This window comes from Entelurus aequoreus, linkage group LG04 (genome assembly GCF_033978785.1).
Source record: "Entelurus aequoreus isolate RoL-2023_Sb linkage group LG04, RoL_Eaeq_v1.1, whole genome shotgun sequence".
In the NCBI taxonomy this organism is placed as follows: domain Eukaryota; kingdom Metazoa; phylum Chordata; class Actinopteri; order Syngnathiformes; family Syngnathidae; genus Entelurus; species Entelurus aequoreus.
Genome location: NC_084734.1, coordinates 73,703,358 through 73,991,715, shown reverse-complemented (window position 1 = coordinate 73,991,715; position 288,358 = coordinate 73,703,358). Strand labels below are relative to the sequence as shown.

At 40.4% G+C, this 288,358-nt stretch overlaps 1 protein-coding gene and 1 long non-coding RNA gene across 2 annotated transcripts in view; both read right to left on the bottom strand.

Moving 5' to 3' along the window:
• Window positions 1–238,270: 238,270 nt before the first annotated feature.
• On the bottom strand, window positions 238,271–240,618 carry LOC133649010 (uncharacterized). Its single transcript, XM_062045668.1, has 2 exons — window positions 240,185–240,618; window positions 238,271–240,106 (listed from the first exon to the last, which is right to left on the bottom strand). The coding sequence occupies exons 1-2, from the start codon at window positions 240,489–240,491 to the stop codon at window positions 238,803–238,805; spliced, it is 1,611 nt and encodes a 536-aa protein (XP_061901652.1). The 5' UTR covers window positions 240,492–240,618; the 3' UTR covers window positions 238,271–238,802.
• Window positions 240,619–286,771: 46,153 nt separating this feature from the next.
• Window positions 286,772–288,358, bottom strand: part of LOC133647989 (uncharacterized) — a 2,841-nt gene continuing 1,254 nt past the window's right edge. The window contains exons 2-3 of the long non-coding RNA XR_009825816.1: window positions 286,910–286,970; window positions 286,772–286,822 (exon numbers count right to left, since the gene is read on the bottom strand). This is a non-coding gene — a long non-coding RNA (uncharacterized LOC133647989). The remainder of the gene's footprint in view (window positions 286,823–286,909; window positions 286,971–288,358) is intronic.

Sequence of the window (288,358 nt, the reverse complement as noted above, 5' to 3'; positions counted from 1 at the left end):
GGTCTGGGGACCGTCTCCGGTCGGTGACACTATACCGGGGGTCGGCAACCCGCGGCTCTAGAGCCGCATGCGGTTCTTTAGCGCCGCCCTAGTGGCTCTCTGGGGCTTTTTCAAAAATGTATGAAAAATGGAAAAAGATGAGGGAAAAAAATAAATAAATTTTGTTTTAATATGGTTTCTGCAGGAGGACAAACATGACACAAACATCCCTAATTGTTACAAAGCACACTTTATATTAAACATGCTTCACTGATTCGAGTATTTGGCAAGCGCCGTTTTGTCCTACTAATTTTGGCGGTCCTTGAACTCACAGTAGTTTGTTTACATGTATAACTTTCTCCGACTTTCTAGGACGTGTTTTATGCCACTTCTTTTTCTGTCTCATTTTGTCCACCAAACTTTTAACGTTGTGTATGAATGCACAAAGGTGAGTTTTGTTGATGTTATTGACTTGTGTGGAGTGCTAATCAGACATATTTGGTCACTGCATGACTACAAGCTAATCGATGCTAACATGCTATTTAGGCTAGCTATATGTACATATTGCATCATTTTGCCTCATTTTTAGGTATATTTGAGGTCATTTAGTTTCCTTTAAGTCCTCTTAATTCAATGTATATCTCATGACACACTATCTGTATGTAATATGGCTTTTAATTTTTGTTTTTGTATTTTTGGTCCAAAATGACTCTTTCAACATTTTGGGTTGCCAACCCCTGCACTATACCTACCGGGCTGCGCAGAAACAAAAATGTATTTATAAACTACCGCCTTTTGTCCGACTTATCTTTTGCATGTCCTACTAAACACACCAATACACTTGTTAATAGATGTATATTACAACACATTTGTTATAGGGGGGATGGCTGAATCAAATAGCATCCTCACATAGGTGCTACTCCTGTCCAGGTGAGTGTGTTATGATCCGTTGCTCGGATCATAGTTTATTTAGGTTTTGATTCACTTGTGGTTTAAGTTCTGTTTCAGCACCCCAGTTTTGTGTTTCTTGGTTGTCAAGGGTGCTGATTGTTTTCACCTGCCTCTGATTAGTGTTCGGGACTTGTTCCTGGGCACTAATCAGAGAGCTATTTAGTCCTGCCTTTTGCCTCACTCAGTCTGGTGCTTTTGTTTGCTTCTATGCAACGAGTTACGACGTCTACATATTCTATTCCTGAGCTAAGCTTCGCCCTGTTCATGTGCTTAGCTTTTCCTGTTGGCTACTCCGTTAGCTTCCAGTGCTATAGGCACGCTTGTTTTGTAAATTTTGTATTTTGTATGTTTCACGAAGAATAAATCATTCTTCTTACCTGCAAGCTGCTTCCTGTCGTTCCGCCGCTTCCTGGAAAGACGACCTGCGGCATCAAATGCCGCGGCATCGTTACAGAGTGAGGGCTATGTGGCGCGCCATCATGACAGCATCCTCTGTTGACCTCTTGATCCATAGGCAAACTGATGTTGGTCAAGGTCAGCAGGGATGACGGACTTGATGAAAGGGAGGATGAGTCTCTCAAAACATTTGGTGATAATAAGAGCTACTGGGCGATAGTCATTCAGGTAGTTCACTGTGTTCTTCTTGGGTTTTTTGATTGATTGATTGAAACTTTTATTAGTAGATTGCACAGTGAAGTACATATTCCGTACAATTGACCACTAAATGGTAACATCCGAATAAGTTTTTCAACATGTTTAAGTCGGGGTCCACGACATTGATGATGCCTGACTTAAGGTAGGTGGGGACCACATCAGAATCAGAATCAGAATCAGCTTTATTGTCATTACGCAGGGTAACGAGATTGAGGCCATTCCATACAGTTGAAGTGAGAGGTTGAAGAATACCTGTGCTCGCATGTCTGCACAGGCCTTGCGTACCTGCCCGAGAATACCATCTGGGCCAGGAGCCTTCCTCGCATTGACCTGACATGTCTGCAGATGTAACGGGTCATTATTGACTGGTGGGGAAGGAATAATATCTTTCCTGCTGTGACAGTCCAAGGGAGCAAAGAACTAGTTCAGTGTGTCTGGAAGGGTGCTGTCTGATGGTATTGTGATTGTGGTGTTATTGTAGCCAGACAGAATCTTAACCCTCTTCCACGTCTCTCGAGTTGTTGTTGTTGAAGTAGGCCTCAATGGGCTGCTGGTAACTGAGCATGGCTTTCTTAATTCCTTTCCTCATATTTTTTTTCTTGTCACTTTGTAGCTTTGTGGGTTCCCCACTTTGAAGGCAGTATTCTGTGCTTTGAGCAGGGTCTTCACTTCACTACTGAACCACAGTTTGAGTCTCTGTCACAATCTCAATTCAAAAGTTGATGTCTGTGGGGCGCCCCGCGGCTGGCGGACCGACAGTGAGGCATGTCCCACCGGAGCCCTCTCCAAGATTGCGGCGAGGAGGCGTGGACGACGAGTGAGCATCGAGGTTGGGCTCGCCAGGAGTGATGCCGCAATCAGGACAAGGTGCGTGGATCGCGCAGCTGCGGACAATATAATTATCCTCTCGCACTGTATAAAAGGGCGGGAGATGTAAACGTCGGGGAGAGAGACAGAGAAAGAAAGAAGACACAACGAGAGGCTGATGCGGAGCGAGAGCGAAAGAGGAAGGGAGCGCAAGGGAGACGACGACGTGCTGCTGGAAAGCAGGCGGAGGAGCGAGCAGGAAACGGCAAGTGCTGAAGAGCAGTCCGCAACAGACTTTGTTATATTTGAAAAAATAAAGAAGTCTAAAACTGCCTGCAACATGTCTTTCCTTGCTGGTCCTGAGAACCCACCCGACAGCTGGAGACTGTCACAATGTCATTGCGAACGGGTCGCATGTCTGCGAAGGTCGTGTCCCCAAGATGCAAAAGGAACAGCAGGAAATATATTTAAGATTGTAATGAGGCAAACTGATGTTGGTCAAGGTCAGCAGGGATGGCGGACTTGATGAAAGGGAGGATGAGTCTCTCAAAACATTTGGTGAAAATGGGTGTAAGAACTACTGGGCGATAGTCATTCAGGTAGTTCACTGTGTTCTTCTTGGGTACGACAATGATGATGCCTGACTTAAGGTAGGTGGGGACCATTTACAGTTGAAGTGAGAGGTTGAAGATGGTTGAAAATACCTGTGGTTGCACGTCTGCACAGGCCTTGCGTACCTGCCCGAGAATACCACCTGGGCCAGGAGCCTTCCTCGCATTGACCTGACATGTCTGCAGATGTAGGGTCATTATTTACTGGTGGGGAAGGAATATCTTTCCTGCTGTGACAGTCCAAGGGAGAAAGAACTAGTTCAGTGTGTCTGGAAGGGTGCTGTCTGATGGTATTGTGACTGTGGTGTTATTGTAGCCAGACAGAATCTTAACAATCTTCCACATGTCTCTCGAGTTGTTGTTGAAGTGGGCCTCATTAGGCTGCTGGTAACTGAGCATGGCTTTCTTAATTCCTTTCTTCATATTTTTTTCGTGTCACTTTGTAGCTTTGTGGGTTCCCCACTCCGAGGGCAGTATTATGTCCCTTGAGCAGGGTCTTCACTTCACTGCTGAACCACAGTTTAAGTCTCTGTCACAATCTCAATTCAAAAGTTGATGTCATTGCGAACGGGTCGCTTGTCTGCGAAAGTCGTGTCCCCAAGATGCAAAAGGAACAGCAGGAAACAGATTTAAGATGGTAATGATGTTTTAATTCTAAAACACGACAAAACACCAGAGCGCATTTCGCTAGGAGCACAGGCGAAGCGTAGCAACACAAGCTAAATTAGCATTGCATAGAACTGAACGCAAGTACAAACAGTCGCCAATGGCGAACCAGAATCCCAGCATGAGTGGATCGCGAGGCAGATATAAATAAGCAGCTTGTTTACTACCACACAGACAAAAACAGTGCGTACTCTTAGCAACCCTGGCAACGGAACGTAAACAAAAAAGTTGCAGAGTAGCGCTGGGAACAGAACTAGACTTAAACCTAATATCTGTCAGACTTAATTTTAAATAGTATCAGCAAGCCACGTGTTCTTTTTAATACTATTAGTTATGTTCTTAATCCGAATCCAGCCACTTTACTGGAGATGACAAGTGAAACTTGTGAAAAATTGCTCTCCTTTTTTAACGATAAGGTTGCTTTTATTCGGGCAAATCTTTCTCGCTCTCCATTGAGTTTTAATGTGGCCACTCAGTGCTCGGCTGTGTTTAGTCACTTTGAGCCTGTGTCCATGCCTGAGCTTACAGGAATAGTCCACAAACTGAAACCCTCGTCCTGTCCCACAGACCCAGTCCCCCCTCGCTTTTTTAAAGAAATCTGGGACACTATTGACTTGTCTGTTAGGGACATCATCAACAGCAGCTTGATTTCTGGCTGTGTCCCCTCTTTTTGTAAAAGAGCTGTTGTCTAGCCTTTGATTAAAAAAACAGGTCTAGATCCGACATGTTTGTCAAATTATCGGCCCATTTCCAAATTACCTTTTGTGTCAAAAATTCTGGAGAAATGTGTTTTAGCACAACTGCAGCCTTTTTTAGATGAAAATAACACTTTAGATCCATTTCAGTCTGGATACAAGGCTTTGCACAGTACTGAATCTGCACTTTTAAAGGTTTTTAATGACTTGCTTTTAATGTCTGATTCTGGTAGCTCAGCCATTTTAGTGCTTTTAGATCTTACAGCTGCCTTTGATACAGTCGACCACACAATTCTTTTAGACCGCCTGAGAGACTGTGTGGGTGTCAGGGGGACTGCATTAGAGTGGTTCAGATCCTACCTGTCAGAGAGGTCCTTCTCTGTCAGGCTGGGGGACGCCACCTCTTCTTCTGCTCCGCTTTACTGTGGTGTCCCCCAGGGATCCATTCTAGGCCCCATCCTGTTTTCCTTGTACATTCTCCCTCTTGGAGAGATTTTTAAGAAACATGGAGTGTCTTATCACTTTTATGCAGATGACTGCCAAATGTATATGCCAATTTCAAAAGGCCACGGCCCCCTGACACCCCTTCTCAACTGTCTATGTGATGTCAAGGCTTGGTTAGCCCAGAATTTTTTAATAATGAATGAGGGAAAAACAGAAATTTCAGTTTTTGGTCCGGCCCTCACTGACTTGGGACCATTGCAAAATTATGTGCGTCCCAAAGTCACCAGCCTTGGCGTCACTATAGACAGCGATTTTAAATTTGACAAACAAGTCAATGGCGTTTTAAAATCGTGTTTTTATCATCTTCGTCTTTTAGCAAAGGTAAAACCATTTTTATCTTTTAACCTTTTTGAACAAGTCGTGCATGCTTTTATTTCAAGTCGCCTGGACTACTGCAATGCACTTTATGCTGGCATTAGCCAAAAAGCTCTCTCCCGGTTGCAGTTAGTCCAGAACGCGGCAGCACGACTTTTAACAGGGGCCAGGAAACGTGAGCATATAACCCCAATTCTTCGGAGTTTGCACTGGCTCCCTGTTCATTTTAGAATTGATTTTAATTCCTTGCTGTTTGTTTTTAAAGCTTTACATGGACTGGCACCTCAGTATATCTCGGACCTCATCCAAATTTACACTCCTGCGCGCGCTCTGAGGTCCGAGAGCCAGCTCCAGCTCGTGGTGCCCAGGACGAGACTTAAAACCAGGGGAGACAGGGCCTTCTTTGTGGTCGGCCCTAAACTCTGGAACACTCTGCCCCTCCATGTTCAAACTGCTTCCACAGTGGAGTGTTTTAAGTCTCGTCTTAAGACCCACTTTTATTCTTTGGCTTTTAACACTACGTGAGTTGTGTGGTCTTCTGTCCTCTGTTGTCCTGTGTGGTTAGGGTTAGGGTTATAAATTGTGATGTCTATTTTACTGTTTTAATTGGTTTTACCCTTTAAAATCGTTTTTAATCATATTTATTTTTTATATTGTCTCTGTATTGGTTTTCTATTCATTTATTCTTTGTTTTTATTCAGTCATTGGTGTAGCATAATATTGTTTTTAATATTGTTTTTAATATCGTTTTTAATATTGTTTTTAATATTGTTTTTAACATGGCTGTGCAGCACTTTGGAAACATTCTTGTTGTGTAAATGTGCTATATAAATAAAGTGGATTGGATTGGATAAACATAGGAAGTATAAAAAGTATAGTATGTATATATGTGTGCTGGGCATGACGTTAAAGTGCCTCCGGCAGTGGAGGCTCCTCTATGGGGTCTTGGGGCACTAGGAGGTTAACCCCTTTACTACTGTTACCCCAGGTGGCCCTTGGAAAAGGCCTAGTACCTGACTGCCCCCTAGCCAGGGATACGGTGAAGACCTCAACGGCGGAGCAGGCGGAAGACGGTAGATGTAAGAACTACCACAACGGTTGCGATGGCGGAAGAAGGCACCCCCACAGCCATGTGGGCCCAGTTATGGGGGAATAACAACCCAAGACTTCAACGGTGGAACAGGCGGAGGATGATTGCTAACCCTATGGAGCATCACAACGGCTGGGATGGTGGATGAAGGCTGCAGCAGAAAAGGGTCCCCAGTCATCTTGGACTCCATGCCACTGGACCCTGACCCGGATCTGTCAAGGATCGTGTGGTGACTGTCTGTGCACCAGTTTCCCCACGTTAAACAAAGTCACGCACAGGCATCCTACCATGAGGATCGTCACACTAGCTTCGAGTGACCGCCGATGATGATAGTATAGACATAAACAAATAGATGACCTTTACTACAAATCTGTGTCCGTCTAGGTCTGCCCTCCCTCCAAAAATAACCCAGTCTGTGACATTAAAGCAGTCCTGCACAGCTGAGGTGGCTTCCTCAGTCCAAACTCTGACTGTCTTTGTAGCTGTTTTTTGTCGACAGATCTGTAGTTTGTATACAAGGATGAGGGGAAAGGGACAGGTGGTCTGAGAGACCCAGATGAGGTAGATGGCTGGCTTTGTAAGCATGTTGCAGTAAACCTGGTTTAAAGTGTTCTTCTCTCTGGTGGGGAAGTTCACATATTTTTGGAATTTTGGCAGGACAGATTTCATGTTGTCATTGTTAAAATCTCCAGCTACTACAATTAAACTGTCTGCCTGCGCAGCTAAACGCTGGTTGATAGACAGGAGCAGCGTCTCCCTTGTTACTTTAGTACTAGCTTCTGGAGGCACGTAGACATCAATTATTAGCACTGATGTATATTCCCTGCACAGAAAAGGGTCTGCTCTGCAACATCATATATTCAATCGACGAGGAGCAGTGAGTGTTCCTAACAGTTATACATATTAAAAGGTTCATTAGATCTTTAAAAAATTTGCAATTGTTATCCTTATGTACGGAAATAAACACACAGTATTTGCTATAAGAATAACAAATTGCATTAACACGGATACTTCCTGCTTTTGTCTTGTCGGAGTCTATTGTTCAGTCGGCTCTGAAGGCAGCACAGCCCGCTAGCTCAATAGCTGCATAGGGGATGTTTTGACCCAATCAGGACTCAGTGACAATCAATACACAGTAATCCAGACAATGAGAAGTGATCTATAGCTGTAGTGCCTACATTTTGTTGTTTAGCGACCGAGAGTTGGTAAGAAAGAGACTGGGAGGGACTAGTTTGTAGGGGTTAGCCTTTAGTTTATCCGCTAGCCCCATTCTTTTGCTTCCTGTTTCTCACTTCAGCAGGGGGATGGTGAAGCCTGATGTGTTAGGTAGTTGCCGTATCTCTCGGGGTATAGTATTTCACACATTCAAGGTATGTTGTGAGCAGAAAGCGTTTCCTGTAATGGACAGCAGTTTTGCTCTACCGTACTGCACACATGTCGCAAGCAAAGATCAATAGTCAATAGTAGAAAAAGTACAAAGCTACTAAAAGTTGAGGGCACTGGGCTGCTGTGATGCAGACTGACAGTGCTGCGGTTGGCCTGACTCGTCAGATCGGCTAACTGGTAGGACATGTTTATTAATGGTTTATTTCTCTGGTTCAAACGTCCAATTCTTCTCCTTTGCACTAATTTTGTTTGTCTCAGGATTATGTTGATATCTAGGTGTAGGCTGTGGACTACTCCAACCGTGTAACTCTAATTTTGCTTGCAACTTAAAGCATAACAAAAGGTAGAGAGACAGATCTCAAATTACTTGTAAATTGAGGTACGACAATGTAACTCCTGGCAATAATTATGGAATCACCAATCTTGGAGGATGTTCATTCAGTTATTTAATTTTGTAGAAAAACATATAAAAGACATGGTACAAAACGATAGTGATTTTAAATGGCAACTTTCTGTCTTTAGGAATCACTATAAAAAAGTCAAGAAACTGCATTGTCAGTCAGTAACAGTTTCATTTTTAGATCATATGAAACCACTCTTTCAGAGGAAAAAACTATGGAATCATGACAATCAAACAAACACAAAACACTACAACACACCTCTAGTACTTTGTTGCACCACCTCTGGCTTTAATAGCAGCTTGCAGTCTCTGAGGCATGGAATTAACGAGTTACAATCAGTGCTATTCAGCATCTTGCTTCAGCTTTCTCTGATTGTTGTTGTCAAATCAGCTTTTCAGGTTGGAGTTTTGTCATGGACTAATTTCTTTAATTTCCTTGCACACATGTTTGTATTTGGATTTTGTCCAGTTTTTGCTCTTTGGAAAGATCTATTTTCATCTTGAAAAATGATTTCATTATGCTCAAACGTCTTTTCGATTGATGGAATAAGAAACGTGTCCAAAATGTCAATGTAAACTAGTGCATTTATTTAAGATGTAATGACAGCCATCTCCGAGTACCATTACTTGACATGCAGTCCCATATTATCAACTGTGGAAATTTGCACGTTTTCTTCGGGCAGTCGTCTTCATAAATCTCATTGGAACAGCACCAAACAAAAGTTCCAGCATCATCACTTTGCCTAACGCAGATTTGCAATTTATTAGTGAAGATGACTTTCATTCAGTCGTTCATGGTCCACGATTGCTTTTCCGTAGCCCATTGGAACCTTGTTTTTTTTATGTTTAGGTGTTAATGACGGCTTTCATTTAGCTTTTCTATATTTAAATTCCACTTCCTTGAGGCGCTTTCTTACAGTTCGGCCACAGACGGTGACTCCAGTTTCTGCCCTTGTGTTCTTCATCTGTTATGCTGTACATTTTTCAGTTTTTAAGACTTAGTGCTTTAAGTTTTCGGTCTTGATTGATTTGATTTCCTTGGTCTACCTGTTTGCTTGCCTTTTACAACCTTCCCATGTTGTTAGTACTTCATCCAGATTTTATAAACGAATGATTTATGAACAATCAAAATCTTTTCCGCAATGTTGCAACGATTTACTTTCTTGACGAAGTTTGATAATCCATCTCTCGTGTCAATCCACTTGGTGCAACAGCTCTCCAAGGTATTAACACTCATTTTTAACTGCAGACTAATGAACAGATTTAATCTAATGCAGGTGTTAGCTTTGGAAATGAAAAGTTACAGGGTGAATCAATAATTAAATCTCAGAATTGAGTGATTCAATTTTATTTTTTTACTCTGCTTAATATGAACTGTTACTGACTACCGCAATTTGTATTTGTGATTCATTTTAGTGTTTCTTAAAGCCAGAAAGTTGCCATTTCAAACGATTATAGTTTTGTGTCATTTCTGTTATTTGTTATTTTCTACAAATGTAAACAACTGGATGAGCATCCTCACAGTCTGGCGATTCCATAATTGTTTTCCTAATGTATATATTAGGGATGTGGTCATTCACTGATAAGTATTGGCCAATTTTCTTGAAAAAGTAATGAAAGTAGTGATCACTATTGTTGATAAATGTCTTTCAAAGTCGATCACAACCACTGTTTCCTTTTGGTTACTATTGTATTTATTTTTTGTGCCTTGGCTGACAAGCTAGCAGTTGGTGCCGCTCCTAAGGTAATATGAATCACCTCTAATATGATAAATAAACTGCATTTCTTAATATACTGTATTATTGTTAATTAACAAGTACAATTATCAAGTATTAGGAAAATGCTAAACATGTTACACACAGAGAAAGCAGGAGTGGGCATTCTAATAGCTAAACTAACCGCTAAGCTAGCTTCAAAAACCAAAAAATAAGTGCTTAGCAAACTTTAACAAATGTAGATGGAGCCCAGAAACAGCAGAAAGGGAAAGCAAAACAATAATAGGAAGTCTGTGGACACAGGAGGATTTTGAGCTCAAAAGGATTTAAATGAATACAAAATAGTAGTGTGGGATTGTGTGTACTATTGACTTATTGATAGTATAGCACCGCTAAAGCAAAAAAGGGCCCCTAAAAGGCGCACCCCATGGTTTACAGAAGAAATTAGAGCTCATAAATTATCATGTAGAAAACTGGAACGCAAATGGCGCGCGACTAAACTTGAGGTTTTCCATCAAGCATGGAGTAATAGTTTAATAACTTATAAACGCATGCTTACCTTAGCTAAAGCTAAATACTACTCAAATCTCATCCGCCTCAACAAAAACGATCCTAAATTTCTGTTTAGTACAGTAGCATCGCTAACCCAACAAGGGACTCCTCCCAGTAGCTCCACCCACTCGGCAGATGATTTTATGAATTTCTTTAATAAGAAAATTGAACTCATTAGAAAGGAGATTAAAGACAACGCATCCCAGCTACAACTGGGCTCTATTAACACAAATACGACTGTATATACGACGGACACTGCCCTCCAAAATAGTCTCTCTATTTTTGATGAAATAACATTAGAGGAATTATTACAGCGTGTAAGTGGGATAAAACAAACAACATGTTTACTTGACCCACTTCCTGGGAAACTTATCAAGGAACTGTTTGTATTATTAGGTCCATCAGTGTTAAATATTATAAACTTATCACTTTCCTCCGGCACTGTTCCCCTAGCATTCAAAAAAGCGGTTATTCATCCTCTGCTCAAAAGACCTAACCTCGATCCTGACCTCATGGTAAACTACCGACCGGTCTCCCACCTTCCGTTTATTTCCAAAATTCTCGAAAAAACTGTTGCACAGCAGCTAAATGAACACTTAGTGACTAACAATCTCTGTGAACCTTTTCAATCCGGTTTCAGGGCAAATCACTCTACGGAGACAGCCCTCGCAAAAATGACTAATGATCTATTGCTAACGATGGATTCTGATGCGTCATCTATGTTGCTGCTTCTTGATCTTAGCGCCGCTTTCGATACCGTCGATCATAATATTTTATTAGAGCGTATCAAAACACGTATTGGTATGTCAGACTTAGCCTTGTCTTGGTTTAACTCTTATCTTACTGACAGGATGCAGTGCGTCTCCCATAACAATGTGACCTCGGACTATGTCAAGGTAACGTGCGGAGTTCCCCAGGGTTCGGTTCTTGGCCCTGCACTCTTTAGTATTTACATGCTGCCGCTGGGTGACATCATACGCAAGTACGGTGTTAGCTTTCACTGTTATGCTGATGACACTCAACTCTACATGCCCCTAAAGCTGACCAACACGCCGGACTGTAGTCAGCTGGAGGCGTGTCTTAATGAAATTAAACAATGGATGTCCGCTAACTTTTTGCAACTCAACGCTAAGAAAACGGAAATGCTGATTATCGGTCCTGCTAGACACCAACATCTATTTAATAATACCACCTTAACATTTGACAACCAAACAATTAAACAAGGAGACTCGGTAAAGAATCTGGGTATTATCTTCGACCCAACTCTCTCGTTTGAGTCACACATTAAGAGTGTTACTAAAACGGCCTTCTTTCATCTCCGTAATATCGCTAAAATTCGTTCCATCTTGTCCACTAGCGACGCTGAGATCATTATTCATGCGTTCGTTACGTCTCGTCTCGATTACTGTAACGTATTATTTTCGGGCCTCCCTATGTCTAGCATTAAAAGATTACAGTTGGTACAAAATGCGGCTGCAAGGCTTTTGACAAAAACAAGAAAGTTTGATCATATTACGCCTATACTGGCTCACTTGCACTGGCTTCCTGTGCACTTAAGATGCGACTTTAAGGTTTTACTACTTACGTATAAAATATTACACGGTTTAGCTCCAGCCTATCTCGCCGATTGTATTGTACCATATGTCCCGACAAGAAATCTGCGTTCAAAGAACTCCGGCTTATTAGTGATTCCCAGAGCCAAAAAAAAGTCTGCGGGCTATAGAGCGTTTTCTATTCGGGCTCCAGTACTCTGGAATGCCCTCCCGGTAACAGTTAGAGATGCTACCTCAGTAGAAGCATTTAAGTCCCATCTTAAAACTCATTTGTATAATCTAGCCTTTAAATAGACCCCCCCTTTTTTAGACCAGTTGATCTGCCGTTTCTTTTCTTCTCTCCTCTTCTCCCCTGTCCCTTGCGAGGGGGAGTTGCATAGGTCCGGTGGCCATGGATGAAGTGCTGGCTGTCCAGAGCCGGGACCCCGGGTGGACCACTAGCCTGTGCATCGGTTGGGGACATCTCTGCGCTGCTGACCCGTCTCCGCTCGGGATGGTTTCCTGTTGGCCCCGCTGTGGACTGGACTCCCGCTGATGTGTTGGATCCACTGTGGACTGGACTTTCACAATGTTATGTCAGACCCACTCGACATCCGTTGCTTTCGGTCTCCCCTAGAGGGGGGGGGGGGGGGGGGGTTACCCACATATGCGGTCCTCTCCAAGGTTTCTCATAGTCATTCGCCGACGTCCCACTGGGGTGAGTTTTTCCTTGCCCGTATGTGGGCTCTGTACCGAGGATGTCGTTGTGGCTTGTACAGCCCTTTGAGACACTTGTGATTTAGGGCTATATAAATAAACATTGATTGATTGATTGATTGACTTTGTCTTCCTCAAACAGTTGAATGTAATAAAAGAGAATAAGAAAATAGTTGAAATATTGTGTTGCTATTGTAAAACTGACAATAGCACTCACATCAGGTACATTTGAAAATGCAAAGTTAATACTTGTGGTATTTGTCCCACCTGGGTGAAGTCTTGTCTGGGTTTCGTCCGGCTTTATGTTGTCTTGTCATTTCCTGTTTTATTTTGAAATGCTGACTCTCCTTCTCGTTTCAGATCACTTGCCTTTCCTCCTGTATCACCGGCAGCGTTGGGTTAGTTACTGATAACCAGTAACTAGTTACAGTTACTAGTTACTTTATTTCAAAAGTAACTCATTTACTACCTCAGTTATTTACACCAAAAAGTAATGTGTTACTGCGAAAAGTAACTAGTTACTTTTTTTTTTCTTCTTTTTTTTTAAAGCTCCCATTAATGCCCTTTTAGCCTTCATTTCAGTACTGTTATTGCACTGGAGAATAATACAATGTGTTGATCAATTTGACATGCATTTGCATCACTGAACTCTGCTAAGCAATGTGGTCTACATACAACACACAAAGACAAATATATGTTTCTAAGGGCCATTTTATTTCAAGCCAGAACAAATTGACAAAACTATTTTAAATAGCTGCAACATAACATACATAAGTAACAAACAGCATAATAACAACATAGCTGTAAACCTGGCTTCAGCTAAGGAAGGCACACGTGACATACACGAAGCCTAACCAGGCAGATTTGAATTGTTGTTTTGTGCAGTAGACGGGATCTTTGATCCAAGACACAACTTACATTTAACTAAAATGTTATTTTCTTTGTGCTCGACAAAAGAAAAGAAGTGAGAATATCTCATACTTGCCAACCCTCCCGAATTTCAGTGCCTCTCCCGGGACAACCATTCTCCCGATTTCCAGCCGGACTTAAGGCACGCCCCCTCCAGGTCAATGCGGACCTGAGTGAGGACAGCCTGTCGTCACGTCCGCTTGGCCAACCAAAAAGTAACCACAGAACACTAGTGTTCTGTGGTTACTTTTTGGTTGGCCAACGGTTTACGTTGTTTTGCGCACCCTCCCTCCCTTTCCCTCCCCACACCCACACCCACACCCAGACACACACAGATCGCGCCTCCGGCTTGTGACACAAGAGATTCAGAAGGACGACACTGCAGCGCTCCAATAAAACACACTCAGATCTTCTGTTTCTAGCAATACTACATAAAAAATAACGTAAAATAACGCAGTAACGCATCATGTAGTAACGGTAACTGAGTTACTGAATATAAAAAATAACGCGTTAGATTACTAGTTACCGCTGAAACTAACGGCGTTACAGTAACGCTTTACTTTGTAACGCGTTAGTCGCAACACTGATGTCTTTCCTGATTGTACCCCCCTGTGTCACCCTCCCTCATGTGTATAAATGTCTCGTCCTCCTTCTGTCCTGTGCCAGAGTGTTTCGTATCTTCTTGTGCGTACCTCCAGCGTTCCTTTGCCACAGTATTATCCACAGCTATAGCCATGTTTTGTATACCTTTTTGGATCCATGGGAATATTTTGGTTTGTAAGTTTTGTCAGGTAAGATTAGCTTCCTAGCATCGCCTCCGTTAGAGCGCCTTTTTTCGACCTAGTAGTTTTTGTTCTTAGCACCTTTTTCCCTCTGGGGCCGGAGCGTTTTGAGTTATTGATGTTTTTAGTAAGTTTAGTGGTCAGGTTAGGTCTGGTTTGATAGCCTGTTTTTGTTTCTACAGTCCTGTTCTGGTCGTGACAGTATTGGCCGATCTCACACATGGATGGTCGACAGCATAAATCCCTAAAGTATATATCGTCAGATATAGCAGTCAACAAGAAGAGCTTTCAGTTTGGCTTTTTAGTGTGTCACCATCATTCCTTAGATCAGTCAGTGCAATTGAAAGTTAGTATGCTTAATTCATCAGTTTTTACCAGCCTGGTTTTTTAATGTTGGCACTTGCTGACCTTAATTCTAATGTCTCTAATCTATGTTTTACGATATTTCCATTTGCATACTTACTGCACTGCAAACACTTGTCTGGCAAAACAATTATTGAGATCCGGGCCTCCGATTAGCCATACTTTCCAGCGACTGGTCCTTTTCAGTGTTTGTGGGACCAAGTTACGAGTTGGTGGCATTTAGAAAATGGCAAAAGTGGTTCAGCGAAAAGCAAAATGTTCCCTGAGGTCACTGCCGCTACAGAATAAAGTCGTTCTCACACCGTTGCAGAAATTTTAAGTTTTCAGCTCCATTAAACTGCCCATATAGGTCTGCATTTATTCAACCTTGGACCTTTCATCTGAGAGCATATGGAAGCAGAGGTTCACTTACAAAACTGTTCTAAAATAGAAAAGCACAGGTCTGCTGTCACCAACAAGGGAAGCATTGGGCTTGCATTGTTTTGAAATGTTTTGAATGGAACATATTCAAAACAGTGGCTGTGTTACGCTTTTACATATATGGAGAGTGTACGGAAATGGTGCTATTCGCGTCCCCAGGAAATAGTGTATAAATGCAGAATAAAATACACTTTTAAATAAATAAAAAAAATCTAGTAAAGTGTCCCTAACTTTGATCCGACTGCATATCAATCAATCAATCAGCTTTATTGTCCATTCTTACATGTACAAGACACATAAGAACTGAAATTACATTTTCGGCACAATCCCGCTAAGAGCAGACATACGTTACAGGGAGACAAGACGGGACCGCCAACGGATCAGCCTCACTTAGGCGCTCCTCAAAAAGGTGGGAAAAAGGTGACATTGGGGGGAGGGGGGAAGTAAAAAAAAATATCAGTCTGAGGCTGGACCCTCAGGAATGGTCCAGACTGAGTCCGAGGAAAAAAACCTCACATAGCATGGCACACATAAACAAGTTACATTTAATCACAACAAACTCGCAACAAAGTCATCCAACAGGACCTTGGAGGCCAGCAGCTGCTGTTGAGCGCTGCTCAGCCCCCACAACCCCGGAGGAATAAAGCAGTGGTGAAGGCGTTGATTGGGGAGGGGTATGTGCGTGCATGTATGCCCAATTAACTTGGGTGAAATGTTGGATTGTCTTTATGGGCCGAGGCCGGCCCCAAGAGTTCAAGAGTTCAAGAGTCCGACCCAGGTGCTTTTGAAGAAAAGGGAAAGGTCAAAAGCGTCCATCTTTGAGGAGTCCTCGGGGGAGTGTTTTCAAACAGCCTGTTCCTCAAGGCCATTCGAGGGAGTCAAATCGTAGATTAAGATGTTGTTTTTTTCTTCGAGCAGTCAAAACAATGACATTCCTGCTCTATATGCTGGCTCTGACAATTCCAATTTATTCTTTCTGTAACATCATCAAGATCGAATCTACCTTGCGATTCAAATCAGCAATCGCTCCAGTCTGTGATCCCACAGCACGACCCAATCCTTCCATTGCGTTGAACAGCCTGTTGGCCCCTTGAGTGGCTGCCATCGTCTTCCGAATTTGACGATACACCAGAGCAATGCCCAGCCCAATCAGCAAATGCCCTGCGATCACAGCTCCAAATAGGTAGATGTCTTCCACGTCCTCGATGGAAAGGACTGAGAGGCACATGATTCTCCAAGTATTCCAGGAATCTCTCACGTACCCCGCAGCAATGGTTCCATCAGGGCAGCCAGGCTCCCCCGAGCCTCTTTTCCTTGTCGAAAAGACTGTGTCAATTGCGTCGAGAGTCCAGTTGATCAAATTCATTTTGATGTTTAGATTTGAGGACAGCTCAAGAAAAGAGGCTTCAAAATAGTTCAAACAAGACAAAAACAAAGAGAGCAAGCAGGGAAGGAGGGAGCGGAGAGAGATGCGACCGCCCTCACCAGTGGCAAGACAGAAAAAACATATATTATATAAACAGATATAAACAGATATTTAATAAACACAAAAGATTAAACTAGGGGTGTTCCAATTCGATATTGATATCGATCCTATATCAGAAAAAAACAAATATCAAATAATATCTGCTTGCACGTAAAATCTCCAAAATAAGCCCTGATACAAGCAGTCTTGCAGCACGTTTACATGTGCAAAGTTTGATCTAACTGTCCTATAATAAGCACACAAGGTTAATCTTTTCTTGTATTTTAATGAAGTCATTTATAAAAGCTAGCAGCTACACAACAGCTAATCCCACAATAGCCCACAGACTAGACACACGTGATAACCGTCTTTAACTGAACAAAATGGCACTATTCACTAGCAAACGAGTCTCGATCATTCAATTGCATCACGAGTCATGCGTTAAACTTAATGAAATATTGAAGCTACTAGGTGTTGCCAAAAAACACAAAGAAAGCATGATACTTTTCATACTTACCATTGCTCTCTTTTTGAGTAATTCCACTTGATCAAACATGTTTAACATTCCAGACTACAAGGTCATGGGTGTGACGACTGGGTCGCATGATGATGCGTGGTTGTTCTCCCAGGAATGCAGACGGCTTCGGACACAGCGTGCAGGTAGGAAAATGATTTATTTGAGAAACAAATCATACGGGAACAAACAAAAACGTGCTCATAGCACTTAAGACAAAAACAAAGGTGCTCGCGTGGGAGCTAGCAAGAAAAATAGCCCAGCGTGTAAACTAGAAATAGTCGTCAACTGTTGCATCAAGCAAATTAGGAAGCCAGACCGAGTGAGGCCAGGGCAAAGACTAAATAGCCCTCTGATTATAAACCCGGGCAACAAGTGTGTGTCCCGAACACTAACCAGAGGCAGGTGTGTGCAATCTGCCGTCATGGCAACTGAAACAAACAAACTCAAAGTGCTGAAAACACACGTGACTTGAAAACGTAAACAAACTATGATCCGGGCAGCGGATCATAACAATGGGAAGGCCCAAAGAAAGTTAACCAATTATTTTTTCTTTTTACAGTATGTGCTGCTTAAGTCCTGTTACCTGACATATTTTTTTAAATGATTTGTCAATTTGTATTTTTTGAATCAACTGTAATGCGCCTACTGTCGACATGATATTAGCATTAGTGGCTATAATAATGTATTTGCTACTTCTATGCTAACAACTCATTCCCGTTACTCAAATGAGTCACATTTGGCTAAAGAATGCCTGCAATACCTGACAAGCCCCGTGTTTAATTGCTGGCGAGTAACACTAAAGCCAAGTCCCAAGGAAGAATGTAGGGGCTTTAGTTATAGACAGCAAGGTTGATAGTTGACCCCTTTTTCGAATGGAAACGTTGACAATTCTGAGACACCCCCAGTTAGGGTTGTACGGTTTATCGGTATTGGTATTGTACCGCGATACTAATGAATCACATTTGGTACTACCCCGCCTCTAAAAAGTACCCGTCTTTACGGCTTCTTACAAGTATCATCCCTTCAGGACGAGGAATAGCTAAACATGTTTCACTACACACCGTAGCTCACCAGCGTCACAATGTAAACAAACACCATGGGTGGATCTACACCTGACATCCACTGTAATGATACCAAGTACAGGAGCGTATCTAGTCGATAGTACTATGATTACATCTATATTTTTTAGCGTCACAAAATCTTTTTTAATTTTTTAAAATGTATATTATGTCTATAAACTCAGTAAATACGTCCCTGGACACATGAGGACTTTGAATATGACCAATGTATGATCTTGTAACGACTTGGTACCGGATGGATACCTAAATTTGTGGTATCATCCAAAACTAATAGAGCATCCAAACAACAGAAGAATACGTGATTATTACATTTTAACAGAAGTGTAGATGGAACATGTTAAAAGAGAAAGTAAATGAACAAGTAGTTTAATAATTCATTTTCTACCACTTGTCCTTAATAATGTTGACAAAATAATAGAATGGAAAATGACACAATACGTTACTGCATATGTCAGCAGCTAAATTATGAGCCTTTCTTTGCTTACTTACTAATAAAAGACAAGTAGTCTTATATGTTCACTATTTTATTTAAGGACTAAATTGCAATAATAAACATGTTTAATGTACCGTAAGATTTTTTGTTAAAATAAAGGCAATAATGCAATTTTTTGCTGTCCCTTTTATTTAGAAAAGTATCGAAATACATTTTGGTACTGGTACTGGTACCAAAATATTGGTATCGGGACAACACTACCCCCAGTATTATCAAATTTAGAGCTGAAAAAAGACAGAAATGTATGTTTATTTTACAACTAAATTGCATCGATTTTGGTGGAATGGCCCACACATATATCTTGTGTATCTCCCATGGCCCTTCAATGTCATTGGCACAGGTAAAGTAGCCTAACAATACAGTTATACCCCTGCTTTCCCAAAACAGAGTCAGAGAAAAAGAAATACAAATACATTATCCATGGCTTATGCTATTCAATTGAAACGCATCAGTGGCGTTTGTAATTTCCCCATCATCATGTTCATTTACCATAAAATTAAACCTTTTGTTGATCACAAAACAGAGGAGCAAATAGAGGTAAACGCTCCGGGAAACATTTAGACATATTCTTAAACGGGGTAAGACTGTTTAAATTCTGCACTACCATGTTTTCATAAGAGACCATGCAGGGACATCAAAGACAGCTTGATTTAACTCACAATAATGTGGTGGAACACCAAATTCTCCTGTACTGTCCTGAACATTCCTAAAACCAAGTGGTCGGTTCTGGTAGGTTTGTACAAACAGGTGGTTTTGCAAAAGCAAATTAGTTTAATCAATTAATAGGAAACAGTTTAACTGTACAAACTTAACCAAACAGAGTTTACATTTTTGTAGAAAATTACTTGAATTCCTCCTTTTATGACCAAGACCATTTGAATATCAACTCATGGTCAAAATTTCCTTTGCTTTTAAAACCTCACACATTTTAATTATTCTGCCACTCTTTTCTAACAATTTTACAGATCTAAGCATGTTGGTTCATCTTTTTTTTCGGAAGTGACACGTGTTCTGTGCAAATGCACTACTCACCAAACAGAGATGGGATTCATGGCTTCTTGAAGGGTGCCAGGTTTTTGAGGAGCTGTTCCTTTCAAAGAGCATTTCAAAAGACTGGCTCATTATTATAATTCGGTTTTTTTAACTGTTTTTTTTTTTTTTAAATCAAGGAAACAATAACTAGTATCAGTTATACAATAAGATCTGAATCAAATTTATTTGCCAAGTATGTTTAACACACAAGGAATTTGACTTGGGAGACTGTCCTCTCTTTGTTCCAAGCAACAAAGATGTAGATCGGAATTATTGAATGTACACAAATATTACTCTATAGGTTGGAATTATACTAAAATATGGGCTATAATTGTATTTTTTGTAGTATTTTCATTGTAAACATTCCATAAGGCGATGCCATATTTCCATGCTTTGGCCGTGATATCACTGGTTTGAATTGTCCCTCAATTAAAAAAATGCGTCCCATTTTAACAATTTACAAAAAATATACAAATAATAAGTGAGAATAACATTCTTTAATAGATATAAAAAGTATGGATACAACTACATTGAAATTAGCACAATGTGAGTAAAAAATCATTATATATTATGTCTCTTAAAACTACTAAGCGTTAAAATAATTAAAAGCGAATCCAAATAAAAATGAATAAATTAGTAAAATAACAAATAAATACAATTAAAAATAATAATAATTAATATATACTGTACATATATACTTTTACTTATATAATTTTTTTTTTTATCAAATCAAAAGAAGGTTTTATGCCAAATGCTGAAATATCCTTCAAAATTTACTATGTTCTCATTACAAAATTGTTCAAATTTCTTAATTTGTTAGTTTTTTTCTATTTTCACACCTACATGTGAAGTCCCAGTGTCCATGCATATTTTCTAATGTGACTATTGGTCATACGTCGTGTGCCTCCCGTACACTGGGTGGGGGGTTGGGGGGGGGGGGTTAAGGTATTGTTTTCCCGTTGACCTATGACTTTGCACCGAAACAAGGCGCCTTTGCGGCTCCTAACAAATCCACAGCACATTTCTTGTTGCACATGATGACCGCTGTATATTCGGCACAGATTATGAATATTACGTCTCTAATTGCTATCCTGATGTTAGATAGCAGACAGTATCAAAAAATGATCTTAGATTGCGCTACGAAAATGACACTAGAATACTACCAAGAAGGTCTCGGAATTGCTGGATTGGATGCGGGTCCGAAGCAAAGACTTTGTGGCAGAGAGTTGTTATGAAGGAATTTTCAACGAAGAAGCATGACATTTTCGAATGTCTCCAAGTACGTTCATTAAATTCTGCGGATTGATGAAAGGAATTTTAGGTCCAAAAGAAAACACATGTACTGTATGTATGTACACGTATGTCTTCAGATGGGTGTTGCTATTGTTCTGTACAAACTTGCCAATTGTGCAGAATACAGAGTTATTGATAATCATGTCATTCATTTATTCATTTATTTCAGGCAATGACACAGAAAAAGCACAAAGGAGAAAACATATAATACTATTAATTAATATAATGCAAAAGGGAATGTACAATATGTAAACACGATGATCCAGTTTTGCCTGAAAGGGAGTGGGAATTTATTTAATCCCACCCAGAGTTCTCCTTTCAGTGATTAAAGTTAAAGTATCAATGAATGTCACACACACTAGGTGTGGCGAAATTATTCTCTGCATTTGACCCATCACCCTTGATCACCCCCTGGGAGGTGAGGGGAGCAGTGAGCAGCAGTGGTGGCCACGCCCGGGAATCATTTTTGGTGATTTAATCCCCAATTCCAACCCTTGATGCTGAGTGCCAAGCAGGGAGGTAACGGGTCCCATTTTTATAGTCTTTAGTATGACTCGGCCGGGGTTTGAACTCACAACCTACCGATCTCAGGGCGGGCACTCTAACCACCAGGCCACTGAGTAGGTAATAATTATTAATTATCATTTATAATTATTAATAATTATTAATACTAGTAATTAATAGTAATTTATACTTTGATCTTTACTGTTACTTTGTTCAAGGATTATTATACAATGTTATATCATGGTGGCATTACCGCAAGTAACAATAATTATTACACTGTAACAATAATTTGTAGCAACAATGTAAGAAGAATGAACAATACCAACAACGATAATGGACAATATACCAATGGTGGTGAGGAAACATTGAGCACATGTTAACACTATGAGGCAGAGTGCAACAGCAATTCAAATTAAAAACCCTCATCTCTATATTTTAACTAGACCCAATGTTTATACAAGGGTTTAAATTGATGAATAGTTTGGCATTGCCTGTGTTGTAAATCCAGTTTGTTCCAGAGCTTTACTCCGCATACAGACACACACAAACATTTACGAGTGGTTTGAGCTCTCGGCAATGAGAAGTATCCAAAACCTCTAAAGTTATGAGCCTTCACTAGTGTTATAAAAAAAACATTGTAGGTTAGGCGGTAATAATTTATTAAATGCTTTATATAAGATTATTAATGTATTATATTTAACAAGATCATCACGTTTTAGCAACTTTGATTGCATAAACAGATTGAGTATGTTCTAAAAAAACAACGTTGAGAATGATCCGCACTGCTCTTTTCTGTAAAATGATCAGAGGATTAATTGTGTTCTGGTAAGTATTCCACCACACTTCAACACAATATGTAAGGTATGGGAGTACCAATGGTGCAGTATAAAGTACAGAGTGCATTTTCATTAAGGTGTAGTTTTGCTTTACTTATAATTGAGAGGCTGACATGGGGTTAATTAATGTGTCTTACATGGGGTTTCATGATAGTTTACTATCAATTATTACTCCCAAAAATGTATTCTCATTTACGAGCATTATCTTACGATTACCAATCATCATTTTGGGTTGCACAAATGTACCGTGGAGAGGTTTGTGTACACTTTCTTCTTTGCTTTTAATACCGTATTTTTCGGCTATAAGGCGCTCTTAAAATCCTTTAATTTTCTCAAAAATTGACAGTGCGCCTTATAACCCGGTGCGCCTAACATATGGAATATTTTTGGTTGTGCTTACCGACCTCGGAGCAATTCTATTTGGTACAAGGTGTAATGATAAGTGTGACCAGTAGATGGCAGTCACACATAAGAGATACGTCTAGACTGCAATTTGACGCCAGTAAACAACACTAAAACTTTAAATGGTCCATTGAAAATAAAGAACATTACACACGGCACTCAAAAATCTGTCAAAATGTTTTAGTAAGACTTTGAAGCCCCAACGCTTGATGGATTGTCGGCCCATTACGGCTACCGTAGTCAGAGATACAAGTATTACTATGGTGTGTGTATAAGGACCGCAAAATGGCACCCATCAGCAGACATATTATCTGGAGTTTTGTTTCACAATATTATGCAAAACCAACTTTTCTTACCTTCTGGTACCTGCTGATGTGTAGTTGAGATCTGCATAAGGCCTGAAAATTTGCTCAGGTCCGCCACTGTAGTCCGTGCCAATGCCGTAGTCAATAAGCTTCTTCTTTTTTACTATCTTCTTGTTATGGGACATTTACCCTCTGCTGTTGCCATTTCTGATATACAGTAGTGTAAAGTTCTAACTTATATATCGCTATGGAAGTGCTAAAAACTACCAGTGTAGTGAGTTTACATAATTCACCAACGGAATTTTAGTTGTTATAGAGTTCCGGTCGGACGGTTTTTCAAGGGACACATTTCCGGCGTTGTTATACTAGTGAGCCACGGATGAGGAGATGCTGCTCCGTTGTTGATTTAAGTAGTCTGAATGTCATTAAAACAGTTAGCTCCATCTTTTGAGACTTCTTCCACACCCGTTCTTGCACGCTACACCGCTACAACAAAGATGACGGGGAGAAGACGCTGCCGAAGGTGAGCCACGTAAATAAGACCGTCCACATGTCAGAAAGCGGCTTGAAGATGATCTGTAAAACATAATCCATGCAACATTTTGACCAAAGAACCACCATTACATGTTATGTAGATCACAAGGGATTGTTTTAAATTTTGAAAAAATCATAATATGACCCTTTTAATGCGCCTTATAATCCGGTGCGCCTTATAGTCCATAAAATATGGTATATCTGCTTCTCTTCCATCTCACTCATATTTGTTTGAGAGTCTGAATTAAACCGTAATTCTCCATTTTCTTAGCTACTTTTTAAATACATTTTGTTCCCTTTTTTTCTCCCATCAATGCACTTCAAAATGTTACGTTCTTTTATTTGTAAAGCAAATAAACAGTCTCCTCTTCATTCCAGTTGTTGCATATGTTTTGAATGAATATGATCCGTTTCCAGGTAATATCCCGCACATTGAAGTGGCGGCGCACATCCACTCGAGAGATCTTGTTTTCAATCGCATAATCTAGATGTGATAGTCCTTCTTTTCAAAAGCCAAACAATCATATTAAAGTGTTTCCATGGGTTGTAGAATGCTTCATTTGAACCCAATTATTTGAGCAATCAAACACATCTAGTGCATGAAAACGTAGTCTCTGACTCAGGCTGCTTCTACAAGGTTATCCAGGGTAAATCCCACCTAACCATATCCCTATGCACACACACACAATGGTCGTTTTAGACCCCCTGCCCCCTCCGTCCGTCAGCGCAACGCGACCCAGTCACCTCTGATCTAATTTGTAAACAATTTGATGTTCGCATTACTAAATTGTAAATAGTTTACTGTGCTTTGTGTGCATTTTACATTTGTTTGCAGTGTTGCTTTGTGTGCAAGTTTTTAAATTACATTTAACTTCTCTGAACAATATCCAGTGTTGTGGTATTTCAATTAACTGGAATCCAGTGTGTTGTGGGCAGTGTTGGGTTAGTTACTGAAAACCAGTAACTAGTTACAGTTACTAGTTACTTTATTTCAAAAGTAACTCAGTTACTTACACCAAAAAGTAATGTGTTACTGTGAAAAGTAACTAGTTAGTTACTTATTTTTTTCTTCTTTTTTTAAAGCTCCCATTAATGCCCTTTTAGCCTTCATTTCAGTACTGTTATTTCACTGGAGAATAATACAATCTGTTGATCAACTTGACATGCATTTGCATCACTGAACTCTGCTAAGCAATGTGGTCTACATACAACACACAAAGACAAAGATATGTTTCAAAGGGCCAACTTATTTCAGGCCAGAACAAATTGACAAAACTATTTTAAATAGCTGCAACATAACATACATAAGTAACAAACAGCATAATAACAACATAGCTGTAAACCAAATAAGTACTTTAACTTTATTTGTACATACCAAAGCCTAACCAGGCGTTTTTTCTCTCAAGGAATTCTGAAATTAAATCATGTCTGAAGCCCAGAACACTCTACACATTTCCCCAGTTTTAGTTTAGAGATAAGGAAAGATTGGCCTGGCCCACTAGGATCCCTCTTTATGTTTGTGAACTTTATATTCTATACATTTAGAGTGATGTGATAATCAAACACTCTAGAAGTCTAGAATGAAAGAGTATATAAGAGAATTGACAGAGTGTGTGTACTATAATTCATAATAACATTGATTTTGATTCAATATTATGTTTTGAGCAATGACAGTTTGAAAGAAAAAAAACAGCTTTGTTTTATTAGTCAACATTGCAACTTTTTCTAAATTACATTTCACCTTTAAGCTTTTTTATTTCACTTTTGTTATGCTTTTGTTTATTTTAATAGTATTTTTAGAATGTGCTGTGGGCCTTTAGAACATTAGCTGTGGGCCGCAAATGGCCTCTAGGGCACACTTTTGACACCCCTGCTATAGATAATAAAAAAATGAATCTGATAAATTTATCGATAAAAAGCTAAGCCTGGCGACGCATGCGTGTTAACAACTCTCTCGCTCTCTCTGTTTCCGCCCCTCCCTCACGAATGCTGCTGCGCTCACCCCTTCCCTCCCTCCCCTTCCCACACTCAGACACACACACAGCGCGCCTCCGTGTGACACAAGAGATTCAGAAGAACGACACCGTAGCGCTGCCACAAAACACACTCAGATCTTCTGTTTCTAGCCGATACTACATAAAAAGTAACGTAAAATAGCGCAATAACGCATCATGTAGTAACAGTAACTGAGTTACTGAATATAAAAAATAACGCGTTAGATTACTAGTTACCGCCGAAACTAACGGCGTTACAGTAATGCGTTACTTTGTAACACGTTAGTCCCAACACTGGTTGTGGGGCCCTATTGTAGTGAATCACACCTGAGACATCATAAATGTATCAAAACTTTAATGGACAAGGGAAAGTAAACAATGTGATAAATAACATTTTACAACAATCAATCTAGGGATCTAAATATCTGGTCAGGACAGTCCTCACTCTTTTGCCTTCACTTTCATTGTCCATTAGTTTTTGGTGACTTTATATACTCTGGACCTAGACGTTGAGTTTGCGACATACATGGCGGACAATACCTGATACAGTCTGCTTTGCCAGTCCAATTGCATTCGCTGTTTACCGTAGTCTTCCCTCGTCGGCCAGGTAATACAAAGCACACGCTACCTTTTTTTTTTTATCACACCAACGGTAGCCCGCATTCTCGTTGTCTCTCCTTCGACAAATGGACAAAGTTTTTCGGTAATTACAATCACAACTGACCTGGACATTTGAAAGTTCTCTTGCCATTCCTCTGGGACAACACACTCAGGCTGCCATTCTTCCAGGCCTTGCCCTAAACCGTCGCTCAACGTTGCTATGTTGCTGTCTGAAATGAATTACCTCCGAGTTACTAAGCCGGTTGTTATGAAGCTGGCTGTGACGCGTTCTTTCTGACGTCACTTCCTGTGTGGGGCGCGGCCTTTCTGACATTACTTCCTCTCCGAACTCAGTTTGTAAACGATCGATGAGTCCACACAGAGCTAAGAGCCGGTGATTCAAGAAACACACTTACCCGTGTAAAAAATTATCCAAAGAGGGGAACCTTAAACGATGGGTTAGTGTGGCTGACACGGGGCTTAGGCTAAATAATTATTTGTTTAAAGGCCTACTGAAAGCCACTACTACCGACCACGCAGTCTGATAGTTTATATATCAATGATGAAATCTTAGCATTGCAACACATGCCAATACGGCCGGGTTAACTTATAAAGTGCAATTTTAAAATTCCCGCCACACTTCCGGTTGAAAAACTCCTTTGGATATGATTTATGCGCGTGACGTCACAAAATCCACGGAAGTGGTTGGACCCCATCGGACCCGATACAGAAACCTCTTGTTTTCTTCGACAAAATTCTACAGTATTCTGGACATCTGTGTTGGTGAATCTTTTGCAATTTGTTTAATGAACAATGGAGGCTGCAAAGAAGAACGTTGTAGGTGGGATCGATCAGTGTATTAGCGGCTAAGTACAATACTTACAGCAACACAACAAGGACTAGCAGACGCCTAGCCGATGCTTGCCGCCAAACCCACGGATGAAGTCCTTCGTCGCGCCGTCGATCGCTGGAACGCAGGTGAGCACGGCTGTTGATGGGAAGATGAGGGCTGGCTGGCGTAGGTGGAGCGCTAATGTTTTTATCATAGTTCTGTGAGGTTTCAGGCACAACACCGGTTGCTAAGTTGCTAAATTAGCCTTAGCGTCGTTAGCAACAGCATTGTCAAGCCTTACCAGGCTGAGAATTTTTAACCGTGTAGTTACATGTACATGGTTTAATAGTATTGTTGATCTTCTGTCTATCCTTCCAGTCAGGGGTTTATTTATTTTGTTTCTATCTTCATTTGAGAACGATGCTATCACGTTAGCTCAGTAGCTAAGTTTGTCACCGATGTATTGTCGTGGAGATAAAAGTCACTTTAAATGTCCATTTTGCGTGCTCGACTCTCATTTTCAAGAGGATATAGTATCCGAGGTGGTTTAAAATACAAATCCGTGATCCACAATAGAAAAAGGAGAGAGTGTGGAATCCAATGAGCCAGCTTGTACCTAAGTTACGGTCAGAGCGAAAAAAGATACGTCCTGCACTGCCTCTCTAGTCCTTCACTGTAACGTTCCTCATCTACGAATCTTTCATCCTCGCTCAAATTAATGGGGTAATCGTCGCTTTGTCGCTCCGAATCTCTCTCGCTCCATTGTAAACAAAGGAAAATTGTGAGGAATATTACCTCCTGTGACGTCACACTACTTCCGGTACAGGCAAAGCTTTTTTTATCAGCGAGCAAAAGTTGCGAACTTTATCGTCGATTTTCTCTACTAAATCCTTTCAGCAAAAATATGGCAATATCGCAAAATGATCAAGTATGACACATAGAATGGAATTGCTATTCCCGTTTAAATAAAAAAAAATCATTTCAGTAGGCCTTTAAGGAGTTATGTAGACATGGCCCCAGTTATATAGACAGGGACCCAGTTATGTAGGCAGGGCCTCAGTTTCTAGTCCAGTTGCCAGTCAGGTGGCACGCATGTCCAAAGTGGGTAATTGCAGATGCTAAATGTGCACGTGCATAAAAACAGCTCCCAAATGAACGGCTCACAACCTGCTTCTCATTGTTCACTTAAAAGAGTCGTTCAAGACTCGATTCGTTCGCGATCGTGATACCTCAATCACAAAAGGTTAAAGTGAAATTGGAAGAGGAAGCTTAAATGTGTACTTGTGATTTTCTCTAAACTTTTTAATTCACACATCCAACTGTTTCACCTTCTACAACTGGCTGTTCTAAGGTGTGTGATCTGTAATCCATATAATAAAAGCGCTGATCCAATGATGAATTTGTATTGAAATACTCCTCTTTTTGACATCATGATACCATGAAAAACCTGACAAATGATCAACGGTACTGTTGTAAGTCTTTAAACAGGATGTTTTCTAAGGGAAGTGGCCACTGATCTTTGGGTGTCACAGAGTGTCATCAGTAGCTTCCAACAGAGTTAGAGCAAGACGGAAGAGTTACAGAAAGACGTACTGTATGTCGTTATGTGAAAATGTAATCTTCAAGTCATGTAGTGAAGGTTGCTGTTGTGCTCCTTCTTATAAACAACAACTTGTAATTGGACATGTGCATTCAAAGGTTATACCCTTAACTTTTTGTGAGTCCAAACCATCTGGCCCTATGAACCATGTATTTACACTATATTGCCAAAAGTATTTGGCCACCTGCCTTGACTCACATATGAACTTGAAGTGCCATCCCATTCCTAACCCATAGGGTTCAATATGATATCGGTCCACCTTTTGCAGCTATTACAGCTTCAACTCTTCTGGGAAGGCTGTCCACAAGGTTGCGGAGTGTGTTTATAGGAATTTTCCACCATTCTTCCAAAAGCGCATTGGTGAGGTCACACACTGATGTTGGTCGAGAAGGCCTGGCTCTCAGTCTCTGTTCTAATTCATCCCAAATGTGTTCTATCGGGCCAGTCAAGTTAATCCACACCAGACTCTGTCATCCATGTCTTTATGGACCTGGCTTTGTGCACTGGTGCACAGTCATGTTGGAAGAGGAAGGGGCCCGCTCCAAACTGTTCCCACAAGGTTGGGAGCATGGAATTTACCAAAATGTTTTGGTATCCTGGTGCATTAACATTTATTTTCACTGTAACTAAAGGGCCGAGCCCAACTCCTGAAAAACAACCCCACGCCTTAATTCCTCCTCCACCAAATTTCACACTCGACACAATGCAGTCTGAAATGTACCAATCTCCTGGAAACCTCCAAACCCAGACTCGTCCATCAGATTGCCAGATGGAAAAGCGTGATTCATCACTCCAGAGAATGCGTCTCCACTGCTCTAGAGTCCAGTGGCGACGTGCATCCGACGCTTTGCAATGGACTTGGTGATGTATGGCTTAGATTCAGCTGCTCGGCCATGGAAACCCATTCCATGAAGCTCTCTGCGTACTGTACGTGGGCTAATTGGAAGGTCACATGAAGTTTGGAGCTCTGTAGCAACTGACTCTGCAGAATGTCTTTGCACTATGCGCTTCAGCATCCGCTGACCCCTCTCTGTCAGTTTACGTGGCCTACCACTTGGTGGCTGAGTTGCTGTTGTTCCCAAACTCTTCCATTTTCTTATAATAAAGCCAACAGTTGACTTTGGAATATTTAGGAGCGAGGAGATTTCACGACTGGATTTGTTGCACAGGTGGCATCTTATGACAGTTCCACGCTGGAAATCACTGAGAGTGGCCCATTCTTTCACAAATGTTTGTAGAAACAGTCTCCCTGCGTAAGTGCTTGATTTCATACACCTGTGGCCGGGCAAAGTGATTAGGACACCTGATTCTCATCATTTGGATGGGTGGCCAAATACTTTCGGCAATATTGTCATGATCTGTGGTCTAGATCATGTGTTGTTTAGTTATGTTCTGTTAGTTTTGGACTCCATAGTTCCTGTTTTTGTGCACCCTTGTTTGTTTTAGTTTCCATGACGACTCATTAGTTTCACCTGCCTCATGTGTTTGACTCACGCACCTGCTCTAATCAGAGACTGTTATTTAAGCCTGTTTTGCCAGTTAGTCGTCCTGGCGACACTGTTCTGTCCATGCCATAGTTCTTGATGATCTTTACATGCTCTGTTTTGACTTTTCTTGCCATAGTCATGCTGTTCGATTCATGCCGTGTCCGGTAAGTCTTTTTGTTTCATGTCCATAGTTCTTGCTATTTGTTTCAAGCCACAGTTTAGTGAGTTTTTTCTTGTTTTTCGTTTCATGGTTCATGTCCATAGTTTATACTAAGTCTTAGCTTTTGTTTCCTGCATTAAGCTTGCCTTCGCCTTGTGCGCCTTTTTGTTTTGTACTTCGTTGAGTTTTTGAGTAGAGATTAAAATATGTTCCTACCTTCAAGCCTTGTCCGGTCTAGTCCGTTTGCGTCCCGGGATAACAAATCTCGCAGCAAGCTGCGAAAAACTCCTCGTCCTGACAAATATAGTGTATTTTCCTGTATCCATGTATGATGGTCATATGACTGTTGTTTATGAGTGTAAACAATGACACATCACTTGTTTAAATACTCAAACAAATAGCATAAGCCGGGGAGTAATTTCAGTGTCGATGGAGCCTTGCATGACATCTAACAAAATGATGACAAAGGATGTAATCATTGTTGCAATTAGCAAACGGAAGCCCTGCACTTGACCTTGGCTGGTCTCTTGCAGGGAGCAACAACACACACAGCGAGTGTGTGTTCAGGCCACAGTCGGACAATGAAAAAATTATATTCTTTTCACATCATCAAATCTTGATTAAAGGGACCGTTAGCAACTTGCCTAAAGTAACCTTTTCTCTAAATAAAAATATAACAAGAACACCTCTGTCCATCGTTACTAATAGTGGTTTAATAGGACCGACTTAATAAATAAATATATTTGAATTATAATATAATTATATATTTCTCATAGTTACAAGCTAAGCTTTGTCCATATGGACATTGACATGTTAGCTCTGATTGTCTTTCATTTTTCGAATTGGATTAAAAAAAGAATGCAATGGCCGTCGTGCAGTTTAAACCGGTGAGCGAGACCATCAATCACTCCAAACACCCCCCTTGCGCCATTTTTTTCTCCGTGCGTGTGCATATCCTTAAAGTCTCAACTAGGACAAGCCACAATGTTGCAATGTGAGCGTCCTCTTAGCATCTACCATAACTGACATTTTTACAGCCCGTGATTAGGGGCTATATAAATACATTTTGATTGATTGATTGATACAGCTGCTTTAATGTCACCATTTTTTTAAAGTCTGTACTAAAAACTAAATACACTAAATGTGGCCTACCAAAGTGTGGCATGCCACATTTAATACACATGGGACAAGCGGTAGAAAATGGATGGATGGATGGATTCATACTGACCTCTTTCAAGCTCACACAATCATTAATGGCATGTCCGTAAGGCTAAGTTGTCATATTCATGTTATTTGCACTGATTAAAGAAACTTTATATTTTACATTTAGGCTATTTGGGTTTGGCCCAAAGCAGCACGGTTCTCACATTTTCTGTTTGGCACTCGGAGGCAAAAAGTTTGGGCACCCCTGAAACTAGAGATGAGTTCAAAATTGTATTGATATACTGAGTAAATTAAGTCGGAGGAACATAAAAAAACATGAACATTTGCATGAACCTTATGTTTTAATGTTTTGCCATTGTTTAAAACAAATATCAAACATTGTGACAACATTTATAATCCAGAAAAAACAAATATCGTAGGTACTAGTGTTGTTCCGATACCAATATTTTGGTACCGGTACCACATTATTTCGATACTTTTCGGTAATTTTCGATACTTTTCCAAATAAAGGGGACCACAGAAAAATTGCATTATTGGCTTTATTTTAACAAAAAATCTTAGGGTACATTAAACATGTTTCTTATTGCAAGTTTGTCCTTAAATAAAATTGCGAACATACTAGACAACTTGTCTTTTAGTAGTAAGTAAGCAAACAAAGGCTCCTAATTTAGTCTGCTGACATATGCAGTAACATATTGTGTCATTTTCCATTCTATTATTGTATCAACATTATTAAGGACAAGTGGTAGAAAGATTAATTATTAATCTACTTGTTCATTTTCTGTTAATATCTGCTTACTTTCTCTTTTAACATGTTATGTCTACACTTCTGTTAAAATGTAATAATCACTTATTGTTCTGTTGTTTGATACTTTACATTAGTTTTGGATGATACCACAAATTTGGCTATCAATTCGATACCAAGTCGTTACAGGATCATACATTGGTCATATTCAAAGTCCTCATGTGTCCAGGGACATATTTCCTGAGTTTATAAATGTAATATAAATGAAAAAAAACGAAAGATGTTGTGATGCCAAAAAATATCGACGTAATCATAGCAGTGTCAACTAGATACGCTCCTGTACTTGGTATCATTACAGTGGATGTCAGGTGTAGAACCACCAATGGCGTTTGTTTACATTTTGACGCCGGTGAGCTACGGTGTGTAGTGAAGCATGTTTAGCTATTCCTCGTCCTGCAGGGATGATACTTGTAAAAAACGTACTTTATTTGTCGCCATGGAGGCGAAGATTAGTGATTTAGAAGTAGCTAAAACACTGCCGACTTGGGCTGGACTTTAGCCGCTAGCTAGCTAGCCATGTCTTAAAGCACCTCTTCCTGAGGGAGTTTCAGTGTTACAACTTCACCTTTATCGTTAGTTTTTAAGCCAAAATGCGTCCGTTCTCCCTTTTATGTTTACACACTGTGTCTGTCTGTAAGTACTCCGTGATTGTGCGCTGCCGAACCGATATTTTTTCATTTTTGGTATAGTACCGAATATGATTCATTGGTATCGCGGTACTATACTAATACCGGTATACTGTACAACCCTAGTAGGTTCCATTTAAGTTTTCCATCACATCCCTGTGTTTGGAATACCGTCTGATCTACAGCGCTGATGGATTTACATACACAGAGCAAGTCGTAAATCCAAAGCTTATATATTATTCAATGAATGTTTTAAAGTTGTAACAAGAGAAATGGAACTCAGATTCAATTTAGGACTTATGAAGCTTGGATTATGAGCGATGATTAGTGTCTGACTTTATACGGGAGAAATGCAATCAGGAAAGGTTTTATCAGCGCGCTGAACAGAAAATGTTAATGGTTTTTAAAACTATATTTTGGTTAATATCCCCCTTGGGAGAGATGAACATTTTGGGGAGATAATGGTTTGCTTGAAAGACTTAAAAGTCCAATTGAGGTCATTTCCTTGGGATGTGTATTTTCATCAGTTCCCCACATGTAGAATGGTTGCAGCTGCTCTGTGGTGATTAGCATGACACATCATGTGGCGTGCATAAAGTGCTACTAGGCTAACAGCTGAGTCAAAAAGGACCGGGCCAGACCCTCCAAATGGATTTTTTTTATTTTTTTTTACAGGAATTTATTTTCCTGCATTCGTGATTCTCAAGTCTTTCTTATCCTCGGAAAGGAAAAGTATCACCCCTTTAAATTCTTAACATACATTGGTTTGCATTGTGTTATGCAAATTGTTGTTAAGGGCATAATTCCGTCTAATTACAAGAGTCAGCACTTGAGTGTTATGAATTCATGCATTGCATTTTCCTGGCCGACTAACGAAATAAATCGCACACAATGAGTAATGGTGGGAGGCTTTGCAGAGGCAAAGTTGCCGTGTGCACTGATGCTCTTTACGAGTCGAATTGAGTTGTGGTCAGTTATAGTTTATATGTGGGTGCATGAGTAACATAGTCAATTATAAATTATATTGCACTATGTCATGTTTTATTATTGTTATAATTACACAATGTGCATTATACATGAACATGCCTGCTGTCTGTTTTATGTGATGTCAATATGTGGAACCTTTCTCTCAGCGTGTCCCACCCTACTGCAATAATTGCTCTCGTAAATGAGTCGGACAGGCCTTTCCACTTCCCTTTTTGTCCACAAGAGCTACATGAAAGTTAGGCACCCATGTAACCGGGGCTGATTTCCTCTCTGCGTTGTGTGATGAATTTTAAAACAACAACAACAACCGACACCAGGGTTGCTGCACTTTACTTGCATTTGACCGAGTTAACAGGAAATACAACATGTTGTAGTTGATACTATGTCCAAATGCAGTGGCGGGCCGCATATTTGCCAACCCTCCCGAATTTTCCGGGAGACTCCCGAATTTCAGTGCCTCGCCCGAAAATCTCCCGGGACAACCATTCTCCCTAATTTCTCCCGATTTCCAGCCGGACTTAAGGCACGCCCCCTTCCAGGTCCGTGCGGACCTGAGTGAGGACAGCCTTTCGTCACGCCCGCTTTTCCTTCATATAAACCGGCCCAGTCACGTTATAACATCTACGGCTTTTGGCGAGTGCACAACTGCACACACAACAAGAAGGAGACGAAGCAGAAGAACGAAGAAGACACAGTCATGGCGACGACGAGTGACAGAGAATAGAACGAGGATGGACAATTCAACCCTAAACTCACTCCTTTCCTGCAAATTAAATTTCACAGATGCTGCCTGTAATAGAGTGATCTAAGTGGTTTGTTGCCATCTCCTGGTGAATGTTGGGTATAGTGTTCTGTGGTTACTTTTTGGTTGGCCAACGGTTTACGTTGTATTGCGTACCATGACGGCAAGTGTGGGAGTCGGTTCTGAAGTATGAAGTAAAGAGACGTAACTTCATCACCTCGCCTGGTTATTGACTCCAACCCAGAATATTACACTGCCCATACCTATGCTCCTTCAAAGGCTGTGCTACTGGCTGCAAAGCATTGCACTTTCAAATACAACAATGAGTAGAGGAGTGTTATGTGTGTATATGTGTAAATAAATGAACACTGAAATTCAAGTATTTATTTTATTTATATGTATATATATATAATAAAATGCATGTATATATATAGCTAGAATTCACTGAAAGTCAAGTATTTCTTTTATTTATATATATATATATATATATATATATATATATATATATATATATATATATATATGCCATCATTACCTTATAAAATTTGAAGTTTTGACTCTTTGTCAACAAGCTAATAATAATAATAACTGCTATAGCGGCCGCAACATTAATGCTGCCACAACGATGACTCTTGCTGACCTACTGCCTTCGGTAATAGCACCATTCCCAAATTATGTCGGCTCTATTGATAAACTCACTAACAACTTTGACGATGCCTTGCGCGAAATTATTGATAGTATAGCACCGCTAAAGCAAAAAAGGGCCCCTAAAAGGCGCACCCCATGGTTTACAGAAGAAATTAGAGCTCATAAATTATCATGTAGAAAACTGGAACGCAAATGGCGCGCGACTAAACTTGAGGTTTTCCATCAAGCATGGAGTGATAGTTTAATAACTTATAAACGCATGCTTACCTTAGCTAAAGCTAAATACTACTCAAATCTCATCCGCCTCAACAAAAACGATCCTAAATTTCTGTTTAGTACAGTAGCATCGCTAACCCAACAAGGGACTCCTCCCAGTAGCTCCACCCACTCGGCAGATGATTTTATGAATTTCTTTAATAAGAAAATTGAACTCATTAGAAAGGAGATTAAAGACAACGCATCCCAGCTACAACTGGGTTCTATTAACACAAATACGACTGTATATACGACGGATAACGCCCTCCAAAATAGTCTCTCTATTTTTGATGAAATAACATTAGAGGAATTATTACAGCGTGTAAGTGGGATAAAACAAACAACATGTTTACTTGACCCACTTCCTGGGAAACTTATCAAGGAACTGTTTGTATTATTAGGTCCATCAGTGTTAAATATTATAAACTTATCACTTTCCTCCGGCACTGTTCCCCTAGCATTCAAAAAAGCGGTTATTCATCCTCTACTCAAAAGACCTAACCTCGATCCTGACCTCATGGTAAACTACCGACCGGTCTCCCACCTTCCGTTTATTTCCAAAATTCTCGAAAAAACTGTTGCACAGCAGCTAAATGAACACTTAGTGACTAACAATCTCTGTGAACCTTTTCAATCCGGTTTCAGGGCAAATCACTCTACGGAGACAGCCCTCGCAAAAATGACTAATGATCTATTGCTAACGATGGATTCTGATGCGTCATCTATGTTGCTGCTTCTTGATCTTAGCGCCGCTTTCGATACCGTCGATCATAATATTTTATTAGAGCGTATCAAAACACGTATTGGTATGTCAGACTTAGCCTTGTCTTGGTTTAACTCTTATCTTACTGACAGGATGCAGTGCGTCTCCCATAACAATGTGACCTCGGACTATGTCAAGGTAACGTGCGGAGTTCCCCAGGGTTCGGTTCTTGGCCCTGCACTCTTTAGTATTTACATGCTGCCGCTAGGTGACATCATACGCAAGTACGGTGTTAGCTTTCACTGTTATGCTGATGACACTCAACTCTACATGCCCCTAAAGCTGACCAACACGCCGGACTGTAGTCAGCTGGAGGCGTGTCTTAATGAAATTAAACAATGGATGTCCGCTAACTTTTTGCAACTCAACGCTAAGAAAACGGAAATGCTGATTATCGGTCCTGCTAGACACCAACATCTATTTAATAATACCACCTTAACATTTGACAACCAAACAATTAAACAAGGAGACTCGGTAAAGAATCTGGGTATTATCTTCGACCCAACTCTCTCGTTTGAGTCACACATTAAGAGTGTTACTAAAACGGCCTTCTTTCATCTCCGTAATATCGCTAAAATTCGTTCCATCTTGTCCACTAGCGACGCTGAGATCATTATTCATGCGTTCGTTACGTCTCGTCTCGATTACTGTAACGTATTATTTTCGGGCCTCCCTATGTCTAGCATTAAAAGATTACAGTTGGTACAAAATGCGGCTGCAAGGCTTTTGACAAAAACAAGAAAGTTTGATCATATTACGCCTATACTGGCTCACTTGCACTGGCTTCCTGTGCACTTAAGATGCGACTTTAAGGTTTTACTACTTACGTATAAAATATTACACGGTTTAGCTCCAGCCTATCTCGCCGATTGTATTGTACCATATGTCCCGACAAGAAATCTGCGTTCAAAGAACTCCGGCTTATTAGTGATTCCCAGAGCCAAAAAAAAGTCTGCGGGCTATAGAGCGTTTTCTATTCGGGCTCCAGTACTCTGGAATGCCCTCCCGGTAACAGTTAGAGATGCTACCTCAGTAGAAGCATTTAAGTCCCATCTTAAAACTCATTTGTATAATCTAGCCTTTAAATAGACCCCCCCTTTTTTAGACCAGTTGATCTGCCGTTTCTTTTCTTCTCTCCTCTTCTCCCCTGTCCCTTGCGAGGGGGAGTTGCATAGGTCCGGTGGCCATGGATGAAGTGCTGGCTGTCCAGAGCCGGGACCCCGGGTGGACCACTAGCCTGTGCATCGGTTGGGGACATCTCTGCGCTGCTGACCCGTCTCCGCTCGGGATGGTTTCCTGTTGGCCCCGCTGTGGACTGGACTCCCGCTGATGTGTTGGATCCACTGTGGACTGGACTTTCACAATGTTATGTCAGACCCACTCGACATCCGTTGCTTTCGGTCTCCCCTAGAGGGGGGGGGTTACCCACATATGCGGTCCTCTCCAAGGTTTCTCATAGTCATTCACCGACGTCCCACTGGGGTGAGTTTTTCCTTGCCCGTATGTGGGCTCTGTACCGAGGATGTCATTGTGGCTTGTACAGCCCTTTGAGACACTTGTGATTTAGGGCTATATAAATAAACATTGATTGATTGATATATATATATATATATATATATAAATTTCTAGGAACAAGAATAGACTGTCGAGTTTCAGATGAAAGTTCTCTTTTTCTGGCAATTTTGAGCGTTTAATTGACCCCACAAATGTGATGCTCCAGAAACTCAATCTGCTCAAAGGAAGGTCAGTTTTGTAGCTTCTGTAACGAGCTAAACTGTTTTCAGATGTGTGAACATGATGGCACAAGGGTTTTCTAATCATCAATTAGCCTTCTGAGCCAATGAGCAAACACATTGTACCATTAGAACACTGGAGTGATAGTTTCTGGAAATGGGCCTCTATACACCTATGTAGATATTGCACCAAAAACCAGACATTTGCAGCTACAATAGTCATTTACCACATTAGCAATGTATAGAGTGTATTTCTTTAAAGTTAAGACTAGTTTAAAGTTATCTTCATTGAAAAGTACAGTGCTTTTCCTTCAAAAATAAGGACATTTCAATGTGACCCCAAACTTTTGAACGGTAGTGTATATATATATATATATATATATATATATATATATATATATATATATATATATATATATATATATATATATACATATATATATATATAAGAAATACTTGAATTTCAGTGAATTCTAGCTATAAATGTACACCTCCCCCTTAACCACTTTGCGTGATTGTAATAATAATAAAACATGACATAACAAAATATATGTATAAGACACAATTGACACTCTTGTTTGACAGTCAGAGAGGGGTTTGATCAACATGAATAATACAATTACAACCTTCTGGGATAAGTCTATACGCTATTGAAGAAAGCAGTTTATTTTCAGTGTTACCTTTAAGTGAACTATAAATTTAATTGCTGTGATAATCCCCATTTATGAGATGTGTTAAGGAGATTAGAATAAACCGCTTCTACCGCTATTTAGGTGCCCTTTGTGTGCTCTGTGTGTGGTGGGGGTCAGTATTAGTGTGAGGCAAATGCAGCTCAAGAGTGGTGAGTAAGAGTTTGGCACACAAAGACAGTATGTGGACATGACGTAACTTTAATAGCGATCTTGCTCACAACCATTTAGCCGGCAATTAAATTCAGCCATTTAGACCGAAAACAGCTCTTGGTTAGATTGGATAATGGTTGGCATTTTACTTGCATGTTGCAACAACCATTTTCATGTAATGAATGTTGTAGTTTCAGTAAAGTGGTGCAAGTAAAAGCTGTATTGTAACCCCCCATGACACATACAATAGAACTGCACAGAAAATTATTGCATTAATGATGCATAATGTTTTAAATCAAGGGTGTCAAACTCTGGCCCGCGGGCCAAATTTGTAATTTCTAATTCTCATACTTGCCAACCCTCCCAGGAGACTCCAAAATTTCCGTGCCCCTCCCGAAAATCGTCACGTCTGCTTTCTATCCAGTCCAACGAGTGCTGGCCAAGTCACAGAATACGTGCGGCTTCTGCACGCACACACAAGTGAATGCAACGCATACTTGATCAACAGCGATAGAGGTTACACTGAGGATGGATGTATAAACAACTTTAACACTGTTAGAAATATACGCCACACTGTGAACCCACACCAAACAAGAATGACAAAACACATTTCGGGAGAACATCCGCACCGTAACACAACATAAACACAACAGAACAAATACCCAGAACCCTTTGCAGTACTAACTCTTCCGGGACACTACAAGGTGTGTGTGTGGGGTGGTAGCGGGGGTGTATTTTGTAGCGTATCAAAATATCTAAAAGTATTCATATTCTCTTAATGTCATATTATGCTAGTTCCAGTGCTGTTGTTTTTAGTTTTAGTTTGTATTCAATCAGAATTCAGCTAGCTTGTGTTTCCATGCTGTACCAAATTTGCTAGAGGCCTTCAGAATCAATAATGCGGGCGTTCGTGCACTGTTAGCGATCGGGGACATACAGTTGATAGATAGTTGCGATAGCCAATCAGATCACAAGTTGTTGACAGTAGCCTATCTAAGTAGCCTGTTGTAAACGAGACTGTGATTGGATACTCACTTGTCACTTCAAAATGAGTATCCATTCACAAGTTTCAATTTAGCAGGAAGTGGGAAGTGTTGCGCCGTAGCCAGACCGGGATTGCAGAGAAGGAGAACAAAACGTTGATTAGGTGCCAGATATTTTGTAGCGTCCCGGAAGAGTTGGTACTGCAGGGATTCTGGGAATTTTTTCTGTTGTATTAATGTTGTGTTGCGGTGCAAATATTCTCCCGAAATGTGTTTGTCATTGTTGTTTAGTGTGGTTTCACTATATGGCACATGTTTATGACAGTGTTGGCGTTGTTCATACGGCCACACTTAGTGTGACATGTTGACTAAGTGTGGACTTCCTTCACGTATGTATTCAAAATGAACAGGATCGTTAAAAATGGCATTGAGTGGACATAGTGATAACTTACCTTGACATCTTCAACTAAAGACCATTATTAACCCCTCAAACGCTGCAATAATTTTGCAAGGCCATTTTCAAGAAGGATATTTAAAGAGAACCTACATCGTGTGAGACGACGTCGGCCAACCCCGGAGGCTAGCTCAGCTGTTCTGGCAACGAAATGGGGAAATGTTCACCATTTTCACTCAAATCAGCTGACGATGAGGAGTACCACTGGCTTCTACGGCGTCGAATAGTGAGTTCAACTATTGTATTTTTTCACTTCTAATATTTTTTTTTGCAATTTTCATTTTGACAGTACCACATAAGATATGTTGTGATTGCTGATGCGTTTTATTTGATTTTTAAATGCGCCAGAAAATAACCCGTTTTCTACACTGTTGAGGGGATTCAATGCGCAGTAGGGCGTAAATGTGTTTCTGTATAGTATTCCTCCAGCAATGGTCATGTGGTGACATCAATTATGATATTTTGAGAGGTAATCATTGAAGTCGGATATCACTGAAGGCCTAGGTGGGAAACGCACGGCCCGCCACTGCATTCTAAGTATGTCCTGCGAACTTAAGCTGTAGCGACTGTAGTCAGGTTCTTCATCACGTACACCGCTACTCCTCCTCAGTTTTTGTTGGTTCTGTTGATATAATTTAATTCATATCCTTCCAGATAAAAATATATTCCTTCTTTTCATCATCAATCCATGTTTCTGTGACAGCGATCACTGTGAAGGGTTCGTTCGTTGTTCTGTTGTTAAAATTAATAATTGACAATTTGTTATCACATTTAATGTTGCTATTAACGTATTTTTCGGACTATAAGGTGCACTTAAAATCCTTTCATTTTCTCAAAAATCGACAGTGAGCCTTATAACCAAGTGCCCCTAATGTACGGAATAATTCTGGTAGAGCTTACCGACCTCGAAGCAATTTTATTTGGTACATGGTGATACGTGTGACCAGTAGATGGTAGTCACACATGAGAGAATGCAATATGACGCCAGTATACAACACCAAAACTTTAAATGTTCCATTAAAAATAAAGAACATTACACACAACTAGGGATGTCCGATAATGGTACCGATATATACAGTCGTGGAATTAACACATTATTATGCCTAATTTGGACAACCAGGTATGGTGAAGATAAGGTCCTTTTTTAAAAAAATTATAAAATAAGATAAATAAATTAAAAACATTTTCTTGAATAAAAAAGGAAGTAAAACAATATAAAAACAGTTACATAGAAACTAGTAATTAATGAAAATGAGTAAAATTAACTGTTAAAGGTTAGTACTATTAGTGGACCAGCAGCACGCACAATCATGTGTGCTTCGGACTGTATCCCTTGCAGACTGTATTCATATATATTGATATATAATGTAGGAACCAGAATATTAATAACTGAAAGAAACAACCCTTTTGTGTGAATGAGTGTGAATGAGTGTAAATGGGGGAGGGAGGTTTTTTGGGTTGGTGCACTAATTGTAAGTGTATCTGGTGTTTTTTATGTTGATTTAATCAAAATAAAAAAATAAACGATACCGATATTAAAAAAAACAATACCGATAATTTCCGATATTACATTTTAAAGTATTTATCGGCCGATAATATCGGCAGGCCGATATTGTCAGACATCCCTACACACGATACTCAAAAATCTGTCAAATGTTTTAGTCTGACTTTGAAGCCGCACCGCTTGATAGATTGTCGGCCCATTACTACTACCGTAGTCAGAGATACAAGTATTACTATGGTGTGTGTATAAGGACCGCAAAATGGCACCCATTAGCAGACATATTATATGGCATTTTGTTTCACAATATTATGAAAAACCAACTTTTCTTACCTTCTAGTACCTTCTGATGTGTATTTGAGATCTGAAAGTTTGCACAAATAAGCTTCTTATTTTTCACTATCTTCTTGTTATGGGGCATTCACCCTCTGTTGTTGCCATTTCTAATATAAAGTAGCTTAAAGTTCTAACTTTATCTCGCTATGGAAGCGCTAAAAACTACCAGTGAAGTGAGTTTACATAATTCACCAACGGAACTTTAGTTATTAGAGAGTTCCGGTCGGACGTTTTTTTATGAGAAGATGCTGCTCCATTGTTGATTTAAGTAAAGTCTAAATGTCATTAAAACAGTTAGCTCCATCTTTTGAGACTTCTTCCACACCCGTCTTTGCACGCTACACAGCTATTACAAAGATGACGGGGAGAAGACGCTGTCGAAGGTGAGCCACGTAAATAAGACCGCCCACAAAACGGCGCTTCCTGAAGAGACTGTCAGAAAGTGACTTGAAGATGATCTGTAAAACATAATCTATGCAACATTTTGACAAAAGATCCACCATTACACGTTATGTAGACCACAAGGAAGTGTTTTACATTTAGAAAAAAAAATCATAATATGACCCCTTAAATGCGCCTTATTATTGAAAAAAGACCAGAATAGACCCGCTAATTGGCAGTGCGCCTTATAATCCGGTGCGCTCTGTGGTCCAGAAAATACAGTATATTGTTCATCAGTATAATAAAAACAATTATTACTGATGTGGGAGAAAAACATATGTATCTGGATCTATATCATTCTCCAAATCCTGGTTTTTATGGTCTTTGCTGCAGAACCTTCTTATTTCCATATTTTCTTGTTTGACAGTCTTTAATGTTGTTTCAATAATCTCTGTAAATGTAGGTGGATGCGCTCCTGAATCTAGGTCTTCTTGTTTTGTGGTCCCTTGGAACATAGTAGTGTTCGCGTTGAATTTATGTTATCATTATCATCGTTGTTGTCAAAGCAGTGTCAACTTTAATATTTGTCCAGGTCCTTGATGTCTTTTACAACAGGTATTCTGGCTTCTGGACCTCCATTCAGCTTGATGTAGATTTTACAGTTGGCGCTTCAAGGTCCCTGAATTTTTCCCCGTTCAGAGCAACGTGAATTTTATAAGGGGGTCTGTCCTTGTCTCATCCAAAAAAGCCACTGTTCACCCCCGCCCACCTCTACCGTGGGGTGTGAGTATGGCTTTGCAATCATATGATAATGTACTATGGCTGCCAGAAAGAGTACAGCAGTACAACCACATTAAACCCAGATTCCGATCTAACAAAGGTCTTAACTCATTCTCTTTCTATGCCACATCAATATGGAATGCACTCCCAACAGGTGTAAAAGAAAGGGCATCTCTATCCTCCTTGAAAACCGCACTAAAAGAACACCTCCAGGCAACTTCAACCCTAAGCTAACACCCTCCCTTCCACATCCTACCTCCCCGGATTGTAAATAACCAAATGTAAATAATCAAATGTAGATACTTATTTTTATGCTTTCTGATCTCTCTCTCTTTCTCTATGTCCACTACTTGCTGTACATATCCTACCAAGTCAGTCCTATACTGTTCCAATGTCCATTTCTCTGATGATGCAATTGTTGATGACTGAAGTGTTGATATCAACCAAACCTACCCCCCCCCCCGCCCCCCTCCACATCCCACACCCCGGATTGTAAATAATGTAAACAATTCAATGTATATACTCTGATGATTATCTTGTGTGATGACTGTATTATGATGATAGTATATATCTGTATCATGAATCAATATAAGTGAACCCCGACTTATACAAGTTGAAAAACTTATTCAGGTGTTGCCATTTAGTGGTCAATTGTACGGAATATGTACTGGACTGTGCAATCTACTAAAGAAAGTTTCAATCAATTCAATCAATCAATTAATCAATCAATCACAGCCATACCTGTTATGTCCTCCAATTATTGCAAGCAAGGCCGCCTTAACCTAAGGGGGGGCCATGAGAGGGTTACCTCAAACCGGCACAACCCCCCCTCCCCCCATAAAATACTTTAGTCAGGACGCTGGCCTCTCACACCGGCGTCCCAGGTTCGCACCCAGCTCGGAGCAGTAGGAAAAAAATAACACAGCCGAGAAAGAGAGAGTACACAATCGCTACACACTGTGAACGACAGCTATGAACACCAACCATTGCACTCCGCCGTCAAAATCGGGGGCCCCTGATTGGGTGGGGGACCCTGGGTTCAGGTAAGCCCGTGCATTAAGACGGCCATAATTGCTAGTACCTGCAATTGGAACAAGAATAAACTTATCTTTTTGAGGTCTACATATACAAACGTTTGTATGTTCTTATTTGGATGGGTTGCTCTGATGTTTGACATTTTCCATATGATTTGTGTTACTGTTAAGTTGACACTGTGGATTTCAATTTGTCCTAATTAGACTTAGACTTAGACTTAGACTTCCTTTGTATTGTCATTAAAATTTGAACTTTACAGTACAGATAAGAACAACATTTTGTTGCATTAGCTCCTGGTAGTGCAGGATAAAAAAGCAATACGGTGCTTATATAAATAAATAAATAGGCTACTGTACAGATAAATATATTGCACTTTTTCATATGCATCCACGTTTATGGATGTATGATATATTGTCTTTTTTTATTCCAGCGAGTTAATCCATTTTGGGGGGAGTTGAGGGGATAATTATGATGCGTTCAAGAGTCTTACGGCCTGAGGGAAGAAGCTGTTACAGAACCTGGAGGTTCTGCTTCGGCGGCTGCGGAACCTCTTTCTAGAGTCCAGCAGTGAAAACAGTCCTTGGTGGGGGTGGGAAGAGTCTCTGCAGATTTTCTGAGCCCTGGTCAGGCAGCGGCTTGTTGCGATCTCCTGGATACAGTATGAATTATGAATGAATTAATTTTAGCGTAATGAATTAAGGCTAAAAATAACCGTTACAAATACGATGTTGCAAACTTAAAACTCAAGAAATTATGAGAATATGTATCACCTGCACATAGCGTGTTAAATGAATTAAACCAGAGCTACTGCACTGTACCCATAACACTTTTAGTTGACAGCTGGACAGGCTCTTTAGACACTCTGGCAAAAACAGAATCTATTGGTGTAAACCCATTTTTTTATTTACCAAGGTTATCAAAATAACATATTTGGAAAGAAATCTATCTCACAAAGTACTCCCACATGGTGAATACTATGTGTGAGTACTTTTTGATGCACTTTAACACATTTTGAAACAAAATATGTATGATCAGCAGCAGTATTTCTCTCCTCCCTCCCTATAAATGTGTGTACCGTATTTTCCGGACCATAGGGCACACCAGATTATGAGGCGCACTGCCGACGAATGGTCTATTTTTGATCTTTTTTCATATATTAGGCGCACCGGATTATAGGGCGCATTAAAGGAGTCATATTATTATAATTTTTTTCTAAATTGAAAACACTTCCTTGTGGTCTACATAACATGTAATGGTGGTTCTTTGGTCAAAATGTAGCATAGATTATGTTTTACAGACCATCTTCAAGCCGCTTTCTGACAGTCGCTAGCGGTGTAGCGTGCAAGGACGGGAGTGGAAGAAGTGTCAAAAGATGGAGCTAAATGTTTTAATGACATTCAGACTTTACGTCAATAAAGGAGCAGCATCTCCTCATCCGGAAACAACCACACTGGAAATGCGTCCCGTGAAAAAACGTCCGACCGGAACTCTAATAACTAAAGTTTCTTGGGTGAATAAAGTAAACTCACTACACCGGTATGTTTTAGCGCTTTCATGGCGAGTTTACTGACAGATATAAGTAAGAACTTTACAATACTTTATATTAGAAATCGCAACAATGAAGGATGAATGTCCCATAACAAGAAGATAGAGAAAAAGAAGATTATCGACTACGGCGTCGGCGCGGATGCGTGCAATTTTTCAGTATTTACGCAGATCTCAAATACCGATCAGCGGGTACCAGAAGGTAAGAAAAGTTGCTTCTGCATAATATTGCGAAACAAAAAGGTCTTACCTTATACACCCACCATAGTAATACTCGTATGTTTAATGCGCCGACAATCCTTCAAGCGGTGCGGCTTCATAGCTTACCAAAGTCGTACTAAAACATTTTGATAGATGTTTTTAGCGCCGTGTGTAATGTTCTATATTTTCAATTGAGCATATAAAATGTTGGTGTTGTTTACTTGAGTCTTTGATTGATTGAAACTTGTATTAGTAGATTGCACAGTACAGCACATATTCCGTACAATTGACCACTAAATGGTAACACCCGAATACGTTTTTCAACTTGTTTAAGTCAGGGTCCACGTAAATCAATTCATGGTAAAGACCCATCATAGTGCAGTCTACACGTATCTCAAAGTTTCAATCAAAGTTTATATATATTGCCCTAAATCACGAGTGTCTCAAAGGGCTGCACAAGCCACAACGATATCCTCGGCTCAGATCCCACATCAAACATCTCTTATGTTTGACTGCCATCTACTGGTCACACTTATCATTACACCATGTACCAAATAAAATAAGTTTGAGGTGGGTATGCTCAACCAAAATTATTCCTTACATTAGGTGCATCGGGTTATAAGGCGAACTGTCGAGTTTTGAGAAAAAAAAAAGATTTTAAGTGCGTCTTAAAGTCTGGAAAATACGGTATGTCTGAGCTAAATAAATGGCATGAAAATTTGACAGCTGACAATAATAACAATATTTAAGATTCAAGATAAAACACATTTTCAATTGGTTAATAACTTGATCAGACATTCACACCTCACAATATGATGTCATCATGTTGTCACATTGTTTCTGGTCAAATTAATTTCGGTGTAACCTGAAAGGGTCTAACATAAAAAACAAGGCTTCATTCATAAATAATGGAAAGAAAACAGCAAAGTTAAGACAAGATTACTTGTTTTGGCTTCACATCCAGTGTGATTCATCAGTAAAGAAATAATAGTTGCACTGTTCAAAAGGGCTCTTCAATATATGCGAACCTTGTCTTCGATATATTATGATTTTATTGACTTAATGGAATCTGCTGGTCTCGGAGTGTTCACTTTTTTTGATTAGCTTACATAAGTGCATGTGGTTTGAAGTTTCCCGAAATTGTTTTTTGCCTAGCTTTTAGCTGACTCATTACAAAAAATAATAGCATGGGTATCACGAGGATGAATGTCAATTATTATTAACATCACAATATAACCACAGCCTCGTTGCATCCAGTATGGAGGTATTTTGGGCACACAAGGCTGTTTTGAGCTTTGATGATGACACCTAATTAATCCGCACGATAAATACATGAATAGATTTGACTGTGTTGCAATGTTTTTGTTAATGACACGCACAACGGCGTCTCTCAGCACCATATTTTCTGCAAAATGACTTATGGTCTAAGTAATGACTTCCTAAAATGCCATCTCATAGCAGCATGCGTGCAAGTGATGAGTGGCAAACCACCAGCATTGTAAAGCTCTGTTTTCACAGCTCAACAGGCATCGACACCTTTTTAAGAGAACAAAACGTTGATTAGGTGGCTGATATGTTGTAGCGTCCCGGAAGAGTTGGTGCTGCAGGGGATTCTAGGAATTTGTTTTGTTGTGTTTATGCTGTGTTGCGGTGCAAATATTCTCCCGAAATGTGCATGTCATTGTTGTTTAGTGTGTTTTCACTATATGGCACATATTTATGACAGTGTTGGCGTTGTTCATACGGCCGTCCTTAGTGTGACATGTATGGCTGTTGACTAAGCGTGGGCTTCATTCACGTATGTATTCAAAATTAACAGGATTGTCAAAAATGGCAATGAGTGGACATAGTGATAACCAGTGTTGGGACTAACGCGTTACAAAGTAAGTTAGTTTCGTCGGTAACTAGTAATCTAACGCGTTATTTTTTATATTCAGTAACTCAGTTACCGTTACTACATGATGCGTTACTGCGTTATTTTACGTTATTTTTTATGTAGTATCGGCTAGAAAAAGAAGATCTGAGTATGTTTTATTGCAGCGCTGCGGTGTCGTCCTTCTGTGTCACAAGGAAAAGAAAAGGCGTGCTTTGTGTGGGTGGGGGCGGGGGCGGGGGGGGGGGGGGGGGGGGTTCCTCCAGGGCCTTTGTATTTCGTGGCTAACAACCTTCACTTCACCCGGAAGTGGGTCTTTACAGCTGAGGGTGAATGACGAGGCCGGCGGTTTGTTGCAACTTTGTGACTTTATTGGACGCAGCCATCCACCAAGCTAGAGCACCTGCACACACTCACTGCCGTTCCCTCACCTCTCTCGCCCACTCACTCACTGATGTCACTCACCTCACATGCTGTCATATCTTAAAGGGCCACACACACACACACATACGCTACTCTCATAACAACTAACAAGACATCATAGTGAAGCCAGAAGTCAAATTTCTTAACATGGAGACATTCTCAACACTTTTCTTTTGTCGAGCACAAATAAAATAACATTTTAGTTAAATGTAAGTTGTGTCTTGGATCAAAGATCCTATCTACTTAAAGTTCAAGTTAAAGTGCCATTATGTTGCAGCTATTTAAAATAGTTTTGTCACTTTGTCCTGGCCTGAAATAAATTGGCCCTTTGAAACATATCTTTGTCTTTGTGTGTTGTATGTAGACCACATTGTTTGTGTGTTGTATGTAGACCACATTACTTTCTGAGTTCAGTGATGCAAATGCATGTCAAGTTGATCAACAGATTGTATTATTCTCTAGTGCAATAACAGTACTGAAATGAAGGCTAAAAGGGCATTAATGGGAGCCTTAAAAAAAAAAAAAGTAACTAAATAGTTACTTTTCACAGTAACGCATTACTTTTTGGTGTAAGTAACTAAATTACTTTTGAAATAAAGTAACCAGTAACTGTAACTAGTTACTGGTTTTCAGTAACTAACCCAACACTGGTGATAGCTTACCTTGACATCTTCAACTAAAGACCATTATTAACCCCTCAAACGCTAAAATATATTTGCAAGGCCTTTTTCAAGAAGGATATTTAAAGAGAACCTACATTGTGTGAGACGGCGTCGGCCAACCCCGGAGGCTAGCTCACCTGTTCTGGCAATCAAATGGGGAAATGCTCGCCATTTCCGCTCGAGTCAGCCGACGATGAGGGATGCCAGTGGCTTAAACAGCGTCGAATCGTGACTTCAAATATTACATTTTTTCACTTTTGATATGTTTTTTGCTATTTTAATTTTGACAGTACCACATAAGATATTTTTTAATTGCTGATGCGTTTTAATTGATTTTTAAATGCGCCAGAAAATAACCCGTTTTGTACACTATTGATGTGTTCAATGCACAGTAGGGCATGAATGTGTTTCTGTATAGTATTTGTCCACCTTTTTAATGGTGGTGCAACCATACACCAACATGTTGAATTCTCCAATAATGATGTCATCACACACAAATCTGCAAGGCCTGTAAGTGCACATGCACACCTATTCAACGCGCTCACTTAACTCTTAATTATTATGCATGCGCCAGTCATCAATTTTTAACTACATTCAAGGCAGGGCTTTAACTACTATACAAAACCAGTCTAATTTGGGAATCTGAGAAATAATTGATTGCGGCTCCACAGGCAGTTTGAATTTGGCATATATTTAATTCAACGATACGTTTGTTTCTGTCTATCCCTGTTTTTTTGCTTCTGCAGATTGCAATTGTTTCTAATTAATGAGTCAACCATATTTAAATATTTGGTAACTTTTTAATATGGGGAACATATTGTAAGTAACAAAGACTTAATTTAGAGCTATTTGGTTAGGTTTGGGGTTAGGGTTAGGGTTATATGGTTATATGGTTATATGGTTAGATGGTTAGGGTTAGGGTTAGGTTGTACAATAAGGCCATGCAGAATAAGGCATTAATAAGTACTTAATAATAACTAATTAAGAGCCAATATGTTACTAATTTGCATGTTAATAAGCAACTAATTAATGGTGAATATGTTCCCCATACTATAGTGTTACCAAATATTTCAGGCAGCTGTGGAACCTACAGTTATTGCTGCTGAGTGCCAACGTGTGAGATAGTGTTTTCACCCTTGTTAATCTGTTTGTCGTTCAGTTTACAAAATTAGGCAAACACAAAATCACTGATCTGCATGAAACATTCCATTTTGGTCAACACAATTTAATCACGGTTGGTATTGGAATTCAATGTTAATGCATTTCAAAACCGTCAACTTTTGCACTTGAAAAATGGGAAAATGAGCTAAACACACATCTGACGATTTTCAGCTAGTTTGGACATGTTGAAGAAAGATCGAACCTTGTTTTATGTCTTCGACAGCGTTCATTTTCATATGAAAAGCTTGTGTGTTTCTCAAGCAAAGTAACGCACTAAGTGTCCTTTAAGAATAAAATATGACAGTTTGCACAGGAAGTAATTTTCGGATTTGTATGCACTGCAAATTATTTGCCACTTGCGAAGATTTAAAATTTTATTCTGAGAATTTTCTCTACTTTTAAGAGCTATTTACTTACTTTTAGTAATTGAATAATCTTAATTTTAGCAATAATATTTTTTTTCATTTATCGTATTTTCTGGACCACAGGGCGCACAGGATTATAAGGCGCACTGCCGATGAGCGGGTCTAATCAGGTTTTTTTTTCGTACAAAAGGCGCACTGGATTATAAAGCGTGTTAAAGTAAAATGTAAAAAAACTTCTTTGGGGTCTACATAACATGTGATGGTGGTTCTTTGGTCAAATTGTTGCATAGATTATGTTTTACAGATCATCTTCAAGTCACTTTCTGACCGTCGCTTAAGGATGTGCCGTTTTGTGGGCGGTCTTATTTACGTGGCTCACCTTCGACAGCGTCTTCTCCCCGTCATCTTTGTTGTAGCGGTGTAGCGTGCAAGGACGGGAGTGGAAGAAGTGTCAAAAGATGGAGCTAACTGTTTTAATGACATCCAGACTTCACTTAAATCAGGATGTCCAAAGTGCGGCCCGGGGGCCATTTGCGGCCCGCAGCTAATTGTTTACCGACCCGCCACACATTCCGGAAATACTATTTGAAAAAATAAAAAACAACATTAAAAAAAGTGGAATGAGGTGAAATCTAACGAGAAAAAGTTGCAATGTTGACACAAAAACTGCCATGCAGGCTGTTTTTTTTTCTTTTGTCTTTCTTTATTTTTCTTTTTTTGCCATTGCTCAAAAAAAAAAAAAAAGACAAAAAAATCCATGTTATAATGAATTCTTTTCAGGGTTCCAATTACTTCAAATATTTCACTTTAAAATGTTTTATGTGGTAAATATTGCATATATTATGTAGTAGCCATATAAAAACGTCAACATTTTCTTTGACAAAAGCACATAAAATAAACAAAATAATTGTTCCAGCATAAAATCGACAGATATATCTGAAGTTGATCTCGTAACTTAAGTGTTGAAAGTAAAAGAAAAACCTAATAAAAATGTATCACTTTATGAGTGGGGCACCTTTTGGATCTCAAACATATTTAGTGATTTTTTATATATCTTTTCACTGTGATTACTCAAAAATATGAAATAAGTAAAATTAATGGTGTCCTGCATTATTGATCTTTTAGGGCTCTAATTACTAAATACTGCATATTTCAGTTTTTCTATAAAAAAAAACAAGTTGTTTTTGACAGAAAAGCCATACAACATTTTTTTTTAATTTGTATTGCTTTATATCAACTTGAAGTTGATATAGAGATTTACTGTAAGCGTTAAATAATTTAAAAAAAATAATTATCTGACTTATTTTTAACATTTGAATGACTGAGACCCTTTATGGTCCCCGGGACCCCTAAAGGTAAAATAAATAAAAAATCCATATATTTTGTTATGGTTTGAAAATGAAAAATATCAAAATGGCCCCCACATGCTTTAATTTTTCCGTGTGCAGCCCTCAGTGGAAAAAGTTTGGACACCCCTGACTTAAATCAATAACGGAGCAGCATCTCCTCATCCGTGGCTCACTAGTATATGTGAGATCAATGTGCCCAAGAAAGAAGTTACAGTAATGCTTAAAATGAGCAAAATACTGTAAATAGTACATGTTATTATAAATCTGCCTGTTGCTACATGACATACACACTTACAGTATGTATATAAAACAGTGTTGGAGGTATTCAGAGGGCTTTATTGGCAGAATTGACCGTATCCCCATTCAGTAATGCATGTTACAACAGTTTTTTACTAGTTAGAATACACACAGAAAAAGAAAAGACGTCAGCTCAGTTCTCACATATGGATTGCAGATGATGAGCAAAATAAAAAAAAGTAAAAAATAAAACAAATATTTTTTCATTGCTCAATTAAAATATTCATTTGAAAGTGTTCTTTGCAAGAAATAATTTATGTTGATAATATTAAAACTGGAATTGTCACACTCTGGTGGGGGTCTGCACACTGCCCGGTGCCTTTCCAGTTAAAGAAAAAGGAGTTTTAGTATTGAAGTTGAAACTGAATCATCATCCCAACACCTGGCAGAATGATGGACTGGATGACATTTCAAGGGAAGAGAATATCTCTCCGGATGCACGAAAAGACGGATAAATAAAGCACCTCAATATCATGACAATATGACAGGGTGCTGGTCTTTAAAACAAAGGTTTTCCATTTGGGACAATCCAAGCATTACTTGAAGAACTGTCTGCAATGTGCTTAATGTGCAAGGTGAGGCAGGGATGCAGTATTTCAAAAAAGAGAAAGAAGCAAAGTGGTAGAGAAAAATGTGAAAGGCTTTTGCGGTAAAATCAGCAGCGTTGCTAGTCAGCTCCTCCGTAATGGAAAATGTATTTAGAATGGGGTCTATTGGATCTCATTTTACGAATCATTAATAATAAATTGGTGTCATCAATCCTAATGATGACGGGTCCCCTATTATCAGACAAGCAATTGGGAAACTTCTGTTTGCTTGGATTAATTAATTTTCCCGAAACATAAAAAAAAACAAGGACATCTGTTTAATGACTAGAAAACATGTTGGACAAAAAAGGGGCCTGGGGGTTTGCAGCCTTACAGGTTGGATCGCTGAACTGCTTGCCCTTTTGTCTGTTGTTAGTTTACTGCTCTGTCACCAGTGACAGGGTGTTGGCTTTGATTGATATCGCAAGGAAACTAAAGCTGGCAAAGTTAAAGATCCCTGACCGTTCATGCTTCAGTCATATTTGCTTCCTGGCAAGTTTATGTGTCCTATGAGGATTTATTTACACTCCCTGAAGGTAGGTCAATGAATTGGTACTCTCTTTGAGTTGGAGTCATGTTTTACTTCAATAGACTGCTAGGATGGCTAAAAAAAATATTGAATGCTTTACATTTGAAGGATACTGCAAACGTTGTTATGTAACTGCAGTGAGAGACAATCTGTGGCCTCTAGGTCTCACCGTTCACCCCTTTCGGATGACCGTCTTGGTTGGGCCCTGCTGGGTCTGGTCCCCGCGTCTATCGCAGCAATACTCTGCAGCGCAGCAAGGCGGCCAGCTGCTGGGGTAGTGACCTTGTGTGTCAGCGTGTCTGTGATCTCCTTTTTTTTCCCTTCCTCAGGGGGAGGATTTGCCAGGGCAATTGCTGGATGTTCCATCTCCATTGTTGGGGTCCCTGCTGGTGGGGTGGGTGGTTCCCGTGGCCCCGTGCTGGGCGGTCCTGCGGCGGCCGACTTGGGTAGGGCGGCCTGAGGTGGGCCCCGCCGTGCTCTCCTGGGCGAAGGTTAGGCTTGTGGGGGCCCGGGTGCTAGTGGGGCAGTGTTCCTGTCCGACTGCAGGGAGTCTCTGGGCCCATCGGGACGGGGCGTTCTGTCTTGCTGCCCGCATGGGGTGTGGTCTTTCGCTGGCTTGGGGGCTGTCCCCTGCTTCTCCCGTGCCTTGTACTCTTTTGGGCTCATTTGTCTATGGCCTGCTGCGGCACAAATAATCCTGTCGCTTGCCAGACTGACTGGTGGGGCTGGTGGTCCCTTTTTCCCTAGGCACCACACCTGCTGTTTTGGTTTGGGCTCTCTGGGTGTCTGGGGTCATACTTTGGCTCCTGCACACTGGGCGACAAATATATTGTATATACTAATTCACATATACACTCAAATACCCACGATTATTCATACATATATACTGTACATACATACGTATATTCATTCATTAATACATACATACAGTACGTGCACACATTGGTACTTACCCATATACATAGGTACATACACTCCCACATACATCCACAAATACAGTACATACACACACACTCAAGGTACATACATCCACACGCACTGTCACTGTACAAACATTCACATACACATACTGTACATATACAAGTACATATGCATACATACACTCTTGCATATAATTACGTTTCATCAAACATATATTAACGTTGTTCCCCCAGGGGAAACTGGATAACACACGGAACACTGACAAAGCTTAACCTATTATTACTATAACAATCTACAAGGTTAATACATTCACTTCTCTTTCTTGCCCTCCATTTATCTGCATTCTTTTTTAGTTGAAATTATCATTACATACATGTATTGTTGCATCTGAAACAATTGTATTGTTGATAATAGGGGTGATTATTATTATTATTATTCATTATCAATAGTACAATTTCTATTGGTATTTTTATTGCTCAATTTATAGTGCAATAATGTTCATTGTCATGTCTGTGTTATTAACATTTACTTCACTAACTGATTCTTTGGTATCACTTCTCGTATCATATTTGTACTTATCGTATTTGTGGTTGTTATTGTTGTTGTTGTCTCTCTGTCTTATCCCCCTCTTGTCCCTGCAATTTTCCCCCTCTGTCTTCTTTTTTTTTCTTTTTCTATCCCCTCCTGCTCCGGTCCGGCTGCGCCAAACATTAACATAAATCCATCTAATAAAGTCAAATACAAATGAGGCAACAAAAGAAGTATCCCAGACTTCTCTTTTGTAAAGTAAATATGTACAGCCGATATGGGCATCTACATCAACAATATGATTTGCCTGAGTAGGTGGACAGGACAAAAATGAAAAAAATAAAAATAAAACTGCAGTGAGAGAGAGATAACCTGATTGATATTCTCAGCATTAACCTCAGATTATCTTTTTGGTTGCACATAATGATTCACAGGGAAGATAACATCCGCCCTCAGAGGGAAGACAAGTGCTGAATGGATCAGTCACCGTAAGATTAGCAGAGATACGGTATGTCAGACATAAACAAAAATATAGCCTCAAATAAGCCTCAGCCTCTTTAGACAGTGTTTTGAAATGGTCATAATTACAGGTCTACAAAAACCTCTCTTGACTCTTTTGGGTAAGAGATGTTGAAGAGCCAAATTAGAGTCGGTTTGATTGGCGTGTGTGCGTTGGAAACTTTGTCTGAATTGCTTTGAAGACATAAACTGCAATCATTTTAGAATTTCTCTTCAACATACACTACCGTTCAAAAGTTTGGGGTCACATTGAAATGTCCTTATTTTTGAAGGAAAAGCACTGTACTTTTCAAAGAAGATAACTTTAAACTAGTCTTAACTTTAAAGAAATACACTCTATACATTGCTAATGTGGTAAATGACTATTCTAGCTGCAAATGTCTGGTTTTTGGTGCAATATCTACATAGGTGTAAAGAGGCCCATTTCCAGCAACTATCACTCCAGTGTTCTAATGGTACAATGTGTTTGCTCATTGGCTCAGAAGGCTAATTGATGATTAGAAAACCTTTTGCAATCATGTTCACACATCTGAAAACAGTTTAGCTCGTTACAGAAGCTACAAAACTGACCTTCCTTTGAGCAGATTGAGTTTCTGGAGCATCACATTTGTGGGGTCAATTAAACGCTCAAAATGGCCAGAAAAAGAGAACTTTCATCTGAAACTCGACAGTCTATTCTTGTTCTTACAAATAAAGGCTATTCCACAAAATTGTTTGGGTGACCCCAAACTTTTGAACGGTAGTGTACATCTTGTCATGACTTGGTCCTTGGGATTTGTTTTTCCGGAAGGCCACGGAAAGTTGGCGCGGGCAAGACGTGTAGGTAAGGACATGTTTAATATTATAACTCAAAAGGCTCAAGAGGGTAAAAACAAAAGGCGCTCGCAGCGGAGGTAAAAAACTTGACTATGAAAACAAAAGGCGCGCACAAAGGCAGAGAACTATAAACATGAAACAAAAACTTACTTGGCATGGGACTGTGAACATGGCATGAAGCAAAGAGATGATAACATGTGCAGAGCATAAATGTGATGTCGCCAGGCCGACCAACAGAAAATAACAGGCTTAAATAGTCAAGTGGTGATTGAAAACAGGTGCGTGAGTTCAAATGAATCAGGTGCGTGAGTCGTGAGGACAGGTGAACTGATTGGTAGTCATGGAAACAAAACAGGGAGTGACAAAACGGGAACTGAGTGCAAAAACCAAACAGAACATAGCCAAACTAAACATGATCACCAAGACATGACACATCTATTAATACTGACAAAGGCCACACCATATGCGTTATGATCGGTGTTGCAAGAAGGGTTTCGATTGCCTTAGGTTTCTGTAAGATTTTGATGCTGCTACTCATTTCTGAGACTTGCACCTCTTTGTTGGTTGACATCAGGCAGTCAGAAAAAAGCTGAATTCAAACTTTGACCTTTGACCATTACATGAACAGGTACAGCAGTACTTGATATTGATTGTATATGTGGTATTATGATAAATGTGCCCGAGTATCTGACAAATGCCATGGCGTTGTGAAAAGCAGGGTTTAATCAATTCTTTGTCCTGACATTCATCAGAGCTCGGTCCACGGTCAATATGATCTAGGGCAGACCGGTCTTTGTCATGTTGTCTTTTATTCCAACATGCATTACATATGAGCTGAATGTCCTAATGTAGGCTTGCATTAAGGCATCACCAGTCATGATGGATGCCCTGTTGAAAAAGCAGTGATTTAACCTTCAGGGCTAAATCTTCTCATATGATTTGTTAGGGTTTATCGAAGATCCTAAAGGAAACATGTTCAAACGATAACCTCTGTCTTTGGCTGTGTTCATCTTACCCCTCGACAAATAAACAAAGCAGAGACCACCGCATGAATGCACTTAGCGGGAGACAACACGGGCCTTATGAAGGGCACTTCAGGTAAGATGCGTCTTAGGCATTTTCTCAACAAGACTGGCTTGGCTTGTATTAAAACAAACAAGGCTGCTTCGCTCCCGACTACAAGCTCAGTTATGACTTGTGGATCCATTTAGATGATTGTAAGTGACAGCTACCATGTTTTGGTCTTAGCAATATGTTCCGACTCTCTTCAGTATTAATTATTAAGATCTTTGTTGGGCAGAGTATTGCACCTCTCTCCCAAGCTTTTCGGCAGTGTCTGATTTGTTGCAGTCTTCTCTCTTAATTAACACTGCACTCGCTACATGTGGATTTTGAAGTTTAATGTGCACTAATGCACTGCAGTATCTGTTTCTGCTCTGTACTTCAAACTGTTTGAAAGACAATTTCATATCATAGACATCAAACTTTTTGTTTGCTATGTCCATCCATCCATCCATCCATTTTCTACAGCTTAATCCCTTCAGGGTCACGCAGGGGCGCTGGAGCCTATCTCATCTACAATCGAGCGGAAGGCGGGGTACACCCTGGACAAGTCGCCACCTCATCACAGGGCCAACACAGATAGACAGACAACATTCACACTCATGTTCACACACCAGGGCCAATTTACTGTTGCCAAACAACCTATCCCCAGGTGCATGTTTTTGTTTGCTATGTGAAATATACAAAACCCAAAACCAGTGAAGTTGGCAAGTTGTGTAATTCGTAAATAAAAACTTATATTCAATTGAGTACGCCCTGCGATGAGGTGGCGACTTGTCCAGGGTGTACCCCGCCTTCCAGGCCTGGCGCTAACAATCTGGCGCCCTAGGCAAGATTTTAGGTGGCGCCCCCCCACATCGGCAGTGAAGTGTATATACTCACAAGAAACCGAATAGCTTTGTCTTTGACCTTTTTGTTTACTTAAAGAAAGCAAATTAACATATTATATGAGAATGTTATGTTATGATTATCTTTAACCGAATCACAGCAGTGCTCAAATTAAAAAACAGCATTCCCTCTCATGTGATATTGCTTAATTAGCATTAATGATGTGAACTTTAACAACTAGGCTTACAAATATACCTAATATATAAATGGGTGGAAAAAGTGACTATTACCTGCAGGGCAAACATTAGCTAACCAGAAGGCAATAACAATGTAAACAAAAAACACCTGCTTAAAAGATCTAATACAAATGTCCCTGAGGAATGTAAGGTGGGAGTACTGTAATTACCTAACATTACATTATTATTTTCCACAACAATTTAGCCCCCTCCACCATATTAACCCGACGTTAAAACAGAACTAGCTATTTATTGATTAGCAATTGCCGAATCATGTAACATTAGCTTAATGCTAAAAAGCCAGGTTACTATCACATTCTGTAACAGACAAATAATTTAATGTAGGCTAACGTTACCTACCTGCTACCTCTGTCTTTTTCTCGTTTCTCCTCCTCTTCTTTTCTCTTTTTTCTTCCCTGGGCACCTGACAGTTTTGGCCGTTTTGACATTTTGTGTTGATTTTTTGATGTGGTGACGTCCAAAATGAGTCATGATACGGGAAGGGAGGGGGAGGGGGGGGGGCGTAATGTTGTAACATAATGTTTCTATTAAATAGGCTTTACTTTGCATTTTAATTAACGTGGGATTATTTTTTGTATTTAGAAATAATAGTACCAACTTTTTTTTTTTTTTTTTTCTCCAACATTTGTGGCACTGGCGTGGCGCCCCCTGATGGACGGCGCCCTTAGCATTTGCCTATACGGCCTATGCCACGGGCCGGCCCTGCCGCCTTCCACCCGATTGTAGCTGAGATAGGCTCCAGCTCCCCCCCCTACCCCGAAGGGAATAAGCGGTAGAAAATGGATGGATGGATGGATTCAATTGAGTACACTGCAAAGACAATATATTTAATGTTGGAACTGAGAAACTAATTTTTTTTTGTTGCAAATAATCATTAACTTACAATTTAATGGCAGCAACACATTGCAAAAAAGTTGGCACATGGACATTTTTACCACTGTGTTACATGGCGTTTCCTTTTAACAACACTCAGTAAATGTTTGGGAACTGAGGAGACCAATTTTTGAAGATTTTTAGGTGGAATTCTTTCCCATTCTTGCTTGATGTACAGCTTAAATTGTTCAACAATCCGGGGTCTTCAGGGTGGAATTTTAGGCTTCATATTGCGCCACACATTTTCAATGGGAGACAGGTCTGGACTACACACAGGCCAGTCTAGTAACCACACTTTTTTTACTATGAAGCCACGCTGTTGTAACACGTGGCTATGCATTGTCTTGCTGAAATAAGCAGGGGCGTCCATGATAACGTTGCTTGGATCTGTATGTACCTTTCAGCATTAATGGTGCCTTCACAGATGTGTAAGTTACCCATGCCTTGGGCACTAATACACCCCCATACCATCACAGATGCTGGCTTTTCAACTTTGCGCCTATAACAATCCGGATGGTTCTTTTCCTCTTTGCTCCGAAGGAAACGGCGTCCACAGTTTCCAAAAACAATTTCAAATGTGGACTCGTCAGACCACAGAACACTTTTCCACTTTGTATTAGTCCATCTTAGATGAGCTCGGGCCCAGCGAACCCGGCAGCGTTTCGGGGTGTTGTTGATAAATGGCTTTCGCTTTGCATAGTAGAGTTTTAACTTGCACTTACAGATGTAGCGACAAACTGTAGTTAATGACAGTGTTTTTTTTAAGTGTTCCTGTGCCCATGTGGTGATATCCTTTGCACACTGATGTCTCTTTTTGAGGCAGTACCGCCTGAGGGTTCGAAGGTCCGTAATGTCATCGCATACGTGCAGTAATTTCTCCAGATTCTCTAAACCTTTTGATGATATAACGGACCGTAGATGGTGAAATCCCTAAATTTCTTGCAGAAGTTGAGAAATGTTGTTCTTAAACTGTTGGACAATTTGCTCACGCATTTGTTCACAAAATGGTGACCCTCGCCCCATCCTTGTTTGTGAAAGACTGAGCATTTCATGGAAGCTGCTTTTATACCCAATGATGGCACCCACCTGTTCTCAATTAGCCTGTTCACCTTTGGGATGTTCCAAATAAGTGTTAGATGAGCATTCCTCAACTTTCTCAGTCTTTTTTGTCACTTGTGCCAATTTTTTTGAAACATGTTGCCGGCATCAAATTCCAAACGAGCTAATATTTGCCAAAAATATCAAAGTTTTCCAGTTTGAATGTTAAGTATCGTGTCTTTGCAGTCTATTCACTAGAATATAGGGTGAAAATGACTTGCAAATCATTGTATACTGTTTTTATTTACGATTTACACAACGTGCCAACTTCACCGGTTTTGGGTTTTGTAATATGTTTATGTAGGTGCATCTCAATTGTTTTGAATATTGTGCAAAATATATTTGATTTTAGGAGTTCTATTCAGACTTGCGCTATGTTTACACTCCAGGTCAATTCTGACTTTCAGCACTTACAATCTTTTTTCATGTTACAATGTATTCCTTTTTCTTGGCAGAGACACGCAACAGACTCATAACTCATAATTCTTGCAACTTAAAGCATTACAAAAAGGCTCAAAATACTCTTTGGTGGAGTTACTCGTAAATTGAGGTACGGCTGTATATAACAAAAAAGTATAATGTTTGATATACAAAAATTTGCATGAAGCAAACAAATTGTCCAGTCCTATGTTGATAGTATTAACAACTTTAAAATGATCTGTCTCAGGTACACTTAAAATTAAACGCCTACCTGCGATTAATCACGATTATTAACAAGTTAACCATGAACAAACTGCCACTAATTAAAATAAAGTATGTATTGTGTTTACTTAAAGATTAATCACACTTTGAATCTGGAATAATCATGATTAATTACATGATTACTGCAATATTTTATACGATTAAGCATATAAATTCATACGTATGTATTGTCATTTTACGTTGAGGTGAGGGGTGACTTGTCCAGGGTGTAACCCGCCTTCCGCCCCAGTGCAGCTGGGATAGGTTCCCGCGAACCCAAGAGGGACAAGCATTAGAAAATGGATGGATGGGTTACCCATACCAGTGTTTTTCAACCTTTTTTGAGCCAAGGCACATTTTTTGCGTTGGAAAATTCCGGAGGCACGCCACCAGCAGAAATCATTAAAAAACGAAACTCAGTTGACAGTAAAAAGTCGTTGTCGCAATTGTTGGCTATGACTTTAAACCATAACCACCTATGCATCAATATAGCTCTTGTCTCAAAGTAGGTGTACTGTCACCACGTGTCACATCACGCCGTGACTTATTTTGACTTTTTTGCTGTTTTCCTGTGTGTAGTGGTTTGGTTTTTGTCTTGCACTCCTATTTTAATGGCTTTTTCTCTTTTTTTGGTATTTTCCTGTAGCAGTTTCATGTCTTCCTTTGAGCGATATTTCCCGCATCTACTTTGTTTTAGCAGTCAAGAATATTTCAGTTGTTTTTATCCTTCTTTGTGGGGACATTGTTGATTGTCAAACCTAACCGCCCCCCCCCATATCCCACACCCCCGGATTGTAAATAATGTAAATAATTCCATGTATATACTCTGATGATTATCTTGTGTGATGACTGTATTATGATGATAGTATATATTTGATATAATATATCTGTATCATGAATCAATTTAAGTGGACTTAAACAAGTTGAAAAACGTATTCGGATGTTACCATTTAGTGGTCAATTGTACGGAATATGTACTTCACTGTGCAATCTACTAATAAAAGTTTCAATCAATCAATCAATCAATCAATTCAATCAATCAATCAATCAATGTTTGGATGTACATTGTGGACGCCATCTTTGCTCCACAGCAAGTCTTTGCTGTCGTCCAGCATTCTGTTTTTGTTTACTTTTTAGCCAGTTCAGTTTTAGTCTCGTTCTGCGTAGCCTTCCCTAAGCTTCAATGCCGTTTCTTAGGGGCACTCACCCTTTGTTTATGTTTGGTTTAAGCATTTGACACCTTTTTACCTGCACACTGCCTCCCGCTGTTTCCGACATCTACAAAGCAATTAGCTACCGGCTGCCACATACTGATATGGAAGAGTATTACACGGTTATTACTCTGCCGAGCTCTAGACAGCACCGACACTCAACAACAACACATCATCTGCAGACTATAATTACTGGTCTGCAAAAAATATTTTTAACCCAAATAGGTGAAATTAGATAATCTCCCACGGCACACCAGACTGTATCTCACGGCACACTAGTGTGCCGCGGCACAGTGGTTGAAAAACACTGACCCATACCATGTCACTGCAAAGGCGGGAGCCATGAATATAAATTTCGACTGGTTTTACACTTGAATGGTGATATTGAAATGTAACCAAATGACATTGCAAGGGATTAAGGGAAAAAGACACCGTGCACCTGAAGCATGAAGGTCAGTTCATCAGCATTACCAACATTACGCTCATTCTATTTTTTTCTGGAGCACTAATGGCCTTCACAATGGACAAAAGCTGAAGGGGACAAAGTTGGAACAAAAGGACTAATTTGCAAGTTAATAGGACTCAATCAGTTTTGTGGAGCCCGTGCCCGTTATAACAAAGGAATATAGGCACAGGGATTTAGACAATGAGGGTTTAGAGCTGACAGAAAATGGCTGTGACGTTTCAACATCACTTTTAGTTGTTTCAGGGTAAATGAGGACCTCTGATTCAGTAGTTGTTGAACAGCTGTTTAATAATCAACTAAATATTACAAGCCTTTGTATAGTATTACTTTGAAAATATACCAGATTCCCTCTATTAGGATGCTATTTTCTTTAACTATTGTAAACATACAGTATTACAATAGACATGCTACCTAATAGTCATTTTGCATTTCAGTGTATCCCTTTGTACATCAGACATGATTGTGAGACATTTGTCCGTACAGCCTAACTTCTAGTACACCTGTCAAACTGAAATTTGACCTATGATGTTCATGATTTTTTTTTTTTATCTTTGAGGCATACATTGCAGCTGCAGCGATCTACTGAGGTCATTAGAAATCTGAAGCAATGCATGCCATCTTTTATCAAAAGCCACAGAGGTGATTTTTACGTGTTACATATTCTATCAGGGCTTCTCGAGGCGCTCTGCATGAGACCAGCCTCTCACAGCCGCCAGTTGCTGGGTATTCTGTATGAATGCATATATTAATGGAGCATTGCCATGAGAAATCACTACTTTGAAATATTACAAATAATTACTGTCTTGTGGAGTCGGTGTGTCAATTAACTATGTACGAGAGTTGTTTGCACACAAGTATAACTGTGCCTGTGCCTCGACCTATTGTCATTTTAAACATTTGGTAGGTAGGTAGGTCTTTATTGTCATTGCATAAGTACAAGAAAACTTTGTTTTCAGCACAAACCCATTAAAGATTAGACAAACAAACAGTGTGCAGGATTACAGAACAGGAACGCTGATGGGTAGCCACAAGGGCCCCGTAAAAGATGGGAAAAAGGTCAAACCTGGGGAGTAAAAAAAATACAATCTAGACTAGGCTCCTAAGGGGGCCCAGTCTGGAGTAGGAAAAAACCTCCATAGCAAAGTACATATACATATTACAACATACAACTCGAGACTTGCAACAGAGGGGAGGGAGTGAAGGATAAGGTGGCAGGCTGCAGCTCTTCAGGCACTGCCCAGCCGTTCATCAGTCCTAAGGTGATGTCCTGTTTCATAATTCTGAATAGGTTCATGTCTTCACGTCCTCCACTGAAGGGTCGCTAGGCACGCGGCACTCCTTCTTCTCCCAAGAGTCCGTCGTGTGTCCAGCAACAACCGCTCCGTCACGACAAGCAGGTTCCCCCAAACCAGTGGTTCTTAACCTTGTCGGAGGTACCGAACCCCACTAGTTTCATATGTGCATTCACCGAACCCTTCTTTAGTGAAAAATAAAATGTTTTTTTTTAGTTATAAGTTACATTTTTTTTTACTGGTGCACAAAATGAACCGTGCATGAACATCACCTTGTTCAAAGAACAAAACCAACACAGTGCATGAACTGACAACAAATTACACACTTTACACACATTACCATGAATTGATTAATGTGGACCCCGACTTATACAAGTTGAAAAACTTTTTCGGGTGTTACCATTTAGTGGTCAATTGTACGGAATATGTACTGTACTGTGTAAACTGTACTGTTTCATATAATGTATTCTCTTCCTTTGCAATCTGCTAGTAAAAGTTGCAATCAATCAATCAAAAAACCTGCAAATCAGATGGAAAATTAGAGGGAACATTGTTTGGGGGTATCCATAATACGCTGATAGGGAGAAGTTTTTATTTACACGATAATTCGGATGTGTCTATACCTCCGTGGCTCCGCCGAACCCCTGAGGCCGACTCACCGAACCCCTAGGGTTCGATCGAACCCAGGTTAAGAACCAATGCCCCAAACCCAAGATCTTGTCAGTTTCAAACATTTGCTGTGAAAACTACATAATACCTTTACTGTAATTGAGTTGAAAAAGAACAAGGTTGTCACTCTTTTATCTGAAAAACATTTTAAAATAAGACTTTCTGCATAACCCCAAAAAATATTTCCAAAAGAAGGCTATTTTGTAGGGATAGACTTTTTTTTTCAATCAGATACCTATATTTTTTGCTTCAAAACTGAAACCGCTGAATTATTGATGTCTTTTTTAATTTTTTGAATTTAACTATAGTATATTTATCCTATGGCAGCACGGTGGAAGAGGGGTTAGTGCGTGTGCCTCACAATACGAAGGTCCTGAGTAGTCCTGGGTTCAATCCCGGGCTCGGGATCTTTCTGTGTGGAGTTTGCATGTTCTCCCCGTGACTGCGTGGGTTCCCTCCGGGTACTCCGGCTTCCTCCCACCTCCAAAGACATGCACCTGGTGATAGGTTGATTGGCAACACTAAATTGGCCCTAGTGTGTGAATGTGAGTGTGAATGTTGTCTGTCTATCTGTGTTGGCCCTGTGACGAGGTGGCGACTTGTCCAGGGTGTACCCCGCCTTCTGCCCGAATGCAGCTGAGATAGGCTCCAGCACCCCCCGCGACCCCAAAAGGGACAAGCGGTAGTAAATGGATGGATGGATGGATATTTATCCTATGTTTTACTGGTGATATTTGTCATATTATGTAGTAAAGTAGGTGGGTGGGTGGACTGGTCAGTTTTACTATGAATCTTAGGCCCCTTCTACACTAAGTCGGATAAGGTTATCCAGGGTAAATCCCGCCTAACCTTATCCGTGTCTACTCCGTCCGCCGGCACAAAGCGACCTAGTAAGCATGCGCGAAAAAAATGCGCGAGTCATAGTCACCTCTGACCTGAAAGTGTAATCTTACTGTGTTTCAATGTAGACTATTGCCACATTTCTTTTAACAGTAAACCTTGCTTGCCTCACCCTTGGCAGCCTTTAGACTATTATAGTAAATCACACCTGAGCCATCATACATGAATCATATCTTTAATGGACATGTGAAAATAAAACATTTGATGAAGAACATTTTACTACAACCAACAACAGGACACTGTGCTTGTAGGCTGAAATTGGCGGTCGTACTTGACGGCCGCAACCACTTCATGGCTTCACAATAGTTATGGAGTACAACTAGACGTTGAGTAATCGCTCGACATACATCGCGGACAATAACTAGTAATAGTCTGCTTTGCCAGTCCTAATGCATTCGCTATTTTTCGTTGTCTTCCCTTGTCCACGGGAACCCGCATTTTCGTTGTCCCTCCTTCGACAAATGGACAAAGTTTTTCACTAAGTAGAATCACAGCTGACCTTGACATTTAAAAGTTCTCTTGCCGTTCCTCTGGCACAACACACTCGTTGACAAACATATCCCACCAGGATGCCGTTCTTCCAAGACTTATCCAAAACCGTCGCTCAACATTGAGATGTGTAGTATCCGAAATAGCTGCAATCGCCCGTTTCCTTCTCTTAAGGTATTGATGTGTGATTTCCAAAAGCGCCTGTACATGTACAAGAAGGAGAAACACGGGCACGTCTGGATGACTCGCCTCCATCTTTCTAGTGGTTGCCGCCGAGTTACCGAACGGGTTGTTATGAAGCTGGCTGTGGCACAGTCTTTCTGATGTCACTTCCTGTGTGGGGCGCGGTCTTTCTGGCGTCACTTCCTCTGCGAACTCAGCTTGTAAACGATCAATGAGTCCATACAAAGCTAAGCAAGAAATAGACGGTGCACTTAGCCGTGTACAAATTTTTCCAAGGAGGGCAACCTTAAACGATGGTTTAGTGTGGCTGACACGACTAAATAATTATTTGTTTAAGGAGTTATCCGGCTTAGTGTAGACATTGCCTTAGGGCAGGGGTGTCCAAAGTGCGGCCCGGAGGCCATTTGCGGCCCGCAGCTAATTGTTTACCGGCCCGCCACACATTCTGGAAATGCTATTGCAAAAATTAAAAAAACATTTAAAAAAGTGGAATGAGGTGAAATCTAACTAGAAAAAGTTGCAATGTTGACACAAAGCTACCATGCAGGCTTTTTTTCTTATTTTGTCTATCTTTCTTTTTTCTTTTTTTGCCATTGCTCCAAAATAAAATAAAAAATCATTGTTATAATGAATTATTGACCTATTCAAGGCTCCAATTATTTCAAATATTTCACTTTAAAATGTTTTATGTGGGAAATATTGCATATATTGTGTGGTTGCCGTACAAAAACATCAACATTTTATTTGACAAAAGAGCATAAAACAAACAAAATAATAGTTCAAACGTAACATCGACAGATATATCTGAAGTTGAGATCGTAACTTAAGTGTTGAAAGTTAAAAACAAACTAATAAAAATGTATCACTTTCTGAGTGGGGCACTTTTTGGATCCCAAATATATTTAATGGGATTTTATTTATCTTTTCACTGTGATTACTCAAAAATAATAATGAATTAAAATCAATGGTGTCCTGCATTATTGATCTTTTTAAGGCTCAAATTACTTCACATCAAACATTGCTTTCTGAATGTTTTGGACAGTGGGGGAAATACTGCATATTTCAGTTGTATTATAAAAAACTAAGTTGTCTTTGACAGAAAAGGCATTAAACCTTTTTGTTTTTTTTAAACTTTATATCAACCTGAAGTTGATATACTGTACATATTTACTGTAAGCATTATATAAATACCATTTTAATGACTTAGACCCTTTATGGTCCCCGGGAGCCCTAAAGGTAAAAAACAAACAAAATCCATATATTTTGTTATGGTTTGAAAATTAAAAATATCAAAATGGCCCCCGCATGCTTTAATTTTTCCGTGTGCGGCCCTCAGTGGAAAAAGTTTGGACACCCCTGCCTTAGGGGGACAGCTCAGGGGAAGTTTACAGATAAAAGTAGTGCCTGATTTTCTCACCCTAACCCACCTACAGAGAGGGCAGAGTACAGTTATCTAGCCTCATTGGAGCATTTAAAAAAAACATTTTTTATCGTTTTCCTGAGCTATTTTTTCATGTCATTCATAAGTACGGCATTATATTTCCTCAATTATCGGTCCAATATTTATTGTGCCCCCAGGACTAGCCATAGGATTTATGTGGCTTTAAACAACATTATGTACAGTCCCCTCTTGGTCTTTAATATCACTTATGTATTGATATTGTTAGACTCCTGTAGGGCCCACCACCGACCCTAAACATAAGGTCACCGCCCAACATACACACAGTACCTTTACATGCACGAAAAAGCTAATAATTGACTTAAATTGGTAGAAACAAGCTTTTTACAAACACACATACAGTAGAAACCTTTATAAGGGTTTTGCATGCAGCCTGTGATGTCTCCAATATGTCGTATGGAAATACTATCATAAGGTTTTTGACCTTATAAAGATGGGATCATTCCCATCCATCGATCATTGTGTTCTAAGCTTGTGCCAGCCTAGCCAACTTGATAGGAAGCACAGCAGATGGTGCATTCCATGATTGGAAAGCCCACAATATTTACATGTTTATGTATTTATTTAATCAATAATGATTTTCATCAAGCGCTAAAACAAGTGGAATCATTAGGCTTTTTTAGGAATGCTAAAGGATCCCTAAAATGTCATAAAACCCCCTAAATTATTTGGTGTTGTTTTTAAAAAGTTAAATATTTTTTCAAATAAATATTTGCAGACAAATTTAAATTTAAGTATCCAGAATGTGTTTTTTAATAATCAAACTACCTGTCACTATTTACTTAAATATAACTATAAGTCTGTCAAGTTTCCCTTTACTTCATAGTGTAAGGTGTACTATACAGTATCTGGTTCAAGTTGAATTATCATTAGTGGATAATAATCAAAACAATACATCATTTTTATAATAATTAATGATATTATTAGTATTAGTGCATCTACTGGGGATTAAGCCTCTCCTGTCTTTAAAAACTAGTGACACATATGTTTGGAACTTTAATCAAGACTCCTTGAATGCACCACAGTTATGTGCTACAGTATGAGATGCAAAAGTGAAACTTCAACATAACTTTGTCAGATGCTGCTACGAATAAATGTATTGTATTCCAAAATGTTGGTGTTGTGTGTGTGAATACATCAATGTGAGCGTTGATGATGCTACATCTGTGTTGGTTGAACAATGAAGTATTCCATGCTGGGTTTAACGCCCCCAGGAAGAAATAACCCATCTATCCATCTATTTTCTACCGCTTGTCCCTTTCTAGGTCGCTGGAGCCTATCTCAGCTGCATTCGGAGGAAGGCGGGGTACACCCTGGACAAGTCGCCACCTCATCGCAGAATGAACCATTTTATATTTTTGCAAGGCGGTGGCGTTAGTGTTACATGTTCTTAATTTGATTCATACAAACTTAATATTATAATTTATTCTTAACTTTTATAAAGATTCAAATCTTTACAAAAGCCTCATGTATTAAGAGTTGCGAGGATTTTTCTACTAAAAAAGGGTGTACGCTCAAATCCTGAAAATGTTGTACGCACAATGTTTCAGATATATCCAAGTGTGCAAATGCAGTGATCTTAGCACATTTCTTTTTACAATTTCAATCAATATGAAATTGAGTGCACATGTTGCAGTACAACTGTCTACTCCCTGTCCACGCCCCCTTTTAAATATGCAAATTGTATTTAAATTAGCCAAGGTAGTCACTGCAATGATACTGAAACTTTAGAAGAGGTGGGTGCACATGTGGGTGACCTTTCCCCGCAAGATAAATATAATTTGTCCAATTTACAAGAAAATGTGTCCATAGTCATACATTAGTAGCCTGCTTGCAGCCAGATTAGTTTTTTGTGAAAATTATGTAACATTTAGTTTGAAATCTTTTGAATTTCAACATGACAGCATATCCAAAAGGATACAACAGATGTTGACTCGCAGGGGCGCCGAAAAGGGGGGGTAAAGGAGACGGATTCTAGGGGCCCATGATGGAGGGGGGCCCAGAGAGGCCCCTAATGATGATGAAATTATAATACAGGGGGCCCTGTAAAGATTATTTTCATGGGGCCCAAAATCCCTAGCGGCGCCCCTGTTTACTCGTGTTTAGATATGACAGGATTTCTTTCTTCTTTCTTTCTTTCTTTCATGTTTATTTCGAATATGTAGACAAAACAAAAACAAACACATTTTGCAAAAAACAACAAAAAAGCCATTCAACAATGAATAACAAAAACACAAATAATAATAATAATAATAATAATAGTAATAATAAAAAGCAAAACGAAACAAGAAATGAAAATAAACATTCATGTAAACATATCCGAAAAGGAGTGGGAAGAAGTAAAACTTATGTACTCCCACCCCTCTTATTACTTACTGTATGTTTAATAATAATAATATCCTATCCTACAGGATAGGATAATTGTCTTTGTATTTGCAACACAACAACACTTTGTTGAGCAACCGTACTTTACGGCAGCATCTTGGTTTAGGCAAGTTAATAGTTATACTAGTTATATGACAATGAATAAATGACAGTACTATGGCAGTGAAGGATGAATAAGCAGTTAAATAGCAGTGCATGAATAAACGGTTAATTGGCAGAGAAGCGATAAACAGTTAGGTTGCAGTGAACAAATAAACAGTTAAATAACAATGGATATATAAACAGTTGAATTGCAATGAGTACTTAAATTAATCTGTCTTAACTTATTCACTTTAACATTTAATTTGCAGTTAATAAATGAACAGTGCTGGCGGTTTGGGTAAGTTAACAGAGCATTGAATAAAATAGTTATTGCACATAGTACTGGACAGCAGTGGGTCATTATTGCACAGTGTGTTATTGCACATATGTCTTCTCACAAAGGGGGAAGTGAGTGGGTGGGGAGGGGGGTGTTATGGGTTGAGGAGTTTGACCACAGCTCTGAGAAAAAAGCTGTTTTCTAGTCTATTTTTCCATGTGCAGATGGTTCTGAGTCTCCCTGAAGAGAGGGTGGTGAAGATGGGGTGTCCCTTTTTAATGTTTAAAGGGGAACTGCACTTTTTTTGGAATTTTGCCTATCGTTCACAATCATTATGAAAGACATGACAATAGATGTTTTTTGGGGCTTTTTTTTGCATTCTAGATATTAAATAAAAGCGATCAAAAGTCTGCTTACAGGAGCTGCACAATTTTGCCTCCCAAGCCCTTAAAAAGACATCCAATTACCTCCATTAAGGTTTTATACTGTATATTTGATGTAACTATATATGTAATTTAATAACGGGTAACCTTGGAATAACATTTAATATTTACGTTTTTTGTTTCATTTTAAGCATACGTGGCGCATTAATTTAAAAAAACGCATCTTGGCGTTTGCTTTTTTTTTTCTTTCTTCACCACTGATTATTACTCACTGCAGAGCCAACAAACATAATAAAACATCACTTACTGTACAATGTCTGCTGTCATAAGAATGCCGACTGCTGGGATGTTCATATATTCCCATTTAAGTGAAGAATGTCTCATAAACCTCACAAAGAAGCGGGGTGGGGCACGGGGGCACCAAGCGTCGTTCTGGCCATTTTCGGGTAAATGGCTGTAAAAGTGTACTCATTTGTCAGAGTACTTACTCAGACTTCTTCTGTCCAGGTGAGATGCATGATTTATGATCTAGAATAAACTTACAGGGAGCAAGGAAGCGAGGAAGCAGCAGACCACTCGATGATGTAAACACAGGGAGACACAGAAGTGATCACAGCACCGCTATAAATAGTTTGTCTTCGTTAGCACTTATAATAAAAATATCACTAATACTTGGTTAATATTTAAGTCACTAAGTAAATGGAGTATTGTTGGCATTTTTTAATAGTTATTTATTGGATTGTATAGGCAAAATAGTAGAGCTCCCATTGGCTGCACTTTAAGCAAACTTTTATTTACATGTATTTAATATTTAGAATGCATTAAAACAATCCATCAGTCGTCATGTATTTCATAATGGTTGTAAACGATAGGCAAAAAAAAAAAAAAAGTGCATTTCCCCTTTAAGGCCCGCTTGTGAAAGCGACTCGAGTGTGTGTCTCTGGATGGTAGGGGTGAGCCAACGATTCACTGAGCCATTTAGATGATCCGCTGAAGATCCTTCTTTTCTGCTGTGGTGCAGTTGGAGTACCAGACAGTACAGCCGTACGTCAGGATGCTCTCAATTGTGCAGCAGTCGATCTTCAACAGATCTCAAGGAAGTTTTTAGCGCCTCAGGAAAAAGAGGTATTTCTGTGCTTTTTTGATTAAGTGTGAGGTGTTCAGGCTCCAACTCAGGTCCGCTGGGATGTACACTCCCAGAAACTTAAAGCTGGAGACGCGTTCCACTTCTTACTGGTTTATGCGCAGACTGTTGTGGGGTGGTTTTTGTTTTTTCCTGTAGTTTATTATTATTTCCTTGGTTTTCTTAGTGTTTAGATGCAGGTCAATGTTTTTATACCACCCAAAGAATGTTTGGACTTCTTCTCTGTAGGCCGCCTCTTTGTTGTCGGAGATCAGTCCTAACATGTTGGCGTCGTCTGCAAATTTGAAGAAGGTGTTGGAGCTGTGCAGTTGCTGTGTGTACAGGGAGTAGAGCATTGGGCTGAGGACGCAGCCCTGGGGTACCCTGGTGTTGAGGATGCTGGTGGAGGAGGTGCTGTCTCCCAGCCTGACCTGCTGGTGCTCTTTTGGAGAGGAAGTCCTGGATCAATAGGCAGAGTGGGGTTCCTTGCGGCAGTGTGTGCAGTTTACTGACCAGTTTGCTAGGCTGGAGATGAAGTCAATAAACAACATTCTGATGTAGGTGTTGGGTTGTTCCAGGTGGGTGAGGACAGTGTGCAGTGCGAGTGAGATGACGTTGTCCGTAGATCTGTAGACTTTGTAAGCGAATTGGTGTTGATCAAAACCAGCAGGAATGCAGGATTTAATGTGTGACAGTACCAGTCTCACCATGCATTTCATGATTTCCGCAGTCAGGGTAACTGGCCGGTAATCATTCAATCAATCAATCAATCAATGTTTATTTATATAGCCCCAAATCACAAGTGTCTCAAAGGGCTGCACAAGCCACAACGACATCCTCGGTACAGAGCCCACATACGGGCAAGGAAAAACTCACCCTAGTGGGACGTCGGTGAATGACTATGAGAAACCTTGGAGAGGACCGCATATGTGGGTAACCCCCCCCTCTAGGGGAGACCGAAAGCAATGGATGTCGAGTGGGTCTGACATAATATTGTGAAACTCCAGTCCACAGTGGATCCAACACATCAGCGAGAGTCCAGTCCATAGTGGGGCCAGCAGGAAACCGTCCCGAGCGGAGACGGGTCAGCAGGGCAGAGATGTCCCCAACCGATGCACAGGCTAGTGGTCCACCCGGGGTCCCGACTCTGGACAGACAGCACTTCATCCATGGCCACCGGACCTATGCAACTCCCCCTCCCAAGGGACAGGGGAGAAGAGGAGAGAAGAAAAGAAACGGCAGATCAACTGGTCTAAAAAGGGGGTCTATTTAAAGGCTAGATTATACAAATGAGTTTTAAGATGGGACTTAAATGCTTCTACTGAGGTAGCATCTCTAACTGTTACCTGGAGGGCATTCCATAGTACTGGAGCCCGAATAGAAAACGCTCTATAGCCCGCAGACTTTTTTTTGGCTCTGGGAATCACTAATAAGCCGGAGTTCTTTGAACGCAGATATAGGCTGGAGCTAAACCGTGTAGTAGTTTATACGTAAGTAGTAAAACCTTAACGTCACATCTTAAGTGCACAGGAAGCCAGTGCAAGTGAGCCAGTATAGGCGTAATATGATCAAACTTTCTTGTTTTTGTCAAAAGTCTAGCAGCCGCATTTTGTACCAACTGTAATCTTTTAATGCTAGACATAGGGAGACCCAAAAATAATACGTTACAGTAATCGAGACGAGACGTAACGAACGCATGAATAATGATCTCAGCGTCGCTAGTGGACAAGATGGAACGAATTTTAGCGATATTACGGAGATGAAAGAACAAGGCCGTTTTAGTAACACCCTTAATGTGTGACTCAAACGAGAGAGTTGGGTCGAAGATAATGCCCAGATTCTTTACCGAGTCGCCTTGTGTAATTGTTTGGTTGTCAAATGTTAAGGTGGTATTATTAAATAGATGTCGGTGTCTAGCAGGACCGATAATCAGCATTTCCGTTTTCTTAGCGTTGAGTTGCAAAAAGTTAGCGGACATCCATTGTTTAATTTCATTAAGACACGCCTCCAGCTGACTACAATCCGGCGTGTTGGTCAGCTTTAGGGGCATGTAGAGTTGAGTGTCATCAGCATAACAGTGAAAGCTAACACCGTATTTGCGTATGATGTCACCCAACGGCAGCATGTAAATACTAAAGAGTGCAGGGCCAAGAACCGAACCCTGGGGAACTCCGCACGTTACCTTGACATAGTCCGAGGTCACATTGTTATGGGAGACGCACTGTCAGTAAGATAAGAGTTAAACCAAGACAAGGCTAAGTCTGACATACCAATACGTGTTTTGATACGCTCTAATACAATATTATGATCGACGGTATCGAAAGCGGCGCTAAGATCAAGAAGCAGCAACATAGATGACGCATCAGAATCCATCGTTAGCAATAGATCATTAGTCATTTTTGCGAGGGTTGTCTCCGTAGAGTGATTTGCCCTGAAACCGGATTGAAAAGGTTCACAGAGATTGTTAGTCACTAAGTGTTCATTTAGCTGCTGTGCAACAATTTTTTCGAGAATTTTGGAAATAAACGGAAGGTGGGAGACCGGTCGGTAGTTTACCATGAGGTCAGGATTGAGGTTAGGTCTTTTGAGCAGAGGATGAATAACCGCTTTTTTGAATGCTAGGGGAACAGCGCCGGAGGAAAGTGATAAGTTTATAATATTTAACACTGATGGACCTAATAATACAAACAGTTCCTTGATAAGTTTCCCAGGAAGTGGGTCAAGTAAACATGTTGTTTGTTTTATCCCACTTACACGCTGTAATAATTCCTCTAATGTTATTTCATCAAAAATAGAGAGACTATTTTGGAGGGCGTTATCCGTCGTATATACAGTCATATTTGTGTTAATAGAACCCAGTTGTAGCTGGGATGCGTTGTCTTTAATCTCCTTTCTAATGAGTTCAATTTTCTTATTAAAGAAATTCATAAAGTCATCTGCCGAATGGGTGGAGCTACTGGGAGGAGTCCCTTGTTGGGTTAGCGATGCTACTGTACTAAACAGAAATTTAGGATCGTTTTTGTTGAGTCGGATGAGATTTGAGTAGTATTTAGCTTTAGCTAAGGTAAGCATGCGTTTATTAGTTATTAAACTATCATTCCATGCTTGATGGAAAACCTCAAGTTTAGTCAATTCAGGTTTGAGACTGCCGATGTTTTAGGTACTGGGATAATTGTTGCAGTTTTCAGGCAGGTGGGGACTTTAGCATGTTGTAGTGATTTGCTGCAGATGGTAGTGAAAACTGCAGCAAGCTGGTCGGCACAGGCCTTCAGTGCGTGTCCAGGGTCTCCATCTGGCCCTGCTGCTTTACTGCAATCAATGCTGAAGAGTGCTTGCTTCACCTGGTGGGTCTGCAGGATAAGTGGCTGGTTATTCTCTGTGGGCGGGGTTGATTGAGCTACTTGCGGTAGCAGCCACGTGACGCAAAGTCGGGCCATTCCTCCAACGACTCCGGTGCCATTAGTGTGCCGCAACCACTGGCTGCTGCAGACCCCCTGACTGTCCAAGCTGTTCTGGGGTCCCAGGAACACATTGTGACAGCAAGAGGTGTTCAAATAATGGCCTGGATGAACAAATAGACGTCCTCACAAATACAAATATGATTATGAAGCATCAAATGCATTGGCAACAGAGTACATTGTAGAAGTCCCTGCCTCGATCTTTTATATTGTTGAAATAAAACGTTGGCAAAACCCGAATGACGCAGAAGTATCCACAGCATGTAGAGATGAGGCACCGCACATTTCCACGTTCAGTTCACTCTTAATACATCTCAACTTTGCCGTGAAAATGTTTGAATGCCTGGTTTTTGTGCCATGATCATGTGGCTCTCCTAAACAACCGCATAGAACAGGTTTAATCCAGCCTGCAGTCCGCGAGATGAGTTTGCTAAGTATAAAAATTAGCTGCCATTTTTCATAAAGAAACTGCTGTTGTAAATAATTCCACTGAATGTCGCAATAGGAATTTTGTCAGGTAAGCAAACGGTTTATAGCCGTGCCAAGCAAGTACAGTATGCCCATAGACCAGTGGTTCTTAACCGGGGTTCGATCGAACCCTAGGGGTTCGGTGAGTTGGCCTCAGGGGTTCGGCGGAGCTTTCGCCGCGGAGGGCAAGACACACCCGACTCATCGTGTAAATAAAAACGTCTCCCTATCGGCGTATTATGGATAAGCTCAAACAATGATTCCTCTAATTTTCCATATGCGTGAGCAAACGCAAAAACTCCTGCACATGCAGTGAAGTGAAGTGAAAATCGTAACTCAACCCTCTTGAATAGAATCCATGTAGGTTGTGGCCATCCGTTTTTCATTTGTAATAGAAAAATAGTTTAACATAAACATCAACTTTTCCCATTTTTTGGTTTGATAATAAAAAACGGAAAATGGATCGTTATCTATCATCCATTATTCATTATTCAAATGTATTAATGTTTTTGAAAATAGAAAATGGGAATTTGTGTTGTGGCTCGGTTGGTAGAGCGGCCGTGCCAGCAACTTTGAGGGTTCCAGGTAGGGCAGGGCGATATATCACGTTTGTAAGATATATTGATATATTTTTAAATAAGATATGAAATAAGAAAATATCGTAACATCAATATAATTTATTTCACGTTAAATTTACCAAACGCCGCTTATTTGTTGTGTTCCTTGTTCTCCCCTGCTCCCCCTCCATGGGCTACTAAACCCCTCCCCTTCCACCTTCCAAGACATGCTTGCACGTATAAGTACATCCATGACTGGTTGGTTGTTTACTATGATGAGTCACGATTGGTTAGGGACAGGCCAATCAGAGGCAAGATAGGGCAGATCATCGAACCAGGAAGGGAAATCACAAAGTGCCTCCCTGCAAATGTATTTTTTTATCTGAGTTTGATACATTTTGTATTATTTGCACAGCTATGTCATTTATTTTACTTAGAAATAATATTTTTCTATTTTATTTATGTTATGTAATTCTGTGCTACTTAAACAGTTTATTTTCTGTGCTGTTAATACGCATCTTGACTACCTGGGTTAATAAAAATGCCACTGACTGTTTTACAGTAAAGTTGTCATTCACTTCAATTTCACTGAATATTGCTGAAAAATGTATATCTTTATATGTATACTTTCACCGAAAAATATATCGAGATACTGTATATATCGAATATCGAGTTTAAGTAAAAATATATTGAGATATACTATTTTGTCCATATCGCCCAGCCCTAGTTCCAGGTTCGATTCCTGCATCCTAGTCACTGCTGTTGTGTCTTTGGGCAAGATACTTTATCCACCTGCTCCCAGTGCCAACCACACTGTAACTTAAAGATGTAGATAATGGGTTTCACTATGTAAAGCGCTTTGAGACTCTAGAGAAAACCGCTATATAAATAAAATGCAGCTCACTTCACAACTTTTTTCTCTAGTCCCTGTTTAATTTGTTTAAACATATGGGTGGATTGCACTTGCGCAGTGTCTCCTTTTTAGGACGCTCGTCTGTAAGTGAGGCGGAACAATGTCCAGAGACATGGAAAGTGACACATTTTATTGGTTCTCTATAGAGCAGGCAAACATTGCTCTTCTTCTTCTTTTGATGTTGTTCCAGGTTACTCACAGACGAGGATACGGAAAAGAAACACTGCGCATGTGCAATCCACCATTGAATGGGGAATAGAGAAAATTGTTTTCCACTCGCTGTTTTATTTCCTATTTTCGATTTTCAAACACATTACTACATTTGAATAATAGATAATGATCCATTTTCCGATTGTTGTTTTTTATCAAACTAAAAAACAAGGCTAATTGATTTTGATGTTAGGTCCGTGTACCTTCCGTTCATTCTATTTCCAATTCTGAAAAGCAAATCAAAAAATAAAATTAGAGCCGTTTTTTCGATTTTTATTATATACGGCAGATTTTAAAACAAACAAAAAGGGGTTGAATTTCATAAAAATATTGCCATAAAATTGGATTTTGTGCTGTTTTCCTTTTATGGATTTTTCTTTTTCCAGATAAACACAAAAATCGAAAACATTTTTATCCAAAATGCAGAAATGTGTGTTTATCTGTGTGATGACAAATTGAACCGGAAGCAGTATTTTAGTTTTTACTTTGCGTTCAGCTTGTTTTTAGCATAACGCTAACATCTTTGTTCAGCAGTAGTCCTATTGTCGTTTAAAAAAAAGTGTCATTAAATAGTTGTCCAACTTTTGTTTCAGAAAAGAAAATAGAAAAAACGGCCCGAAATTAATTTTTTGATTTGCATTTAAGAATTGGAAATAGAATGAATGAAGGTACACGGACCTATATACTGCTTCCGGTTCAATTTGTCATCACACTGATAACCACGCATTTTTGCATTTTGGATGAACATATATTCGATTTTTGTGTTTATCTGGAAAAATAAAAATCCATAAAAGAAAAACAGCCCAAAATCCAATTTGATGGCAATATTTGAAAAATCAACTGTTTTAAATCAATTGTTTTAAAATATGCCATATATAATAAAAATCGAAAACGGCCTTAATTTTGTTTTTTCATTTGCAGACCATTACACGGACCATGTTAAATAATTGTCCTATTCCAAACAGAAAACGGATGGCCGCGACGTACGCAGACCATATTTGATACCTAGGAGACTTTTGATTATTTACTATTGATTTATTCTTTTGTTCAATCCCAGATTGGCTATGACCCAAAGTTTATAGGCTTTGTAGATACTGTTGTGTTTTTTAAACTGCACCAATTTATTCCTCAGAATAATCAAGGGGATTATTTGTGATATGTACAATTTTAGAATGTGCTTGTTCTATTTTTGGCCAAAGTAAAACCAAGAAAACAATCTGAAGTTGTTTTTATGCCATGATTTTACCAGTTTTCCTCCATGCGACCCCTGAGCTAAAATGGGTTTGACACCCCTGGCATAGATTGTTGATGCGACGGGCTGGTCAGCTACTGTTTTATCATGTGTTTTGTCACTGATGGTTTTAACAACTCAATGATTCAGTTTGCATTTTGGTAATTAAACATGAACATAAAAATGAAGCAAATAAATGCAGTTATCTTATTGTGCGGTGAAACGCTTTACTCAGCTATGGCAGTTGCAAAAAAGCCTTACACACGGTTTGGCCTAATTATGTGAGAGCAACGCACAATGTCTGAATTTATTCATGAAAAGTCTAGTCTGTCTGTCGTTGTCTCATTTGCCAGGCTATGAAATAAAGACAAAGGCACTTAAGCGCCAGTACATACATCATTGCATAGTAAACAAAAGCCTTTAGTATACCAAGGTCATAAAAATAATTAATCCATAAAAACAATTCTGTCAACGTTGTTCCCATACATTGTAAATTAGGTGGATGCTTTGTGTATCAACACACATTCCATTAATATTCATCTTTCTTCATCGCCTCTGAACCAAATGACAAAAAGAACATCTACAGAATCTGTTTACTCATTCAATAGATAATACCACCAGAAGGAGAGCCAGCCAATGGTAAAAAAAGTATTATAACGGCGTGACGATGGAAAATTAAGCCCCGCGGTCAAATAACAGAATGAGATGCCCAGTAATGGCTGAGCTTCAGCTTGGCATGGCTCAATATTTTCACAGCTGTGTCTGGTCTAAGGACCATCTTTGCAGGTCAGACACCTTTCCGACCAAAGTGTGTCCCTACTAGGGTTGTCCCAATACCAGTAATTTAGTAAATCGATACTTGGCTCTATTTTAACATAAAATCTTACACTAAAACTGGAAACGACAACAATAATAATAATAATAATATATTTTATTTGTAAAAAGCACTTTACATTGAGTAAACAACCTCAAAGTGATAAAGTGTATTAAACAAAATAAAATACAAAATAAAAATAAAATAAAAAATAAATACAAATTAAAACTAAAACAGCCAAATAGCTAAAACTAGTATGCATATATCTAAAGAAAGGCTTTTTTTAAAAAGGAGGGTTTTTAAGCCTTTTTTAAAAGCATCCACAGTCTGTGGTGCCCTCAGGTGGTCAGGGAGAGCGTTCCACAGACTGGGAGCGGCGGAGCAGAAAGCCTGGTCTCCCATTGTTCGACGCTTTGTCCTCGGAGGTTGGAGGAGGTTAGCCTGTCCGGAGCGTAGGTGTCGTGTGGAGGATTTGGGGGTGAGTAGTTTTTTGAGGTAGAGGGGGGCATTTCCATTGAGGCACTGGTGGGTTAATAGGGAGACTTTGAATTCAATCCTGAGTGAAACAGGAAGCCAGTGAAGGGATTTGGGAGTTGGTGTGATATGATCATATTTCCGCACTCAACAAGTCATACCTCTTATATTACCAACATTACTGGGCACAGCAAGTGTTTACCAGAATATAGCATGGAATATTGTTTACCTTCACTTCATGTTGGTTTGGACCACAATGGAAATAAGCCTTTTGGCTTGGCATTTGCCTTTTTAAAGCGTTACATGGATTCAATTCTTTAAAGGCGTACTGAAATTAGATTTTCTTATTTAAACGGGGATAGCAGATCCATTCTATGTGTCATACTTGATCATTACGCGATATTGCCATATATTTGCTGAAAGGATTTAGTAAAGAACATCGACGATAAAGTTTGCAACTTTTGGTCGCTGATAAAAAAGCCTTGCCTGTACCGGAAGTAGCGTGACGTCACAGGTTGTGGAGCTCCTCACATCTGCACATTGTTTACAATCATGGCCACCAGCAGCGAGAGCGATTCGGACCGAGAAAGCGACGACTTCCCCATTAATTTGAGCGAGGATGAAATATTTGTGGATGAGGAAAGTGAGAGTGAAGGACTAGAGGGCAGTGGAAGCGATTCAGATAGGGAAGATGCTGTGAGAGACGGTTGGGACCTGATATTCAGCTGGGAATGACTAAAACAGTAAATAAACACAAGACATTTATATACTCTATAAGCCACAACACAACCAGGCTTATATTTAATATGCCACAAATTAATCCCGCATAACAAACACCTCCCCCCTCCCGTCCATATGACCCGCCAATACAAATCAAACACCCGCACAACACACTCAATCCCACAGCCCAAAGTACCGTTCACCTCCCCAAAGTTCATACAGCACATATATTTCCCCAAAGTTACGTACGTGACATGCACATAGCGGCACGCTCATACGGGCAAGCGATCAAATGTTTGAAAGCCGCAGCTGCGTACTCACGGTACCGCGTATCCAACTCAAAGTCCTCCTGGTAAGAGTCTCTGTTGTCCCAGTTCTCCACAGGCCAATGGTAAAGCTTGACTGTCATCGTTCGGGAATGTAAACAATGAAACACTGGCTACGACGTAGCCGCTACGTGTTTGTGTTGCTGCAGCCGGCCAATAATACACCGCTTCCCACCTACAGCTTTCTTCTTTGCTATCTCCATTGTTCATTAAACAAATTGTAAAAGATTCACCAACACAGATGTCCAGAATACTGTGGAATTTTGCGATGAAAACAGACGACTTAATAGCTGGCCACAATGCTGTCCCAAAATGACCGCTACAATCCGTGACGTCACGCGCAAACGTCATCATACCGAGACGTTTTCAGCAGGATATTTCGCGGGAAATTTAAAATTGCACACAATTGGAAACATGGATCAAACTTTGCAAACAAAGAATGGAATATGATAATATAATAAAGCAAAAGGTTGAATATAAAATTAATAGGGCAAAATTAAAGTTTCATGAATACGGCGAGCAAGCTGGAAAGCTCCTTGCTTTAAGATTAAAGAAGCAGATGACTAGAAATCATATATCTAATATTAAACTTTCAGATGGTAGTATTACTGTTGATCCCAAGCAAATCAATTAAACGTTTAGAACATTTTATACAAATTTATATAAGCCTGATAAATATTGTAGCATAGAAGCTATGCGATCATATTTAGACGCAATACAACTGCCATCCTTATCAGAGCATGACATAACATTTCTGGAGGAACCTATACAATTAATGGAAATTCAAAAAGCTATAAATTCATTTGCAAAAAATAAATCTCCTGGCCCTGATGGCTACAATACAGAATGTTATCAAATATTCAGTGTAGATTTGTCTCCTCTATTATTACAAATGTACCAATCTTCATTTAATAAACAATTGTTTTCTCCAACCTTCAATTTTTCTCATATCTCATTGATGCATAAAAAGGATAAAGACCCATTGAATTGCAGTAATTATTGTCCTTTATCCCTAGCCAATATGGACAATAAAATATTGGCAAAAATCTTAGCCACACGATTATCAAATGTAATAGGAAAATTAATTCATACTGACCAAACTGGCTTCATGGTAGGTTGACAATCTTCAGACAATACAATGAAATTGTTTAATGTTATTTACTATGCTAGGAGTCTCCCTTATCCCACAGCAGTATGTACTGTTGATGCGGGGAAGGCTTTCGACCGCATAAACTGGTCATTTATGTTTTGCACATTACGTAAATTTGGATTTGGAGATAATTTTATACAATGGATTAAGATGCTTTATACAAGACCCATGGCATCAGTCAAAACCAATAATCATATTTCAGAACCTTTTTCGTTAAAAAGAGGAGTAAAACAGGGATGTCCTGCATCTGGATTATTATTTAATTTGGTTATTGAACCCTTAGCTGCAAAAATAAGAAGTGAAAATAATATTCATGGTATAAAAATTGGCTCTCAGTATAATAAGCTGTCGATGTATTGTGACGACATAATTCTCTACCTGTCACATGTTAACTCCTCTCTTCACTATATCAATAATGTCATTACTGAATATGGCTGTTTATCAGGGTATAAAGTCAATTGGGACAAACGTGAAATATTACCACTTAATAAACACTGCAAGAAATCACAAGTTCAGAACTCCAAAATTAAATGGAAAGAGGCAGAAATCATATATCTAGGACTACATATTACACCAAACCTTTATGCAAGTAGAGATCTAAATCTTAAACATTTAAAAAATAAGATAGAATCCAAAATGGAACGCTGGTCACGTCTCCAAATATCACTTTGGGGTCGTGTGAACATAGTAAAAATGAGTATACTGCCAGCAGTTAATTATATACTGAAAATGATGCCTGTCCTAATTAATAAAAGTTGGTTTAAGAAAATACATACAATGATATCACATTTTATGTGGTGTGGAAAGAAGGCCAGATGCTCATACTTAAGGTTGTCTTGTACACAAAATAAAGGAGGACTACAATTACCAAACTTATTACATTATTATATCTCTTTCGGTTGTGAACAAGCAAGCCACTTATTTCATTCTTCTGCGGATAAAGATTGGATCAACATAGAAAAAAAATATGTTAATGAATTTGGACATTGATGTGGGGAGCTTATATTATATGAAAAAAAATACCTAATGAATTGAGGCAGAGCCCAATAGAAGCCACCTTTAACATTCTAAAACTGTGCCAGAAAATACTAGGAATCAACCCAATGACATCTGTAAATCAACCGCTTTGGTACAATCCTAATATCATAATTAATAAAAAGGTGGTTAAATGGACAACATGGAAAGACAGAGGTATTACTAAACCTCATCATATTATTAATAAAAACTATTTTAAACCGTTCAATGATTTAGTTGAACAATATAATGTACCCAGAAATCATTTTTTAAATTGTATCTCATTAAAACACGCTGTAAATAAATACATATCCTCTGAAAGTATGTCTTTAAATAGCCATGAACTGGAAGATGCACTTTTTAATCAAGATACAATTAAGAAATTAATTAAATTATTTTATGGAATAATAAATAAACACCACACTAGAAATGCAAATGATGCATGTGTTCGGAAATGGATGATGGACTTAAACATGTTCGATGAAAGAGACATATCATGGAATGATATTTGGAAAAATGCCAATAAGCCCTTTAGAAGCATTAAAGATAAACTGACTCAATTTAAGATATTGAATAGATTGTATTTTACATCTTCTCAGCTGTTTAAAATTGGTGTAGTAGATAGCAAGTTATGTATGAAGTGTCGGGCAGCTGAGGGAACTCTTGTTCATTTATTGTGGGAATGTCAGAGAATAAAGGAGTTATGGTTGAAAACAACAAACGAAGCAATCACATTCCTTAATATAAACATCCCAATGACACTGCAAACTTGTATTCTTGGGGATCTCCATCAATTTAGTAACGTGTCATCAAAGAGTAAAAATGCTTTTCTTTCAATATGCATAATAACAAAAAGGGTAATATTTAAAAAATGGATAGCTGTTGATAGTCCAACTCATACTGACTGGTATACACAAGCTATGGAGATGATATCAGTAGAACAAACTGCATTTAGTTGAGATAATAATGAGACATATATTGGAATATGGGATCCATTATTTAAATTTGTTTCAACTATTAAATGAACCAAAATATGACTTATTATATCTTTGTGGAAAGTGTTGGACACGGTGTGTTGTCGGGCTTGTGGGATGTGATGCGGGTGTGGGCCACTGTGACACTATTGTTCATTTCTAATTTTTTTAATTATTTTTTATTAATGTTTTTAATGATAATATCAATGAGGGTTGTTTTTTTTAATCACTTCTATTTTGAAATTATTACCAATATTGATGCTGTTGTCGATAATGTTCATTTTTGTTTCACTACATTTGTATTGTTCCGTGTCATGTTTGTGTTTCCTCAATTGCTCTCAATTGCTCTGTTTGTTGTTATTCCTAACATTGGTGGGACGGGTTTGGTTTTGGAACTGGGATGCATAGTTGTGGTGTTGTTGTGTATTGTTTTGTTGATTGATTAATTAAAAAAAATAAATAAATAAAAAATAAAAAATAAATTGCACTTTACTAATCTAACCCGGCCGTATTGGCATGTGTTGCAATGTTAAGATTTCATCATTGATATATAAACTATGAGACTGCGTGGTCGGTAGTAGTGGGTTTCAGTAGGCCTTTAAGATGTCAATAAACTTCTCAATCAACCAATGTTGGTGGCGTTTTAACAGAACGGTGACACATAGGGAAAACAAAAACAGATGGTTTTAACAGGCAATGTAAAAGGGGCTATTGACACATCAGTGATGAGAACACACTTCTTAAGAAGCTAATTGTGAGTGAAATGATCACGCTCTACTTGTTCGAAGTGTAAACATAATTACTTCTACAAAACACAAATTAACTAAACAATCAACTTGGTTACTTCCTGGGAATCAAACCAACCACAACAATAATGGTGCCCAGTTTTTTTTATAATGCCACTGAATGAGGTGGCAATAAAAAGAGACACTTTTCTTAGCCCCTATGTTAAAGCTTTGTGGGAAATGTTTAATTTATTGTCCAACGCAATACCCTACTTTGCATGAAGTTGTGCATTTAGAGAAGAGCGAGAGAGTACTTAATATTTAAAGAGCATAAAGTAATTATCTTTCCTTGATGCATCCAGGGCTTCATTTGAGTAAACACAGCAAAGTACCCCAGGGCTGAAAACCAAGTTGCTGCTATGATCTTTAACTAACCCTTTTCCTATGACTTCTGCAATATCAGCCCTTTCAACTTCTCACAGCTGCACTAAAATGATTATGATTAACCTTCTCTGTTTTTTTCTGAAACTCACTGTGCTGTTTAGAAAGAATGTAGGTCATAACCTTTTATTCAAACAACATTGCTGGCTGGCTATTTAAAAAATTGATTTCTGATTCAAAAATGTGTGGGGGTTTCAAGATTAGTATCTTGACTGAATAGCTGGGATAATACAATATATTATACAGTAGTAAAGTTGTCACAATGACGGAATTTCAGTAATTGATAATGATACTTTTATATTTCTACGAGTCTTGACACATATTTGATACCACACTTTGAACCCTGCGGCTTATAAAACTATGTGGCTAATTTATGGATTTTTCCTTGTTAATGACCATGTTTTGTATTCAACAAATAGTTTTCATAAAACACCGACAGACACTAAAAAGGTGTGTTATTGTTGGTGCTCTAGCGCCATCTTTTGGAGAAGTTTACTCACTGCACGTACTTTGAACCTAATATATTCAGCGGTTTTGCTTGAAAGGATTCTTCATTCATTATTCCAAATAAAGTTCCTAAGTTTTACAATATAACTAAAACAATTCATAGTTATTAAACAGTTAGCATTAGCGAATATGCTAAACAATTTTCAAGTGTCTAAGTTAGTATTATTTACTTACATCGGCATTTTTTTGTATTGTTTCAGTTTTGTATATTCACCGAAACGTCACCGTGGAGTTATTGAGTCTGTTTAGCTGATTAGAGAGCTAGCCTCTGCAGCTAGTGGGCCCATGACAATAACTTTTGTTTTGTTTGATCATCCGTTTTACTGCAGTGTGACAGGCACAGTTTTGAAACAATTAAGGTATCTAAATAGACTTTTACAAATATCTTTCATTCTGGTATATGTTTGCAGTTTATAGTCTGGTGCAGCTAATATATGTAAACATATTTATGTCTTCCAAAAATTTGTTGGGTGCGGCTTAAATACCGGTGTGCTTCATAGCCTGAAAAAGTTAAGTTATGTAATTTATGTACCAGCTTCTAAAAGGTACAAATACATTCAAAAAAGAACAGCATTGACCTGTAGCCTCCCAATTGATCAAAACATAATACTGTGCTTATAAATATATGATCATAAATTACAATAGTTAACAATTCTACTTTAAAAAACAACAATGGTGTGAAGTCTTTAAGTAAAAAACAATATTTTTTCTTAATCTTAATTTGTAATGAAATAGGCTAACAAGAGGGCTACCTAAATAAAGCAGGTATCAATGTATTTATTTGTAGCTCAAAAAGGTTAGTGATTTTTTAATTTATATTTCTTCTAATCAGACAATATCTTCGGTAATTGATGGAATTTTTTACTTGACTTCTTCAAAGAAGTCACCTGACCACTGTGAGTGTTGCCTGTCAGCTGTTTTTATAGGCGTGGCAAACCAGGCAGACCTGGCAAGTCTGCCTTGTTGGCAGAACAATTCATAAAAACTAAAACATTAAAACCAGACGAAATGTTTATTTTATATGACGTCATTTTATTGTTCACCAAAACCCAGTAGATGTCACACTTCACATCGTCAATTAAGGCATCACAGAAGACAGGACTCAAAAAAGAAGATCAAACATCACACCTGAAGACCGATTACTCAATTTTGTTGCAAAATTCCCATATTTTTTAATACAAACCAAATGAGGGATTCACAATGGGGAATCCCTCATTAGCAATAATGAGCAGTTTCTTCATAGAAGACCTGGAAAACACAGCCGTCAACACCCATACACTGCAGACCCACCTTCCGGAGAAGATATGACATTCTGGGGAAAAAAAGGTACACACAGGACTTTACAGACAACCCCAACGGTATTGACTCAACTATCCATCCATTCATTTTCTACTGCTTGTCCCTCTCTGGGTTGCGGGGGTGGCTGGAGCCTAGCTCAGCTGCATTCGAGCGGAAGACGGGGTACACCCTTGACAAGTCGCCACCTCATCGCAGGGCCAACAGAGATTGACAAACAACATTCACACTCACATTCACACACTAAGGCCAATTCAGTGTTGCTTGATAAGACTGAAAACATCAAATTCACAGAAAAAAACTGGCACCATAACTTCTTTGGACATGAAAATCCACTGAAAAGATGGCAGTCAAAACATTATTGTTCACCGAAAACTGGCACGCACCAACCGAAATCTACTCTAGACCACCGCACACAAACCATACTTGCCAACCCTCCCGATTTTTCCGGGAGACTCCCGAATTTCAGTGCCCCTCCCGAAAATCTCCCGGGGCAACCATTCTCCCGAATGTCTCCCGATTTTCACCCGGACAACAATATTAAGGGTGTGCCGTGATGGCACTGCCTTTACCGTCCTCTACAACCTGTCGACGCGTCCGCTTTTTCACCATACAAACAGCGTGCCGGCCAAGTCACATGTTGCATGCGGCTTCTGCATACACTCGAAAGTGAATGCAAGCATACTTGGTCAACAGCCATACAGTTCACACTGAGGGTGGCCGTATAAACAACTTTAACACTGTTACAAATATGCGCCACACTGTGAACCCACACCAAACAAGAATGACAAACACATTTCGGGAGAACACCCGCACCGTAACACAACATAAACACAACAGAACAAATACCCAGAATCCCTTGTATCACCAACTATTCCGGGCTACAATATACACCCCCGCTACCACCAAACCGCGCCCCCCAACCCTGCCCACCTCAACCCTGCCCACCTCAACCCCGCCCCCCCACACCTCAACCCCCCCTCCCCCCAATCTCCCGAATTCGAAGGTCTCAAGGTTGGCAAGTATGACACAAACTATCAATTGTAAGGACACTCTATGAACAGACCAACATCATAACACAAGAAGAAAACAGGCAAAAGGAAGAAAAACACATTAAAAACGCACTCAAAAACTGCCAATATCCAACCTGTTTCATCAGAAAAGGGGAACAGCAAATAAGAAACAAGGAAAATAATAATAATAAAAAGTTATACTTGTATAGCACTTTTCTACCTTCAAAGTAGTCAAAGCGCTTCGACACTATTTCCACATTTACCCATTCACACACACATTCACACACTGATGGCGGGAGCTGCCAAGCAAGGCCCTAACCACCACCCATCAGGAGCAAGGGTGAAGTGTCTTGCTCAAGGACACAACGGGCGTGACCAGGATGGCGGAAGCCGGGGATCGAACTGGAGAACAAAGAAGAAACAAACATAAAAATAAAATACAAAAATATCATAACCTTACCATTCATTATGGGAATAACAGAACCCATACATTGGGTCATGAAAAAAACACAAAATAAACATAACAGTCAAACTTCACACAAAAACAAGAGATATACTTACTTGTACATCCAAAGGACAAAATAGAACAAGACAAAAAACATGTAATGTAATTTATGAGATCCCGTGTAAAATCATGCAAAGACGTACATTGGAAAAAGAGGCAGGACATTTAACACAAGAAAGAAAGAACATAGAAAAGAATGTGGAAAAAGAGACAATTGGAAGGTTCACAAGAAGCCTAAAACAAAAACCTGAACAGGAAATCCCGAAGTCAGCGATATCAGAGCATTGCAAAATACATAACCACATCATGGACTGGGACAAGGCCAAAACCATTGGGACACAAAGTAACAACTTCTAACTTAGACTTAGACAAACTTTGTTGATCCACAAGGGAAAGTGTTCCACACAGTAGCTCAGTTACAAAGGATGGAAAGGGTAAGGATGGAAAGGATAATACAGGTATAAAGCAGACTAAAAATGTACCATAGTAAAAATATAAAATATAACATATATGTAATATTTACATATTATATATACAGTATATAACATATACTAATATATTATATTTTTACATTATATTACATTTTATATAATATATCCAACATATAACAAAACCCAATTACCATGTACAATATTACAGTATACGTAACAGCTGCAGCAAAACAAAAAAGGCAGCATAAAATAGAGAGTAGATCCAGCAGAAAATAAACATTATAAACAAAGAGAGGTAGCTAACATAGAAGCGGTCAGGTAATAGACAAATATCATCTACAATGGATTAAAGACGTAATCGAATTAACGGTTAATTACCATGAACCATTAAGCTGTGCATGGTGCATGTAAATTGTATTGCGACATCATCACCATAGAGGCTTTGAAGTTGCATTCTCATATCTTTAAGACCTTGACTGTTATTGTCCATCCACCCATCCATCCATTTCCTACCGCTTGTCCCTCTCTGGGTCGCGGGGGTTGCTGTCTGTTCTTATTATATTTGTTTTCTTATAAAGCTTTCTTGGACACATGCATTTTCTTAGAAAATAAGTAGGTTATTGTGACATTTTTCCGAAAAGTGAAATGTTTGTTACTACTTAGGGTAAACAGTTGTCCTCAATAAAGACATTAAGGCGGCAGTCAACATCCTTTTGGGAATTTGTAAGAGGATTTACAAACTGACATGACATGTTGCACAAATAATAATGGAAATAATACTTATTTGCCTGACCATGTTTCATTTTCAATAGCAATGCTTCCAAACACACTTGTGTTTGATAATCTTTTTCCTACTTGAATGAGAGATGATATAATAGCCATCGTTAAACAAAAAGACCTCCCCTATTAAAGTGAAACATTGTTGCAAGCAATTGTATTTAGATGCACAGCATGGTTTGCCTATTCAGGAGCCCAAAAGGACTATTAAAAACAAACATAAAATACAAATTACGTTTTTATTTGAGTCTATTGCTGAAAACAATGTTTTTTTCAAGGTCACTTTTGTCATTATAGAGGAATTTAAATAGAGGCAGTATTTTATTTAAATGACTTTTAAGACGTTTATGAATTAAAAATATGCTGGTCTATAATGATTATGAGAGTCGCCACTTAAAATGGAACCACAGGTGCCTTCTGAACTATTTGGCCTATTGTATTTGTTTTTCCCATGCAGGCCACCTGATGCAGACAGCATTTTTAACTCGTACACCTTAGATCTCCTGCCAAGGGAAAGTTGTTAGCCTCAGGTTATTGGTGCTGCCCACTTACAACAGAGTATCACATCAAACAACAAGCCTCCAGCTGTGCAGTTGCATGTTGCACTGACACTGAAAATGGACATCTTGTATTTACTTTTCAAAAAGTATTATGCAGCCATTATTGTTTCTGGACAGGGCAACATGTGGTTAGCAAGTGTCAATGTGACTGTAAATGGTTGTCTATACAGTACACTATGTTATTCATTATTACGTCTTGCCCAAAGGCTACGGTCACACGGTAGGGTATGATTCCCTGTTCTGAATTATTAATCCCATCGTTTTATGTAGTTGTTCACAATACCTATACCCTAAACCAGACCCGGGCATTCAGCGGCCCGCGGGCCACATCCGGCCCTTTGTGCGTCCCTGTCCGGCCCGCGTGAGGCCAATCATAAATTACAAAATCAATTTAAAAAAGTTTCTATGTCGAGTGTGCAATACATCGGTGCTGCTTTTGTTTTGAAAAGCGTTATTTGTATTACTTCCGTGTGGACGTATGCACGTGCGTGATTGTGAGTGAATGTGAACAGCTGCAATCACAAATTACAACATAAAGTTGAAAAAACATCTATGTTGTGCGTGCAATACAACTGTGCTGCTTTTATTTTGAAAAGTGTTATTTATGGGCGTATGTCCGTGTGTAACCTGTGAGTGAAGGTGCACAGCGACAAGTGATGCAAGGGTTATACCCGAGACGCTAAAAATAGAAAAGTTGATGATGAATGGCGTGTTTTCAACAAGACATGGACTGCCAAGCAACGTTCCCTCTAAGGTGCGCGCCTGCGCAATTGCGCACTGCTCAAGCATCCTCTGAGCACAGCAATTATATGCCATGCACCAAATCAAATCCCATCTGAATTCTAAACAAAATAAACACATTTATTATGTGTAATTTTGCAATGCAACTTTGAGTGACAGTGACAACAAGCGGCCCTAACGGTGTTCATCAACACCGTTCAATTGAACACCGTTCAATTATTGTAACGTCTATCGAGATGCTTCGAGGCCAGGAATTATATCGATCACTTTATTGAGCAAAACTGTTTATATTCGGCCATAACCATACCAAAAACATGAGTAAAACACTCCTATCTCGAAAAACTAGTCATTTTCTGCCGTACAAACCAGGCCAAAACCAACTTGTCATCTGTCACCAACACGCATACTAAACCTCTGGTGCGTTTATGGCCACACAAAAAGTCGGACAACTCAAACACCACACAAAGTTACACTATGACTCCTCAGTCATACGTGTGCTTATTTTACCGTCATCTATTATTAATGTTAATTTATTCATATTAATCATGGAATGCTGTTACTAGAGAAAGTTACAGGAATTGCACACTTCATCCTATGCTTACATTTCATTGTGCAACATGAGGATGTTTAAGGGGAACTAAATGTGATCTCTGAAAGGGGTACAAATGATTTCCAAAGCAGTGCTTTTATTATAAAGTTAAGTTATCTTAAATGAAAGTATTATTATTATTATCAATTATTATTATTATTGTTATTATTATTATTATTATTTATCTTACGGTATACATCAAAAATAATATTGAGCAAAATTTAATTGAAATATTGTCGATGTGGCCCTCCAGCAGTGCTCAGGTTGCTCATGCGGCCCCCGGTAAAAATTAATTGCCCACCCCTGCCCTAAACATAACCCCCCTAAATTATTCGGTGTTTTTAAAAAAATGTTTTATTAAAGATTACAAATATGTCAAATTTTCCTTTATTTCATAATCTAAGGCAGAAATTAGCTCATTCATGTAGATAGGCTCCAGCACCCCCGCGACCCCGAAAGGGACAAGCGGTAGAAAAATGGATGGATAGATGTAGGATCATCATGATCATAATAATATATCAATATTATGATTATATTATTATTAGTACATGTACTGAGGGTTAAGCCTCCTGTTTCAAACTTGTATCAAGGGCCTTTGAATGCACCACAGTTATGTGCTATGGCAGTGTTTTTCAACCTTTTCTGAGCCAAGGCAAAATTTTTTCATTGAAAAAATTCCAAGGCACACCACCAGCAGAAAACATAAAAAAATGAAACTCAGCAGCTGATATGGACAGTAAAAAGTAGTTCTCGCAATTGTTTGATATGAATTTAAACCACAACCAATCAATATAGCTCTTGTCTCAAAGTAGGTGTACTGTCACGACCTGTCACATCCCGCTGTGACTTATTTTGAGGTTTATGGTGTTTTCCTGTGCGTAGTGTTTTAGTTCTTGTCTTGCGCTACTATTTTTGCTGGCTTTTCCTGTTTTGTTGGTATTTTCCTGTAGCAGTTTCATGTCTTCCTTGAACGCTATTCCCGGCACCTGCTTTGTTTTCGCAATCAAGAATATTTCAGTTGTTTTTATCCTTCTTTGTGGGGACTTTGTTGATTGTCATGTCATGTATGGATGTACTTTGTGGACGCCGCCTGCTCCACACGCTGTAAGTCTTTGCTGTCGTCCAGCATTCTGTTTTTGTTTACTTTACAGCCACTTCAGTTTTAGTTTCATTTTGCATAGCCATCCCTAAGCTTAAATGGCTTTTCTTAGCGGAACTTGCCTTTTGTTTATTTTTGGTTTAAGCGTTAGATACCTTTTGACCTGCACCCTGCCTCCCGCTGTCGTCTGCATATTGGGATCATGACAAACATCTACAAAGCAATTGCAAAAGCAGTGCCACCTACTGATATGGAAGAGTATTACATGGTTACGCTGCCGAGCTCTAGACAGTGCAGATACTCAACAACGGCACATTTGCGGATTATAATTACTGGTTTGCAAAAAATATTTTTTACCCAATTAGGTGAAGTTACATAATCTCCCACGACACACCAGACCAGGGGTGGGCAATTAATTTTTACCGGGGGCCGCATGAGCAACCCGAGCACTGCTGGAGGGCCACATCGACAATATTTCAATTAAATTGTGTTCAATATTATTTTTGATATATACCGTGAGATAAATAATAATAATAATAATAATTAATAATAATAGTAATACTTCAACATAGTGTGTGTAACAGCATTCCATGACTAATATAAATAAATTAACATTAATAATAAATGAGAGTAAAATAAGCACACGTATGACTGAGGAGTCATAGTGTAACGTTGTGTGGTGTTTGAGTTGTCCGACTTTTTGTGTGGCCAAAAACGCACCAGTGGTTTAGTGGTATGCGTGTTGGTGACAGATATTAGTTTTTCGAGATAGAATTGTTTTACTCATGTTTTTGGTGTGGTTATGTCCGAATATAAACAGTTTTGCTCAATAAAGTGATCGATATAATTCCTGTCCTTGAAGCATCTCGATAGACGTTACAATAATTGAACGGTGTTCAATTGAACGGTGTTGACGAACACCGTTAGGGCCGCTTGTTGTCATTGCCACTCAGAGTTGCATTGCAAAATTACATAGAATAAATATGTTTATTTTGTTTAGAATTCATATGGGATTTGATTTGGTGCGCGGCATATATTTGCTGTGCGCAGCGGACGCTTGAGCAGTGCGCAATTGCGCAGGCACGCACCTTAGAGGGAACGTTGCTTGGCAGTCCACGTCTTGTTTAAAACACGCCATTCGTCATCAACTTTTCTCTTTTTAGCGTCTCGGGTGTAAACCGTGCATCATTTGTCGCTGCATGTGCACCTTCACTCGCAGGTTACACACGGACACACGCCCATAAATAATACTTTTCGAAATAAAAGCAGCACAGTTGTATTGCGCGCACGACATAGATGTTTTTTCAACTTTATTTTGTAATTTGTGATTGCAGCTGTTCACATTCACTCACAATCACGCACACGCATACGTCCACACGGAAGTAATACAAATAACGATTTTCAAAAGAAAAGCAGCACCGTTGTATTGCACACTCGACATAGATACTTTTTAAAATGTATTTTTTAATTTATAATTGGCCTCACGCGGGCCGGACAGGGACGCACAAAGGGCCGGATGCGGCCCGCGGGCCGCACTTTTTTCTGATGCGGCCACATAGTCAGGGACGCACAAAGGGCCGGATGTGGCCACATACAGTATATATATATATATATATATATATGTATATTTATAGATTTTTTTTAACTTTTATTTCATGACCTCATTGCTGTGTAAATGCATAAACGGGAGCTTTGATGGCGTATTGATGTCTATGTTGAGTGAATAGTGAAATGTTCCAGGCTGGGTTTGCCGCTACCAGAAGCAAATAACTATTTTTGCATTTTTGCAAGGCGTGCTAGTTTAATTAATGTTTATTATTGAATTTTGACAGTAAAACTGGTTTTAAATGAACTTTTGTGACGTCTAATTTTATAATTAGCGGATTCCAATGAAATGAAAAAAAACTTTCCAGAAGCAGAGTCCATAAACATGTGGCACTCCTAGTGGTTTTGACCCTAAACATGTCATGATTCTGTATTCAGCATGCCATGCCAGAGAGGCTCCTAAGTTTCTTCTGCTGCAGAGCCCGTATTTGGTGCCACCATCCCACACCTGATTGCACTCTGCAATCAGGCCTTCATAAGCCGTTGTTTCAACTCTGGTCTTCGGTTTGTTCCTCTGCCATACCTGTTCCAGTGCCTGAGTTCGAGGACTGCTCTGCTTTCCTCGTCTGTATTGACATATTGACCCTTGTGACTGTCTTGTCAAGGGCCTTTTCCCTTATGACCAGTTTTTGTCCAGTGGCTTTACCTCTTTTTTTCACACCGTGTTTTTCTCAAACGTATTTGTTCACAGCAACTTTTTGTTGTCTTCGCTCTTTGTTAATCTTTTGGACTTAAGAGTTTGGGGGTATTTTCACACCTGCGTGCTCCCTTTTGGTATTGACTTTTACTTGAGTCTCTGCTTTGGGGGTCCAATTATGCGGCTAAGCCGGCTCCTTACAAAATAAGCCCATAGAGCAGTGGTTCTCAAACTTTTTTTTTCACCAAATACCACCTCAGAAAACACTTGGCTTTCCAAGTACCACAATAATGACCAACATTTAAATACAGTAGCATAGTAGGCCTAAATATTCATGAAAAACAATGCAAATGTTTTATTTAAGAAGTATATTTAATATTGTTGGCCATTGTAACATTACACACGGTTTGAACAGTAACACTTGAATTTGGAAAATAAAACACCACAGTGGCACAGTGCACTCATCTGTGCATCAGTTGGGGACGTCTCTGCGCTGATGACTTGTCTCTACTCAAGATCATCCCCTGCTGGCCCCACTATAGACTGGACTCTCACACTATTAACTAGATCCACTCGACATCCATTGCACCGGTCGCCCAGAGGGGAGGGGGGCCCACATCTGCGGTCCCCTCCAAGGTTTCTCATTGTATCCCATTGGGTTGAGTTTTTTCTTGCCCTGATGTGGGATGTGAGTCGAGGATGTCGTTGTGGCTTGTGCAGCCCTTTGAGACACTTGTGATTAAGGGCTATATAAATAAACTTTGATTGATTGAAAACACAGTACCTCTAGTGATTATTTGGCATACCTCCGCGTACCACCGTTTGAGAGTCACTGGCATATAGTGTTGCACATTGGATTCATGTCTGATACATATTCACATACAAAAGAAGTCTGGGTCAGATTTGAAAAAAATCGTAATTGTACTGTTTATATTGACCCAGAAAAATTAGATACAGGTCAGAAATGGGCAAAATGTTAAAGTACCAATGATTGTCACACACACACACTAAGTGTGGTGAAATTAACCTCTGCATTTGACCCTTCCACTTGTTCCACCCACTGGGAGGTGAAGGGAGCAGTGAGCAGCAGTGGTGGCCACGCTCGGGAATCATTTTGGTGATTTAACCCCCAATTCCAACCCTTGATGCTGAGTGCCAAGCAGAGAAGTAATGGGTCCCATTTTATAGTCTTTGGTATGACTCGGCCGGGGTTTGAACTCACGACCTACCGATCTCAGGGCGGACACTCTAACCCAGGGGTAGGGAACCTATGGCTCTAGAGCCAGATGCGGCTCTTTTGATGACTGCATCTGGCTCTCAGATAAATCTTAGCTGACATTGCTTAACACGTTAAGTAATGAATAATTACGCTGGTAATCACAGTGTTAAAAATAACGTTCAAAATATAAAACATTTGCATGCATTTTAATCCATCCATCCGTTTTGTACCGCACCTGTTCAAGAAGTCGCATCAATGGTAAGAAGTATTTTATTTATTATTGGTTAGCTTCAGAATAACTATGTTATTAAAAAAACAAGACTTATTATACTATATAAAATGTTGGTCTTACTTAAAAATGCACACATTTACTTGTATTCAGTGTTAAAAATTATTATACGGCTCTCACGGAAATACATTTTAAATATTTGGTTTTCATGGCTCTCTCGGCCAAAAAGGTTCCCGACCCCTGCTCTAACCACACGGCCACTGAGCAGGGTGGCAAATTCAGAATTGACCTGCAGTGTGAACATAGCCAAAGCTGGCTAAGAAATACAGTATGTACAGAAAATAAATGATGGCTACATGTTTCAGGTCAGTGCAACAACAACGGTCAAACTCTTTCGAAAGTATTCATGTTGAAAGTGACTTTGCCTTTTGTAAACAGTGGAGTAAATAAGTACCGACTGCAATCATTGAAAATCTATAATGATTTTGGATCATGTCTATCAAAAGGCCAATGGTGATTCAAAACGCATGCGGCGGGTGTGTTATGGTACACATTACTAATAGGTGCGCATCATACCAGCTTGTTGCAGGGTTGCAATTTTCTGTTCAAATAAATGTGCCAAATCTGTACGTGTTTTTTCACGTCACCTTCTACTTTAGCCGAGTGTCTCGGTACGTGTTGTATCTTCACAGATACAATCTGACTTTGTGATGTTAAAGGATGTTTTCTCTGCGTGTACAACATTGTAGTATTGCACAGGAAGTACATGATGTGCAGTGACAGGAGGATGCAACAATGTGCCAGGGGTGGAGTGGAAACATCTTTGAAACAGAGTGGGGATGAAAATAAATGAGGCAGTTATGGGGTGGCTGGATCAGTCATAAATTTGGTGCTACGCAGTACACATTTAACAGAGTAAGGATAGAGCAATGGCACTGCCTCAGGATGAGCTGTTTATCTCTCGATCAGTAATCAGGGCCCTGTTTTTTCAATTATTTACAATGTGTTCCTGTTTGACTGTTATAAATCCACAAGATCCAATCCAATAGTGAACCTTAAAAAAAGAGGAAGGTCCATAGGGATTACAGACAACCACATAAGCAACATTCACCAAGTGTGAATATTTTTCATCAATTGGTTTTATTCTGTAGATCCCAAAACTGTTCATTGGCCTTCAACGGAGTGCAATGGTTTTCTTTTATTATGCTTCATGTTTTATTATACTCACACCTAGAGAGCAAATATTGATTGGCAATCAATACGGAGGGCACGGAGTTGAATATGATTCAGAATGCATCAGATGACTTTAGGCCAGTAATCTACTGCAAAACCACAAAGCAAATCAATAGTTTTACAATTACTAGATCAAACATTCACAGAGCGCAATATTCTCCAACCTCTTGATGTGAAATTAGGTCATACTGGATAACCATTAGTCTATGCCGTAAACTTTTTGAAGTAGTGATTACATAATACATATCATATACAGTAGTACCTCAATTTAGGAGCTTAATCGGTTCTGTGGCAGAGCTCTTAACTCAAAACACTTGTATCTCAAATCAATGTCGCCCATTGAAATGAATTAGAATTCATTTAGCCAGTGGGTGGCCCTCCCAAACAGCAACATTTTAGCATGTTAAATGCATTTAAAACATATAGTTATATAAGAAATATTGTATGAACACAATACCAAATAATAAAATACTACTGACAACTTCAGTAGTTTTTAAAAAAAAAAAGCAAAATAATGTACAGCATTTACCGTATTTTTCAGACTATAAGTCACAGTTTTTTTCATAGTTTGGCCGGGGGTGCGACTTATGTGTGAAATTATTAACACATTACCGTAAAATATCAAATAATATTATTTAGCTCATTCCAGTAAGAGTGACAGATTGTTTGGTAAATGTATAGCATGTTCTATATGTTATATATAGTTATTTGAATGACTCTTACCATAATATGTTACGTTAACATACCAGGCACGTTCTCAGTTGGTTATGTATGCGTCATATAACGTACACTTTTTCAGCCTGTTGTTCACTATTCTTTATTTATTTTATATTGCCTTTCAAATGTCTATTCTTGGTGTTGGGTTTTATCAAATAAATGTCCCAAAAAAATGCGACTTATACTCCAGTGCGACTTATATATGTTTTTTTCCTTCTTTATTATGTATTTTCGGCCGGTGCAACTTATACTCCGGAGCGACTTACACTCCGAAAAATACGGTACCTTGGAGAGTGGACTTCTACGGTACCTTCTTGCAGAAAAAAAACCAACAGTCTTCCTACCCCTCTGTAAATCAGAACCAGAAATACTTTATTAATCTCAGAGGGGAAATTCAGATTTTCGGCACAATCCTGTTCAAAAGCAGACATTCATTACAGGGAGACCGAATAGGAACACTGACGGGTCCGCCAACTTCCGGGGCCCCTTAAAAAGGTGGAACAAACGTAAACGGGGGGTGGAATGAGTGAAAAAAAAAGAAGTTTGTTTTCAGACTGGGCTCTTGGAGAGGGGGTCCAGTCTGATGCCAAGAAAAAAAAAAACTTGATAGCCATAAGCACACAAACATGTTACTTATAATCCACAAAACTTGCAACAGAGTGGAAGGAGGGGGACTTACGTGGCAGGCGGCTGCTAACTAAAGCACTGCTCAGCCTTTTATCGCCCCTAAGGGGTTCAACCAGTGGCAAAGGCGTAGGGTGGGGGTATGTGTGCATATGCCCATTGTCAAGGGTGTAGATGATGTGTCTATAGGCCTGGAGTTACGAGCAACGTTCAACTCCCAGGTGTTGTTGGAGTAGGGAGGGATGTCGAGAGTCCAGCTTATCAATTCCATGTTTAAAATGTTTAGAATTCCGAGGACAGCGCAGAAAAAGAGGCTCTTAAAAGTATAGACTAGACACAGAGAGCAAGCTGGAAGACATAGAGAGTGCAATGACAAAGTTTCATTCCATTGCAGCAGCTTTTCTACATTTTCATGAATAAATGCGACAGGTTTAGATATATTTATACCATTCATGGCTGGTGTAAGACTCGTTCTGCTTCAGTATGGTGCAGACTAGCAGTGCTGCGCTCCGACCGCTTTGCTAAGTCAGTTAGACGGTCGGTCATGTTTTTGATGATTTCTTATTTTATGTGATTAACTATCATCCACTTCTTGTTGTCAGTACTGTCCTTCACACCCACTTTCTCCCTTCCCATGGTTAGAAAAACAAAATGATGTTGATCTCTAGCTATAAGGTAATGCTCGCAAGTAAGACCACGGGCTGTATTACTAAAGTTTCTTAGTGCAAATAGTTGCTCCTAGTGGCCAAATTCGAAGACAATTCTCAGACTCATGATGTTTTCTTATGATTTCCCCTAAAAGTAAAGAGTAGATCCTAGTAAAGACAAACGCTATTCCTAAAGAATCCTAGCTCTTAAGAGAGCTCAGAAGGTGAGATCTGTCTAGAGCTGGGAAGAGGACTTTTAAGCAGTCTCAGAGGACAAAATGGCAAATCCTGTCATCCTCTCCAAACACCGGATGACAGTGAATTATTGAAACGCTACGGATTGAATCGTGCAGGAATTATGTTTGTGGTTGATCTCATTAGAGATGCACTTACTTCTCCAACCCAACGCCACATGGCAATACTACCCAAAATTAAAACCAACCAACTTCTTGTAGGCTGGTCAGCAATCACAGACATTGATGAAAACTTTACCATGAATTGATTAACTTAAACAAGTTGAAAAACGTATTCGGGTGTTACCATTTAGTGGTCAATTGTTCAAAATATTGAACAGATGTTTACCTTATCCCAATAAACATCTGTTCAGTATTTTAACATAAAAGTGTTTGATTGTGAAGCATTAAAAGCCACAAAATGCAACGGGTCCATCAGACCCACAAACGCTGGCTGAGTAACAACAATATGAACGTTGCACGGAACATTTCTCTGCCAGTTTCTGCATCCCACAGGGATTCTTCTTTTGTGTTTCTGCACCTGCGGTTCCCACACAAGGTTGCAACATTGTTTGTCAACAATGTCTGCTCTCATTTTCTCGCACATTTGACCCTATGATGTTATGTGTACCTACACTCTGTCCTCCTCCTGTCTAGGCCTGCTGTGTGTGTGTGTGTGTGTGTGTGTGTGTGTGTGTGTGTGTGTGTGTGTGTGTGTGTGTGTGTGCGCGGTACACAGAACATCAATTTCCACACTTCTATTAGCCCCGGGTCCAGTGGACCCGGACATCCTATATATAAAAGAAATGTGTAGGCGGGGTGTATGGTGTGTGGTCATTAAATATGTATTCTGATATATGTTCTTCACAGAAAATGAGCCAAAGTCAATGAGTCTCAGTTTGAAAAATTAATTCATTGTATCATTTTTCTTTTAATAAAAAATGAAAACGGGTCCCACAGACCCGAACACCACACAAGGGTTAAAGTCCGATCAGGGTGTAAAAATTTCCCAGCGTAAACGACAGTCGGAGTCTCCTCACTCAGCTTTGCACTGACTTGTGCATTGACCTGATCACTGACCGTAAAGCAACACGCACCACCATTCAGTTAACCATCCGCAGTTAAGGTAAAGGAGCGTGTGCGGTCCAAATGAATTGCATAATTAATCCGCGTTCATACATGATGCACATACCTGTCTGTTGTGAACATCCCATCAGTAATTGGTGAGGCAAATTGTAGACGGGCAGGATTCAATACCTGATGCTTCTTTCTGCTTATTTTTAGACACATTGAATTGTACATGTGTAGCCTTATTATGTTTTGTTTTGTAATTGTTAGAAATAGGGCCGCAGGATGAATCAATTTTAAATAATAATCCAATCAATTAATCGATGATCAACGATCATTAAACCGATTTATCTTAGACTTAGACAAACTTTAATGATCCGCAAGGGAAATTGTTCCACACAGTAGCTCAGTTACAAAGGATGGAAAGTGTAAGGATGGAAAGGACAATGCAGGTATAAAATAAACAAAAAATGTACCGTAGTACCTATATAAAATATAACTTATATGTAATATTTACCTAATATATTTACAGTATATGATATGTGCTGCTATTATATATGTTTATATCATATATACATCTTTACATCTCATATATACATATCTCTTTATTATGTCTTGCACCTCCAAGCTCCAGTTAGTTTTGCCCATTTATTTGTGTATTTTAGTTTTTTTACTTGTGCCCCACAAATAAAATTGTCAAAGTGCTTTGAGTACCTTGAAGGTACAAAAGCGCTATAGAAGTATAACCCATTTACCATTTTGCTCATAAACAAATTATAATGGAACTGTGTTGGGCAGTAGCTTGTTACATGTAGCAAAGCTACATAGCTTAACTACATTTACCAGTAGCCTCGTAGACCATCCATTTTCTACCGCTTGTCCCTTTTGGGGTCGTGGGGGGTGCTGGAGCCTATCTCAGCTGCATTCGGGCGGAAGGCGGGGTACACCCTGGACAAGTCGCCACCGCATCACAGGGCCAATCAAGTAATTATGACAATCATTAAACCGATGTATCTCTTTATTATGTCTTGCACCTCCAAGTAGCTTAGCTACAAAGCTACAAGCTACAAAAGGAGAGAGGGAGAAAAGAAAGAGAATGGACTAATGCAACTCCAGGAAGGGGACACAAATATACGGGAATAATCCATGATGATTGGTTGGTTTACGAATAAGAAAGTCAATGATTGGTTGGTTGTTTTACTATGATGAGTCACGATTAGAGATGTCCGATAATATCGGACTGGCGATATTATCGGCCGATAAATGCTTTAAAATATAATATCGGAAATTATCTGTATCGGTTTCAAAAAGTAAAATGTATGACTTTTTAAAATGCCGCTGTGTACACAGACGTAGGGAGAAGTACAGAGCGCCATCAAACCTTAAAGGCACTGCCTTTGCGTGTCGGCCCAATCACATAATATCTACGGCTTTTCACACACACAAGTGAATGCAAAGCATACTTGGTCAACAGCCATACAGGTCACACTGAGGGTGACCGTATAAACAACTTTAACACTGTCATTCTTGTTATGTGTGGGTTCACAGTGTGGCACATATTTGTAACAAACACATTTCGGGAGAACATCCGCACCGTAACACAACATAAACACAACAGAACCCCTTGCAGCACTAACTCTTCCGGGACGCTACAATATACACCCCCGCTAACCCCTAACCCCCCACCTCAACCCCGTCCCCCCCAACCCCGTCCACCTCAACCTCCTCATGCTCTCTCAGGGAGAGCATGTCCCAAATTACAAGCTGCTGTTTTGAGGCATGTTAAAAAAAATAATGCACTTTGTGACTTCAATAATAAATATGGCAGTGCCATGTTGGCATTTTTTTCTATAACTTGAGTTGATTTATTTTGGAAAACCTTGTTACATTGTTTAATGCATCCAGCGGGGCATCACAACAAAATTAGGCATAATAATGTGTTAATTCCACGACTGTATATATCGGTATCGGTTGATATCGGAATCGGTAATTAAGAGTTGGACAATATCGGAATATCGGATATCGGCAAAAAAGCCATTATCGGACATCTCTAGTCACGATTGGTTAAGATTAGGGCAAAACATTACGGACAGGCCAATCAGAGGCAAGATAGGGCAGGTCGTCGAACCAGGAAGGGAAATCACAACAGACACGCACATCCAAAATGACTAGGAGGGAGTCTGAGAAGAGAAAAGGGAATATTTAAGTGGGCGATTTAAAATAAAACCCCAAAAACTTAGCCTTTTAATCAAGTTATTTCATTACTTTAAAATGATAACATCAGCAACCCCCATCCCTATGTTTTTACCACCCAAAATTTGATCTTAATACAAAGTTTGTAGAACATTTTGTTTAAAGGCCTACTGAAATGAAATGTTTTTATTTAAACGGGGATAGCAGATCCATTCTATGTGTCATACTTGATCATTTCGCAATATTGCCATATTTTTGCTGAAAGGATTTAGTAGAGAACAACGACGATAAAGTTCGCAACTTTTGGTCGCTGATAAAAAAAGCCTTGCCTATACCGGAAGTAGCGTGACGTCACAGTGGACAGGGCTGCTCACATTTCCCTATTGTTTACAATGCAGCGAGAGAGATTCGGACCGAGAAAGCGACGATCGTGGATGAGGAACGTGAGAGTGAAGGACTAGAGTGCAGTGCAGGACATATCTTTTTTCGCTCTGACCGTAACTTAGGTACAAGGGTTCTTTGGATTTCACACTTTCTCCTTTTTCTATTGTGAATCACGGATTTGTATTTTAAACCACCTCGGATACTATATCCTCTTGAAAATGAGAGTCGAGAACGCGAAATGGACATTCACAGTGACTTTTATCTCCGCGACCATACATCGGTGAAGCCCTTTAGCTACGGAGCTAACGTGATAGCATCGGGCTCAAATGCAGATAGAAACAAAATAAATAAACCCCTGACTGGAAGGATAGACAGAAGATCAACAATACTATTAAACCATGGACATGTAAATACACGGTTAAAAATTTAGGGTTAACAATGCTGTTGCTAACGACGCCATTGAAGCTAACTTAGCTACGGAGCGGCGGCGGGCATTGTAGCTTTCGACGACACCCCGGCCGCCATCAGAGTCGGCAAGAAACATATATTTCCCCAAAGTTACGTACGTGACATGCACGTAGCGACACGCACGTACGGGCAAGCGATCAAATGTTTGGAAGCCAAAGCTGTACTCACGGTAGTGCGTCTGCTATCCATCTCAAAGTCCTCCTGGTTGTGTTGCTGAAGTCCGCCGCTAATACACCGATCCCACCTACAGCTTTCTTCTTTGCAGTCTCCATTGTTCATTAAACAAATTGCAAAAGATTCACCAACACAGATGTCCAGAATACTGTGGAATTTTTCAAAGAAAACAGAGCTTTTTGTATGGTGACACATTGGGTACCAATACTTCCGTTGCCGCCGTGACGTCACGCGCATACGTCATCATACATAGACGTTTTCAAGCGGAAGTGTGGCGGGAAATTTAAAATTGCACTTTATAATGTAACCCCGCCGTATTGGCATGTGTTGCAATGTTAAGATTTCATCATTGATATATAAACTATCAGACTGCGTGGTCGGTAGTAGTGGCTTTCAGTAGGCCTTTAAAGGCCTACTGAAACCCACTACTACCGACCACGCAGTCTGATAGTTTATATATCAATGATGAAATCTTAACATTATAACACATGCCAATACGGCTGGGTTAACTTATAAAGTGACATTTTAAATTTGCCGCTAAACTTCCGGTTCGAAACGCCTCTGAGGATGACGTATGCGTGTGACGTAGCCCGGCGAACACGGGTATGCCTTCCACATTGAAGCCGATACGAAAAAGCTCTGTTTTCATTTCATAATTCCACAGTATTCTGGACATCTGTGTTCGTGAATCTGTTTCAATCATGTTCATTGCATTATGGAGAAGGAAGCCAAGCAAGCAAAGAAGAAAGTTGTCGGTGCGAAATGGACGTATTTTTCGAACGTAGTCAGCCACAACAGTACACAGCCGGCGCTTCTTTGTTTACATTCCCGAAAGATGCAGTCAAGATGGAAGAACTCGGATAACAGAGACTCTAACCAGGAGGACTTTTGATTTGGATACACAGACGCCTGTAGGGAACTGGGACAACACAGACTCTTACCAGGATTACTTTGATTTGGATGACAAAGACGCAGACGTGCTACTGTGAGTATGCAGCTTTGGCTTTTTTTTGCGTATGTACGTAACTTTTTTAAAATATATAAGCTTTATGAACCTTGGGTTAGGTGAACGGTCTTTTGGGCTGAGTGATTGTGTGTGTTGATCATGTGTTTGAATTGTATTGGCGTGTTCTATGGAGCTAGGAGCTAGCAGAGGAGCTAGGAGCTAGCATAACACGTACCGTACCGTACGTGCGCGTCACGTACGTAACTTTTTAAAAATATATAAGCTTTATGAACCTTGGGTTAGGTGAACGGTCTTTTGGGCTGAGTGATTGTGTGTGTTGATCAGGTGTTTGAATTGTATTGGCGTGTTCTATGGAGCTAGGAGCTAGCAGAGGAGCTAGGAGCTAGCATAACAAACACGCAGGTGTTATTATGCAGGATTAATTTGTGGCATATTAAATATAAGCCTGGTTGTGTTGTGGCTAATAGAGTATATATATGTCTTGTGTTTATTTACTGTTGTAGTCATTCCCAGCTGAATATCAGGTCACCCCCGGCTCTCACAGCATCTTCCCTATCTGAATAGCTTCAACTCCCCACTAGTCCTTCACTTGCACTTTACTCATCCACAAATCTTTCATCCTCGCTCAAATTAATGGGGAAATTGTCGCTTTCTCGGTCCGAATCTCTCTCACTTCATGCGGCCATCATTGTAAACAATAGGGAACTTTGCGTATATGTTCAACTGACTACGTCACGCTACTTCCGGTAGGTGCAAGCCTTTTTTTTATCAGATACCAAAAGTTGCAATCTTTATCGTCGTTGTTCTATACTAAATCCTTTCAGCAAAAATATGGCAATATCGCGAAATGATCAAGTATGACACATAGAATAGATCTGCTATCCCCGTTTAAATAAAAACAATTCATTTCAGTAGGCCTTTAATCATCATTGTCATCCCATTGGGTTGAGTTTTTTCTTGCCCTGATGTGGGATCTGAGCCGAGGATGTTGTTGTGGCTTGTGCAGCCCTTTGAGACACTCGTGATTTAGGGCTATATAAGTAAACATTGATTGATTGATTGATTGAAACAGGATTGTGCAACCCCAGTTTGAAAGAAACAAGCCATTAAACAATGCTTTCTGAATACATTCCGTGTGTTTATTTACAAGTATTATTATAATTTTTTTAATCCGATTGTATTTCCCATTAAAGGGCTTGTGTAGCATCATCTAAGCAATTGCTGGTATTTCTAGCGAGTGGTGGTAATAAGCGGAGCAAAGCAGATCAGAACTTGTCCTCCTCCACATCTGATAGTTCATGCATGATTTTCTGCACACAAGAAAACTCCGTAGGGACGACACGCTTTGGACTTTTGGTTTTGTGCCACTCAATGACGTGTGGGCTGTACAAACGCATGGTATTTGAAAGAGTAAGAATATTTTGTGAGATTGATAACATCTAATTAAATGAGTCCGTGGGAAGGCTTCCTTTTATATGGCAGAGCCTATTATATGAATTCTCTTTTCTTTGATATGATCCTCCTACTTGATGTCGACTATCTACGCTACATCTTCTGTTCTGCTTGTCATAATGATGTGTTTACTGTTTTTCATCTTCATTGTAGCATGTTTGTCGTGAAAAGACATTGTGCCAGAGGTCATAACAAGAACTCTTTCAAATGTCAGAATATATTGCAACATCCTCTGCGTGACGCTTCTACCTTTAGCTTTTCCTTCAAGTCAATACCATTCTTGTAATAATGGTACAAAAGACGTGGTGCAAATATTTGTCACAGCGATCTCTTCTGCAGGTGATTTGTTGTCTGCAGAAACGGCACATCTTCCCGACAAGGTGCTATATGAAGGAATTCCGATGGTCAAATCAAGCTTTCTCAGTGTTGCCCTGACTGTAGGTAAAGGATCCAAACACCCCACCACCATCATCAGAGTCGCCATCCCCTTACCACAAGTATGCGCAGACCCAGCATGAAAAATATGCGAGATGAAAAAGATTTGCAAATCAAACATTCCCCGCTTTCTCGGTTTCTCTCATAAATACGGGGCTTAGACCGTGTTCGGTATTCTGCAGCAACCCACCGCACCACCCAAAATCTTAAGATGATGCAAGAGACGCAAGTGCTGCAGGGTATTACAGACGGTTGATACAGGAAGGTGGAAAAAGTGTAGGAAATGCCAAGTGATGGACTAGGGTTGTACGGTATACTGGTATTAGTATAGTACCGCGGTACTAATGAATCATATTCGGTAGGATACCGTCTCTGAAACGTACCGGTCCCACAACAAAACCCCCCTCACCCCCCCGCGCATGCGTCGAAGTCATGTCGTGAAATTGCTGATTTACGAGCAGAGGAGCATGTTCGGCAGCGCACAATCATGGAGTACTTACAAACAGACACAGTGTGTAGACAGAAAAGGGAAAACGGACGCATTTTGGCTTAAAAACTAAAGATAAAGGCGAAGTTATTACACTGAAACACCCTCAGGAAGAGGTGCTTTAAGATATGAGTAGCTAGCTAGCGGCTAATGTCCATCCGCCATCGGCAGTGTTTTAGCTACTTCTAAATCACTCATCCTCGCCTCGAAGAAGACATATAAAGTAAGTTTCTTACAAGTATCATCCCTGCAGGACGAGGAATAGCTAACATGCTTCACTACACACCGTAGCTCACCGGCGTCAAAATGTAAACAAACGCCATTGGTGGATCGACACCTAACATCCACTGTAATGATATCAAGTACAGGCACGTATCTATTCGATACTACTATGATTACGTCGATATTTTTTGGCATCACAACATCTTATTTCGTTTTAAAAAAATGTTTATATTATGTTTATAAACTCAGGAAATATGTCCCTGGACACATGAGGACTTTGAATATGACCAATGTATTTACGACTTGGTATCGGATTGATAGCCACATTTGTGGTATCATCCAAAACTAATGTAAAGTATCAAACAACAGAAGAATAAGTGATTATTACATTTTAACAGAAGTGTAGACAGAACATGTTAAAAGAGAAAGTAAGCAGATATTAACAGTAAATGAAGTAGATTAATAATGAATTTTCTACCTCTTGTCCTTAATAATGTTGACAAAATAATAGAATGATAAATGACACAATATGTTACTGCATACATCAGCAGACTAATTAAGAGCCTTTGTTTGTTTACTAAAAGACAAGTTGTCTAGTATGTTCACTATTTTATTTAAGGAGTTAACTGCAATAAAAAAAAACATATGTTTAATGTACCCTAAGATTTTTTTGTTAAAATAAAGCCAATAACGCAATTTTTTTGTGGTCCCCTTTATTTAGAAAAGTACCGAAAAGTGCAGAAAATTATCGAAATAATTTTAGTACCGGTACCAAAATAGTGGTATCGTTACAACACTATGATGGACATATTTACCCAGAAAGTGTTTAGTGAACGCTTGTCTGAAGACTATTTACATGACTGCTGCACTTAACTGCCATCTTTTTGTGATACACAATATTTGTCTTTGTATTATTGGAAAAGACAAACACTAATTGCCTCTCAGTTAATTGCATCTCGTCAATTGGCTTCATGACATAGTCATGCTGATCAGATGTGCTCTGCCCGCACTGGTTGTATTGAGTGTCACATCCCAATCGTGAGTCAATGGCTTCTTGCTATATTCCGCAGCCATGCATTCTCCGGGGAACACTCCTACACACGGATGATTGTTTTCCCTTTCGTGGCAGTTTGAAGATTGGTGTCACCATAGATAGATAGGCAGGCCGCGGTGGCCATTTTATAAATTGCTATTACTGTTGTGTGGGAGGACATATGGAGCGTCTGGTAGATAAACTTTGTAGACTGTGAGAACGGAGGTGTGAGCTTAAAAGAAAGACTGAAATAAAGGATCCTGCAAACCAGTGTGTCAATTATAGGGCCCGGTTTCAGGGCGGGTCAGGTAACACTCCTGTTTCAAGGACCGCCTTTTCTTTTAAATTAAATGAAGGAAAAAACATAATGCTGTTATGATCCGTTGCCCGGATCATTGTTTTAGGTTTTGATTCACTTGTGGTTTAAGTTTTGTTTCAGCACCCCTGTTTTGTGTTTCTTGCTTGTCATGGGTGCTGATTGTTTTCACCTGCCTCTGATTAGTGTTCAGGACGCTCATCTGCTGCCAGACAATAATCAGAGAGCTATTTAGTACTGGTTTTCCCCTCATTTAGTCTGGTGCTTTGTTTGCTTTACGCAACTGTTAGGTTAGTCCCTTGTGTTGCTTGAGCTCAGCTTTGCTTTATGTGTTTCTGTGTTTACACTGCAAAAACGGAAATTTAAGTAAGATTAAATATCTCAAATAAGGGTGATATGTGCTTATTTTCTGTCCGACAAGATAATTCTTCTCACTAAGCAGATTTTATGTTAGAGTGTTTTACTTGTTTTAAGTGTTTTGGTCCTAAATGATCTCAGTAAGATATTACAGCTTGTTGCTGAGATTTTATGACCTATATCGAGTAAAACATGCTTGAAACTAGAATATCAACTGTTGCAAACCTGTGTCACCAACATTCACACGTGTAAATCTGCTTTTTCAAAGTAATAATTTCTTATTTCAAGCATGAAATAAAAAAACATGACTTTGACACAATTGTGTGTCATAATTAAACTGACAGTTAATATTTAAACATTTAACATGTGACATTTCAAAAAAATTTTGAACAGAAATAGTTCATGCACGTTCAGATAAATTCTTCAAAATTACAATTAAAAAAAAAATTATATATATATATATATATATATATATATATATATATATATATATATATATATATATATATATATATATATATATATATATATATATATATATACTATATTCCTTGCTCACTAATTGACTGAAAGAGCACGCACTTGGCGCGATGATGTCATGTTATCGATGGGAAAATGCATTTTTAGACAATATGATTTGCCTGAGCGTTGCCTTTTTGCCTTTCCATTAAGAAAGTTTGCTGGTTTCAAGTAATAGTAATAATTTACTTAATTTAAGAATATTTTTCAACATATTGAGAAAAAAGGTCTCATATTTGTTTTTGCTATCAAGAAAAGTGCACTTGTTATTAGTGAGGATGTACTTATTTTAAGGTATTTTGGGGTTCATTGAGGTTAGTCAATTTTACTTGTTTTGGAAAGTCAATTTTCTTGTTCTATTGGCAGATAATTTTGCTTAGTTCAAGTAAAATACCCCTCATTTTTGTATTTTTTTCCTTGTTTTTGAACACTGCCTTTTTACAGTGTAGCTATTCCGTTAGCTTTCTTTGTGCTTGCTTGTTTTGTTCGTTTTGTTTTTCGTGAATGATTTATTGGAATAAATCCTACCTGCACGCTGTCTCCGGAGTTCCTGCTGCGTCATCTCGAAAGAACAATCCGTGCATCATCATGCCTCCCCAACGTTACAAATGCTAGGGTAACACTACCCTTAAGGTTACATTTTGTGTTTGCTATTGTTTGCTCCTTTGTATCTGGATCTTTGACATTTAGGTGTGAAACTAGGACTGAAGTCCTTTTGAAAAAGAAGTCCAAATAAAGAGATCAGTATGGATCAGTATTCTTTACATTCTTTATATTTTATATACTGGTGCCACATTGGTACCGGTGCTTAAACAGTACTAAAAAAAAACTTTTAAAAAAGTACATGTTTTAAAAGAAAGCATTTTTTGAAAATCAAGTTGAATAAGATAGTAATTTGGCCCCCAAACTTCAGCCTGCGGGAAGTCCCAAGTTAAAATAAAAAAAAAATAAAAAAATAATTATTATTTATTTATTTTTTTTGTATTATTTTTGTAAATCTGTCTTTTCTAATCCATTTTCTACCGCTTGTTACTCTCGGTGCTCGGTGTCTCCCAGCCGCTCAGGCAAATCAAATTGTCTAAAAAAGCATTTTCCCATCGATAACGTGACGACATCGCACTCGTGCCGCAGTAAGTGCTCGCTCTTTCAGTCAATGAGTGCGCAGGGAATATATATACAGTATATGTACATATATATATATATATATATATATATATATATATATATATATATATATATATATATATATATATATATATATATATATATATACACAGCCCGGCCCCCGGCCAACATTTTTTAACCCAATGCAAAGTTTGGGGGCGCCTGATTTAGACCCTTCAATAACCTCAGTAGAATGATATCATATTTTTGGACTATAAGCCGCTACTTTTTTTCTACGCTTATAAAACGTTGCGGCTAATTTATGGATATTTCTTTGCTAAAGGCCATTATGTTTTGTATTCAACATACACTGAAAAGGTTTATTTTTTTGTGCTATGGCGCCATTCGCTTACTGCAAGTGTTGCAGGCTCGGTGCTAAACGCGACCGACCTGGCCAATCAAAAAAGGAAACAGCTATCACACGGAATGGAAATAAACCACCGCTAACGAGCCCCGAAATGCCCCGCGGGTCAAAGAAGGTGCGACTTTAGCTGGAAGAAAAGGACAGAGACGCCGCTCAGCGACCACATCGGTAAGCTACTGTTGAATTACTGAATTTGTTAATGAACAGAGTTGTGCGGCCAATATAACACTAAGTTTAAAATACAATTTTTACAAAAATGATGTGGGTCCAGTTTATGTTGTAATGTGCTCTGCAACCCAGAAATTACTGTAAATATTATTTTTTTTACAATATGTAAAAAGATCCAAACTAAAGTGTAAAAATTATCGCAGCAAAACCAGCAACAATACAGAACAAGGAAAGTGTTTTTATTTTGTTGACACAGTCAGACAGGATGTTTTATTATGAAGGACAAACGTGTGCAAATGGTCCTTGCTGTATTTTAACAAAAGGGCGAGGCTGTGTTCAAATAGCCGCATGCAGTTCTTTAGTGCCGCCTTAGTGGCTCCCTGGAGCATTTATAAAAAAGGATTGAAAATGGAAAAAGATAGGGGAAAAATATATATTTTTTTGTTTTAGTATATATTTTTATTGAGGACAAACATGACACAATCCTTCCCAATTGTTAGAAAGCCCACTGTTTAATATGTCTGTGTGAATGCTTCACTGATGAGAGTACTTGGTGAACATCGTTTTGTCCTACTAATATCGGCGGTTCTTGAACTCACCATTGTGTGGACTGTGAGAGTGACAGTTTGTTTACATGTAAAATCTTACACTCCTTCTTTGTCTCATTTTGTCCACCAAAAGTTTTATGCTGTGCATGAATGCAACAAAGGTGAGCTTTGTTGATGTTATTGACTTGTTGGAGTGCTAATCAGGCATATTTGGTCAGTGCATGACTGCAAGCTAATCAATGCTACCATGCAATTTAGTCTAGCTATTTGTACATATTGCATCATTATGCCGCATTTGTAGGTATATTAAGATAATTTAATTCCCTTTACTTATGTCCTCTGTGTATTTAATGTATATTTGCATATCTCATGACACATTTTCTGTATGTAACATTGGCTGCATTTCTGATAGTTGTTTGTGTGCCATGTTGTTCCAGACCACAGCAAACATTACCTAGCTTACCAAAGATTGTAATAAATCTGTTAAAAGATGACAGCCTGCCGTTTCCTTTAACTTGGACACACACATCTATACCTTTGGCCATTAAAAGCCAGTAATTTCCAGGAGTTATCTCAAGTTCTGCAAAGCCTCTGATTTACTAATGGTTTCTAATGTTGTAAAAATGTGTAGAATAAGTATTACATTTAAACTTTTCTGTCAATGAAGATTTGCTGCAGCCTGCGACACATAGTCATTTTGATAGTAGGCTATTATAGCTAATATAGACACTTAAGTCATGTGTTGCCTTCATTATAACATTTATATACAGCTTTTAATTTTTTGCGCCACCAGACAGATTTGTATTTTGTATTTTTGGCCCAATATGGCTCTTTCAGCCAAACCCTGAAATAAAAAGTGCCTGTCAAGTCCTTTCTTTCTACTGAACTTGCACAACACCAACAGTCATCTAACAAAACCCATGGTAATTTAATGTTGATGTTCAGAATGCCGTGGTTTAACGATCATGAATGCAACTCACTCGCCTTGACAGTAATGTGTGTCTAATGAGAAAGTATTGGCGAGCACTACGGTTGTGTGTGTGTGTGTGGTGTGTGTGTGTGTGTGTGTGTGTGTGTGTGTGCGCAGGTGTTTAACGTGACAACTGCTCATTGTTACTCTTTACGTCAGCACCAGGTGCCATTATGGAACCGACCTCTGGTACCCATGCCTGAGATGACCGTAGAGGAGAAAGGAAACCTAAAAGATAATGCATCAAATGTAAGGTTAAATGCATCACCTTTTTCCTAGCAAAGTCCAAAGTTGAATGCTAGAAAAGGTCATGGAGATAAATCCTCAGGGACCCAAAGAGATGTGTCAAGTCTGTGTGTCCTGATGCCAGGTGGGTGTTTAAATGGATCCAGATTGTTTTCTGACCTGGGTCTACTTGTCAGCCAATCTCGGTGATTTGTGAAGGACTCCGCTTAAAGTGGGTGCACAGAGTTCAAAGACCTTAGTCCTAGTTGCTCATTTCAAGTGTACCCTTTAGATGTTCTGTTTAATGTGATTTTTTTTTGGTTTTTTTATTTGGGATATGACGATAAACACGATCATTCTGTAACGGTTAACATTTATTAGTTAACCGTTAACTAGAGAAAAGCGCTATATAAATAAAATTCCCTTCACTTCACTTATTTTCAAAGTTATGACAGTGTAATACAGAATGTAATAATGGCCATCTATAAAATGGACACCTCATTTTTAAACTGCATACATGGCAAACATATACTAAAAATACGATTAAATGTGTAATGAAATATGCATTTTAATTAGAGATGTCCGATAATATCGGACTGCCAATATTATCGGCCGATAAATGCTTTAAAATGTAATATCGGAAATTATCGGTATCAAATTCAAAATGATCGGTATCGGTTTCAAAAAGTAAAATTTATGACTTTTTAAAACGTCGCTGTGTACACGGACGTAGGGAGAAGTACAGAGCGGCAATAAACCTTAAAGGCACTGCGTCAACAGCCATACAGGTCACACTGAGGGTGACCGAATAAACAACTTTAACACTGTTACTAATATGCCCCACACTGTGAATCCACACCAAACCAGAATGACAAACACATTTCGGGAGAACATCCGCACCGTAACACAACATAAACACAACAGAACAAATACCCAGAACCCCTTGCAGCACTAACTCTTCCTGGATGCTCCAATATACACCCCCCGCTACCCCCTAACCCCCCCCCCCCCCCCACCTCAACCCCATTTTTTTCCATAACTTGAGTTGATTTATTTTGGAAAACCTTGTTACATTGTTTAATGCATCCAGCGGGGCATCACAACAAAATTAGGCATAATATTGTGTTAATTCCACGACTGTATATATCGGTATCGGTTGTTATCGGAATCTGTAATTAAGAGTTGGACAATATCGGAATATCAGATATCGGCAAAAAAGCCATTATCGGATATCTCTAATTTTAATGTAACTAATTTGTGCAATGTGGCGGCACATTTGGCCAATAAAGCAAATATTGAAAGATTTTTCTGAAAACAAGAATAAATAAATGAACAATTATCAGCTGCACTGACAAGATGCTTGCTCTGTGCCTGTTGGCGCCTGTGGCGAAACAGCCAAATCAAAATTGGCGTGTAACGTCACGATTTACCTTTTTCTTTTACAGGGCGCACCAACATGAAACATGAAAACAAAATATGTTGGCCACTTACTTAATAAAAATACTGGACAAAGTTGCGTCCATTGACAGCTCAATACAGAGTGAAGTGAATTAAATTATATTTATATAGCGCTTTTCTCTAGTGACTCAAAGCGCTTTACATAGTGAAACCCAATATCTAAGTTACATTTAAACCAGTGTGGGTGGCACTGGGAGCAGGGACACAATGGCAGTGACTATGATGGCGGAAGTGGGGATCGAACCTGGAACCCTCAAGTTGCTGGCACGGGACAATGTGTCTTTAAAGGGACGTTTGGCAACCCTATTTAAGAAGCATCCACGCTAGCGGTGCCATCCTTACGTTCATTTTTGCTTTAAAATGCTACTTTAAACTTGATTTGCGCCGATGATAAGAAGGTTTGTCGCAGCAATACTAACTAATTACTTCAGTTTTATCTAAAGTTCCATCGAGGTGTCATGTGTTAATCATGTTTTTGTTTGGCCATGTTTTGCTTGGTTTTTGGACTCTCTTTAGTTCCTGGTTGCACTTCCTTGTTTTGTTTGGTTTCCATGGTCACCCATTAGTTTTCACCTGTCATGTCACGCACCTGTTTCACGTTTTGAGTCACGCACCTGTTGTTAATCATGTCTGGGTTATTTAAGTCTTTCTTTCTGTTCACTCGTTCTGCGTTCATTGTCTTTGTCACACCGGTTCATGTCTCTTGCTGACCAAGTAAGTCATAGTCCATGTCGTAGCTTCTGCTAACTAGCAGCTTCTTTTGTGTTTTAGGCACGCTTGCCTTTTTTGTTGTATTTTTGTGTTTTTGGTAGTGAGTGATTTTGTTAAATAAATCCAAGCCTACCTTCACGCTGTCGTCCGAAGCCGTTTTTTGCGTTGGAAGAACAACCCAGCAGCAAGCTGCGACTTTCCCTTCGTGACAGTATGAACGCAGCAGACGTTCTTCCGCAGACGAGCGTAGGTGATGGAGACGCGCTGGCGAAGACGGAGGCCAGCCAGAAAGGCTTCTTTTCGCCAGCATGGCGCGTCGTTCCCCCAGGATCCTCCTCCGGACAACAAGATCCCCCAACCAGCCCAGTCTTTCTCGCCGCCGCAGGAGACCTGTGCTGATGACGTCATCCCGCCCACTGGTGATGACGTCAGAGACCAAGACTTTTTTTTAGATTCTATTTACGCCCTCTGTCAGCCGCCCACTAAGGACTTTGTTTCAAAGAAAAATCCTTTTGAGAAGATTTTTTCTAAATTTAGATTTTTTCAGACCAAGTCTAAAGTGGGGGTGGTGAATAGACATTTTGGACAATTTAATAGGGAGGATTCTGCCCCCCTCCTGACCTCCCTCCACCCACCCCAAGAAACGGTTCCAGACGGGGAGCGCGTCTGGTATCCGCTCCTTGAGGGGGGGGGGCTAGGGCCAGGAGCTGTAATACAGTAGTGGGTTGACTCAGCTGCGTCCAGCCAGGCAGCAACCTCCGGCCCGTCCACCACCACCGGTCTTTCGGCCTGCCAAGCAGCAACCCCCAGCTAGGCCACCTGCACCCTGTCAAGTTCCTCCACGCCAAGCTCCAGTGCTGCCAGTACCAGCTGCACGCGGCCAAGCTCCGGTACCAGCTCCACGCGGCCAAGCTCCGGCACCACGCGGCCAAGCTCCGGCACCAGCTCCACGACGCCAAGCTCCGGTTCCTGCACCACGACGCCAAGCTCCGGTTCCTGCACCACGACGCCAAACTCCGGTTCCTGCACCACGACGCCAAGCTCCGGTACCAACTCCACGACGCCAAGCTCCGGTACAAGCTCCACGACGCCAAGCTCCGGCACCAGCTCCACGACGCCAAGCTCCGGTACCAGCTCCACGCCAAGACCAAGACCCTCGCCTGGACCAAGACCAAGTCCAAGACCAACCATGCCAAGACCAAGTCCAAGACCAACCATGCCAAGACCAAGTCCAAGACCAACCATGCCAAGACCAAGACCAAGTCCAAGACCAACCATGTCAACACCAAGACCAAGTCCAAGACCAACCATGCCAAGACCAAGACCAAGTCCAAGACCATGTCCAAGACCAACCATGCCAAGACCAAGTCCAAGACCAACCATGCCAACACCAAGACCAAGTCCAAGACCAACCATGCCAAGACCAAGTCCAAGACCAACCATGCCAACACCAAGACCAAGTCCAAGACCAACCATGCCAACACCAAGACCAACCATGCCAAGACCAACCATGGCCACGCCAAGCTTTGCCACGCCAAGCTTCGCCACGCCAAGCTTCGCCACGCCAAGCTTCGCCGCCCGACGCGCCACGCCAAGCTTCGCTACCTGCTTCGCTGCCTGCTTCATCTGCTGCACCCGCACCTGCGTCATCTGCGGCTTCCACGCCTGCAATGACGACGACGCGCCTGCCTCCTCGTCTGCCACGGCTGTGGCCACTACCTGGTCGTCCGCCTCGCCAAGTGCGCCCACCTGATCGTCGGCCACGCATGTGGCCCTTCCCGGGTCGCCCACTTCGCCTGTGGCGGCGGCGTTCCACTCGCCGCCGCCACATGACTATGCCTCGGTGGATTCGGGGCCACTTGGCCTGGCGACCCACCGCCATGTCCCCCTCCCGCCCTCCCATGACTCTTGATCCTGTTTTTTGTTTTTGGACATCTGGGATCTGTCCTTAAGGGGGGGGGTTCTTTCATGTGTTAATCATCGTTTTGTTTGGCCATGTTTTGTTTGGTTTTTGGACTCTCTTTAGTTCCTGGTTGCACTTCCTTGTTTTGTTTGGTTTCCATGGTCACCCATTAGTTTTCACATGTCATGTCACGCACCTGTTTCACGTCTTGAGTCACGCACCTGTTGTTAATCATGTCTGGGTTATTCAAGTCTTTCTTTCTGTTCACTCGTTCTGTGTTCATTGTCTTTGTCACACCGGTTCATGTCTCTTGCTGACCAAGTAAGTCATAGTCCATGTCATAGCTTCTGCTAACTAGCAGCTTCTTTTGTGTTTTAGGCACGCTTGCCTTTTTTGTTGTATTTTTGTGTTTTTGGTAGTGAGTGATTTTGTTAAATAAATCCAAGCCTACCTTCACGCTGTCGTCCGAAGCCGTTTTTTGCGTTGGAAGAACAACCCCGCAGCAAGCTGCGACCTTCCCTTCGTGACACGAGGTTTATTTTGAAAAAAAAGTGTGCGCAGAGCACATCGCTCTAACTATCACTGGTGTGTGACGTGATCACTGACTGTACAATGCACGCTTACACTGTTTAATCATCGTTCCTTTATGGTAGCGAGACAAAAAAAAAAAATTAATCACATGCGTTATTAATTAAATAATACATTTCTGCTGTTAAATAAACCTTTGATTAAGTCATTTTTTGTCGCATTAACTTTGACATCCGTACAATAGTGTGTTTTGCATAGTAATGTTTATATTATATTTAATCGTTTTCAAACCTATTATTAGTGTCTTAAATGTGGAAATCTTGAGCCACACAGAAAATGGTCAGAGGCTCTCTAGCTTGGCTTCAGAATTAAGCTTTTTCTTTGAGCAAGCAGTTGTCAACACTGAACGTGAAACCAGTTTCACAACACAATGGACACCTGCAGGAGAATCACGACTATCTTCAGAATCAGAATCGGAAGTACTTTATGAATCCCTGAGGAGGAAATTATCGATTTTCAGCACAATCCCATTCAAGATCAGACAAACATTACATGGGAACAGAACAGGATCTGCCCCTTGCAAAAAAGGTGAGAAACAGGTAAACACTATTCGGTCTAAGCCTGGGCCCCTGGAGAGGTGGTCCAGACTGAGGCCAAGGAAAGAAAAAAACAACCTCATAGCCATAGCACACATAAACATGTGTGTAGGAGAGAAACATCAAAGAACACAAAGGACATTAAAGACATTAAAAGAGCAGAGCTGATGCAACCAGACATTTCTTCATACAGCTACAAAAGTAAAAACACCAAAAAAAAACATATACACTGTGGTGGCCTCTGCGGTGATCCACGCTATCTGTTGGGGTTGGGGGAGCATGGCCAGAGACAGGAGCAGACCCAACAAAGCAACCAAGAGAGCCGTCTCCACCCTCGACCGCCCACTAACTCTCAGCCAGTGTCCGGTCCGCATGGATGAGCGAGGATGCGTCCAAGGAGACCGAGGCGTCCGCTCATTCAGCCAAGACACTGTGAAGCTTGTCCGTCCCGGCGCTAGCATCTCCTCCAGTCTCTAAAAGAGCAGAGCTGATGCAACCAGCTGCCTCTCCAGTAGTGCCATTTCTACATACAGCTACAAAAGTAAAACAAAAAAATAATTAACCAGTAATATATTTTGCGCACACACGATTGCACCATGCATAGACAAGCAACCAAACAAAAACATCATTTCAAAATCCATATACACTGTGGTAGCCTCTGCGGTGTTCCACGCCATCGTCTGCTGGGGTGGGGGGGAGCATGGCCAGAGACAAGAGCAGACCCAACAAAGCAACCAAGAAAGCCGACTCCACCCTCGGCCGCCCACTAACTCTCGGCCAGTGTCCAGTCTGCGAGGATGCGTCTAAGGAGACCGAGGTGTCTGATACCTGCTCATTCGGCCAAGACACTGTGAAGCTTGTCCGTCCCGGCGCTCAGCGCCAGCTCCGCAGCACTGTCTCTTCATCCGCATCTCCTCCAGTCTCTCCAAATGGACTCTGGTGTGGCAGAGACCCATCAGCTGGTCTCCATGGCCAAAAGGCTCCCGGGAGGCAGATCTAGAAGTTCACAAAAAAGCACAGAAGAAGTCACGAAAGTGGCACCCCTTGTCACAGAGTCCCAAAAGGCCAAAAAACCCACATGAAAACAAGAGGGAAACATCAGGAACACAAAAGGATGATACAAGAGCACTCCTTGGCCTTGTGGTTAGAGTTGAGGTTGTGAGTTCAAACCCCGGCCGAGTCACACCAAAGACTATAAAAATGGGACCCATTACCTCCCTGCTTGGCACTCAGCATCAAGGGTGGGAATTGGGGGTTAAATCACCAAAATGATTCCCAGGCGTGGCCACCGCTGCTGCTCACTGCTCCCCTCACCTCCCAGGGGGTGAACAAGGGGATGGGTCAAATGCAGAGGACAAATTTCACCACACCTAGTGTGTGTGTGACAATCATTGGTACTTTAACTTTAACTTAACAGAGCTCCTGCCACCAGCAGCCACTACAGCGGCGCCGTCTTGGAAAAAAAAAATAATAATAACATAGCTTATAATAGAATCCAAAATCACACATACAACACCTCAGTAAGTAAAGCACACAAGGCAACTGCCATTAATACATTTAATTACAACAAACAAACTAAATGTACTGAAGCGACAAACATGTAACTCCAACAACCAATTGCAAAAAGATGATGTATGTCCTGACTGTGGAACGTATCATTTCAAACAATTAATTTTGATGGGAAACGTTCTGAAAGCCAAACTTGAGTTTGACTCATGTTGTTAAGTAGCTTTATTGGTATTAGAATCTTGTTAAATCATCATTTCTGTGTCAAACTCTCCCATATGTGTTATGTTCTTAGGGTTTTCAGGTTATTGCTTTCCTACAGATTATTCCAACGGTCTTTGATGGCTCTTTGTTGTTGTTGTGCGCTCCGTATCGAGGCCAGTGCATCTGCACTGTCTCAATATGAATGATTGATGAAGATGGACAATAATACCGTAGAAGCGTATGCTTGAACCTCTGGGAATCTGCAATGAATGTATGATGCAAACCTATTTTGATGCAACAAAATTCCGTTGGGGCGATTTGTGACATTTCCCCTCATGTTCCATTTAGTGACTTTGACTTGGCTCGGATTCCCTTCGGCCAGCAAACATGTAGAAATTAGTTTTGAAAGTACATCCTGCGATTTTTTTATTTTTGTAACAGGATTAGAAATATTTTGCTTAAAATATAGATTACCGTATTTTCCGCACTATAAGGCGCACCAGATTATAAGGCGCACCTTCAATGAATGGCCTATTCTAAAACTTTGTTCATATATAAGGCGCACCGCATTATAAGACGCATGGAATAGACGCTACAGTAGAGGCTGGGGTTAAGTTATGCATCCATTAGATGGAGCTGCGCCAAAGGGAATGTCAACAAAACAAAATGTGATGGTACTGACACTTCTACTTACTGCTCTCTGTTCAACAACCCACTGTTCGAGTTTGTCCTCCAACTGTAGCCATCTCGCTTTGTTCCCTCAGAAACTCTGTTTAGTCTTCTTTACTTGGCGCAGGTCATCATGTTGCTTCCTCCACTTCCGCACCATTGATTCGTTAATGTTAAATTCTCTCGCTGCTGCTCTATTTCCGTGTTCTACTGCGTGACTGATCGCCTTGAGTTTAAACTCTGCGTCGTAAGCGTGTCTCTTAATAGGAGACATTTTTGGGTCTTTACATAAAGTTTAGGTCTCGCAACTACGGTAAGCAGCCGCCGACTTCATTTTCCCCCGTAGAAGGAGAAGTTCTTCTTCTACGGTAAGCAGCCGCCGACTTCATTTTCCCCCGTAGAAGAAGAAGTTCTTCTTCTATGGTAAGCAGCCGCCGACTTCATTTTCCCCTGTAGAAGAAGAAGCGCTTCTTCTTCTACGGTAAACAGCCGTAGAAGGGGGGAAATGAAGTCGGCGTAGTTACCGTAGTTGCAAGACCTGCTGTGGTTCAATATTGGTCCATATATAAGGCGCACTGGATTATAAGGCGCACTGTCAGCTTTTGAGGAAATTTGATGTTTTTAGGTGCGCCTTATAGTGCGGAAAATACGGTATGTGCTTATCTAAACATGCCCAGATTAGCGAAACCACAGTATTGTTTTTGTATTGCAGGAGTGAAAGGGTGCAGTTATTTGCTGTAAATTATTTTCTCTTCCCATAAAGTGATTAAGATATAAAACAAATATACTGTATTTTCCGGACTATAAGGCGCACTTAAAATATATTTTTTTCTTCTCAAAACTCAACAGTGCGCCTTATAACCCGGTGCGCCAAATGTAAGGAATAATTCTGGTTGAGCTTACCCACCTCGATGCTATTTTATTTGGTACATGGCGTGATGATAAGTGTGACCAGTAGATGGCAGTCAAACATAAGAGATACGTGTAGGCTGCACAATGATGGGTCTCAAGTAAACAACACCAACATTTTAAATGTTCCATTGAAAATATAGAACATTACACACGGAGCTCAAAAATCTATCAAAATGTTTTAGTACGACTTTGGTAAGCTATGAAGGATTGTCGGCGCATTAAACATATGAGTATTATTATGGTGTGTGTATAAGGTAAGACATATTATCTGGTGTTTTGTTTCGCAGTATTATGCAAAACCAACTTTTTTTACCTTCTGGTACCTGCTGATCTGTATTTGGGATATGCAAAAATCCTGAAAAATAGCGCAAGTCCGCGTCGACACCGTAGTCGATAAGAAAGTGACTTGAAGATGATCTGTAAAACATAATCTATGCAACATTTTGACCAAATAACCACCATTACATGTTATGTAGACCACAAGGAAATGTTTTACATTTAGAGAAAAATAATAATAATATGACTCTTTTAATGCGCCCTATGGTCCGGAAAATATGGTAGTTTCTTTTGTTGTTTTGCAGCTTCTGCCATTATAGCAGTAATTGCACGTAGGTGTTCGCATCGACTTCCTTCTTTGTAACGAATAGGAAAAGGGGGGAGTGGCGTATGACGTAAAGCAAGTCAGCACATTTGTAGTTTTTTGTGTGGCAGTGTTCCTGCCACCCTCCTCAAAGTTGTTTAGTGCCAGTGAAAGCGATACAGACCCCCTCAGGCCATGACAGAGGTTGTAAGTTGTAAGTTGATGTATCATCCCAAAAGTGATGAAATATTTTATAAAGGTTGAAATCAATCAATCAATCAATCAATGTTTATTTATATAGCCCTAAATCACAAGTGTCTCAAAGGGCTGTACAAGCCACAACGACATCCTCGGTACAGAGCCCACATACGGGCAAGGAAAACTCACCCCAGTGGGACGTCAATGTGAATGACTATGAGAAACCTTGGAGAGGACCGCATATGTGGGTAACCCCTCCCCTCTAGGGGAGACCGAAAGCAATAGATGTCGAGTGGGTCTGACATAATATTGTGAAAGTCCAACACATCAGCGAAAGTCCAGTCCATGGTGGGGCCAGCAGGAACCATCCCGAGCGGAGACGGGTCAGCAGCGTAGAGATTTCCCCATCCGAAAAAATCCTGAAAAATAGCGCAAGTCCGCGTCGACACCGTAGTCGATAAGAAAGTGACTTGAAGATGATCTGTAAAACATAATCTATGCAACATTTTGACCAAATAACCACCATTACATGTTATGTAGACCACAAGGAAATGTTTTACATTTAATGCGCCCTATGGTCCGGAAAATATATTACTTAGTGCTGATTTAACATTAGTCGTTTAACTGAACATACACTATCTTGTCAAAAGTATTTGGCCACCCATCCAAATGATCAGAATGATTGTGTGTGGTTGTTTTTCAGGAGTTTCGGCTTGGCCCCTTAGTTCCAGTGAAAATAACTTTGAATTCTCCAGGATACCAAAACATTTTGGACAATTCCATGCTCCCAACCTTGTGGGAAGAGTTTGTAGCGGGCCCCTTCCTCTTCCAACATGACAAGGTCCATAAAGACATGGATGACAGAGTCTGGTGTGGATGGAACTTGACTGTCCTGACCTGAACCCGATAGAACACCTTTGGGATGAATTAGAACGGAGACTGAGAGCCAGGCCTTCTCGACCAACATCAGTGTGTGACCTCACCAATGCGCTTTTGGAAGAATGGTGGAAAATTCCTCTAAACACACTCCGCAACCTTGTGGACAGCCTTCCCAGAAGAGTTGAAGCTGTGATCGCTGCAAAAGGTGGACCGACATCCTATTGAACCCTATGTGTTAGGAATGGGATGGCACTTCAAGTTTATATGTGAGTCAAGGCATGTGGCCAAATACTTTTGGCAATATAGTGTATATGCTTTTTAAAGTGTCTACAGTTATATTGAATAAAAATTGCTTTTCGGTCTGATAAATTTGTCATGATCCGTGGCCCGGGTCATGTTTTTGTTATTTTCTGTTATTTTTGGATTCCCTTAGTATGGCTACTTATTATTTTCACCTTGGCTACTTATTATTTTCACCTACCTCTGATTGGTGTTCGGGACGCGCACCTGTTCCCCGAGCACTAATCAGAGGCATTATTTAAGCCTGCCTTTGCCGGTCAGTCGGGCTGGCTTCTTTCTGTTACGTGCGGCGGGTCGCAGCTTGCTGTGAGGTTTGTCCCCCCGGGATGCAAACAGACCACTCCGGACAGGACGTGCAGGTAGGAACATTGATTTATTTGTAGAACTCAAACAAGTACCAAAAACTGAAAACAATCCAGAGGAAAAATGTGCCGATCGCACTCGAAGCAAACGCTAACACTTAGCATAGGCAAAAAGACAAGGAATACTCACATAACTGTAGCATAAGCAAACAAAGAAGCCAGGCCGACTGACCGGCAAAGGCAGGCTTAAATAATGCCTCTGATTAGTGCTCGTGGAACAGGTGAGCACACCGAACATCAATCAGAGGCAGGTGAAAATAATAAGTAGCCATGGTAACTAAACAAACTCAAGGGTGCACAACAACAAGAAGTAAGGTAGTCCAAAACTAACAGAAAATAACAAAAACATGATCCGGGCCACGGATCATGACATAATTTGCAACATTTTGACGAAAGAACCACCATTACATTTTATGTAGACCACAAGGAAGTGTTTTCAATTTTAAAATAAAATAAAAATAATATGACTCCTTTAATGGGCCCTATAATCCGGTGCGTCTAATATATGAAAAAAGATCAAAAATAGACCATTCATTGGCGGTGCGCCTTATAATCCGGTGCGCCCTATTGTCCGGAAAATACAGTCTTATGCGATTCCTAACCAATATGGGAACAACTTTAATCCCACTAAGGCCCTCATCTCATGTTCAAGTGGTGTCGAGAGACTTTATCTGACTGGGAAGTGCACAAAGAGGGCCATCAGGCTCTCCAACCTAAGTAAACATCTGTAGGCTGATGAATAGATCACATTTCTGTAAAAAAGGTCAAGTGCTTAAATCTAAAACGCAAATATAAGCAGGCTGTAATCCAACATCTCAAATTTGCCAAAAGCGCCGACCAATAGAAATGTCAGAGCTGGACACAAAGCCGCTTCTGTGGGGGCTCTTTTCATCACGGCCGCCAGCGAGGCCATTTGTTTACATGCCAGCCATCTGGATGAGTGCAAAGAGGACAGGTACAGTAAACGAGCAGCCAGTGAGAGATAGAAATGTATGTACATAGAGGGGGCAAAGTACAAAATACGGAATATATTGAATTGTCAGGTTGCTGCGGGATTTCCATAATAATTATGTGCAAATAGCATGTGGATGACCTCATATTAGAAAAGGCCATTCGCTAAACTAGCAGATTCCCTGCTCACACAACAGATGTGTTTATTCGTGAGCATGCAGTTTGATTTCTGCAGTACAGCGAAATGCCCTGGTCAAACTTACAAGTGAAGATTTAATCAACTTAAATTTGAAGTAGAGCCTCTCAGTAAAAATGTATTCAGTGAGCATATTTTTTTCATCGTGTTCCTCCAACTGTCCGTAAGGACAGATGCCCACAGCCACTGAGTGTGTCCTGGTTCACTGAGTCTTTCACTTCATCATAATCTTTGTCTCATCAAATCACATCATGGTTATTTCCCTTGTGATGTTACAATTTGTCATTGAGTTTCAGTCCACTGCGTCCTAAATGCCCTAAATCCACCGTATGCTCGCTTTTTTTTTTTCTTCCCCTTTTTGATTTCAGTGATCAATTTAGAACTTGCAAATGCTACTCTTTCGTGAAATGCTCATTTGGATGACATTTTAAGTCGCCGACAATATTACTGAATTACCCTTTTGTTTACACACATTTTCTGTTTAAACAAGGCGGTTTATCAGTTCGTATGACTGCCTTTGAACATGAATAAGCAGCGGGAAATGAAGGAAAAAAGCAGCACCTAAACTGTGAGCTTGCAGCGGTTGCTAAGCGTCTTATGAATAAAGAAGCGTGTTGTTTGTGCTAACTTTGATCTTCCGCAGTCTCAGAGAATCCCACATAAACACAGAAAAATGAAATATGACAAACAAGTAAATACTCCAAGAGCTCCATTCCCTTTGAAGTAGGTACATTAAAACAAATGTTTTCCTGTCTAAAATCCAAGCTATTTTCCTATGTATCTAATTGTATTATTTGATGGAGTTAAATTGCAAACATCTTCGTAGACATGCAAAAAACGAACAATTGACTAGTTTCATTACCAGGACGAAAACCACACTGTAATGTACAACATATAGTCAAACACAAATACAAATAGAGGGCCTAGACATTGACACATTTTTAGTGTTAGAGTTTAGAGTTATCCATCCATTTTCTTCCGCTTATTCGAGGTCAGGTCGCGGGGGCAGCAGCCTAAGCAGAGAAGCCCAGACTTCCCTCTCCCCAGCCACTTTGTCCAGCTCCTCTCGGGGTACCCTGGGGCGTTTCCGGGTCACTAAACTCAGGAGAGAGATCGGTCATGTTCTTGTATATTCTTTTATAATGAACTTAAAATTTGCAAAGGTCTATCTTTTTTATCATCCATCCCAACTCAATGATATTTTCAACACCTGCAGAGTTCAGCATATGTAGAGGTTAATAATTATTCTTATTAAACACGGCAAGACGTTCCATCCAGGGAGGGTACATGAGGCATGAGTCATTGACCATCTGTCTAATGATGAAAAACATTGAGAGTATCCAAATCATTTTGAGCACAAACCATGGGGACTCATAAAGAACATTAAATCACCATTGGGTTTTCACATGACTGTTTTGTCTCTTGTTGGCTATTATTTCTATTTGCTAATGATTTCCATTTTAAAAGTGATCATATTATACGTTTTTTCTGCATTTTAAATACTTTATCGTGGTCTACATAACTTGTATAACTTGTATAAAATTTTGCATGGATTATGTTTTACAGAGGATGCATGTGCATGTACGAGCCAGTCTGCCCCACAACAAGAGGATAGAGGAAAAGAAAGAGCTTATTGACAACAGCGCAGACTACAATGGCGGACGCAGGCAAGGCACTCTAGGGCAGTGGTCCCCAACCACCGGGCCGTGGCCCGGTACCGGTCTGCGGACCGATTGGCACCGGGCCGCACAAGAAATAAAAAAATAAAAAAAAAATAAAATTAATTGAAGGCCTACTGAAATGAATTTTTTTTATTTAAACGGGGATAGCAGATCCATTCTATGTGTCATACTTGATCATTTTGCGATATTGCCATATTTTTGCTGAAAGGATTTAGTAGAGAAAATCGACGATAAAGTTCGCAACTTTTGCTCACTGATAAAAAAAAACCTTGCCCCTACCGGAAGTAGCGTGACGTCACAAGCAGTAGTGCTGCTCACAATTCCCCGTTGTTTACATGGAGCGAGAAAGCGACGATTACCCCATTAATATGAGCGAGGATGAAAGATTTGTGGATGAGGAACGTTAGAGTGACGGACTAGAATGCAGTTCAAGAGATATCTTTTTTCGCTCTGACCGTAACTTAGGTACACGCTGGCTCATTGGAATCCACACTCTCTCCTTTTTATATTGTGGATCACGGATTTGTATTTTAAACTATACTATATCCTCTTGAAAATGAGAGTCGAGAAGGCGAAATGGACATTCACAGTGACTTTTATCTCCAAGACAATACATCGACGAAGCTCTTTAGCATGAGCTAACGTGATAGCATCTGTCTCAAATGCAGATAGAAACAAAATAAATAAATCCCTGACTGGAAGCATAGACAGAAGATCAACAATACTACTATCAGGAGACACCGAACCAAACACTGGACATGTAAATACACGGTTAATGCTGTGCCGCCTGTCGAAGCCTGGCAATGCTGTTGCTAACGACGCTAACTTAGCAACGGGACCTCGTCAGAGCTATGATAAAAACATTAGCGCTCCACCTACGCCAGCCAGCCCTCATCTGCTCATCAACACCCATGCTCACCTGCGTTCCAGCGATCGACGATGCGGTCGGCGGTCCGGAGACGTAGGAAGTCAAGGTGAGGTCGCTGGCGCTAGCGTCTGCTATCCAACAAAGTCCTCCTTGTTGTGTTGCTACAGCCAGCCGCTAATACACTGATCCCACCTACAACGTTCTTCTTTGCAGCCTCCATTGTTCATTAAACAAATTGCAAAAGATTCACCAACACAGATGTCCAGAATACTGTGGAATTTTGTCGAAGAAAACAGAGTGTCCAATAGGGTCCAACCACTTCCGTGGACCTCGCGACGTCACGCGCATACGTCATCCTCCAAAGGCGTTTTGAACCGGAAGTTCCCCGGGAAATTTGAAATTGCATTTTATAAGTTAACCCGGCCGTATTGGCATGTGTTGCAATGTTAAGATTTCATCATTGATATATAAACTATCAGACTGCGTGGTCGGTAGTAGTGGCTTTCAGTAGGCCTTTAAATCAACATAACAAACACAACATATACATTATATATCAATATAGACCAATACAGTCTGCAGGGATACAGTCCGTAAGCACACATTATTGTATTTGTTTATGAAAAAAAAATCAAAAAAAAAATCACCCCCCCGGTCCGTGGGACAAATTTTCAAGCGTTGACCATCCGCAGCTACAAAAACGTTGGGGACCACTGCTCTAGGGAACATTTCTACCATTAAGGTCACAAAAGGAGTTACATTTAGCAGACGAAGGAAGGAAGGCAATATCTCCACAATACCTCCACAGTTTGATTTCAAAATTTTCCGAACTTATGCAGATCCCATATACACAACAGCAGGTACCAGTCAGTAAGAAAAGTTGTTTTTGCATAATAGGGCCCCTTTAAAAGAGTCAGGACCATTGAATTAAAGCAGTGTTATGAATGCAGGTACAGTACTAGTGTAACAGAGGCCATGTGTACGTTAGTAAACCTCACTCCCCGACGACTTCAAGAGTGTGCTGGCTGCCGAGTTAGCCAGTCTTGTCTTTTAGCTCAGTGGTCAGGACGCTCGCCTCTCATGCGGATCAGTGTTTGTGTCCCAGTGTGGAAATGGATAAAGGCAGGGGGTCCGAAGCACCTGGGGTTACACAAGTAACAGAGTTTCTGCGGGGTATTAAAAAGTGTTAAAGTTTTGGTTGATTTTGGCGGCGCCAGTGGACCGAAGCGGTAGTGTTTTGCCTGAAGGAAGACCACATTTCCCATGAGGACCAGCGCATAGTGTCATAAATAATCATAAACTACTGATGCGATAATACCACAATGATTTAGTATGACTGATCTGTCCACAGTAGGAACCTACATATTTTACTCAAACTTTATATTTGCGGTTTGCGGTCATCGCATAGTTTTTTGTCTTTTTACAGTACTTTTGAGTTTGCTGCATTGCTGGTTCTGTCAGTGTGGAACTGCGAACTATCAAGCTGGTGGCTATGTATTGCTACCACTTAAATTTCAATAAGTCAATCAATCAAATGACAAATGAAAATGAACATAAAGTTGCAGTCATTGATAAATTGTTACGTCTCTGTGTTTCTTTTCTTCGTCTCTGGCTTTTAAACTGGACTTAAGAGCGCTGCCTCCATAGGGGACACTCTGCTGGACAGCAACATGAAACGGCTCTAGGAGACCAAACGTTGCCTTTTTTGGCCATTGTAAGCGTGTAGTCTATAAGTCTTGACATCATTAGAAAGCTGAGCTTGTTTCATACACAACTTCTCCACTGGAGACGACTGAAATACCAGCGTAGTAGAGCGGCCGTGCCAGCAACTTCAGGGTTCCAGGTTCGATCCCCGCTTCCGCCATCCTAGTCACTGCCGTTGTGTCCTTGGGCAAGAAACTTTACCCACTTGCTTCCAGTGCCACCCACACGGGTTTAAATGTAACTTAGATAGTTGTGAATGTTGTCTATCTATCTGTGTTGGCCCTGTGATGAGGTGGCGACTTGTCCAGGCTGTACCCCGCCTTCCGCCCGAATGCAGCTAAGATAGGCTCCAGCACCCCCCGCGACCCCGAAAGGGAAAAGCGGTAGAAAAAAGATGGATGGATACAGTAGATGATGGGTTTCACTATGCAAAGTCACTAGAGAAAAGTGCTATATAAATATAATTCACTTCACACTTCACATCACTTCACTTCACTTCACTTCAACACACATGAACTAACTTTAACATTAGCAGGTCTGATGACGCACCTCACGTGACCTACGGTGGCCTAGGATGGACAATCAAGGCAATCCTCACAACAGACCACAACTTTAAATGACCAAGCCTATTTTAATTTATATAAGGGGCTTACTGGCATTTTTCCAAATATCACTCCATAACATGTTTAAATCAGTCATCCATTTCCAAACACATGCATTATTTGCATTCTTAGTATGGTGTTCATTTATTATTCTATAAAACCTTTTGAAACATTTTTAAAATGTATCCTCCAGTTTGTGGCCATTATAAGTCATACTTTTTTGAGAATATGCATTTAACAGCATGTATTAAAGAGATAGAATAAATACAAAAATACTTCTGGGTATATTATATTCATCAGCTCATTTAGAATTGAAAGTTTATTTAGAGGGCTTAAGTGCAGTTCTCCTTAAATCAGAGGTGTCCATACTTTTTCCACTGAGGTCCACACACGGAAAAATTAAAGCATGCGGGGGCCATTTTGATATTTTTCACTTTCAAACCGTAACAAAATATATGGATTTGTGTTGGGGGTTATTAACCTTCAGGGCTCTCGGGGACCATAAATGGTCTAAGTTATTAAAATGTTAAAAACAAGTCAAATTATTATTGTATTTTTTTCTTTAACGCTTACAGTAAATCTCTACAGTATATCAACTTCAGGTTGATGTAAAGTTAAAAAAACCAAAAAGGTTTTATGCCTTTTCTGTCAAAGACAACTTTGTGTTTTATATAAAACTGAAATATGCAGTATTTCCCCCACTGCCAAAAACATTCCGAAAGCAATGTTTGATGAAGTAATTAGAGCCTTAAAAAGATCAATAATGCAGGACACCATTGATTTTAATTCATTATTATTTTTGAGTAATCACAGTGAAAAGATAAATAAAATCCCATTAAATATATTTGGGATCCACAAGGTGCTCCACTCATAAAGTGATACATTGTTATTAGTTTTTTTTTACTTACAACACTTAAGTTACGAGATCAACTTCAGATATATCTGTCGATTTTACATTTCAACTATTATTTTGTTTGTTTTTATGCTCTTTTGTCAAAGAAAGGAGCCTTGAATAGGTCAATAATTCATTATAACATTGATTTTTCTTTTTGGAGCAATGGCAAAAAAATAAAAATAAACATAGACAAAAGAAAAAAAACAGCCTGCATGGCAGCTTTGTGTCAACATTGCAACTCATTACACTTTTTGTAATGTTTTTGCAATGACATTTCCAGAATGTGTCGCGGGCCGGTAAACAATTAGCTGCGGGCCGCACTTTGGACACCCCTTCCTTAAATAATTTGATGATTGACAGGCAGAACCTTTTAATTGGCCATTATCTACAGCCGGTGCACAAAGTCAGAACACTGGCTGCTTAAAAATGCTACATCCTGCGGACGTGCTGATGCTGTGCTAAAAGCGAAAAAAATAAATGTTGGTAAAATGGGAAATTGCACATTTTCAAGGTTTGGTTAAAGGCCATCGATTGTAAACCCAGAGAGGCATTCTGCAGCATGTGCCAAAAACGCTACTCCCAAGTCTGCGATCAAAGGCAGGCAGCAGTAATGGTGCCAAATTTCCTTGGCATGACCAACAAAACCACTTCTGCTGTCGCCACCACAACTGTCAGCTGCTGCCACCACTACAGAAAAATAAATAAATACCGTATTTTTCGGACTATAAGTCGCAGTTTTTTTCATAGTTTGGCCGGAAGTATAAGTGCGACTTATACTCAGGAGCGACTTATGTGTGAAATTATTAACACATTACCGTAAAATATCAAATAATATTATTTCGCTCATTCACGTAAGAGACTAGACATGTAAGATTTCATCTGATTTAGCGAGTAGGAGTGACAGATTGTTTGGTAAACGTATAGCATGTTCTATATGTTATAGTTATTTGAATGACTCTTACCATAATATGTTACGTTAACATACCAGGCACGTTCTCAGTTGGTTATTTATACGTCATATAACGTACACTTATTCAGCCTGTTGTTCACTATTCTTTATTTATTTTAAATTGCCTTTCAAATGTCTACTCTTGGTGTTGGGTTTTATCAAATACATTTCCCCCAAAAATGCGACTTATACTCCAGTGCGACTTATATATGTTTTTTTACATCTTTATTATGCATTTTCGGCCGGTGCGACTTATAGTCCGAAAAATACGGTTCACGTAAATTCTCAGATAAAAGTCTTTGCGAGCCAATTTTAATTCACTAGATCAGTGGTTCTCAAATGGGGGTATGCGTACCCCTGGGGGTACTTGAAGGTATGCCAAGGGGTACGTGAGATTTGTTTTAAATGTCTGTCAAAAAGAACTGTGAAAAGAAATGCAACAATGCAATATTCAGTGATGAAAGCTAGATTTTTTGTGGACATGTTCCATAAATATTGATGTTAAAGATTTCTTTTTTTGTGAAGAAATGTATAGAATTAAGTTCATGAATCCAGATGGATCTCTATTACAATCCCCAAAGAGGACACTTTAAGTTGATGATTACTTCTATGTGTAGAAATATTTATTTATAATTGAATCACTTGTTTATTTTTCAACAAGTTTTTACTTATTTTTATATCTTTTTTTCCAAATAGTTCAAGAAAGACTACAACAAATGAGCAATATTTTGCACTGTTATACAATTTAGTAAATCAGAAACTGATGACATAGTGCTGTATTTTACTTCTTTATCTCTTTTTTTCAACCAAAAATGCTTTGCTCTGATTAGGGGGTACTTGAATTAAAAACATTTTCACAGGGGGTACTTCACTGAAAAAAGGTTGAGAACCACTGCACTAGATAGTAACAGTTAAAGTAAACTTTTTAACTATTCAATATTGTCATCGTCAAAAATGTACAATTGTATGTGTACAAACATTTGTAAAAAGCGCTGATTGTTTGGCTTGCATTTGCATCTGCTACTCATTAATGTAATATTAATGTATAGTATATGTATACATAATGTATTGGTTATGATTTTATTGTTTACTTTTGATATGAAATATATGACGCGGTAAACAAGAGAGTGACCAGTAAAAGTCTTCCACAACTCACTGAGTCGCTTCTGGTGAAATCAGCCCTATTATGTCTCTTTCAGTGAGAGCCATGCATGCATTGGTGAAAGCGACAAGCGGGCGCAACCCCATGAAACTGACACGGTCATGCTAGTGTCACGCACACCCACTCAATGCTGGTATTAAAATGCTGTTATTTATTCATTTATTTTGAGATGCTAATCTGATGAACTAACTCTTTGCACTTGGCACATGGACTGGCCTCACTTCTCACCATGTTTTTTTGTCAGTTCTAAATGCACATTTACCTCTCTGATTTGTATTCACCACAGTGGATTAGGAATTAATTATACTCTACAACATGAGGAGCGTGGGAACACGAAGTAATAAATATTCCTTCTTGTTACTTTGGAATGAATACACTCTGGTACAACATGGGGGGGATTTGCTATTTTCAGGAGTTCAGGTGTGCCAGGTTATTTGTCAAAAGATCAGGTAATTGGAGTGTGAATGGTTTAGATCAGGGGTGTCAAATTCATTTTAGCTCAGGGGCCACATGGAGGACAATCTATTCCCAAGTGGGCCAGACTGGTAAAATCATGCCATGATAACTTAAAAATAAAGACAACTTCAGATTGTTTTCTTTGCTTAAAAATAGAACAAGCACAATCTGAAAACATGCAAATCATAATGTTGTTGTTTTTTACACTTACATGTTGCTGTTCATAGTAGTCTATCTTCATTTGTCATGATTTATAATGTTATGAATAAATGATGTGATAATGTTCATCAGTCAAATAGGTGCGAGTTTTAAAATGCTCTCTTTGTCACGGCCCCGGCGCATTACAATGCGCACTTATCTTTGCGCTCTAGTAAGCGCACTTCCAGGAGGGCGCCAAGCGTGTCAGTCCGGCGGCAGCAAGCAGCTGCAATCAATCACCAGCAATCAGCGCACCTGTGACTGATCAGAGGACCGCCTTCATAAGCCTGCACAACCTGCTATCCCGCGCCAGAACGTAGCGACCTGTCCTGTACAGTAAGCCAAACCAGTCTAGCTCTATGCAAACTCTCTCTCTGTGTTGGTTGTCTCAAGTTTTTTTGTTGATCCAGCAGCCTTCCCCCGGGTTACCGCGTTACGAGCTGTGCGTTTTGTCTCTCCCCGCGTTCCCTCTGCTTCCCTGACTGCCTCTTGGATCTCGACCTCCCGCCGAAACACAGACCATCTACGCCTCGCTATAGCCCCCAACTACCTGCTTGTATTACGGATCTATGAGCCTGCCCTGCCTCTTTTGGACTTTCCTCACGCTCAACACTCCGGTAACACTCTACAGCTAATCTCCACACACACACTCTTTGGATTCGTCACACTCCATTTCCCTTGTTTATTTACATTATCTTTTGTTTTATATATGTATATATATATATATATATATATATATATATATATATATATATATATATATATATATATATATATATATATATATATATATATATATCAGTAACGTGCAGTCACTGGAGGCTGGTGAGGCGGGGCCTCACGTGCCATCATGGAAAGAAAAAAAAATGTAAAAAGAAAAAAAAAAAAATTAAATTATTATATGTATCCAGTGATTATACTACAAAGTTATTTTCCATTTAACTTCACCAGTTTTAGATTATTTTTATTCAAAATCGCTGAATTTTCACATTTGCCGTTCAAATACTGAGAAGAGACGGTGCGGTGATCAGTAGCCAGTTGAGGCACGTCACTGAGTTGTGCCTCAACATGGATTGCGGACTCGGCTAACTGCTGGCCTGCTGTGCAGTGAGACCGTATTGCTATATGAACTATATTATACATTTCCATAGTTTAGTTAGCTGAGGTATATAAAAGCCTACTGAAATGATTTTTTTTTAATCAAACGGGGATAGCAGATCCATTCTATGTGTCATACTTGATCATTTTGCGATATTGCCATATTTTTTCTGAAAGGATTTAGTAGAGATCAACGACGATAAAGATCGCAACTTTTGGTATCTGATAAAAAAAAGCCTTGCCTGTACCGGAAGTAGCGTTGAGTAGTCAATTGAAAGGCTCCTCACATTTTCCTATTGTTTACAATGCAGCCAGAGCGATTCGGACCGAGAAAGCGACGATTACCCCATTAATTTGAGCGAGGATGAAAGATTCTTGGATGAGGAACGTTAGAGTGAAGGACTAGAATGCAGTGCAAGACATATTTTTTCGCTCTGACCGTAACTTAGGTACAAGCTGGCTCATTGGATTCCACACTCTCTCCTTTTTCTATTGTGGATCACGGATTTGTATTTTAAACCACCTCGGATACTATATCCTCTTGAAAATGAGAGTCGAGAACGCGAAATGGACATTCACAGTGACTTTTATCTCCACGACAATACATCAACGAAACACTTTAGCTACGGAGCTAACGTGATAGCATCGTGCTTAACTGCATATAGAAACAAAATAAATAAATCCCTGACTGGAAGGATAGACAGAAGATAGAAGATCAACAATACTATTAAACCATGGACATGTAAATACACGGTTAATGCTTTCCAGCCTGGCGAAAGTTAACAATGCTGTTGCTAATGACGCCATTGAAGCTAATTTAGCAAATTACACTTCTAATCTAAAATGGAGAAAGGAAAAATAAATAGTTTGAAGAACTTTAGTAAAAGCAAGGACAAACGTTTGAATCAAATGTTTTTAAAGTATCCCATGATTGAAGACAAACATCACAAATCATCTACAGAAACCAAAATAGGAAATGCATGGACTGCAATTTTGAATAAGTCAAACTCAAATGGCCGAGTGGTTAACATGTTGGCTGCACAATCCGGGTTTCTCACCACTCCTGCCAATTATTTCAGGAAGTTCCCATATTCATATTCTGATTATTAACATAAGGGAACTTGATGTAATCCTTTCTCAGTTCACATATTGCTTTGCAGACTTGGTGCTGTATTTTCTGTGCTCTATTTTACTGTCTATTAAATCACTCACACCATATAAAAATATACTGTTTCACCATGAAAGGTCCCTTGCGCCAAACATCTGAAGGTGAAAATTACTTGTAAGGAAAGAGGTATCTGCGTTCCCTTCACTGACAGCTTTGTCTGCAGCAAAAAAGTAATTTCAGCTGCATCGTTTTAGGACGTACAAAAATATTTACTACAATCTGAGGTGGCGACTCGTCCAGGGTGTACCCCGCCTTCCGCCCGAATGCAGCTGTCATAGGCTCCAGCTCCCCCCGCGACCCCGAAAAGGACAAACGGTAGAAAATTGATGGAGGGATCTATCTTCAATTTCATTCGGAAGGTTACTTCTGTCTCTGAATAATCTTCGTACTGATCTTAGTGTCTTTTCAGCATCGTTTAGGTAGGCAAAGTCATCCATTTTCAAGGCATGGCAAGTTAGTTTACAATACAATTGTAACCCAATTGAAAGTGTGTCAATAATCATGGTTTAATTGAATTAAATGCTAATAGTACAGATAAAATACTTTAAATTGTCATATGCCACCGGGCCACGGCCCGGCACCGGATTAGTACCGGACCGGTACCGGTACCAATCGGTACCAATCGGTCCAGGGACCGGCCGGTACCGGCCATGGTACCGGCCATGGTACCGGCCACGGACCGATTGGTACCGCGGACCGATTGGTACCGCGGCCGGTACTAACCGGTCCGGGCCGTGGCCCGGTACCGGACAGAGATGACGGATTGGTACCGGACCGGTACCGGTACCAATCGGTACCAATCGGTCCACAGACCGGCCGGTACCAATCCGGATTAGTACCGGACCGGTACCGGGCCAGTACCAATCGGTCCACGGACCGGTACCAATCGGTCCACGGACCGGTACCGGGCCGCGGCCACACAAGAAATTAAAAAAAAATAAAAATAAATAAATAATAATTATTTTTTTATTTTTATTAAAACGACACAATATATACATTATATATCAATATAAATCAATACAGTCTGCAGGGATACAGTCCGTAAGCCCACATGATTGTATTTCTTTATGAAAAAAAAAAACAAAAAAAAACACCCCCCTGGTCCGTGGGACAAATTTTCAAGCATTGACCGCAAGTACAAAAAGGTTGGGGACCACTGCACTACAGCATTTACCCCCTTTTTTTTTTAGCCTTTTTACAGCATTTTTTTTGTTTTTGAAATAACTGACAACACAGCGCGAGTACACCTCACAGTGAACATGCCAAAATTGTGCCCTTAAATCCATGTTTTGTTTTCCAAATGGATTTCAGCAAATATAAACAAATATTTTAGCATGCCACCAAACCGGCAATGGGGCCTTGAATTAGAGTAATTTATTTCCTGCTGTGTTGTTTTTCCTCTGCTCTGCCATCATGATTGATTTGGGTATCTGTGTGTTTGGTAAAAGCTCTACTTCAAAATTGCTTCATTTGAGTACAGTAACCTTCATTTTCCTTGTCTGGTGCAACACTTTACACCACACTAACCCCTTTATGCCTAATGTAAGAAACCGTGGGATATCCATCCATCCATTTCTACCGCTTGTCCCTTTCGGGGTCGCGGGGGGTGCTGGAGCCTATCTCAGCTGCATTCGGGACACCCTGGACAAGTCGCCACCTCATCGATGAAAAATGTGTTATTTGCTGACATGTTAGTTGTGTATCTTCCTCGCGTTTCTTTATGCAATAGTTCAAATGCTGATGGTAGTGCTTGAGCATCTCAACTAAAATGCATCAACTTAGACAGTCTGAGTGTCAAACTGGGAACAATTGTGTACTCCAATATGTGTTACCCTTTTATTGCAAGCATGCGGTTCTGACAACTGGGATGACTAATATTGCAGAGAGGCGGATGTTGATGTTCAAGGACAGAAGTTCTCAAGCCCATTGACAAGTTTATATACCTTGGCAACCGGTTTCCAGATCTGTGAACATTGCCGCAGAGGTCACGTCACACATTGCCAAGGCCAAGGCTTTGTGATATGGTCTGAGAAAGGAGATGCATTTGACTGTCCACAAAGCTGAAGGTTCACAAGGCAATTGTGCTGCCTTCTTTGCTTTTATGCCTGTGGGAAATGGGCAGTCTTTAAACGTGATGCCAGGGAGCTCAATTACTTTCATCAAAATTGACTTGAAAATCAGGCGACATGACAAAGTGTCTGAAACCAAAGTCTTCTCTCAAACATTTGCATGTCGCTTGCTCAAGCATTTTCATATTAGGTTGGCTGTCCACCTTGTCAAAATGTCAGACACACCCATCCATCCATCCATCCATCCATCCATCCATCCATCCATCCATCCATCCATCCATCCATCCATCCATCCATCCATCTTCCTCCGCTTATTCGAGGATGGGTCGTGGGGGCAGCAGCCTAAGCAGAGAAGCCCAGACTTCTCTCTCCCCAGACACTTCGTCCAGCTCCTCCCGGGGGATCCCGAGTAGTCCCAGGCCAGCCGGTAGACATATACTTCCCAATGTGTCCTGGGTCTTCCTACCGGTCGGACGTGCCCTAAACACCTCCCTAGGGAGGCGTTTGGGTGGCATCCTGACCAGATGCCCAAACCACCTCATCTGGCTTCTCTCAATAGAGGAGGAGCAGCGGCTTTACTTTGAGCTCCTCCCAGATGACAGAGCTTCTCACCCTATCTTAAAGTGGAGAGCCCCGCCACCCTGCGGTGGAAGCTAATTTCGGCCGCTTGTACCCGTGATCTTGTCCTTTCGGTCATAACCCAAAGCTCATGACCATAGGTGAGGATGGGAACATAGATTGACAGTAAATTGAGAGTTTTGCCTTCCGGCTCAGCTTCTTCTTCACCACAACGGATCGATACAGCGTCCACATTACTGAAGACGACGCACCGATCCACCTGTTGATCTCACGATCCACTCCTCCCCCACTCGTGAACAAGACTCAGAGGTACTTGAACTCTTTCACGTGGGGCAAGATCTCTTCCCCACTCCACCCTTTTCCGGGCGAGAACCATGGACTCTGACTTGGAGGTGCTGATTCTCATCCCAGTTGCTTCACACTCTGCTGCGAACCGATCCAGTGAGAGCTGAAGATCCTGGCCAGATGAAGCCATCAGGACCACATCACCTGCAAAAAGCAGAGACCTAATCCTGCAGCCACCAAACTGGATCCCCTCAACGCCCTGACTGCGCCTAGAAATTATGTCCATAAAAATCATGAACAGAATCGGTGAAAAAGGGCAGCCTTGGCGGAGTCCAACCCTCACTGGGAACGGCTCCGACTTACTGCCGGCAATGCGGACCAAGCTGTGACACTGATCATAAAGGGAGCGGACCGCCACAATAAGACAGTCCGACACACAACCACCGTAAATATTCTTCAATGGTGAGCTTGCAGAGAAGGATGGTCAAAAGTAGTGTTACAAGGACTGACTCAAAGCGTCACTAGAAAGGGTCACCGAAACTTGGGAGACCTTGGCATGAGACTAGCCAGAATGGGGAGTCCGAATCAAATAACACTGACTCCTTCAAACTTAAGTTTGTGGAGGCGGTAACATCTAGAGTGGCAAGTCCAAAGTGACCTACTCCTCATCCTTCCATCCATTTTCTACCGCTTGTTCCTTTCGGGGTCGCCGGGGGATAGAGCCTATCCCAGCTACACTCGGGCAGAAGGCAAGGTAGACCTTGGACAAGTCGCCACCTCATTGCATGGCCAGCAACGGACCTACAGAGTAAAAATAATTTCATGCCATTTTGTTAAAACACTAAGACAACTAAAAATTCTCCGTACAGAAAATATGTCATTAAAATAAGTCGGGACTGTCAAAAACCCAGTGTTTCTTTTTTATGTATTCGATCAAACATGTTGAGCTCTTTGGTTTGTGTTTTCCCCCTCCTCCAGACTGAGGTGCACTTATTGTTCAGTTTCAAATTTTTTCGATTTTCTCATTAGAGAGTTTCTTTTCTGTCTGCCCTGGTTCCTGTGAGTGCCCCCACAGAAGCTAATGGTGTGCAATTATTTTGTCTGTCTCTAGCTCATTGAAGTCATGTATTTTACAATGACAAAGACTTCCCACACTTTGTGACATATGTATTGTGTCGTGCAATTACATCGCACATGGGGTCGTCATTTATTTAAACTATTATGCATTCTAACATTTCCTAATCCATGGTCTTACTGGTCTTGTATTGCCAGTTTACTATATGCTCCAATTGGTTAGATGTGCAATTTCATTTGTCTGTGCTCTTTTGAGAAGTGGACAACCACAAATTACGTTGGTAATGGTTAGTTTGGTGCATGCACTGTTTGCATACATTATTTTACCACAATCTACCCTCTCAATAATCAACCCTCTTAGTGACACCAATGAGTTTGTTAAAGCAAGTAAGACCTTAACGTTATCCCCACAACACATGTGAGTGTATGTTGCTAAACAGCGAGCGAACCAATAAGAACAACTCCAACCACAAGGCCTATTTTTCTTGCTTTGGGGAAGTTTTCTTTTACATACGTGTAAAATGAGGTTACTGTAATATACGTTAAATGAATACAATTATAATCCATGACTGTACACGGGATACTGTATGCTAACAAAAATAGCTAGACAAAACACACAGGTGGTATGAATAACCTAATTGCGTTCAGAACAACATCAAGTTTGCAAACTTATTCAAGATAACATTTCAGGAACGTTTGTGACCACTTTTTTAAAGGGAACTCCACTTTTTTATTTTTTATTTTGCCTATCGTTCACAATCATTACGAAAGACATGAAGATGGATGTTTTTTTGTTTTTTTTTGCATTCTAAATATTAAATAAATGCGATCATAAGTCTGCTTACAATGGAGCATATGGGAGCCATACAATTCCGCCTACAACACCCTTAAAAACATCCAATCATCTCCAGTGAGGTTTTTTATATACGTTATACTACATAATATAAAGGGCAAATTTAAAATAACAGTTAATATTTACGTATTTTGCTCATTTTATGCATATGTGGTGCATTAATTAAAAAAAAACGCATCACAATGTTTGCTACTTTTTTCTTCATAACAAATTTCTACTCACTGCAGACTTTATTAGAGCCAACAAACATAATAAAACATCACTTACAGTGCAACGTTTGCTGTCGTTTAAATGCCGACTGCTAGGATGTTCATATATTCCCATTCAGGTGAAGAATGTCTCATAATCCTCACGTCTTTGTGTGTTGTCCTTGTCAGTTTCTGGTTTTAAATGGTTGTCAAAGTGTACTAACTTGTCAGAATACCTACTCAGACTTCTTCTGTTCAGGTGAGATGCATGATTTATGATCTAGAATAAACTTATGGGGAGCAGGGAAGCGAGGAAGCAGCAGACCACTCGATGATGTAAACATAGAGACACACAGTAGTGATCATGGCACTGCTATAAATACTTGGTCTTCGTTAGCGCTTATAATAACAATATCACTAATACTTGGTTAATATTTGGGTCACAAAATGTAAATGGAGTAATGTTAGCGGTTTTTGGATGGTTATGGCCAACATAGTGGAGCTCCCAGCTGCAAGCAGACTTTCATGTAATATTTTGAATGCATAAAACAAAAATCCATCTGGCATCGTGTCTTTCATGATTGTGAACTATAGCCAAAATTCCAAAAAAATGCAGTTCCCCTTTAAGTGTTTTGTACACAAAGATAATCACAACGATGTTTGATAAACTTGTCAAACTTTGTTAACTTTTAACAATTGTAAATAATACATTTTATTGTATTTACCAATCAAACCACTGTCTTTGGAATGAAAACTATTACTAATATATGTTCCTGCCTATCATTTATGGACATGTACATGTATTTACTGTAATATTACGTTTTATTTTTTATATATCAGCTCACTCCTAAAATTTCAGTCAACATGGCATATTTGCAGCCACTGACTGAGAGATAACAAATTCCCATTCTGTTGAGCTACTCTCTTCTCTACAGGTCTCGTGTGTGTGTGTGTGTGTGCCTGCATGGGTGTGTGACAGGAAGAAAAGCTGTGCTTCACTTGGGGCGAAGCCATGCTTTTCCTAATGAATACTTTTTTGAATTAACAGAAGAGTTTAATTGGATTTACATTATTTCTTATGTGAAACATATTCCTTAATTTCCTGGCTAATAAAGTGCACCTAAATATAATTGACTTAATTTTTTGACACATTTGATTGCTTTCCGAAATGCGCTAAATGGCTGACTGAATGATTGTGTGAGTGTGTTGGATTTAATGTGACCAATTTCTTTGGCCCGCCGTGACCCGTTTGGCAATTTCATTGGTCTGATTTGAAGAGGCAATGCATTGGCGGTGTGTGAGGCTCATAAACCCGGAATAATCCATAAATTAGCTGCAGCATTGTATAAAGTGCAGGGTTTAAAATGGAGGAAAACAGTTTCACCTCAGAGTTTGGAAATTAGGTCTTTAGTTTTTGTACAGTTCGGTCTGCCCTCTGACTTTTGGAACGTATTACGCACAAAAAAACAAGGTACCACTGGAGAAGCTTAACCATGTTTTAAATACATACTTAGGGGAAACATATTGTCATATTTTCAGCTCTATAAAATAAATAACAGTAACACGGTATATACAGTACAGGCCAAAAGTTTGGACACACCTTCTCATTTCAATGTGTTTTCGTTATTATCATGACTATTTACATTGTAGATTGTCACTGAAGGCATCAAAACTATAACACCTGTCAAGTGAAAACCCTTTCAGGTTTGAATCTCATCGAGAGAAGGCCAAGAGTGTACAAAACAGAAATCAGAGCAAATAAACTAGAATATAAAACATGTTTTCAGTTAGTTCACCTTTTTTTTTGTTAAGTACATAACTCCACATGTGTTCATTCATAGTTTTGATGCCTTCAGTGACAATCTACCATGCAAATAGTCATGAAAATAAAGAAAACACATTGAATGAGAAGGTGTGTCCAAACTTTTGGCCTGTACTGTATGTACTGTTAAAACTCAAGCAAGAACATAGCCTATGTCTATTTTTATGTTTACTGACAATATTATAAGGAACATTTATTGCTGCTTCTATCGCTTAACACATATTGACTCATACCTCATTAGACACCATAACTGTAACATTTTGCACCATGCAGTCTCTCCACTGCATAATGCAACTCTATGATGCATTGAAACTCTATTGTGACTCAGCAACTAATGTGCAAATTGTAAGGCAGCTGTGAATTGCTCTCTGAGAAGTGGTTTGCCCTATGGAGGATGTGTCACTGGCAGCCAGTGCCATGGCATGACTATGGAACCATTTGGCCTGCTGCCTCCAATTCTCAACGTTCAAACCCCTCAGTTGGATTACCTTCTCTCTGTGAGAAAGAGAGCTTAAAAACCTCTGCGAAATCATTAACTCGGATTTCTTTGTACTCTGACTTGACAAACGTTTCAGTTCAGCTCTCCATCGTTCCCCAGAGTGCCAATTTTGGAATCCGTCTTGTGCTCAACATAAATGTCTAATTAATCCATCTTTGTAACCTTGGAAATCTCATTTGAGTTTTATAAGGAAAATCCCACGACTTTATTTCTTCTGGATGACTTGAAAAATGTATTTATAGAGGATACAGTGCAGTTATATTGTATGTTGTGTTAAGAGAGGATTCATCTGGAATACCTTTTTTCTAACAGAACAGTAAGTTTTACCCAATACAAGTCCACCTGCCAATCTGATATTATCTTTGAAAAAATGTCTCAAATTAAAGGGGAACTGCACTTTATTTAAATATATTCCTATTGTTCACAATCATTCTGAAAGACATGACAACGGATGGATTAAACAAAAATGCATTCTAAATGTTAGGTTCAAACACTGATGACATCTATTAAACAAGACAAGAAGCAAATAATTAAACAGAGTCAGAATTAAATTTGGCTCAATTGAGGAGAGAGGTCTGGGCTGTACTCTTGTACAGTCTCCCAGCACGCTCTGGCGAAAGATTATACGCCTCCTCTTTTATTTGGGCTTTCCCTGATTACATGGCAACAGCTGTTTCTAAGGGATGGGGGTCGTAAAGAGCCATTGCCTTTGATTTTAAACAGTTCAAAGAAAAAGTCGGTTCAAAGAAAAGGTCGTAAAACAGTTCAAGGAAAGGGTCGTAAAACAGTTCAAAGAACAGGTCGCCCGGAGGGGAGTCAGGTCCTGCTTCCTATCTGCTTTGTAGTTCTTGGGTCAAGACAAAATATTTCTATGGATTACAATACATGAAATAAATAGAACACCTTCATGTTGCTTCCCATCCTAGACAGTGGAGTTTTACAAGCCTTCTTCTTGGTGGGTTCAAAGACAGCTTTTGTCTTTTTGCCAGGAACTCATTGACACACAAAGTTTTGTGATAACTTAGATACAATTATATTGACACTGAATATTAAATAAATATAAATAAAAGTCTGATTACAATGGAGCCATTGGGAGCTCCTTTATTTCGCCCATAAAATCCCAAAAATATCCATTCAAAAACCACCAACAATACTCCATTTCCATTGCGTGATTTGAATATTAACCAAGTATTAGTGATATTGTTATTATAAGCGCTAACGCAGACAAACTATTTATAGTGGCGCCGTGATCACTACCGTGTATCCCTATGTTTACATCGAGTGGTCTGCTGCTTCCTCGCTTCCTTGCTCCCTGTAAATGTATTCTAGATCATAAATGATGCATCTCACCTGGACAGAAACATCCTGAGTAGGTAGTCCTTTTTTTTGTCCTGTCCAGCTACTCAGGCAAATCATATTGTTGATATAGATGCACATATCTGCTGTACAGATTTACTTCACAAAAGATAAGTCTCTTGTTGCCTTATTTGTATTTGACTTTGTTAACACGCGAAGTCCCAGAGAAGGGTCAATTGACACTTTTACCTAGAAAACACACAAGAGGGTCATTTGACCCCTAGTCCCCCCTGTGGACACTCCTTTTGTTATGAAAATGTGGCTGTTAGTGGCACACGGCAGGGGGCCACTTGAGCCTGTGTGGGGGAGGGGACCTTACAGCTCAAGCTTTAGTTCTGAGGTAGGTTGTGTGTGTTTTTGCAAGGATCAACAGAATGAAGGGATCAACACTCTGACATTTATTGTTAAAAAAAATACAAAACAAAACATATTTACAAAGAATAAAAAAGCAACTGTTTTCCCAGTTTTGGTGTGGAGGGTTGTTGCAGAAGCAATTGTTATTTTTGTGTGCCAAAAATAGTTTAAAAAAAAAAATTTACAAAGAAAAAAGCATATTTACAAAGAATGAAAAACCATGTCCATGTAAACGTGACTGACATACATTTGAGCAGTCACTCACAATCCTGGCACTGCCATTGCTCCTTTCGGCATTTCCCACATGTATAATTTTTCTGTCTACCTAGACAAACTGCCCCTAACAGCCTCATTACCATAACAAAATGAGTGATTAGTGTATTCGGGAAAAGCGTCGGGCCAAATGACCCCTCTCTGGGTCTTCTAGGTAGACAGAAAAATGCTGGGACTTCTAGTGTTAAATGGATTTATATTAATGTTTGGCGCAGCCGGACCGGCTCAGGAGGGGATAGAACGAAGGAAAACAAAGGGAGACAGAGGGGGAAATTGCGGAGACAAGAGGCGGATAAGGCAGAGAGACAACAACAACAACAGAACAACATTAGCAAATACGATATGTCCAAACATGATACGAGAAGTGATAGCAAAGAAGAAGTTACTGAAGTAAATATTAATAACACAGAAATAACAAAGAACATTATTGCACTACAAATAGAGCAATAGAAATAGCACTATTGACAATGAATAATAAAAATTACCTCAGTTATCAACACTACAGTCTTTTCAAATGCAACAATAATATATATACAGTATGTAATGATATAACTTGAAGAAAGCGGATACATGAAGGGGAACAAAGTGAAGCGAACTATATTAACCTTGTAGATTGTTATAGTAGCAATAGGTTAAGCTTTATCATTGTGCCGTGTCTTACCCCATTTCCCCAAGGGGAACAACGTTTATATATGTTTGATGAAACGTGATTAAAACACATTTACCCTGAGTCAAAACGCACATAGGCGGATCTGAATACACACACTCAGACTGATATACATACACACAAATTAGTACACAAAATGGAGATACACTTTTGCAAAAAATGTTGCTACAACAATACTCCCATACCTCTGGACCTTTTCTGACACACCTCAAACCAGCAGTTCATACAAAATATATTATACTATTATTTAACATGATTGTCTTAAAGGCCTACTGAAAGCCACTACTACCGACCACGCAGTCTGATAGTTTATATATCAATGATGAAATCTTAACATTGCAACACATGCCAATACGGCCGGGTTAGATTAGTAAAGTGCAATTTTAAATTTCCCGCGAAATATTCTGCTGAAAACGTCTCGGTATGATGACGTTTGCACGTGACGTCACGGATTTTAGCAGACATATTTGGACACCATTGTGGCCAGCTATTAAGTCGTCTGTTTTCATCGCAAAATTCCACAGTATTCTGGACATCTGTGTTGGTGAATCTTTTGCAATTTGTTTAATGAACAATGAAGACAGCAAAGAAGAAAGCTGTAGGTGGGAAGCGGTGTATTAGCGGCCGGCTGCAGCAACACAACCAGGAGGACTTTGAGTTGGATAGCAGACGCGCTACCGTGAGTACGCAGCTGCGGCTTCCAAACATTCGATCGCTTGCCCGTACGTGCGTGCCGCTATGTGCATGTCACGTACGTAACTTTGGGGAAATATATGTGCTGTATGAACTTAATGGATGTGAACGGTACTTTGGGCTGTGGGATTGAGTGTGTTGTGCGGGTGTTTGAGTTGTATTGGTGGGTTATATGGACGGAAGGGGGGAGGTGTTTGTTATGCAGGATTAATTTGTGGCATATTAAATATAAGCCTGGTTGTGTTGTGGCTAATAGAGTATATATATGTCTTGTGTTTATTTACTGTTTTAGGCAAGGCAAGGCAAGGCAACTTTATTTGTATAGCACTTTTCATACACAAGGCAGACTCAAAGTGCTTCACAGACAACAAAGTGAAATGAAAGAAAATAAAAGCAAAATTAAAATGCAGACAATAAAAATAAAAACAGTGCAGACGTTAAAAGTTAAAAGATTAAAAGATTTAGCTGAAAGCTAAGGTGAACATAAAAGTCTTCAGTCTAGTTTTAAAAGTATTGAGAGTTGGGGAGAGTCTGACATCTTCAGGAAGTTTATTCCAGCTATTTGTTGCATAGTGACTGAATGATGCTCTCCCTTGATTTGAGTTTACTCTTGGAACCGCTAACAGATTGGTCTCAGAAGATCTTAGTGATCTAGAGGGCTTATATAGTGGGAGCATATCAGTGATATACTTGGGCCCTAGACCATGTAGTGATTTATATGTGAGCAGGAGGATTTTGAAATCAATTCTCTGATGTACAGGGAGCCAATGTAAGGATTTAAGAATTGGTGTAATGTGCTCACATTTTTTGGTCTTTGTTAGAACTCTAGCAGCAGCGTTCTGAACAAGCTGTAGCTGCCTGACAGTTTTTTTGGGAAGACCTGCAAGGAAACCATTACAATAGTCCAGCCTACTGGTAATAAAGGTATGTACAAGTTTTTCAAAGTATTGAGCTGACATGAGCCCTCTAAGTCTTTTTACATTTTTGAGGTGATAGTAGGCCGATTTTGTTACTGATTTGACGTGACTGTCGAAATGTAAATCAGAATCTAAAATAACCCCAAGATTTCTGGCTTTATTTGAGGTTTTAGTCATTCCCAGCTGAATATCAGGTCCCACCCGCCTCTCACAGCCTCTTCCCTATCTGAATCGCTTCCACTGCCCTCTAGTCCTTCACTCTCACTTTCCTCATCCACAAATCTTTCATCTTCGCTCAAATTAATGGGGTAAACGTCGCTTTCCCGGTCTGAATCGCTCTCGCTGCTGGTGGTCATGATTGTAAACAATGTGCAGATGTGAGGTGCTCCACAACCTGTGTTGTCACGCTACTTCCGGTACAGGCAAGGCTTTTTTATCAGCGACCAAAAGTTGCAAACTTTATCGTCGTTGTTCTCTACTAAATCCTTTCAGCAAAAATATGGTAATATCGCGAAATGATCAAGTATGACACATAGAATGGATCTGCTATCCCCGTTTAAATAAGAAAATTTCATTTCAGTAGGCCTTTAAGTCTACCAAGTGCAGTGGCACTGTCAAAAATAAAACCAATCCAAAGTGTGAGAAGGCTTGACTCATTTGTTATGTAAATTAGACGGTAATAACAAGTCGCAGGGAGCACATCTTTTTTTTTTTCTTTTCAATGAAATGAGTAACTCATTGGAGCATGAAATCATTATCAAACAAGCATATGGCAGGCAATTGCAGATGACTCCTCTCACTCTTCAATTGAGTGCGACTACGCTTGGAGTGCAACCAATCGATAGTATATTAAGGTGGTAAGCAAAAGAAGTGGTCTTTGCTTTTTTTAATAAAGAAAAGTGGTCCAATATGAAAAAAACTCTTGCTATTGCCCATCTGCCAGTGGGCTACAATAAGCTACGGCTGCTACACGTTATTTCCTCCAGGACTCAGATTGGGCTTCTTATTTTTGAAAGATTGACATTTTCAAGATTTATAATGTTTCAAATGTTCATGTGGATCCAGTGGCCCCACAAAGTGTTGACTAACTTTGATGTACTTCAGATTACGATGGTACGGTATACCGGTATTAGTATAGTACTGCGATACTAATGAATCATATTCGGTTCTATACCGCCTCTGAAAAGGTCTGTACTGGCTTAAAAACGATAAAGGTGAAGTTATAACACTGAAAACGCCCTCAGGAAGAGGTGCTTGAGGACATGGCTAGCTAGCTAGCGGCTAAAGTCCAGCCACAGTCGGCAGTGTTTTAGCTACTTCTAATTCACTAATCCTCGTCTCCATGGCGACAAACAAAGTACGTTTCTTACAAGTATCATCCCTGCAGGACGAGGAATAGCTAAATGTAAACAAACACCTAACATCCACTGTAATGATAACAAGTGCAGGAGCGTATCTAGTCGATACTACTATGATTATGTCGATATTTTTTGGCATCACAACATCTTCTTTCGTTTTTAAAAAATGTATATTTTGTTTATAAACTCAAGAAATATGTCCCTGGACGCATGAGGATTTTGAATATGACCAATGTATAATCCTGCAACGACTTGGTATCGGATTGATACCTACATTTGTGGTATCATCCAAAACTAATGTAAAGTATCAAAGAACAGAGGACTGTTTTCACTGCTGGACTCTAGAAAGAGGTTCCGCAGCCTCCGAAGCAGAGGTTCTGTAACAGCCTCTTCCCTCAGGCCGTAAGACTCTTGAACGCATCATAATTAAATGATCCCCTCAACTCCCTCCAAAATGGATTAACTCGCTGGAATAAAAAAGACAATATAACATACATCCATAAACGTGGACGCATGTGAGAAAGTGCAATACATTTATCTGTACAGTAATCTATTTATTTATTTATATATATTTATATATATTTATTTATTTTAAATATATATTTATATATTATTTATATATATTTTGTTTATTTATATATGCACCTTATTGCTTTTTTTATCCTGCACTACCATGAGCTTATGTAACGAAATTTCGTTCTTATCTCTGCTGTAAACTTCAAATTTGAATGACAATAAAAATGAAGTCTAAGTCTAACAGAAGTGTAGATATAACATGTTAAAAGAAAAAGTAAGCAGATATTTACAGTAAATGAACAAGTAGATTAATAATTCATTTTCTACCACTTGTCCTTAATAATGTTGACAAAATAATAGAATAATAAATGACACAATATGTTACTGCATACGTCAGCAGCTAAAGCAGGTGCCTTTGTTTGTTTACTTACTACTAAAAGACAAGTTGTTTAGTATGTTCACTATTTTATTTAAGGACAAACTTGCAATAAGAAACATATGTTTAATGTACCCTAAGATTTTTTTGTTAAAATAAAGCCAATAAAGCAATTTTTTGTGGTCCCTTTTATTTAGAAAAGTATGGAAATAATTTTAGTATAAGGACAACACTACTTCAGAAGATAGAAACATTCTGCTTGCTCTTACCCTTATGTGGCTTGTACCGCACCATGCACTGTTTGCACACAAACTTCATAAACACACCTCACGTATGATTATGATGAGTCAGAACACCGCAGCTACATTTTAAATTCATACACTTGGCGGTCCAAACACATACATTTTTGATAGCGGGCATGCTGGTCGGTTGGAAGTAAGTCTTGCATGGAGACACTGAAGGACGCATCAAGATCAATCTAACAATCTTAGAGGCTAAAAAGCACCCTAAACCATCTTTGTGGAATAAGAAATCATTGCAAAGCTGGAAAAAAAAAAAAAGCCAATCAATTAGATCCACTCTCTTCAGGAAAAGTATGTGTAAGTGCATTTGAAATATACAGCCTTTTAGTTGAGCGACATCATAAACAACTATTTTTCATTTTGGCTACCACCAATGTCAACAGAGGAGCATTGCAGTGTGAAAATTCCCTCCTTGTCAGCCGTAGGAATGGCCGTTTCTGACATTCTCTGCTGTTCCCAGAAGCACTTTGTGTGAATCATGCAGCAGCACATGGAGCGCTTAAATACAGAGTGCAGCGTTTAAGTTGAATTAGACCCATCTTCTTGTAGCCCTTGAATGCTTGAAGTTAAAAGATTCATCTGAAACACAAAAGTGCTGTACTGTCTTGGGTTCAGAACATCAAAATGTCCTTGGCTAATTTAACCATTGATGAGTGGGTCCTTAGATAACTTTTTGAAAGGTCGGAGTCAAAGCCTAATTTAGTTTGATGAAGTTGATGGTAAAATGTTATACCAGAGTATGATTTTTTTTTTTTTTGTCCTGTCCAGCTACTCAGGCAAATCATATTGTTGATGTAGAATTAGATGCACATATCGGCTGTACAGATTTATTTTACAAAAGAGAAATGTGTGATACTTCTCTTGTTGCCTTATTTGTATTTGACTTGGTTCAATGGATTACATCAGCAAATAGGACATGTACAAAAATGACAGTAAAAGTGATAGCAGAGAAGCAGTTAGTGAAGTAAATATTAATAATACAGAAATGACAATGAACATTATTACACTACAAATGGAGCAATACAAATACCAATAGAAATAGCCCTATTGATAATGGATAATAACACTAATTACCTCTATTACCAACATTACAATTGTTTCGAATGCAACAATACCAATATGTGATTATAACTTGACATACAAAAGAAAGCAGATACATGGACGGGAAGAAGGAGAAGCGAATCATATTAACCTTGTAGATTGTTATAGTAACAATAAGCTTTGTCAGTGTGCCGTGTGTTACCCAGTTTCCCCTAGGGGAACAACGTTAATATATATTTGATGAAACGTGATTATATGCGTGACTGTATGTATGCATATGTGTTTGTACATGTACAGTAGAGTACAGTAGGTTTATAAAGTGAATGTGCATGTGGATGTATGAACGTTGACTGTGTATGTACTGTATTTGTGTACGTATATGGGAGCGTAGGTATCTATGTGTGCGCGAATGTATGAATATATATGTATGAACAATTGTGTGTATGTGAGTATATACTTTATGTGTATTTGTATGTACAATATATTTGTCTCCCTCTATGTGCGGGAACCAGAGTACGGCCCCAACCGCCCTGAGAGCCCAACCCAAATCAGCAGGTGACAACAAGGGACCACCGGCTCCACGCAGCCAGGCCGGCCAGCCGCAGGCCATAGACATACGCGCCCTGCAGAGGACAAGGCACGGGAGTAGCAGGGGACAGCCAGCCCCCAAGCCAGCAAGAGACCACACGCCCTGCCCCTAGGGGCCCAGAGACTCCCCAAAATCCGTACGGGAAGACCGCCCTCGCCCCACCAGCAACCGGGCCCCCACGAGCCCGAGTAAGATTAAACGTCCAAAGTTATAGACATGTAAACCAGCAATTAAAAATAGTGATTGTTGTATATTTCTCTGATGACCCTAATAACCACACAAGTGTCATTTAAACAAATTAAAACATTACCAACAACACCAAATAGCATTGGAAAGTTGCACTTATCTGTTAAATCCGGAGCTTAAAAGGGTACGAGCGCTAGTTTATTAGCATGTAACATTATTTTCCTTCTACAGGATTTACATTACCACATATTAAACAAATTGAAAAGACCACAATCGCCCCCTAGTGTACGAGATAAGAGCATATAAACTAGAACTTCACATGTCGGTGAGGAAATAGAAGAAACTAAATTATTTGACGAATCAGACTAATTTATTGCATCGAAACATACTGACTGTAAAAAAGTGAAATTAAGTCAGACTAGCACCACAAATCTTCAATGAATACTTACAAACTAGGAAAAAGAACATTCATTTGATGCACTGTCATCTGTGTCAGTAAAATGTTCACATTTCAGCCTACAAGAATTCCACTTCTAACATACATTTTGCAGTAAACTGTACATGAATATTTGTTTAATGTCTGACACATGCACACACACCAACTACATATGTAGAACAAGAACCAAATAGCTGTTAAAAATAAATTAGTTACTCACAAGTTACTCAATACTTGAGTAGTTTTTTCACGGAATACATACCGGTTCTTATTCTTACTCAAGTAATTATTTTAATGACTGCTTTTTACTTTTACTTGAGTCATATTATTCTAAAGCAGGGGTCCCCAAACTTTTTGACACGGGGTTGGGTTAAAAAAAATTTGGCCGCGGGCCGGGCTATACATATATAGTGTATATATATATATATACAGTACAGGCCAAAAACTTTGGACACACTTTCTCATTCAATGTGTTTTATTTATTTTCATGACTATTTACATTGTAGATTGTCACTGAAGGCATCAAAACTATGAATGAACACATGTGGAGTTATGTACTTAACCAAAAAAAGGTGAAATAACTGAAAACATGTTTGATATTCTAGTTTCTTCTAAATAGCCACCCTTTGCTCTGATTACTTTTTCGCACACTCTTGGCATTCTCTCGATGAGCTTCAAGAGGTAGTCACCTGAAATGGTTTTCACTTCACAGGTGTGCTTGAAGCTCATCAAGAGAATGCCAAGATTGTGCAAAGCAGTAATCAGAGCAAAGGGTGGCTATTTTGAAGAACCTCTGTTCTAAAGCATCGGTACTCTTACTTGAGTACAATGTTTGACTACTTGACTCACCTTTGGACTTGACGGCATGCAAAACATACATTTTCTTTGTGGAGAACACACCTCCTTTTTCTGCTTATCCACTTCCTCCACCAGAGTTTACTGCATCTTGCAAGATACCTGAGCTGCAGAATACATTTTGCAAGCAAATAGAGCCGGCATTGCTATCACTGCTGCTAAGCAGAACTGTAACACAAATCCATCCATCCTTGCAAGGCCTCCCTGTAGTTTGCCTCTAATGGGCCCCCTGTCCTCCTTGTCTCTCTCTCCTACACACACATACACACACACACACACACACACACACACACACACACACACACACACACACACACCAAATAATATAAGTGCTGATTTTGTCCCTAGAAACCTATTTTCACATTCACCTGCTGCCGAGGTTTCCGATGCTCTCCTGGTATCTACAGTGCTAGTTTCAAGTGGGTACCTGTGCGTGAGCTGTGAAGAGAGAATTTAGAGGACACTTTCTGTCCAACATCATACAAGTATGACTTGCAAACTTGAAGCGTTCGATCCAAATAGACTTTATGTGCCAACCTTTACACCTATTTCTTTGTTTTGATTATTGCTCTGCTGTTTTGCATAACAGGGCCATCTTAGTCATGCATTTATCATGTTTTTTGTGTGTGGGTTTACTCCGGGTACTTCAGTTTCCTTCCACATTCAGCATTATATTACATAAATTTACATAAATTCAGTGTCAAAAGAAAGCTCTCGCAATAAAGACACAAATCAACCTCTATAAGTGGTTCTCAAAATGATTTCACCAAGTTCCAACTCAGAAAAAACATGGCTCTCCAAGTACCACCATAATGACTTTGTTCTTCAGCATCAAGGGTTGGAATTGGGGGTTAAATCACCAAAAATGATTCCCGGGCGCGGCACCGCTGATGCCCACTGCTCCCCTCACCTCCCAGGGGGTGAACAAGGGGATGGGTCAAATGCAGAGGACACATTTCACCACATCTAGTGTGTGTGTGACAATCATTGGTACTTTAACTTTAACTTTCTTGCCCTGATGTGGGATCTGAGCCGAGGATGTCGTTGTGGCTTGTGCAGCCCTTTGAGACACTTGTGATTTAGGGTTATATACAGTAAGTAAACATTGATTGATGATTGATTGATAATGACCAACATTAAAATACAGTAGGGTAGTAGGCTCAATAATTCATTAAAAACAAAGCAGAGGTTTTATTTAACAAGTATATTTAACATTATTGGCCACTGTAACGTTACACACAGTTTGAACAGTAACACTGTGTTGAATATGAATATAGGAAAATAAAACACTGTAGTTTTATCAAATGATTCTTTGGCATACCTCTAGATAGAGCCCAGGTACCACTAGTGGTACACAGACCACAGTTTGATTTATATGGTTGTTTGTCTGTACAGTGAGATTGACAAGTGTTGTTGACAAGTCTATCTAAATCTGGGTCCTTTGCCGAGACTTAAGCTAAGCCACTATACAGGGCTGCCCCAAAATGTGCAGTTTTATTACAAAGCCCTTTGCCACAGATGTCGCAGGTGATGAGGTAGCATGCAATAGTCATGATGACTTTTGAGCTGTTGTCTGTGAATTTATTGTTCATTTCCCTACCATAAGACAGTCTGAGACCAGCCACCCGGACATCTGCTGCAACAATCGACATGGTCTCGACCTGACTCCAGTTTGTTGTCACAGAGAGGCACATTTGATGGTGTTTGGCATTTTGGAGGTGTTCCTATTACAGGTGAATCCCAGTTTGTACCGTTCACAGCAGATGGCAGACAGCTTGTATAGCCTCGGTTTGCTGATGTCAATGTTGAGGATCGATTGTGGTTGACTGGTGATCAGTCAAGGGTGTAACCTGCCTGTCGCCTTATGTTAGCTGCAATAGACTCCAGCTCACCCTAAACCTGAACAAACAAGTCTGAACACTTTGGGCCTGATCTACTAAAGGTTTGTGGGTATTAAAACCTGTGCAAACTTGATAGCGCACGCAAATCTTATATACTAAGTTTGTCAGCAGAGAATTGCCTCTCTTAAATGAGCAAAATAAAAACACAATCCATATAACGTGTCTGGATTTTTTTTTAAATTTAGTTTTTTTTTTTTTACATAGGACATATAGTATTATGACATATCTTCTTTATGAAAACAACTTCTTGCAATATGCATTTTCTTGCATCTGTATCACTCCAGGCGCACTTTATAAATGCTAAAAGTAGGTTTTTCTATAGAGATTGTGCTTCAGTATAGCCTAGAAAAGGTGGTAAATATTATAGTTGTGTGCTGCATTTCAACAATATGACAAAACGCCAGTAGTTTGAGCATATAATGCCACAAAGGTAGTTGGAAATGAGTGTATCCATGGTGAATACATGCAATATCCTCATTTAAAAAGGGGGTCTGCATCACTTTTGCACTTGCAGTCTTAGTAGATCACCTGCAACATGCCCACGACACACAATTTATAGTTTGTACACTCTTTTTACCACTTATTTGGGATCTTAGAAGGTCCAGCCCTTTTCATATTACCCTCATCACAATATGTGGCATGATATCGAGTTCAGTTTTAGTCTTCCAAAAATGCTTACAGAGCAAAATATTCCCAACTCATTTTATAATCCCATCAGGGATAGGTCTCCTGCCTGGGATAATTACCTCTGCCAAGGAGGTTGTTTTTATTGCTGTTGCTGCGTTGCATATTTAACAACTTTGTTCAGGGATGGGGTGTTGGCCAAGGAAGAAGACGTTTCATTTTGTTGTGTATCAAGTACTTCTTTATACCCATTACGTGAGAGGTATTGTAATTTCTCTTAAAACTAATACACCATTCTTTGACAGTTTTGGCAAACATAGGATTGTGACTAGGCTAGGTAATGTCATTGATTTGAACGATTATGGATTAATATCTGTTAAATTGTGTAATATCGATTCACTTGGCATCATTTTGGATTATACAATTCAATCTGAACTGTATCTGGAAATTACATATTTGTGATTCGGACTTGATGGTAGATAGTAGAGCGGCTGGCCAGGAACTTGAGGGTTCCCGGTTGGAATCCAGCTTCCGCGATCATAGTCACTGCTTGCGTCCTTGGGCAGGACACTTCACCCACCTTGCTCTCTGGGTCGCCCACAGTGTTGTAAATGTTACAAACAAAATCTCGTTGACATGTATGACTTAAGTGTTATTATGACAATGACGATAAAGGAATTGATTGATAAGTGTAGATCAGGGGTCCCCAAACCTTTTGACTCGGGGGGCCGCATAGGGTTAAAAAAAATTGGGCCAGGGGCCGTGCTGTATATATATATATATATATATATATATATATATATATATATATATATATATATATATATATATATATATATATATATATATATATATATATATATACATACAGTACAGGCCAAAAGTTTGGACACACCTTTTCATTCAATGTGTTATTGTGTTATTCTCGATTCAAAAACTTTTATTTTTTATTTTTATTTTTTAATGAAAACAATACACAACAATACCACAATAATGCAATACAATTTCAAAACAAAACCCGACCCAGCAACATTCAGAATAGCAATAAACAGAGCAATTGAGAGCAATTGAGGAAAACACAAACATGACACGGAACAATCTAAAAGTAGTGAAACAAAAATGAATATTATCAACAACAGCATCAATATTAGTAACAATTTCAACATAGCAGTGATTAAAAATCCCTCATTGATATTATCATTACAAACATTAATTTAAAAAAAAAAATACAAAAAATGAATAATAGTGTCACAGTGGCTTACACTTGCATCGCATCTCATAAACTAAATGTCTAATGATAATGTCAATGAGGGATTTTTAATCACTGCTATGTTGAAATTGTAACTAATATTGATACTGTTGTTGATAATATTCATTTTTGTTTCACTACTTTTGGTTTGCTCTGTGTCATGTTTGTGTCTCCTCTCAATTGTTCTGTTTATTGCAGTTCTGAGTGTTGCTGGGTTGGGTTTGGTTTTGGAATTGGATTGCATTGCTATGGTATTGCTGTGTATTGTTTTGTTGGATTGATTAATTAAAAAAAAAAAAAAAAAAAAACATTTCATAAAAAAATAAAAAAATAAAAATAAAAATCGATTTTTTAAAAATGAGAATCGATTCTGAATCGCACAACGTGAGAATCGCGATTCGAATTCGAATCGATTTTTTCCCACACCCCTACTATTTACATTTTAGATTTTCACTGAAGGCATCAACACTATGAATGAACACATGTGGAGTTATGTACTTAACAAAAAAAGGTGAAATAACTGAAAACATGTTTTATATTCTAGTTTCTTCAAAATAGCCACCCTTTGCTCTGATTACTGCTTTGCACACTCTTGGCATTCTCTCGATGAGCTTCAACAGGTAGTCACCTAAAAGGGTTTTCACTTCACAGGTGTGCTTGAAGCTTATCGAGAGAATGCCAAGAGTGTGCTTCAAGCATCAAGCACACCTGTGAAGTGAAAACCATTTCAGGTGACTACCTCTTGAAGCTCATCGAGAGAATGCCAAGAGTGTGCAAAACAGTAATCAGAGCAAAGGGTGGCTATTTTGAAGAAACTAGAATATAAAACATGTTTTCAGTTATTTCACCTTTTTTTGGTTAAGTACATAACTCCACATGTGTTCATTCATAGTTTTGATGCCTTCAGTGACAATCGACAATGTAAATAGTCATGAAAATAAAGAAAACACATTGAATGAGAAGGTGTGTCCAAACTTTTGGCATGTGCTATATATATATATATATATATATATATATATATATATATATATATATATATATATATATATATATGTAACGGGTATAAGAAATACTTTGATTATTTGAGTGAAATTCCTGCTAAAATATGTATATTGTTTTGTTATGCAATGAGAGGTCCAATTACGCCATCTGCTGGTACCTGAAAAGTCTGTAGATATGACCGCAAACCGGAAGCTATTAGTAGACTTCCTGTTCTCTGCTAATGGTAAGACACGTTTTGATATTGCTCTGCAAAATATTATAAATTACACTAAAGCTAACGTGAGATTTATTGTAAGATACACAGTTATTTAATAGCAGTTGAAATGCTACGTTGTGGAATTTTCGTTTTGAATTGGTTATTGCTCACATTAGATGTCCTACTATTTTGCACTGAAGTCGATATTATTTTCCCCCTGTAGACATCGAAAGCAGCAGAGGTGCTAACCACATATTGTGTGTATGTGCGTTCTGATCACTCATTGCAGGTAATAATTCTTGCACTATGTGCGTTTTACGTGTCAAGACGTTCATATTTAAATTTGTATTGTTCGCCATTTTAACATGGGAACAACGTGGTCTGTCATATTCGCTAGTCACCATTAGAGGGTGCTAAAAGTCAATTTAATTATTTGTGTCATGTCTTGTATTGTATTTTGTATTTTTCTATGCTCTATTTCATAAATATATAAAAAAGGATGATGTTGGTTAAAAACCAAGTTAAAACTATGTTGTATTGAATTAATTGTAATACCATTAAATATAAAAGCAAGTTAAAACCACTATACGATCACACCAAAAAGTATACTGTTACAAACCATTGTATTAAGTTACATCTGTAATTGCATTTCATGTAATTGTGAAAATATGAAAATGTTATGTACTTGAGTAGACTTCCTGTTCTCTGCTAATGACATCGAAAGCAGCAGAGGTGCTAACCACATATTGTGTGTATGTGCTCTCTGATCACTCATTGCAGCTACCAGTAAAGAACCACATCATCCAATCCAGCCTGTGTGTGGGTTCTTGGCGGGACGGGTACACAGCAGTTATATATATATATATATATATATATATATATATATATATATATATATATATATATATATATATATATATATATATATATACACTACTGTTCAAAAGTTTGGGGTCACATTGAAATGTCCTTATTTTTTAAGGAAAAGCACTGTACTTTTTAATGAAGATAACTTTAAACTAGTCTTAACTTTAAAGAAATACACTCTATACATTGCTAATGTGGTAAATGACTATTCTAGCTGCAAATGTCTGGTTTTTGGTGCAATATCTACATAGGTGTATAGAGGCCCATTTCCAGCAACTATCACTCCAGTGTTCTAATGGTACAATGTGTTTGCTCATTGGCTCAGAAGGCTAATTGATGATTAGAAAACCCTTGTGCAATCATGTTCACACATCTGAATACAGTTTAACTCGTTACAGAAGCTACAAAACTGACCTTCCTTTGAGCAGATTGAGTTTCTGGAGCATCACATTTGTGGGGTCAATTAAACGCTCAAAATGGCCAGAAAAAGAGAACTTTCATCCGAAACTCGACAGTCTATTCTTGTTCTTAGAAATGAAGGCTATTCCACAAAATTGTTTGGTTGACCCCAAACTTTTGAACGGTAGTGTATATACTGTATATACTGTATATTCCGAGCGCAATGATGTCGCGTTATCGATGGAAAAATGCATTTTTAGACAATACGATTTGACCTAGCGGCTAGGAGACACCGAGAGTAACAAACGGTAGAAAATGGATTAGAAAGAACAGATTTAAAAAATATATACAGTATATACTGTATAGTTAAAAAAATAAAATAAAAAAACATTTACTTGGGACTTCCCGCGGGGCGGATTTTGGACGCTGGTGGGCCGGATCCGGATATTTTGGGGACCACTGATGTAGATAATGGGTGCTTTGAATCATTAGAGAAAAAGCGCTGTATAAATACGATTCACTTCCCCATGTGTGTGGATGTTGTTTTTTCGTGAGACGTTTGTACTGCTGCAACATGATAGTCCTGCAAAGTAGTCAAATCTTTTTTAAATGTATTTAGGTTAATCTTAAAAAACATTAGATAAACACCCCCCACCCCGCCTTCTGCAAATAAATCTGCAATTCACCTTTCGTCTTACAGTAACTCCACAAAATGAACGTCATCTAAGTGGGGAGTTGCCAGGGACACTGTTTCAACTATCTTTTTATGCATTTTATCCACAACAGTAAACAAACCTCACTTTAAATGTTTTGCAACCAATAATGTATCAAACATTAATAAGATGTTTAGATGCAAGTAATTTAAGAACTCTTAAAATAAGAACAAGCAAATGATGAAAACACATACTTGATCATAACCAGAGTTTCTGATATATATTTTGTTTTTTTAAAGACCACAACATTTTAATGTGTGCCATAAAGGGTAGGACTGTCTTTGTTATTTTGGCAGTTTGACCTACAGCTCCAGGCACAGCTGATAACATCAAATAAAGAGCATGCCGGCTTTGGCAGTGTCTCATTCGGTTTTTCTTGTAGGGATAATGTGATGTGCCAAATGTGACGTGTAACAAAAAGCAGGCAAACTAGAATGTCTCCAGCTGGTAGATCGTAACCTATAGTACCTGTAGCTCACCGTCTAAGTTTGAGTGGCTCACCAAAAGGTCAAATAATATTTGCTTCAACTTTGAGTGTTTTCATAACGGTTCAATCAGGAGGTCGTGCCTTTAATTAACATAGCTATGTTAGAACATTTAGAAATGTGTACTAGCGTGTCTATAGTCTGTATAGCCAGATGAAGCATTTAAACCCCTTTGAGTCAATACTCAACTTATTTTCCTAGCTTCAGTATTTTGGAAGTTACAGTAACTTTTGTGTCGAGTATCATGATGTCTCCCCGTTGTTTTGCACTTAAAGATGTTACGTACGGGAGGGAGTAAACGGCACAGACACAAGGGGGCATAGTATTCAACTTTATGATTTATTATATATATATATATATATATATATATATATATATATATATATATATATATATATATATATATATACATATATATACATATATATACATATATATATATATATATATATATATATATATATATATATATATATATATATATATATATATATATATATATATAACACTAATAATATAAACCCGAGAATGGAGTGTAAAAAAAATCCAAGAGTGTGTGTGTGAGACTATGTGTGGAGATTAGCTCTTGTGTGTTATCGGGAGTGTTGAGCGAGAGGCGGAAGTCCCGGAGGGTAAAGGCAGGCTCGAATGTCCGTGAGACAGGTAGGTAGTCGGGGAATATAGCGAGGCGTCAACAGGTCTTTGTCCAAGCGGGAGGTCTAGGATAGAGGGAGGCAGTCCGGAATCCAGAGGAGAGCAACTAGGAAGACGAGACACACAGCTCATCACGTGAAACAAAGGCAGACTGCAGGAAGGACGACAAGGAAGACACGAGACCAATTAAACACGACGGTGGGGAACACACAGAGAGAGCGCAAGGTTGCATAGAGCTAGGTGATCGCTTACAGTACTCCAACAGATGATTAAAATCTGGCCCGGAACGCAGGTCTGCACTGGTTTAAGAAGCCCAGGAAGATCATCAGTGACAAATGCGCTGAGTGCTGATTGATTGCAGCTGCTTGCTGCCGCCAGAGTGACGCATGCAGGTGATGAGCGGCCGTGGGGGTGTCCTAAGGTGCGCTCCGCGGGGCTCATTGAGGGATGCGCCTTGGCATGTTACAAAAGAGGTATGACACTTAAAAAATAAAATCCCTTTCAATACCAGTCCTCTGATGCCATATAGTTCTAATTTGTTTATTAAGATATTATGATTAATTGTGTCAAATGCTTTTGTCAGATCCCTGAACGCTGCTGCTGCTGCACACCTGCACACTGTTTACCATACATTGTATTGGTAATGTCCTCTGTTATTTCCATTAATGCCATTGATGTTGAGATATTTGCTCTGAATCCACATTTGTTTTCTGCAAGTGTTCCACTTTTGTTGATACATTTGTCCAATCTGTTAATGAATAGTTTTTGCATGATTTTGGAAAACTGTGGCAGTAGGGAAACAGGTCTATAGTTGATAAACTGGTGTTTGTTGCCAGTCTTGTGAATCTGTACAACTTTTGCTATTTTAATTTTGTCTGGGAATTTACCCATTTGAAATGATAGGTTGCTGATATACGCTAGAGACTCTGACATTTCTCCTGTAACTTTTTTTGTCGTTACCATATTTATTTGGTGACTGTCTGTTGATGTCTTGGAGTTACTTTTTTTTTTAACAATTTTGACTATTTCTTCTTCTGTCGCATTCTTGAGGAGCATCGAGTTGGGTTGAATTTTTTTGTTCCGATCTTCACGAAGTAGTTATTAAATCGTTCAATGACTTTTTTAATATTGCCATTTTTCGTATTTCCATCTAGAAAGTATTAGGGGTCGTCTTTCTTAGCACCATTTTTAATGATACTATTTAGGAGGCCACAAGTTGCTCTCATGTTGTTTTTGTTCCTGTTTAATAATTGACTGTAGTATTCATAGTATACATAGTATGCTAATTAGTTTGTTTGTATGTTTCTTATACTCATTATCTGCCTCTATAGATCTTTTTGTTATATATATAATGTTTTTTTTTGTTTTTTTTTGTTACAAGCATTTTTCAGTCCTTTTGTCATCCATGGTTGCTTGTTTTTCTTTTGCTCCTTACTAAGTTATTTCCATAGACAATGTATATCGTAAAGTGTCAAAAACATGACATTCATTTATAGTTATGCATGCTGTGTGTTCAAATGTTTCAGAATATTGCTCGTATATGTCCTCCTTTTGATGAAATATTCCATTTGTTGACAGCGTGTTGGTAGCATTCCCAGCTTTGTGCCTATACTATTCAGGTGATATACATGATAGTTAGTACTAGTATTAACATTTTCTAACTCAAAGACAATCCAGCAGAAGCAGCTCAAACTTCTTCTGTATTTTAATGACGAGTCACAACCAACGTTATAAGAAACCAAAGATAGTGGTTGGAGGAGCAGTGTACGCAAACCAATGAGCCACTACGCCAAAAAAACAGTTCCTTAGTGTGCAGATCGTGGCATGTAAACAAAGCCTTTTTGGTGGTTTTTGGATATTTTTTTAGCAGCTTTAATAATGAATCCAAGTACCTGCTAGGGTTGTACGGTATACCGGTATTAGTATAGTACAGCGGTACTAATGAATCATTTTCGGTACGATACTGTCTCTGAAACGTACCGATCCCGCACCCCTCTTCGCCCACGTCGAAGTCACGTCGTGTCATTGTTGGTTTTACGAGCAGAGGAGCATGTTCGGCGGCACACAATCACGGAGTACTTACAAGCAGACACAGTGTGTAGACATAAAAGGGAGAACGGACGCATTTTGGCTTGAAAACTAAAGATAAAGGTGAAGTTATACCACTGAAACACCCTCAGGAGATGCTTTAAGACATAGCTAGCTAGCTAGCGGCTAAGCTCCATCTGCTGTCGGCAGTGTTTTAGCTACTTCTAAATCACTAATCCTTGCCTCTACGGTGACAAATAAAGTATGTTTCTTACAAGTATCATCCCTGCAGGATGAGGAATAGCTAAACATGTTTCACTACACAACGTAGCTCACCGGCGTGAAAATGTAAACAAACGCCATTGGTAAATCTACACCTAACATCCACTGTAATGATATCAAGTACAGGCACGTATTTAGTCGATACTACTATTTTTCCTGGGGGAACTCTCCTGAAGGAATCAATAAAGTACTATTTATCTATCTATCTATGATTATGTAGCTATGTTTTGGCATCACAACATCTTCTTTCGTTTAAAAAAAATGATGTTTATAAACTCAGGAAATATGTCCCTGGACACATGAGGACTATGAATATCACCAATGTATGATTCTGTAAAGACTTGGTATCGGATTGATACCCACATTTGTGGTATCGTCCAAAACTAATGCAACGTATCAAACAACAGAAGAATAAGTGATTATTACATTTTAACAGAAGTGTAGACAGAACATGTTAACAGAGAAAGTAAGCAGATATTAACAGTAAATGAACAAGCAGATTAATAATTTGTTTTCTACCACTTGTCCTTAATAATGTTGACAAAATTAAAGAATGATAAATGACACAATATGTTACTGCATACGTCAGCAGACTTATTAGGAGTCTTTGTTTGTTTACTTACTACTAAAAGACAAGTTGTCTTGTATGTCCACTATTTTATTTAAGGACTTAACTGCAATAAGAAACATATATTTAATGTACCCTAAGATTTTTTGTTAAAATAAAGCCAATAATGCCATTTTTTTAGTACCGGTACCGGTACCAACATATTGGTATCGTTACAACACTAGTACCTGCATTGTTAGTCGCTTCGCACTAGCAGCTTTTCAATATTTAGAATGCACAATAAAGGGAAAGACGTGTTTTGTATCACATTATGGATGATGGGCAACATTTAAAAAAAGTGCAGTTCCCTTTGATAAACAAAACAGTTAGATTTTGAACATTTGTCAATTTTAGCATTTGGAAAATATGATAACTTTTTTTCCAGTCTTAATTGACTTGAAATTGTAAACAAATAGTAAGTGGTTAGTTAAAAAAAATGCCTCCATACCTCTGTAGTTCTTGAACTCCTTGTCCTTGTGAGCGCAGACAGAAGTGTGGGAGGCCAGATTGTTTGAAAAGTTCACTTTGGTGATGTTGAATATTTTAAACCTTGTAAAAAGTATTTCTGCTTCAAAGTTTATGAATTCATTCCATCACATTCAGATATGGTTGCTGATACCTGGCTTGTAAATTTGGCTCTAAACCTTTACAATACTCTATAATCCGTGCAGCTGTATCTCAACGACGGTCGTTTTACGTTTACACCATAACAGAGCGAAACCGTTCTTGTTGAGGCATGTTGTGACACGTTATGAGATAAATACTTTGAATCCAGCACGCCCTTCTAAAACTCGAGCATGATAGGAAAAGCCCTGCTTGGATGACCAAACACATTATAAGACCACCTGTGCAGTCCAGTTGTGATGAAATGCCCTGAGAAAATACATGTCAAATATTCATTAAAATGAGTGACGTAATTACACTTAATATGCAAAAATGTTCAACATTAAAAACACCAGAAAATATATTTTAAAGGGTAACTGCACTTTTTTTTCACAATCATTATAGAAGACAAGACAATGGATGTATTTTTTTAATGCATTCAAACTCAAAAATAGACAAATAAATGTCTGCTTGCAATGGAGACAATGAGAGGTCCTCTATTCCGCCCATAAAAAAACAATAAATAACCAGCAAAAAAACGCCAACAATACTCAATTTACATTTCGTGACTGGAATATTACCAAGTAATAGTGATTTTGCTAATATAAACGCTAAGGCAGCCAAACTATAGCAGTGCGTCAAACTCAAGGCCCAGGGGCCAGATCTGGCCCACCACATAATTTTGAATGGCCCGTGAAAGCCTGGAAATAATATGCATCAGTAGAGTATATTTAAATTATATATTATATATATATATATTACGACTTCCGGACAGCTTCGAAGCGATTCTGGACCACAAACCGCCGCGTCAGGAAGGGGAAACAGTCAACACCGTGTATGGTGAGGATGGTGTTCTGCTGACCTCGACTGCGGATGTTGTGGATCGGTGGAGGGAATACTTCGAAGACCTCCTTAATCCCACCAACACGTCTTCATATGAGGAAGCAGTGCCTGGGGAATATGTGGTGGGCTCTCCTATTTCTCGGGCTGAGGTAGTTAAAAAGCTCCTCGGTGGATGAGATCCGCCCGGAGTTCCTTAGGGCTCTGGATGCTGTGGGGCTGTCTTGGTTGACAAGACTGCAGCATCGTGTGGACATCGGGGGCGGTACCCCTGGATTGGCAGACAGTGGTGGTGGTTCCTCTCTTTAAGAAGGGGAACCGGAGGGTGTGTTCCAACTATCGTGGGATCACACTCCTCAGCCTTCCCGGTAAGGTCTATTCAGGTGTACTGGAGAGGAGGCTACGCCGGATAGTCGAACCTCGGTTTCAGGAGGAACAGTGTGGTTTTCGTCCTGGTCGTGGAACTGTGGACCAGCTCTATATTCTCGGCAGAGTCCTTGAGGGTGCATGGGAGTTTGCCCAAACAGTCTAAATGTGCTTTGTGGACTTGGAGAAGGCATTCGACCGTGTCCCTCGGGAAGTCCTGTGGGGAGTGCTCAGAGAGTATGGGGTAACGGACTGTCTGATTGTGGCGGTCCGCTCCCTGTACGATCAGTGTCAGAGCTTGGTCCACATTGCCGGCAGTAAGTCGGACACGTTTCCAGTGAGGGTTGGACTCCACCAAGGCTGCCCTTTGTCACTGATTCTGTTCATAACTTTTATGGACATAATTTGTAGGCGCAGTCAGGGCGTTGAGGGGATCCGGTTTGGTGGCTGCAGAATTAGGTCTCGGCTTTTTGCAGATGATGTGGTCCTGATGGCTTCATCTGGCCAGGATCTTCAGCTCTCACTGGATCGGTTCGCAGCCGAGTGTGAAGCGACTTGGATGAGAATCAGCACCTCCAAGTCCGAGTCCATGGTTCTCGCCCGGAAAAGGGTGAAGTGCCATCTCCGGGTTGGGAAGGAGACCCTGCCCCAAGTGGGGGAGTTCAAGTATCTGTACTTGTTCACGAGTGAGAGAAGAGTGGATCATGAGATCGACAGGCGAATCGGTGTGGCGTCTTCAGTAATGCGGACGCTGTATCGATCCGTTGTGGTGAAGAAGGAGCTGAGCCGGAAAGCAAAGGTCTCAATTTACCGGTCGATCTACGTTCCCATCCTCACCTATGGTCATGAGCTTTGTGTTATGACTGAAAGGACAAGATCACGGGTACAAGCGGCCAAAATGAGTTTTCTCCGTCGGGTTGCAGGGCTCTCCCTTAGCGATAGGGAGAGAAGCTCTACCATCCAGGAGGAGCTCAAAGTAAAGCTGCTGCTCCTCCACATCGAGAGGAGCCAGATGACGTGGTTCGGGCATCTGGTCAGGATGCCACCCGAACGCCTCCCCAGGGAGGTATTTAGGGCACGTCCGACTAAAAACATATTGTTTAAGGATTGTGAATGATTCGAAAAAAGTTAAATTAAAGTTAAAGTACCAATGATAGTCCCACACTCACTAGGTGTGGTGAAATGTGTCCTCTGCATTTGACCCATCCCCTTGTTCCACCACCTGGGAGATGAGGGGAGCAGTGAGCAGCAGCGGTGGCCGTGCCTGGTAATCATTTTTGGTGATTTAACCCACAATTCCAACCCTTGATGCTGAGTGCCAAACAGGGAGGTAATGGGTCCCATTTTTATAGTCTTTGCTATGACTCGGCCGGGGTTTGAACTCACAACCTACCGATCTCAGGGCGGACACTCTAACCACAAAACCACTGAGCAGGTAAAAAGTAAAAAGTGCAGTTCCCCCTTAAAACAAATCACCTGTTGACCTAAAACATTTGGGCCCTATTCTCCCTTGTTGAAAAATCTGGGGTGACAGCATTCTCCCACTCGACTTCTGTGTCACCGCACGCCTTCATCCAAGATCAATCAATCAATCAAAGTTGACTTATACAGCCCTAAATCACGGGTGTCTCAAAGGGCTGCACAAGCCACAACGACATCCTCGGCTCAGATCCCACATCAGGGCAAGAAAAAAACTCAACCCAATGGGATGACAATGAGAAACCTTGGAGGGGACAGCAGATGTGGGGACCCCCCCTCCCACTGGGCGACCGGTGCAATGGACGTCGAGTGGATCTAGCATACTATTGTGACAAAGATGCACATTGTGTGTGCAGCAACCCTTAAATGTGGGCGTTTCCATTCTGATCTGGCCTTCTGCGTATTCTCCCATCGACTTAAGTTATGCTCTCACTCACCTCTGAGGCGGCAATAAGTCCAGCGCCCGGGGGAAGATGAAATATTATCTCAAAGTTTGGATTAGCACACGTAATAAAATGGTAAAAGGAACTTGCAGTTTACTACTATTCTGATCGCTTCCATTGAGACACCTGTGAACATCCATTGGGGCGAGGATAAAAGGACCATAATCAAAATGCACATTGTTTACCTTCTGTGTCTTTGCGTGAAAGAGAAGAAGTGCTCACACATATCGGCCGCGTTTGGACATCTTGGGACGTTCAATGCATACAACAATTTAGGCTGGGCCGTGAGGGAATCATTGGAATATGTGACTATTTAATAGACATTGAGTCTATCAGATGCTATAAAAAAGGGGTTGATCACATGATCAACAAAAATGCAGCGGGCATAACAGCAGAAAATATTTTTTATGAAATTATTTTTATTTTAGTTTATGTGAAACTGTCAGCTGTCACGCTCCGATTTGCACGCGCACACACTGTGATAGGCTCCAGCCCCCCGCCGCGACCCCGAGAGGGACAAGCGGTAGTAAATGGATGGATGGACACACATGCACACGAGACAGGTGTCAATGCAATGCAATGCTAAATTGGAGCTTACTTTGAGATTCATCTACGGATTACTATTCACATCCAGCGGGGAAGAAGACGCTGTTGTAGCGTGCGTACACACATAAAGTCCCCGTGACAACGCACATACATCAAGCACAGCCTGGATAAATAAGGCCTTTTAAAATGTTGGTACTGAGACCGCTTGAATTCACGACTTGAGTACTTTTGCTTCACTTGTGCTGGGTGGGCAAGTCCAGAGGCTGGATGGGAGAAATGTGCGTAACTTAAGCAATTGACATTGAACTTCAAGCACGTAAAATATTACGTACCGTATTTTTCGGACCGTAGGGCGCACCGGATTAAAAGGCGCACTGCCGATGAGCGGGTCTATTCAGGTCTTTTTTCATACAAAAGGCATTAAAGGGGTCATATTATGATTTTTTTCGAAATTTAAAACACTATCTTGTGGTGTACGTAACATGTAATGGTGGTTCTTTGGTCAAAATGTTTTACAGATCATTTTCAAGTAGCTTTCTGAGCATTTCTTCAGGATGCGCCGTTTTGTGGGTGGGCTTATTTACGTGGCTCACCTTCAACAGCGTCTTCTCCCCGTCATCTTTGTTGTAGCGGTGTAGCGTGCAAGGATTGGAGTGGAAGAAGTGTCAAAAGATGGAGCTAACTGTTTTAATGTCATTCAGACTTTACTTAAATCAATAACGTAGCAGCATCTTCTCATCCGTGGCTCAATAATGCAATAACGACGCCGGAAATGTGTCCCGTGGAAAACCGTCCGACCGGAAGCCTCTAATAACTAAAGTTCCGTGGGGTGAATTATGTAAACCCACTACAGTTTTTAGCGCTTTGATAGCTAGTCTACTGACAGATATCATTAAGAACTTTACGCTACTTTATATTAGAAATGGCGACAGTGGAAGATGAATGCCACATAAGAAGGTAGAGAAAAAGAAGAAGCTTATGACTACGGTGTCGGCACGGACTACAATTGGGGACGCACGCACATTTTCAGGACTTATGCAGATCCCAAATACACATCAGCGGGTACCAGAAGGTTAGAAAAGTTGGTTTTCGATAATATTGCGAAACAAAACGCCAGGTAATATGTCTGCTAATAGGTGCGATTTTGCGGTCCTTATACACACACCATAATAATACTCCTATGTTTAATGCGCCGACAATCCGTCAACGGGTGCAGCTTTATAGCTTACCGAAGTCGTACTAAAAACATTTTGACAGATTTTTGAGCGCCGTGTTTAATGTTCTATAGTCTCAATGGAACATTTCAAGTTTTGGTGTTGTTTACTGCCATCCTATTGCAGTCTAGGCAAGGCAAGGCAAGGCAACTTTATTTGTATAGCGCTTTTCATACACAAGGCAGACTCAAAGTGCTTCACAGACAACAAAGTGAAATGAAAGAAAATAAAAGCAAAATTAAAATGCAGACAATAAAAATAAAAACAGTGCAGACGTTAAAAGTTAAAAGATTAAAAGATTTAGCTGAAAGCTAAGGTGAACATAAAAGTCTTCAGTCTAGTTTTAAAAGTAGTGAGAGTTGGGGAGAGTCTGACATCTTCAGGAAGTTTATTCCAGCTATGTGTTGCATAGTGACTGAATGATGATCTCCCTTGATTTGAGTTTACTCTTGGAACCGCTAACAGATTGGTCTCAGAAGATCTTAGTGATCTAGAGGGCGTATATAGTGGGAGCATATCAGTGATATACTTGGGCCCTAGACCATGTAGTGATTTATATGTGAGCAGGAGGATTTTGAAATCTATTCTCTGATGTACAGGGAGCCAATGTAAGGATTTAAGAATTGGTGTAATGTGCTCACATTTTTTGGTCTTTGTTAGAACTCTAGCAGCAGCGTTCTGAACAAGCTGTAGCTGCCTGACAGTTTTTTTGGGAAGACCTGCAAGGAGACCATTACAATAGTCTAGCCTACTGGTAATAAAGGCATGTACAAGTTTTTCTAAGTCTTGAGCTGACATGAGCCCTCTAAGTCTTTTTACATTTTTGAGGTGATAGTAGGCCGATTTTGTTACTGATTTGATGTGACTGTCGAAATGTAAATCAGAATCTAAAATAACCCCAAGATTTCTGGCTTTATTTGAGGTTTTCAGGGACAGTGATTGAAGGTGTTGGATGACTTTAAACCTTTCTTTTTTAGCACCAAAAACAATTATCTCAGTTTTATCTTCATTTAGTTGTAGGAAATTTTGGCACATCCAGTGTTTGACTTGCTCAATGCACTGGCACAGAAGATCTATGGGGCGATAGTCATTTGGTGATAGCGCTACATAGATTTGGGTGTCATCGGCATAGCAATGATGGTCAATGTTATTATTTTGCATGATTTGTCCTAGTGGGAGCATATAGATGTTAAATAAAGTCGGCCCCAAGATTGAACCTTGGGGGACTCCACACGTTACGTTGGTTGGTTCTGATACAAAGTCACCAATGGAAACAAAATAGTTCCTATCTTGTAGATATGACTTGAACCAGCTTAAAACTGTGCCTGAGATCCCCACCCAGTTTTCCAACCTGTCCAAAAGTATTGAGTGGTCGACAGTGTCAAATGCAGCACTGAGGTCCAAAAGCATTAATACTGAAGTTTTGCCAGAGTCTGTGTTTAGACGGATGTCATTTATAACTTTAAGAAGGGCCGTCTCTGTGCTATGAAGAGGTCGAAATCCTGACTGGAAGTTGTTGTGGCAGCCAGTAGAAGCCAAGAAGTGATTTAGTTGTTGGAGGACAACTTTCTCAATTATTTTACTTATGAATGGTAGATTTGAAATTGGTCTGTAGTTGTTGATAACAGAGGCATCTAGGCTCTGCTTTTTTAGAAGAGGTTTAATGACTGCAGTTTTGAAAGCCTTCGGGAAATTGCCCGATTTAATAGAATTATTAACTATTTGCAAGATGTCTACATGTATCTCTTATGTATGACTGACATCTATTGGTCACACTTATCATTACACCATGTACCAAATAAAATTGCTTCGAGCTCAGTAAGCACAACCAGAATGACGCCGTATATCAGGCGCACTGTCGATTTTTGAGAAAATTAAAGGATTTTAAGTGCGCCTTATAGTCCGAAAAATATGGTAAGTGCAAATGGGATAATTGAGCCTTAAATAAACCCCCAAAAAATGGGGTCATTGTAAACAGATTTACGGTGTGGTGTCTTCACTCATATATTAACATAAAATGTATTTTAAAAAAACATAATTTTTATTTGCAGCTAATTCTATACCAGCTCTGTGAGATGACAACTGTGTACAGTGTTTCACTACTACCAAGGAAATACAGAGTCAATGTTATATGTTTTGAAACTGTATCGACAGGATTTGTAATGGTCATCTTTGTAAAAGAGCAAATTGTCTCACTTTCCTAGACTGACCATACGTCCTCTTTTCCCCGGACATGTCCTCTTTTGCGGGGCTGTCCGGGCGGGGTTTCTTAAATACCTCAAATGTACGGCATTTTGAGTAAGGGTTGCGTGTATTTTCAATGTACGTCCAGGGTTAAGAAGGGGTTAAAAACAAAACAAATTGTGAAGGTGTGCCATGCAGCAGCATTCGAGAGGGAGGGGCAGAGACGGAGAGAGCGAGAGAGCGAGAGAGCGAGGGAGTGGATTGATTGACATACTTGCCTACTCTCCCGATTTTCCCGGGAGACTCACGGATTTCAGTGCCCCTCCCGAAAATCTCCCGGGGCAACCATTCTCCCGAATTTCTCCCGATTTCCATCTAGACAACAATATTGGGGGCTTACCTTAAAGGCACTGCCTTTGTGTGCCGGCACAGTCACATAATATTTACGGCTTTTCACACACACAAGTGAATGCAACGCACACTTGATCAACAGCCATACAGGTCACACTAACAATAGCCGTATAAACAACTTTAACACTGTTACAAATATGAGCCACACTGTGAACCCACACCAAACAAGAATGACAAACACATTTTGGGAGAACATCCGCACCGTAACACAACATAAACACAACAGAACAAATACCCAGAACCCCTTGCAGCACTGACTCTTCTGGGACGCTACAATATACACCGCCCTGCTATACCCCCCCCCCCCACCCCTCCCGCCCTCACCCACCTCATATATATATATATATATATATATATATATATATATATATATATATATATATATATATATATATACAATCACAATCAGAAATACTTTATTAATCCCTGAGGGGAAATTAAAATTTAGAGGTTATTTTGAATATTTCTACCTCTGCACTTTTTTCCAAAACTGTGAATGTTACGGAATATAAGTGTGACTTATTTTGTTATACTGTCAAGCAGTGTTGGCGTTAACGCACTTTTTGTGTCTTTTTAATGCATTGAAATCAGAAAGGACGCAGATTTTTTTTTTTTTTACCATTTGCAACCTTTTTCCAAAACTGTAGAATGTGAGATATAACAGGACAATGCATACCTTTATCATTTGTTTTCAAAACGCTTACAAAAAAGTGGGACCCCAAAAATTTACCGTGAGACCCCATTTTTATGACCTGATGGGGTCCATGGAAGAAAAAATGCTTTATTTATATAAATATATTATTTATAAAGCAAGTTAAAATATCATTGGCAAATTTTCACCTAGTCCCGGCCTTGGCGTGCTGCCCGCCTTGTCATGCATATATGTGTCCTCTTTTTGGGATTTCAGAATATGGTCAGCCTAACTTTCCCACCAAACTTTTTACTTGCCTGCATCATAGAAACGGTATAACCATAAAACTTGAGAGAACTATTGCATAGCGAGGTGAAAAAAATGATGTTACTGTTCGCTGTGAAATGTTTCCTGACCCTTAAAAGGCTGTTTACTACAGCAACAACATCATTTACTCTTCTACGCATTGCTTGTCTAGTTGAAAAGAGCATGAAATGGCCTTTTGAATATGCCCTTTAGTCCCTTCTAGTTATTAAGTGAGGGAAGCTCTGAAAACTGCTGTGCATTATGCAAAATAAACGTGTCACAAGAGTTGTACAAAAATATTGAAACCTTTAGTGTGACCCTTCAAAAGATAGCCAGGATGAATTTTTTTTTTAAGCAGGTGGAGATAAAGGTATCAGCAAAATTGGTCCTGTGCAGAGAAATTATATATGTATCCTTGGTCTCACTTACTGCCTCAGTGCTTCCAGTAGATTAAATAACATTGTACTTGACAAAACAACTGCCAGGATTAGCGGTATGATATATGGGGACGGTATAGCTCAGTTGGTAGAGCGGCCGTGCCAGCAACTTGAGGGTTGCAGGTTCAATCCCCATCCTAGTCACTGCCGTTGTGTCCTTGGGCAAGACACTTTACCCACCTGCTCCCAGTGCCACCCACACTGGTTTAAATATAACTTAGATATTGGGTTTCACAATGTAAAGCACTTTGAGTCACTTTGTCTTTCAACTGTGGTTGTTTTTAAAGGGCTTTATAAATAAAGTTGGTATGGTATGGTATGGTACTTGAAAAAAAAAACGCTATATAAATGTAATTCACTTCACATCATACAGTTAAATTGTCTACTTTTATGATGTGTTTGTGTCATTAGATGAATGAATCTCCATTCAAATTCAACCATTTCCAAATTTATGATGCATAATTAAAAATATGAATAAAAATGAGAAAGCACTCATTGACTTGTTAACTCCACTCTTGGGAGAACAGGCACTCAGTCACTTTTGAAGTCAGGGCCCTCATTTTATTTTGAGACCCAATTACAATGTTTTTAAATTGCTTTTTATTTTTTACTTTTTCTATCAAAATGTGAAATTAGTTTGATGCATGTTTTGTACTAAAGATGGTATCTACACGGCAAAGAGATGAAAACTTGGAAAAGCATGGAGGTCCACAACTTATTTGTGTGTGGCTGGGTCAAGTAAATTGGCATTAAGACTCTCTTGGGTAAATCATGCATCGTTTTTGCTCGGGTAAATGTTGTTGTTACCACCGGGTCGCATGGTGATGCGGGGTTTGTTCTCCCCGGATGCAAATGGACGAATCCGGACAGGACTTGCAGGTAAGGACATGATTTAATAGTAAATTAACACAAAACAGGTACAAAACAGAAAACAAACCAACGGAATAAGGTGCCGATCGCACCTGAAGCTAAGGCTACTACTTAGCAGAGACTAGGGATCACGTGCAGGGGCTAGGAGACAAGCAAAACTAACGTAACAGTAGCGTGACGCAAATAAAGAAGCCAGACCGACTGACTGGCAAAGGCAGGCTTAAATAATGTCAGTGATTACAAACAGGTGCGAGTCCGGAACACAAGAGGCAGGTGAAACTAATAATTAGCCATGGTAACAAACTCAGAGGTGCATAAACAGGAACTCAAGGAGTCCAAAACTAACAGAAAACACAAGTGACTCGAAAAACTTAAACAGACTATGATCTGGGCAGCGGATCATAACAGTTGTATTTCATGATTTAACTTCGCGTCTACTGCCATGTTTGTTGCCTTGTTGTTGTTGCAAGCGCCGTTACGAGTAAGCTTGTTTTTTCCTGTCTTTAAAAAAAATGTAACTATAGATGTTAACATTGTGTATGTCAGGGGTCCCCAAAATACGGCCAGCTACGGATACGGCCCACGTGTGTCCAAAATTCGGCCCGCGGGAACTCCCAAGTTAAAAAAAGAAGTATTTTATTTAATTATTTTTCAATTATTAGTTTTTATAATCTGTCTTTTCTAATCCATTTTCTACCGCTTGTTACTTTCGGTGTCTCCTAGCCGCTCAGGCAAATCATGTTGTCTAAAAATGCATTTGCCCATCGATAACGTGGCATCAAGTGAGCAAGTGCTCTTTCAGTCAATTAGTGCGCGAGGAATATATATATATATATATATATATATATATATATATATATATATATATATATATATATATATATATATATAGGATTGAGGAAACCCCTCATGAAATAGGCCTGTAGAGATGAAATAGTCTTGTGATTTTTTCCCCCACACATACATATTACGCTCTACCACGGTATCGAGCACTATTTTTTTGGATAATCTAACTAAGACATATATATATATATATACATATATATATATATATATATATATATATATATATATATATATATATATATATATATATATATATATATATACAATCGCGATCAAAAGTTGATATACACTTGTAAAGAACATAATGTCATGGCTGTCTTGAGTTTCCAATAATTTCTACAACTCTTATTTTTTTTGTGATAGAGTGATTGGAGCACATACTTGTTGGTCACAAAAAACATTCATGAAATTTGGTTATTTTATGAATTTATTATGGGTCTACTGAAAATGTGACCAAATGTGCTGGGTCAAAAGTATACATACAGCAATGTTAATATTTGCTTACATGTCCCTTGGCAAGATTCACTGCAATAAAGTGCTTTTGGTAGCCACCCACAAGCTTCTGGCTGAATTTTTGACCACTCCTCTTGACAAAATTGGTGCAGTTCAGCTAAATGTGTTGGTTTTCTGACATGGACTTGTTTCTTCAGCATTGTCCACATGTTTAAGTCAGGACTTTGGGAAGGCCATTCCAAAACCTTCATTCTAGCCTGATTTAGCCATTCCTTTACCACTTTTGACGTGTGTTTGGGGTCATTGTCCTGTTGGAACACCCAACTGCGCCAAAGACCCAACCTCCGGGCTGATGATTTTAGGTTGTCCTGAAGAATTTACAGGTAATCCTCCTTTTTCCTGTTCGCTGCATTGTTTGCCACTTTGTATTTGCCGTATTTTACAAATTAGAATGCAAAGAAATACACAAGGATTGTAAATGATGAGCAAAATTCCCCATAAATTGCATCTCCGCTTAAAACTCAATACATTTCAGCATCATTGCTAGATTGACACTTCAATTACATACATTTGCATTTTTAAAATATAGATTTATCCTGGGAAAAAGGGTGAATTTATGTTTTTTCATTATTTTTAGCGATTAATCAATTACAACATTTTTTTTCTCCAAAATGGGTCAAGATGGGGCTTGACAATACCTTGGATCATCAGAGCGCATCACTATCCACTAGTGTTGTCCCAATACCAATATTTTGGTACCGGTAACATCATTATTTAGATACTTTTTAGTACTTTTCTACATAAAGGGGACCACAAAAAATTGCATGATTGGCTTTATTTTAACAAATTATCTTACGGTACATTAAACATATGTTTCTTATTGCAAGTTTGTCCTTAAATAAAATAGTGAACATACAAGACAACTTGTCTTTTAGTAGTAAGTAAGCAAACAAAGGATCCTAATTTGGTCTGCTGACATATGCAGTAACATATTGTGTCATTTTCCATTCTTTTATTTTGTCAATATTATTAAGGACAAGTGGTAGAAAATGGATGATTAATCTACTTGTTCTTTTACTGTTAATATCTGTTTACTTTCTCTTTTAACATGTTTTATCTACACTTCTGTTAAAATGTAATAATCACTTATTCTTCTGTTGTTTGATTCTTTACATGAGTTCTGGATGATACCACAAATTTGGGTATCAATCCGATACCAAGTAGTTACAGGATCATACATTGGTCATATTCAAAGTCCTCATGTGTCCAGGGACATATTTACTGAGTTTATAAACATAATATAATTTTTATTTTAAACGAAAGAAGGTGTTGTGATGCCAAAAAATATCAACGTAATCATAGAAGTATCGACTAGATACGCTACTGTACTTGGTATCATTACTGTGTATGTTAGGTGTAGATCCACCCATGGGGTTTGTTTACATTTTGACGCCGGTGAGCTACGGTGTGTAGTGAAGCATGTTTAGCTATTCCTTGTCCTGCAGGGATGATATTTGTAAGAAACTTACTTTATTTGTCGCCATAGAGGCGAGGATTAATGATTTAGAAGTAGCTAAAGTACTGCAGACTGGGGCTGGACTTTAGCGGCTATCTAGCTAGCCATGTCTTAAAGCACCTCTTCCTGAGGGCGTTTCAGTGTTATAACTTTACCTTCATCTTTAGTTTTTAAGCCAAAATGCGTCCGTTCTCCCTTTTCTGTCTACACACTGTGTCTGTTTGTAAGTACTCTGTGATTGTGCGCTGCCGAACATGCTCCTCTGCTCGTAAAACCAGCAATGTCATGACTAAACTAATCACTAGCTGGGGATTGTGATGTAAATCATACTATTGATACCAAGGTGGGTTTTGGTATTGGATCAATACAAGCGTGATTAATCGATACTGGTGTTGCATTTTCTCTTTTATACGTCCAGTAAATTGCTGCCTTTCTTCAGACTTTATGCTACCGTAACATCTCTCCTAGTCACATTTCATCTCTTTCTCTCTCTACTGCTCACTCAGGCACACTTTACTCTCCCCCTCCCAGCAACACTTCCTAATGACATTATTTTTCACAAATATCTGCCTGCAATGGAAGTTATGTATGTTGCTTTGTTGGCATTTTTGTATTTACATGTGTGTTACATTGTTGAATATGTGACGATCTGTCACTTGACTTCAGGTTGTGTTTTCCTGTTTGGTGTTTGTTTCATGACGGCGTTCTTATTTGTGTTCCCCTTCCTGCATGTCTCCCTGAGTGCTCGTTTGCCTCACCTGTCCCTGATTGGCAGCCTGGCACACCTGGTTGCAGTTGCCAATCAGGCGGCTATTTATGCCTGCCTCACCTGTTCGTCAGGGCTCGAGGATTGATTATGTTCGGGACATTTTATGACTGCTCCTCCTATTTTGAGTATAATACCTGCACATAGTTCTCCTGTTTCCTGCATCTTGAGGTCACAACTACCGCAGACATGCAAGTTCCTCACATAATATTTGTTATTCTGTGTCCTTTTCTTAAATAAGTGTGTGTAATTGAAAGCTATAGGGGAGTTATTTGATCAATGTTAGCGATGGGTTGATGAGGCGTCATGAAGCATTTCGACACATTGCAAAACTGTATTGATACTGTGTCGATACTGTGTCACTAAATACTGACATCTGCTGGACATTAAAAATCCCTACAGGCAACCTATGGACCGACTCAACTGACACTGATTTTATGACCTAGTATATACAATAATATAAACCAAGTCATTGTATTTCATTGAGGATTATTTCATATCTTAATTTAAATAAAAATATATTTTTATGTTTTTTAGATACAGTCAATAAATAACGTGAACATGTATCGTGACTAGGATGGTAGAAGGTGGGGATTGAACCCCAGTAACCAGCAACCCTCCGATTGCTGACATGGCCACTCTACCAACTTCGCCACGCCGTCATTCCTGTAACTTTCTCTGGTAACAGCATTCCATGATTAATATCAATAAATAAACATTAATAATAAATGACAGAAAAATAAGCACACGTATGACTGAGGAGTCATAGTATAACTTTGTGTGGTGTTTGATTTGTCCGACTTTTTGTGTGGCCATAAACGCACCAGTGGCTTAGTGGTATGCGTGTTGTTGACGAACACCGTTAGGGCCGCTTGTTGTCACTGTCACTCAAAGTTGCATTTCAAAATTACACAGAATAAATGTGTTTATTTTGTTTAGAATTCAGATGGGTTCGATTTGGTGTGCGGCATATATTTGCTGTGCGGCGCACAGTGTGCGCAGAGGACGCTTGAGCAGTGCGCAATTGCGCAGGCGCGCACCTTAGAGGGAACGTTGCTCACAGGGCACAGAGGAGGCGTCAGTGCGACACAGTTCGCGTATCGGTCACGTGACCAAAGCAGCTCATGATCGGTCACGTGACTTTCTAAAAGCGGTACGCGCACCGACACAGGGTATCGCTCTATGAGCTCGACGCATACGCCGATGCATCTGTGTTGTCGGACCCATCACTAATCAATGTCATACTAATAGTTGTATTTAGTTATACATTTAAAAAATATATTTGTAATCAATATTTGTATGTCTTATCAACTAATTCATCACTTATTTCCAGTTACTTCATTACAGCACGTCCGAAAAGGAGTAGGAAGAAGCTGATCTTATTTAATCCTACCCTTTTTCATACAATAGCAATTTTCTCCTATTTCCTTGTTCTCTGTAACATAACAGTGAACAAATAAACAATAAATACATAATATACCATTGTAAGTAAAACAAATATTAAATACATTATAATCTTTGTCTCAATAAAATTAAATAACAATTTTCAAAAAGTAGAATGCTCGGGGACCTTGAATAATTTTCTTAACATAGTCTTTATCCCTCAGGGTTTATCGTCTGTCAAGATCTGAGAATACCAAACACAACAAATGTTTTGTTTCTATTACAGCAAGGTATTATGTTGGAAAAGATTCATGAGTTTTGTGGTTTGGTCATCATGCGACAAGTATTGGAAGTCCCCACACAGACATTGATCATGTGCTCTCTGTCCTCTTTAATCAGTGCCATAGACGTTTGAATTCACCAGCTAATCAGTTGCACAGTTTGATGCGTGCAGCAACCTGTAGAAATGTTCATCAGCTCTCAAGTTGAACTTTCTTCCTGTTGTGCTGCCCTCTCTCGCACCCGCCCCTCGTGCATTTCCTAAATAGAACACAAACACCAGTTAATTGTGTGGCACAATCAAAACTAGACCACCATTTCAGTTTTGAGAATTTATGTTAATAACCAATGGTCATTTGTTTACATAGTTGAGTATCTTTTTTTCCCCACAGATTTTTACGGTCCAAAATTGTTGTATTTCAGTATTTATTTTGAAACAGGGCATTAATACTGGGAACTGGGAGAGCTGTGGACTGTTGGCAGGGGTCTGCTAATGTTGAGGGCAGTGGCGGGCTGTGCGTTTCCCACCTAGGCCTTCAGTAATGTCAGACTTCAATGATTACCCCTCAAAATACCATAATTAATGTCCCCACATGACCATTGCTGGAGAAATACTATACTAAACTTCCCCTCACCATGTGTGAGGGGAACTCACAATTAGTAGGACCTATCCGACGCAGTATAAGCCAGTGGTACCCCTCGTCGTCGGCTTATTCGAGTGGAAATGGCGGGCATTTCATCGCCAGAACAGCTGAGCTAGCTTCCGGGGTTGGCCGACATATCGTCTCACAAGATGTAGTTTCTATTTAAATATCCTTCTTGAAAATGGCCTTGCAAATATATACCTGCCACCTAATCAACGTTTTGTTCTCCTTCTCTGCAATCCCAGTCTGGCTACGGCGCAATGCTTCCCGCTTTCTGCTAAATTGCAACTTGTGAATGGATACTCACTTTGGAGTGACAAGTGAGTATCCAATCACAGTCTCGTTAACATCAGGCTACCTAGATAGGCTACTGTCAACAACTTGTGATCTGATTGGTTATCGCTACTGTCTCTCAACTCTATGTGTTCTCAAATTCATCCGCTAACGATCCCGATGAGTATCCAATCACAGGACGTGTAAATGTCACATTCAACGTGAGGCCAGCTAGAAGGCCTTACTGACAACAACTCGTGATCTGATTAGCTATCGCAACTGTCTATCACTGTATGTGCCCGTTCACTTACAGTGCACGGACGCCCGCATTGTTGATTCTGAATGCCTCTAGCAGATTTGGCAACATAAGCTAGCTAAATTCTGATTGGATACAAACTAAAACTAAAAACAACAGCACTGGAAGGAGCATAGTATGACATGGAGAGAATATGAATACTTGTAGATATTTAGGGAAAGTAAATAAAAAAATATTTGTATCTTTAATTATGATCATGACTTCTGGTTATGTTAGGCCAGCAGAGAAGGCCTTGCTGGCCCTGACGGCACACCACTGGTTGAAGGGCACTTCCGCTTCCTTGTTAGATGAATGTCGTAAGAAAAAAAGGCAGCTTCCATGCATCATTCCCGTATTAATTAACTACTTGCTTTTCAGGTTGTTGAACGCTGAAAATCACACTGTTTATTTTCATGAAACTGAATATTTTAATAATACATTTTATGAGCGTTGTGTCAGACTGTAAATGTGAAATGTCGAGTTAATAACTTTTTTTGAAAAGTTGTTTGTCTGAAGTGTCGTGGCAAACTGTGGCCGTTCGCAAAATATATTATTGTGGGAACACACACACCATAGAAAGAATTACATTCTCTCTTGGCATTTACTGGAGGCGGTGGCATTCCCTCCTTCTCTGTTTCTGCCCGCTTGCCCCTATGTCTTGTCTTGTCTTGTGTATACTTTTAACAGTCTCTTTTTATGCACTGTCCTCCGAAATCTAAACATCTAAACATGGAATTGATAAGCCGGACTCTTGACGAAGAAAAGAGGTCCGGCTGCATCGTACGTGAGACTCGTGGGAGAGATGGAGAATTTTGTGCCTCTCAGTGCTTTCTGTCGGGAACCTGAAAGACATCTATCTATTTGGAACTGTGATCGCATGGCATCTATTGATTGGGCAGGGCATTGCTTTGGTGTATCGTCAAATTCGGAAGACGATGGCAGCTGTTCAAGAAGCCCAAATGCTGCCCGTCGCATTGGACGGCGTGGGTCGGGCTGTGGGAACACAGACTGTGGTGAATTCTGAACAGAATCGTAAATTGGACAACATCATTGAAATGCTTATTGAAATGCAAAACATTTTTATCAAATTAAGAGCCAGCACAGATGATTAGATCAGACAAGCCATTGAAATGTCTGCTCACTTGGAAAACAAGTGGTGTTCCGTCAGGGCCAGCAAGGCCTTCTCTGCTGGCTTACAAAAAATCCATCCATCCGTTTTTCTACCGCTTGTCTCTCTCGGGGTCACGGGGGTAGCTGAAGCCTATCCCAGCTGAATTCGGGGTACACCCTGGACAAGTCGCTGTCAAGAAGCATCTCAGTAATAAATAAAGCAAAGCAGGTTCTGGATCACAAATCACTCCACATTCTTTACTGTTCATTAGTTTTACCATACTTAGCCTACTGTGTGGAAGTCTGGGGGAATAATTATAAAAGCTCATTAAATTCAATAACTATACTTCAGAAAAGAGCTGTACGGATCATCAACAAGGTTAGATATCTGGACCATACTCACTCACTATTCTTACAGTCAAAAATATTGAAATTTAATTATATTATATTGTATCAAACTGCACAAATAATGTATAAAGCCAAAAAAAAAATAAACTCCCAGAAAGCATTCAAAAATTGTTCAACACACGAGAGGGTGGTTATAATTTAAGGGGAAATTTAAATTTCAAAATGCTTAGTTATAGAACAACCATTAAAAGTTTTTGTATTTCAATTTGTGGAGTGAAATTATGGAATGGTTTGAATGTGGAGTTAAAGCAATGTCCAAACATAAACCAGTTTAAAAAGAAGTATATGGTATTCCAGAGGTACAGAGATGAAGAAGGGCTTTGATATTGGGTTGTTTGTGTTACAGAAGAGTGTGGGGCTGCTCATTGAGGCAGTGGTGTTGCTGTGGTGGCATGATACCATTTCCATGATCACTAGTGGTAATGCTGTGGCTATGTATGTGTGTAGTGTGCATATGTATGTATATATCTATAATGTATGTACAGTATATACAAGTTCATTTAGTTTGTACATTGAGTGAATAGGTAGTTCTAGCTCAGAGTAATTTATGATTTAAAGAAAAGGGGTGGGATTAAATACCGTAATTTCCAGACTATAAGCCGCACCTGACTATAAGCCGCACCAGCTAAATTTAGGGGAAAATACAGATTGCTCCATATATAAGCCGCACCTGACTATAAGCCGCAGGGTTTTGATGTGTAATTACCGTAGTATATAGGGGTTCCTGCTACCACGGAGGGGATTGTCGGGACAGAGATGACTGTTTGGGAACGCAAAGCGTCCCATTTATTAACAATAAATCTTTCAATCATTCAATCAAACTTTCACATCTTTGACATGGCGAACAGCATTCGTGCACAGTACAAATAATACAACGGTGCAAAGTAATACAAAGTGCTCGCCTGTACGTTATTAAAATAACCAGCCTACCGGTATATGAAAAGTCAGTCTTTAATCATTGTGTCATCGTCTTCCTCCTGCGTACTAAAACCACCGAAATCTTCTTCGTCGGTGTCGGAGAAGAACAGGCCGTAAATAAGCCGCACCCCTGTATAAGCCGCAGGGACCAGAACGAGGGGAAAAAGTAGCGGCTTATAGTCCGGAAATTACGGTAAGTGTAAACTTATGTAAAAAAAGAAAAAAAGAAATAGAAAGTCCAATGCTCATTTGTTTTTGTTTTTTATTCTCCATTGTTTTCATTTTGTTATAATGGCTGTTAAGGCTATAGCACTTTATTGGATCAGGCTTGCTCTTGTTTTTATGCATATTTGAAATAAAAATGTATCAATCAATCAATCAGTCGCCACCTCATCGCAGGGCCAACACAGATAAACAGACAACATTCACACTCACATTCACACTCTAGGGTCAATTTAGGCCCCTTCTACACTAAGCCGGATAAGTTTATCCAGGGTAAATCGCACTTAACGTTATCCGTGTCGACACCCAACAATCCCACCGTTTAAGACCTCCCTCCGCTGCCGCAACGCGACCTAGTACGCACGCGCAAAAAAAATGTGTGCGTCATAGTCACCTCTGACCTGGAAGTGTATCCTTACCCTGTGTTTCAATGTAGCCTATTGCCACATTTATTTTAACAGTCAACCTTGCTTGCCTCACACCATCAGCAGCTGTTAGACTATTGTAGTGAATCACACCTGAGCCATCATACATGAATCATATCTTTAATGGACGTGTGGAAGTGAACAATGTGATAAAGAAAATTTTACTACAACCAACAACAGGACACTGTGCTTGTAGGCTGAAATTGGCGGTCGCACTTGATGGCCGCAACCACTTCATGGCTTCACAATAGTTATGGAGTACAAAACTAGACATTGAGTAATCGCTCGACATACATCGCGGACAATAACTGATACAGTCTGCTTTGCCAGTCCAAATACATTTGTTATTTTTCGTAGTCTTCCCTTGTCCACGGTAGCCCGCATTGTCGTTGTCTCTCCTTCGACAAATCGACAAAGTTTTTCACTAAGTAGAATCACAGCTGACCTGGACATTCGAAAGTTCTCTTGCCGTTCCTCTGGCACAACAAACTCGGTGACAAACATATCCCACAAGGCTGCCGTTCTTCCAGAACTTATCCAAAACCGTCGCTCAACATTGCTACAGTATGTTGCCGTCTGAGATGTGTAGTATCCAAAATAGCTGCAATCGCCCGTTTCTTTCTTTTAAAGGCATACTGACACCCACTACTACCGACCACGCAGTCTAATAGTTTATACATCAATGATAAAATCTTAACATTGCAACACATGCCAATACGGCCGGGTTAACTTATAAAGTGCAATTTAAAATTTCCCGGGAAATATCCGGCTGAAAACGTATCGGTATGATGACGTTTGCGCGTGACGTCACGGATTGAACGGAAGTATTGGGACACCATTGTGTCCCAATACAAACAGCGTCTGTTTTCATCGAAAAATTCCACAGTATTCTGGACATCTGTGTTGGTGAATCTTTTGCAATTTGTTTAATGAACAATGGAGACAGCAAAGAAGAAAGCTGTAGGTGGGATCTGTGTATTAGCGGCTGGCTACAGCAACACAACCAGGAGGACTTTGAGTCGGATAGCAGACGCGCTATCCGACGCTAGCCGCTGACCGCACCGATGATCGGGTGAAGTCCTTCGTCGCGCCGTCGATCGCTGGAATACAGGTGAGCACGGGTCGTGATGAGCAGATGAAGGCTGGCGTAGGTGGAGAGCTAATGTTTTTAGCATAGCTCTGTCGAGGTCCTGTAGCTAAGTTAGCTTCAATGGCGTCATTAGCAACAGCATTGCTAGGCTTCGCCAGGCTGGACAGCATTAACCATGTGGTTACAGGTCCAGGGTTTGGTTCGGTGTCTCCTGATAGTAGAAGTAATAGTAGTATTGTTGATCTTCTGTCTATCCTTCCAGTCAGGGACATGTTTCTTCCGTTTCTATCCGCAGTTAAGCACAATGCTACCACGTTAGCTACGAAGCTAAAGTGCTTCACCGATGTATTATCGTGGAGATAAAAGTCACTTTAAATGTCCATTTCGCGTTCTTGACTCTCATTTTCAAGAGGATATAGTATCCAAGGTGGTTTAAAATACAAATCCGTGATCCACAATAGAAAAAGGAGAAAGCGTGGAATCCAATGAGCCCTTGTACCTAAGTTACGGTCAGAGCGAAAAAAGATACACCCTGGTGTCCTACACTGCACTCTAATCCTTCACTCGCACTTTCCTCATCCACAAATCTTTCATCCTCGCTCAAATTAATGGGGTAATGGTCGCTTTCTCGGTCCGAATCGCTCTCGCTGCTGGTGTAAACAATGTGCAGATGTGAGGAGCTCTTCAACCTGTGACGTCACGCTACTTCCGGTACAGGCAAGGCTTTTTTTATCAGCGACCAAAAGTTGCGAACTTTATCGTTGATGTTCTATACTAAATCCTTTCAGCAAAAATATGGTAATATCACAAAATGATCAAGTATGACACATAGAATGGACCTGCTATTCCCGTTTAAATAAGAAAATGTAATTTCAGTAGGACTTTAAGGTATTGATGTGTCGGGATGATACTCGAAACCGATTTTCCCGGTTGTTCGATAAGAAAAGAACCGAGTTCTCGGACTCAAATCCCTTTTTGAGAACCGGTACCCATTATTGAGACCACTATAGTAAATAAAAAGAGTTGGTTCTTTATTCGAATCCCTCGGAACGAATCCCGTCCCGACCAGAAATGCTCCGTGTGACATCACAAGAAATGACGTCACGTAGCTCAGTCATTAGGCGCAGATAGCGAAAGCAGGAAAAAAATGGACGGGAAAAAGCGCTCCAAGGTGTAATAAAGTTCAAAAGAAAAAGGTATAATCCAATGAATAACTTTACTGAGAGATTTGAGCAGACTACAAACACATGACGAACACTTTTACGACCAACCGGAAACATAGCAACCAGGCTAGCAACGCACCTCCTTTACGGCAGCTGTCGCAACGTTCTTAAAGCAACCGCAGCACATACATATATATATGCAACATATATGACATGATCTCCCTTTTTTAACTTTTGTTTTTCTTTCCTTGTAAACAAAACCAAATCACACTGTATATGTGTTGTCTGTCTAATTATAAATAATGCAGACAAGGCGTGTTGGCTTAGTTCTTGACGTTTACTTTCACAGCGTGCTCATAACCTCATTCATACGTGACGACATGCAACACTTTTCGGGGCTATCGCGCATGCTCGTCACTCCCGTTGCATGCTGGGTAGTGTAGTTGTTATATTCCCCAGCTCATAACATCTTTCCCCCTATAAAGAAATAATATTAACTCAAAAAAGTGTATTTCTTTTTTCAGCTTTAACTTTTCATTTTTTTGCATTGTAACCACATTTGCAAACAACTTTTCTCTTCATAGAATTTTCTTTCAATAAAGAAATAAAGTGCAAAAATGTCAAAGCATCATAACAAACAGTTATGTCAAATAGCAGCAGAAGTGCACTTTTTGGAGAACTGTATTATTTTCAGTTTTGTGCCCAAGGGACTGATTTTATTTAACACTATATTATTATTTATACACCTATAGTGATCACAGAGACAGGTTGTTTTTGTGTCACTGTATATATTTGTTTTTCTGAAAAATCCCACTTAATATACTTTGGGTAACAACAGTCAATATTTATTTATTTTATTTTATTTTTTTAGGGGGGTAACAGTCAATATTTTTTTATTTATTAGATTAAATTGTTTTCTTATATAATAAAAGTGAGCTTTTGTTAAACCAATTATTGTGTGTTTTTTTCCATATACAGCAATCTATCTGGACTCGATAAGAGAATCGATAAAAAATCGGTTCGATAAGAGGATTCGATAATAGGCTCAAACTCGATAATTTCTTATCAAACATCATCCCTATTGATGTGTGATTTCCAAAAGCGCCTGTACATGTACAAGAAGGAAAAAAACACGGGCATGTCTGGATGACTCGCCTCCATCTTTCTAGTAGTTGCCGCCGAGTTACCGAACGGGTTGTTATGAAGCTGGCTGTGGCGCGTTTTGTATGGCGTCACTTCTTGTGTGGGGCGCAGTCTTTCTGGCATCACTTCTTCTCCGAACTCAGTTTGTAAACGATCAATGAGTCCACACAGAGCTAAAAGCCGGAGATTCAAGAAATAGACGGCGCACTTACCCCCGTGTAAAAATGTGTCCGAGGAGGGTTGCCTTACACGTGTTACACGCTCACGAATCTGGTTGTACTTGCTCAAATGTTACATGGCAGAAGTGTTGCAAAAATGACGTGTAAGTAGACAGCCTATCGAGGGTTCTTTCTGATTAGGGACAGACAAACAACTTAAAACATTCAAACGCCGATCTAAAACACACATACTCATATTTATATACTGACCCACAAATTAGTGCGCACGCAGGCTAATGGTATTACACAGATTGAGATACACGTTTGCAAAAAAAAATTCTACAATAATACTTGCATATTATTGTTAATCAGTTTAGAGGGCACAAATGCAGTGTGAAGGGGTTTGTGTACGCTTCATTATTTGCTTTGTAATATACCTGCTTCTCTTCCATCTCTTTAGTTTTTCGTTCTGGAGTCCGAATTAAGCCGGCATTCTCCCTTTCCTCAGCTACTTTCTTTAATAAATCTCTGTTTATTTTTTTTCTCCCTTCGATGCACTCCAAAATGTTCCCGTCTTTTAATTTGTGAGGCAAATAAACAGTCTCCTGTTCATTACAATTCTTGCTATGTTTTTTATTGAATGGTATCTGCTTCCGGGTTGTATGTGTCATGATCCGTGGCCCGGATCATGTGTTGTTATATTCTGTTAGTTTTGGACTCCCTGAGTTCTTGTTTTTGTGCACCCTTGTTTGTTTTTAGTTACCATGGGTGCTTATTGTTTCCACCTGTCTCTGATTGGTGCTCGGGACGCTCACCTCTTTCCTGAGCACTAATCGGAGGGACTATTTAATCCTGCCTTTGCCTGTCAGTCATCCTGGCTTCGTTGTTTGCTTCATGCAACAGTTACGTTTGTAGTTCTTGTCTCCGAGTTTATGCTTCCTGTGCTAAGAGGTAGTAACCTTGGCTTCCCGTGCGATCGGCACGTTTTCCTTCTGCTTGTTTTGTGTTTTTGGTACGCGTTTAATTTTTAAGATTAAATCATGTTCTTACCAGCACGCCTTGTCCGGAGTGGTCCGTCTGCATCCCAGGGGAACGGACCCCGCAGTAAACTGCGACCCCCCCCCCCACCCCACCCCGGTGTGACAGTATGCGCGATTCTAAGGGTCCCCTCCGGCGGCATACACCCACTCAAAAAATCTGGTTTTCGATCGCATAATCCAGGTGTGTTAGTCCCACTTTACAAAACCCAGCACGGTCGTAGTAAGGTGTTTTCATGGGTTGTAGAATACTTATTTAGAACGAAAATATTTGAGAAATTGGACTAATTTAGTGCATGGAGACCAGTGTTGGGACTAACGCGTTACTGTAACGCCGTTATTTTCGGCGGTAACTAGTAATCTAACGCGTTATTTTTTATATTCAGTAACTCAGTTACCGTTACTACATGATGCATTACTGCGTTATTTTACGTTATTTTTTATGTAGTACTGGCTAGAAACAGAATATCTGAGTGTGTTTTATTGCAGCGCTGCGGTGTCGTCTTTCTGTGTCACAAGGAAAAGAAGAGGCGTGCAGAGAAGAGCCGTACTTTGTGTGGGTGGGGCGGGGGGTTCTAAGACCGTTGAGGGGCGCAGGGGAGACGTTCCTCCAGGGCCTATGTACTTCGGGGCTAACAACCTTCACTTTACCCGGAAGTGGGTCTTTACAGCTGAGGGTGAATGACGAGGCCGGCGGTTTGTTGCAACTTTGTGACTTTATTGGACGCAGCCATCCACCAAGCTAGAGCACCTACACGCACTCACTGTCACCATTCCCTCACCTCTCTCGCCCACTCACTCGCTGACGTCACTCACCTCACATGCTGTCATATCTTAAAGGGCCACACACACACACATACGCTACTCCCATAACAACTAACAAGACATCATGGTGAAGCTAGAAGTCGAGTTTCTTAACATGGAGACTTTCTCAATACTTTTCTTTTGTCGAGCACAAAAAAATAACATTATAGTTAAATGTAAGTTGTGTCTTGGATCAAAGATCCTATCTACTTAAAGTTAAAGTTAAAGTGCCATTATGTTGCAGCTATTTAAAATAGTTTTGTCAATTTGTTCCGGCCTGAAATAAATTGGCCCTTTGAAACATATCTTTGTCTTTGTGTGTTGTATGTAGACCACATTACTTTCTGAGTTCAGTGATGCAAATGCATGTCAAGTTGATCAACACATTGTATTATTCTCCAGTGCAATAACAGTACTGAAATGAAGGCTAAAAGGGCATTAATGGGAGCCTTAAAAAAAAAGGAGGAAAAAAAAGAAGTAACTAAATAGTTACTTTTCACAGTAACACATTACTTTTTGGTGTAAGTAACTGAGTTATTAACTGATTTACTTTTTAAATAAAGTAACTAGTAACTGTAACTAGTTACTGGTTTTCAGTAACTAACCCAACACTGATGGAGACATACTGGCTGTTGTTATGGAGGGTGGGGAAGAAAAACAATAAACACTGCCTGGAGCTGTTATCGCAAACTACTATTTGTTTACATTTAATAACCAGAGCATTAATAATGTGTCGTAATCAGCTGGGCCAAGCATGCTAATAACATGTCCAGTTTGTAGCTCATCAATATCTCTTTCCTCCGACTGTAACAAAATGGTACTCCAGAGAAAAATTAGCTGGATATGCACTCATTAAATCTATATGAATAACAGCTCTTTGAAAGCTTCGCATGGACGCCTTGAAGACGCAAGCTCTCCAAGGTGCTGTAAGCGTCCCGCTTTTAACACCTAATGACGCAATATAACACACATTCATTAGCTTTGTGTGTTGTCAGCTAATGATAGCGATTTAGCAAAGCTTAGCTATTAACGTTAGCTCTCATTGAATGTATATTTATCACGGTGCTTCTCAAATATTTTCACTCACAATTTATAGAACCTTTTCGACGCAGTATAAGCCAGTGGTGTTCCTCGTCGTTGGTTTATTTGAGTGGAAATGGCGAGCCTTTCCCCATTTCATCACCAGAACAGCTGAGCTAGCTTCCGGGGTTGGCCGACATCGTCTCACAAGACGTAGTTTCTCTTTAAATATCTTTCTTGAAAATATATACAGTATCTGCCACCCAATCAACATTTTGTTTTCCTTCACTGCTATCCCGGTCTGGCTACGGCGCAACACTTCCTGCTTCCTGCTAAATTGAAACTTGCGATTGGATACTCACTTTGGAATGACAAGCGACTATCCAATCACAGTCTCGTTAACATCAAGCTACCTAGATAGGCTACTGTCAATTGATTGAGACTTTTATTAGTAGGTTGCACAGTGAAGTACATATTCCGTACAATTGACCACTAAATGGTAACACCCGAATAAGTTTTTCAACTTGTTTAAGTCGGGGTCCACTCAAATTGATTCATGATACAGATATATACTATCATATATACTATCATCATAATACAGTCATCACATAAGATAATCACATTTAATTATTTACAATATTTACAATCAGGGGTGTGGAGGGGGGGGGATATGGACATCAAGTAGTGGACATAGAGAGAGAGAGAGAGAGAGAGAGAGAGAGAGAGAGAGAGAGAGAGAGATCAGAAGGCATAAGAAAAAGAAAAAGTATCTGCATTTGATTGTTTACATTTGATTATTAGCAATCCGGGGAGGGTGTTAGTTTAGGGTTGTAGCTGCCTGGAGGTGAACTTTTATTGCGGTTTTGAAGGAGGATAGAGATGCCCTTTCTTTTATACCTGTTGGGAGCGCATTCCACATTGATGTGGCATAGAAAGAGAATGAGTTAAGACCTTTGTTAGTTCGGAATCTGGGTTTAACGTGGTTAGTGGAGCACCCCCTGGTGTTGTGGTTATGGCGGTCATTTACGTTAAGGAAGTAGTTTGACATGTACTTCGGTATCAGGGAGGTGTAGCGGATTTTATAGACTAGGCTCAGTGCAAGTTGTTTAACTCTTGTGATCTGATTGGCTATCGCAACTGTCTATCAACTGTATGTGTTCTCAAATTCATCCGCTAACAGTCCCGATGAGTATCCAATCACAGGTTCAACGTTAGGCCAGCTAGAAGGCCTTACTGACAACAACTCGTGATCTGATTGGCTATCGCAACTGTCTATCAACTGTATGTCCCCGTTCACTTACAGTGCACGGACGCCCGCATTGTTGATTCTGAAGGCCCCTTGCAGATTCCGTACAGCATGGCAACATAAACTAGCTGAATTCTGATTGGATACAAACTAAAACTAAAAACAACAGCACTGGAAGGAGCATAATATGAGTTTCCAATAATTTCTACAATTCTTTTTTTTTTTTTGTATAGTGATTGGAGCACATACTTGTTGGTAACAAAAAACATTCATGAAGTTTGGTTCTTTTTAAAATGTATTATGGGTCTACTGAAAATGTGACCAAATGTGCTGGGTCAAAAGTATACATACAGCAATGTTAATATTTGGTTACATGTCCCTTGGCAAGTTTCACTGCAATAAGGCGCTTTTGGTAGCCATCCACAAGCTTCTGGCAAGCTTCTGCTTGAATTTTTGACCACTCCTCTTGACAAAATTGGTGCAGTTCAGCTAAATTTGTTGGACTTGTTTCTTCAGCATTGTCCACACGTTTAAGTCAGGACTTTGGGAAGGCCATTCTAAAGCCTTATTTACATTTTAACAAAGTACACTTATTAAATATAAAATAAACTTCTACTTGCAATTCATCACGATTTGATTAATGGCAATTTGATTAATGGCAATTAAATATTACAATTGTTGTTTTTACACACAGTGAAGTCACATACTAAAAACAATGTAATTAATATATAACTAACTGAATACAGCTCTTGTATTGGATCTAAGTACAGGTATACCTAATCTTGTGACCACTGACGCTACAGCAACATTTTATTTTTGAAACGGAAATACGTTCAGTTTTTCTGCACATACACAAGACCCACACATGATTGTGGGTTTCATCATTTGTTTTGTTTCTTTTGCAGTGGGGTAGCTTTCCTCTTCATCCTTCTGTTGATCCCCTTCCCTCTTTCTTCTGCACTGTGTGAAGCCCCTGCAGCTCATATAAGGCAAGCTAATGTTTGTGATGCAGAGTCAGTGTGTGGTAGGACTGACTGGCGTGTTTGGTTTGAAGTGGGGATAAACAGCACATCTGTAACTGCGTGGATCCCACAGAGCCAGACACTCAGATGGAAAGCTGCTGCATGATGAGAGAGGAAATTATCTGTCTACATTTTTCTTCTTTTGTAGTTTTCTGAGAAATTGGCATCCCCTTAACCCCTACACTGTGTTTCTAAAAAAAACAAATGTGTTTTAATGGCATCTAAAAATGTCTATATACTGTATGTGTCCTTTGTATCAAAATAAGAAACATTTTATGTACAGTATGTGACATTGTATTTAGTTTTTCTGACATTGAGTAAGTAAAAACTGTGGATTGTGTTATCGTTGAATAAAATAAATCTGAATACAGATTTTAAATCCCATTTGCAAATTTGCTTTTGCAGCCGAAAAACTCAAAACCATAAAAACAACATCTGGTTATCATCTGTGCAAAGTAATAAAATAAATCTAAACTACGTTATAAAGATTTTAGAAGAAGCTGTTCAGGAGGGAATAAGCGGTAGAAAATGGATGGATGGATGTTCAGGCGAGTTTCATTGTTAGACAACCTGGCCAAAACTAAATTTATTGGTGGTAATCAACTTTATTTGATTAAGTGAACATAAGAACATGTCATTAACATATGTGGACATATATGTGAGTAATGTTTGACATCAATACCACATTATGCCATCAATAATGCATGCTCAATACACAAGTGCAGTATATAGCTGTCTGTGTGCCGTCTGATTTGAATGAGTGAGTCATTCGAAAGTTGACAGCCAATATAAACAATATAAAAAAAGGCTAGGAATATGTTTTCATAGTCAATACGTGACATTTTCACACACTTTGCACTTCTTGACTGCAAAATGGAGCCTTGGGATGGAAGGCCATTAATGTATTTTTGTTTCCAGGCAAAAATCATCTCAGTGTAACCCTAAACAATGTTTTAATATATTAAAAAAACATTTATTTTGCATGATTTTGAACAAAAAATAGGCAACAATATAATAATGAGCGTTCGTTTTTGCATGATTTGGGGTTTGTGTCCAGTGAGTTTTAGCAGTAGATGAATAATAAATGCACCATTTGGAGTGGCTAACACAGGGGTCCCCAAACTTTTTGGCCTAGGGCTGGGCTATACATATATGTATATTTATATACATATTTGGCCAAAAATTTGTCCAAGGGCCGGGCTATATATTTATATATATATATATATATATATATATATATATATATATATATATATATATATATATATATATATATATATATATATATATATATATATATATATTTTATATATATATATATATATATATATATATATATATATATATATATATATATATACATTATATATATTTTTTAACCCAATGCGGCCCCCGGGTTATAAGGCTCACTGTCGAGTTTTCAGAAAAAAAATGATTTTTTTTTTTAAAAATTTTAATGTCCTGTCCAGCTTCTCAGGCAAATCATATAGTAGATGTGGATGCCCATATCGGCTGTTCAGATTTACTTTACAAAAGAGAAGTGTAGGATACTTCTCTTGTTGCCTTATTTGTATTTGACTTTATTAAATGTATTTATATTATCATTTGGTGCAGCCGGGCCGGAGCAGGAGGGGATAGAAAGAGAAAAAAAGGAAGACAGAGGGGGGAATTGTGGGGACAAGAGGGGGATTAGACAGAGAGACAAAAACAACAACAGCAAACACAACAACAACAACAACAACAACAACAACAGAGCAACATCAGCAAATACGACATGTACAAATATGATGGTAAAAGTAATAGCAAATAAGCAGTTAGCGAAAATAATATAAAAAATACAGAAATGACAATGAGCATTATTACACTAAAAATGGAGCAATACAAATACCAATAGAAATAGCGCTATTGATAATGAACAATACCAATACTTTACCTTTATTATCAACAATACAGTTGTTCAAATGCAACAATACATATACGTAATGATAACTTGAGATACGAAAGAATGCAGAAAAATGGGGGGGAAGAAAGAGAAGCAACCTACATTAACCTTGTAGATTGTTATAGTAACAATAGGTTAAGCTTTGTCAGAGTGCCATGTGTTATACCCAGTTTACCCTAGGGCAACAACATTAATATATGTTTGATGAAACGTGATTATGTGCATGAGTGTATGTGTGCATATGTACTTGTATATGTACAGTATGTGTATATCTGTGTTTGTACAGTGAATGTATATGTACAGTATGTGTTAATGTGTGTTTGTACCGTGAATGTATATGTACAGTATGTGTATATGTGTGTTTGTACAGTGAATGTATATGTACAGTATGTGTATATGTGTGTTTGTACCGTGAATGTATATGTATAGCATTTGTATGTGTGTGCTTGTACAGTGAATGTATATGTACAGTATGTGTGTACAGTATGTGTGTTTGTACAGTGAATGTATATGTACAGAATGTGTATATGTGTTTGTACAGTGAGTGTATATGTACAGTATGTGTATATGTATGTTTGTACAGTGAATGTATATGTACAGTTTGTATATGTGCATGTTTGTATAATGAATGTTCGTGTGGATGTACGAACTTTGAGTGTGTAAATATGTACTGTATTTGTATATGCATGTGGGAGCGTAGGTACCTATGTATGTGTGTATGTATGTATGTGAGTATATGTGAATTTGTGTGTAAAAAAAGGAAAATGATTTTAAGCGCACTTTATAGTTCGGAAAATACGGTACTCAACACGGGAGGGTGTTTCCCTAATATACCCATTATTTTCCATAATGGGTTATTTCAATTTGTTTTCCTTGATTTCCTTTATTTCCTGTCCAGTGCTTTTATTTTGTTGGTTACTTTTCCTGTTTTACTTTCCAGACAGTTATGTTCCTTCTGTTGTAGTGATCAGGAGACTCATCTGTCCCTGATTACTAATCAGAAGCATTATTACAACAGCAGCTGCTTTCATTCAGCTCTGATTCATTGTTTGTGAGTACTGTTGTTGTGTGCTTTTTTTTTTTTTTTTTTTAATGTCCTGCCCAGCTTCTCGGGCAAATCATATAGCAGATGTAGATGCCCATATCGGCTGTTCAGATTTACTTTACAAAAGAGAAGTGTAGGACACTTCTCTTGTTGCCTTACTTGTATTTTGACTTTATTAAATGTATTTATATTATCATTTGGTGCAGCCGGGCCGGAGCAGGAGGGGATAGAAAGAGAGAAAAAGGAAGACAGAGGGGGGAATTGTGGGGACAAGAGGGGGATTAGACAGAGAGACAAAAACAAAAACAACAACAGCAAACACAACAACAACAACAACAACAACAACAACAGAGCAACATCAGCAAATACGACATGTACAAATATGATGGTAAAAGTAATAGCACATAAGCAGTTAGCGAAATTAAAATAAAAAATACAGAAATGACAATGAGCATTATTACACTAAAAATGGAGCAATATGAATACCAATAGAAATAGTGCTATTGATAATAAACTATACCAATACTTTACCTTTATTATCAACAATACAATTGTTCAAATGCAACAATACATATACATAATGATAACTTGAGATACAAAATAATGCAGAAAAATGGGCGGGAAGAAAGAGAAGCAACCTACATTAACCTTGTAGATTGTTATAGTAACAATAGGTTAAGCTTTGTCAGTGTGCCATGTGTTATACCCAGTTTACCCTAGGGCAACAACGTTAATATATGTTTGATGAAACGTGATTATGTGCATGAGTGTATGTGTGCATATGTACTTGTATATGTACATTATGTGTGTATGTGTGCTTGTACAGTGAATGTATATGTACAGTATGTGTATATGTGTGTACAGCGAATGTATATGTACAGTATGTGTATATGTGTGTTTGAACAGTGAATGTATATGTACAGTATGTGTATATGTGTGTTTGTACAGTGAATGTATATGTACAGTATATGTATGTGTGTGTTTGTACAGTGAATGTATGTGTAGTATGTGTATGTGTGTGTTTGTACAGTATGTGTATATGTATGTTTTTACAGTGAATGTATATGTACAGTATGTGTATACAGTATGTTTGTATAATGAATGTGCGTGTGGATGTACGAACTTTGGGTGTGTAAATATGTACTGTATTTATTTGTATATGTATGTGGGAGCGTAGGTACCTATGTATGTCTGTATGTATGTGTGTGAGTATATGTGAATTTGCATGTACAATACATTTGACTCCCAGTGTGTGCGGGAGCCAGAGTACGGCCCCAGCCTCCCCGAGAGCCCATCCCACAAACAGTAGGTGTGGTGCCCAGGGAACCAGGGGCCACCGCCCCCACGCAGCCAAGCCGGACAGCGACAGGAACCCCAGAGCCTGGCCCACCGCGCCGCCCACAAGGGCCAGCAGCAGGCCGCAGACAGACGCACCCGGCAGAGGACAAGGCACGAGAAAAGCAGGGGGCAGCCAGACCCCAAGCCAGCGAGAGACCACACCCCACACGGACAGAAATGCGGGACGCCCCGCCCAAGGGGCCCGGAGACCCCCGCAACCGGACGGGAAGACCCCCCCCGCCCCACCGGCAACAGGGCCCCCACGAGCCCCCCCCCCCCCCCCCCCCCCACCCCCGGAGAGCGCGGCGAGGCCAGCCCACGGCCACCCCACCCAAGCCGGCCGCCACAGGACCACCCAGCACGGGGCCACAGGAACCACCCACCCCACCCGCAGGGACCCCAACGATGGAGATGGAACAACCAGCAACCGCCCCGCCGAGTCCCCCCCCTGAGGTAGGGGAATAAATAAATAAAATAAATAAATAAATAATAATAATAATAATAATAATATGTTGTTGTGTGCTTTGCGCTACTGCATCCAGTAGGTTGTTTGCCCATGTACCTGTTTTTGTATTATTAACACGTTTTTACTCCCCCGTAATTAACTGCCGCGGCCCAGCAGGTGCTTCCTGCTATTTCCATGATTAAAATATTTTTCTCCCTGCATGTCACATGCCGTCACTGCATCCTGGAGTTATGCCGCAAGCCACCATGCACAACTGTAACAATATGGCCCTTGTAAAATGTAAATATTGACAGGTATGCCATAGCTTCGTTGTCTGGGACACCCATAGACGCCACATTAATCACAAGACTATTCATGAAAAAAAATTTAAAAAAAAAAATCTGCTTTTAGTCACAGGCAGGTGCAAGCTCTCATCACTCTTGGAATCATAAATTGTGAAAGCGCAACAATTCGAAACTTGCACCACGTATACAGCAGGGGTTGTTAGCCTTTTTGACCTCGGTGCTCAATTTTTCCTCTACAGAGGGGTCCGGGGTCCACTCATATATCAACACTGAATTAGTCATTTTACACTTGACATTAATTTAATTAAATAATTAAATGTAACCTACCTACAGTTTAACAACCTTGTCAAATAATATGCAAACGTGTTCATCACAAAGATTATTTATTTAACACATACACCTTAGGTTTAGGTCAGTGTTTTAAATGAAATACTAATCAAATATACTGCATAAGTAGGAACTCATAAATAACTGATGAAAAATATTTTACATACAGTTATCCATCCATCCATCCATCCATCTTCTTCCGCTTATCCGAGGTCAGGTCGCGGGGGAAGCAGCCTAAGCAGGGAAGCCCAGACTTCCCTCTCCCCAGCCACTTCGTCCAGCTCCTGCCGTGGGATCCTGAGGCGTACCCAGACCAGCCGGGAGACATAGTCTTCCCAACATGTCCTGGGTCTTCCCCGTGGCCTCCTACCGGTTGGACGTGCCCTAAACACCTCCCTAGGGAAGCGTTTGGGTGGCATCCTGACCACATGCCCAAACCACCTCATCTGGCTCCTCTCGATGTGGAGGAGCAGCGGCTTTACTTTGAGCTCCTCCTGGATGACAGAGCTTCGCACCCTATCTCTAAGGGAGAGCCCCGCCACCCGGCGGAGGAATCTCATTTTGGCCGCTTGTACCCGTGATCTTGTCCTTTCGGTCATAACCCAAAGCTCATGACCATAGGTGAGGATGGGAACGTAGATCGACCGGTAAATTGAGAGCTTTGCCTTCCGGCTCAGCTCCTTCTTCACCACAACGGATCGATACAGCGTCCGCATTACTGAAGACGCCGCACAGATCCGCCTGCCGATCTTACGAACCACTCTTCCCTTACTCGTGAACAAAACTTAGAGGTACTTGAACTCCTCTACATGGGGAAAGATCTCCTACCCAACCCGGATATGGCACTCCACCCTTTTCCGGGCGAGAACCATGGTCTCGAACTTGGAGGTGCTGATTCTCATCCCAGTCACTTCACACTCGGCTGCGAACCGATCCAGGGAGAGCTGAAGATCCTGGCCAGATGAAGCCATCAGGACCACATCATCTGCAAAAAGCATAGACCTAATCCTGAAGCCACCAAACCGGACCCCCTCAATGCTCTGACTGCGCCTAGAAATTCAATCCATAAAGGTTATGAACAGAATCAATGACAAAGGGCAGCCTTGGCGTAGTCCAACCCTCACTGGAAATGGGTCCAACTTACAATGCGGACCAAGCTCTGACACTGATCATACAGGAAGATATGTACTTCTAAAATCAACTAAATTAATAATAATACATATGTTTCTTAAGTCTGTCTAAAATTAAATTTCAAATGGAAACACAGCTCCACCACCTAAGTCATCATTTTTGCGCTTAAGAAACGTGTCTGTGACTTTAGCGCCAGACTTCTTCTGTTTGTTTTGAGATTGTCTTCACTGCCACAAATGGTGAAAAAGAGTTTTGGAAGTGAGTACCGCTGCGGCCCATACGAACCAAAGCTGAGAAACAGATATTTGTTGGTGGCCCTCTAGGAGTTGCTCACGGCCCAATTGCCAACAATTTTTACTTCCAGCCTGGAGTAGTGAAGTGTATTTCTGGTCTTGTCACCCCCTCCCGGGCAGGAGGGCAACACGTCAGTGCGGCTGGATCAAAAGAAATGTCAGAGACACTTTGCTGAACAAAAAGTTGCTTTACCCGGAGGAGCCTCGGTCAAAAAAAATGAAAGACTCCTGACCTGGAGAGGCCGAACCACAGTCTTATATCCCTTCTTCCTGCGTCTGGGTGTGTGCTAATTCAGAAGAACACAACCTGACTATGTAAGGAGATGTTCATGTGAAAGTGTCTTCAAAACAACTTATTTAAAGGCCTACTGAAATGAATTTTTTTTATTTAAACGGGGATAGCAGATCTATTCTATGTGTCATACTTGATCAATTCGCGATATTGCCATATTTTTGCTGAAATGATTTAGTAGAGAACATCAACGATAAAGTTCGCAACTTTTGGTCGCTGGTAAAAAAAAGCCTTGCCTGTACCGGAAGTAGCGTGATGTCGCAGGTTAAAGGGCTCCTCACATTTCCCCATTGTTTACACCAGCAGCGAGAGCGATTCGGACCGAGAAAGCGACGATTACCCCATTAATTTGAGCGAGAATGAAAGATTTGTGGATGAGGAACGTGAGAGTGAAGGACTAGAGTGCAGTGCAGGACATATCTTTTTTCGCTCTGACCGTAACTTAGGTACAAGCTGTCTCATTGGATTCCACACTCTCTCCTTTTTCTATTGTGGATCACGGATTTGTATTTTAAACCACCTCGGATACTATATCCTCTTGAAAATGAGAGTTGAGAACGCAAAATGGACATTCACAGTGACTTTTATCTCCACGACAATACATCGGTGAAGCACTTTAGCTACGGAGCTAACGTGATAGCATCGTGCTTAAATGCAGATAGAAACAAAAGAAATAAGCCCCTGACTGGAAGGATAGACAGAAGATCAACAATACTACTATCAGGAGACACCGAACCAAACACTGGACCTGTAACTACACGGTTAATGCTGTGCCGCCTGTCAAAGCCTAGCAATGCTGTTGCTAACGACGCCATTGAAGCTAACTTAGTTACGGGACCTCCTCAGAGCTCTGACAAAAACATTAGCGCTCCACCTACGCCAGCCCTCATCTGCTCATCAACACCCGTGCTCACCTGCGTTCCAGCGATCGACGGCGCAACGAAGGACTTCACCCGATCATCGATGCGGTCAGCGGCTAGCGTCGGATAGCGCATCTGCTATCCATCTCAAAGTCCTCCTGGTTGTGTTGCTGCAGCCAGCCGCTAATACACCGATCCCACCTACAGCTTTCTTCTTTGCAGTCTCCGTTGTTCATTAAACAAATTGCAAAAGATTCACCAACACAGATGTCCAGAATACTGTGGAGTTTTGAGATGAAAACAGAGCTGTTTGTATTGTGATACAATGGTGTCCGAATACTTCCGTTTCAACCATTGGCGTCACGCGCAAACGTCATCATACATAGACGTTTTCAACCGGAAGTTCCCCGGGAAATTTAAAATTGCACTTTATAAGTTAACCCGGCCGTATTTGCATGTGTTGCAATGTTAAGATTTCATCATTGATTTATAAACTATCAGACTGCGTGGTCGGTAGTAGTGGGTTTCAGTAGGCCTTTAAGTCATAACTTAAACTCATAACTAAGTCATAACTCGAAGTACACATCGACAACAAGCTGAATGGGTCAAAACATACTGTGGCACTCTACAAGAAGGGTCAGAGCCGCCTCTACGTCCTCAGGAGGCTAGGATCCTTCAACGTCTGTACAAAGATGTTGAAGATGTTCTACGAGTCGGTGGTGGCGGGCGCCTTCTTGTACGCCGTGGCCGGGGACGCAAACAGGCTGGACAAGCTGGTAAGGAAGGCCAGTAACGTGGTGGGAGTGGAGCTAGACTCTCTGGCGGTGGTGTCAGAGAGGAGAGGTCTAGCAAAGCCATTATTGATAACACCTCCCACCCACTACACTCGGACCTGGCGGAGAGAATGAGCACGTTCAGTGGAAGGCTCAGACTCCCAAAATGCAACACGGAACGACACAGGAAGTCCTTCATACCGACAGCCATCAGACTCCATAATGCATATGTTCCTTTTTGACTGTATTTGAATGTATAATAGACTATTTATATTATTCACATGTGAATAATGCTGTATAATAGACTGTATTTATATTATTCACATGTAAAAAATACCTAAGTGTTTATTGTTTATTGTGAGCGAAGTGTGGTGCTGAATTTCCCCCAGGGATCAATAAAGTACTTTCTATTCTATTCTAACTTAAATGTTGGCTTTGAGCTAGACAGGTAGTCTTTTCTCAAGGATAGGGCTATCACTTTTGCATTGAAAAGTCCCAATTACAGCCTCTTTTCCTACGAGAAGTGATCCAATCCACCTGCGAATATCAAACTAAGGGGCCTGATCTTATTATGTGCACAAACAGAAATACCGCTATTTAATTAAACTTGGTGGTTCGCCTTCTCCAAGTTGGATGTAAATCTTCACCATAAGCAAAACATGATATGAGTTAATTCATTCACTTCAGTAGGAAACTCCAACTGTGTCCAAGTGAACCATGGTCAAATGTCTGACATGAGACAAACCGTGGATAATTTCCTGGTTTTTGATGATACGATACGGACTTGTATCAACCACACATGGTCACATAGAAGATATGTTCACATGTAGAAGGTCACAGCCTAACTCCAAGGTAAAGAGTGTGTGACCGGTAGATTATGCATAATAGACTGGAACTTGACGATGCAATTTGTTGGTTGGGAAGTTTTTGTTTTGTGATTCGCAGCGTGAATGCAAGACATCTACTTGACCCAAGGCAATGTGTGTGCAGCTGAGCCATTATAATTTGCTTTACTTTTGAGTGAACTTGTTTACTTGTTTTGGTTTTAAACATGTGCAGGGAGAAAGAGAGGTTGCCAGTGTGTGCGTGCGTGCGTGTGCGTGCGCACATTGACTGCGTGCTGGCCACGGTCTTCTCTGTAGCAGAATAAATTGCATTGACTGTGAAGTTGGTCACAGTGGAGTGACAGCATCGTGTTTCAGCTGCTGCACTATAAAACAGTTTGTCTTTTTGCAAGAGTTAACTTGTATACTCTTTCCATTATACTTTTGAGTGCAAAAACAGTAAACACATAGTTTTAGTGTTTGCACACGTGTTTTATGATCCTCAGAGTTGTCCGCAGGCCATATTTTCATCATTTTCTGTGCCTATTGTGCCAATTTTATGTGTTTTCACAGAATTGCTTCAATGAGCATTAAACAAAAAAAATGCATATTTAGTTGCTGTCATCAGTCTGTGAGCAGCATTTATAGGCAGAAAACAATTACATTTGATCACCATTGAAGCTGCATCAGGAGGGCGTGAAAGCAAGGCACTCGGCCACAGCACAGGAAATATGGCCGATAATATAACAAATGTTTCGGTTCTAAATAAAACAGCATACCTTTATAGAGGGGAGATGGATTATTATAGCCCTATGTTTTTATTATTTCAATATATTTTTGTTCAGCAGGGAGCTTTTCTTTGTTGGATCTTTAAGTCTCATCCTATTATGTCACAATGGAGATTTTATTTGAATTTGGATCAGCTAACAACCTAAATACCCAAAACACAGTGGGTTTTTAATAGCATCAAACATTGCCTAAAATAAGATGGATTTAACTGCATTAGAAAGCAATGAAAAACTTTATTGTACACCAAGTATCTATTCTGAGTACAAAGTACGCTGCTCACAATTCAGCAACCATTTTTGTACGGATTTTATAGAAATGCAACTTAAATAAACAGTTTTCCCTCGCCACTTCGCAGCTCATATACTATGGTCTTAGTGCACTGTGGATTTTAAAATTGAAAACAAACCTGGGGATAGGCTAATTTGCAACTTTAAATTGACCCTAGTGTGTGAATGTGAGTGTGAGTGTTGGCCCTGCGATCAGGTAGCGACTTGTCCAGGGTGTACCCTGCCTTATGCCTGAGGGCAGCTGGGATAGGCTCCAGCACCCCCACAACACCAAAAGGGACACGCGGTAGAAAATTGGTCTACCTCATGCAACAATAAAGCCTTTACCTACATACCATTGTACACAACGCATTATTTACTGATCTGGAGAATCTGTTTTAGACCAGTTGACATGCCGCTTCTCTTTTCTGCCCCCCTCTCCTGCTTGGAGAGATTACCAGGTGGCCACGGATAATCTCTGGAGAGGTACCAGTCTGGTGCTGTTCTAAATCATGACGCAGGGTGGACCACTCCTCTACGACATGGAAGAAGGCTTCGTACGACCCCCTGCTGGCTTCCCAATGGACTGGACTCTCACACTATCATGAATGTAACAATTCAATAACTGAAGCCACTTGGCATCCATTGCAACCGGTCAACCAGGAGGGGGTGAGGGTGTGGGGTATTCTCTTTCCCATTTTGGGCTTTTGGAGTTTTGCACCAATTTTGTGTTGTTGTTGGCAAATTATAGCAAATTGGGCAAAACTAACATTAAGTCTAACATAGTCTATCACAGGGGTCCTCAAACTACGGCCAAGTTTCTTTTTTTAAATCTGTCCTTTCTAATCCATTTTCTACCACTAGTTACTTTTGGTGTTTCCTATGACTACAAATTGTTTGTTATTTCTCTGGGACAGCTTTTGTGTATGTGCAATGTGTACGTGTGTACAAGACAAAGAGGAGACAAGAAATTTGTATTTAGTATAACTCGTAATTTAAGAAAAGAGACACTTGGATGTTATGTTAAAACACTAATAGTAACATAAGCTAGTGTCTGCAACCTTTACTGTCAAAAGAGACATTTTGCCGCCTCTTTGACCAAAGAAAAATCATACCGACTCACAAACGTAACACAGCTTATAAACTAGAAAAAGTTTTCATTTATTTTTTAATTTACAGGAAATGCAAGCTCTCCATGTAAAATTAAAAACTTTCTTTTTCTCCTATCTTTTTTGGCAAATGTTGATGGTTAGTTTACCCAAGGTGTTGCACACTCAAAAGGCTTAAATGGACACGGTTTTGTCTGCCTTGCGCCTCCAGACTCAGCCTGTGCACATTCACAGTCTCACAAACGGTCAGAAATTACAGAACTCTTTTTAAAAGTGCATTTTTTTCTCCTTCCGGGGTTAAAACAAATCTGAGTGAGCCACGACAAGGAGTGAGAGGAGCCACATGTGTCTCCAAAGCCGCGGGTTGCAGACCCTTGATGCTAGTGTGGTGAATTATATTGTGTACCATTTTCTTATAGGATTGTGAACTAGCATGTATTTGTATTTGGTCACAGAATCCTTTAGAGGATTATCCTATTAAGGAAATATGCCCTTAGATTGCTTCGGGTGCAGTAGTCCATCAAAGCTCGTCCAGAGAGTGCTGGCTTTGGCCCCCAGGACATTAGGGAACTTAAACGATAGCAACAGTTGGATTTTAGGAGGAAGTGTAATAACGACATCTGGTAGGAAGCCCTCACAAGTAGGAGTAGAGGATAAGTGTCGGAGGTCACCCGACTCAAACCGATCACATGAAATAGGTTGACTGGCCAAGCAACAAACTGGGCTTTGTCCAGACTGGCCGGCTCCAAGGCTAGAGTTACAAAGAGCGGGGGTCTTTGTGTAAAAGGTATTTAGGGACAGTGGTCCCAGAGTACAGCAGAAGAGTAATCAGGCACATACTCTTTCTCATGGAAGCTGCAGTTCCAGTCTGAGACTCGCTGAAACAAATAAAGCTTTTTGTTCGACGATTCCTCGTTGGCGTTTTCTTGGCTCATCACCCATCACAGAGTCACTCTCTCCTGGGAGAGTGGCACGACCATCAAATATACAACACTAGCTTATTTAGTGTTATTTTTATGTATTTTTTATATTTTAAAAAAGTCACCTTAAGCAACTTGCAAACAGCCCTTTTAACTGTCCTCTGGAAGTAAGTAAACACCTAGATAGTTTTGTCTTGCCTATGGTCAAACATGTTGGTGGGAGTGCCATGATCTGATTCTGCATGGGTGCTGTCAACATTGAGCTGAGGATCAATGGGGTAAACATGAATTCCACCATGAACTGTGACATTCCATGATTGCCCAAACTAACGACCCCGAGTGCCCCGGCGAGGAAGAGGAAGATGAAGATGATGGCTTAGCCAATTGAACTGAACCCAACTGAGCACTGACAGAACATCCTCAAGTAAAAGGAAGGTGGAAGAGTGTGCAATATCTAACATCCACTAACTCAGCGATGTCATCACAGAGGAGTGGAAGCGGCTTCCAGCAACAATCTGTGCAGTTCTGCTCAATTTTATGTCCAAGAGGATTAAGGTGCTATATAACAGTGGTGTTCACACTAAATCAGGGGTGTCAAACTCATTTAGCTCAGTGGCCACATCGAGGAAAATCTATTCCCAAGTGGGCCAGACTGGTAAAATAATGTCATGATAACTTAAACATAAATACAACTTCAGATGGTTTTCTTTGTTTAAAAATAGAACAAGCACAATCTGAAAACATACACATTATAACGTTGTTGTTTTTTACACTTACATGTTGCTGTCCATAGTAGTCTATCTTCCTTTGTCGAGATTTATAATTTCTAAATAAAGGATGTGATAATGTTCATCAGTCAAATAGGTGTGACTCTGGCAGGGTTTTAAAATGCTCTCGTTGGTGTAAAATTTTAATCTATCAGAATATGTATTAAATAGTAATATCAAAATCAAATTACAGCATGTTATTAATGTAATTTACACATTTTCCTCAACTGATGTACTAACATCATGTGGTTTATTCTGTACATATGTAGCATCATCTACAACAAAACTTGTGAATTTGAACTCATTTCATGAATCACACATGAAGTTAGAAGGGGATACATGTTATTTCAGCATATTTATTTGTGCCCAGATAATGTGTCCCCAGTCCTCTATCTTAACCGGGTACATAGCTCCGCCCCCTCTGAAGTCATGCGCACTCCTGCGGTAGGGGATACAAAGAACTGCTATTGCGACATCCAGTGGACACATTTAGAAGAGCAGTTTCTTTAATTAAAACATTTCAGTTAATTTTTATACTACCCAAAATCATCTCTCGGGCCGGATAAAACATGTTCGCGGGCCTGGTCCGGCCCGTGGGCCGTACGTTTGACAACCCTGCACTAAATAGTCATGCTTTGAACAAATTCACTATGAAGTGAAGACAGTACATCTATGCTGCCATGCAAAATGTACACCGACTACTCTACATCAAAGTTTCATTTCTTTAGTTGTCCCTTGAAAATATATACCGTCAAAAAAATGGTGGCTAAAATGTAAGACGTGTACTCACTTTTGAAAGACACCATTTATTGCACAAACGTAATTGGGGTCAATTTAAAGAGCAAGAAGGTTGGCATTGCAATGTGGGTGTGGATGTTAATGCTTGTTCTCCTTGTGCTTTGATGGTTCTTTACAAGTACTTTTTTTTTCCAGACACCCAAAACCTAGTAAATTGTATTGTTAAGATAATCGTGATAAGTGGTGTTTGTCTCCATGTGCGCAAATGGAGTGTGCTTGAGATACACCTTTGAAGGGGCTGTGGTGATTGCTACACATAATTAAACAATAACAAAAAACACAGATGTTACTTGTAAGATTACTGGGTGTGTGGTGAACGCCCCATCAATAACTTTCTTGTTCTTACATCACACAGCATTCCTCTGCTAAATAATGTACTTCATGGCTATACCATTCTTTACATTTTGGGCTGAGAGTTAAACATGCTCGTGTGCCAACAAAGCTCACACTGTAATCAAAGCATTTAACTGATATTGAGCTTAGATTGTGGGCCAATAATTGACTGCAGGACCTAATTTGGACCAGTTTATTATGGTTCAATACATGAAGTCCTAATTGTTTATTTTCACCTCAAAGCATTACCTTCATTATCCAAGTTTGTTGGAAAGCATTGGTTGATGTCTGGTGGACACAGGTACACATCGCGGGTTGTTTTAAAGTCTTCACAGATAAAAGGTCAAAGTATCTGCTTTCCACCAAAACATTTTGGCAGTCAGTAATTCAGCAATTTTTGTAATTGATTTACCTTAATGCTAAACAATGTATTCTATCAATCAAAAATATATGTACTGACCGACTGAGTTTTGTAATAATTGTAGATTTCTCTCTTTTTTGGGGGGGAAGACCAGAGAGCAGGGTATAATAAATGTCTTAACGACAGGAAATGGAAGCATGCATTGGCAATTTCCTTTTGGCCTTAAGAGAAATGGACAAACTCTGGGAGTGTTCTTAAAAACTATTCTTGTGATATTAGGTCCGACGACGCCACCTTGGTCTCCAGCTCTGCTGCCTGCTCAACTTACATCTCGCCTACCGCAGAAGCACCTGTCTAGTGCTCAACCTTCTAACATCCGGCGGAAGCGCCTGCACTCCTCCTTCCGCAAAAATGGCCGTTCCATGGACGCCCTACGCACCATCAGCAGCAACACCCAGGATCTAGGTATAGAGCTTCACAGTTGCTGCTGCTCCGATGCCCACCTCACCAGCTAGAGCGGCGTTCCACTCGTCGACGCCACCTGACTCGTCCCAGTGGCTTCGGGGACTCTTAGCCAAGCGACCTACCCCCAACTCCTCCTTCCATCCTCCCATGACTTTGGACTTGTTTAGTTTTTGTTTTGGCTCTCTGGAATTCTGGACCGGTTGTTCTATGTTGTTTGTTGGTATAGATTCACAAGGTTAGTGTTAAGTTCTTGCCCAGCGCTCCTATAATGGTTTCTCTTTCCTGTGTATGTTGCCCTGCTGTGACATAATTATGCTGTTCTCCTCACCTGTCCCCATTCTATTAATAGTGTTTCCAGCTGTTGCCACCACTAATCATTCCTCCTTAATATGTCCGTCTCACCCTTGACGACAGTTACATTTGGTACAGTCACTGCTGCTGTTAGTTTGCTAGGATAAGTCTGCGCTACTCCCTTCGTTCTTGTCATTTAAACTATGCTAAGTTTGCCATGAGGCCCACTGTTTTGTATTTTGCTCTGAGCCCAAGGATTAAAAGACTTGTCTTACCTGCACGCGTTTCCAGGCTGTCATTTTGTGTCCTGGGAAACACAACCTTCGCAGACATGAGTGTAAAATTGTATGTTTCCCTCTTAAATTCATGTATTGTTTTGTCTCATGTGGATGTTGTGTATCTGCACTACAACCACATACTTTCCCAATTGTGGGTCAAATAAAGTCTATCCCATTTAATCCTCACAGACTCATGCCACCATTGTCCCTGTCCCCAAGAAACCACAGTTCACAGGACTTAATGACAACAGGCCGGTGGCGCTGACGTCTGTGGTCATGAAGTCTTTTGAGCGATTGGTCCTGCCCCACCTCTAGGACATCACCGCCCCGCTCCTGGTCCCACTGCAGTTCGCCTACAGAGCCAACAGGTCTGTGGATGATGCAGTGAACCTGGCCCTCCACTTCATCCTGGAGCATCTGGACTCCCCAGGAACCTACGACAGAATCCTTTTTGTGGACTTCAGCTCTGCCTTCAACACCATTCTCCCTGGACTGCTACGAGACAAGCTCTACCAGCTCAGCGTGCCCGACTCCCTCTGCAGATGGATCAATGACTTCCTGACAGACCGAAGACAGCACGTGCGGCTGGGGAAGATTGTCTCAGACAGTCAGACCGCAAACACTGGTACTTCTCAGGGCTGTGTTCTTTCCCCCTGGCTCTTCTCCCTGTATACAAACTGCTGCACCTCCAATCACCAGTCCATAAAGCTGCTCAAGTTTGCGGACGACACCACTCTCATTGGGCTCATCTCGGATGGCGATGAGTCCGCCTACAGGAGAGAGATAGACCGACTGGCGTCCTGGTGCAGCCTCAACAACCTGGAGCTGAACACCCAGAAGACAGTGGAGATGATCATGGACTTCAGGAAAGTCACAGCCCCACGATCCCCCCTCATCCTGATGGACTCTCCCACCCCCGTGTCCATCGTGGACTCCTTCCGTTTCCTGGGCACCACCATCACCCAGCTCCCTCATCAAGAAGGCCCAGCAGAGGATGTACTTCCTGCGGCAGCTGAGGAAACTCAAGGTGCCGACCGAGATGCTGGTGCAGTTCTACTCGGCCATCATCGAGTCCATCCCCACCTCCTCCATCACCGTGTGGTACCCTGGCGCCACAGTCCGGGACAGGCATCGACTGCAGCACATCGTACGTGCTGCTGAGAAGGTTATTGGCTGCAGGCTCCCATCCCTCCAGGACCTGTTCTCCTCCAGGACCAGGAGGCGTGTAGGTCGGATCACAGCTGACTCTTCTCAACCTGGACACAAACTATTCTCCCTTCTCCGCTCAGGCAGGAGACTACGGTCCATCCAGACCCACACCTCCCGCCACCTGAACAGTTGTTTTCCCTCGGCCATCAGACACATGAACAATAACAATAACAAATCTGATAGCTCAGTTACAGCTCATTTGTATTACCTATTCTTTGTTATATGTGTTTTATGTTGCACGATTGTACCAAGAAACATTCCTAGCTTGTGAACCCGTTCTCAAACAATCAAATCCAATCAAATCAACTTTATTTATAAAGCACATTTAAAATTTACCACAGGCGTAGCCAAAGTTGTCAATAAGTTTTATTGCCAATGGCAATAAAACTATTCTGATTCTGATTCCGATTCAAATATGATTCCGGGAAATAAGGAGCACCCTCGAGAGGAGAAAGACTTATTCAGAACCTGTGGGAAAACAGAAAGAAGCTGACCTTCTATCCATCCATTTTCTACCCGGTGTTTAAAAACAAGAAACAAGAAGGGAACTGTTTGTATTCTTTTTTCGCATCCTCTTCTACTGATGTTTCTTCAAATGCTTGAGGAAATGCTGAAAGAGCATGAGGAAACAGAGACTATGGTATCTATGGAAGAGGAGATGGAAAAGCAGGGCTTAGCAATGACAATTAATGTATACATTTTTTTTGCTCACAATGTTAACCATATCACTTTTAAAGTAATCATGGACCAGAATGACAAAACATGCAATTAAGTCAACATAATAGTTTTACACGTGTTTATCCATACCGTCTATAAAGGGAAATGGGCTCCAGTTCTGTACATGACGTCACACCAAGATGGGGCGGCATATTAATCAATCAATCAAAGTTTATTTATATAGCCCTTAATCACAAATGTCTCAAAGGGCTGCACAAGCCACAACGACATCCTTAGCTAAGATCCCACATCAGAGCAAGAAAAAACTCAACACAATGGGATACAATGAGAAACCTTGGAGGGACCGCAGATGTGGGGACTGGTGCAATGGATGTTGAGTGGTTCTAGTTAATAATGTGAGAGTCCAGTCCATAGGGGGGCCAGCATGGGATCATCTTAAATGGAGACAAGTCAGCAGCACAGAGACGTCCCCAACTAATGCACATATGAGTAGTCCACCCTGGGTCCCGACTTTGAACAGCCAGTGCAAAATATGTGGTCATCTGATAACCTCTCCACACAGGAGAGGGGGGAGAACAGAAAGGAGACAGCAGATCAACTGGTCTAAAAGGGGGTTCTATTTAAAGGCAAGAGTATACAAATTAAGTTAAGTTAAAGTTAAAGTACCAATGATTGTCACACACACTAGGTGTGGTGAAATTTGTCCTCTGCATTTGACCCATCCCCTTGTTCACCCCCTGGGAGGTGAGGGGAGCAGTGGGCAGCAGCGGTGCCGCGCCCGGGAATCATTTTTGGTGATTTAACCCCCAATTCCAACCCTGAGTTTGAAGATGGGATTTAAAGGCTTCTACTGAGGTAGCATCTCTAACTGTTACCGGTAGGGCATTCCAGAGTACTGGAACCCGAATAGAAAACGCTCTATAGCCCCCATACTTTTTTGGAGGTCTGGGAATCACTAATAAGCCGGAGTTCTTAGAACGCAGATTTATGGCCGGTACATATGGTACAATACAATCAGCAAGATAGGATGGAGCTAGTCTGACGATTCAAATACAGTCCATTACTCAAGCACACATTGATAATATGGGAAATGATTGGAACCTTTATTTTCAGGTGCAAATTATACATAAAAATAACTTGTTAGTGAAATTTAGGTCATCAGAACAGTATGGGTCCAAATCTATAAATGCAGATTAATCGCGCAGTGTATGTGTTTTGACCGCACATGCTCCTTTACTTTAACGGCGGATGGTTACATGAACGGCAGAGCAGGTTGCTTTACGGTGAGTGATCAGATCAATGTATATGTCATTTCAAAGATGAACGAGGAGTGTGATTGCTGAAAAACTTCACTTCAAAATACATCCAGTCAGGACTTTAAACTGTTAGAAGGTTTTGAACAGTGGTGTGCCGTCAGGGCCAGCAAGGCCTTCTCTTCTGGCCTAACATAACCAGAAATCATGATCATAATTAAAAATAAAAAACATTTTGAATTTACTGTCCCTAAATATCTTAAAGTATTCATATTCTCTTCATGTCATATTGTGCTCGTTCCAGTGCTGTTGTTTTTAGTTTTAGTTTGTATCCAACCAGAATTCAGCTAGCTTATGTTGCCATACTGTACGAAATCTGCCAGAGGCCTTCAAAATAAACAATGCGGGCGTCCGTGCACTGTAAGTGATCGGGGACATACAGTTGATAGACAGTTGCGATAGCCAATCAGATCACGAGTTGTTGTCAGTAAGACCTTTTAGATGGCCTCACGTTGACTGTGACTTTTACGCGTCCTGTGATTGGATACTCATCTGGACCGTTAGCGGATAAATTTGAGAACACAGAGAGTTGAGAGACAGTTGCGATAGTCAATCAGAACACAAGTTGTTGACAGTAGCCTATACAAGTAGCCTGATGTTAACGAGACTGTGATTGGATACTCACTTGTCATTCCAAAGTGAGTATCCATTCACAAGTTTCAATTTGGCAGGAAGTGTTGTGCCGTAGCCAGACCGGGATAGCAGAGAAGGAGAATAAAACGTTGATTAGGTGGCAGATATATATTTGCAAAGCCATTTTCAAGAAGGATATTTAAAGAGAAACTACATCTTGTGAGACAATGTCGGCCAACCCCGGAAGCTAGCTCAGCTGTTCTGGCGAAGAAATGGGGAAATGCTCGCCATTTCCACTCTAATAAGCAGACCACGAAGGGTACCACTGGCTTATACTGCGTTGAATGGGAACTACAAATTGTAAGTTTGAATATTTTGTTTTTTCACTTTTAATATGTGTTTTGCAATTTTAATTTTGACAGTACCACATAAGATATGTTTTAATTGCTAATGCGTTTTAGTAGATTTTTAAATGCGCCAGAAAATAACCTGTTTTGTATACTGTTGATGTGGTTCAATACGCAGTAGTGAATACATGTGTTCCTGTATAGTATTTCTCCAGCAATGGTCATGTGGTGACATCAATGATGGTATTTTGAGAGGTAATTATTGAAGTCGGACATCACTGAAGGCCTAGATGGGAAACGCACGGCCCGCCACTGGTTTTGAACAAATGCATAACTTGCATTCAAAGTAAAACAATAACAAAATATTCCTGTATGACATTTTAACAATACAATTGTATTTTTTTTTTCAAAATTGCAGGGTCTTTTTTTAAAGTTAATTAAAATTATACAGGCAAACAGTTTACTGTGATTAACTGTGATAATCAAAATGCAAACATGTGATTTATGTTATTTGACAACACTAATATTTATAAATACTATTTGTCATGTTGCCACTTGAGTTCATACACCCTGGTGAGTTTCGATGTTATGTAATTAACATCAAATTATGGCAAGACTACAATGGGCACAGCTTACTTCTGTTCTCCACCATGACATATTGTGTTGTGGCTCCCAGTCATATTGACAGCAGACAGCTGCCCGAATCGTACGATACACACCATCCCTGCTGAGTTCAACGTCACTTCAACAGCATGCAGATAGCCTCTAGTCATGACCCTATTTAGATTCCAGTAGGTGCAGCACAACAGAAGCTGCTTCACCGGATTGGCTTGACTGCCTTCTGCCAGCTTGGGAAAAAAAATGTTATTTGGAAAGTTTCCAAATTTAAAAAAAAATGAAAGCAATAATAAAAGGAAGAATAGCCTATGGTGCAGCTTGCACGCGGCAAACTTCAAAGAGCAGTATGTCAACAGAACAGACGCAGCAGCAGACATGACTTGCATAAGTTACTGGTGCAGAAATGATTTCTTCTATCAGTCATTATGAGCAATGCGACCACACGCTGTCATCTTGTGAGTGTAATGGCGGTCTTTGGGAGCTCTGGATTTTATCAGGCCTCAATTGTGCTTCTTGGCTCTGCAAAGCTGATGTCGTCACATGAAATTGTTCAGTTTTAGAATGTCTGGGAGAACAACAACCATTCAACCTTTCAAACATTGTACTGTACGCTGACAACATTCATAGTATTGTACGTAGTTTTGTTGTTTCTGGTTGAGGATGCTAAAATATGTTATCCGTTTTTTTGTCAAATAATCCACAGACTGCCACCTCTAATTGATCGCAGTGTGTTCTTAGAGGGAAACTTCACTTTTTTTTGGAATTTTGCCTATCCTTCACAATAATTATGAAAGACTGAGGGATTTAAAAAAAACAACATTCTAAATATTTAAAAATCGTAAATAAGTCTGCTTACGGCGGAGCTAATGGGAGCTCCACTACTTCGCCCATAATATCCGATAAATAACCATTCAAAAAGCGCCAACAATACTCCATTTACATTTCGTGATTGTATTGGTATTGATGATATTCTTATTATAAACGCTAACACAGATAAACTATTTATAGCGGTGACATAATCACTCCCGTGAGTCCCTGTGCTTACATCATCGAGTGGTCTGCTGTTTCCTCGCTCCCTGTAAGTTTATTGCAAATCATAAATCATGCCTCTTACCTGGAAAGTAGATGGCTGAGAATATAATCTGAAAAGTGGGGACACTGACCGCCGTTTAGGACCCGGAACTGGCGAGGATGACACGAAAAGCGCTTGTTCCCCTGCCCTCCCACCCCATTTCTTTGCGAGGATTTTGAGACATTTTTCATCTAAATGGGAATATAGGAACATCCCAGCGGGTCGGCATCCGAATGAAAGTATAGACATTGTACAGTAAGTGATGTTTTATCATGTTTGCTGGCTCTAATTAAGTCTGCGGTGAGCAGAAATCAGTGATGAAGAAAAAAAAAGCAAACGTGAAGCGTTTAAAATGATCAAAATACGTAAATATTAAATTGTATTATAAATGTGCCTGTTACTACATTACATTTATACTTACATCATGTATATACAACCTCAATGGAGGTGTTTGGATGTTTTTTTAGGTGCTGTACATATGACGTCATAGCCGTTTTTCTTGTTCACGGCTTAATTTTTTTCATTACATGGTCACTACTGCCTAGTTTCTCTTGTTATATTCTTATTTTACTGTTATATTTTTATTCTCATTGTTGCTTTTTATTTTTATTCTATTATAATATTTTTCTATTTTGTTTCCATTTACACCCCCATTATTTACTTTTTACTTTTTAAATGCGATCATAATTTTGTACACTGCTGCTGGAATTGTAATTTTCCTGAGGGAACTCTCCTGAAGGAATCAATAAAGTACTATCTATCTATCCATCCATCTAATTCACACGATGGTAAAGCATCTTGAACGTAGTATTAAAATACATGAGAATGAGTGTAGAGTTTGATCAGACGATGCCACATTGCTGTTCTGTTCTTGGGTGTTCCAATGGTTCAAATGGAGAGATAGGAAAGAGTCCGGAAAGGAGTGGTTCACAAAGGTAATACCATTTTTTTTTTAAATCAAACGAAAGTGAGTGGAAGGAAATGGCTCTTAAAAATATCACTTTGATCATCTTGTGGTATACATTCGGACCATGCTCGTGTCTGCAGCAATCACTTTGTAAAAGGTTTGTTTGAACATTTGATTTGTTTGAGAAACTTTATGTGATGCAATCAAATTTATTCTCTACTAAATTAGTAGTGTTTGAGAGCAGAACTAAGCGTAAAAAAAGGACAAGAGATCGCATAAGGGTCTTTTGTGGTTGCTATGCCTAAATATAACTACGAAGACCTGGTTTATGTTAAGTCCTAGTGATAAATATTGTGATTGTTGGTCCAATTCACCGTAATTCGTTTTTGAATTTCATAACAGAAACTAAAAGCTTAGTTGTTGTTGTTGTGCAGGAAAGCCAAGTGCTTTATTCGACACGGATGACCACATTATAGCGTCTTTGGTGCTATTCGTTAACATCAAGAAAATATCCTTAATAGTATTAATAAACAAATAGTATAGGCTCAACGGCATATACTGAACCTTGATATCATGAGCAGACATTGCTGAACAACATTGCTGAAAAACAGGGACATCTAGAGCAAAATAATGAGACAAAATATACTTTGCATCATAAAAACAAATGTAGACATGAGTTGTAGAGGAGACTAATATTTCTAACAGGAAATCAACATCAAAAAAACATCAACCAACATATATTGTTGTCTCATTAGCGTTACGATCACAGCAGCACCGCACTCATTATGTCAATCAAATACGTTGCTTACCGATGCACGAAAAAGTCCAACTTTGTCTTTCACGGATTAATGCTTAATTTGTGGACCCTCAGATGTAAAGACATGATGTGCCTCCAATCTTTTCTTCTCTAAATACCACAAGTGTCAAGCGAAGTGAGGGAGCAGTAACCTCTTGGTGATGATAAATGGTTTAAATCTTTTTTTTTAAATCTTTTTTTTCAGTGTGTAAAAATCCATTGCATCCCATTTAAAGGCCTACTGAAACCCACTACTACCGACCACGCAGTCTGATAGTTTATATATCAATGATGAAATCTTGACATTGAAACACATGCCAATACGGCCGGGTTAACTTATAAAGTGCAATTTTAAATTTCCCGCTAAACTTCCGGTTGAAAACGTCTTTGTATGATGACGTATGCGAGTGACGTCACTAGTTAAACGGAAGTATTGGTACACCTTTGAATCCAATACAAAAAAGGTCTGTTATCATCTCAAAATTCCACAGTATTCTGGACATCTGTGTTGGTGAATCTTTTGCAATTTGTTTAATGAACAATGAAGACTGCAAAGAAGAAAGTTGTAGGTGGGATCGGTGCATTAGCGGCTGGCTGTAGCAACACAACCAGGAGGACTTTGACTTGGATAGCAGACGCGCTAGCCGACGCGCTAGCCGCCGACCGCACGGATGATCGGGTGAAGTCCTTCGTCCTTCCGCCGATCGCTGGAACGCAGGTGAGCACGGGTGTTGATGAGCAGATGAGGGCTGGCTGGCGTAGGTGGAGCGCTAATGTTTTTATCATAGCTCTGTGAGGTCCCGTTGCTAAGTTAGCTTCAATGGCGTCGTTAGCAACAGCATTGTTAATATTTGCCAAGCTGGAAAGCATTAACCGTGTATTTAGATGTCCAGGGTTTAATAGTATTGTTGATTTTCTGTCTATCCTTCCAGTCAGGGGTTTATTTATTTTGTTTATATCTGCATTTGAGCCCGATGCTATCACGTTAGCTCCATAGCTAAAGTGTTTCGCTGATGTATTGTCGTGGAGATAAAAGTCACTGTGAATGTCCATTTCGTGTTCTCGACTCTCATTTTCAAGAGGATGTAGTATCCGAGGTGGTCTAAAATACAAATTTTGTGATCCACAATAGAAAAAGGAGAAAGTGTGGAATCCAATGAACCCTTGTACCTAAGTTACGGTCAGAGCGAAAAAAGATACGTCCTGCACTGCACTATAGTCCTTCACTCTCACTTTCCTCATCCACAAATCTTTCATCCTCGCTCAAATTAATGGGGTAATCGTCGCTTTCTCGGTCCGAATCTTTCACGCTGCTGGTGTAAACAATAGGGAAATGTGAGCAGCACTCCAGCTTGTGACGTCACGCTACTTCCGGTAGGGGCAAGGCTTTTTTTTATCAGCGACCAAAAGTTGCGAACTTTATCGTCGTTATTCTCTACTAAATCCTTTCAGCAAAAATATGGCAATATCGCGAAATGATCACGTATGACATAGAATGGATCTGCTATCCCCGTTTAAATAAAAAAAAAACATTTCAGTAGGCCTTTAAAATATTTATTTCATTGTCTGTCTATCTGTGTTGGCCCTGAAACGAGGGGGCGACTTGTCCAGGGTGTACCCCGCCTTCCGCCCGAATGCAGCTGAGATAGGCTCCAGCACCCCCCACGACACCGAAAGGGACAAGCGGTAGAAAATGGATGGATGGATGATCGCTTTTATATTTGCCTCTAAACCTTTCAAAATAAATAAATAAATAAATCTGCACTGATTGAGGTAAATAAACAGTACTCTAGTGGGGCTTAGACCATCCCCTGAAACCCGGAAGTGCTCGGATGTGTCTCTAGGTCACCTGATTGCAACCCACATATAGGCAGAATTGAACATCTCCCATAGGCTCCTTTGTAAGGTGACTTTTGATCGGATGTATTTAATATTTAGAAGGCAATAAAAAAGATCCATCCGTCATCATGGTTTCATAATGATTGTGAGTGATAGGCAACATTCCAAAAAAGTGCGTTCCTCTTTAAAGAGTGTGGCTCTGCAGTTTAAACATGTTGTTTCCTGTAGTATTACAAATGTCCTTGGTCAGTTGCTGCAGAGCGAGAGGAGAGACATTATTTCCTGAAGGGTATCCAAGTGCTGGCTGCACATTGCACACATTAGAAGTAGTTGACACCTACAGTAGGCACCGGCACATATTTGCTGCATCAGGAAGGGATTCTCTCCATCAGTGGGAGTAGCTTTGTGTGATGCGTTAATGATTACATGTGGGTTGTATATGGGTTTTTATGTCAATCACTTTTTATTGACAAAGGTATAATATAGCCGTTTTCCGTCCATGTTAATGTAAAAATAGAAGTGAAGAGCGGAACTAATTTCCCAGTGGCGGGCCGTGCATTTCCCACATAGGTCTACAGTAATGTCCGACTTCTATAATTACCTCTCAAAATACCATCATTTATGTCCACAAGACCATTGCTGGAGAAATACTATACAGAAACACATTTACGCACGACTGGGCATTAAATCACCACCAACAATGTACATAATGGGTTATTTTTCTGGCGCATTTAAAAATCAATAAACCCGCATCAGCAATTACAACATATCTTATGTGGTACTGTCAAAATTACAATTGCAAAAAACACTAAATGTGAAAAAATAAAGAAATAAAATATCTGAACTCACAATCTGTAAAACCCATTCGAGCTTCCGGGGTTGGCTGACATCGTCTCACAAGATGTAGATTCTCTTTAAATATCCTTCTTTAAAATGGCCTTGCCAATATATGTGTTATCTTGTTTAATCATAAAAGATGCAGACGAGGCGTGTTGGCTGAGTTCTTAAAGTTTACTCCACGAGGTGCTCATCAAAAACATCCCGCTCCCGGCATGGCTAAACGCGGCTACTGCGTATGCTCTTCACTACTGTGGCATGCTGGGTAATGGAGTTCTAATGTTACCTAGCTCATAACATCATGATATATATCTGCCATAGGCTATCTATAAGGCCTTACTGACAACAACTCGTGATCTGATTGGCTATCGCAACTGTCTGTCAGTTGTATGTGTCCGTTCACTTACAGTGCACAGACCAGCATTGTTGATTTTAAAGGCTTTGGGCAGATTGGGTACAGCATGGCAACATAAACTAGCTGAATTCTGATTGGATAAAAACTATATAACCTAAAAACAACAGCACTGGAAGGAGCATAATATGACATGAAGAGATTATGAATAATTTTAGATATTTAGGGAAAGTAAATTTAAAAAATACTTTTATCTTTAATTATGATCATGATTTCTGGTTATGTTAGGCCAGCAGAGAAGGCCTTGCTGGCTCTGACGGCACACCACTGCTAGTTCCCACTAAAACATTCACATGTTACACATTAAGATGCAAACATGGGATCATGTGAACATTCCTGTAACTTTGTTTGTAAAATATATCTTTAGTAGTATTTCTTTAATATAATAACATCATTTCATGGTTAATATTTATAAATGAAGATAAAATTAAGAAAAAAACATTTTATTGTTCACTAAAGAAGGGTTCGGTGAATGCACATATGAAACTGGTGGGGTTCGGTACCTCCAACAAGGTTAAGAACCACTGGCCTATGTGCTTCCTCGCTCTCCGTGTTCCCCTCCTCTGTGCTCCTTGTGTCTTTTCCTGTGTCGTCATCCCGCAGCTCCTCTTCGTTTCCTGGTCTCGAACAGTGTGTCTCGTCTCCCTGGATTTCCCTCTGCACTTCTTGCTGCCTCCCAGGATCTCGACCTCTCGCTTGCCCCCGGACTTCGATGCCTCGCTCCAGCCCTTGACCCTTGCCTGCCCACGGACCTCCGAGCCTGCCTTGTCCTCTTCGGACTTCCGCACCCTTCACAACATGCACCTTCAACATCTCCTGGTAACACTCACCATGTAATCGCTTCACATAGTATTTGGATTACTTACACACGTCACCTACATGTGCTTAATAAAACGCCTCAGTGCCGTCTCCTTCTCCGCTGTACTGTTACATGTTTGTGTCTTTGTGTTTCGGAAAAGTGTAACAGATTAAAGCCTTAAAACATATGCATGCCAAATAGGTGGCAATTAGACATTGTTAAAACCTCTTTTGAATACCTCTGTCAGCCCTTCCCTTGTGTGATCACAAATCAATTAAATATATTACCCCTAGAGCTAATCATTTGAGTGTGGGGGCGGTTTCCATGCTAATAAACCTAGAAATACACCTCTTAATGACATCTTTATGGTCTCTCTGCAGAAATCACATTGTGAGAGGCTACCTTTAATTTTTTCCAGACAGGTGCACATTATTATACAACTAGTCTTTAATGAGCATTTCGTGTTTGTGCAGCTCTCTCTGAGCTGGAGGCTCGCCCTTTTTCATTTTAAATGAAGTGCCTGAAGAGATACCGCCATCAATATTCATGCACTGATGATTACAGGCAGCAGGCAAATATATTACTGCACTTTTAAGTGAAAAGAAATGTCCCTTGTTAAGTTCGACCACTGCCAATTAGATTACCTGAGAATACCTGAACCCATTTCAGTGAAAAGACGTTGCTTTAAGTCTCTGGAACATTCACTTATGGCACTGGCCTGACTTTAAGTGTGCTTTGCCGGATGTACTTCTGCATCGTTACAGGGAAATATTACATTTCATGACCCCGAAAGGGACAAGCGGTAGGAAATGGATGGTTTTGTGTAATTTTCAGGACCATTCACTTTGCAGCCTTTTCAAGTGCCGTTTTTTAAAGAAAGGGTAGCTTTCAGGACGAAATGAGGGAAATAGTCGAAATTGTTTTCCTTTGTAAGGTGGCAGGAGAAACGTCGAGTGCAAGGCTTGTCGTTGAGTCTCAGCTTCTTTGCAAGAGTGACTTGCATACCTTACATCAGGTGTAAAGTGGCGTACGGCTGAACAAAGCAGTGTTGCACTTTTAAAAGCTGTATGTCCTAAATTGCTTATGCACATGCTGTCTGTGTGTTACAGACGTAGATAAACTATAGGGTTGTTTTTTTTTTTTTTTGTGAAAAAAAGAAAAACCTGCAAATGTTACTGAATGCCACTTGAAACTGACAAAGGTAATATTAACAAGATATTGGTATTGGCAAGTTACGTAGCATCTGGGAGACAGATCTCGTTCTTTTCGGCGAGTCACATCAGCTGTGCAGAGACACAAAAATTAAGTCTACTTTATTTATTTTTTATTAAACCAACACCTTCTGCGGGGGTCAGCAACTCGCGGCTCTTTAGTGCCGCCCTAGTGGCTCCTTGGATCACTGAAAAAAGGATTACAAATGAAAAAAATACAAACAAACGCAACCGTTTCTTTACATGTAAAATATTACACTCCTTCTTTGTCTAATTTTGTCCACCAAACGTTTTATGCTGTACGTGAATGCACAAAGGTGCACTTTGTTGATGTTATTGACTTGTTGGAGTGCTAATCAGGAATATATTACTACAAGCTAATAAATGCTAACATGCTATATATGCTAGCTGTATGTACATATTGCATCATTATGCCTCATTTGTAGGTATATTTGAGCTCATTTAATATCCTTTACTTGTATCCTCTTTGTATAAAATGTATATTTGCATGTCTCATGACACATTATCTGTATGTAATATTGGCTGCATTTCTGTGCCATGTTGTTCCAGACCAGAGCAAACATTACATTACCTAGCTTGCTAAAGATTGTAATACATCTATTCAAAGAAAACAGCCTGCCGTTTCCTTTAACTTGTTCACACACATCTATATATTTGGCCATTAAAAGCCAGTAATTTCCAGGAGTTTTCTCACCTTCTGAGTAACCTCAGTTTTACTAATGGCTTCTAATGTTGTAAAAATGTGCAGAATAAATATTACATTTCAACATTTCTGTCAACCAAGATTTCCTTAAGCCACACATAGTCCATTGATAGTGGGCTAATATAGACATTTACGTCATGTGTTGCCTTCATTAGAAGACTTATGTAGGGTTTTTAATTTTTTGCGGCTCCAGACAGATTTTTCTTTTATATTTTTGGTTCAATATGGCTCTTACACCGTTTTGGTTTGCCGACCCCTGACCTACAGGAAGAGAAAGCAGAATAATAGAGCAAACATTTGAAGTACAAATAATGTATGAACCGATTTTATAAACAGGACAAACATTGTGTTTAAAAGTTTTATAAAACAATTCACAATTGTCTGATATCACTGAAGTGAATTAATCAACTCATATTGTGTTCTACATATGGTGAATGTTTATATTCAACTTGGAGAAAGCGAACCACCAGGTTTAAGTAAATAGTGTTTGAGCCCATAATAAAATAAGGAGCCTTAGTTGGACATTCGTATGTGGACTGGGTTAACTCTCTCACCAGAAGAGGCAATACATTCAGACTTCGGAATGCAAAAGTGATAGCTCTATCCTGGAGGAGAAACTCCATGTCTATCATCACGCCAACATTTAAGTTACAACATACAGAGGTTGTTTTCGAGTCACTTACACATGAACATCGCCTTACAGGATCAGGTTGTACTCTCCTGAATTAACACACACACAGACAGAGAAAGAAGGAATATAACACTTTGGTTCGGCTACTCCAAGTTAGGAGTGTCTCATTTTCTTGACCTGACCTCCTCCAGGAACTGCAGTCCTGTACAATAACACTCCCTTGTAATAAAGCAACTTTTGGTTCAGTAAAGCGTCTCCGACGTCTCTTTTGATCCAGCCGCACAGACCAGAAATACACCTCATCACCCTGAAGCTTTTTGTTAATAAAGGCAATTATCAAAAAACTATTACGTATTATCTGTTTATCCTAACCTATTTATCTATCTATTTATTAAAGTTTATTTGCTTTATTTATAATACTGCAATAGCTGTGGACAAACTGTTTACTATTGAACTATTACAATTTTATTTAATCAAAATTGGTTAATGGTACAAATTTAATACAGAAAGTGAAGACATTTATTCGTAATTGCTGTCGAAGATGAGTTTTTTTCAGAACATTTTGACTTCAAGCGTACCACAAAGTAATTTGTATGCATGTTTGAAATAAACTAGAAAAAAGAACACAATGCCTACAGTGAAATATAAAGGAGACTTGGTTATGTTCTCTCGCTGCTTTGTGTGTCTTTAAATTGTACAAGGTGCAATGAAATCTGCAGACAATCAAGGCCTTCTGGAACGAAATGTGTTGCCCAGTGTTACAAAGCTTGGTCTCCGACACAGTTCATGGGTCCTCCAACAGGACAATGACCCGAATCACACAGCCAATCACACTCAAGAATGGCTAAGGGCAAAAGTTTGGCCTATTCTGCTATAAACCCTGATTAGAATCATATTGAACATCTGTGGGAAGCTGACACATGCAGTCTGGAGAAAGCACCCATCAAAACTAAGATAAGCTGAGACAGTTTGTGCCAAAATACCTGTCGACAGGTGCATTAATTACTTCAAAAGGTTGTCCAACAAAATATTTGGTTAGGCGCACTTCTTTGCTAAATATCCAAATCACGATTAATTGATCCTCCTACATATTTATTTATTTATCATGTCACTCTCAACTACTACTCAAATTTTTGGTCACTGTCATCCTAATTGGATCAAAGTTTCCCAAAACTGACACAGAATTCACTGTGGATGGAACTTCTTCTTTTGCTGGTTTTCTGATAGCCTTCAACTGGAACGTTTTCACGTCAGTTATAAGCTCTAAATCAGGACTACTCAATTATATCCTTGTAGGGGCCACATTTCCAAACACTATGGACCGGCAGGCCGGACTTCTTCCTTCAATACAATGCTTCTTTTGAGAAACAATATTTTTCATTCATTTACCTTTATTTAACCAGGTAAAAACTCATCCATCCATCCATTTTCTACCACTTATTCCCTTCGTGGTCGCGGGGGGCGCTGGAGCCTATCTCAGCTACAATCGGGCGGAAGGCGGGGTACACCCTGGACAAGTCGCCACCTCATCGCAGGGCCGGTAAAAACTAATTGAGATTAAAATCTGTTTTACAAGACCTGGGCAAGAAGGCAGCAAAAACAGGTTTCATATATAAATGTAACAACAGCAAAAAACAGTAGCAATCACACACCATCTTTAAACACACAATTTACTTACCGTATTTTCCGGACCAAAGTTAAAGAGGTCATATTATTATAATTTGTTCCTGAATTGAAAACACTTCCTTGTGGTCAACGCAACATGTAATGGTGGTTCTTTGGTCAAAATGTTGCATAGATTATGTTTTACAGATCATCTTCAAGCCGCTTTCTGACAGTCGCTTCAGGATGCGCCGTTTTGTGGGCGGTCTTATTTACGTGGCTCACCTTCAGCAGCGTCTTCTCTCTGTCATCTTTGTTGTAGCGGTGTAGCGTGCAAGGACGGGAGTGGAAGAAGTGTCAAAAGATGGAGCTAACTGTTTTAATGACATTCAGACTTTACTTAAATCATTAACGGAGCAGCATCTCCTCATCCGGAAATAACAACAACGCCGGAAATGTGTCCAGTGAAAAGCCGTCCGACCGGAACTCTCTAATACCTAAAGTTACTTGGGTGAATAATGTAGACTCCCTACACCGGTATGTTTTAGCGCTTTCATGGCAAGTTTACTGACAGATATAAGTAAGAACTTTACACTACTTTATATTAGAAATGGCAACAGCGGAGGATGGATGTTCCATAACAAGAAGATAGAGAACAAGAAGAAGCTTATCGACTATGTTGTCTGCACGGACTACAAAGGCGGATGCCCACAAATGCAAATTTGCAGATCCCAAATACAGATCAGCAGGTATCAGAAGGTAAGAAAAGTTGCCTCATAGCTTACCAAAGTCGTACTAAAACAGTTTGATAGATTTCTGATCGTTGTGTGTAATGTTCTATATTTTCAATGGAACATATAAAATATTGGTGTTGTTTACTTAAGTCATATTGCAGTCTACACGCATCTCTTATGTTTGACTGACATGTACTGGTCACACTTATCATTTCACCGTGTACCAAATAAAATAGCTTGGAGGTCAAAACCAGAATTATTCTGTACATTAGGCGCACCGGGTTATAAGGTGCACTGTCGAATTTTGAGAAAAAAAAAAGATTTTAAATCCGCCTTATAGTCCGGAAAATACGGTACATCTTTTAAAGTGATCAGTCAAATCAGTGATCAGTATTCTCTGTAGTGGACATTTATTTGGATTATTTATTTTATCAAAGGCAAATTTGAGGAAAAAAAAACCCTGTTATTCAAAATACAAGTGTCCCCTTCAGTGGACACTGGCTTATAGGAGATTAAAATGCATGGATCTGCAAATGTATTTTCACTGGTCCAAGTTCCTCTTTACATCAAGAGTGCTAGAGTGGTTTTAGGAATTGGCTGCAAAAATGTTTGAAAAGTTTTGAACTGAATTCAGGGGCCAGTCTGGTGTCATTCAGTTGAATTATCATCATAATCATATCAGTCTGTCGGGCGCGACAATGACTGTTTCATTTCGGTCGGATCATAGACCTCCACTCAGCCCTGTCTTTTGCCTTCAGCTGCCAGGTTGCAGCGTTGATCTTCAGTTCCCTCAAATTCCGTTTAATGGTGTCCTTATACCGTAGCCTTGGCCTCCCTCAGTTTCGTTTCCCTTCCTCCAGCTGTGAGTAGAGCAGATGCAGAGGGAGCTGCTCGTAGCTCATTCTCTCTACATGCCCGTCCCATCTCAGGTTTGTTTGGTTTAGCATGTCATCCATCGATGGCAGTCCAGCACGACTTAGGACCTCCTGTGTTCGGGATTTTGTCTCTCCAGGAGATGCCCATGATGGCCCCGAAGGTGGTGCATCATGTAGGCGTGAAATTTCCTGACTTGCAACCTGTAGAGGGTCCAAGTTTCAGCACCGTACGAAAGTGTAGCTAGCACAGTCGCTCTGTACACCTTGCACTTGACGGGAATAGAGACATGCCTGTTATTCCAGAGTCGTTCCCTTCATTTCCCAAACACAGCACTCCCTCTCCCCATCCTGAGTCTGATCTCATCATCAAGCTTGGCATTTTCTGTCACTGTGCTTCCTAGGTACTTGAATATTCGGCTATGCACAAGTGGTTCTCCCATGACACAGACCTCCCCTGGTAGGGATGATGTGGGCTCATACTTGGGTGGCCGGTACAAGCATTTTGTCTTCTTGATGTATCTGTGTTGGCCCAGCGATGAGGTGGCGACTTGTCCAAGGTGTACCCCGCCTACCGCCCGAATGCAGCTGAGATAGGCTCCCGCGACCCCGAAAAGGGACAAGCGGTAGAAAATGGATGGACGGATGGATGTTTATTCTGAGGCTGAACTGACTAGCTGTTGCTGCAAACTTGTTCACAAGATCTTGTATGTCTTCTACATTGTGCGCAACTATAGCACTGTCGTCCGCAAACACCAATTATCTCACAACCTTTACTGTTGTGTTGCTCTTTGCTCAAAGGTGAGCAACCTTGAACAGATCTGCATCTTTTCTTGTCCGGATGTAGACCCCCTTTGATGTGTCCTTGAAAGCAACCTGGAGCACGGCTGATAGGTAAAGTGAGAACAGGGTCGGTGCTAGAACCCAGCCCTGCTTCACTCCATTCCCATTCAGTTAAATAGACTGGCTTTAAATGCTGAGTTTGATCATTTTTCTATTAATCCCCCAGACTGTGTACCTTCATTTTTGTCAAGGTAAATTTTATTAGTTCTCTTCAACCACAGTACAAAAGCAATGTCTTTATTTTTAATTTTTTTGAAAATGTTTCAATATCAAGTATTATTTCAGTGACACTTCCCTTGGTTATCGTGGAGGTTACGTTCTGGCGAGACATGCTCTCCAATGAAATTCATGCACCCCCTGCATCTGCGCATGTGTATGAATTCAAGAAATGCGGCAGTGTATTGTCACGGCGGGGTTGCAGCTTACTGCGCGATTCGTTCTCCCAGGATGCAAACGGACGACTCAGAACAGGATTTGCAGGTAGGAACATGATTTAATCTTGATAAATCATCCAACTTACAAAACAAAGGCAAGCGTGCCTATCGCACGCGGAAGCTAAGGCAAAAACTTAGCGCAGGAAACATAGAACTATGGACATGGAACCTCACGAAACTGTGGCATGAAATAAACAAGACTTACGTAGACAAGGCATGAAGCGAACACTTAGCATGAACTTGAAACCAGACATGAAGCGAACATTTAGCATGAACTTGAAACCAGACATGAAGCGAACAATGACGCCAGGCCGACTGACCGGCAAAGGCAGGCTTAAATAATGCCTCTGATTAGAAACAGGTGAGCGTCCCGAACCCCAGAGGCAGGTGAAAACAATAAGCAGCCATGGCAACCAAACCAAACTCAGAGGTGTCACAAACAGGAACTGAAGGAGTCCAAAACTAACAGAAAATACAAAAACATGATCCGGACCAAGGATCATGACAGTGTATATTGCGCAATGAAAGACTCTTTCATGTGCGTACAATCGTTACACTAAATAACGCTATACATTTATATTTTGTCAATCCATATACATGTTCCACAATCGAAACAATTAAACGATCTAATGCAGGGGTCCCCAAACTTTTTGGCTCAGGGGCCGCATTGGGTTAAAAAAATCTAAACACAGAAGCTATTTCATCCTTACAAGCCTGTTTGGCAGGTTTCTCTGCTCTTCAGGTGATTTGGGAAAATGATTTTGGACGCTGGCGGGCCGGATCCCTGATCTAATGTGTGATTCATTAGGTTATGAACCCCTAATTAATTCTAAAACTGATGTAATTCTAACATGAAACCTCAACAGGTACTCAGTGGTACTTCAGAATCTGCAATGCACTGAGACTGCAGTGCATTGCCTTATCGACAAAAGTGTTGCGGGAACTCTGTACCTACTTTTGTGAGATGCTTCACCCGCAGCACAAACAAAAGTTCTCCACCTACAAAGACGATCCGCTCTTTTGTAAAAGTAACACTCCTTACTTTTTTGTGGAGGGCTGACTCCCAAAAGTAGTCCAGGTTGGTATTGATTTGCAGGGGGTTGAAAAGGAAAAGTGTCTGAGTGGGATTGTGGAGAGGCTGAATGCTCCTCAAGTAGGATGGAATCCAAAAAGAACAAGCACCTGCTTTGACATGAGTAAATATACTGGCTTTAATTGCTTTTGTTTGTATTTAAGAGACGAGTCAAGAAGACCAAGAGAGCATCTCGTACTTTGAACACATTCTCATGTTGAATTAAGTTAAACCAGCAAAGGGTATTTAGTTTGAGAATTCCTCTTCCCAGTGTTAATTGGTTCATCAATAAGACTTGGAGCTTTTGATAAGTGTCATTATTTGACGTGAACGGTCTGATGACATCAAGTTATTGAGAGAGAGAGCTGCTTCAATGTCTTCCTAACTGGCAAATCAGATCCTTTATTGTTTAGTTCTTATTATCACCTGGCTGTCTGATCGAGACAAACAAGCATGATGAATAGCCTTTGTTTGTCAAATTATTAGAGCAACACAGCACTGGCAGTCTCATTATAGTACGCCACCTCCATTGACAAAGAAACTGAGTGAACCCACTTAATATGCATTAGTTGTCTTCAGCAGTGGGAAAAGAGAAATCATATTACAATGTTTCCGTATTTTAGATTATTTCTATCAATTAACCTTCCCCACGTTTTCTTTTCACCGTAATAATGAAAACATCTTAAGATATTTTGTTTTGGTCCCAAACGGGATTTTTGTCAATAAAAAAATCTTTATTTCATTAGAATGCAATTAATCCATAAATAAATAATGTAAATGGTAAATGGGTTATACTTGTATAGTGTTTTTCTACCTTCAAGGTACTCAAAGCGCTTTGACACTATTTCCACATTCACCCATTCACACACACATTCACACACTGATGGTGGGGGCTGCCATGCAAGGCGCTAACCACGACCCATCAGGAGCAAGGGTGAAGTGTCTTGCTCAAGGACACAACAGACGTGACAAGGTTGGTAGAAGGTGGGGATTGAACCAGGAACCCTCAGGTTGCTGGCACGGCCACTCTCCCAACCGCGCCACGTCGTCCCCATAAATAAATACCGTAATCATAAAAAAATACAGTAATTGAAATAATTGTAGCTAACCCAAGTATTTTTTTTAAATTAAGGAATTAAATTATTTAATTACAATTTGAATTTGTATTTCACTCATAACATGTTATATGGTAATATTAAAATGTTTTAATAATCGACATTTGAAATATTTATTTGTCTTTAAACATGACTATTTACCCCATAACATAGTACATTGTTTTCATACTGGTTGGATGTGGTGCCTAACATTGCATGTAACAAACCAGTCAGTTTGCATACCTCTGGGGTCTGCAACCCAAAATGTTGAAAGAACCATATTGGACCAAAAATACCAACAAAAAAAAAATCTGTCTGGAGCCGCAAAAAATTTAAAGCCTTACATAAGGGTTATAATGAAGGCAACACATGATGTAAGTGTCTATATTAGCTACATTAGCTTGTTGTATTTTAATTTTTATTCTACACATTTTTGCAACATTGTAAATCATTAGTAAAATGGAGGCTTCTCACACGATGAGATAACTTTTGGAAATTAATAGCTCAGAATGGCCAAATGTACTGTGTATATGTGTGTGTCCAAGTTAAAGGAAATGGCAGGCTGTCTTCTTCTAATGGATTTATTACAATCTTTACAAGCTGGGTAACGTTTGCTGTGGTCTGGAACAACATGGCACACAATCAGAAATGCAGCCAATATTACATACAGATAATGCAAATATAAACTAAATACACAGAGGACATAAGTAAAGGAAATTAAATGATCTCAAATATACCTAATGCATGTATGTATATATTGCATAATGATGCAATATGTACATACAGCTAGCCTATTTAGCATGTTAGCACCGTTTAGCTTGCTGTCATGCATTGACCAAATATGCCTGATTAGCACTACAACAAGTCAATAACATCAACAAAGCTCACCTTTGTGCAAAGTTTGGTGGACAAAATTAGACAAAGAAGAAGTGGCGGAAAACAAGTCTTTCTGTGGCAGTATTGGAGAAAGTAGTACATGTAAACAAACTATGGTGAGTTCAGGGATCGCTGAAATTAGTAGGACAAAACAGCGCTCGCCAAATACTCTCATCAGTGAAGAATGTTTATAATAAAGTGGGATTTCTAACAATTAAGAAGGTTTGTATCATGTTTGTCCTCCGACAGAAATATATATTTTTTTCATCTTTTTCCATTTTCACACATCTTTGAAAATGTTCCACGGAGCCACTAGGGCGGCGCTAAAGAGCCGCACGCCGCGGTTTGCTGACCCCCGGCATACCTGCAAATGAAGTTGTAGGTATGTGGATGTGTAGAACGGCCGTGCCAGCAACTTGAGGGATCCTGGTTCGAATCCAGCTTCTGCCACCCTAGTCACGGCCATTGTGTCCTTGGGCAAGACACTTCACTCACCTTGCTCATGATGGGTCGCGGTTAGAGCTGTGCATAGCAGCTTGAACGTGTGTGAATGGGTGAACGTGACTGTGGAAGTCGCCCCCTAGCAGCTCCACTGCAGACACGGCACAAGAGCCCAGCGTGCAGGTTCAACAAGGTTTTAATCAATGTTTTCTTTCCAACAACAGTTTTCTCTACTAGAACGTGAATTTTCAGCCACGTCCGTATCTTCCTTTCCCTCTGCTCCCGGCCGCTTACTGTTAAAGACAACAGATTAACAAGTACCACCTGTGAAAATCTATTTACCTGCCAGCTGTGTCTCGCCGTCAGCACATGCCACGCCCCCGTCTGATGGTGCTCTGTCTTCAGCACTATGGACAGAGGCGGTGACCTTTGCTCCTGCAGGCGCGCTGATCACACTCTCTCTCCACAGTGACGTATAATGTAAAGCACTTTGGGTATCGTGCAAATATAGTAAAGCGCTATATAAATACAGACCATTTACCATTTAGCACTTTGATAAAGATGGTTTGAAACAGTATTGAATTCAAGAAAGAAGCAAAGTCAGCCACGTGGCCCTCCCCTCCACCCTCTCAGGTTATCTGCATTTTTGCCAAAAAAGAGTCTAAGGCCCCGTTTACGCTGCACACCAAATTTGATTTTTTTGCCCTCAAGTGACACGGATCTGATTTTTTTTGCCAGTCTAAACACTCCAAAGTGCTTCAAATTGAATCTCTTGGCATCAGATTCAGGTCACATCAGGAGGTAGTCCTGAATCCCAATCGGATCTTTTTAAATGTGACTTTAGTCTAAACGCAATGCGACCCGAATGTGACTTTTTCGTCAGCTTTTGGCGAGCTGCGTCATTCGAGTGCGCCGGAAAGACGCAGTCGCCAGCGGAAATGGATATTTCATCACAACATGCAGTTTCAGTTTCTATTTAAGACGACCACATTTCCGGTGCATCACTTGTCAATAGTGCGCAAATAATAGGCTTTATGTGATATATGAATATATGTTTTGAGCGTAGAATCACGCTGATGTCCGTGTCTCCTCCATAACAGCCATTGAAAGATTACAACCCTCCCAAATATATTACACTAGGGTTGCACAGTATACCGGCACTAGTATGGTATCACGGTACTAATTAATCAAAAACGGTACTTTACTCAGTTTGAAAAGTGCCGCAGTACTTACAAGCAGACACAGTGTGTAGACAGAAAAGGGAGAATGGACGCATTTTGGCCTAAAAAAATAACGATAAAGGTGAAGTTATAACACTGAAACGCCCTCAGGAAGAGGTGCTTTAAGACATGGCTAGCTTGTTAGCGGCGAATGTCCATCCGCAATTGGCAGTGTTTTAGCTACTTCTAAATCACTAATCCTCGCCTCCATGGTGAAAAATAAAGTATGTTTCTTACAAGTATCATCCCTGCAGGATGAGGAATAGCTAAACATGCTTCACTACACATCGTAGGAGGATACAATAGCTCACCGGCGTCACAATGTTACCAAATGCCATGGGTGGATCTACACCTGACATCCACTGTAATAATACCAAGTACAAAAGTGCTTTTTTTGTGTTTTTCTTTTAAATTCATATTTTATTCATAAACTTAGGAAATACGTCCTCGGATACATGAGAACATAAATTATGACCAATGTATGATCCTGTAACTACTTGGTATCAGATCGATACCTACATTTATGGTATCATCCAAAACCAATGTAAAGTATCAAACAAGAGAAGAATAAGTGAGTATTACATTTGAACAGAAGTGCAAATAGAACATGCTAAAAGAGAAAGTAAGCAGATGAACAAGTATACTAATAATACATTTTTACAGCTTGTCCTTGATAATGTTCAGGGTTCGTACACCTTTTCAATGGCCAAATTCAAGCACTTTTGAAGGACTTTCAAGATAAATTTTCCAGTTCTTCTAGTACCCTTCAAAAGGCGAAAATCATTGTGAGCTTGTTGTTTAAGGTCACCAAATGCTGTCTGTTGGAGGAATAGGACAAATCTGCTAAAACCCAAGCCTAACATTGAACCAGCAGTTATCATTAACTGAATGGGGCATAGAAAATGAAGCAGTGTTTCTGTAGAATATTCAATGACATTGGTGTTTGCAAGCGTGTCTCCATTTGTGTTGTTTATCAATTTTCTTGTTCTTCTTCAAATTCAAGCACTTTTTCAAACCTTGAAAACACAACATTACAACATTTTGTCTCTCTGTCTATTCCCTCTCTTGTCCCCACAATTCCCCCCTCTGTCTTCCTTTTTTTCCTCTTTCTATCCCCTCCTGCTCCGGCCCGGCTGCACCAAATGATAATATAAATACATTTAATAAAGTCAAATACAAATAAGGCAACAAGAGAAGTATCCTACACTTCTCTTTTGTAAAGTAAATCTGAACAGCCGATATGGGCATCTACATCTACTATATGATTTGCCTGAGAAGCTGGGCAGGACATTATAAAAAAAAAAAAAAAAAAAAAAAAAAAGAAAACACAACATTAAAATCCAAGCATTTTCAAGATTTTTAAGCACCCGTAAGAACCCTGAATGTTGACAAAATAATAGAATGAGAAATTGTGATTTATATTTATTGTTTTAATTGGTTTTACCCTTTGAAATCGTTCTTAATCATATTTATTTGTATATTGGTTTTATATTTATTTATTTATTTTGTTTTTATTCAGTCATTGGAGGAGCTAAGGATAATATTTGAATATTGTTTTTAATAATATTGTGCAGCACTTTGGAAACATTTTTGTTGTGTAAATGTGCTATATAAATAAAGTGGATTGGATTGGATTGATGACAATATGTTACTACATACGCCAGCAGACTAATTAGGCGCCTTTGTTTGCTTACTTACTAATAAAAGACACGTTTTCTAGTATGATCACTATTTTATTTAAGGACAAAAGTGTTCTTTGATTGCAATAAGAAACAGATGTTTAATATACCGTAAGATTTTTTGTTAAAATAAAGCCAATAATGCCATTTTTGTGGTCCCCTTTTTTTTACAAAAGTATTGAAATACATTTTGGTAAAATATTGGTATTGAGACAACCCTATATTACACTATATACATCCATTCATACAGGATATTACTTTCATTATCGGCGATGTCTGTTAGTATGAGACCACTTGTAGTCCTCTTATTATCAAAATCATTTCAAAACAGAGTTTTCGTACATTTGTTTACTCTTCTGTTCCTGCTCCATAAAACATATGCTACACCACATCCTAAAAAAGATTAAGTTTACATTTGCTGCTACCATCTGTTAGACGCTGCAATGCAAAAGGTACAGAGTGACTATTCTCAAGGGGAAAAAAAACCCTGTGTAAATATGAGGAAACTGGTAGTGTTCCCTTGGATATCACATTAGATAGGTTCTAGGCCCCCTTTGAAGTAGGTGAATTTCCGTGATGTAGGGACAGTATTTAATTTATGATTTTTATAAATATTGTATGCGTTTTAGGTTTTTATAAACTGTCCACACGCTGTTATTGACCATTCACTCACACTCATGCATATGTAAAATATTACATTTGATATGAGTACCGACAATGACTGAATAATTGAGATGAGATGGTTCTTCCCTGTGAGGAACACAGTTATGGAGAGCTGTTAGCAAAGTCTTTTGTGACACTGTTGCTGTCGTCCTTATATTATTTATAAAGCGAATAGATGAATCTCGAAATGGCTGCTAGTAGGTCGTTTCTATCGGATGGTAAAACAGCTTCCTCTGGGGTTTGAGTTTTTTGCCAGAAGTCTAGAACAAAGTACCACTGATAGTCACACACTCACTAGGTGTGGTGAAATTATCATCTGCATTTGACCCATCCCCTTGTTCCACCAGGGAGGTGAGGGGAGCAGTGAGCAGTAGCGGTGGCCGCGCTCGGGAATCATTTGGTGATTTAACCCCCAATTCCAACCCTTGATGCTGAGTGCCAAGCAGGGAGGTAATGGGTCCCATTTTTATAGTCTTTGGTATGACTCGGCCGGGGTTTGAACTCACGACATACCGATCTCAGGACAAGGCCACTGAGTAGGAGGTGCAGAACGTTTGGACGACATTTTAAGACTTCAAATAAATTCAAAGACTGTGTCAAAAGTAGTTTCTTCAGGGAGCAAATACTGAAGATTTAAAACAAAGTGAGTGTTTGTTGAATATTTCTCACAGTTTTTTGGGGGAAATTATTTTTTTTTATACGTTTTTAATTAAACTTTAATTTGATTTGATGCATGTTTTGTAGTAAAATAAAGTCAATGGAATTAATTTGTTCAATAATTTATGTTTTTAGTGCAAAAAAACAGATTCAACAAAAAATAAAAAATACAAATGCATACCCTCCTGAAATAACCCAGTACGGCTGACATTTAAAGTACCAGTAGAGTGGAAAAACAAGTTGACATTATTGTGCTTTATTGTATCCATTAAACCAGTGGTCCCCAACCACCGGGCTGCACCCCGGTACCGGTCCGTGGACCGATTGGTACTGGGCTGCACAAGAAATAAAAAATAAAAAAAATTAAAAAAATATATTTTTATTTTTTATTAAATCAACATAAAAAAACACAATATATACATTATATATCAATATAGATCAATACAGTCTGCAGGGATACAGTCCGTAAGCACACATGATTGTATTTCTTTATGACAAAAAAAAAAAAAAATACCTTAACCCCCCCAATCCAATTGTATTTACAGTCAGCAAAGTATGTAAAAAACACAGTTTAAACATCACAAAGTTCCACAAAATAAAGTCAGCCATTTTGAGTATTCCAATCCGAATACCGTCGGCTATTTCCGGAAACGGACGTCACTATGACTATACTATCAGATCAGTCATACTGGAAATATGTCAAAATTTGACAGAGATGTGCTGTCTATCATTCACAATCCCCATACAAGATATGGACACATATGTTCTTCTTTTTTTTATGCATTCTAAGTCGTAAATAAATAAACACATAAAAAGTCCACTAACAATGTAAATGGGTTATACTTGTCTACCTTTAAGGTACTCAAAGCGCGTTGACACTATTTCCACATTCACCCATTCACACACACATTCACACACTGATGGCGGGAGCTGCCATGCAAGGCGCTAACCAGGACCCATCAGGAGCAAGGGTGAAGTGTCTTGCTCAAGGACACAACTGACGTGACTAGGATGGTAGAAGGTGGGGATTGAACCAGGAACCCTCAGGTTGCTGGCACGTTCACTCTCCCAACCGGGAGCTCTCTATTTTGCCCACAAAACCCTTTAAATAACTATCCAAATCCTGCCAACATTACTCTTTGTACATATTGTGACCTGGAAATTAACCAAATATTAGCAATGTTGTTATTATAAACGCTTACGCAAACAAACTATTTCTTAGCGGCGCAATGATACAGACAGCTTAGTAACACTTTGCTGCTTTTATTGTGAGCCGGCAGTGATGTCCTCCTGCTCCCGGATTATCGCGTCTCGGCTCGTTAAAATTATTCTAGATAATGAATCATACCACTCATCTGGATAATAGGAGGATTTAGCCTTAAATCTAGAAGCTGTTCATCTGTGACATTCAATTCATACCCGGAGATGGAGACAAACACATACAACCGAAGACAGCATCTGCAGGGAGACTTCCTTGTTAACCCTTTGTGTGCATCATGATTAATTGTTCATCTAAACGGGAAGATATGAACATCCTATCAGTCATCATCGAAGTAAGAGAAGACATTGTACAGTTAGCTAACATTTTATTATGTTTGTAGTTTGTATTTATTGTGTAGCACTTAGCAATACTGCTACATGATGCTTAGTGTTTCACTAAAGCTGGATTTGTTTAGCAGAGCTTCTAAAACTTGTAACTCATCCTCCTTATATTCAGAAATTACAATATAAGGTTCTGGATCATAAATCTCCCCAAAGTAATCGTTGTTGACTCTCACAAAGTCTGCACAATTTGCATTGTTTTTGGCGGGGAAGGGGTCTGTGGTCTTTACCATTACGTCACGCGATAACATGTCTGGCTTCCTCATAATCTCTCATAATGATTAATAATAATAATAATAGATTTTATTTGTAAAAGCACTTTACATTGAACAAACAACCTCAAAGTGCTACAGTGCATTTAAAAAACAACAACGCTAGAACCACAAATAGCTGCCCCCAACGAGTAAAATAAATAGTAACATCAAATAAAAACTAGAACAGCCTAATAGCTAGAACTAGCACACATATATTTAACAAAAGGCTTTTTTTAAAAGAAGGGTTTTTAAGCCTTTTTAAAAGCATCCACAGTCTGTGGTGCCCTCAGGTGGTCAGCGATAGCGTTTCACAGACTGGGAGTGGCGGAGCAGAAAGCCCGGTCTCCCATAGTTCGGAGCTTTGTCCTCGGAGGTTGGAGGAAGTTAGCCTGTCCGGAGCGGAGGTGTCGGGATGGCTCGGGAATGGCTCAAGAATCTCAGTGAAATTGATACTCTTTTGATCATATCTATTTATTCGCAAACTTTGGAAGTCTTTCGGTGTCATAAATCAGATATATATGATAATAGCTTCAATATAGAGGCAACTTGTTTTTCCACTCTACTGGTACTATAAAACCAGCAGGAACACTGCGCACCACGTAGGGAAGTGACAATATGGAAGGTCATTTGCCATTATATTATCAGTAACTGTCAAGTTCCACTTATTGACTCCGTAAAGGACACCAGGACAACTCGGATTTCCAATTGATCAACTTTATTTATCCAACTTTTTGGCTTTGTTGGTTTCTTTTCTGTTGATCTTCATTCAATCAGGTTGTTAACCTTCGAACACAAGTGTTAACAATGGAAAAACAATATATGTACAGGTATTTACAAAAAGGTTCAAATTCAACTGACTCAAACAGGTATTATTTTTAAAGTTAAATTTGCAAACTTTTAAATACCATTGTTTAAACTTTTAAATTATCTAACATTACTTTTCAAAAGGACTCTAGACACTTATATTAAATGCATGTGAATGCACTGTCAAATTAACCAGTTTCAGTAAAATGAAACAAGTAAATCAGAAAAGTAGTTTTAGTCACTTTAAAGAAGTCAAAATTAATTGATCATTTAATTTAATCAATCAATCGTTTAATTACTTAATCGTTCACTCAATTAATCATTTAACTAATCATGCAATTAAGTAATCAATCATGTAAATTCATTACCATGATGGAACTGAGTAAATCCACCAAACGGAGTAAAGGTAAGTAAAAGGTAAGTATAATTAGCTTAATTAATAAGGTAGCTTAATTAGTAAGGTAAGTATAAAGGTAAGTATAATTAGCTTAACTTTAAGCAAAAGTTTTAACATTTTTATCCTTCAACTTTGCTTTTATCTTTATTACTTTTAACTTTGAACCATAATCTTTGACTTTTTATCCCTTTAAATTGAGCTTATTTAACAATTCAATTAACTCAAGCTTTTTAATTATCAAACAGTAAGAAAATACCCAGATGCAATCAATGCTCAAGGTTGGAGTAAATTTGCTGTGGTTCAAACTAAAAACAATTTAAGACAGGTAAGTAAACCAACATGTCAAGGTGAGTTTTAACAAATAAGCATTTCAGCATATTGCAAAGTGGGTATATTCACCGACCATTGGTGTGTTGGAAGTCTTTTAAAGATGGATCTTGTAGATTTTTGCGTCTTGCCGCTCTGCTTGCTTGCATGAAATGAGACAGCACCACCATTCCTTAACAGCTGCCTTGAATCAGCCAATTGGTGGCCATCTTGACCTTGGTGTTCTGGGAAATGTAGTTCTTTCTGGTACTTCACCAAGGAGTAAGATTAAGGAGGAGACAGCTCCTTACTTCCAGGGCAGGGACACTTCATTCACACTGAGTTTCAACTCCACACCTCCCACTTGGCCCTCATGGTTTTCAAAACCCAATGGGGTCACACAGGTCCTTCTTTCCTTTGTTCTTCAATGGGAATTAGAATGATGAGGCGTCTGACATCCCTATGCAGGATTGTTGCTGGGATTTGATGTCTGAGCCTCTTGGTTTTCGTGGTCGGTTTTTCTTTGTCGCTTGTCTTCTTGATGGGGACAGGATAGCTGGGAAAGGTCCTCACAAGCACGTCTCTTATGATGCCTTTGCTGTCCGTATTGGCTCTGACTACTCTGGCCAGCTTGTACTGTCCTCTCAGGGCATTTTGGTCAGCCAACCAGACCACATCTCCGACAGAAACATTTCGCTCTTTGGTGTGCCATTTGTTTCTTATGAAGAGGTTGGGTCCAGCTAGTTGGCTCCATTTCTTCCAGAATTTGGTGACTTCAGCTTGAATTACTTGCAGTCTTTTATAAGGATAGCGATCAAACTGGAAGTCTCCAGGATCTCCCTTAGGGTTGGCACGCCCTAGGAGCAGAGAGTTCGGGGTGATGTATTCCACACAGTCTTCCCTGCTTTGAGTTCTTGCATCGATTGGTCGCTCATTTGCAAGGTTGGCAGCCATGTAGAGGAAGGTTTGAAATTCACCCCAGGTGAAGACACCATCTCCGCCGACATTGGTCAGGGCCCGTTTGACCACTCTGACAGCCGCTTCTGCAGCACCATTTCTGTGGGGAGAATCCGCAGGGTGGATCTTCCAGGACCATTCTGTTCCATGGTTGGCAGCCATGTCTTCGACTTGAGACTTGTCCAGTCGGTCAAGGAATGTGTACAGCTGTTCCAGAGCAGGTTTGGCGCCCACAAAATTTGTGCCGGGGTCTGACCAGAGCTTCCTGGGATGTCCTCTGAGTGACGTGAACCTCTGATAGGCGAGGAGGAAGCCTTGGGATGACTGGTCACTCACTAGTTCAGTGTGTATGGCACGGGAGGCCATGCAACTGAAGACGATTCCCCACACTTTCAGTCTGGTTCTTTTCTTGACTTCATCCTTCACTTCATAAGGGCCGAATAGGTCCATGGTTGTGAATTCAAAAGGAGCAGCTGGGGTGGTTCGCTCTGGAGGTAAGTCTGCCATGATTTGTTGACACTTCTTTGCTCTGTTCTTTCTGCAAACTATGCAGCTGTCAACTACTTTCTTGGCAATTCTCCGGCCCTTTATTATCCACGCTGTCTTCCTCATCCGTAGAAGGGTTCCTGCTACCCCCTCGTGGTTAGCGTCATGGGATTCTTGTGCCAGCAATGTTGACACCCATGCTTCAAATGGCAAGACTGGCACGGCTGTCTCATCTTCGTTAAATATCTGGATCCTCCCTGCACAAACGAGGAGTCCAGTTTTCACATCTTTGAATACTGCCAATCTGCTCAGAGTAGTGACTGGGAATGTTACACCTTCTTGAGCTGCGAGGAAGACGTCTTCACGTGCACCTTCTAGTTCAGTGCCAGCCAATCCAGCCTGCTTGGGTGTTGCCTCCCACTTTGGTTGTCCTGGGTTCGACCTCCTCTTCAGCCACTGCTCGGCAGCTCGTCGTGTCCAGGCAACAACTCTGATCAGTTTTGTCAGGCTACTGAACCTTTTTACATCCACAAGATGTTTCACCCAGCTAGTGGGTTTTCTTCTTGGCATAATAGGTTTCGATTCTTCACAGGGACTTTCCTTTTCCGGAGTGGCCAGTGGGTCTTCTTTTTGCCGACTCATCTTAGCTTGAGCTCTGGTCAGTGCAGCAGAGAATGCCTTTCTTTGAAGCTTGTTTACACTCTCCCTGGCCTGGGCTGCAACTTCTCCAGCTGACTGAATAGGCCACTCCTCCACTGGCCACTTCAGGAACTCTGGTCCGTTTTGCCACGTGGATTCCTCATTTAAGTCTTTGGGATTGCCTCCTCTTGTTATTAAGTCAGCAATGTTCAGATCTCCTCTGATCCACCACCAGTCTTGCACTGGCCCGGACATCTGGATTTCGCCCACTCTGTTGGCGAAGAAGGTTTGGTATCCGTATGATTCTCGTTGGATGGCCCCGAGGACTGTTTGACTGTCCAGTAGGTGGAACCATTTCTCAATCTTCATACGGGCATGTTTCTCCACGTACTTCCGAATTCTGGCAGCAAAGACTGCGCCACAGATTTCTGCTTTTACAGCATCTCCCTTTTGGTCCAGGGGTGTCAGTTTGGCCTTTGCTTCCACGAATCGAACTTCAGTTCCGTGACTTGTCTCCCATCTGACGTACATCACAGCACCATAGGTTTTGTCACTTCCGTCAGAAAATGTGATGCCGTAGGGTTTCCCTTTCCAGTCGGGCGGTGTGAGGCTCCTGTGGAATTTCACCTGTCCAAGCTGGACATATTCCTCGAAGAGCTGTATGGCTTCTTCCCTGAGTCTTTCTGAAAGAGGTTGATCCCAGGTTTCTTGGGTCAGCTTGCCACCCCCTCCTTCTTGGAATGCTTTACGGACGAGAATTGCTCCCTTCTGCTTGACCGGTGCAACTAGGCCGATTGGGTCGTACAGTGCAGCAACTTGGCTTAGGAGAGCTCTCCTCGTCAGTGGGTTAGGCGTTTCAGCTCTCACCTCCTCTTCAAGAAGATCTTTGCCAACTCTCATCTTTTTCTTCCTATTGGAAAAGTTAACCGCCGTCAGCATGTACAGTTTGTCTTTGTCCACCTGGTAGCCGATGCCCAGGGCTTTGTTCTCTCCTTCTCTTATTTGGTTTGGAAGAATCAAGGTGTTTCCTTGCTCTGGCTTTAGGACATCCGCTTCAGTTTCTTTCCTCCCACTTTGCCCTGACCTGACCCATGGTTTGAGGAAGAAGCCTCCAGCCTTTAGGACCTCTTCAACTCCAGCTGTGATTTGGTCAAGTCTGTTCAGGTCATTGTGGGAGGTCAACAGGTCATCCACGTAGCTGTCTTCTTCAATGACTCTGCGTTCATCCTGCAGGTGAGTGAAGTTGGGCAGACTTGCAGTTTCCCTCATGGCCAATTGAGCAATGCAGCCAGCAGGTTTGTCGCCCATATTGACTCTGGTGACGGCATACTCACTGATTTCCTCTTCTGGGCTGTCTCTCCACAGGAACCTGTGCAGATGCATCTCTCGCTCTTCCAACCAGACAGAGTTATACATCTTTCTGATGTCGCCCAGAGCTGCGTTCACTCCTTCTCTGAATCGGAGCAGGACAGCTCTGATGGGGTTGAGAACATCTGGTCCTTTTAGGAGAAGATCATTCATGCTCACTCCGTTGTATTTTTGGCTGCTGTTCTAGACAATACGAACTGGTGTAGTCACTGAATGGGGATTTGGCGCCACCAAGTGGCTGACATACCAAACTGGTCCTTTCCACTTCTCCATGACTTCATTGGTGAGTTTTATGGCTGCGCCTCTTTGGACCATTTCATGGATCTGGGTGGAATATGCAACTTTCCAGTCTGGGTCTTTGCTCAGTTGCTTTTCCATTCTCAAGAAGCAAGCTTGGACTGCTCTTTTGTTGTTGGGGAGAGAGGCTGGATTTTCAGTCCAGGGATATTTGGCATCCCAGTGTGGAGTTGAGGAGTGAGAGTCCTCCATCTTGTAGGTGAGTCCTCCTTTAATGATCTCAAACTCCCTCTCCTCCGCCAGGGTCATGTCCTTTCCTCCTGGAGGACAGTTTCCACACCGGCAGCTTCCACATTTCGGCTCACATGCAGCTCCGATGCTGTCCCAGTGCCACCAATCAAGAAATTCACGGTTACTGGCAGATGTAGTTGCGTGGGCCACATCGTCCTGCTGTAGCCGGCCTGGCTCAGACGCTGGGACTGTGATCTCTTGGTATCGGACAGCAGCGGTTCTCATGGAGCGGGCAAAGTGGGTTCTTGACTCATATGCTGCCACCTCCACTTCTTCGAGCAAGTCAGGGTGTGCTCCACCGACTGTTTTGCCCAGGGGGCTCTCCCATAGGACAAGGTCACCGATGACTTTTAGTCTTTGGGGTGCGAGTCGTCCCTCGCGATGGCTTATGAGGAGCTCGACTACCTCTGGTCTTTCTAACTCCTCAAGCTGGACATCTGGGAAGAAGCTTTTCAACTTTTCGGGTTCAGTTGCTTGATGGACCTTTGCAATTTGCTCCAGGCCATAGCAGACCAGTTGATGTGCTCGCTCAGTCCCCTTGGGAGTCTTGACTCGGACCTTCAGGAGGTACCTTTTCGTCCTGACTTTCATTGTCATGCCTCCAACTCCATGTACGACCAGCGCTATGTCTTCACTTCTCAGGCCAAGTCTTTCGGCAGCTTTGTGAGTGATGTAATTTGTGTCGGATGCCAGGTCTATAAGTGTGCCAATCTTCTGACCTGCGTTAGCTGTGACCATCATCAACATCATCATCACTGGTAACTCAGCCAGCCCAGTTTCCTTCAGCAGTTCAGACTGGCCCGCTGATTTGAGAGTCATTGAGGCTCGGTTTGAGAATGCCTTTCTGCCCTTCTCTGCCAGTTCTGGGGCAAGTTGTGACAAGAAGGCCTCCTGTTCCTCAGTGAATTTACCTTTTCCTTCTTTTCCTCCTTTTGCACCTTTGCTTCCTTCTCTTCTGGCCTCTGCTGTTGGGCATAGGAAGTAGTGGTGGTCAGGTGTGCCGCTTGCCCTTTTGCAGTCTTGGTTTCCGCATAGGAAGGTGTCTCTGCAGTAGCCACCTGCGTCGTGATACCCAAGACACTTCCTGCACGCTCCCAGCTTCTTCAGGGCCATTTTCTTCTCATGTAGCTTCAAGCCTTTAAACTTCTTGCAAAAGTAGATCTTGTTGGTGTGCCCACCACCACCACAAATGCCACAGACCTCGTCACCATCTTTACTCGTAGCCCTGGTAGATGCAAACTTTCTTTCTGGCTTCTTCCTGTCTGCTTCTTCCGCTTTGTCCACCAGCTTTAGTTGCTCGAGTCGTTCCAGTATTTCCTCCTGGCTCTTTAGGAACTTTAGGAGCATATCAAAATGGTTGTCTGGGGTTACACGGTTGGTGGGCTCAACCATATACATCAGCCAGTCTCTTTTTATGAAATCTGGTAACTTGCTTTCAATCGACCTGATGACGAGGGGGTTTCTGATGGCTCCAGAGTTTCCTAGCTCCGTCAGGTCAGCCAGGGCCTTCTCCACAGCTTGTATTAGGTCAATGACCTTCCTGGGCTGGTTCCCCTTGACTTGTGCCATCTTGTCCAGCGCTTCCAAGATTTTGACTGTGATCGTTGATTTGTTGCCGTACCTGTTTTCGAGGACCCTGAAGATATCTGTTGCTGTGGTGTAGGTGGACAGTCTTAGTTCCTTGGCAATGGAATCACTGACGCTCTCCAACAGCTGGATCTTCTTTACCTCTGGTGATCCAGTCGGCTCCCCTTGTTTCTGGAGGCTCTCCCAATCCTTCTTCCACCTGTGAAAGTCTATTTTGCTCCCATGGAAGACTGGTAGGGATGTAGGCTTTATCCTCACAATGGGATGTGTTGGTTGGCCAGGTCGTCCTCCTGCACCTTGATCAGCCAGCCTCCTGGATGTGGCGAATTCAGCTTTCCTCAACTTGAGCCTGTAGTGAGCTGCTTTCACTTGTGTTAGTTTGTCATCCATCTCGTCCTTTAAGTGCTGAGGGATCAATTTCTCCCAATGGGCCATGGTATGGATGGTAACACTCACCGTCTCATTCAGCAGGGTGAGGTAAACGTCATAGCCTTCCACGTTGTTGCTTTCAACTGCTACATTTTCAGCCCTTTGAATGGCGTCCTCTGCCTCGGAAATCGCTGCCTTCAGCTCAGTCTTCCCGTATCTTCCCCACAGGTTGGTCTGGACAATGTCCTTGATTTCTGCCATCTTATCTTCGGCATCTTTTATAGTTGCTCGGATGTCATCCTCCTGCTGTTTCTCGAGCTCCCCATCTGGGTCATCCTTCTTGACGTCAGCCTCCAGGCCAATCTTGAAGTCCTCGTTGGCATCCAGCAGTGATGTGAAACGGTCGGCAAACTTGGCAAACTCCTCTTTTAGTTCGGATTGCAGCATGGTGCCTGCTCCTCTGGAGATCAGGTTGGCCACTCTGGTCAGGTTCCTCTTGGCTGTCGTCCTCTCCTGCTTGAGGATCACGGCAGTCTTCCCCAATACCTCTTCGGCCATCTTTATCCCGTTTTCTCCGGTGTCCACAGCTCCCCTGGGTCTTGAGGCCTTTGATCTTCACTGTCCAGGGCTGGTCCGTGGTTAACAACTGTCAAGTTCCACTTATTGACTCCGTAAAGGACACCAGGACAACTCGGATTTCCAATTGATCAACTTTATTTATCCAACTTTTTGGCTTTGTTGGTTTCTTTTCTGTTGATCTTCATTCAATCAGGTTGTTAACCTTCGAACACAAGTGTTAACAATGGAAAAACAATATATGTACAGGTATTTACAAAAAGGTTCAAATTCAACTGACTCAAACAGGTATTATTTTTAAAGTTAAATTTGCAAACTTTTAAATACCATTGTTTAAACTTTTAAATTATCTAACATTACTTTTCAAAAGGACTCTAGACACTTAGATTAAATGCATGTGAATGCACTGTCAAATTAACCAGTTTCAGTAAAATGAAACAAGTAAATCAGAAAAGTAGTTTTAGTCACTTTAAAGAAGTCAAAATTAATTGATCATTTAATTTAATCAATCAATCGTTTAATTACTTAATCGTTCACTCAATTAATCATTTAACTAATCATGCAATTAAGTAATCAATCATGTAAATTCATTACCATAATGGAACTGAGTAAATCCACCAAACGGAGTAAAGGTAAGTAAAAGGTAAGTATAATTAGCTTAATTAATAAGGTAGCTTAATTAGTAAGGTAAGTATAAAGGTAAGTATAATTAGCTTAACTTTAAGCAAAAGTTTTAACATTTTTATCCTTCAACTTTGCTTTTATCTTTATTACTTTTAACTTTGAACCATAATCTTTGACTTTTTATCCCTTTAAATTGAGCTTATTTAACAATTCAATTAACTCAAGCTTTTTAATTATCAAACAGTAAGAAAATACCCAGATGCAATCAATGCTCAAGGTTGGAGTAAATTTGCTGTGGTTCAAACTAAAAACAATTTAAGACAGGTAAGTAAACCAACATGTCAAGGTGAGTTTTAACAAATAAGCATTTCAGCATATTGCAAAGTGGGTATATTCACCGACCATTGGTGTGTTGGAAGTCTTTTAAAGATGGATCTTGTAGATTTTTGCGTCTTGCCGCTCTGCTTGCTTGCATGAAATGAGACAGCACCACCATTCCTTAACAGCTGCCTTGAATCAGCCAATTGGTGGCCATCTTGACCTTGGTGTTCTGGGAAATGTAGTTCTTTCTGGTACTTCACCAAGGAGTAAGATTAAGGAGGAGACAGCTCCTTACTTCCAGGGCAGGGACACTTCATTCACACTGAGTTTCAACTCCACAGTAACTTAGCAGTATGGGTCGAGAAAATGTATTATGAAGAACCCAGTCATTCATTAATTGATAATGTACATGATGTCTATAGCGGGGCCCTACAAGATACACAATGCTTTGTCATTGCACTTAAAAAGAACAACATTTCTTTACAGTCAACAGAAACAGAAATAACATGTCAGGTAGTCTGGACAGGAGGACACATTTTACGTCTCGTAAAACATTGGAAAAAGAAAAACACGAGGAGGGAGAAAAAAAGACCACTCCCATACTGTGCTTCAGTAGGGTGTGCAGTGGGGGACTAGGAAAAAAAAACTTCAAACATAAGGACATATAAGCACACATTACGACGGGGCTGTTACAGCGCATGCAGCCAGCCGCAGCCAGAAATAGTGCAGCTCCGTGGTCGGTGTGTCGCACTGGGGGGTGAAGCGGCAAAAGTGTGGGATGGGAGCAGGGTGCGTGTTTGTGTAGTGTCTGTGGATGTGTATTTGTCCATAAGCCTGAGACGTCACTTCGTCTGACATCACAATTTGGGTACTTCATTCCGCAGTGTTGTTTAGGGGGGGGTTGCACATTATCTGCGTATAGGTAGTGGTGTCGACTACCATACAGACACATAGGCAAGCCTCTCTGTTACTACATGTCTACAAAGCCAAATCATTCCTCCGTGCAGCTGCAAGCAGAGAGCTAGTTCTTGCAGTTACAAAGTAGGTCAGCTTCTTAGCGAGACGCTCAAAAAGATGTTACAACACATCAATTTTTTAAATAATGATATTCGGATCTGCAATGTGTTGAGACCGTAGAAAGTGGCGAAGGAACACTGTATCCATGTATCCATCCATCCATCCATTCATCCATCCATCCATTTTTCGCCACTTATCCGAGTCCGGGTCGCAGTCTAAGCACAGATGCCCAGACTTCCCTGTCCCCGGACACCTCCTCTAGTTCTGCAGGGGAATGCCGAGGCGTTCCCAGGCTAGCTGTGAGACATAGTCCCTCCACCGTGTCTTAGGTCTGCCCTGAGGTCTGCCCTGAGGTCTCCTCCTGGCTGGACATGCCCGAAACACCTCACCATGGAGGCGTCCAGGAGGCATCCGTAGTAGATGCCCGAGCCATCCTAGCTGGTTCTTCTCGACGTGAAGGAGCAGCGGCTCTACTCTGAGTCTCTCCCGGATGACCGAGCTCCTCACCCTATCTCTGAGGGTGATCCCAGACATCCTGCGGAGGAAACAAATTTCTGAGCTTGTATTCACGACCTTGTCCTTTCAGTCATTACCCAAAGTTCATGACTATAGGTGAGGGTAGGAACGTAGACTGACCTGCAAATCGACATCACTGCAGACTCCGCACCAATCTTGCGTTCTATTCTTCCCTCACTCGTGAACAAGACCCCGAGATACTTGAACTCCTCCACTTGAGGCAGAACTCCACTCCCAACCCGAGGGGTGCAGTCCACCCTTTTCCGACTGAGAACCATGGTCTCAGATTTGGAGGTGCTGATCCTCATCCCAGCAGCTTCACACTCTGCTGCAAACCGCCCCTGTCAACGCTGAAGGTCACTGTATCTGAAATACAATTTGTGCTTTGGGTAGTTTATTTTTTGAACAGTTATGTCTTGTGGAAATACTTTGTTTTTAAGATCCCTGCGGTGTCACACAATATTTAGAAGACTGTTCCGATGTCACTCAGACAACACATGCTGTTTTGACTTTTAATGTTCATACATCCACTATGAGACCACGGACAGACCAACAAGCTAAAACAGTTTTGAATTGAAGCCACCGACAAAAAATACTGACTTTTGATTTACAATGAAAGTTGACAAGATGCAGATGACTTTTCTGTTCCAATCTCGACTCTTGGGACCCAATATTCACTTTTTCCAGTGGAGGTGACGATGAGACAAATCCGTTTATAAGCACTGTCGTGTTGTTGGCCTTTGCGACAAGGTTGATGGAAGGCTGCTGTTACAGCGTGTACCAGAATCTAATTCCAGCAATTTAACTATGTGGTCATTAAAGTCAAACAAATTGAATAGAATTACCTCCATTTGCAACGGTAACAGCCTCAGTTGTTTCTTTTGTCTGTTTCTGTGCCATGGCAAGGTGCACTCACTGGCAGTACTCCTACACATACAGGGCAGTTAGCAGTCAGTAGGACTGGAGCTCCTCATTACTCTACACAATCAATACGTTTCTGTGCACTAAATTAGTCTAATTTCCAAATATTTTTTTTATTTTCACACCTATGTGTGAAGTCCAAGTTTCCATGCACACTCTCTAATGCAACTATTGTCATACGCCATGTGCCTCCCGTACACAGGGGACACGTATTTCCTTTTAGCGCGCATTGATTCATTGCGTTTCCGGTTTACCTATGACGTCACACTAGCCATCTGCGGATCCTTACAACTTGTTTTAACTGATGTCAGCTGTAATATTGGCACAGATGACAAATATTACGTCTCTAATGGCTATACTGATGTTGAATAGTAGACGGCATCAATAACTGATCTTATATTGCGCTACGAACATGAATGTATCCGGGCGGATGCAGGTCCTAAGCAAAGAAGAGTTTTTTCAAAGGGATTTTCGGGAGGAGATCATGGAAAAACATTTTTTGAATGTCTTGGAGTTCATTCAAAAGGCCATGTGGATAGATAGGAGTTTTAACATTTGTTTGTTCCCTGACTGATACTGTTCCAGAGGAAGGTAGCTATTGTTCTGGACTATCTTGCCAGTTGTGTGGAATACAAAGTTATTGTTAATCAATTTGGAATGCACAAATGCAGCGTAAAGAGGTTTGTGCACGCTTTATTATTTGCCTTGTAATATACCTGCTTCATTATCTTACATCTCATTCGTATTGTGTTTGGGAGTCCGAATTTTATATTTCCTTAGCTACCTTCTTAATTAAATCTGTTCTTCTTCCATTGATGCACTTCAAAATGTTCCGTTGTTTTCATTTGTGAAGCAAATAAACAGTCACCTTTTCAATGGTTGCTACAATTTTATTGAATGGTATATCCTGCGCGTTGAGACTGGCACATGCAAGATACGAAGGGTCCTCTCCCGCACACCACCCCTCGAGAGATCTGGTTTCTGATCGCATAATACAGGTGCGTTAGTCCGACTTTTCAACAACCGAACACAATTGGATCAAGGTGTTTGCATGGGATGTGGAAGGCTTATTTGGAGCCAAACTATTTGAGCAATTTGACTAATTTTGTGCATGGACACATACTGACAGACACATAATACATTCTGGTCATACAAATATTAATTCATTTTCTATACCACTTTTCCTCATTCAGGTCACAGATGAGTCTGGGATTATTCCAATTGACTTGAGGTGAGATTTTATCTGAGATACAAGTATTTTGAGTTATGAGTGGAACAAATGGTGCTTGTAAATTGAGGTGCCACTGTAATGCAGAACATCAAGTCGTACTCAAGGCCGTCTTAACTTAAGGAATGGCCCCAGGTTTGCCCACCCGAACTACCACACACGCCCCTCCGCCGTATGTGCGTGTGTAATAGAAGCCAGTCAACTTTAAGTAAGTAAAGTAAAATAGATGTATGGATGGACAATATGTTTTTGCAGGCTTCTGCCATTGGTATATTAATGTCTCTCTTCTTAACTAAATTGTTTCCATGGTCTGTTGTTCAGCCCCACAAATAGTTTACTAGATGATCACTGCACCAATAGGAAGTTATAGGTAAACAAAATATGGATTTTTACTTTGTTACAAGCCTGCGAAATCAGATTGAAATTCAAACCCTAAGAAGTAATGTACAACTTGATCTGCAGCATGACAAACTGGTAGATATTTATAGACCACTGTGGTCTTAGTTACCATGCAAAGTGACACTGGACTGTATCATGAGGCGCTAATGACGTAATGCTTGTTTACAGTTGAGACAAATCATTAATTTCCTCTCGGGGCCAATGATTCCTTTCATTCTGTTTGTTTTCACACTTGGGAAGTTCGTCTTTCACCAATTTGTCTTTTTCCATAGTGTCATCTTTCACTTGAAGCACCTACTGACCTCCATCTCAGATAAAGTATCACACAAACACGGATATCACGGCAGCCCTTCTATGTCTATTACGAGTAACAGTTAATATAGCAAGAAAAGTGCTTTGGAGACCTGGCGTCCGGCCCACTTCTACTGATGCATGCAGGTCCACGGGTATGAATGCAGGTCTGAAGTTTAATTGCTAACAGATGCTGATCTGCTTTACTTCGTCAATCAAGTGAAAATGTCAGTCTCCTGGAGTGGTTATTCTAAATATAAATGTGTACATTTTCGGAATTCTAGGCTTTCGATAGTGCAGCAATCAAATGTACTTTTGGACTAAGCTTTTATAAAATGTATAATCGTATATTTTTAAATTTCACTCGTAAATCATAATTTTTGAGGTCCGAGAGACACATTTAACTATTGTTACAATGCCTGAATGATACATTATTCATCTCCTCATGATGAAGAATATGCTTGTTTTTTTAGAACTTCCCACAGACAACACTTGTGTCCCATTGCGTCACAATCATTATCCTCCTCCTAAAAAGTTTATTCAGGTTGCCACAAAGACAAATAAGGGAGTACATTAAAGTTGTATTTTAAAATAGTGACATACTTAGAAAAAAACAAATAAAAGGGTGAACATAAAGCGTTTGTACAAAATAAGATTTCTCCAGGGGAAGAAACAAAAGCAGTCCAATTATCTCTTTCCAGGCTGCACACTTGCATACTTTGCAAAGTTAGCCACCTCTAGGTCAATTATAGCAGTCGGTTGTTATTTTCAGGGCGGCATGGCTCATATGGAATAGCGGGCGTCCAGAAACTTGAGGGTTCCTGGCATGAATCCGGCTTCCGCCATCCTAATCACTGTCGTGTCCATGGGAAGGACACTTTACCCATGTTGCTCCCACTTGCTAAAACCAGTGTATGACTGTGAATGAATGTTTGGTGGGGGTCAGAGAGGCTGTAAGTGCAAATTTCCAGCCAAATTTCACAATTGTCACTAACCACCGTTCAATGTGTGAATGTGGACTTAATGAATGATGGATTCTCAGTGTCATGTGCTTTGAGTCACTAGAAAAAAGCGCAATCTAAATCCAATGCATTAATGTGATTATTTATGTTTGTTATTAATTTGAGTAAAATCATCAAACAATACCTTTGGATGATTTGAAGTTGGTGGACACCTATGGCAAGCTTCAGTCGTTACACAAATGAATGGTTTAGCTACAATTACTTTAAATAAGTCATTTGATTTTGGTCTATGAATGTTTTCATTCATCCAGGTCATTGTCATCTCAGGGCATTTAATCAATCGCAACTGGACTGTTTGGTTGGTCTTAGAACAAGTTTCGACTTCATCAGTTTGTGCTCATAGATTTAGATTGGTCAGATCAAGTTTAGCGGCTGGTGCCAAAACCCCAAATATTTATACTCCAAAATCCGGAGGGTGTGCCTGGGCAAGGATGGTTTCGCCCCAAAAACAACAGTTTTAATGCAAACGAGTAATCCTACTATCAGAGCCAACGACAGTCGTTGAAGTGTAATTCCCCCCTGTTAGCATTGCGGTATTGTGTGGCAGAACGATCGCTGCAGATCAACTATAGTCTGAATCCCCCACGTAAGTATTCCATTCAGTTGTAAACAAATGGCATACTGGTCAACTACTGTGATCATCCGTAAAACTGCTCAAGTTTGCGGATGACACCACCCTCATCGGGCTCATCTCGAATGGCGATGAGTCCGCCTACAGGAGAGAGGTAGACCGGCTGACGTCCTGGTGCAGCCTCAATAACCTGGAGCTGAACGCCCAGAAAACAGTGGAGATGATCATGGACTTCAGGAAAGTCACAGCCCCACCATCCCCCCTCACCCTGATTGACTCTCCCACCGCCGTCCCCATTGTGGACTCCTTCCGTTTCTTGGGCACCACCATCACCCAAGAAGGCCCAGCAGAGGATGTACTTCCTGCGGCAGCTGAGGAAACTTAAGGTGCCGACCGAGATGCTGGTGCAGTTTTACTCAGCCATCATAGAGTCCATCCTGACCTCCTCCATCACAGTGTGGTTCCCCGGCGCCACAGTCCAGGATAAGAATAGACTGCAACGCATCGTACGTGCTGCGGAGAAGGTGATTGGCTGCAAGCTCCCATCCCTCCAGGACTTGTTCTCCTCCAGGACCAGGAGGCGTGTGGGTCGGATCACAGCTGACTCTTCTCACCCTGGACACACACTATTCTCCCCTCTCCCCTCAGGCAGGAGACTACGCTCCATCCAGACCCACACCTCCCGCCACCTGAACAGTTGTTTCCCCTCGGCCATCAGGCAAATGAACAAGAACTCCTAACAGCAGCTCCTTGAATTCCTTGAATCCCTTCTAAGTCTATCTGATAGCTCAGTCACAGCTCTCTTTATACCAAATATGTGTTATATGTGTTTTATGTTGCACGTTTGCACCAAGAAAAATTCCTAGTTTGTGAACCCGTTCTCAAACAATGGCAATAAAACTATTCTGATTCTGATTCTGATTCTGAGAATGTTTCAAACTCCTGTTATTTGTTGGAGGCTAAATTGCAGTCTTTTCGGAATGGTTGAAAGGACAGTTTTGTATGTGGGAGACGCGTGGTGTCACAGAACACCTCCTCTGTTCAGGGATGGCTTTTCAACCATCCAGCCTCCCTGTCCAGAATCTGTGCATTTTTGTTCTCAAGACAAACCAAACTGTCCAGTTGCGAACGATTGAATGCCCTGAGATCATCTGATTACGGACTACTTCTTTAAAAGGGTAACTTAGATACTTTACTGATTTCTTTTTTTCGAAAGTAAGTTAGGTTACAAGTTACTTTAAAAGCTACATTTTGTCGCCTTAAACGGAACCTTGTTAGTTGTTACAGTCTCTGCCTGTGTGGCTCGGCTTCAGCTCTCAGCCTGGCACGGCTGATCCCAGCTCCCTAATCAACTCCCCTGCTTGCCATCAACTCATCACCTGCAGCCTATATATGTTTGGACATCACTGGGCGCGATTGCCAGATCGTTCACAGTTCTACACGTGGTAATGCTTCTAGACAGTTTTCCTAGAATTCTACCATTTTTGATGGTCTTATTGATCTGCAGTTTTTGTGTTTTTTCTCCTCGACTTACCCCTGTTTTCCTCTGCCTTCAGTACTCTACCTCCAGTGTGTGCCTGCTAGCCACAGCCTGCTAGCCTCAGCCTGCTCTCCTGGACCACAAAAGCCAAGAACTACAAGCTCCCTCCTTTCCCTCTTGGTTCAATAAAAGCCCTTGGACTTTGACTCTGCCTGTCATTTCTGCATTTGGGTCCACCAGTTATACCAATTGTGAAAAACCTATGATGATTTTATTTTATTTTGAAAAACACTTCTTGTATTGGATATGCTTTGGTGTAAATTGTGCTTCCCATTTATTATAACTAAATAATGAAACCATGCCCCACCCTCTCCAAAACTGTTCATTTATTTTTCGAAAATGTAAATTGTTCAAATATAGATCTTAAAGTCATCACCGATATTGTTTTTTCTAGACACGGTAGAAAATAAACATACAATTAAATCAAACATATATTCACCCGGTCACAACATAAAGAACAGTGGCACACACACATCGATTCAGAACTGCATACAAAAAATGGTTTTAAAAACTACGATAGGAGCTGCAATTACTTATTCCAACGCTTTCAATGTATAATAATTGAGAGAAACATTGAACATTTAATATAGTTAACCATTTCGACTGCTTAATAATCACATATTTGTCACTCTCTATGTAAATGCGGCACCTTCCAGTGTGTGTCTATTTCATTTTTACAAAAACAAGTTTGTTTGGTCTTCCCCAGTAACATAGAATAGTCCATTGCATGAGAAGGGATGTGGGAGCATTTTGAAGTACTTCTAAGAGCATAAACTGATGCAAAAAACGACTTACTGTTTTAAATCGAAGATAACTTAAATCATTGTTTTTATGAGATTTTTGAGGGCTTCCACAAATTTCATGGCTGCAGACAACCGGCTTTCTGCCTGATAAGTCTGCTCCCTACCCTACTTTATGCTTTATGATTTCTCCTCATGACTTCTATCGCTAGTGATGTGCAATGCCACTGTTTTTCTTACCGATCCAATACCAATTAAAATTCAAGCCAATAGTTCTGCAAATATACCTAATGTGTCTGGTAAAATGTAAAAAGTAGTGTATTTCAAGTGTTGCTGCTCTGTGGGAATCATCTTCAAACAATATAACAAATTACAGGGCGAAACAAAAAACGGCGCTATTCTGCACTAAATGAATTAGCTTATTTATATTCATCTCCATATATACTGTAGCATCTTCAAATATGCCGCAATAAAATGATACATACAATTGCTGTTATATAATACCGAGTACCTCATCTTAATTGACAGTAATTTTCTTAAATAAACAAATGAAAAACTGAATGGCTGAGCACAGCACAGTGTGCCGCAGCGCTTGAGCATTATGTATTTATTTAGGCAGAAGAAAAAGTACTTACCACCCTTCACGTTTCATTTAGACAGTATCTCAGTGATTTAGTTACTTCAGTGTGTTCCTTTTAATTATATAAATTTTCTCAAATAACTAAAGTATTTAAAAGTAGAAATATTTAGATTGAAATCGGCGGTATCGATATTTCAGTATCGATCCACACATCACTACAAAAATGTGACTTGCGGAATGCAGAAATTGTGACTGGTCGCGTGCATGCCGTCACTCTTCAAGAAGAAAGCAAATATATATTTTTGCTAAGGTAAATGACAAAAATAGTAACTCATAGTGATTTGAATGAGTATCTTTATTCTGAATACTGGTTTGAAAATAGTAACGTGTTAAATTATGAAGTGAATTAATTAACTCATATTATGTTCTACATATGGTGAATGTTTATATTCCACTTGGAGAAAGCGAACCACCAGGTTTAAGTAAATAATGTTTTAGCCCATAATAAATTAATGTAAATAATTCAATGTATATACTCTGATGATTAACTTGTTTGATGACTGTATTATGCTGATAGTATATATTTGTACCATAAATTGATTAACATGGACCCCAAGTTGAAAAACTTATTCGGGTGTTACCATTTAGTGGTCAATTATACGGAATATGTACTGTACTGTGCAATCTACTAATAAAAGTTTCAATCAATCAATCAAAAGCCTTAGTTGGACATTCGCATGTGGACTGGGTTAACTCTCTCACGAGAAGAGGCAATAAATTCAAACTTCGGAATGCAAAAGTTATAGCTCTATCCTGGAGGAGAGACTCCATGTCTATCTTCACGTCAACATTTAAGTTACAACATCTAGATGTTGTTTTCCGGTCACTTACACATGAACATCTCCTTACATGGTCAGGTTGTACTCTCCTGAATTAACACACACCCGGACAGAGAAAGAATGAATATCAGACGGTGGTTCGACTCCTCCAAGTTAGGAATGCCTAATTTTTTTGACTTGTCCTCCTCCAGGTACTGCAGTCCTGTATAATGACGCTCGCTTGTAATAAAGCAATGTTTTGTTCAGCAAAGCGTCTCCGACGTCTCTTTTGATCCAGCCACACTGCCGTGTCGCCCTTCTGCCCAGGAGAGGATGAAAGACCAGAAATACACATCAATTACCACTAAAAAAAGTGGTCATATTAGACTAATGCATCACTGCAAATGACGTGTATTGATTCTCTAATGCTAGTTTTATGAGTCCTTGAGTGTGGAGCAAATCAAGTAAACGATTGTCAAACTACTATAGTCACAATAGGATGTGCCCTTTAAATTGCAGAAACAACCCCAATGACATTTGATAAGGTCATCGCACAAGTAGTTTTTGACTACATCAAGATGGGAAATGTACATGTCCACGCCTCATGTAATGTTTGATACAGCCAGTGGCCAGTGCCAGTACATCTGCTATTTCAGCGTGGGCAATGGGTGAGAAAATGACTTTAGAAAGCAGTAAAAAGACTTGTCAATACAGTAATCCTGGAGCCCACTTTATTGTAAAGCTTCTTGTTTTTTGTTTGTTTGTTGGTGTGAAAGAGCTGAGACTGGAGGTATATCCAATCAAATTAAATATTACAAACAGTGAAATAATATGAAAATCAAGCCTTACCTCAAATTAAAAAGAACAATGGACAAAAGGATGTAACAGAAAGCACTGAATTCAGTTCAGTTCCGAATGAGTTCAGTCTGCAATAATAAAACCCTGATGAAGCCTTTTACATCATGGGATGTGTAGGCGGAATGAAGACAGCGGAGTCAGATGAAAAGAATAGGATAACATCATAGCAGGTGATACTAGTGTTTTAATGGAAAGCAGATTTTCACAATGTTAACGACAAGACAACACGTTTTGGAGCCTGATAACCCTAACATTAGCAGAAGTCAATTTCTTAGTCTTAATAAACACTACTATAAAAATGCAGAATGTGTGTTAATTGTTCAGTCTCAGCATGTGCAAGTATGTCACAATCAAAACAGGTGTATATACCTGTAATCAGTGATGTTCATACCAAAGCCTAAAGAAGCTTACTAGGAGAGGCGGTGTTTAACCTCGACTAGGGATGGTCATCAGAACCCAGTTCTATAATGGCACTGGTGCCCAATTAGAATGTAGTATCATACCAAATCAACTTTATCTCTAAAGCCTTTAAAAATCCAGAAGAAAAAAGAAGCTCATTTTGGAGCTAGATTAATGCAAACTCCACCATCTGCAAAAAGCGCTTTGCGGTGATATTGTACAAGTATCGTCTTGTAAGTAATGTAGCCTCATGACAGAAGGACACAGAGTCTGATACTATCTTAAAACTTGCTGACTATAACACGCCTCATAAACAATGTTGGTGATAATGGCGTTATTTTTGTCAGTAACGAGTAATTTCATTACCGTTCCCATTGTTGCAACGCCATTGCCGTTATTGACAATGTGATGTAGGTGGTTACTACAGTTTGGTTGAAAAAAGAGCAAGGTGTCAGGTTTTGGTCACATATCAGCTGCCTCACTGCACGTTCTGACTGACACACAACAAAACCTGCAATAATTGCGACGAGCCGCAGCCAGGGAAATTCAAAGGTAGCGGTCTCAAACTGCAAGTACCGGCGCTACTTATTGCTCATTGAAATTAACGGCAATAATGTTTATGTAATGCATGCTATGTCCAGGAAAAAGGCGTTCATCCACGTCTGCCTCAAGTAACTCGAATTGTACCTCACATCAACACATCCCAATATGACACTGCTGCTAACCCAACCCCAAGCTCAAATGCAGCAAATGTTTCAATCAGATTCCTCACATTTCGGAATTTGGATGAATCATGTTTAATCGCAGGTGATTACTGGCTTGCATGGTTAAAATTATCTTAAGAAAAGACATCAATATGTGTACACAAATGCATGTTATTGTCAGAAAGTCATCAAGAACGTTTTTAAACATTTTACTTGACTGCATGTCATTTATTTGCCCAAAACTTGCTAACAGTTTTATATAAAGTTCATTCAGACTGTATTTTGTTCTACGGCTGCAGATAATTGCATTACTTAAAGGCCTAATGTTCCTTTGTCTTTTTACCTACAGTATGTTTATATTTTTGGTACCGTATTGGGTTTTCGACTTTCAATATTTAAAGGCCTACTGAAACCCACTACTACCGACCACGCAGTATGATAGTTTATATATCAATGATGAAATCTTAACATTGCAACACATGCCAATACGGCTTGGTTAACTTATAAAGTGCAATTTTAAATTTCCCGCCACACTTCCGTTTGAAAACGTCTATGTATGATGACGTATGCGCGTGACGTCAATGGTTGATACGGAAGTATTCGGACCCATTGAATCCAATACAAAACGCTCTGTTTTCATCCCAAATTCCACAGTATTCTGGACATCTGTGTTGGTGAATCTTTTGCAATTTATTTAATGAACAATGGAGACTGCAAAGAAGAAAGCTGTAGGTGCGATCAGTGTATTAGCGACGGACTACAGCAATACAACCAGGAGGACTTTGAGGTGGATAGCAGACGCACTACCGTGAGTACAGCTTTGGCTTCCAAACATTTGACCACTTGCCCGTACGTGCGTGTCGCTATGTGCATGTCTCGTACGTAACTTTGGGGAAATATATGTTTCTTGCCAACTCTGATGGCGGCCGGGGTGTCGTCGAAAGCTACAACGCCCGCCGCTGCCGCTGTCCCGTAGCTAAGTTAGCTTCAATGGCGTCGTTAGCAACAGCATTGTTAAGCTTCGCCAAGCTGGAAATTATTAACAGTGTATTTACATGTCCATGGTTTAATAGTATTGTTGATCTTCTGTCTATCCTTCCAGTCAGGGGCTTATTTCTTTTGTTTCTATCTGCATTTGAGCCCGATGCTATCACGTTAGCTCAGTAGCTAAAGAGCTTCGCATATGTATTGTCGTGGAGATAAAAGTCACTGTGAATGTCCATTTCGCGTGCTCGACTCTCATTTTCAAGAGGATATAGTATCCGAGGTGGTTTAAAATACAAATCCGTGATCCACAATAGAAAAAGGAGAAAGTGTGGAATCCAATGAACCCTTCTACCTAACTTACGGTTAGAGCGAAAAAAGATACGTCCTGCACTGCACTGTAGTCCTTCACTCTCACTTTCCTCATCCACAAATCTTTCATCCTCGCTCAAATTAATGGGGTAATCTTCGCTTTCTCGTTCCGAGTCTCTCTCGCTGCATTGTAAACAATGGGAAAATGTGAGGAGTACTTCCTCCTGTGACGTCACGCTACTTCCGGTACAGGCAAGGCTTTTTTTTATCAGCGACCAAAAGTTGCGACCTTTATCGTCGTTGTTCTCTCCTAAATCCTTTCAGCAAAAATATGGCAATATCGCGAAATGATCAAGTATGACACATAGAATGGATCTGCTATCCCCGTTTAAATAAAAAAATGTCATTTCAGTAGGCCTTTAATGTTACTTTACGGAATATTTATTTTTATACATTTTTATTTCTATGCATATAATATGGTACACTGCAATCTATTGAGTTCAGATGAATGCCAAATGTTGTAAAATACAGCATATAGTGTTTTTATTCTACACTCAGTTCACATAAACATACTTGATGTTAAAGATGTTATCAAACGTAATAGCGTAAATGAAAAATAATGTCAGTTATTTTGCTGGAGAACTAATTACTCTTACAATAAGGTAAGTGAGTTACTTACTCAGTTTTTGAGAGAAGTAATTTGTAACTGTAACTAATTACTTTATTAAGGTAAGATGACCATCACTGCTCATAACACCAATTCCACGGCAGCGTAGGCTAGCCAGTAGCCACAACAACACAACGCTTTCTCATTATGCACCAATGATGGTTGGCGAGGAAGGTTGCATTCAGGAACACTTGTAATTATGAGTATCAAACATTACAACTCCAGTTGGTTGTTTGTTGCATGTTCCACGGCGAGGGACAAGCGGTAGAGAATGGATGCATGGATAGATTTTCTATATTGGTGCAATCATTCTGACAATTTATTATAAGTACCCGTTTCTGTACCGTTTAAGCACCAGCATCATTTAAAAAATATATATATATATACCCATCCCCATCCCGGACTGGTGGCCTGTTAATTACAGGGTACAAACAGTTTAATCAAATATGTCTTATTAAATATCATATTTACATATTATTTTGATTAAAGAAACATACTTTGCCTCGATACCTGTGTTGCATCGAGCTTATTGTTGCCCTCTAGATTTTGCACCATAGTGGTGGTCTGCATGGATGTACATCAACTTTGCATGTCTTAAATTATTATTTTTGTCAATGCAATAATCAATTCCAACAATATAATAACAGTTTTACTATGGCCATCTCTAATGTCTGGGTTAAGATCATAAATAACACTGTTTGAGTTGTTCTTTGCAGAAGTATAACCTTAGACGGTCAATAAATACAACTAGAGATGCCACTGTGAAGAAGAGCTAAAGCAGCATTATCCCAATAAACTGCAATGCATAATTTTATCAATGAGATTTAAAGGCCTCACATACTTAGAGAAAAGTTAATATTTGAAAATATCGCCCTGACCTTGACGACTTCATCAACTGACAAAACTGGCCAATGGCACTTTATTACAACAGAAATGACTTTGTGCTATAAACAGGGATTTACGGATGCACTCCTCTTTACGTGGGAAGATAAAAGACAGACTGGATTACAGGAGGAATGATTCATGATGAGTCTGGAAAAGAACCAATGAATATTCAATTATAGTCCTCTACTCAGGACTCCAGTCAAGATGAAGACCAAAACAAAAAGGGATCAATGTAGAGTAATATACATATTGTCTCACACTTCAATTCAATTTTGTTCCACACTTTGTTATAATAAGGTATAATCCCAATACACCCCATCACTCACAACCACTAGCACTCACCCACTACCACTCCACCCTCTAAATGAAGTAAAAAGCTTTGTAATCTTCCCTAGGAATTTGGAATACCACTTGGTACGTCACTGCATAGTTTACGAACGGCAACGGACGCCGAGATGAGCGGTCGCACTCTCTTTCGCTCCCGATCGGGAATTCAAACAACTGCTCGGATTATCCCACACTTCCTCCTTTTTCTACTGTGGATCACAGATCTATATTTTAAACCTCCTCGGATACTTTACCCTCTTGAAAATGAGAGTCAAGAACGTGAAATGGACATACACAGTGACTTTTATCTCCATGACAATACATCAGCGAAGCACCTTGGCTTTGGAGCTAACGTGTTAGCATCGTGCTTGACTGGCCATCGAGGCAAAGGGAACATGCCCCTGACTGGAAGGATAGACAGAAAGTCAATAATACTACTATTACTTCTACTATCAGGAGACACTGAACTCAACCCTGGACCTGCAACAACACGGTTAATGTTGTCCCGACTGGTGAAGACTATCAATGCTACTGCTAGCGTCGCCATCGAAGCTAACTCGGCTACCGGCTCATCTCAGCTCAAGCTCACCTGTGCTCCAGCGATCGGCGGCTCGGCGGAGGACTTCGCCCCGTTCATCGACACGGTCAGAGGCTCGGCGGCGGCGGTGGAGGACGACCCAGTCATCGGAGAAGGCATCGACTCAGCGGCGGTGAACGACGCAGCGGCGGCGGTGGACGGCGAACCAGTCATCGATGATGGCGGGGAACTGCACGAGATGGCGGGGGTCCACGCGGCCTCTCCCCGGTCCACGACGGTCGAGGACGCGGCATACACTGGATTTAGAGGCGCCTTTACAAAAACATTTTCGTTATTCTCTTTGTCCTCAAAAAAGCCCGCCAAAAGGAAATCCACCCCCAGCAACCCTACCTGGCCTCCCCCTCTCCCCCTTTCCCTCTCTCCAACTCCGCCCCTCCCGCTCCCTCCCCATTCACCTGGAGGAAGATGCCTCTCTCTCTCCTCTCTCTCCCTTCTCTTCTTCAACTTCAACAGCAATAACAACCAATAACTTTTCTGGTCAGTACCACAACACAGCGGACTCTGATGCTATTTTTGGTTCCAGTGGACTACACATCATCCACCTTAATGTGAACAGCCTCTCTGGAGCCAAACTCGACCAAATCAGAGAAATTTTCCTCAACACGAAGGTAAAAATGTTGTGTTTCTCTGAAACCAAATTTGATCAAAGTATTTCTGACTCAGAGATAGAAATACAAAACTTTTCGGTTATCAGAAAGGATAGGAATAAACACGGTGGGGGCGTTTGTATGTATATTCACCAAGATATAAAATACATAACTCGCACTGATCTTAACCACAATGACCTGGAATCTGTGTGGGCGGAAATCAAATTTAAAAACGCTAAGCCGGTACTAATAGGGACTGTTTATAGACCCCCTAATCAGAGTGATTTCTATGGGGCTTTGGAAGAATGCTTGGCAGGGACAGACAACGTGGAGAAAATTATAACTGGGGATCTGAACACAGATATTCAACGCAAAGATGCGCCTGTCTTCAGATCCTTCAGCAAGTTTTGTAATCTGCACGGTCTTTCCCAGCTAATAGCGCTACCTACAAGGGTGTGTGATTCCACCCAATCAACCATAGATCTCATTCTCACTTCAGACCGGCCTAAAATAAAAAATAGTGGGGTCATGATCTGTGGTCTTAGCGACCACTATCTAACCTTCTGCACCCGCAAAATAGCTAAACCCAAAACCAATGGCCACATAACAGCCCAATCCAGATCCCTCAAAAAATACTCCAATGACAATTTCAAATTAAAATTAGATGAGTGGGACTGGTCCCCTGTGCTCGCGAGCAACCTGGTCGATGTTGCTTGGGATCGCTTCAAAACGGCGTTCCTAAAGATACTAAATGACATGGCTCCCGTGAAAACAGTCAGGATCAAAGCCCGCTCGGAACCATGGATGAATCCGGACCTATTAGCTGCCATTAAAGACAGAGACAGAAAATACTCTGAATACCAAAAATGTAAAACAGAAGTAGATAACCAACCCAATAACATCAACCTCAAATTACTCCTTTCAACTCTCAAAAAGCAATGCAATAAATTAAGAAATAAGTCAACCAACCTGACTAAATCCTTAAAAAAAATTACATTAACGACAAAATAGAGGAAAACACGAATAAGCCACGTGAGCTCTGGAAAATTCTCAACAACCAGCTTCCTGGTTGCAGCCAGAAACTTAAAACAAGACTCACCAACATCAGCATCAAGGAGGGTGACTCCCTCATTACAGACAAAATGGAGGTAGCTAGCAGACTTAACATCATTTTCACCAGCATAGCCGCAACTCTTGTCAACAAGCTGTCTCACCACTCTGGTCGCTTTGGTGTAGAACACATTAAAGCCTTCTACAGAAAGCTAGGAGTATCCAACGATGATTTCAAATTAGAAATGGTCACAGCTGATGAGGTGTTTAAAAAATTGAGCGCGCTCCACCCTAACAAGGCCACTGGCCTTGATAATATTCCCTCCAGATCCCTCAGGGACTCTGCCTCCATCATTGCCCCGATCATCACGCACATAATAAACCTATCAATTACACACGGCCAAGTACCAAAACATTTTAAGATAACAAGAGTAACTCCCCTCTTTAAAAAAGGAAGCAAATTGGAACCTGGCAACTACCGACCTGTTTCTATTCTCAGCTCCATTTCGAAAGTAATGGAAAAAATAGTTTATGAGCAGGTTGATAGTTACCTTGCCACTAATAAACTCATGTACAAATTCCAATCCGTTACAGAACTAACCACTCCACTGACACATGCCTTCTCTATCTGACCGACCACATCAAACATGAGGTGGATGCGGGCAAATACTGCGGCATGGTCACGCTGGACCTTCAGAAGGCCTTTGACACCGTTAACCACGCTATACTGTTGGATAAGCTCAGAGCAATCGGATTTAACAAAACCTCATGGAGCTGGATGCAATCTTACTTGGAGGGGAGGGAGCAGGTGGTAGAGGTGAACGGCACCGTGTCCCCCCCCCCTCTCGGTGAGCTGTGGAGTCCCCCAAGGCAGTATATTGGGACCTTTACTGTTCCTAATATACATAAATGACATGTCATCGGCATGCGACTGTGAATTGTTTTTGTTTGCGGATGACTGTTCCCTGCTGGTATCCGGCAAGGACAAGTGTAGAACTTGCACCTGGCTCGCTGACAACAAGCTATCCATACACTTGGTTAAAACAGAATCCATCCTGTTTGGGTCCCACATCAACCTTAAGAAAGTCAATGACTTCACCATAAAAGTGGGTGACATTGTTATCACCAGGAAAGATGAGTTCACCTACCTAGGTCCATTCTAGAGGCTAACCGTTCCTGTGATAAAATGGCAACCAAGGTAATCAGAAAGGTTAACCAACGAACGAGATTTATCTACAGAATCTCCTCTCTGGTCAACAAAAGCACCTTGAGGATTCTGGCGGGAACTCTCGTTCAACCCTTTTTCGATTATGCATGCACCTCCTGGTACCCTAGCACCACCAAAACCCTCAAATCTAAACTCCAAACATCTCAGAACAAGCTAGTCAGGTTACTTCTAGACCTCCACCCCAGATCCCACCTCACTCCTATCCACTTCTCTAAAGTGGGCTGGCTCAAGGTGGAGGACAGAGTTAAACAACTTGCACTGAGCCTAGTCTATAAAATCCACTACACCTCCCTGATACCGAAGTACATGTCAAACTACTTCCTTAACGTAAATGACCGCCATAACCACAACACCAGGGGGAGCTCCACTAACCACGTTAAACCCAGATTCCGAACTAACAAAGGTCTTAACTCATTCTCTTTCTATGCCACATCAATGTGGAATGCGCTCCCAACATTTATAAAAGAAAGGGCATCTCTATCCTCCTTAAAAACCGCACTAAAAGTTCACCTCCAGGCAGCTACAACCCTAAACTAACACCCTCCCCGGATTGCTAATAATCAAATGTAAACAATCAAATGCAGATACTTTTTCTTATGCCTTCTGATCTCTCTCTCTCTCTCTCTCTCTCTCTCTCTCTCTCTCTCTCTCTCTCTCTCTCTCTCTCTCTCTCTCTCTCTCGCTCTCTTTCTCTCTCTCTCTCTATATGTCCACTACTTGCTGTCCATATCCTACCCCCCACCCCCTCCACACCCCTGATTGTAAATAATGTAAACAATTCAATGTGATTATCTTGTGTGATGACTGTATTATGATGATAGTATATATGATAGTATATATCTGTATCATGAATACATTTAAGTGGACCCTGACTTAAACAAGTTGAAAAACTTATTCGGGTGTTACCATTTAGTGGTCAATTGTACGGAATATGTACTTCACTGTGCAACCTACTAATAAAAGTCTCAACCAATCAATCCAACGTTCGGGCAAGTAAGCCATGCACATACGTCCCACCTAGAGTTGTACAGACACCAATATGTTGGTACTAGGGATGTGCGTATCGATCCTGTGGTATCGATATATCGATACTCACACGCTACTCATTTGGCATCACTTTTCTGAAAAAAGTATCGATATAAACCAAAAAACGGCGTGTAGGGGGTGCAAGCATCACTTTCAGATGTTTTTGATGACTTACTTAACTTACTATGTGCTGGGACACCCCCGTACCTGGCAGAGTATAGAGCTGGCCCAGTCACGTCACAGCTAGAGACAGCGGATGAGCGTCGTCAACGTGCAACACACACACAGCCAGCCGACAGCGTTGTTACTTTTCCTGGACAGCAATCTGAGACTTCAGCAAAGTGTGACGTGTGACGACATATCTCGAGTACACTAAACGTGTCAGACATTTTTGTAGATAATTTTTCCAAGTTCATTTTCTCAGGGAACTGTCTTTCGTATGCAAGTTTATAGGACAAGGAAATCCTAGTTTATTGTGATGAGGAAATTATTGACTTTGCTTCAGAGAAGTGTTATAAGTTTACTTCCACAAAGAGGTTTGAAACATAACATTGTTATGAATAATTGTTTTTTTAAGCTTTTTCTACCAATCCTTTTTTTTTCAGAAATAATAAAAGTGAAAATGTGTATATTTTTGTTTATATTTAATTTATTTTTCATATTTATGTTATTTATTTTAATTGTACTTTTATTATATATTGGCCATAATAAATGTGGTATAAATGGTCTGTATTTGTCTTGTGATTTGTCTTAAATAATAACAATAGTAATAATATTTTTGACTGACAAAAATTGCCAAAAAGAAATTAATGGTATCGGTATCGGTATTGGTATAGATGAAAATGCAAGAAAAAGTATCGGTATCGTATCGAATCCTAAAAGTGTGGTATCGCCCATCCCTAGTTGGTACCAAAATGTATATCGTTATGTATTTCAATACTTTTTGATACTTTTCAAAATAAAGGAGGGCACAGAAAATGTCATTATTGGTTTCATTTTAACAGAACATTTATGATAAAACTTATAATTAAACATAAGTTTCTTATTGCACCCAAAGAAAAATATCATAATTAAAATTAAAAGGCGCGTCAAACAAATGGGCTTTTCTTATTGCACGCAAATAACAATTTACAATTATTTTGCATATTAGCTAAAGTTTGCCATAATCTAGAATTAGGTTAGAATACAATAGAAAGATTCGACATGGTATTAAATGCTACATGATTTATGGTTGCCAATTTTGAGCTATGCTTTAAGACATATACAATAATTAGTAAACACTGAAAACAAGGCTAAGTACCATGTACACACATACATTGTTAATGATAAAACACAAATGAAAAAGTGGGAATTTGTTATGAAATTCAGTCAATTCTGTCACACCTGGGTGAAGTTTTGTCTGGATTTGGTCTGGTGTCATGTTGTCTTGTCAATTCCTGTTTTATTTTGAAAGGTCAACTCTTCCTCTCGTTTCAGGTCACTTGCCCTTCCTCCTGTTTCACTGGTCTGTAGGGATGGGCGATACCACACTTTTAGGATTCGATACGATACTGATACTTTTTCTTGCATTTTCATCGATACCGATACCGATACTTATCTTGTTTTAAATACTCAAGCAATTTTCAACTAACAGTAAATTCCCCTGTGTGGAAATTATTTGAATTTAGGATAATCATTTAAACAAAAATATTCAGTAAACATTACTAAGAACAAAAACAAAAAACAATGCCTGTTTTAAGTCAACAATTGGACAACACTGGATATAATTTCTAAATATTTATAGACTTTATCACTACACTGTCAAAGGTCGGACGCGTGAGCCTGTCTTTTTACCAGCTCACTGTGGCTCTCGGGATGTGTGGTCTTCATATGTTTAAATAAATTGCTGGTGTTGCTGCTGTGTGGCACTTGTTTGTCACACAGTTCGCACCGTGCCGTGGCTTTGTCTACTGCTGAAAAATAACACTACACCACGCTTCGTTTCTTGTCTGCCATTATCGCGTCTCTGGCTTTTCCATTCCTCCGGCTCCCGCATCTGTGGCCGTGCTGACCTCCTGGCCTGGCTGCATCGCTGTCGGCTGGCTGTGTGTGTGTTGCACGTTGACGACGCTCATTCGCTGTCTCCTGTCACGTAACTGGGCCAGCTCTATACTCTGCCAGGTACAGGGGGGTTTCAGCTCATAGTAAGTTAAGTAAGTCATCAAAAACATCTGAAAGTGATGCTTGCACCCCCCACACGCCGTTTTTTGGTTTATATCGATACTTTTTTCAGAAAAGTGATGCCAAATGAGTAGCGTGTGAGTATCGATATATCGATACCACAGGATCGATACGCACATCCCTACTGGTCTGATGTCTCTCCTGATTGCCTGATTGTGCCCACCTGTGTCACACTCCCTCATGTGTATAAATGTCTCGTCCTCCTCTTGTCTTGTGCCAGAGTGTCTCGTTACTTCGTGTGCGTGCCTCCAGCGGTCCCTTGCCATAGCATTGTCCACAGCCACATTTCTTGTACCTTTTCTGGATCCACAGGAGTATTTTGATTTGTACGTTTTCTCAGGTAAGAATAGCTTCCTAGCATCACCTCCGTTGGAGCGGCTTTTGTTATACTTAGTAGTATTTTTTTCATAGTCCCTTTTTTCCCTCCGTAGACGGAGCGTTTTTGAGTTATTGATATTTTTGTTAGTTTAGGCAAGGCAAGGCAAGGCAAGTTTATTTGTATAGCGCTTTTCATACACAAGGCAGACTCAAAGTGCTTCACAGACAACAAAGTGAAATGAAAGAAAATAAAAGCAAAATTAAAATGCAGACAATAAAAATAAAAACAGTGCAGACGTTAAAAGTTAAAAGATTAAAAGATTTAGCTGAAAGCTAAGGTGAACATAAAAGTCTTCAGTCTAGTTTTAAAAGTAGTCAGAGCTGGGGAGAGTCTGACATCTTCAGGAAGTTTATTCCAGCTATGTGTTGCATAGTGACTGAATGATGATCTCCCTTGATTTGAGTTTACTCTTGGAACCGCTAACAGATTGGTCTCAGAAGATCTTAGTGATCTAGAGGGCGTATATAGTGGGAGCATATCAGTGATATACTTGGGCCCTAGACCATGTAGTGATTTATATGTGAGCAGGAGGATTTTGAAATCTATTCTCTGATGTACAGGGAGCCAATGTAAGGATTTAAGAATTGGTGTAATGTGCTCACATTTTTTGGTCTTTGTTAGAACTCTAGCAGCAGCGTTCTGAACAAGCTGTAGCTGCCTGACAGTTTTTTTGGGAAGACCTGCAAGGAGACCATTACAATAGTCTAGCCTACTGGTAATAAAGGCATGTACAAGTTTTTCTAAGTCTTGAGCTGACATGAGCCCTCTAAGTCTTTTTACATTTTTGAGGTGATAGTAGGCCGATTTTGTTACTGATTTGATGTGACTGTCGAAATGTAAATCAGAATCTAAAATAACCCCAAGATTTCTGGCTTTATTTGAGGTTTTCAGGGACAGTGATTGAAGGTGTTGGATGACTTTAAACCTTTCTTTTTTAGCACCAAAAACAATTATCTCAGTTTTATCTTCATTTAGTTGTAGGAAATTTTGGCACATCCAGTGTTTGACTTGCTCAATGCACTGGCACAGAAGATCTATGGGGCGATAGTTTAGAGCTCAGGTCAGTTGTGTTTTTTATAGCCTGTTTGTTTCTCCTGTTTTGGACCCCTTCCCTTGTCCAAATAAATATATTGTCTTAAAATCCAGCATCTGTGTTCAGAGTTCTGTTCTGGTCGTGACAAATTCACTTGCATTATTTTACGTTACATGGACGGTTTGGACTGCTGTATTAATTTTCAACAAGCCAACCAGCTGTATGCGTGTCTTGTATCTACTGTATATGTGCACAGGGGAAGCTGTTAACTATATTACCTGCCACGCTTTAAACAGCTTGTGCAGGTTTTAATGTTTGTTATTTAAATGTTTACCTAAATTTGAAGCAACGCTGGTAATGCTTTGACACATTTGGCGAGGCATATTTTAAAGCAGCGCTTACAGTGCAGCACTTCCGTGTTTAAAGCGTCCTCTTTATTGACAGTTCTGAAGCCCAAATACCTTCATATTGTCTTTCACACACCCATTTTATTAACCAGTGGAATTGCCGTTATGTGGTCATAATTCCTTTGCACGATTATTATGATTGTAATGTGCACGTTTTGACACACGAATGCGCCGCATGGCAGCACATGTGGATGAAAAATAACTACTTTTTTAATTATTAGTACCACGGTACTTTATTAGTAGCTGTGTACTCTGCAACCCTATAGTCCCACCACTGCACAACAAACCCGAAATTGAGTTAATGGCTGAGATTGTTTGTTTTCTTTACATTCATCATGCTTGAGTTGATGAATAAATGAAGAACTGCGCTGAGAAGACAGTTGTCTCGTGAATTATGTGAAGGTATGCAATTTTGATGGTGTCACATTTGCAAGCTTTAAAGTTTTAGTATTTAAGTATTATTATTCAGTATTTTAACCTAACGTTAGCTAGCGTGGCAAGCTTGCGAACATTACAAACTAACATGTAATATATTATATAACTTATGCAGAAATTGAGCATTTTGAATCTGAAATGCCTCACTCTGAAGGGCTAGATTCATACCCCCTACTCCTTGTCATGCCCACTACCTCTACATGCAAAGAGTCATTGGGAAACCACTACCTTTACGGGAACATGCAAAATGTAGGGATTGGGCTAAAAAGTAGGGTGAGGGGGTGTATTAGGATTGGGCCTAAGATATCTCTGAAAGGCAGATGGAATCTGATTCAATGTTATTTATGATTCAATATATACAACCTGGCCGACAAAAGATCACAAACTAATATTTCATTGGACCGCCTTCATGTCATACATTTTCTGTGGCTTCAAGAAGCTCCTAAAGCCTCAACATTTATGTCTGTATTTTCACCAAGATCTGATGAAGGGAGATTGGGACCACTGTGCAAAGTTCACCCACAAGTCTTCAGTTTTTAGTAATACGTTGGATAGTCAATTTAACCCAATTTTAGTACCGTATTTGCACCTAAAACCCTTTCATTTTCTCAAAAATCGACAGAGCGCCTTATAACCCGGTGAGCCTAATGTGCTTATTAACTTAATAATTTTTTGGTACATGGTGTAATGATAAGTGTGACCAGAAGATGGCAGTCACACATAGGAGATTTGTGTGGACTGCAGGTTGACGCCCCCTGTTAAATAAATGACACTAGCAAGTACAGGTAAACAAGCAAACCCCAAACTTTGTATTATTGAGATTATAGAACATAACACACAACGCTCAAAAATCTGTCAAAATGTTTTAGTACAACTTTGGTAAGCTACGTACGGCTACCGTAGTCATACGTACTGTTCTTCAACATACGGGTATTATTATTATTTTAATTTTTCATTAGCCTTTATTTAACCAGGTAAAATCCCATTGAGATCAAAGATCTCTTTTCCAAGGGAGACCTGGCCAAGAGGGCAGCAGCAAGGTTACATTAAAAACAGTAAACAAATACATAAAACATCACATTTACAACATTAAAACTTGCTCACATAATACATGTGCACACAGACAAGGTAGACTGCAGTCCTTTCACAGAAGCTTCAAACTAATTCTGTTACGGCTCAGACTCCTGCCAACGCCTCTCATCTGTCTGTGCGCTCCAGTGAGCGCACCTCGGGACACGCCCACGAGCGCGCACATCCAGGAGCGCGCCGTGCGCGTCTCCGCCCCGCGGCAGACGCCAGCTGCAAACGATCACCGGCTATTAGCACACCTGCACGTAATGAAGGACCTGCCTTCATAAGCTCTCACAACCTGCCAGGCGGTGCCGGAGTATAGTCTTCTTTACCCTTCGCTTCCCGTGTTCCCCTGTGATCCCTTGTTGTTCCCATTGCCCACCGGACTGCCTTTTGGATTCTCGACCTCCCGCTTGGACTTTCTTCTCTGACGCTTCTCTCTCGCCCGGATCACCTGCCTGTCCCTGGACTTCCTGGTATCTCATTCAACACTTTGGTAACACACACTTCAGTTAAATTACACACATAGTCTTACACCACACACTCTTGTATTTTGGTCACACACTTCATTCTATAGTTTAGTTGTATTGTTATTATTATTATTATTATATATATATATATATATATATATATATATATATATATATATATATATATATATATATATATATATATATATATATATATATATATATATATATATATATATATATATATATATATATATATATATATATATATATATATATAATAAACTAGTGAACATTACTGCCCTCTGGTGTCTGTTTGCCGTCACCTCCCCTTTAGTCCCCTTAGTAAACACAACAGTATACTCCGGTCAATTGATTAGGGACCTGACGGCACAGTGCATTAGCCCCGCCCCCAGTGACTTTAGCCCCGACCCCAGTGACAATTTTTTTTCCCCTCCGTTTTGCCCCATTCACCATGGCTTTTTCTTTTTTTCGCTTCACACCTGAGGAGTTGTCGTGTCCTGCTGAAATGTCATGGAAAGGCATGTTTAGCAGCGATATCAGCAGGGAAGAATTTACCCGCCGCCTGGACACCCTTCTCCCACCCTTAGTGACTGTTCCTCAGCCAGCTAGAAGCGTCTGGCATCCGCTTTCGGAGGGAGGGGATAGTACTGGTGGCTGTGCTGATGGGGTGGCGCAGCCGCACCCAGACAGGCTACCCCCTGCCAGACAAATTCCCCCAGTCTTTCGCTTTTCCCAGCCGCAGCCACCAGTCGCTCGGCTAGCCCCTGAGCTAGCACCAGTCCCTCGGCTAGCCCCTGAGCTAGCACCAGTCCCTCGGCTATCCCCTGAGCTAGCACCAGCCCCTCGGATAGCCCTGAGCTAGCACCAGCCCCTCGGCTAGCCCCTGATCTAGCACCAGCCCCTCGGCTAGCCCCTGATCTAGCACCAGTCCCTCGGCTAGCCCCTAAGCTAGCACCAGTCCCTCGGCTAGCCCCTGAGCTAGCACCAGCCCCTCGGCTATCCCCCGAGCTAGCATCAGTCCCCAGGATAGCCCCCGCATCTCCACCAGCTCCCAGACTGACCCCCACGTCTCCTTCATACCCCAGGCTGGCCCTGACCGTCGCCCCTCGGCCTGCAGCGCCGACCACTGCACTTCGGCCAGTAGCGCCGACCTTTGCACCTCAGCCAGCAGCGCCGACCTCTGCACCTCGGCCGGCAGCGCCGACCTCTGCACCTCGGCCAGCAGCGCCGACCTCTGCACCTCAGCCGGCAGCGCCGACCACTGCACCTCGACCAGTAGCGCCGACCTTTGCACCTCGGCCAGCAGCGCCGACCTCTGCACCTCGGCCAGCAGCGCCGGCTTCAGCACCTCGGCCTGCAGCGCCGGCTTCAGCACCTCGGCCAGCTCCTCAGGTGCCCTCCTCGTCTCCGGCTATGATGACGTCTCCCGCTTCCACGCCGCCGATGACGTCTGCCGCTTCAACGCCGCCGATGACGTCTGCCGCTTCCACGCCGCCGATGACGTCCGCCGCTTCCACGCCGCCGATGACGTCATCCTCTTCGCCTCAGACGTCTCCTTCTTGTTTCCGGCGAGACGCACCATGGCGCCACTCGCGTCTGCCTTTCCGACGGCCAAGATGGTGGCCGTACCTTGGTCGCCCGCCTCGCCGGCCTCAGCGGCATTCTACTCTCCGCCGCCACCAGACTCGTCGGTGGATTCGGGGACATTTGGGCCGGCGACCCACCACCAGTTCACCCCTCCGCCCACCCTTGACTTTTGTTCCTGTGTTTTTGTTTGTGGTACGACCAGTAGGACATCTGGAAGCTGTCCATAAGGAGGGGGGTACTGTTACGGCTCAGACTCCTGCCAACGCCTCTCATCTGTCTGTGCGCTCCAGTGAGCGCACCTCAGGACACGCCCACGAGCGCGCACATCCAGGAGCGCGCCATGCGCGTCTCCGCCCCGCGGCAGACGCCAGCTGCAAACGATCACCGGCTATTAGCACACCTGCACGTAATGAAGGACCTGCCTTCATAAGCTCTCACAACCTGCCAGGCGGTGCCGGAGTATAGTCTTCTTTACCCTTCGCTTCCCGTGTTCCCCTGTGATCCCTTGTTGTTCCCATTGCCCACCGGACTGCCTTTTGGATTCTCGACCTCCCGCTTGGACTTTCTTCTCTGACGCGTCTCTCTCGCCCGGATCACCTGCCTGTCCCTGGACTTCCTGGTATCTCATTCAACACTTTGGTAACACACACTTCAGTTAAATTACACACATAGTCTTACACCACACACTCTTGTATTTTGGTCACACACTTCATTCTATAGTTTAGTTGTATTGTTATTATATATATATATATATATATATATATATATATATATATATATATATATATATATATATATATATATATATATATATATATATATATATATATATAATAAACTAGTGAACATTACTGCCCTCTGGTGTCTGTTTGCCGTCACCTCCCCTTTAGTCCCCTTAGTGATACATAACACATTCAACGTAACAAGGGTTTGAAGTTTAATATTAGATTGTTGGTCATTCCAAGCCTTCGGTGCTGAAAACCTAAATGCTTTCTTGCCCAGTTCAGTTCTTACTTTGGGGACGACAAATTGCAGAACATTCATTGAACGAAGATTGTGACTTCCTTGTTTCTTTGTTAAAAGACAAGACAGATAAGATGGAGTGATACCCAGAATGGTTTTGTAGATCAAAACATACCAATGATTAAGGCTTCAAGCACATAAAGATGTCCAGTTAACCATTGAGTATAATACGCAATGGTGAGTAAGGGGAGCGCAGTTGGTGATGAATCTCAGTGCACCGTGGTACACACTATCCAGCTTGTGGAGACAACCAGCAGTAGCATTCATGTACATCACATCTCCATAGTCAATAACAGGTAAAAATGTTGTTTCCACCAATTTCTGTTTCACAGTAAAAGAAAAGCAAGACTTGTTTCTATAATAAAATCCCAGTAAAAGTTTCCGTTTTTTTACAACATACTGAATGTGCTCCTTAAAACTCAAGTGGTCATCAATTAAAAATCCTAAATATTTAAAAGCAGATACTAACATAATTTGTTGCCCATTTCTTGTTAAAATGTTCTCACACAGCGCTGATCTTACAGTTTTTGATGTGGTAAAGAACATACATTTTGTTTTCTCTGCATTTAAAACCAGTTGAAGATAGCATAGTTGTTCTTGTACTCTGTCAAATGCATGTTGTAGTTATATGAAGGCCTCAGCAGGAGTGGGTGCTGTGCAGTATATGACTGTATCATCAGCATAGAAATGGAAAGTTGAGTTCGGAACAGTCTGTCCAAGATTATTTATGTAAATAGTGAATAATAAGGGGCCCAACACAGAACCTTGAGGGACACCCTTTTTCACTTGCAGTACGTCCGAGGAGGAACCTTCTATCTGAACAGCCTGAGTTCTACTTGTGAGGTAATTTGCAAACCATCCAACTGCTTGCTGAGAAAAAACAATAGCTGAAAGACGTTTGATTAAAATGACATGATCAACAGTATCAAATGCCTTTGAAAAGTCAATAAAGAGGGACAGACAGCACTGCTTCTTGTCAAGAGCTTCATCATTTATAAACTTCATAGCAGCAGTAACAGTACTGTGATTTCTGCGAAAACCTGACTGAAATGGTGACAAAATAAAGTTGGTGTCCAAAAAGTATTTTTTCTGTTTATGGTGTGAAAATACAACAGAAAAACTTGTGCACTGTATTTTTTTCCTAGTATTTAAAAATGGCTTTTTATACCATTTGTAAAAAAAAATAGCTCAATAATATTAAGACATTTTGGAATTATGTTTTTTATTTTCCTGTGTTTAGTATGTATTTTTCAGCGCTCTTGCTTTTTTATTTCTACTTCCTACCGCTGGTCATTTTTTGACTTGCCTACTGTAGTTTTTTGACTCAGCTGTGGTCCACTGTGGCTGACCTTCCGGTGCTACCTGAGTTTTCTGCATTAAATCATATTTCTCATGTTTATTTACAGCGGGTCCTGTATCTACATCCTGAGGTCATGCCATACAGCCCACATCGTAACACATTCAAACCCATAGTACCTAAAAGTGTAACGATGTTGTGGCATGACGATGCCGGGGGTCGTCCTTCCAGGATGCGTCTGAACGACATGAAGCAGCTTGCAGGTAAGAAGAATTATTAGTTTCACATAAATCATGGGAAACAGTACAAAACAAACGTGGATATAGCACTGGAAGCTAACGGGATAGTTACTCAGGAAAAACTAAGGCGGAACTTGGCGCAAGAAACACAAGGAATATGTAAGTTGCATGAAAGCAAACAAAAGCACCAGGATGAGTGAGGCGAAAATGCAGGACTAAATAGATTTCTGATTAGTGCCCGGCAGCAGGTGAGTGTGCCGAACACTAATCAGAGGCAGGTGAAAACAATCAGCACCCATGGCAACCAAAACACACAAACTCAAGAGTGCTGAAAACAGAACTGAAATCACAAGTGAATCACAACCTAACGAAAATGTAAACAAACTAGATCTGGGCAACGGATCATAACAAATTTCAGATATTACTATCAATCTGTGGCGGGGAGTGTTGGAACACATTTATGGTTGATTGTTTTAGCATCTTCTTGGTAAAAGGTGTACAGTTGATACATCACAATAGTGCTGTATACATAACTATAAGTCTACATATTCAATAACAATAAGTGTGGTTCAGTTTACTGGTCAATTTGCTCGTCAGGCGTCAAACATTCAAGGCAACACAATGTTAATTTGGCTAACTGTGTTTGATGTCTTGTGGACACGACTGCTGTTGTTTTCGACTCAAATCACCAAGGCTTCAATAAATTCAGCTTGATGTTCGCTCATTTTTGGGAGCATTAGAGCCAAGGTAGTATAATCCATCTACATTTGCTTGTTTTGACGTTCAAAGGATTATTAGACGAGAGGTTAATTTGCTGGCTGTGTGGAAAGTATGTGACGTCCTTGAAGATACATTCAAGAAAGAAAACAAGATGAATAAGAATAATCTCCAACACAACTGCTGATTATATCATTTATAATGCTAAAATGATTTGTTGGTTGGTTTCACATTCAGTTTATTTTGAACACGCATACAATGCAATTACAATGTAATACATATTTCCAATTATTTCATCACAGCATGTCCAAAAAGGAGCTGAGCTTTTCGTATCATTGCAGTTTTATCCCATTTCTTTGTTCTCTGTTTGTAACACAACAGTGAATAAATACATTAGTAAATAAATTAATTAATATACAATAAGTAAGTAAACAATTATAAAATACATAAATAAATATTAGATACATTAACATTAAATAGGCTGACCATACGTCCTCTTTTCCCCGGACATGTCCTCTTTTGCGGGTGTGTCCGGGCGGGGTTTCTTAAATGCCTCAAATGTCCGGCATTTTGAGTTAGGTTTTGAGTTAGGGTTGCGTGTATTTTCAATGTCGGCAACCCCTAACAACTACATTAAGGGCGTGCCGTGATGGCACTGCATTTATTATCCTCTATTACTTGCACAAACAGCATGCCAGCCCGGCCTCATGTTGTATTGATTGATTGATTGAGACTTTTATTAGTAGGTTGCACAGTGAAGTACATATTCCGTACAATTGACCACTAAATGGTAACACCCGAATAAGTTTTTCAACTTGTTTAAGTCGGGGTCCACTTAAATTGATTCATGATACAGATATATACTATCATATATACTATCATCATAATACAGTCATCACACAAGATAATCACATTGAATTATTTACATTATTTACAATCAGAAGCTTTGACTTGCACACTAGTGTTGTGTCGTTCGCGAACGATTCGTTCAAAAGAACGAATCTTTTGAGTGAACGTACTGAACCGAATCACTTCATGAACTGATTCGTTCCTTTCTCAGTTCAGTTGAGCTCCGCCGCAACCATGCCGGTATGAGTGGAACTGGCGCATTCTGTGACTCACTGAACCCTCGACGTCGGCGAACGACGCAGCCAATGAGAGGGCGGGGGGAGGAACTGAGCGAACGATTCGTTCACCGCGGATAAACGACATGAATCACTCAGTGAACAACTACGCTCTCGCTCTCTGCTCTGCTTGCCCCAATGCCGCGAGTGATTCTCCTCCCGTCGCGGGGATATGTTTCATGCCATTGGCATCCGTTCTCCATTCATTCTCCAAGCTAACGGCTAATGTTGACTCAAGCCACATGAAAACAAACACACGTCCCCATTATCTCAACACATAAAGTTATGAGAGTAGAGGAGACAGAAAGAAAATCCGTGCAGGCTGAGCAGCAGCGACGCGAGGGGGAGGGGCGGGGGGTAAAGTGTAGGGCAGGCTGTTTTGAGAAGATTTAAAATAAAAATAATAACTAATGTATGTACACATACATAGGCTATTATTTACACAGTTATTGTAACAAAAATACATTTCTCCTTGGGGATCAATTCTGATTCATATTATTATTATTATTATTATTATTATTATTATTATTATTATTATTATTATTATTATTATCCATTCTACTGCAACTGTTGTTGTTGATGTTTAGTAGCTATCCTCATCATTATGATAATGCTGATTTGCAATTAAACTGTACTGCTGCTGCAGAAGTGATTCGGTTCACATACAGAACTGCGGCCACAGTGTGGCGCCGTGTCAGTCACTGATTCTAGTGATTAAGTACAGTCAAAAGAACTGCAGAAGTAATTCAGTTCACATACTGAACTGCGGCCACAGTGTGGCGCTGTGTCAGTCACTGATTCTAGTGATTCAGTACATTCAAAAGACCTGCAGAAGTGATTCGGTTCACGTACTGAACTGCGGCCACAGTGTGGCGCTGTGTCAGTTACTGATTCTAGTGATTCAGTACAGTCAAAAGAACTGCAGAAGTGATTCGGTTCACGTACTGAACTGCGGCCACAGTGTGGCGCTGTGTCAGTCACTGATTCTAGCGATTCAACACAGTCAAAAGAACTGCAGAAGTGAATCGGTTCACGTACTGAACTTCGGTGGACAAATTTTTTGAACAAATCATTTTAAGGAACTGGTTCCAGTGATTCAGTACAGTCAAAAGAACTTCCGATCTCATCACTATTGCACATGTGGGCGACAGCAAGGCATACTTGGTCGACAGCCACACAGCTTACACTGACGGTTAAAGTATAAAACAACTTTAACACTGTTACGTTACAAATATGCGCCACACTGTGAACCCACACCAAAAAAGAATGACAAATACATTTCTGGAGAACCTCCGCACCGTAACACAACACAAAAACAACACAACAATTACCCAGAATCCCATGCAGCCCTAACTCTCTAACCTCAACCGACGCACCGAGGGGGGTTCATGTGTGTGTGTGTGGGGGGGTGGGGGGGTGGGGGGGGGGTGGGTTGGTGCTAGCGGGGCGTGTAGACTGGGAGAGTTAGGGCTGTGTAACGACCTGGTCGCATCGTGGTGCGGTGGTGTTCTCCCAAGGATGCAGACGGCTCGGACACAGCTTGCAGGTAGGAAAATGATTTATTTTGGAACTAAAACAGGCAGGAGAAAAACAAAAACGACTAGCGTGGGAGCTAGCAAGCAAAATAACATAGCATGAGAGCTAGCAGGAAACAAAGTGGCCGTTAGCTGTTGCGTGAAAGCAAACTAGGAAGCCAGGCCGAGTGAGGCCCGGGCAAAGACTAAATAGCCCTCTGATCAGTGCTCGGGCAACAGGTGCGCGTCCCGAACGCTGATCAGAGGCAGGTGAGTAAAATCTGCAGTCATGGCAACAGAAACAAACACGTGACGCTAAAGTGAAAACAAATTGTGATCCGAGCAGCGGATCCTAACAGTACCCCCCCCTAAAAGGACAGATTCCAGATGTCCCTTGAAAACAAAAAAACAACTGGAACCCAAAAAAAACAAGCAATAGTTCATGAGTCAAGGGCGAGCGGGGGGGTGACTTGGTGGTGGGTCGCCAGGCCACGTGTCCCCGAATCCACCGGGGAAGGGTCAGGTGGCGGCGGCGAATGGAACGCCGCCGCCGCTGGCAAGGCGGGCGAGGCGGGCGACCACGGTAAGGCCACATTCGTGGCCGCCGAGAAGGTGGGCGTGAGTGGCGCCAGAATCTCAGCAGCCTCTGAGTCCTCGAGGGCTGCATGCGGGGACCTGCTTTCCGCTTGCGCCGCCGGACCACTCGAGGTCGCTGAGATGTCGCCGTGGGAGTCGCTGTCGTGGCAGCCGGAGTCGCTGTCGTGGCAGCCGGAGTCGCTGTCGTGGCAGCCGGAGTCGCTGTCGTGGCAGCAGGAGTCGCTGTCGTGGCAGCAGGAGTCGCTGTCGTGGCAGCAGGAGTCGCTGTCGTGGCAGCCGGAGTCGCTGTCGTGGCAGCCGGAGTCGCTGTCGTGGCAGCCGGAGTCGCTGTCGTGGCAGCAGGAGTCGCTGTCGTGGCAGCAGGAGTCGCTGTCGTGGCAGCCGGAGTCGCTGTCGTGGCAGCCGGAGTCGCTGTCGTGGCAGCAGGAGTCGCTGTCGTGGCAGCAGGAGTCGCTGTCGTGGCAGCCGGAGTCGCTGTCGTGGCAGCCGGAGTCGCTGTCGTGGCAGCCGGAGTCGCTGTCGTGGCAGCCGGAGTCGCTGTCGTGGCAGCCGGAGTCGCTGTCGTGGCAGCAGGAGTCGCTGTCGTGGCAGCAGGAGTCGCTGTCGTGGCAGCCGGAGTCGCTGTCGTGGCAGCCGGAGTCGCTGGTGCGAGAACCAGTCGTGGTGCAGGTACTGGTGCGAGAACCAGCCGTGGTGCGGGTACTGGTGCGAGAACCAGCCGTGGTGCAGGTACTGGTGCGAGAACCAGCCGTGGAGCAGGTACTGGTGCGAGAACCAGCCGTGGTGCAGGTACTGGTGCGAGAACCAGCCGTGGTGCAGGTACTGGTGCGAGAACCAGCCGTGGTGCAGGTACTGGTGCGAGAACCAGCCGAGGTGCAGGTACTGGTGTGGGAACCAGCCGAGGTGCAGGTACTGGTCTGGGAACCAGCCGAGGTGCAGGTACTGGTGTGGGAACCAGCCGAGGTGCAGGTACTGGTGTGGGAACCAGGCGAGGTGCAGGTACTGGTGTGGGAACCAGCCGAGGTGCAGGTACTGGTGTGGGAACCAGCCGAGGTGCAGGTACTGGTGTGGGAACCAGCCGAGGTGCAGGTACTGGTGTGGGAACCAGCCGAGGTGCAGGTACTGGTACCTGTGGTGGAGCTGGTGCTAGCCTTAGCCTAGGCGCTAGCTTAGGTGCAGGTGGCCTAGCTGGCGGTTGCGGCTTAGCAGGCCGTCGGACTGGTGGCGGTGGCCGAGCAGGAGGTTGCGGCTTAGCACGCCGTTGTGCCACCCCACTCGCACAGCTCCCAGTACTAGCCCCCCCCCTCAAAAAGCGGATCCCAGACGCGCTCCTTGCGGATTGGAACCGTCTTCAAGGGTGGGCGGAGGGAGGTCGGGGGGAGGGCTGAATCCTCTCCTCTAAATTGTCCAAACTGTCTATTGTCACCCCACACTTGAGACTGGGACTGACTAGATTTAGTCCTTAAAAAAATGTCCTGGTAATGTTTTATCTTAGAATTAAAGTCACTAGGAGGTGGCTGATAAAAAGGAGCAGAAGAATTTAAAAAAAATTCTTCGTCTCTGACGTCATCCACAGTGGGCGGGATGACGTCATCTGTGTGGGTCTCCAGCTGACTGACAGCCCAATCGGTGAAATGTTTGGCAAAGTGGTCGATAGGGTTGCCAAACATGTGAGGAGGGGAATCTTGGGCTGAATGTTGCTTACTGTGTACCGGTGGAGGAGTCTGTGGGAGTGGCGCGTCTTGGCAGCGAAGTGAAGACCTCTTTGGTGGCTTCCGTCTTCGCTGACGCGTCCGGTGGTGCGGAGGTGTGGCGATGTCCTCGGGCCAAACGGAGTGGATTGGGACCAACCTTCCGTTAGGACCCCATATCAGGTCCTGGCGCTCCGAAGGGGAATAGCGGAGAGTCTCCGCCTCCATTGCTCGCAACACCATCCACGCACCTTCGTCCATCTCCTCCGACGTGCTCGTTGCGGGAGAACTTCTTGTTGCTGGCTTCCTACTGTAACGACCTGGTCGCATCGTGGTGCGGTGGTGTTCTCCCAAGGATGCAGACGGCTCGGACACAGCTTGCAGGTAGGAAAATGATTTATTTTGGAACTAAAACAGGCAGGAGAAAAACAAAAACGACTAGCGTGGGAGCTAGCAAGCAAAATAACATAGCATGAGAGCTAGCAGGAAACAAAGTGGTCGTTAGCTGTTGCGTGAAAGCAAACTAGGAAGCCAGGCCGAGTGAGGCCCGGGCAAAGACTAAATAGCCCTCTGATCAGTGCTCGGGCAACAGGTGCGCGTCCCGAACGCTGATCAGAGGCAGGTGAGTAAAATCTGCAGTCATGGCAACAGAAACAAACACGTGACGCTAAAGTGAAAACAAATTGTGATCCGAGCAGCGGATCCTAACAGGCTGCACGGGATTCTGGGTATTTGTTGTGTTGTGTTTATGTTGTGTTACGGTGCGGAGGTTCTCCAGAAATGTATTTGTCATTCTTTTTTGGTGTGGGTTTACAGTGTGGCGCATATTTGTAACGTAACAGTGTTAAATATGTTTTTTATACGGCAACCGTCAGTGTAAGCTGTGTGGCTGCTGAACAAGTAAGCTTTGCTGTCATATTCGTGTGCAAGCTGAAGATGCATTCAACATGTGGCCGAGTAGGTACGCTGTTTACGTAGGCCGTAAAGGGCGCTAAAGGCAGTGCCGTCACGCCCAAATTCGGGTGTCTCCTGGGAAAAGTGGGAGGATTGGCAACTATGACGCTGATGAACGCCATTCATGTAAAACTCGCGGGCCGCAATAACTTTAAACTGTCATATCTTTAAACTGTCATATTAAAGTGCGGGCCGGGCCGCGTGTCTGATACCCATGGTTTAAACATAGCACAAAGCAATAAAAAGCTTTGTATACAGTGTTATTTCATTTTAAATTTCAAAAGAGTTTTGAGGCTCCCATTGTTTTCTTTCATTTGTGAAACTTGTCAAAATGGCTCTTTAAGTGATAAAGGTTGCCGACCCTAGACTCTAGGGTTAAGTTAAGAAGGGGTTAAACAAAACAAGCTGTGAAGGTGCGCACGCACAAACATTGGTGAGGGAGGGGCAGAGACACAGAGCGAGAGAGCTAGTGAGTGGAGACAGACATGAAAACAAGAAATGCCGAAAAGTAAATGCAACTTCACGGATGATTTGCGGAAAAAGTATTTGTGTTTTGGCCCTGGCCGTGACACATGGGAAGCAGAATGCACTGTGTGCAGAGCAGGAATGTGTATATCTGTGGCAAATAAAGATCTACAAGCCCATATCGACACTACAAAGCACAAAACAGCTGTGCAGGGCGAGAACTCGTTTATGACAACCTTTTTCCAAAACACAACATAGAATGTGAGATATAACAGGATAATGCATACATTTGTCATTTGTTTTCAAAACGCTTACAAAAAAGTGGTACCCCAAACATTTACTGTGGGACCCCATTTGTATGATTGGATGGGGTCCCTGGGACCCCATTTTGAAAATTCCTAGCGCCAACACTACTGTCAACATAGGAGAAAAAATGCTTTATTTAAATAAATATATTACTTATGCAGCAAGTTCGAGTATCATTGGCAAATTTTCACCTAGTCCCGGCCTAGGCGTGCTGTCCGCCTTGGCACGCGTATATGTGTCCTCTTTTTGGGATTTCAGAATATGGTCAGCCTAGCTAAACGTTTAAAATTGGTTCTGGATTACATAATTGATGAGACACAGTCAGGATTTATGAGATGGAGACACATTTCGAATAATATCAGGCTTGTACTTGACATACTGGATTACCCAGAGGTCATTAATGATGAAGGCTTCCTGCTTTTCCTGGACTTCTATAAAGCTTTTGACTCGATCGAACATGAATTTATCTTCTGGACACTTGAAAAATTTGGCTTCGGCAATTTTTTCCGCAAAACAATCAAGACTTTGTACTGCAATGGCAATAGTTCGATAAAGCTAAAATCTGGTACATCCCCAAGATTCTAATTCAAACGTGGGATACGGCAAGGTTGTCCTATTTCTCCATATTTATTTTTGTTAGCCACCCAATTGCTATCGGTTCATATACAAACTAGCTGTTTAAAGGGGATCTCTATATTAGACAGATAAATAACTATCAGCCAACTGGCTGATGACACAACACTCTTTTTGAAGGACTCTTCTCAAATTCCTCTTACCTTGGATGTGATTCATGTTTTTTCCTTGGCTTCTGGTCTCCGTTTCAATGTGAATAAGTGTGAACTAATGGCTGTGAAGAGATATGAAATGATGTCTATATGTCAAATTCCAGTTAAGGATAGTATTAATTACATAGGAATACTTATCACTAAAAATCAGAGTTCTAGATTGGTCTTGAACTTTAATCCAATTGTAGAAAAAACAAAGAAAAGATTTAACCAATGAGATACAGAGAGATTTATCCTTAAAAGGCAGAACCTTGCTTTCCAAAGCAGAAGGTATCTCCAGGCTTACGTATGCGGCTATTTCTTTAGATGTTAACCAAAAAATATGTAAAACTATTGACAAAATACTTGTTGACTTTGTTTGGAAAAACAAAATTCATTATATTAAGAAATCTGTTATAATGAACAATTATAATCAGGGTGGTCTAAACTTTCTGGATTTCACTACACTAAACAACACCTTCAAGATTAATTGGATAAGACACTATTTGAAAGACCCTACCTCAATTTGGAACTTAATTTCTCATCATGTATTTTCTAACCTTGGAGGCCTACAATTTTTGCTATTGTGTAACTACAGCATTGACAGGATTCCTGTTGCTCTTTCAAACTTCCACAAACAAGCCCTTCTGGCATGGTCTCTTATATACAAGCACAATTTCTCACCTACCAAATAATTCATTTGGAACAATAAAGATATATGTTACAAAAGGAAATCTATTTTCCTCAACAATTGGTTCAACAATGATATTATTTTAGTGAGTCAGCTTTTCAATAAGGAAGGTCAACTTTTTAATTACCAAGAATTTCTCAACCATTTTAAGGTCCCTGTAACTCCCAAACAATTTGCCATTGTATTTGATGCCATTCCAACGGGTGTTGTTATGTTGTACAGGGCTTACTCATCTCCTCTTTCTGCTGTATAAATTGTGAATGATCCACTTGGCACTCCTGTGGGGAAACTTTGCTTTGATCAGAAAAATAACAGAAAAATCCGCAGCTTATTCCAAAATGATTGTGTGTCTGTCTCCTATGTAATTGCGCTCTGTAATAATATTGTGAATGACATTTGCTGGGTGAAAACATGGTCCCTTCCTAACAGGTATTTACTTACCAACAAAGTCAAAGAAATATCTTTTAAAATCATTCATCGTTATTACCCTGTAAAGACGGTGATGGTTAGATACAAGAAGGACATTGATGTTACCTGCACCTTATGTAATATGCATCCGGAGACTGTTTACCACCTGTTTTGGACTTGTGAAAACACTCGATCACTATGGCAGGGCATCTGTCGCTTCATCCTGGACAATATTCTTGACAAATTTGTGCTTTGTTTTAAAAATGTGATATTTGGTTTTACACTATATGAACAAAAATTTGAAAAGGAATTTTACCTTTGCAACCTCATACTATTGGCTAAGTTTTATATTCATAAATGTAAGTTTCTCAATACCAGACCTGTCTTTTGTGCCTTTAAAAAAGAATTAGAACTGTACATTAAGACACTCTCTACCTCGAACAACCAAAAAGCTGTGAAAACGATTATGCTGTGTTCCAAATTTAAGTTATTTACCGAAATTGAGTGAGCCTATGGCTTTGCACTTTGTTTATATTATGTTCTTTTTGCATTCTATTTTAGTTACTTTGAATTTATAACCCCCTGGTGCTGCTTTGTACTCTTTTTGTACTACTTTTGTACTTAGATTGTTGAAATGTTGAAATGTATAAATAAAAGTTAAAAAAAATATATATATATACCTTCCTACCCATTTACTTCCGGGGTCATTTCCGCTTACGTCATTTCCTCTTACGTCTTTGACAGCGATCGATAGCACTTCGTTTGACCCTTTTTTATAATACAGCGTTAACAAAACGTCTGTATTAATCGGACAAGTATTAATCTGACAAATTAACTTGAGGATATTCCTGACTGCACATTTGACTCGTGGACATATGAGGAAATAAATAATCAATCAACATTATTAAACTTTATTAAAACTACATTTATTCGTTAAATTCAGTTTTTTTTAGTTCTCTGTGTAAGTGAACTAAAATAAAATGACATTTATGTGCACATATGTACCTCAGTGAAGTCAGATGACCCGTGGTCAGACAAACAACAATATTTAGAATAAGAACATAAAAATAAAGAAAAACCTTGGGTATTTCTTCAAGACTTTAAAATGAGGCAAAAAAATGCAATGTAAAATGATTTTTTATTGTTTACAAATGTTTTGTTCCAAACATTGCGCGAGCTGCACCTAAAGAATGGGGAACACAGATAAAGGACAAAGCGTCAATTATAATCACAAGTGGTGGTCACCTCAGAAGTAGACATGTTATAGTGAAAAGCCCTTAAACCACATCAAGGTACAAACCAATAAAGGTTATTAGATTATTATTTTTGAACCAGTTATTTTTTCCCCCAGCTTACATATTTATTCAATCATTTTTTTTTTTTATGGAGCAACATAGGTATGATACAATGTATTCACTTTTGTATCATGGCATACCAGTACTGTATTCAGTTATTCTTTGACGACGCAGTCGATGGCCTGGACTGACTTTCTGGATACCCTAAAGACTGGCTGAAGAATGCCCTGCAATAGGCCGCTCGCCTTGTCTGTCCAATAACAGAACCTCTGGCCATGCCTTTGGGGAAATTGAAGAAAAGCTCTTCATAATTACAGTTACTAATCCATCCATTTTCTACCGCTTGTCCCTTTTTGGGGTCGCTGTAGCCTATCTCAGCTGCATTCGGGCGGAAGGCAGGGTACACCCTGGACAAGTCGCCACCTCATCGCAGGCAGTTACTAATCATGATAAACAATACATCAGATATTTCAAGAAGTTGTCCTACCCTTCAATGCCAAAGCGCTGCATTAGAAGGACACACCACCAACGCCGGATTGACTGCATGTCCAACTAGAGCAGATATAACAATGAGTTCATTATTTTTACCTCTCAGAGCCGCTTATTTTGAAATCTTTTAAATATCTAAATACTTACCACACTGTAGTGAAAAGTAGTGTCCGTACAGAGCCAGGGGAGTACTAAAAATAGAAAATAGTAATTTTTCTGAGCACATGTAATAATTGTGTAATGAAAAAAATATTTCTCTACTTTGTAATAATCTACTAAATTGATGAAAAGAGCCGTCAACATCAATACTGGAAATGTGATAGATAGGAATATCTCTGGAAGCAATAATTGCAACCAAATATTTTTGTAATTTGATACTGTGTTTCACATCATTGTGGGGGAAGTTTAACCTACTCTTCTTCTTTGCAAATGCTCAACTTACCATGAGCATGAAAACACCACAGTCATTCCCCGAGGTCTGGCGTGGGATCTCCTGGTAATACACATTAGCACCATGAAAATGTATACAGCCTTTGGGTTTACTACAAGAAATGTATATTTTATAGAGTAAACCTATTACCTGCATGTCTTTTCCAGTGAGCTCACTCCAGCTTCCTGGGACAATGTGCGGCACAATGCTCCTGCAGTAAAAAAGCCAAATGTGAATAAAATAAAATGCAATAAGCCACTTGGCATATTTAAACATGAAGACAAATTGTAAATAAACAAGTGAAAATTCTATTAGAACACTGCCAAAGCATGAACAAAATCACGTTTCACCAGTACTGGTCCATGACTTTGGTTGGGGACCCCTGTAGCACACCACTGGAACATGGCTAGAATGGGAACATAGCCGAAAGAAGAACATGTCTAAAACATGAGCATGGCGGGGAAGGGAAAGATGACTAGAACAGAACCATAGCCAAAACCAGAACATGGCTGGAACAAAAAGTGGCCAAAATGGAACTGTGGCCAGGATTATTATAAAGGGACCTAAAGATGGCTCTGTACACCTCATCACCAAAACCAGATGGCCAAAGGGCAAACTGAGAGTCCAGCAAGAGAATTTCTCTCTTTGCCGGCCTCAACACCTACAATGGTCAATGCAGAAACAGGATGGATTCTGTTTTACCCAAGTGTATGGATAGCTTGTTGTCAGTGAGCCAGGTGCAAGTTCTACAGAGCTCAGCACTGAGGATTTTCTCCACCTGTGACTTGTCCTTGCCGGATACCAGCAAGGCAGAGTCATCCGCAAACAAAAACAATTCACAGTCGCATGCCGATGACATGTCGTTTATGTATATTAGGAACAGTAAAGGTCCCAATATACTGCATTGGGGGACTCCACAGCTCACCGAGAGGGGGGGACACAGTGCTGTTCACCTCTACCACCTGCTCCCTCTCCTCCAAGTAAGATTGCATCCAGCTCCATGAGGTTTTGTTAAATCTGATTGCTCTGAGCTTATCCAACAGTATAGCGTGCTTAACGGTGTCAAAGGCCTTCTGAAGGTCCAGCATGACCATGCCGCAGTATTTGCCCGCGTCCACCTCATGTTTGATGTGGTCGGTCAGATAGAGAAGGCATGTGTCAGTGGAGTGGTTAGTTTTGAAGCCGGATTGGAATTTGTACATGAGTTTATTAGTGGCAAGGTAACTATCGACCTGTTCATAAACAATTTTCTCCATTACTTTCGAAACGGAACTGAGAATAGAAACAGGTCGGTAGTTGCCAGGTTCCAATTTGCTTCCTTTTTTAAAGAGGGGAGTTACTCTTGCTATCTTAAAATATTTTGGTACTTGGCCTTGTGTAATTGATAGGTTTATTATGTGCGTGATGATCGGGGCAATGATGGAGGCAGAGTCCCTGAGGAATCTGGAGGGAATATTATCAAGGCCGGTGGCCTTGTTAGGGTGGAGCGCGCTCAATTTTTTAAACACCTCATCAGCTGTGACCATTTCTAATTTGAAATCATCGTTGGATACTCCTAGCTTTCTGTAGAAGGCTTTAATGTGTTCTACACCAAAGCGA

Coding starts and splice junctions, on each gene's coding strand:
- LOC133649010 (XM_062045668.1), bottom strand. CDS start 240,491: ATGAGTCGGCAAAAAGAAGACCCACTGGCCACTCCGGAAAAGGAAAGT. Junction 240,107..240,184: donor CTTCCTCGCAGCTCAAGAAG/GTGTAACATTCC, acceptor TCGTTTGTGCAG/GGAGGATCCAGATATTTAAC.